The sequence below is a fragment of the Mustelus asterias genome, chromosome 6, assembly GCF_964213995.1.
Source record: "Mustelus asterias chromosome 6, sMusAst1.hap1.1, whole genome shotgun sequence".
Taxonomy (NCBI): Eukaryota; Metazoa; Chordata; class Chondrichthyes; order Carcharhiniformes; family Triakidae; genus Mustelus; species Mustelus asterias.
The window spans coordinates 93265038-93553395 of NC_135806.1; the positions used below are offsets into that span (position 1 = coordinate 93265038).

General features: G+C 42.1%; 4 protein-coding genes and 1 pseudogene across 26 annotated transcripts in view; 2 read left to right on the forward strand and 3 right to left on the reverse strand.

The window, feature by feature from the left end:
* Positions 1-4882: 4882 nt before the first annotated feature.
* Positions 4883-103428, reverse strand: lnpep (leucyl/cystinyl aminopeptidase). Its single transcript, XM_078214758.1, has 18 exons — positions 102980-103428; positions 72331-73174; positions 69904-70042; positions 58741-58875; positions 55868-55988; positions 53504-53658; positions 46528-46641; positions 43339-43470; positions 33680-33811; positions 30551-30723; positions 27797-27894; positions 22224-22410; positions 18029-18185; positions 17401-17585; positions 12908-13069; positions 10780-10920; positions 8593-8674; positions 4883-7088 (listed from the first exon to the last, which is right to left on the reverse strand). Exons 1-18 carry the CDS (start codon positions 102999-103001, stop codon positions 6957-6959), a joined length of 3111 nt encoding a protein of 1036 aa, XP_078070884.1. The 5' UTR covers positions 103002-103428; the 3' UTR covers positions 4883-6956.
* LOC144495438 (U2 spliceosomal RNA) lies at positions 88601-88805 on the forward strand (annotated as a pseudogene).
* A 1784-nt stretch (positions 103429-105212) lies between the features above and the next one.
* erap2 (endoplasmic reticulum aminopeptidase 2) lies at positions 105213-157373 on the reverse strand. 3 transcript variants are annotated; one of them, XM_078214759.1, is made up of 19 exons: positions 157290-157373; positions 155381-155903; positions 150547-150685; positions 149230-149361; positions 140940-141060; positions 140300-140454; positions 136298-136411; positions 136079-136210; positions 130604-130735; positions 129175-129243; positions 127980-128155; positions 127788-127867; positions 126580-126763; positions 124195-124351; positions 122603-122787; positions 121640-121801; positions 114742-114882; positions 110427-110508; positions 105213-106612 (listed from the first exon to the last, which is right to left on the reverse strand). In XM_078214759.1, exons 1-19 carry the CDS (start codon positions 157342-157344, stop codon positions 106460-106462), a joined length of 2892 nt encoding a protein of 963 aa, XP_078070885.1. In that variant the 5' UTR covers positions 157345-157373; the 3' UTR covers positions 105213-106459. The 3 variants fall into 3 exon arrangements, with proteins under 3 accessions (XP_078070885.1, XP_078070886.1, XP_078070887.1); XM_078214760.1 differs by having other exon boundaries at positions 157259-157373; XM_078214761.1 differs by having other exon boundaries at positions 157184-157373.
* A 25691-nt stretch (positions 157374-183064) lies between these two features.
* Positions 183065-246631, forward strand: LOC144495002 (endoplasmic reticulum aminopeptidase 1-like). Its single transcript, XM_078214762.1, has 19 exons — positions 183065-183192; positions 189641-190346; positions 194785-194923; positions 196300-196434; positions 198268-198388; positions 200497-200651; positions 201624-201737; positions 210775-210906; positions 213187-213318; positions 215183-215266; positions 218587-218756; positions 222075-222154; positions 225101-225284; positions 229411-229567; positions 231436-231620; positions 235179-235340; positions 235915-236055; positions 238138-238219; positions 241618-246631. Exons 2-19 carry the CDS (start codon positions 189820-189822, stop codon positions 241768-241770), a joined length of 2853 nt encoding a protein of 950 aa, XP_078070888.1. The 5' UTR covers positions 183065-183192; positions 189641-189819; the 3' UTR covers positions 241771-246631.
* Positions 246632-248499: 1868 nt separating this feature from the next.
* cast (calpastatin) overlaps positions 248500-288358 on the reverse strand; it is a 196354-nt gene continuing 156495 nt past the window's right edge. For 11 of the 21 annotated variants that reach the window (XM_078214739.1, XM_078214736.1, XM_078214756.1 and 8 more), the window contains 18 exons: positions 287327-287416; positions 285482-285577; positions 284544-284606; positions 281986-282111; positions 277328-277384; positions 271528-271617; positions 269874-269969; positions 269389-269451; positions 268729-268854; positions 267046-267102; positions 264573-264662; positions 263875-263970; positions 261551-261613; positions 257571-257696; positions 254832-254888; positions 253305-253382; positions 251535-251603; positions 248500-249391 (listed from right to left, as the gene is read on the reverse strand). In XM_078214739.1, the coding sequence (XP_078070865.1) occupies positions 251550-251603; positions 253305-253382; positions 254832-254888; positions 257571-257696; positions 261551-261613; positions 263875-263970; positions 264573-264662; positions 267046-267102; positions 268729-268854; positions 269389-269451; positions 269874-269969; positions 271528-271617; positions 277328-277384; positions 281986-282111; positions 284544-284606; positions 285482-285577; positions 287327-287416 (1428 nt within the window). In that variant the 3' untranslated portion in view covers positions 248500-249391; positions 251535-251549. The remainder of the gene's footprint in view (positions 249392-251534; positions 251604-253304; positions 253383-254831; positions 254889-257570; positions 257697-261550; positions 261614-263874; positions 263971-264572; positions 264663-267045; positions 267103-268728; positions 268855-269388; positions 269452-269873; positions 269970-271527; positions 271618-277327; positions 277385-281985; positions 282112-284543; positions 284607-285481; positions 285578-287326; positions 287417-288358) is intronic. The other 10 variants (XM_078214740.1, XM_078214738.1, XM_078214747.1 and 7 more) reach the window with 5 other exon arrangements.

A 288358-nucleotide genomic window follows, 5' to 3' on the forward strand; every position in this document is an offset into this window, starting at 1 on the left:
TAGTTGTCCAAGGGCAGTTGAGTCAACCACATTGTTAGGCTCTGGAATCACATGTAGTTCAGACCGGGTAAGGACAGCAGATTTCCTTTCCTAAAGGACATTAGTGAATCAGATGGGTTTTTCTGACAAGTGACAATGGTTTCATGGTTGTCAGTAGACCCTTAATTACAAATATTTTTCATGGAATTCAAATTCCACCATCTGCCGTGGCAGAATTTGAACCCGAATCCCCAGAACATTAGTTGAGTTTCTGGATTAATAGTCCAGCGATAATACCACTAGGCCATCACCTCCCGCCTACCTTTACTCCACAAGTTGCTCGAAAAAGCATTTAGCATTTTCACTCCTCAATTGCTTAGCTCCAGTTTTCAGATAATTGCTTCGTGCTCACTTCAGCTCCGCCATTAGAGTCATAGAAGTTTACAGCATGGAAACAGGCCATTCGTTCCAATTTGTCCATGTCGCCCCTTTTTTTAACCACTTAGTCCCAATTGCCCGCGTTTGGCCCATATCCCTCTATACCCATCTTACCCATGTAACTGTCTAAATGCTTTTTTAAAAGATAAAATTGTACCCGCCTCTACTACTACCTCTAGCAGCTTGTTCCAAACACTCACCACCCTCTGTGGAAAAAATTGCCCCTCTGGATCCTTTTGTATCTCTCTCCTCTCACCTTAAACCTATGCCCTCTAGTTTTAGACTCCCCTACCTTTGGGAAAAGATATTGACTATCTAGCTGATCTATGTCCCTCATTATTTTATAGACTCGAGTTTTAAAACACTGATTTGACCATCACTCAATTATCTAACTGCAAAGGAATACAAGTCAGAATTCTGTAACAAGCCCTCATTACCTTAGCCTTTACTTGCTGGTATAATTCTACCGAATATGCACAGTGCCCCATCAATGACAAATATACCCTTCCTGAGATGCGGTGCTGAAACACAGAATGCATTACTGCAGATGGGGTTTGATCAAGGCTCCATTGAAGCATTTCAATTAAATTGCTTGCAGATTGAGGCCAATATTCCATCATCCTGTCAAATTACTTTTTGTACCTTTGTTCATTTGTGTGGGTAGATATTCAAATCCCTTTGCTCCCCCACAAATCCTGGACTCTCACCATGAATAAAGTGTTCACATTCACTTTTTTCCAGATCAAAAGTGGCCACACACTTCCTCATGTTGATCTCCATCTGCCATAATTTCACCCACTCAGTTATTTCCACTTTGGTACAACCTCCCCCAGGGGTGTTAATTGATCGAAAGGTTTGTAACTCTGCTGTTTATTTAATTAATGATATTTGCAGTTTTGCCATTGGCTCGAATTTACTGAGTCTTCTACCTTCATGTAATTTTGTTATAAGAAATACATATACATTAGAACATAGAACAGTACAGCACAGAACAGGCCCTTCGGCCCACGATGTTGTGCCGAGCTTTATCTGAAACCAAGATCAAGCTATCCCACTCCCTATCATCCTGGTGTGCTCCATGTGCCTATTCAATAACCGCTTAAATGTTCCTAAAGTATCTGACTCCACTATCACTGCAGGCAGTCCATTCCACACCCCAACCACTCTCTGCGTAAAGAACCTACCTCTGATATCCTTCCTGTATCTCCCACCACGAACCCTATAGTTATGCCCCCTTGTAATAGCTCCATCCACCCGAGGAAATAGTCTTTGAACGTTGTCTCTATCTATCCCCTTCATCATTTTATAAACCTCTATTAAGTCTCCCCTCAGCCTCCTCCGCTCCAGAGAGAACAGCCCTAGCTCCCTCAACCTTTCCTCATAAGACCTACCCTCCAAACCAGGCAGCATCCTGGTAAATCTCCTCTGCACTCTTTCCAGTGCTTCCACATCCTTCTTATAGTGAGGTGACCAGAACTGCACACAATATTCCAAATGTGGTCTCACCAAGGCCCTGTACAGTTGCAGCATAACCCCACGGCTCTTAAACTCCAACCCCCTGTTAATAAAAGCTAACACACTATAGGCCTTCTTCACAGCTCTATCCACTTGAGTGGCAACCTTTAGAGATCTGTGGATATGAACCCCAAGATCTCTCCGTTCCTCCACAGTCTTCAGAACCCTACCTTTGACCCTGTAATCCATATTTAAATTAGTCCTACCAAAATGAATCACCTCACATTTATCAGGGTTAAACTCCATTTGCCATTTTTCAGCCCAGCTTTGCATCCTATCTATGTCTCTTTGCAGCCTACAACAGCCCTCCACCTCATCCACTACTCCACCAATCTTGGTGTCATCAGCAAATTTACTGATCCACCCTTCAGCCCCCTCCTCGAAGTCATTAATAAAAATCACAAAGAGCAGAGGACCAAGCACTGATCCCTGCGGCTCTCCGCTAGCAACCTGCCTCCAATCCGAAAATTTTCCATCCACCACCACCCTCTGTCTTCGATCAGACAGCCAGTTACCTATCCAATCGGCCAACTTTCCCTCTATCCCACACCTCCTCACTTTCATCATAAGCCGACCATGGGGGGCCTTATCAAACGCCTTACTAAAATCCATGTATATGACATCAACTGCCCTACCTTCATCAACACACTTAGTTACCTCCTCAAAAAATTCTATCAAATTTGTGAGGCACGACTTGCCCTTCACGAATCCGTGCTGACTATCCCGGATTAATCCGCATCTTTCTAAATGGTCGTAAATCCCATCTCTAAGGACATTAGAATTATTTAAATGGTTTATTTATAAATTTGCTGTTCATGTATTTGAAATGACCATTGCAGACAGCCAGTATGTAATTTTTTTGCATTTCCATTACTTGCAATGACAGAGGGGCAAGAGGTGAAGCTGCCTAAGAATGCGGCACGAGTGGTGGCGACCCAGCCAGAGTGGCGGTGAGCCGGGAACCTTAGACTTCTTACTGTTTTTTGCACCATTTGTAACCTTTTCTTTGAATCTAATACTTGCTGAGTGAGCTATGGATGGGGTTTGTTGCCGATTCTTATTTTTCAAATGGAATGCGTTTTTGTTGGACTTTCCGAAGGTTTCTTTAAATATTTCCCAATATTCATTTACCTCCATACCGTTTAGGCTATTTCCCTAATGAACATTAGCTAATTCTTCCCTCTTACCTGTCAAGCAGACAATTATTCATCGTTTGCAATGGGAGTGTGCATCTTTCAAACTTCACATTGAATTCAGTTGTATTAGGATCACTACTTCCCATTATTTAAAAATTTAAATTCAATTCCAACCAAGGAATCAGCTCTTCCCTCCTAAACCCATCATTACAGCAGCATTATAATCCTTTTTAAATAAAATACGGATGGATCTTTGAGTCTTTGTTTTTCAATAGAGTGCATTTTTGTTGTATCGTTTCTTTAAACATTTTCTATCATCTATTTACCACGATACAAGTCAATTTATCCAACCAACTTTAACCAGTTCTCCCCTCATACCTACCTGTGTTATTAGCTTTGGTTAAGTTTAAAATTCTTGTTAGTGATTGTAATGTCGTTTTCAAATTGAACGTGGAATTCAATTGTACTATGAGCACTATTTCCCAGAGAATCTTTTACAATGATATTAGACATTAATCCTGCCTTATTGCACAATATTAGATCTAAAGTAGCTAGTTGGTTCAGTAACATATTGCTCCAGGAAACTATCATAAAAGCATCTTACATCATGTCCATCACTTTACACAGATAGACAGATGCCAATGATGGGGGTACAGCATAGTTTGCTTTCTGTCATAGAGATAATTCTGCATTACACTTGCAATATAATATTTCTTTGCATATTTAGTTACATATCCTGTAAGATGTCAACTTTATTTGTGCAGTAATAGGCAGTTGGCATTGTCCAAAAATGCACATTTAGAAGGTAAAAATATGCTTGGGTGAAATATCTTGGAAACGTCACAGTGATATAGTATAACTCAAAGATCCCAATCGTTCTAAAACTTTCAGACTACAATTTGGAATTGAACAGTCCAACTTATATTTTCATGTCACACTAACTCAGTATAAGATGTGTATGTAAGAGTTCATAAAATTATAGACAAACCAATTTCCGGAACTATCTATTCAGAAATGCCATCAAATAACTTACTTCTACCTCACAAAATGCACAGGTAATTTTGCATAACATTTCTTGGGCGGAATTCTCCAGCGGGTTCAATGGCAGTCGGTGGGAAAGAGAATTTGTGCGAAGTCCAAGAGTCAGTTTCACGCAGGCGTGAAGTTACCATGGGACCTTCCACTGGTGCTCGCTCATGGCAGGACAGGCAACTCGCTAAAGGCTAGCATGAAACTGATTTGCACCCTGCTAATGGGATGCAGATGAAGCACCGACCACCCATGTCCAATTCGCTGCGATGCCAACAGGAAAACACGCTGGTGCAAAAGATGTCTGGAACAATGCAGCTTTCAGATGCTGGGACTCACCTGAACAATACCCAAGGTTGCCTACAGAATTCAGGGTGGAGGCCGCCAGTAATCCTGGAACACCACAGCAGTGTGGGGGGAGCATCTACAGGAGGATCTTCCAAATTTGATGTCCTTGAGGAGATCCATTCTCAGCCTCAATGTTCCTGGGGATCCATCTTCCTTCTCAGGAGGTCTACCTTCAAAGGTGGGTCAGTGAAGTTGGGTGCCTTTGCAATATGGTGCCTGGATAGTATGGCGACTATGCACCGTCAGACCCGCCCTGCCACAGAAACGGTGCAAAACACCCGGTTGCATAATTAATGAGGTCATGGGCAGAAGATATGGCGTGTTTTCTCCGAGGCCTCCGCAGCGGGAAACACGCCATGTCCCCGGCTCCGCCACGGGACTTTGTCCCAGATGGGAGAATTCCATCCCTTGTTTGCGAATAAACAAATGCATTAATCCAAAATTCCAATAAAATTTATTAATCAGCCTCATAGGAGAAAGAAATGAAAAAGAATAGTACTTTAAACATGTTTTTCATTCTTTATAATAGATCTATCTTAATTATAAGCAAAAATATTGTGCAATCAAAAGGAGTTTAAAAGAATACAAACCAAACAGCTTCCATACATATAACACTAAATTTTAACAGCTAAAAGATACATGTGAAATTTTATAAAGCAACTGCAAATTGAAATTTATATAATTCATATATTTTTATTAAAATCTCAAAAAATAACTTGTAGGCTTCCAACTTCAGTTTTCACTCTAAACCATTAAATTCTTACAAACCACAAACATATAGTTAATGCTTTACACCTGAGAGATGAGCAATATCAATACAGTAGCAACATTTTGGGTACCTTTCCTTTGTTTTGCAACTTTATGAATATGGCTTCAATTTAAGGTGACACACAGATTGGGTAAACTATTTACTACGCATTTCTAGATTTTCCATGAAAAACAACTTTAACAATTAGAAAATAAATTTTGGAAATTTGCTCATGTTAATTATAAAGCAAAGAAAGTGTTCACTTGATGGTGAAAAAAGAACAGGAATAAAGGTCAATGCACAAACTATTTGTGCCATTGATGTACTTTTGTGGATTAATTTCTTGTAAATCAGTACCATTTGTGTGGGTGCTCTCATTTCCCTCAGACAGCTTATTGAGAACATGATTCTTTGCATTACTTGCAACCAGCTGGACTGGTCAGTTAACATCCCATTTATCATTTCTTAATCCACATTATTGTCAGTACCTGAGGTTAATAAATGAACTGAACATGAGGATTAGCTACATTCTTCACATACTATTTAGCGCATTCTCACTGTTCAAAGACAATGCCTAAAATCTATATTGTGCAAACAAATTTTGCATTTTTTGACAGAATTATTTTTTGTTAGGATATTCATTTCAGTACATTCTGATTGACGGAACAAAAGTAGCTATTGTTTAAATAAAAGACTATCCTGTTAAATTTTGATTGGTCTTGTACAATGCACAAACTCCAATTACACTTCAAACACAAATCTGCCAAATAGATATAGATGGCCTTCAGTAAAAAATAGCACTAATTCATTTGAATAAATCTGATGACAGCATACCTCATGGTAGCAAAGCTCAATAGGTCATCACAGAACCCAAAGATAAAAAAAAACTGGCATTGTAAACTCAGAGCTTCACAGTTTTTCATAATATATAGTCTATAGCATTTTTTAAAAATGTACATCAGTCAGTGGAGACTGCATGCAGCAGATGATGGAAAGCTAATTAAAATGTATAAAAACTAGGGCTGCCCCTTTATGATAACTGGGTTAAGTCAATTTGTTGTTTTGTGCGATTCTAGAATTTTCTTTTAAAAGTCATCTTGGTGACGACATTCTTTTCTGCCAAAACAGTGGCCTCAATAAGGATGTAGCAATTCAAGTTATATGGGTTCATGTAACGGGTATTTCTAATGCAGTCCGGGGAAATACACCATACACTATATATTATGATCGTTTTTGTGCTGTAGTCATGACCATGCTTTCCAAAGGACTGAGTGTCCACTTTGCAGTAGGCGTTATAATTATGGTAAGGGACAGCTTCAATATGCCACACAAAATACTGTACACCAAGTCTAATACCCAATGAAAAAAAACACCCTTTACTATCGAGCACATGGTAAAATAAAGTTAAATTGGTAAGCTGAACATTCTGTCTTTATGCTACATGGTACACATTCTTAACCTCCCCACTCACATGCTAAATGGGTAAAACCAAGAACTCACTCATGACCATTTTGCTTTTGTAAATACATTCACCCATCACCAGATTCCCAGAGTTTGGTCTGCAGCTCCTCATAATCACAATTAAAATTCAATGATTGAACAAACAGTAACAGTTACCCTGAGCTAACTACAACCCTCCAATAGTGCAAACTGATGTTATTGTGAGTGACAACTGACTTTATCCTGTTTTATACTACTGCAATTTAGCATCACTTAGCACATAGGTGTATTTAATTTATTGAAGAGAAAAGAGAGACCAAGTCCTATAGCCACACTTCCAGGTTTTTCAAATTTTTGTCCATCCATTGAATGTTCAGGCGAATTATCTCAAGCGCCTCTTGGACAGCCCGCAACTGCGAACCCTTGTCCATCAGTGAATCAAAAAATGTTTGAACCTGTAATTAAAAGAAATTAGTTGTTTTTTTAAAAAATGGGAAATAAAAAACAAATTCCTTGGTCAAAAGATAAACACAGGACAACTTTCTTTTTTGTGGCATTTGCTTGTGTTCACACCTTTTACTTAGATTTAGTACACAGAAGTTTCATAAACTGCTCTAAGTAGTTATCCATTGATAATCTCAAAACACAAGCATTAAGAGCAGGAACAGTCCATTTGGCTTATTGAGTCTACTTCACCATCCAATACAATCATGGCTGATCTTGGGCTTTAACTCAACTTTCCCAGCCCATTCGCCAACTCCCTTGATTCCATGAGAGGCCAAAAATCTATCTATCCCAGCCTTAAACATATTCAATAGTGAAGCATCCATAACCCTCTGGGATAGAGAATTCCAAAGGCTCACCACCCTTCGAGTAAAGTAAGTTCTCCTCATCTCAGTCCTAAAGGACGAGCTCCTTTTCCTGAGTCTGTGCCCCCACGTTTTAGATTCCCCGACTTGTGGAAACAATCTCAGTACCCACCCCGTCAGGCCCGTTCAGAATTTTGTAGGTTTCGATGAAATCACCTCTCGTTCTTCTAAACTCTAGAGAATATAGACCAAATTTACTCAGCCTCTCACAATAGGACAGCCCCCTTATATCAAGTGAACCCTTGCTGTACTAGCTCCAATGCAAGTATATCCTTTCTTGAACATGGAGAATAAAACTGTACATGGTACTCTAGATATGGTCTCACCAAAACCTTGTACAACTGCAGCAAGATTCTTTATTTCTGTATTCCGGTTCCCTTCTAATAAAGGCCAACATGCCATTTGCCTCTAATTGCTTGCTACACCTGTGTTAACTTCATGCTCCTTATATGAACACACTCTAGTCTCTTTGAACAACATTTTTAAGTTGCACAAAAAAAGTATTTTACTTCTATTATTACAATCAAAATGAATAACTTTCACATTTCCCCACATTATACTCCAACAGTGAAATTAAACAGATCCCCCGTGATAGCTTGAACGATCTCCATCTCCCATCTTGTTGCCCACTCACTTCACCCACCTATATCGCTTTGCAGCCTCTCGTGTCCTCCACGCAGCTTATCTTTCCGCCCAGCTTTGTATCATCAGTAAAGCCATTAATATAGATAGTAAATAGCTGAGTCTCCAGCACTGACCCATGCTCCACTCCACTATTCACTGCCTGCCAACTTGAAAAAGCCCTATTTATGCCCATTCTCGGCTTTCTGTCCATTAAGCAACCTTCCATCTATCTATTACCGCCAACTCCGTGAGCATTTATCTTGCCTATTAATCTTTTGCGTGGTACCTTATTGAAAGCCGTTTGAAAATCCAGGCATACAACAATTCACAAACTGTCTACTTAAGCTTACAAGAGATAAACGGATAGGAGGGAAAAGTCCACAAGTCATCACAGCACAGCCAATTGAATTCATACAACTTGTCTAAGAAATGCTTGTAATCCCTGTATAATTAAGATGACACTGACCTCAGACTCATGGTTCTTTGTTGAAAACTGTGATGTTGTTTTAACGATAATGACTTGAATAGGAAATGATCCAAGATGAAACCTAATAATGAGTTTGCAAAATTAAACATTTTTAAACAATAACATTACAGTATGTCCAATAGAAACATTACTTTTAACAAGTTTTGATCAATTTAAAAGAGCATGCCATTATGTAACATCTTTAACACAAGAAAACACAACATTTTAAGGTTCCATGAGAAAGACCACAAGGAAAAGATAAGTGCCGATGCAAATGAGAAGATATCAGAGGAGTGACCAAAGGTTTGGTTGGAGAGAGACTATAGGTCAATAAAGACTTGGACCACAGGTGAGCAGGACTAGGTGAGAAAGAATACAAGCAGCAGAGTTTAGCATGAGCTAAAGACATTGGAAGGAGGCTCTGGGAGAGTACTGCATTGAGTGCAGTTTGGAGATAACAAAAAAAAGTGGAAGGCCACTGCCACAGCTCAGGTAAAGGTGGGTAATGTTACAGAGCTGAAAGAAGGCAGCGTGGTGATGGAGAGATTTTAGGGTGAATAATACATAGATGGTGCTGACCTGATACAATGGCTGCAAAGGGAAATAGGATCAGTGCAAGCATGTGGAATTTGTGGACAATAAAACTTTGATCTTCCCAGGATTAACGGGGGTGGGGGACATCTTGCAGCTTATCCAGGGCTGGTTGTCAGACAAGCAATCAGAGAACAAGGCGTTGGAAGGGTCAAGAGAGGCTTGAAATAGAACTGAGTGTCCTCAAGTGTACCTATAGATCCTAATGTCATGGCTTTGATTTTAAATTCAAGTCTGGGCAGGGAGGACATGGAATGGGCAACCTAACTATTCCTTTTCCACTCGATCTGATCGACTGTATTTTTAAAATCAGTTGGTTATCAACATCACTCGAACTTGCTATGTGCCAGCTGCGTACACTCGACCCGCCTGTTCAGAGCTGTGTACAGTGTGTCATATTCTGACATTTACTACTGAAAAGCCTGTAACAGCCCCACCTACTGGTGTAATAGGTACTGCAGCTGAGTACGGAATTTTTACAATGGATCTTATGTCATTTAAGCACCGGCCAGAGTGGAGGAAATAATAGAACAAAACAAAACTATTCCCCAAATTCAAAATCATATGTACGAGAAATAAGAATTATTTCTAGCAAATATCATTTTGGGAACACAGTAAAGCATTCACAGTCCTCAGAGCATGTATTGCTTAAATCATTGTTTATTGTCTAGGCTATGCTTTTTAAAATAAAACAAGAAACAAAGTGTATCCATGCAAGCACTATCAAAAGGGTGACTATCTATATTGAAAAATGGTTTGACAGGCATTTTCCATGATAACCAAACAGTCCGACACAGTTTACACATAATTGCATTGCAACAGTGCCTAAAAAAACTCAGCTAGAGAGAGATGGGGAATTAAATGAGCTATATTATAATGGATAAAAACAGAAAAAAACATTCAATAAATTTAAATTTGGGTCCAACAGAATTCATCCTAAAATCAAAAGGAGATTGACTGAAGGGAGGGAGAGGGGAGGTTTCAGAGTGAGGGAGGAGATAATTGCTGATGCCCCAGAATCTTTATTTTAAGGTTCAATGGAGTGTGGCAGGGATACAAACTGGCCGATGTAATACCCACTTTTAAAAAGGGAGACAAAACAAATCCACGGCAGTTAACATTGGTGGTAGGGTATTTTTAAAAAATGCCTAAGAATGAAATGTTCACATATTTGGATAGAGAAAATAGTCAGATGTAGCTCTCAAAGATTTCAAAAGAAACCACCATACTTTCTAAACCTCCGAACTGTTTGAGGAGTTAACGGGCATCATCTCGGAATGGAAGCATCCCTGCTGTGAAGGAGCAGAGGGATTTGGGGCTACAGGATCACAGGGCATCACAGTTAGCACCTCAGGTTGATAAAGCCATTAAAAATTGTTTATTTTTTTTCCAAACCACAAGTTATAGAAAGCCAAGAGGTAATGATAGGTGTATAAAACGTTTCTTGTGCAACGCATAGCTTGTGGACTAATATGAAAATTTTCATGAAAGGATTGGATGGGTCCACAATTATGCACGTTTAAGGTAAATTTTATTGCAGCAAGCCACGAATGTACACACCAACTGAGAGATCAAGAAAAAACACGAGGAACCTACTTTTCAACTAGATCATCCCAGTTTTCCTTAACAAAATCCCAAGCAGGGAGGTATCCAGCTAGGGTTCTGCTGGCAGTGGCAAGGATGAAGGGTAGTTCCTGTGTCCTTATTATACTATGGTGCAAGCTCTCGTGCATTAACCTAGGAAATAAAGCATTAATACTATGTTTAGAGTCTGCAAACCAATACCTAAAATTAAGCAATACATATTATAGAGGAACAATCCAGAGATATACCAGGTTATTAAAACCAAAAGACAATTCAGAAATTCAAGCAAAACTTTTAGTCTAGAACTAATTTGTTTAGTTAAGAACTTGATTACTTAATTTTAAACATACTGGAGGAGATTTTCTTTGTGCAATTTGCAGAGAAATTCTAAACACTTTCTTTTACCTAAGCAGCTACAGTTTCTTTTCAAGAGTAACAGGGGAAATCCCCTTCCAAAACTATTTTCCTTCCCAATGACAAATGTGTGTACAACGATATGCAGGTCTCATCACAAATATTTTTCTAGAGAGCTGAGGATGTCATCCATTATTGCTGGTTTTACTGTGGGGAAAAAAAGCTATGCGTTGTTCTGTCCCTTCAAATGATTTTTATACTGTTTTATTTACTCAGTGAATACTATTATGATTCAGCATGCAGTAGTCAAGTTATACATTACTGAGGTTCATATTCATCCCATTCACTGACTCTGTCTACACTTCCCGCTGCTTCGACAAGCAGCCAGTATAATCAAGGACCCCACGCACCACAGACACTCTCTCTTCTATCTTCTTCCGTCGGGAAAAAGATACAAAAGTCTGAGATCGCGTACCAACCGACTCAAGAACAGCTTCTTCCCTGCTATCAGAATTTTGAATGGACTTACCCTGCATTAAGTTGATCTTTCTCGGCACCCTATGACTGTAACATTACATTCTGCACTCTCTCATTTCCTTCTCTATGAACAGTATGCTTTGTCTGTATAGCGCGCAAGAAACAATACTTTTCACTGTATATTAATACCTTGGACAATAATAAAATCAAATATTACTGGCCCTTACGGACAAAATTAATTCAGTATTTCTTAATCAAAACAGAAAGTGTTGGAAATACTGGAGGTCAATTACACGGAGAGAACTGTTAGGAATTTGGGAAGTTAACAAGATTAACAGCTGAACTTGAGATGAAAACAAATAGCAAGATTAGCAGGCGTCTCGAGAAATTGAGATGCAAATTGCCATATCAGAAAAACTGCTTACCCAGGGATCTGTGAGGTTACACAAATGATAACTGATAAATGCAAGGAATTTGAGTAATGTAGACAGTCAAATCCACAGGGTGGAATATCAAAGCGACTGAACAGTTTAACTGCTCAGTATAACCCTCACTAGGGAAGAGGGCTAGTTTTCCATCCAACAGTCAGATAAGCCATCTCCATCTAACCTTCAGAGGGGCCAGTTCCATCTGTGATCAGAGCTATGGAGGTCTGTTCCATCTAACATTTAAAGACATTGCAGATATTTTCCTCTAAAAGACACATTTCGTAACATCGCTGAACTAGGAAAAGACATTTTCCGAGACTTGGTCATCTAAGCTGTACTGTGGGGTACCTATTAACTGGATTTGGCTTACGGAGTTAATAAATTGGACGTGGTTTTGGAAAAGGGATTAAAACATACACACAGTGAGTGTGTGTATATTTTGGGAACAGGAGGCGATTTCAGATAAAACGGTGTGTTTAGTTATTAATAATCTTAAGTGTCATGGTGCGTATTATTCTTAAGTTGGCATGTGTTTTTATTTTCTTTTACTTTATTACTTGTTTTCACAACAACTGGACTCGTTCCTCACGGGGTTGTACATTATTCCTCACATTACTCCAAACACGAAGAACCAGTGTTTCAAGTTATCATGAGGTTTGAGACACTCTCGCAGAGAACATCAGCGGGATTCTTCAGAGAACAAAAGTAACATCCGTGCAGGTCTCTTATCAGAGTTGAAACACATTATAGACAAACAACATTTCAAAATGAACAGAACAGAAATGGAAAGGGGAGGGGGAAACACGTTGGCACGGTTTCCACCATGACCGATTCATAAATGGCTAGTAGGCATGAGCAGGTAAAGTTGATGTTCTACAAACCAGATGAGCTGTTGAGCATTGCTGCTTTTTGCCATGGCTCGGAGCATTTTGCTTTTCTCTGTCTCCGACTTTAAACTATTATATACTCGGAGTACGAATTCCCAGCCCTTGACTTCACACGCTCCAACACTGTAGATCGTTGTTGTGAGATCAGATGGTAAGCTGCAATAAGAAAGCCAGAATGATGCACATAAATATACACTAAAAAAAGACTAAGGACTTGGGAAAGGATTAACAACATGGAAAAGTTACTGCATTGGAAGAGAACTAGTAAGACATGGTTAGAAGCTAAATGTGCACTATCACAATTGTAGGCTACCACAACTGTCTACTATCCCATTGAATGTGTTGCAATTGAAGCATTCAAACAAAAAAGGGAGAAGCAGGAGGTGTTTAAATGTATTATTGGAATGCACTCTGGACATGAATTTAAACTGGATTATCTTTTCCCCTCCATCTTTACAAGCCCTTTCAAAAGCTCAGAACATTCCTGTTAGTGATACTATTCACAGCTAGGCCAGCTGTTATAAGACTGTTATGCTAATAATCATAGAACAGTTATGAGAATTTAATGAACTTTTCAATGCCTGCCTAGATACCTATCTAATCAGGCAGATTATTACTGCTACCCTCAAACCTCACATCAGGAGATAATCATTGAGAGATCATTCAGACACAACACATAGCAAAATCGGATCATCAGCCAGGACATTGCTGCTAAATGCTTGATGTCAAGTGAACACTCAATGCATAAACTTCACATTGTGACAATAACAAACTTCATACAAGAAAACGGACTGCCAGCCAGATTTAAATCTCAGTGAATGAGCTGAAAAATTTATAAGCTGGTAGTCAAACCCTCCAGAAAACCAACCCAGGGCAGAGGAGCTTGAAGAAAAGCAGGAGTTTGCTGTGAGCAGTTTCACACACTTGTCTTTCTTCACAGCTTCCCTGGCCACTCCAGAAGAGGTCTCATCTACAGTGCGTGTTCTCGCGATGACACCTGCCCTGCAGAATTGCAGATCCTGCACTCTCAGCTAAGTGTGCTTCCATGATACTCACAATACCTTAGAGAGAAGAGAGCAGACTTCCTTCATTTCCTCTGAGGCAATATGTGACAGGAGCACCACAAAGGAGTGTTCAAGCTCGAAAGGTACCAGGTATTTCAATCACCGAGAGGTTCATATGTGCAGTCATATCTTACATTAAGTACACCACTTTACTCCTTTTTCTGAAAATATACTATACAGAATAAAAGATGGATGCACGTGTCGATGTGCTAAGTGGCATCTACAATGACTGGGTAGACATACCAATGTCACTGAAGATCGCAGTCAGAATTCCATCTCTCAGTCACCTGACAGATGTGATGGAATCCAGGCATGTCCATCCTAGTCAAATCGGGTGCTCAGTGAAATGTGCACTGTCTACAACAGTTACCCATGGGATTTGGGTGTCGTGGCCAGTTGGCATTTATTGCCCGTCCCTAATTGCACTTCAGAAGGTGATGGTGAGTCGCCTTCTTCAACCATTGCAGTCCATATTGAGTAGGTACACCCACCATGTTCTTAAGAAGCAAATTCCAGGATTTTGGCTCAGTGACAGCGAAGGAACAGCAATATAGTTCCAAGTCAGGAAGGTGAGTGGCTTGGAGGGGAACTTGCAGGTGGTGGTGTTGCCATGCATCTGCTGCCCTTGTCCTTTGAGGTGGTAGATATCATGAATTTGGAAGGTACTGTTAAAGGGGCCTTGATGAGGAGGACATTAATGGTGAAGGGAGAGAAGGTTTAAGGTGCAAAATAGGATACCAATTAAGCAGGCTGCTTTGTCCTGGATGGTGTCGAGCTTCTTGAGGGTGTTTGGAACTGACTTATCCAGTCAAGTGGAAAGTATTCCATCACACCTGTGCCTTGCAGATGGTGGCTTTGGGGAGTCAGGTGGTGAGTTACTCGCCACAGGATTCTTAGTCTTTGACCTGGCTCTGGTAGCCACAGTATTTATAAGGCTGGCCCAGTTCACTTTCTGGTCAATGGTAACCCCCAGCACGTTGATAGTCAGGGACTCAGCAATGCTAAAGCCATTGAATGTTAAGAACAGATGGTTAGATTCTCTCAAGTTTTAGATGGCTATTGCCCAGCACCTGTGTGGCAGTAAGGTTACTTTATACTGCCTAGTCAATTTCTGTTGGTGCATTCATGATACCTGCATGCTGGAGTCTCAACTGCACTGCACAGGAGCACTCTTCACATTAGGGGCTAAGCCTCAATTAGTGACCAGGTGATATCTTCACTATATTTGACAATCCCCAAAGAACCATACCTCTATTACAGGGCATTTCATGGTCAGTTCCTGAAGATAGCTAGATGTTATCTTACAACGGTGATGATTTTAGCCAATGTGGCATATGCCACAGGGTCTCAAGGAATACTTTTAGATTTTCTGTTGTAGTGGAATAGATATCTCTTGGAAGATTGCAGGTGACAATGATATTAAAGGCACTGATCTAACATTGGCTGGAGAGCCATTTGCTTCCAAGGGTGCAGTTAACTCCTCAATGCTGCTGAGGTAAAACATCACTCTGTCCTCCCTGTTCTGTGCTGAGCCGGTGCCACGTACCCAGGTACACTTCTCATCATTTTTCTCCATTACCTCTCTCAATTACATACTCATCTAAGACTGATGGCTCTATCACCTCTTCCTCCAAATAGCAATCTACTTCATTGGGCTCTGGGTTTTGTAAGTACCGTCCCTTCAATGTGCCATATTGTGCAGCAGGCCACTACTATCCTTGACAATGCAATCTATCGCACCCTACACTTGTGAAAAGATGGATATTGCTCTTTGGCTCTGAGACTCCACATCTGTTTTGAAAATTAATTTGCTCCCCAACCCTAGCAAAGAGGGCAATGCTCACAGCTGCAGACTGGTGCATAACAGCAGTGTCCTGGAAGGAACTGGCTGCATAAACATTGAGGCCATGGTAACTTTCACTGCAATTGGCAAACTTGGGCACCTGTTGTTTGAGGCATGAGATCTGCCTCCAACAGAGTGCAGACTTCTCTGACTACTTTCCAAGACACTCTAAGCCTTTGCCTATACTGCTTTTTGGCATTTTGAGGAATCGATACCTTCCACTTTGCCCAGTGTAATACTTCACCCTCCTTGCTACTCTAACTGGGATCTATACCACCTCATGCCCAGGTACAATGGCTTTAGCCACAGTGTTGCCTCTCCTCGACATGAGGCATGTGCGGGGATCCTGTATCTATTTCTTCAACATGCTTTCCTTTGCAGACATAACTCTACACATCCAGCAAGACCGGCAGTCCAAAATGTCACTGTCCTGATTTACACGGTAAAGAATGATGACGAGGTGCTCGTTTCCAACCACCCCAATCCTCCTCTTGCCTGAGGTCATACAGCATCCTCTATCTCAGAGAGAAATTCAGTTTAAACCTCACACAGTTCTATATAAGGATTAGAATTCCGTTCGTCAAGCCTACAGAGCTGTTCACATTTCTAGAACCAAGTCTTGGAACACACGCAGCCATTTCTGCAGCTTTTGACAATGAAAATCACAACTTCCTGTTCGCTTCTAACCCTTCAAATGGTCAGACTGAGTTGTAAATGCCCCACGTGTGCTTCTGTTCATCCTCTAACAACGGATAGATCCATGACTTTGTACTGATTGAACTCGTGAATCATCAGTTATTTCTAGAAGGACAAGTTAAAGGGCCAGGTACGATCACTCATCCAAAGTTGGGATGTCACCTCAATTCTTTATTACACTCAAGTACAATCATATTTTTAATGGCCCCTTTCCAAAATTCAAAATGTCTTGTACTCAGCAAGCCAACAAGAAGAGCTTGCGGCAGTGCAGAGAGTTCGAGAGGCCATGGGAGGGTTAGTACTTAATGAGAGGTAATTACACTTTAAATAGCTGGCCCGTTTAATATGGTTCAAGCAATTTCTTTGTAATTGATACCTGTCGTAATAGCAAATGGCTCAATGTAGGTGATTGAGATAACCTGGGACAATGGATGCACTGGGGATGTGGTTGCAGAGCAGGGTGAATGATTAGAGCTTACAAATTCCTTCTGTAATTTGCTACATCATAATACAGTGGTTACACTTCAAAAATACTTCCTCATTGGCTATACAGCACTTTGGGGTGCCCTGAAGTTGTGAAACTTATCCCATATCAGTGCAAGTTCTTTCCTTTTATCTCTCTTGATTGCACATTTAAATACAACGGAGCTGCATTCAGTCTGGTGGTACTATTCTAAGGAGATGGTATTTTACATGATCAATGATATGTCACAATTGTAAGATGCTCTGAATAAATCATAGGTGCAGTTCAAGAGCAAAAAACTTGATCTATTTCTATAAACAATATTAAAGGAAAATAACGATTAGCGATCACAATTGAACTGATGAGCATTTTGATACTTGAAAAGACAAAACAGCAAGAAAATCATCTCAGCTTCACTTACTCGCTCATGTTTTGGGTTATCTCCCAGTTGGTAAACAGCTCTTGTGCTTTCTGGACACAGTCACCATACTTGTAATCACAAGCAACATCAAGAAGGGTGGAACGAAGTTGCCTTTCAGACAGTGATCCATTGTTACTCCAGGTCTGATCATTAATCAGGTCTCCAAAAATATCAAAAATATATTTCTGCAATACATGAATATACAGCTTAGATAGAGGAACACAAGCTTTATTCCACAATATAGTTATATTCCACAACTCCAATTTCCTGACCAAGTTAAGGTCTGTAACATACTCTACAGATAAATATAAAGACCCTCCAACACTGGAAAACCCTTCAGGAAACTTTCATAAAAATGGAATGCTGGCAGAGTGGGATTAAGAGAAAATATTGGCTACATCTAACTTATGTTCAAAACAAGCAAGTTTGCATAAACAGCATTACCGACGAGAAAGCAGAGAAGAATAAAGGCATTCTCCATATTTACATTTACCTTGTTATAATTCACTGTCCTTCACTAATGCTTAGTGGAGCTACAGCATGTGGCAGATGGAACATGATAGTTACACAAAAACTGCTCCAAGACCAAATTAATTCACAAGGCACAAAGAATAAAAACAACAACTACCTTCACCCGACCAGCAAGTTGCAACATTCCCCTCTTCTGTACAAGCCCGTGAATATGCCCAAGCTGAATCAATGCTTCACTTATCGGAGCGGTACTACTTTCATTCTTCATGTACTTGGTCATGGACAATGCCTGTTTCACTGTGATTTTCCCTGCACTATGAATGGTGAGAAAAACACGTGAGTTCACACAACTCTGAAATCCAAGCATATATTTTTAAATGGCAATATGGCACGTGAAGCATTACTGACAGCCACAATAGCATTCTGAGAATTTGAGGACAGAGGGAGGCCTTGCTACCCGTTATACCTGTTCAGATTATTTGAAAAGGGCTATACAATTAACCTTTTGAATTTTTGTTCTTTCCCTATTGTCTTGCAAGATTTTCTTTTTAGGTTTATCTCTAATTTCCTCTTGGAAGTTACTATAGAATGTGCTTTGATCACCCTTCAGATAGTGAATTTAGAATTCTAACAAAATGCATCCTCATTGGCCATGCTAAATTCTCCCTCAGTGTACCCAAACAGGCGCCGGAGTATGGCGACTAGAGTATTTTCACAGTAACTTCATTGCAGTGTTAATGTAAGCCTACTTGTGACACTAAGAAATAAACTTTAAACAATACCGCCATTAAATCTCCTCTTAATCTGCCTATAGTTTAATTCCAATTTCTCGGCGGCACGGTGGCACAGTGGTTAGCACTGCTGCCTCACAGTGCCAGGGACCCGGGTTCAATTCCGGCCTCAGGTGACTGTGTGGAGTTCGCATGTTCTCCCGTGTCTGCATGGGTTTCCTCCGGGTGCTCCGGTTTCCTCCCACAGTCCAAAGATGTGTGGCTTAGGTTGATTGGCCATGATAAATTGACCCTTAGTGTCAGGAGATTAGCAGGGTAAATATGTGGGGTTACAGGAATAGGGCCTGGGTGGGATTGTGGTCGGTGCAGACTCGATGGGCTGAATGGCCTCCTTCAGCAGCACTGTAAGGATTCTATGATTCTCCATTTTCTTCACAATAATGTCTCTCATCTCTGGTATAATTCTAGTAATTCTCTTTTCCACCCCAAGGCCTTGACATCCTAAATTGTGCCCAGAATTGGACACAATTATCCAGTTGAGACAAAGCACTGATTTAGAAATGTTTAGCACAATTCCTTGCCTCACTTGTATGTGTCTCTATTTTAAAAGCCATGGATTCCATGACTTAATTTTTTAAATTGTTTTACTTTACTGAAATAAGCTTTCATTGTTAACGTTCACATTCTCTATTTGATTTATTAGTGACTATCTTATGTTTCTAGCCTTAGTTTTGGTCTCACTTTCAACTGGAGGTACTTTCTCTACACCTGGTCTACCAAACTCTTCAATAATCTTTCAAATTTATCCTACTGAAAAGTCCCCTAGCCCGTCCACTCTTTCTGGTAATTATAACCTCAGTTCTGGCACCATTCCAGAGATTTTCTTTGCATCTCCTCCAGTGCCTCTATCTTTTACAGAACATAGAACTAGAACTGTTTACAGTACACCAAATGTGGCCTAACCAATATTTTATACAAGTTTAAATTCTATCCCTCTAGAAACAAACTCCAGTGCATTGTTTGCTTTTTTAAAACAATCCTTATTAACCATCTTTTAGTGATTAGTGTATCCCAGATTCCTTTACTCCTTTACCCCATTTAGACACCAAGAGGTGTGCAGATTACAGTGCTCAATTAACTAGCATTTATTTCCCTGATACAGGTAACACACACATTGTGCTGCCTGCTAAATTAAATGATTATAATGTGCAGACAGTGGTAAATGCATTGGGCGGCTGTATACTTGAGCAGGGTATCCAGAATTGATAGACTATCACCAGTTTAAGTTAGAATGTGTCTCTTAAAGGGGAGGTGCAATATGGTTAGAGTAGGTGCTGGAAGTCATTCTCAGTCAGTTTGACCTGCAAAAGGCACATGAATAGCATAACATAGCAGAAAGTGGACTCCAATGTTCTCTGACTCAGCACTGGAGGCCTTGGTTCAGGAGGCGAGAGGTTCTCTAACAAGAGCAGCCAGGGAACCAGCCAAACTCTGAAAAGGCAGGAAGCTGTACCAATTGATGCTGGCAGTCTAACCCCCAAGTCAGGATGCTGTGCCGAAACAAGTCCAATGATGGGTGGTCAGAGTGAATTAATCTTTGAATTCCAAATCCCAACTTTAACCTCCCACGCTGTGTCACACCTCCATCAATCACCTACCTGTAACTTCTCTTAGTCAGAATTCTTACTTAACATTTGCAGTTTCACCTCATCTCACACACTTAGCAAGGTCTCACATCCACATCTCACAGCTTAGCTCTGCTATCCACACACCACAAAGCTGAAGCCAGAACACATCCTCATCCTAAACCTCGATGTTGCTTTCCAGCTTCACTCAAACCCACCTTCTGATTCCATCTGTATGTCAGCGACTCTAATGATATACATCTTCAATCGAGATAATTATGGGCTGGCCCATTTTGGTAGGGTGCATAAGGAGGCCACGTACTTCTCTGAAACTAAAGCTGCAAAAGTTTAGTTCCACAGCAGTGTCTTTCGTTTTGTGTCCAAATCTGTGTCTGATGTGGGCTGTGCGAGACACCATTTTGGATAGGCAGGTAGTGCTGGCAGCATGCAACGGTCGAAGGAGGTAGATCGTAATGTCGGCCATGTTCAACCTCAATACTCTGGCTAACATCCCATCTTGTCCTTGCACAGCTAAACATTCATCCAGCAGCAGGAAGTAGCCCCACCAGTGCTACATAAAGGGAGCGCCATTTTTATGTTGGTAGCTGATTGATTTCTCCAGGTTGTCGCTGAGCTAGAAGTGCTTAGAGTCATAGAGGTTTACAGCATGGAAACAGGCCCTTCAGCCCAACTTGTACACGCCGCCCTTTTTTTTTGAAACCCCTAAGCTAATCCCAATTGCCTGCATTTGGCCCATATCCCTCTATACCCATCTTACCCATGTAACTATCTAAATGTTTTTCAAAAGACAAAATTGTACCCGCCTCTACTACTACCTCTGGCAGCTTGTTCCAGACACTCACCACCCTCTGTGAAAAAATTGCCCCTCTGGACACTTTTGTATCTCTCCCCTCTCACCTTAAACCTATGCCTTCTAGTTTTAGACTCCCCTAACTTTGGGAAAATATTTTTTTTGTTTTTATCAGCTAGATTGGTTTGTACTGATGCATAAAATCGGTAAAGTCTAGGTTAATGTTGAATACCATTGTTCCATATTTAAGGAAGAGTTTACTTGCCTTGGAGGTAGTTCAATGAAGATTTGTTCCTGGGATGAGTGGGTTGTCCTATAATGAGAGGCTGAGTAAATTGGTCCTATGCTCTCAGGAGTTTTAAAAAATCAGAGATGATCTCATTGAAACAAGATTCTGAAGGGGTTTGACAGGGTAGACACAGAGATTGGTTCTGCTGGCTGGGAAATCTAGAACAGTCTCAGGATAAGGGGCTGATTATTTACAACTGAGATAAAGAGAAATCTCTTCAACTCAATAGAGCAACCATTGTGGATATTCCATCACTGAATAGATTTCAGGCTGTGATGGACAGTAATTTGGTCTCTAAGGAAATTAAAACTATGGGAAGCAGGTGAGAAAGTAGAGCTAAGGCAGATGATCAGTCGAGGTGGTATTGAATGGCAGGTCAGGCCTGACAGGGAATATGGCCTACTCCTGCTCCCGCTTATTAGGTTCTTATTTAAATCACCTTCAAAGGCTTTCCTCAAAACCAGAGTTTGGTGGGGCATAAAATCCCACGATGTCTATAGCATTAGGAGACTTCCCATTGAAATGAGATTGTGTTTATTTTTGTTGGGATTGGTGGGAGGGAGAGGAACATAATGGGAAGAAAGACCTCAACTCAGTAAGATAATTATTTAACCAAGGACAAAACAACCAAGTAGAATAACTAAAGACAATCAAATGCCTAAAATAAAACATTTAACACACACGAAAATCTGACTCAGATCAGATCTTCTGACAGACAGAAGAAATACTATGAGGCCGATCAAGACTTCATGTGGAGTATTGTATCTCCAAAGTGTTCATAATTAGTTGCTCAACATAGCTTGACTGAAACAGCAGTGATGTTGATTAACCAACCAGAGATATATACCATGCCCTAAAAGTGAACACAAATCCTAAAGATAAAAGCAGCTGATTACCTTGCAAGTATGAAGGCATTATTGATGAAGGCAGCTCGGTCATGGTCACTGAAAACTAAACGATTATTTTTTAATAATCCAAGTAATTTCTTTGAGGTGCTTTCTTCATAATGTACGATGTAATATCCATTCATATGCAAGTTAAACTTCACCCAGGTCACATTTGGTTCTTTAAGATAAATGATGTCTAATGGAAAATAAAATACATAAATAGTTCTATGAAACGGCTTGTTTACCTTTACAATTGAACTTTTAACACACAAAGCCAAAATGCTGTCTGATTAAATTCATTCAAGTATACAAGAATACACGTTCTATACATAAACCCTCAAAACAACTGCATTTTGAACTTGTCTTTCAACTCAGTCTTCTGGATTCAATGATGTGGAGATGCTGGCGTTGGACTGGGATGGGTACAATAAGAAGTTTCACAACACCAGGTTATATTCCAACAGGTTTATTTGGAATCATGAGCTTTCGGAGCACTGCTCCTTCATCAGGTGAGTGGAGAGGTAGGTTTCACAAACATGGCATATATAGATGAAGACACAATTGCAAGATAATGGTTGGAATGCGAGTCTTTACAGGTAGTCAAGTCTTTACAGATACAGACAGTGCGAGTGGAGAGAGGGATAATCACAGGTTCAAGAGGTGTGAATTGTCTCAAGCCAGGACAGTTAGTAGGATTTTGCAAGCCCAGGCCAAATGGTGGGGGTTACACAGTGTGACATGAACCCCAAGATTCCCAGTTGAGGCTGTCCTCATGCGTGTGGAACTTGGCTATCAGTTTCTGCTTGGCGATTTTGCGTTGTTGTGTCTCTTGAAAGCTGCCTTGGAGAACACTTACCCAGATTGGAGGCTGAATGCCCTTGACTGCTGAAGTGTTCCCTGACAGGAAAGGAACACTCCTGCCTGGTGATTGTCACGCAGAGTCCATTCATCCGTTGTTATCGCGTCTGCATGGTCTCTCCAATGTATCGCACCTCGGGACATCCCTTCCTGCAGTGCATCAGGTAGACAACATTGGCCGAGTCGCATGAGTATGTACCGTGTACCTGGTGGGTGGTGTTCTCACGTGTGATGGTGGTATCTATGTCAATGATCCGTCATGTCTTGCAAAGGTTGCTGTGGTAAGGTTGTATGGTGTCGTGGTTGCTGTTCTCCTGAAGGCTGGGTTGTTTGCTGCGAACAAAGCCTGTTTGAGGCTGCGCGGTTGTTTGAAAGCAAGTAGTGGGGTGTGATGATGGCTTTGGTAAGATGTTAGTCTTCATCGATGACACGTTGAAGGCTCCGAAGTAGATGTCGTAGTTTCTCCGCTCCGGGGCAATACTGGACGACGAAGGGTACTCTGTCGGTCGTGTCCCACGTTTCACTTCTGAGGTTGGTGTGGTTTTTTGCTATGGCGTACCCAAACTGTCGATCGATGAGTCGAGTGCCATATCACGTTCTTACATTGATGACATTTTCTTCCTTTGGACTTACGGCGAAGAATCGCTGAAACGACCACACAATGATATCATTAAGTTCCATCCCACCAGACTCACTATGGACTACTCTCCAGAATCAGTTGCATTCTTGGACACATGCATGTCCATCAAGAACGGTCACCTCAGCACTTCACTGTACCGCAAGCCCACGGATAACCTCACGATGCTCCACTTCTCCAGTTTCCACCTTAAACACTCTAAAGAAGCCACCCCATATACACAGAATCTGCTCAGACAAGGAGGAACGCAACAGACAACTACAGACGCTGAAAGACACCCTCGTAAGAATGGGACATGACGTTCAACTCATCGATCGACAGTTCCGACACACCACAGCGAAAAACTGCACTGACCTCCTCAGAAGACAAACACAGGACACGGCAGAGTACCCTTCATCGTCCAGTACTTCCCCGGAGTGGAGAAACTACAACATCTTCTTCAGAGCCTTCAATTTGTCATCGATGAAGATGAACATCTCATCAAGGCCATCCCCACATCCCCACTACTGGCCTTCAAACAACCGCCCAATCTCAAACAGGCCATTGTTCGCAACAAACTACCCAGCCTTCAGGAGAGCAGCAACTAAGACACCACACAACCCTGCCACGGCAACCTTTACAAGACATGCCGGATCATCGACACGGATACCACCATCACATGTACCTAGTGGGTAGTGTTCTCACATGGTACATATTCATGCAACTCAGCCATTGTTGTCTACTGCATATGCTGCGGGAAAGAATGTCCCGAGGCATGGTACATCGATGAGACCTTGCAGACGCTAGGACAACGGATGAATGTACACCACGCGACAATCGCCAGGCGGGAGTGTTCCCTTCCAGTCGGGGAACACTTCAGCAGTCAAGGACATTCAGCCTCTGATCTTTGGGTAAGTGTTCTCCAAAGCAGCCTTCAAGACACACGACAACGCAGAATCGCCGAGCAGAAACGGATAGCCAAGTTCTCAAGCATGCATGGGATCTTGGGTTCATGTCACACTAGTGTAACCCCCACCATTTGGCCCTGGGCTTGCAAAATCTTCCTAACTGTCCTGGCTTGAGACAATTCACACCTCTTTAACTTATTATCCCTCTCTCCTCTCACACCGTCTGGACTTGCATTCCAACTATTATCTTGCAATTGCGTCTTCATCTATATATGCCGTGTTTGTGAAACCTACGTCTCCACTCACGTGAAGCAGCAGCAACGCTCCAAAAGCTCGTGATTCCAAATAAACCTGTTGGACTATAACCTGGTGTTGCGAGGCTTCTTTTCTGGATTCAACACAGAGTTCAACAACTTTAGATCATAACCTCTACCTCCATCTTGTTCTCTGTTTTGTTTTCCCTTTTTTGTTTTGCTGGGTTGTTTCTTTTTTAAAACTCCTGCACATTGCATTCAGATGGTTTCTCTGCAGCAATTCACACCTCATTTGGACACCACCTTTATTTCTTTACCATATCCATTCCCTCACTCTTTGGCTGTTGCGTCACAAATTCATTCATTCATTATTTAATCATTCCTGGCCTCCATGCCAGGCCTTCTCCTTCCCAGTCCAAGGATGTGTGGGTTAGGTTGATTGGCCATGGTAAACTGCCCCTTAGTATCAGGAGTATTAGCATGGTAAATGTGGGGTTACGAGAATAGGGCATGGGTGGGATTGTTGTCAGTGTAGGCTCGATGGGCTGAAAGGCCTCCTTCTGCACTGTAGGGATTTTGAGATTCTCCTTCATTCTTGCTCTCCTCTTCCATCTTCCCTGGACTTATTATTATGTTGCTATCTTTCTTCAGCTCATCAAACTGAAACGTTAACTTTGTTTCTCTCCTTGGATGCTGCCTGGCCTGAGCTTTTCCAGCATTTTTTGTTCTCCTTTCTGCATTTTGAACTGTATGAAAGTGAGCAGCTGAACCACAAGAAATGGTTCACTCTCAGCCAGGAAAGTGGTTTGATTTTATCATCAGCCCAGAGCCTCAATATGGAGAGAGGCAAATCGTTTAGGCTTCCCCGTTACTGAGTGCTATCCAGCAACCTCTAATAGAGGTCCACATGTGTGGACATCAAGTGAACTCAAGGCCAACTTTAACCATGACAGGACCTGTAGTGAAATCCCCTGGTGACCACAGAAAAGTTCATTAGAAGACTGGAAGAGAACTGCACTCGGAATGTAATTTTCGGCACGGTAGCACAGTGGTTAGCACTGCTGCTTCACAGCTCCAGGGTCCCGGGTTCGATTCCCGGCTCGGGTCACTGTCTGTGTGGAGTTTGCACATTCTCCTCGTGTCTGCGTGGGTTTCCTCCGGGTGCTCCGGTTTCCTCCCACAGTCCAAAGATGTGCGGGTTAGGTTGATTGGCCAGGTTAAAAATTGCCCCTTAGAGTCCTGGGATGCGTAGGTTAGAGGGATTAGTGGGTAAATATGTGGGGATAGGGCCTGGGTGGGATTGTGGTCGGTGCAGACTCGATGGGCTGAATGGCCTCCTTCTGCACTGTAGGGTTTCTATGATTTCTTTGTTGCGGTGGGATCTGCAGTTGGCGAGAGCAGGGAAAAACAAAGAGACTAACATATAAATCATTTTGCTGGGATGATCATTTGAGGTTGTAAAAATGACAGCATTTAAACCGGTGTCATAAAGCACATGCACTGCTCAAGTGGCTTGTATAGTCAGAATGCCAAGATTGTGCATTAACCATTTATATACGGCAAGTCAGTTTTATAAATATTTGTACAAAATCTGGTCTTTCCCATAACTGTGCTCTCCTGTGCCTCTGCATATAGGATGGCAGGGAATTTCCCCTCTGATTTTGGTGCTCTTTTGAGCACTGTAGGGATACAATAACATGCTCTGAGTTGACTAGTACTTGTCCTTCCTTCCTTCCAGGTGGGACATTCATGCTCTTGCTCTGCAAACTCCCACTGTACAGGTTGACAATTCATCAAGTGCAGAATCATGAATGGCGGGCTGTATGTTACTGTTCTGGATATAATGTGCTGGAGCGTCAGTACATTGTACCATCACATCACCAACCCTGACTTCATTTTAATTTCAACACTGTGTTAGTTATTCACTGCCACTTGTATTCAGCTTGTGTGTTAGGAAGGGGCTGGAGCATTCATGGCAGTCAGTGTTTTCTGGTGGAAAAGTCATCAGAGGAACATAGAGAGTTAGGAGTAAATTTCTCGCAGCAAGTGTAAATGGAAAATAGAACAGCAGGGAGCTAGGGTGGCATCACTAAATTAACATTGTGTGACTGATACCACAATGTTATAATTAATTCAACTGTATTCAATGTTAAAAGCAAATTACTGCAAATGCTGGAATCTGAAACCAAAAGAGAAAACGCTGGAAAATCTCAACAGGTCTGGCTCTCTGAAAAGCTGACAAAGGGTCATCTGGACTCAAAACGTCAGCTCTTTTCTCTCCTTGCAGATGCTGCCAGACCTGCTGAGATTTTCCAGCGTTTTCTCTCGTTGTATTCAATGTTAAATAAATTTGACTGGAATTACAAATTGTTGAACAATGGTTATCCTCCACATTAAGAAAATAGAAATATCTATCCTTATTAACAAACAAAAATATAACTATTGAACATAACAGTGCTGCATAACTAAAAACATTTCTGACAATGCAAAATGTTGTATTCATTTTCAAATAGTTTAATAACTTGTGTGTTCACCTTTGGCTGGATAAATACTTTTATCTGATCAGTTTGGATAAAATAGGGTTCAGCTCTACTTAAAGGAGTGAACTGAAACACACTTTGTTAATGCATCATTAAATCAGACTGAACATTAGTAAATTGTCTGCAACCATTAAAACACAAGCCTAAAAACTTTATTTTTCAGTCCAATAAAGTAACATTCTAAGAAAGAAAGAAAATGTGCCTGTCCAAATTTTAAGGGAAAAACATTTAATTATAAGCATAACATGCTCAATTCTGAAAAGAGCATGAGACTAGAACTGGGATAATTGAGTAGAATTTGAGGTCAGTCTCATATTCCAGCATAACATCTGTATAATCACTAACCACAGCACCAGCAAAACCAAACAAAGCTCCACTTAAAGCTTTTGAAGTCAAAAACAATTACCTGTTTTGTTCTTAAGAAGCCATGTTTTGATGCACTTGGACTGGGTATAATTGCTGCAGCTACTGGTGATGTAAGTCAGCGGAATGTGCCACAGGTAACTGAGAAAAATCAAACCAGAGTTTCAGATCAGCTTCATCTTGTTTAAAATTACTAAAACAATTAGACTAGAGAAAGAACAAATTAAACAAGAGAATCAATATCAGGTATTGAGCGGAGGCACCTGAAACCATTGTTCCTCAGATGTAATAGTCACCTTTTGTACTAAAGTAGATCATGAAGAACTTTGTATATTTATGCATCAAAGTATCCCAACTTATAAGTTACAGCATATTGTCATGTTAAAATTTGTGCCATGTCAACTCTTAATAATATGACAGTGAAATACCCAGTCTCTTACGAACAACTCATATCAATACAGTTCCAAAGAAGTCACATTGGACTCAAAACATTAACTCTTTCTCTCTTCCCAGATGCTGCCAAGTTTTTCCAGGACTTTCTGATTTTATTTTATATTAATACTGCTTTTTTACTCCCCGATGCATCTTTACAGGTAAGGGCAAGGACATATGACAATCATTTATCGCATCCTCGCTGCTTTGTGTATCTCAATGTGTTAGCCACAAGGCCAGCTATAAAACTTACATGGTAAGGTGTTCGTTATTCTTCTTCTTCTTTAGGAAGACTTTAGGAGCAGTTTTAATGTCCAGCTCTCTAACCAGTCCAATTTATTGCTGGACATTGTGTAAACGTAACCCTAGAAGACTGCCCTCAAACCTGAGTCGGGGGACAGTGTTAGCATGCTCCATAATTTGGTCAGGGTTTCTGCAGTTGCAAACAGGTGAGGTTATGAGGTGCCACTTGTACATCAGATGGTCATATGAGCCATGTCTAATCCACATTTTATTGAGGGTTGTTACATGCTTTAGGGGAGATTGAAGCCTGGTTGCTGAGATGTTGGGTCGGAGACAATGGCTAGGATTTTCCAGTCCCACCTGTGGCAGGAATTATTGCGTGCCGTATGAAAAATCTGATGGACCAGCCAAAAGGACAGGTTATCATTAGCAGTTTAGGCTATGCTGTAGCCTGATTATTCTTTTATTGGGATCTGGATATCGTTAGCAAGACCAGCATTTGTTACCATCCACAATTGCCTTTGAACTGAATGGAACAGAGTGGCATGTAAGAATCAATCACATTACTGTGGATCTGGAGTCACATACAGGCCAGACTAGGCAAGGGTGGCAGATTTCCTTCCCTAAAGAAAGAAAACTGGATGGGTTTTTACAACAATGAATTATAGTTTCATAGTCATGATTGATAAGATATTTCAGATTTTCTGAATTTAGTTTCAACTCCACCAGCTGCTATGGTGGGATATGAACCCATGTCCTCAGAGCATCATGCTGGGCCTCTGGATTACTAGTCTAGTAATATTCCCAGTACACCACTGTCTCCCCTATAGAAGTATAGATTGTATAGGATATATCTGTTAATTTATGGACTGAAATGGATGGATACCCACTTCTGGAGTGCTCCTCTCCATTTCTCCAGATAAACCTTTCTCCCATCATTTTCATATAAGGAGCGTAGGGTGGTGTTTAAATTTCCACTGTTTAGCTCCCAGTGCCCATACAGATGTGGCAGGGTTACCAACCCTTCTGGACAATAGATGCTGTCTGGCCGGTTGAGTGTTTTCAGCATTTCCTGCTTTCATTTGCTGTTATAAAGAACTGACGAGCATTGATTTCTCAGAGGTGGAAGCAGAAACTGCAATTCTTAGGTGAATGACAGCAAAGTATCTGAAAGAATTCTCGGGGTACTTTCCAATACCCAGTTAACCTGCCAGTGAGTAAACACAAAGATTTATGGCACAGTAGGAAGCCATCTCATTTGTGTTGGCTGAGAGTTATCCAGCCTAATCCCACCTTCCACCTCTTTGTCTGCAGCCCTGTAGGTTACACCACTAAGTAAATATCCATTTCTTTTTAGTAATAAGTGTTTATGCTCTACAAACCTTTCAGACCGAGAGTTCCAGATTCCAATCACCCTCTGGATGCAAGGAAAATACTTCTCACTTCTCCTATAATCATTCTACCTGTACCCCCTGGTTATTGCCCTCCCTGCTAATGGAAAAAGGTCCTTCCTAACCATTCCATCTAAGGCCCTCATAATTTTATACACCTCAATTAAATTTCTTCTCAGCCTCCTTTGTTTCAAATAAAACATCTTCAGCTTGTCCAATCTGCTCTCATTATTAAAATTCTCCATTCCTGGTACTATTCTCAAATCTCCTCTGTATCCTTTCTAGGGCGATCACATTCTTTCTGTAAGGTGGCAACCTGAATTGTACACAGTACTCTCTACAACTATTCTTCTGTACAGAAAATTAAACAACACAAAATTGAGTCACGAGGACCAAATACTCATGACTACAGGAGCTCAACCCTGATTAGGTAAATGGAATAATTTTTGCAAACAGCGGGTAACTGTCATATCATCAAACCTTCCTGAATATATCCAACCAGGGTTGGCAAACTACAGCAGTGCAGATTTTGTTCCATTTCCCCCAGGTCAGTTTTCACATGGATCATAGTAATCCTGTTCAACCAACAGCCAACAAAAATCCTTTTACTGTGTCAGGCTGATCTCATTCAAACCCAAGTCCAGGAGTTTAAAGAATAGTGTCGTGCATTTATTTACTTTGAATCTTAAGTATCAGTATAAAATTATTTTCAGGAATTATACCAGTTGTACCTGGAATCAGGCGAGGATGATGGATCCTGTGAAATGGACATCCTGAGGAAACGTTCTTGACAGAGATGAATTTTATTAGCAGTTGTGTCTAATTTAACAGTGACCATGGGGAACCCTGTCTGAAGTGTCCAAGTATTCATCATTTCTTTCACGTTTAAGTCTACATTTTTAACCTGTGAAATAAACGTACTGGGAGATTAGACCAAAGCACAGTCAAATCACTCAGCTAAAGAATAATTAGTGATTGCATTCGGTATATTGAGAAAACACATTTATTAATTTAACTTATTGCCTGTACCAAGACTAGCTACTGGTGAAATATTTGTAATTTGAGAAATGCAATTTAAAAATTAAATCATGCAGGCTTGTGGAAAAAAGTGGAGCCAAGTTCCATATTTTGGATACCAAAGAAATAAGCTCAATTTGCCTCAAGTTAATTTAACAGAGTTTTGGTACTGGGAATGCACATTGATGATGGCATTCAATAGGATCGTGGCATTACAGTGGTTTCTCATGGTAGTGTCTGAACAGAATTTAAAAAACAAGAATTGAAAAGATCTCTCAATACAAATCCATTTTTACCAGTACTTAAAAGAGCAACATCCTCTGCGGGATTTTCATTTCCATTCAGTTAGCTTCCGTGCAGACCTTATCCAGTTCACAAAAGCTGCTTGTGTTTTTTGACATTTGATGGGATGTGGACGCTGTTGACTAAACTAGCATTTATTGCCCCATCTCTAATTGCGCTCGAGAAGCTGATGGTGAGCTGCCTTCTCGAATTGCTGCAGTCCATATGGTCAAAACTTGTATACCATGCAAGGGCTACTACACGAGCACTGTTGGATTACAATGCACAACCTAAAGGAAAAACTGCTAAATTGGCAGCCAAGAACACCTACGTTAGCTTATGGGACTTGTAAATGCTTATATTTTCCTTCCTCACATTGATCTTTGGCTCCACCTGTACACTCAAACCAATGCTCTTTATGAGGGTCAACTTCAGCAGGCTATTTGACTAGAAATGGAAGTTATCATTTCCTTATGTGAACAAGCACATTTCTAATAGGATTTGTTGGGCAGCAACAAGGAATGGGAAGCCTGGCTTATCCACCACCCCCGCCCGCCCCGCCCGCCCCCCCCACCAAGGAGTGCAGAGCAGTTGTAACACTACTACTGCAGGCTAGGTTGGTTTAATTAAAGACAATTAATAAAATGGAATACAAAACATTCTACTTTTTTCATCGATTTTGTGGTGGCGGGTGCGATGTGGAGGAGAAAGAGATTGAAGGAAAAGATGCAATTTAAACTTGAGCAATTCACCATGAACTGTTGAGATGTTTTAATGGTTGTGCTGTTATTAGGCAATCATCTTAATGCAGTGCTAAATTCTTCAATGTTAGAATTTATTATATATAAATAGTATGTACGAGTTACAAGGCATTTATCGAAGGACAGATGATAAAATATAATACTCCTACTCACTTCTCTCTATTCATGCTTGGTGTGATGTTTATTATCCAAAGCATTAAAGATGGGTGAATCAGAATATTCAAGAATAGAACATTCCCTCCAAATGCATGGTGAAGAATTCGAAGTTTTAATTGGGAGAAAATGTCAGAAATAGATGAGTACCATAGCCTCCCATTTAGAAAGTTGAGATTACATTAACTCCATGAGGGGTTAAAGTTTAACTCAGTTGGCTGGACAGCTGTTAGTGATACAGAGCATTAAATCAGGTACAGAGAAAAGAGGGGAAAAGAAAGACTAGATTAGCGGAGGAGGCTGAGGGGAGACTTAATAGAGGTTTAAAATGATGAAGGGGATAGATAGAGTGAACGTTCAAAGACTATTTCCTCGGGTGGATGGAGCTATTACAAGGGGGCATAACTACAGGGTTCGTGGTGGGAGATATAGGAAGGATATCAGAAGTAGGTTCTTTACGCAGAGAGTGGTTGGGGTGTGGAATGGACTGCCTGCAGTGATAGTGGAGTCAGACACTTTAGGAACATTTAAGCGGTTATTGGATAGGCACATGGAGCACACCAGGATGATAGGGAGTGGGATAGCTTGATCTTGGTTTCAGATAAAGCTCGGCACAACATCGTGGGCCGAAGGGCCTGTTCTGTGCTGTACTGTTCTATGTTCTATGTTCTAAGTGAGCAAGAAGAATTAAGAGACAAAGAAAAATAATATATTTTTCCTGTAACTTTAAAAGTCCCCAACAAATTGCATTTATACGATTGTGAAGATAGGTTTGTTTTTGAATAACTGAGGAATAGTGTGTTATTCTGTAAAGAAGGCTGTGCATGCGTGTACATAACTTAATTAAGCTGGGAAAAGGTTAATGGAAACCATTTGTCTGCAAGAGTTGAGGGATGAAATTTGTGAAGGTGTGAAATACATGCATTTATAAAGTTTGTAGGGATCTGCGAGTTAACATAGATAGGAAGGTGAGAAGCCGTGAAACAGTTAAAATCCAGACATTGCCAGATCAGGAGCCAGTGTAGGCCAATGAGCACAGGGGTGATGGGTGAGTGGCACTTGGTGCAAGCTAGGACATGGCGTGAAGGGTTTTGGATGAGTTTAAGTTCACGTAGTGAAGACGACAAGGAGTAGAGCAGGATAGCATTGGAAGAGTCAAGTCTAGATGTAATTGAGGCATAGAAAATGACTCCAACAGTAGATGAGGTGAGGCAAAGGCAGATAGTGTTCTGGAGATTGAGGTGGACATTTTTAATAATGGAACAGATATAGGGTTGAAAGTTTAACTTAAGGTCAAATGTATACCATCAACAACTTACCACCTGTAGGTGTGAGATTCTATAGTTTATATTGCTCCCTTTATGGACCAGAGAGTTTGATTGGCATTGCAGAAATATAAATATTATGAAAAGGTATTTATGCTGTTAAGTAGCAGTCCTAAATTCCTGCAGCGAATTTAAGGGGCAACTTCATAAACCTTAGGGGGTGATTGAAGATAAGTTGCCCTTTGTGCGAAGCTACCAGCAAAGCAGTGTAAATTGTCTAAGCTTCGAAAATTACCTGATTTACAATTCATATGGTATATTTTCCGCATGATAAATCCATTTATTCTGGATTTACAATCAGCATTAAGATTAGGGTACATACTTCAGTAATGCTGTTCCACAGGTCTTCAGTTTTAGTGTTCCCATACTTGTGTTCATTTAAGTATCTCTCAATTCCTTTCTGAAAAACTGTTTCGCCAAGAAAACCCTTCAGCATCAAGAGAATGGAAGCCCCCTGAAGGAGAAAGGGAGAAGATTGCTCATTTTGAATGTCTTTCTTGAAATACAAATTGTTTTGAACCTGGATTATTTGGATTTTACAAAATTACACCGCTCTACACTGCAGTTCCAAATACGAAGCAACAGGTGTTCAGCTGTGAAGGCTTCGCAGACAGATTTTTGCTGCACTTGACAGTAAAGTAAATTAAAACAGTTGGAAAATTGAGGACTAATGTTTACCTGAAAGATGCAAATATGAGCCAGTTGGAGCATTAAACACTTTTGTACGCAAGGATGTCACAAATAGCATTTGCCTGGATCTTGTGGTCAGTGGCAAAATGGAGGCGCAAAAAGCTAACTGCAGCTAAACTACCTTCTCACCTTTTTCTGAAGCTGCAGCAGGAACTTGCTCACCAGCTGCAGTTTGGGTCCATCAGCAAGGTAAGCTGGGAGGCCTAGCAGCAAGGTATGGTTCCAGTGACGTCATGTCCCTTTTGACATCACAAATTAAAGACATCCTTTAATGACTTTAATTACACACCCCTTGAGGTCTATCTTCAGCTCCATCACAGGAAATGTTGTGTTTTCAGTCATTTTAATGTCTTCGACTTTTAATTCTAGCCCACCCATCCCCACATCCTGTCAACTTCTCCCCCCCTCCCCCAACCAAACCCCATCATAACCCTCAACTCTTCTCCAACATCAATGGGACCAAAGAGGCATGGGTGATGTGTCAAGGAATGCAGCGACTGGGTGCTTTAACTTGATAAACAGCACAGTGGCACAGTGGTTAACACTGCTGCCTCAAGGCACCAGGGACTCCGGTTCGATTCCCGGCTTGGGTCACTGTCTGTGTGGAATCTGCAAGTTCTCCCAGTGTCTGCCTGAGTTTCCTCCAGTTGCTCCGGTTTCCTCCCACAGTCCAAAAGATGTGCTGGTTAGTTTCATTGGCCATGCTAAATTCTCCCTCAGTGTACCCAGACGTCAGAGTGTGGCGACTAGGGAATTTTCACAGTAACTTCATTGCAGTGTTAATGCAAGCCTATTTGTGACACTAATAAATAAACTTAAAAACTTAAACAAAGGCACAAGTGGCAGGTGCTTCATTTGCCATTCTGTAAGGACAATGAAATGTAAACAAGCTTCTGCCTGGAAGCCCTTTTAAAGCCCTTTTTAACTTCCAGCTGATTAAAAGACACCAACAAGTTATTCTTGTGTGTGCACTATGTACGTTGGCATTGCGGGTGGGCGTGGTGGGTTAGTCAGATTGTCACCTCTTGCTTTGAGCTCACAACTTGTGACTAACAGTATAACTATTGTGAAAAGAGAGCTGAGTGCATAACTCGTTATGGGAAAGAAGGATCATCCTGCCTCAATGGATAGCTATTGTCCACCCCAAGACTGGGCAGCCCCCACTCAATTAGGTGCTTGCCACCACAACCTGCTTACTTCAGTGGCTGCGTGGAGTTGAGTCATCCTTCAACGTGGAGGGCTGCTAATCTATGCACCAGGAAAGCTGGAATGCAAGAACCATGCGTTCTGGCCTTCCCGATGACCTTCTATGGGTTGGTGATGCATGCAAAACATCTGTCATTGACAAAGAGCTTATGAGGTGCAATGTGGAGATTGCTGTGCAAGAATCTACATTCGCTTAAAGTGGATGTCTGGCAGGGAAAACTCAGGGGCAACATGTGAACATGGAACACTATTCACAATGACTGGACCCTTTGCTTGTAAACAAGCACAGGCCCATTAACCTCATGTGCACCTAGGCCTCAACACTCGCCTCCACCCCAGATGTCAAATGAGGCAAGGGACATTTCCATCAGCAGGATTCCTGGCAGCAAGGGATTGTATCTTCTAAGGGACTTCATTGCAAGGGTGGGTATTATGCAGCTTGGCCAAAGGGCACCAGTGGAATCAGCAGTATGAACGAAAATAGGGAGAGGTTGCTGGACCTATGCTGCTACCATGGACTGAACGTGAAGAACAGCTACGTCCAAACTAAGCCATGCCCAAAGATGCCCTTGAGACATACAAAATCACTCCACTGGCACCAGCTCAATCTCATCATCACCACCTTCAACAGTGTCCTCATCACTTGTAGCTATGACAGCGCTGACTGTGACACCAATGTGTAACAAGGTCAGGCTTCAGCCAGGGTAACTAAAACTCCAAGGAGGAAGATTGTTCTCAGACCAACACTTTACGTACCACCGACCCAGAAGGACACAGGAGTTTCTCAACATCCTTGGTCAGGTTCTTTTGAACAACAACCAAGGCCAGAGTACAATGTCAAAGTGGGATCATCTGTGCAGTACCATCCATAACTCTGTATTCACTGCGTAGAAGGTAAAAAGATTCAAGGAATGTTGACTGGTTTGAGACTCACTGGACTGAGATGGAGCCAGTTACGACAGCCAAAATGACAGTCCCCTTGCACTACCTGCAAGGCCCCTACAAACAGACTGCTCAGCGCTGCACCAATCAATACTGTTTGAAACTCTAACATCATACAATCTGCTGCTGAATCTGGGGATGCTTGAGGGATTATGAAGGATTGATGAAAGCAACTGGCGCAACAGTAACCATTGCAGCATCCCCCTTGAAGGCAAAGACAGGGGTCATCACTGAACCTAGCTAGGTGAAGGAAAGTCGAGCACTAACTCAGCCTCCACAAAACAGTGAACATGGTCACTGAAGAGGCTCTCTGCACCATTCCAGACCTTCCTGTCGAGGAGGAGCAGTACAACTCACCACAGCACAACTCACCAAGGTTATTGACCATCTTACTACTGGTTGAGGAACCTTACCAATAGTAAGATGGTCAGTAGCCTTCAGTAAAGTCCTCAGGAAGTGACGGCATTCCACCTAAAATCAGCAAATGTGGAAAACCAACACGGCTACAGCATTTCCATGAACTTTCGTCTCTCTGCTGGAAGGAAAAATCTGTTTCTAAAGACATGTGAGATGCAAAAATAGTCACCTCGTACATAAACAAGGAGGATCACACTGGCTGCAACAATTACTGAGGGATCCCCTTGTTAAGGGTTGCGGGGAAGGTCTTTGCTCACATTGCTCTGGCCAGATTGCAGAGATTGGTGCCCTGACTCTCGGTGCGGCTTCAGAGCGAGCAGATTGACAGCTGAAAAGATTTCCTCCTCCGGCAGTTGCGGGATAAGTGCCATGTATAGACCACTCTGCATCATCTTCATATACCTCACCAAGGCCTGAGGCCTTGTCGGCAGAGATAGACTCTCTAAACTGCTGGGGAAAATAGTCCACCTGCCTGGACTCCTGGGCATCATTACTTCTTTCCATGAGCATATGTACAACTTCCTCAGTTACAATGGAGCAACATTAAAGGTTTGCAAGAGCAGCAGTGGGGTCAAGCGGGGCTGTGTCCTGCTGCCAACTCTTTTTGGCATACTTCTTCATGCTGCTATTGTATGGTTTAGGTGACTCCAATGAAGGTGCCGGCCTGCATACCAAAGCTGATGGCAGGCCGTTCATAGAATCATACAGTGCAGAAAGAGACTATTCAGTCCATCGAGTCTGCACTGACCACAATCCCACCCAGGCCCTATCCCCATAACCCATGTATTTATTTACCCTAGCTAGTCCCCGACACTAAGGGGCAATTTAGCATTGTCAATCCACCTAACCCGCACACCTTTGGACTGTGGGAGGAAACCAGAGCACCCGGAGGAAACCCACACAGACATAGGGAGAACATGCAGACTTTGCACAGATAGTGACCCAAGCCTGGAATTGAACCCAGGTCCCTGATGGTGTGAGGCAGCAGTGCTAACCACTGTGCCACCAAGCCACCCACTTGGCAAGACCGCATGCCAAAAACAATGTTCCATATCCACCACTCCCACCCCACAAACTTGACGTTATCAGCAAACTTAAATACTATTTCCCTCAATTCTCAAGTCACACATGTAATAGGAATGTCTGAAGCGTGCACCTCTGTGAAATATCACTCAACCACACTTGCTGTTCAAAGAAAGTTGTTTTAGTGTTACACTTTGCTCTCTGCCTTCCAACCATGTTAATATCCATGCAGAAAGATCCTTTTCAATTTCATGCTCTATTATCTTTGCCATAAATCTGTTAAGATCGAATGCTTTTTGGAAATCCACTGTAGTTTCTTAATCTTCTCACCCCATAAAATAGATTTCAGTGGCTTACAAACAAAAGAAAGCATTGCCAATTGGCTTATAATTCCTAAAGTTATCTTTGTTTCCTTTTATGAAGTGAGACAATCACATTTACATTTTTCTTTCCACAGTTTGATGGAAAGACTTGAAGACATTTTCGACTGCCTTGTGTATGTTGAAATGTAGAGAGCTAGATCTTTGTACTTTTTCTACCGTTAGTCTCAATGCCTTTTTTTCAACAGGAAGGCAATAGGGTTAATGGGACTTAAGGGTATTTAAGGAACAAGGAGTCACTAGATTGGGCCCTGTGAGTGAAAGCCAGTTCTGCAATACTCAGACTGACTGGAACTATTTTTAAGGACACCTGATGATTTGACCTGGCGAGGCAGGAAGGAGGGAAAGCTGGGATTAATTTAGGACTTAAATCTTGTGTTGCTGCATATCTGCCAGAAATATGGTAAAAACAACATTTAATTAGAAACATTTCAGAATCATTTGTGTGTGTGAAAATACCTTTCGGTATATTATTAATTGTCTGTTGAGTAATGTTTAGTCAATATTGAATTTAGTTACAACAAAATGTGAAATCTTGTCCTGCATTTTTCGCCTTGGTCATTGGAAAATTAATCACTTGTTAAAAAGTCATTGGTTTCTACAGGGATTGTATCATTAGTCAGAAGCTGCACTCCATAAACTTGAGCACACGATTTAGGCTGGCAATTTGGTACAGTATCGAGGGATAAGACATTAAACGGAGATTCTGTCTGCCTTCATATCACACACTGCCCAAGAATAGTTAATATTAAGTGGGTGGGACCATACAGCCACAGTTAAGATTTACTATATTAAAAAAAGTTGCAGTGATGGGACAACATGCACTCCAGTCTTTGAATGTCGTTGTTAAAATATCCATCTCGTATATTGCTAGCATTAAAATCGCCAAATAGCAATTCCACGTTGCAGGAATTCTGCTTTGTATCAGTGCTGCTCAGAATTAATTGTAACTACTTCATAAATTTTCAGGGAGAAAAAAAAACTTAAACATGTTGAAAGCCAATAAGCAACTAAAGAAAGATTTTATGATTATGTTCATACAGTCCCATACCAAATACTGACAAAGGAAAGTATCTAAAAAGGTACTATTCATTACATCTTCCAGAAGGTGAATGGGTAAGGGCATGGTGATGCCTTCCACCATTTGTAAGCAATTCTTGTCCAATAAAACATGTATAGAATGAATATTTGGGAAAGACATTTGGGGGTTTACTGTACCCAGAAAATCACCAATTAGCAAGTTAGCATCTCCAGGAAAAGGTGGGAGGAAAGGAAAGAAAATAGGGTGGAGAGGAGAAGAAGGAAGTAAAACAAATAACCTTAATTCCCAAGATCAAGTAGGAATTCAACCAAAATTGGTTTCAAGATGAGTGTTTCATCTTCTGCACCTCCACTATTGTTCCTGGTGAAAAATATTGCAAGGATAACTTCAGGGAAGGAGGAGGAGGAGAGGAAAAACAAGAGATCCGATCTAGCTACAGCAGGCCTACTGTTGACCTTTCAATTCCACCCACGGGCGGAATTCATGCTTCTTCACTTACCAACACGAGCTACCCTGGGGAATTGAAAGGTCAAACATTATATATAAGTAGTTTCGGACAGAACAAAGCTTTTGCAGTCATTAATAGTGAAATGCAAAGCAAACACTTCAAAGTGTTATATACATCAACTAGGACAGATCTTTAAAGCTCTGTCCTCTGTTCCCAGCAGATGGCAGCTGTTTCTAATTGTGGAGCCTAAGGTTGTAATCTGAGCTCAAAAACATTTCAAACGATTTTGAAAAGGATTTCTCAAACGGGCAAACACTGCTTTGAATTGGCTGGAAGTGATGTAATAATTTCCAAATACACCAAATTACATTTTAATGAATGATGATTCCATTGACTATTCCTACAGATGAAGAATCAGCAGCAGATAATAAATATCTTCCATGTAAATGAATTTGGCTTTTTAACCAGCTATTCCAATTAGTCAGAGGGGCATTTGGGGCAACATTTGATTTTAAACCAACTCTCAACCAATGCTAGATCCAAGCAGAAATAGAAGTGGTCAGATGTCACAAGTGAGTCATAGAGGTTTACAGCATGGAAACAGGCCCTTCGGCCCAACTTGTCCATGCCGCCCTTTTTCTTTTAAAACCCCGAAGCTAATCCCAATTGCCCGCATTTGGCCCATATCCCTCTATACCCATCATAACCATGTAACTATCTAAATGCTTTTTAAAAGATAAAATTGTACCCGCCTCTACTGCTTCCTCTGGCAGCTTGTTCCAGACACTCACCACCCTCTGTGAAAAAACTGCCCCTCTGGACACTTTTGTATCTCTCCCCTCTCACCTTAAACCTATGCCCTCTAGTTTTAGACTCCCCTACCTTTGGGAAAAGATATTGACTATCTACCTTGTCTGTGCCCCTCATTATTTTATAGACCTCTATAAGGTCACCCCTCAGCCTCCTACACTCGAGAAAAAAGTCCCAGTCTATTCAGCCTCTCCTTATAACTCAATCCATCAAGTCCCGGTAGCATTCTAGTAAATCTTTTCTGCACTCTTTCTAGTTTAATAATATCCTTTCTATAATAGGGTGACCAGAATTGCACACAGTATTCCAAGTGTGGCCTTACCAATGTCTTATACAACTTCAACAAGACGTCCCAACTCCTGTATTCAATGTTCTGACTGATGAAACCAAGCATGCCGAATGCCTTCTTCACCACTCTGTCCACCTGTGACTCCACTTTCAAGGAGCTATGAACATGTACCCCTAGATCTCTTTGTTCTGTAACTCTCCCCAACACCCTACCATTAACTGAGTAAGTCCTGCCCTGGTTCAATCTACCAAAATGCATCACCTCGCATTTGTCTAAATTAAACTCCATCTGCCATTCGTCAGCACACTGGCCCAATTGATCAAGATCCCGTTGCAATTGGAGATAACTTTCTTCACTGTCCACTATGCCACCAATCTTGGTGTCATCTGCAAACTTACTAACTATGCCCCCTATATTCACATCCAAATCATTAATATAAATGACAAATAACAGTGGGCCCGGCACTGATCCCTGAGGCACACCACTGGTCACAGGCCTCCAGTTTGAAAAACAACTCTCTACAACCACCCTCTGGCTTCTGTCAAGAAGCCAATTTTGTATCCATTTAGATACCTCACTCTGGATCCCGTGAGATTTAACTTTATGCAACAACCTACCATGCGGTACCTTGTCAAAGGCCTTGCTAAAGTCCATGTAGACAACATCAACTGCACTGCCGTCATCTACCTTCTTGGTTACCCCTTCAAAAAATTCAATCAAATTTGTGAGACATGATTTTCCACTCACAAAGCCATGCTGACTGTTCCTAATCAGTCCTTGCATCTCTAAGTGCCTGTAGATCCTGTCTCTCAAAATACCTTCCAACAATTTACCCACCACAGATGTGAGACTCACTGGTCTGTAGTTCCCAGGCTTTTCCCTGCAGCCCTTTTTAAACAAAGGCACAACATTTGCAACACTCCAATCTTCAGGCACCTCACCCGTGACTATCGATGATTCAAATATCTCGGCTAGGGGACCCGCAATTTCCTCCCTAGCCTCCCACAACGTCCTGGGATATACTTCATCAGGTCCCGGGGATTTATCTACCTTGATGTGCTTTAAGACTTCCAGCACCTGTAATATGTACACTCCTCAAGACATCACTATTTATTTCCCCAAGTTCCCTAACATCCATGCTTTTCTCAACAGTAAATACTGATGAGAAATATTCACTTAGGATCTCACCCATGAAGTGAATTTCAAGTCATGAGTTTTAAGGATGATTTCAACATTGGAGACAAATATGGCTACAAGGAGCTTAAACCAAGAACTTTTACGTGTAGGAAGTTGCATCAATTTGCAATTGTTGATGAATGACCTGGTAATTTTGTGTTAGTACTGGACAAGAGCAAAATTTGGCCAGGACATCAGGAGAAATCCTCAACTATTCCTAAATATCACAGGAACCTCTACATCCTGAGTGGGAAGACAAGGCCTCAGTTTAATGTCTCATCCATCAGATAGTACAACATAAAAATGTCTGTGTTGATATTTGATTTGACTTATTGGCACATGGACTGGAATACAGTGAAAAGTATTGTTTCTTGCACGCTATACTGACAAAACATACCAGGGATACGTAGGGGTAAAGGAAAAGGATAGGGTACAGAATACAGTGTTGCTGTTACAGGTAGGGTGTAAAAAAAGATCAGCTTAATATCTGATAGGGCCATTCAAAAAAGTCTGATGACAGCAGGAAGAAGTTGTTCTTGAATCTGTTGGTACGTGTTTTCAGACTTTTGTATCTTTTCCTCGACGGACGAAGGTGGAAAAGGGGTGCTTGGGTTCCCTAATAATGTGCTCTGGAAATAGTAGTCCTGGAATTAGGCTTAAACTCATGACTTTCTGGCACAAAAAAAGTACAACAGGTAGGATGCAAGGCCCGATGGGGCGGTTTGAGGAGTGGACAAAGTTTAGAAGTATCAAAATTACAAGGGAATTTGAAATTCAGTACAAGAATTTTAAAAGTGATGTACTAAGTGATAGGATGCCAGTGAAGATTGGCAATGATTGAACTGATTGGTCGGAATGAAACCCTTTTTGCTGGAGTACACATAGCAGAGCTCTGGATAAAGCTTGAGTCTGAGAGACTAGTATTTAGGATTACAGCTGTTTGAAAGTGAGGGAGAACAGTGATTGGAGAGGGGAAACAATTAAGGAAGGAGGGATTGCTTTTACACTATTTTTGTTTGGATATACAGAAACCTATCATATTTTCAGATTTTTCAAATCAAGCTTTTTAGACAGCTGCACCAAAATGTTTTTGGTAAATCTTTTTGTTTACCCAATTTGGAATGCACAATCTTCCATTGAGACACAACCCACTAATGCAATTCTAGACAGCACAAGCACAGGTTGATAGAATCAATTCTTCAGAGCTCATTCAAGGTGTTTGCCCTGCTCTGGCACCCTGTTCCTTGGGAACTCCCCCCAAATAACAGTGGCAAGATGTGTAGCTCATCTCAGAATCAAACATGACATTGAGGTTGCTTAGCTATAGTCACTTCAAACAGTATCAACTGGAGGTAGATTAGGACATGATGAATTGACTTCTAATCATCTGTCCCTCCCTGTGAAGAAATACTTTTGCTGCCAATCTCAATGAATATCCAGCCACAATAGGATACTTCACATGTTGTCATTGGATTTGAACTACTACTTGCTAGAGGTAAGCAAACCTACACTGAAGTACAACTTCATTAATATAAAAAAATGGTCTTTACTGGAGTACCTTTTCATATGAAATTGAATCAAACATCTCCTCAATTTCCTCAGCAATTTTGACGGAAGTGGATAGAGGGTGGGATGAATTCATTGAATCCTTTTCCATCACCTTAAAGCGAGTAGTCAAAAAACGATCAGCCTGTAAACAAAAGAAACAAAAAGGAATCAATTGCCTTTCTAATTCGCTATTTTGCATGCCACGATTGTAACTATGGACTAGCCCATCTGAAAAATCAGACTGTATTTCAATAACAACTTATATTTATGTAAGCAGAGGTGTTGATGGGCTTTCTTAACTATAACATCAGCATGGAGGGACTCGGACAGATTGTTGGTGATCTGGACACCTAGAAACTTGAAGGTCTCCACCATTTCTACTTCACCCCATTGATATAGACAGAGGCATATCCTCCACGGCACTTCCTGAAGTTGATGACAATCTCCTTCATTTTGTTGACATTGAGGGAAAGATTATTGTCGTTGCACCAGTTTACCAGATTCCCTCTTTCCTTTACTTCGTCTCATCATTGTTTGAGATCCGACCCACTACGGTGGTGTCATCAACAAACTTGAAAATCGAGTTTGAGGGGATTTGGCCACACAGTCATAGGTGTATATGGAGTATTGTAAGGGGCACCAGTGTTGAGGGTGATCATGGAGGTGTTGTTGCCTATCCTTACTGATTGCGGTCTATGGGTTAGGAAGTTCAGGATCCAGTTGCACAGGGAGGAGCCAAGCTCCAGGCCATGGAGTTTGGAGATGAGTTTCGTAGGAATAGTGGTGTTGAAGGCTGTGCTGTAGTTGATAAATAGGAGTCTGACATAATGTCTTTGTTATCTAGGTGTTCCAGGGTTGGGTGGAAGGTCTGGGAGATGGCATCTGTCGTGAACCTGTTGTGGTGGTAGGCAAACTCTAGTGGATCCAGGCAATCCGGGAGGCCGGAATGGATTTGTGCCATGACTAACCTTTCGAAGCATTTCATAATGATGAACGGCAGAGCCACCGGACGAGTCATTAAGGCACGCTGCCTCACTTTTCTTTGGTACCGGGATGATGGTCATCTTCTTGATGCAGATAGGGACCTCAGATTGTTGTAAAGAGGAGTTGAGGATGTCTGAAAATATCCCCGCCAGCTGGTCTGCACAGGATCTGAGTGTTTGCCCGGGTACCTCATCCAGGCCAGTCGCTTTCTGTGGGTTGACATTCGAGAAGAGTGTTTGGACGTCTGCAATGGTGACCTTGGGGTGGAGGGCTTGCTCTCGCGGACCTCTTGCTCAAAATGGGCATAGAATGTATTGAACTCATCGGGGAGGGGTGCATTGGTGCCGGTGGTTTTACGTGCCTTCATTTATAGCCTGTTATGTCTTGCAGACCTTACCATTGTCGAAGAGTGTCTGTCAAAAATCACAACATCTATCTGATCTAACTTCCTAATTTAATTACCAGAGTGGATATAATTAGCATGTTAACAGCAATTTAGAAGTCATTCTTTCAAAATATTTTATTTGTTTTTTGTACAATTTCATAGAATATTCAAACCGTGATTTATTGTTTTTAATTACTGACTTAGGGAATCTTTTCTAAACATCAACGATGGAAGAAAAATTCTGATTCAAACCAGAGGACTAACTATATCATTAATTCAATGGCCCTTGACTCAGAGCATTTGTCAAATGCTTTTACATTCCAACAAATAAATTGAACCCGGTGGATATTCAAGAGTTCCCAAAATGCAGCGCTGACTTCTGCTCTGAATTTTGAAAGTACTCTCTCCGGCTTCCTTCCTTTCCTCTGCTGAAGAACACGACTAAATAATCTTGATCCACTATTTTCCAGTTGGCAGCTCCATTGTGGTGAAGAAGGCATTTGGCATGCTTGGTTTCATCGGTCAGAACATTGAATACAGGAGTTGGAATGTCTTGTTGAAGTTGTACAACAGTAAGAAGTCTTACAACACCAGGTTAAAGTCCAACAGGTTTATTTGGTAGCAAATACCATAAGCTTTCGGAGCGCTGCCCCTTCGTCAGATGGAGTGGTTATCTGTTGTACAAGACATTGGTGAGGCCACACTTGGAATAATGTGTACAGTTCTGGTCACTCTATTATAGAAAGGATATTATTAAACCAGAAAGAGTGCAAAAAAGATTTACTAGGATGCTACCGGGACTTGATGGATTGAGTTATAAGGGGAGGCTGGATAGACTGGGACTTTTTCCTCTGGAGCATAGGAGGTTGAGGGGTGACCTTATAGAGGTCTATAAAATAATGAGGGGCACAGATCAGCTAGATAGTCAATATCTTTACCCAAAGGTAGGGGAGTCTAAAACTAGAGGGCATAGGTTTAAGGTGAGAGAGGGGAGAGATACAATAATGTCCAGAGGGGCAATTTTTTCACACAGAGGGTGGTGAGTGTCTGGAACAAGCTGCCAGAGGCGGGTACAATTTTGTCTTTTAAAAAACATTTAGATAGTTACATGGGTACGATGGGTATAGAGGGATATGGGCCAAATGCGGGTAATTGGGATTAGCTTAGGGGTTTAAAAAGAAAAGGGCAGTATGGACAAGTTGGGCCGAAGGGCCTGTTTCCATGCTGTAAACCTCTATGACTCTATGAAGCAGTGCTGTTGAGGTTGCCAATGACACCACTGGGCAGGAACACATGCTTCCTTGAGAACTTATCTCAGTGTGAGAGCATATTGTTTGGGGTTACGGAACGTTTCTAGGTTAGGTGTCTGGGTTACAGCAGACTCACAGGTGGATGCACAGAACATTGTAAGCAGTAGTCAGCTACTTAAGCAGTATGCAGTGACAGTTATTTTTGTCAACACAGCTAGCTGCTACTAAGGCTGAGCAATCACCTCTCCTTCTCACAATTACCTGCAAGTAGAATTGGCCCTGGTGGCACACTGATATTAGCACAGTTGTACAGATTGCCTGCTTCCCAACTAGGTGGTAAAGAACTACAGTCCAACAGTTCAAATACACTAACACATTTAAGAGCATTTACTTTCTGCCTGGTGCAAAGAAAACAAATATTGGGATGTGAAGTCTATTCTTTGTCTTAGCTTTGAAGTAGACCACAGTTCCTTAATGAGCTGTAGTTACATGCAAAAATTGAAAATCTTGAAACAACCCCTTCCCCCTTTCATGGCAACAACATACCCCTTACAAACAAGTTAAAGATTTTTTCACTTACCACCTCGAGCTCGGGGAATACTTTTTCCAGTGAAAAATATTCCATAAAGGTGGCAAATCCTTCATTTAACCAAAGGTCATTCCACCATTCCATAGTAACCAGGTTACCAAACCACTGAGGAGAAGAATAAAACAAATTCAGGAAAAGAAAAATCCACAATAAAACATGGTATGAACTCCCCATTAAAGAGATTAAGCAGCTCACTGCTGACAAACTCCGGAGATGTTTGGAAAATCATCACCTAATTCTAATACCAGTCCTTAAGAGAAAGATTACAGTTTATAGGTATTGAGAATTGTGAATTAAAGTTAGTTGAACTAGTTAGGGAATCTCAACTCATTTCAAAATGCTACAAGGATCTCTTTCATCATTGAATCCATTAGCCAACATCACTAGAGGTGTTGAACAGTTAGACATCTTGTCAAAGATAGTTAACAAATACAGCACAAATCAGCATGAGAAATACAGTAATGATTATTCTGTACATGTGGGCATGGCACAAATGTCTGCAGAAAACAGTCTCTGCAAAAAATAGGTCATTGGTGTCATGAACAAATTTATTTACAAGCCGCTGCATGAGGTGGTGTCAAAAACTCCAGGCAACAGGCTGTTTTCTGTGGTCAGAATATAAAGAAAATAAAAAGGAAATCCCTGGTACAGAGGAGATGGGTTCTAACAAAGGACTGACACACACAGCTCTTGGCCTGAAGATGCAAGGTTAAAAATGCAGGAGATCAGGTTTTACAATTTGAAGTAGAATGAATATTACATTATTTATACTTAATGGAACATTTTTCCCCTTAAAAACTGAACCATGACTCATTTCACGTGAAAGAGGAAATGTTCAAGACACTGCTAATTCCCTCTGATCTGCAGCGTTTCCAGTACTTAAATGTCAGTGGCTAAAAGCAGCTTTTGATGTAGAAATTTTCCACTTACTGAACAGGGGAGCAATTGCTGTGGAGAGATCAAAAGACTCCCAATAGCCAGTTAGCTACGTTACAGCACGGTTTGAAATTATGATAAAATATATGCTCTCTACCGCCACTCCAATACACCCTCAGTATTGTTATCCATAAAGCAAAGTAAACCAGTTTATCAGCATAGATTGTGCTCAGTAAAAAGGTTTGTGTAATGTATTCACACTAGCCATCAGGGCAGGTTTTCAGAATATTTCACCTTCTATTTTTCTCCCAATTTACACCTTTGACCAATCTTTTCTGCAGGTATTTTCTGTTCTGATGGTCTTTTGACATCCCAAAAGAATCATCACTTTTAGAGGAGCCTTGCGAATTTGACCGATTTCTCCCCTACCCCCTCAACAAACATTACAGAAACATTATCTGGTCAGTGTCACACTATTGCTTTATGGGAGCTTGCTGTGCGCACATTTGTCTAACATGTTTTCTACAATACAACAGATTACACTTCAAAAGCTTATCATTTAATAAAGATGTCCAGTGATTGTGAATACATTGTATAAATACAGATTTTTTTTTCCATTAGCAATGACAAGTGAAGCAGGTACGATAGCGGCATTTAAGGGGCAACTAGATGAATACATGAATAGGCTGGGAATGGAAGGATATGGACTCCCTAAGTGCATACGGTTTTAGTTTAGGCAGGCATCATGATTGGCGCAGGGTTGGAGGGTCGAAGGGCCTGTTCCTGTGCTGTATTTTCTTTGATCTTTATTTATTAATCACAAGTAGGCTTACATTAACCATTGCAATGAAATTCCCCAGTTGCCACACTCCGGCGCTTGTTCGGGTACACTGAGGGAGAATTTAGCATGGCCAATGCACCTAACTTGCACATCTTTGGACTATGGGAGGAAATCGGAGCACCCGGAGGAAACCCACGCAGACACAGGGAGAACGTGCAGACCCCACACAGACAGTGGCCCGGCGCTAGAATTGAACCTGGGGCCTGGCAGTGCTAACTGTGCCACCGTGCTGCCCCACTGTGGAAGGGGATTCCTAACCAGTTTTATAGGCAGAATGCAGTCTTTCAGAGGACAAGAAATTAGTAAGGAGTTAAATGATTCTTAAGACAGCTAACAAATATGTGAATGCGGGAAAACAAGTAGTTATGATTTCAAAACATATATACTGATATTTTAACGTATTTCAAATGCATTGTTCACTTTGGTCAAGTTAAGTTACTAAAATACATGGTGGTAAATGTCATTAATTTAAAGCCAAAGGTCTGGGAACTGGTTAGTCAGCAGCAGTCTTATCGGGAGGATCCCATAAGGAAATGTATCTTGCAACTTCCATAGTGGGGTGGCATGGTGGCACAGTGGTTAGCTCTGCTGCCTCACAGTGCCAGAGACCCAGGTTCAATTCCAGCATCGGGTCACTGTCCGTGCGGAGTTTGCACGTTCTACCTGTATCTGCGTGGGTTTCCTCAGGGTGCTCCGGTTTCCTTCCACAGTCCAAAGATGTGCAGGTTAGATGCATTGGCCATGCTAAAGTCTTGTTCCATGTTTTATGTTTAATAAACTTTGTTACGTCTTTGCACCGAGATATTTGCCTTGCGAGTTATCATATGGTTGGCTGAGGTACTTGACAGAGATTTGTATTGATTAATGTATTGATTGCACTGTTAAATGAAATTGATTTTAAGCTAATGAAAGGCAGAATTATTGATTAGAAAAAAAAACTAGAATTGATCTGTATTTGACTATGTACTTCAGTGCCCGAATTAGGTCAGCGTTCCAGTAGGTTAGTGCAAGACTTCAAATAAAGCTTGTTGGCTCCAGGGAGCCACATACTGAACATCCGCAGGAAATAAGCAAGCATGTAATCTGCTAGACAATGAGGCTTCCTGGCAGTTTGAGATGTGAGAACGTATGTTGCAGCTTTAATAAATAGAGGCATTCACTGCCCAGACACAAGAATAGATATGCCCCTGGATGCTGGAACATATGTCTATTCAACTTGGCAAAGAGCTGGTGGGAAAGTCTACTTTGACCTTACAGTAGTGTCTGCCACTACCGGGCGACAGGGATGTAGTTAGTGCCAAGAGGGGAGATTACATTCGGATTTAGAAGGATGAATAAAATATCACCATGCTATTAAGTATCATATGGTTGGCTGAGGTACTTGACAGAGATTTGTATTGATGTATCACTGTTAAATGAAATTGATTTTACGCCAATGAAAGGTGGAATTATTGATTAGAAAAAAAGTATAATTGATCTGTATTTGACTATGTACTTCAGATCTTTTGGAGAGGTTCTGTCACCCTGTTCCAGAGCCATTTAACCCTTTGTGAGGCTCCGGTTGGCTGTACATTTGTATTGTCTCATTCTATGTTTTATGTTTAACAAATTTTGTTACGTCTTTGCATAGAGATATTTGCCTTGTGACTTTTGTATTGTCTTAGTGTAAGATACAATTGGCCACCTTTTAAAATTTCCCCACAATATTCACTAACCTGCTGCACCAAATAAGCTGATAATTATCTCATACTTAGCTCGGTACAAAAGCAAATCATTTATATAAGATGTTAAATGACCCTATTCTGCGTGTGAAAAAGGCATGACTAGGCACAAGCAAGAATGTAAAATGTTAATAATAGTGCTGCAAAACTAAAATACAAAATGAAAAGTAACAAGATTCCTTTCACTGAATTAATGGCCAAGCTCCCAAGTGCCTGAATTAGATCAGCACTCCAGTAGGTTAGTGCAAGACTTCAAATAAAGCTTGTAGGCTCCAGGGAGCCACACGCTGAACATCCGCAGGAAATAAGCAAGCATGTAATCTGCTAGACAATGAGGCTTCCTGGCAGTTTGAGACGTGAGTTGTTTACATCAGAACCTAATTAATGTCACAAAGCACAGTCCTTTCATTTTTAAGTTGTGATTCAATTTGCCAATAACTATTCCTATCTAATGAAACAGACAGTATTTTGTTAACGAGGAGAATTATTCCTGTTGTGTATTACAGCTCGAGTCCGAACATTTAAAGCAACATAACACACAGAAACTGAAGTCAAATGTTAGGTAATCCTTGCCCAAATTCTTGCTGCCTGTGCAATAATGCTCCAGAAACAAGCATGACCAGACAAAACAAACTAATGCCCAATATCCAACAGCAGAATAGGATTACTGAGATGCTAAAAACATACTGTTGTTAATGTGGCTGATCATCCCCAAAAACCAAAATCTGAAATCGCTGAAGTTCATACTTTTATTAAGAAAGACTGCAGTTACCTTGTACATCATGTCTCTTTTGTTACTTTTATGAAATCCCTCATACTCTCGCCATTTTTGTAATTTCCTTCAGCTCTACAATCCCTCACCCCCAAATGATTAGTTGCTCCTCCGACTGGCCTTTGGTGCATTAAGCCCATTCCCCCCCCCCCCCTTCCGCTTCCCCCAAAAGATGGGTCCATATTTTCAGCTGCCTAGGTCTCATGCTGAAATCCCTGCCAAAATTCTATTAGCTCTCCGTCTCCATGTCCTCTTTCAAGACTCGACCTGAAACTTCTTTTTAATGGAAGATCCTTCTGGCCGCCCTTCATAATATCCCTTTATCAGCATCCATTTATTCCTGATTACCCTAGGAAGCTCTTCTACATTAAAGGCATTATATCTATGCCAATTATTCCAAATTCAAAGATACTGCTGATTTGAATTATTATTGTCACATGTATTAGTATATAGTGAAAAGTGTTGTTTCTTAAGCGCTTTACAAAGTATGCCGTACATAGGGAAGGAAAGGAGAGTGCAGAATGTAGTGCATCATACAAACATGAGCCTAAGTTGGAAATCTGATTATCTGTGCTCTTCCATTATCTAGCGTGGAAAGGCATCTCTCCATTATGGGAATTCAAAAGAACATATTTTGCCTTCATCATACTCTCGATTTTAAATAGAAATATGTTTCGCTTCACACCAATCAATGCAAGAAATGTCCAAGGTGCTGATGAATATGTAAAATACCAAACATGTAATACAAACAAAAACCATGGTATCATTGCCGCTCATTACAAATATTTGTTTTCCTACATAGTGTGGAAAGTCACCTGGGCCATTCCTGGCCTAGATTCAGCATTGACTATTGGCATCTTCTGTAGGTCACTTGCCTCATTAATACTTCCAATTATGCTATAACCCCTCCGCATAGGCCTCACATTTTGGAGGGGGGAAAATCATACCATCCCATTGGATTGCTGCACAAGTCCCAGAGATCAAATGGTGGCATTTTAATCCTCCATGCCCTCTTTCCTGCCACACCCTACCTCCAAAATAGTCTTCGCCAATCAGGTCCTTCAAATCAAGATACTAGAACCCAAATTAATATGGGTATGATTCCGATCAGTCCATTTCTTTTCTGTCGTTAGCAAGTATTTACTCATGTCCTAGCAAAGAACAGCCCCTGGTGTAAAATCAGGGTGACAAAATTTCACAAGTTCATAAAGATACAAGAGTAGAATTAGGCCATTCGATCATGGCTGGTATGCTACTCATCCCCATTTTCCTGACTTCTCCCCATAACCAATTAAAAATCTGTAACTCCTCCTTAAAATTTACTCACTGTCCCAGCATCCATTGCACTTTGGGGTAGTGAATTCCACAGATTCACAACCCTTCGTGAGAAGTAGGTTCTCCTCAACTCTGTTTTAAATTTGCTACCCTTTATCCGAAGACTATGACCTCTCATCCTAGAATGCCCCACAAGAGGAAGCATCTGCTCCACGTCCACTTTATCCATACCTTTTATCATCTTGTATATCTAAATTTGATCTCCCCTCATTCTTCTAAATTCCAGAGAATATAGATCTAAACTGTTCAGTCTGTCTTCATACAACAAACCCCTCATCTCTGGAATCAATCTAGTGAACCTCCTCTGACTGCCTCCAATGCCACTACATCTTTCTTCAAATAAGGGGACCAAACCTGTGCACAATACTCCAGGTGCGACCTCATCAATGCCTTGTATAGTTGCAACAATACTTCCTTACCTTCATATTTTATTCCTTTAGCTATAAATACCAACATTCCATTTGCTTTATTGTCTGCTGTACCTTCATGCTAGTTTTGTGTGACTCATGAACGAGGACACCCATATCCCTCTGCACCCCAAAGTCTCTCCCCATTTAAATAATAAGTCGCCTTCCCAATTCTCCAACTATAATACATGACCTCACACTTATCCACGTTAAACTCCATCTGCCACATTTTGGCCCACTCTCCTAACCTATCTATATCCATTTGTAAGGTTATTTCCTCATTGCAACTTACTGTCCCGTCTGTTTTTGTGTCATTTGCAAATTTGGCTATAGAGCCTTCTATCCCTGTATCCAAGTCGTTAATATAGATTGCAAATAGCTGGGGCCCAAGGACTGAACCCAGTGGCATCCCACTAGTTACTGTTTGCCATCCAGAAAAAAAGCCATTTACTCTGACTCTGTCTTCTGTCCATCAGCCAGTCACCTATCCAAACTAACAAATTACCCCTAATCCCATGTGATCTAACCTTGTGAATTAACATTGACAATTCTTTTTTGTGCAGCGATCAACGAATTTTAGATAGGAAAAAACTGCAGCATCCATTTCACTGTAACTTCATTGCAGCGTTAATGTAAGCCTTACTTGTGACTAATAAATAAACTATTTTTACTTCAGTCAAACACCATCAGGTGGTGAACATAATGAAAGTTAGCTCACTTTGTAGACCCTATTTCAGCAACAAAAGATGGGGAAAATCAAAAGATTGCACTGGTAATGCATTTTCTGCAAGCAAAATAATTGAGAGTTTACAAGGTGCAGGGCATGAGTCCTCAGTCAGCCTCAAGATGCAAATCATAACAAGCACTGTACACAGAAGCTAGCACCACCAGAATGTGACAATTTCAGACTACAGAAATATTTACAAAAACAAATTACTGAAATAGCAATGATCATACATTATATTGCCCGCTTAAAACTTTTACTTCAAAATATATTGAAGCTTGACTAAAATACCTGATGAGCCAATTCGTGAGCTATCACTATGCTAATTGTCTGTTTGTCCAGTATTGATGCAGTCTCTTCCTTGTAAAGGAGGGTTATTTCTCTGAAAGTGATTAGGCCCCAATTTTCCATGGCTCCTGCTTCAAAATCAGGGATAGCCACCAAATCTAGGAAAGGGAAAAAAAAACTTGAATGCAAAGGAATTCCAAATGTGAATATATTGCAGACACACAAACAATTACTAAATTAATGTCATGCTTTCCAAAATATAGTGTGCTAATCCCTATCTAATGAACAGAGCACATCATAAATGTTATACCACGAAGTGATTTTGCTTTTTGACAAAACCAAAATGCTATACGGGTGATGGAAATCTGGAAAAAAATCCAGAAAACACTGAAAATACTCAGTAGATCAGGCAGGATCTGTGGGGAAAGATCAGCGTCGATGTTTCAGGTCAATGATCTTTCATCGGATTATATTTATATCTACAAGACCATTAGGTCAAGCAGCTTCTATAGGTGAAAGTTTGCAAATACTTTCCTCAGTTTGGCATTTAAGTTTGCTGATGACCCTAATGTAATCCACAGGGACAGTGGCACAATTTAGGCGGGTAAAGTATCAAGGACTATCAAAGGAAGGAAAAACAGGTTGAGTTACAGATGAGCCATGATCTCTAAATGAACGGCAGAACAAACCTGATGGGTTTGTTTCTGTTCCTATGTTCAATACTACACCGTATCTTTTTGTAGTGAAATATAATTTTTAAATCCTACGTTGCACATGAAGTGGAAAAACCTGCTTTCTTCATATCATTCTGTTTAGTCATGTTTATTTAAGCAAAGAATAAAAATCTGATCAAAGTGACAAAAGACTAATATTTTGTACTGCTGTAGAGCTTTCAAGTTATGTGTAGGTTAGCTCTGAGAGAATAAATAAACAAACAAACAATAAATTTAAACCCAACGTCCAAAGTGGGCGATTTCCCTCAAGCTATCAGAGTAAGTTTACCAGTTCGAATGCTCAACAACAGGTAGTATTTTGCCCCCTCAACTGCAAAAAAAAAATCAAACTGTTCCACTGAGACAGTGATTGAGAAACTAATTTCAATTCAGATCCTTTCACGGCACGGTGGCACAGTGATGCCTCACAGTGCTAGGGACCCAGGTTCAATTCTGGCCTTGGGTGACTGTCTACGTGGAGTTTGCATGTTCTCCCAGTGTCTGCATGTGTTTCATCTGGGTGCTCCGGTTTCTTCCCACAGTCCAAACCCATGTGGGTTAGGTGGATTGACCATGCTAAATTGACCTTTAGGGGGATTAGCATGATAAATACATGGAGTTACAGGGATGGGACCTGGGTGGGATTGCTCTCAGTGCAGGCTTGATGGACCAAACGGCACTGTAGGGATTCTATGATTCGAACATCAGTGAAGAGTTCCATCCTACTGGTATGTACTGACTTCATGCTATGCTCTGGGAGATGAAAGGAAAATGATCTGACTCACTGTACCATCCATTCCCTAGGCACTCATCTCTATTTAGTATCAGTACAAACTTAATGGAATTCTGCTCAGTCTTGGTGACATTCTGAAACAGCTGGATCTAGAATTGTCAGTCTATTTGAAACGCTCTGCAATAAAGAAGCAGCTTTCACGGCTCAGATGAGGTTGCAGTTTCTCAATTACAGAGTCTACTGAAGTAAAACTGAAGAGTGTTCATTTAAAAGTTACGGTTGACATTCTGCAAAGCAATTTCTAACATGCACAATTAATCTTGAACTCTGAATGCCATCATATTTAACAGCACGAGAAAAGAATTGATGCTTGTTCTCTTTGGCAGTATAAAACGATCAGCTGAGATGAAAGTTACATGGTGTGATAACAGCGTTAGGCCATGCAGTAATGCCTCCAAGGGCATACCTCCACACAGAAGGCAAGGGAATATGGAAGGTGGCCATGACTCCCTCACAAATCCAAATGGTGTTACTTCAGCAAAATCAAAACATTTCAGGGTGTTAATTTTGCTCAGTTTTGTTCTGTAAATCACATCCAACTGTTCCTTCAGGGCTGAAGACTTTCCTCAATATGCTGAAGATACTTAGGAGTAGGGCATATCCTAAGCATGAAGGTTCTACATGCATTCACAGGCCATTAGATAGGCAGCAAGCTAAAACCTGAATGAGATCATATGCATGATCCCATTTTAAATGTTTCAGTGTTAGGAAATGCCAAAATGTAATGTGGAGGTACACCATATGACAATCAAATACTTTGCCAAGTATCATTATACAGTATAGATATTATCAATCTCAGTAATGTATAGACTGCAGCAGCTTGTCCAGGCTTTATTAAAAGGTGTCTTTATTCTACCTTACCTAGTTTATTTAAGGGATAGGATATATTGAAGAAGTCCTCATAAAACTTCAGAAGCTTCACTGCTGATTCTAACGCATAATGCATTTGATCCATCTTGTCAGGAACAGCATACACGGATACCTAGTCACATTCAAGGGAACAAAATCAGAAATACTAAAACAGAGTTACATCACTAGAAAACCACTTGAATGGGCTGAGCCTACAGAACATTAGCCTTTTAAAGATGACCTCATCTCCACGGTGAGGACATCCTTGGTTGTGTAGTGGGGCAGTACTGTGCTAAGTTGGAGGGGCAAATGACAGAAGGAGCAATGCTGACCATTGATGAATCAATGTGAGCAATGAGCAACAGCACTGATCTTGTGCATGCAACGTTAGAATCCAGTACATCTCTTACTCTTTTATCCAAAAGTCTGGGAAAGCCTATAATTAGTGCATCAGAGGAAAACTCTGTACTTTTACCAGATCCTGTTCACTGTGGTGTTGGGACAACTGGGTAATCAGAATGAAGAGGAGGATGAATGACTATCCATATCCTTCGGTGGTAGAGCCTAACACGTGTGTACAAGACTCGGCCAAAAGTGCTGAGTAGATAGCTCTACTTGGCTTTCTCCCGAGGTCTCCATCTTCATATATATCAGTGTCCAGCTAATTTGGCTCACTTGACATGAAATTAAGCAGCTGAGAGCACTAGGTGCTGCAAAGACTCTACTGCCAGGATGGTTTCAGGGCTCAATGAAGATCCATGCACAAAAGCTAGCTGCTCTCTGAGCCAAGCTGCTCTAAAGAATCATGGCATTTGTGAAAGTTTAAGGTTATCAGACATGTCGCATCAACAAAAGAGAGAGAAATCTAACTTGGCCAATTCCCATCCCACCAGTCTTCCTTCAATTGTCAGTAAACTGATGCAAGGAGTAATCAACAGTGCCATCAACCAACATCTATTCACAAAACAATCCATTTAATAATGTTCAGTTCTGGTTCCACTCAAGCCTAACATTCTGGCCTATAACTCCAGGCCATTACGGCAGGAGTTTCTGAGAGAAGTGTCTTACTCGGCTAATGTTCTGAGGACCCAGGTTCAAATCCCACCACGGCAGATGGTGGAATTTGAATTCAATTTAAAAATCTGAAATTAAGAATCTACTGATGATCATGAAAGCATTGTTGATTGTCAGAAAAACCCATCTGGTTTACTAATGTCCTTTAGGGAAGGAAATCTGCCGACCTTACCTGGTCTGGTCTACATGTGACTCCAGTCACAGCAATGTGGTTGACTCTCAACTGCCCTCGGGCAATAAATGCTGGCCAGCCAGCGACGCCCGTGTCCCATGAATGATTTTTAAAAAATCATAGCATACTAGAATTTCAAATTCAGTTTGAGGGCAAGAAACTGGAGCTCAACATTCGCATTATGGAGTTAAACGAACGAAATATCATAGGCATGAGGACAGATTGGTCCTAGTGGAGTGGGCAGGAAGACTAAAAACAGGACAGTTGATGAAAGAGGCAGATATTTAAGGAGATATCCAAGTCTTCCCAACTAAAATATATTCCAGAGAGGAGGAAAGGTGGTGAGAGGGACGGAGACGGGGTAAATTACGAAAGAAAACTAGCGTAAAATATAAAAACAAACAGCAAAAGCTTGCATAAGTACAAAAAGGGGAAGAAAATAACTTAAGTGAATGATGGTCCCTTGGAAGATGAGTCTAGGGATTTAATAGTAGGAAATGCAGAAATGGTTGAGACAACAAATCAATATTTTGCCTCAGTTTTCATGGTGGAGGACACGAGTACCATCCCAGTAATAAGAGGTAATGCAGAGGTTATAAAAAGGAAGAAACTTAGAACCATCATGACCACTAGATAAATGTACTGAGCAAACTATGGGATTAAAGGCAGGCAAGTCCCCAGGGCCTGATCGCCTACGTCCTAGGATCTTGATCCATTAGTTACAATATTCCAAAATTCCCTGGATGTGGGAAAGGTTCCGGTGGATTGGAAAAATGCTAATGTAACTCCCTTATTCAAAAAGGGAGGGAGGAAATTATATGCCAATTAGTTTAACATCTGTCATTGGGAAATTATTATAATCCATTATTAAGGAAGTAATAACAGGACATTTACAAAGTCAAAATGCAATCCATCAGAGACAGCACGGTCTTATGAAGAGTAAATCATATTTGACTAATTTGCTTCAGTCCTTCGAAGATGTAACTAGCAAGGTGGATAATGGGGATCCTGTTGATGTGGTATAACTGGACTTTCAAGGCGGCATTTGACAAGATGACACACAAATGGTTAATACATAAAGGTGAGTTCACATGGGATCAGGCTCGAAGGACTAAATTACCTACTCCTATCCTACTTCTTATGTCCCTATGAACTCTACCATCAGCTCAGTTGGCTGGACAGCCGGTTCGTGATGCAGAGCGACGCCAACAGCATTCCTGTCCTGGCTGAGGTTATTCATGAAGGCCCTGCCTTCTCAACCTTGCCCCTGCCTGAGGTGTGGTGATCCTCGGGTTAAATCACCACCAGTCAGCTCTCTTCCTCTCAAAGAGCAGCCTATGTTCATCTGGCGACTTCACATTTTTACCATCAGGAAAGCAAGCTTAGAAATATTGTTGGAACAACATTACTTCAATGTCATGGTATCTTCTTGATTTGAACTAGATTGGCTATTCATCATAATTGCTGGTCAAAGTCCTGAAATTCCTACCAACCATTGTGGGATTACCATTAGCACACAAATGGCAGCAATTCAAGGAGAAGGCCCACCACCACCACCTTGGAGGAATGTGGATAAATATAGCCTTTCCTCTACCTAAAAAGTAATAGGGACCACAAAAAAAAGTTAGTAAGGACTTACCAGAGTTCCACTTGCAGTCTCTTGGCTGACATTCTTCAAGTCAGCAACAATAAATGCCACCAAATAAGTGCTCATTTTTACACTTTTTGCAAACGTGTCTTGAAATAGTCCATTGGCAACTGGAGTTGTGACATCCTACAACAGATTTCAGACATGAGATTAAACACTGCAGATGTTTTCAGTGGTCAATCATATTTTGCAGTTTTAAAGAAATTTCAGCTTGCCTAAAGGATTTACTGTGTGTTAAAATTGCAATTATCTAGCCCTGTACCTAAATTACCAATCAGTTGGAGAAGCAAGTTGAAATCTACACTGGAGCTGTGCAGAGGAGATGCAGCATCTTTTCACAACTGCCTGCAGAAACATGCCGCAGCTCAATTTACTCCTCCACACTGTCACTTTTTGAGGGGAAAGATACAAAGAAAAGCAAAGGGATTTTTTGCTGCTGAAAAGCTGTTTTTCAAATAATACCATGGGAATTCAATTGTCTTTTTGTGAACTCTCATCACATTATAGTTCTGAAGTTCCTGAGTTCTGCTCAATGTTACAAACAGCAACAATTCTTCACCTGGGTGCATCAGCTTTAGATTCTTTTGCTGAACCTAGTGCCTGCCACATATAAACTTAACACTCACTACAAAGAAACGCAGACAAACATAGCCACACTCAGAGACTGTATTACAGCTCAACTAAAATCAGGTTTTAAAAAAACAGCTAGTCAGAGGAGATTAACCAATTAAAACTGCACAAGCTACCAACGGGTAACATTTTACTACTGGTCAAGTCAGAAACACTGATTAATGGATTAGTGTAACCTGAGGCAAAGTGGAAAGAACCCCCAGCCTCCAGTGATAAATCGAGCCCACAAAATCCCATTGGCAGCACCCTGGAGTATTACAAACCAGCTTTTCTCAGGTATCAGGGCGGCATGGTAGCACAGTGGTTAGCACTGCTGCTTCACAGCTCCAGGGATCTGGGTTCGATTCCCGGCTTGGGTCACTGTCTGTGTGGAGTTTGCACATTCTCCTTGTGTCTGCGTGGGTTTCCTCCGGGTGCTCCGGTTTCCTCCCACAGTCCAAAGATGTGCGGGTAAGGTTGATTGGCCATGCTAAAATTGCCCCTTAGTGTCCTGGGATGTGTAGATTAGAGGGATTAGCGGGTAAAAATATGTAGGGATATGGGGGTAGGGCCTGGGTGGGATTGTGGTCGGTGCAGACTCGATGGGCCGAATGGCCTCTTTCTGTACTGTAGGGTTTCTATGTTTCTATCAGATTAGAGTCTGTAACTGAGTATAAAGCCAGTTCCTAAATCTCATCACAGAGTACCATCCTGGAATCAATCACTGTCTGGTGATTTGACTGCTGAGAGGTGTGTTTGAACACACAATGGGAGTTTTTGGAGTAACGCCAAGAATTTTAATGCAGATTAATGAACACACCGTGCACAGGTACAGTTAACGTGTACAAAGGGTTCAATCTAAATGCGGGGCAAAAATGGTTAAAATTACCAAGAGAGAATGAGGTTATTTGTTACAGGAGGACTGGAGTGAGTCCCAGTGCTTACACTGTCACAATTAGTATTTGGTGTTTACCAGAATCGAAATAAATTCAGAGCTTGGCAATCAGTTGAAGAAGCACTCAGCCAATTTCTGTACATGAGCAGCAAACAGGTGGTCACCGATCACACAGGGGAATTGATAAGGGATTCGTGCAGAAGTGGAGACACTTTTATTACCATTTAATCACTCATCTGATGACAGATACAGCTAATATACTGAGATTGAGTCACCTCTGCTATGACTGCAGAACTGAACATTTAGTTACACATTAGTGAAGACAGGCAGTGAATTCCAACAAAAGCCTTCAATCTATTCCACATGCCAAAACAAACAGCAGGAAACAATTTTTTTTTTTCATTATAGTGTATGACCTTTTAAAGGAAAGCAGTAAATGGGAACTCCAACAGAATTCCTTCCCATTCTCTTTTGACCACTGCAATGTCTTCTATTTTGGATCCTCCTATTTCTGACAGCCTCCAGCCTAGTTCAATGGCCAAAAATAAGTTCTTCCTCAGCATTCGCGTTTTCAGCAGGGAAACACATCTCAAGCCAACAGGGGAGCTAGAAGAAAGGGAATGTACTATGTGGCACCACAGAAAAGTTTGAATAAGTTGAATGAACAAATTCCTGTTTTGAAGTTCATGTTTTAACAGGCTTTCATTTAGAGAGAGTACCTTGGATGCATTCACTTTTCAAATAAATGCATATGGGTACACACAATGCCAAATATTGGTTTGTCAATATAGCAGACACCGTGCTTATGGACACTCAGTAAATGACAGTTTTAGAGGTAGTTACATGGTTTGATATCTAAGGGAAAGGGTACATATCTTTAGCCCAGTCCAAACATAGAAGAGATCGAGAAGAGATATGTTTCAAGCAGAAACACAAGTTATAGATCGCATAACACAATTTCTTCCTCTACATTCTAATGGGAGGCAGAGAGGAGAGATAAATAAAAAAATCGTGCAATCCATCCAAGGTAAGCTAAGGGAAGGGAATGTTCGGTATCTATTTATTGCTAAATAAAAATTAATACGATCTCAGAATTCATGTGTGCATGGCGTTCCTCAACTTCTGGTGCATTTGCAGGAGAAATGGCATGGAAAGCAGAGATGCGCGCAACAGATTGAAATCTCCAGATGCAAGCACCATGGAAAAACCTGCAACAGCATTATGGAGAAAAGATCTGTCAGCTCGCCCACTCAGAATCACTGCTCCAGGACAGTGGGGAAAAAAGCAAACTAATTACTAATGAGCTGATCTAGCAGTGTACGTCATGGTAAATGGATAGCAGCATCTTGCTGTGACCTACATTTAGAGTAAGGGTAGTTCTGGTTCATCTCACTGCATGAGTCAGCATTCTCAGCAATCACTCTGCTGAAGTTAAAATAGCACTCACAACTGGACAAAACCCGCACTAGAATATACTAAGTCTGATCAAGATTCATTAGAATTCCAAACCAAATAGTAAAAACCATGGTTGTTCATGGCCTCTTCTTGCCCTTTGTGGGATCCTCTATATTGTTTGGATTAGTTAAAAGGCTTCATTTTAAGTATTTCTGCCTAATGTAACTAATTATGCTATGCTTTAAAGTTAACTTAAGCTAACTTGGCCACATTTTAAAACTCAGCTTGGAATTCTGGGTTTTGAGCTTACAAATTGACTACATTTGAAAGTACAAGGCAAGCAAAGTTTTGCATAAACAGAAGCTTTCATGGTTTGATTTTGAAAACTGGAGACTGCTTGTACTTAGTATTTTAATAACAAAAGATAATAAAACTCTTATATTGCTGGTAGCAACTGTCTGTTTTTTTCAGTTGTTGTTCAGTCGAATGCTGCAAGATTTTTGGGTCTGGCTGCAAAGTCAGTCCCCAACTCTTCCTCTCTCAAGTAATCCTCTTTCGTTTCTATTATGTTAATTTCAAATTATATTTAATAAATCATTTCTTTAAAATCGTACCAAGTGCCCACGGTCTATTTGGAGGAATGAATAGACCCTACACCCTCCCAAAATATATAAATACTTATATGACTCTCTTCTTCCAGTCCGCTCCTCCTTTACTCTGCCATGCTACACATCTGCACTTGGGGAAAATGGCACAAAGGCAACCTAGTCCTGGACCCCTGCCAATTCTGCTTCAACAATTGCAAAAATATATGCTGTTCAAAAGATACTTCAGAACAGAACTTACACTTTCTGCACCCACTCTCTCTGAACTGCCACAATGAAATGCTTTAAAAACCTCTGCTGGTTATTTATATAAAAAAAGAAAATGCTGGAAATATAATGTTCATAAATAGAAGAGACAAGTTAATGCTTTGGATTTTCTTTTCTTTTTACAAATGCTGCGTATTGCCATTATTTCCAATTTTTGTCCCTGGTTTATGGGTTGGGTCTTTTGTAAGAGGAGTAGTGTGGTCCGGGAGAGGTGGTGGCGAGGGGGACCGACACCAAGTTGTCTTTACAGATATTCTCTAAAGCATGTACAGGATGCAATTCCCAACATGATGGTTAGCACTGCTGCCACACAGCGCCAGGGACCCCGGATTGATCCCCAGCTTGGGTCACTGTCTGTGCGGCGTCTGCACACCCTCCCAGTGTCTGCGTGGGTTTCCTCTGGGTGCTCCAGTTTCCCCCTCACTGTCCGAAAGACCATAGAAACCCTACGGTGCAGAAGGAGGCCATTCAGCCCATCGAGTTTGCACCAACCACAATCCCACCCAGGTCTTATCCCCGTAACCCCACATATTTACCCCGCTATTTTTTCCCCGGCAGGAAAGGGGAAGGGGTTATGAAAGGAGAATATAGGAAGTTAGGTAGGGAGTTAAGAAGAAGGAATGCAAAGGCAGTAATGTCGGGATTGCTGCCTGTGCCACGAGACAGTGAGGGAAGGAATGGAATAGGTGGAGGATAAATGCGTGGCTGAGGGATTGGAGCAGGGGTCAGGGATTCAGGTTCCTGGATCATTGGGACCTCTTTAGGGGCAGGTGCGACCTGTACAAAAAGGACGGGTTTCACTTAAATCCCAGGGGGACCAATATCCTGGCGGGAAGGTTTGCTAAGGCTACTGGGGAGTGTTTAAACTAGAATGGTCGGGGGGTGGGAATCGAAATGAGGTCACTGGGAGAGAGGAGGTTAGCTTAAAAATAAAAGGGGCTTGTAGACAGTGTGAGAGGGAGGATACGCAGGTGACGGAGAAGGGGAGCGCTCAGACCGAAGGGTTGAGATGTGTTTATTTTAACGCAAGGAGTGTAGTGAACAAAATGGATGAGCTTAGAGCATTGATCACTACTTGGAAGTGTGATGTGGTGGCCATTACAGAGACTTGGTTATCTCAGGGACAGGACTGGATACTTCAAGTGCCGGGTTTCAGATGTTTCAGGAGGGACAGGGAAGGAGGCAAAAGAGGTGGGGGAGTAGTACTGTTGATCAGGGATAGTGTCACGGCTGTAGAAAAGATGGACACCACAGAGGGATTGTCTACGGAATCCCTGTGGGTGGAGGTTCGCAACAGGAAGGGGTCAATAACTTTACTGGGTGTTTTCTATAGGCCGCCCAATAGTAGCAGGGATGTGGAGGAGCAGATTGGGAAGCAGATCCTGGAGAGATGTGATAGTAACAGAGTGGTCGTGATAGGAGATTTTAATTTCCCAAATATCAATTGGAATATCCCTAGGGTAAGGGGTTTAGATGGGGAGGAGTTTGTTAGGTGTGTTCAGGACGGCTTCCTGACACAGTATGTGGATAAGCCTACAAGAGGAGAGGCTGTCCTTGATTTGGTATCAGGGAATGAACCTGGGCAGGTGTCACATCTCTCAGTGGGAGAGCATTTTGGGAATAGTGATCATAACTCTATCTCCTTTACATTAGCATTGGAGAGAGATAGGATCAGTCAAGCTAGGAAAGTGTTTATTTGGAGTAAGGGCAATTATGAGGCTATTAGTCAGGAAATTAGAGGCAAAAATTGGAAGGAGGTTTTCTCAGGGAAATGTACAGAAGAAATGTGGCAAATTTTCAAGGAAAATTTGTCTGGAGCTCTGCACAGCAACGTTCCAATGAGACAGGGGAGTTATGGTAGGTTACAGGAACCATGGTGCACGAAAGCTGTAATGAATTTAGTCAAGAAGAAAAGAAAAGCCTACAAAAGGTTCAGGGAGCTAGGTAATATTAGAAATCTAGACGAGTATACGACTAGTAGGAAGGAACTTAAGAGGGAAATTGGAAGAGCAAGAAGGGGTCATGAGAAGGCCTTGGCAGACAGGATAAAGGAAAACCCCAAGGCATTCTACAAGTATGTTAAGAGCAAGAAGATAAGATGTGGAGTAGGATCTCTCAAATGTGACAGTGAGAAAGTCTGTATAGAACCGGTAGAAATAGCAGAGGTACTCAATGAATACTTTACTTCAGTATTCACAGTGGAAAAGGATCTTGGTAGTTGCAGTGCAGATTTGCAGTGGACTGAGAAGATTGAGCATGTGGACATTAGGAAAGAGGATGTGTTGGAGCTTTTGAAAAGCATCAAGTTAGATAACTCGCCGGGACCGGATGGGATGTACCCCAGGTTACTGTGGGAGGCGAGGGAGGAGATTGCTGAGCCTCTGGCGATGATCTTTGCGTCATCAATGGAGACGGAGAGGTTCCAAAGGATTGGAGGATTGTGGATGTGGTTCCGTTATTCAAGAAAGGGAGAAGAGATAGCCCGGGAAATTATAGACCAGTGAGTCTAACCTCAGTGGTTGATAAGTTGATGGAGAAGATCCTGAGAGGCAGGATTTATGAACATCTGGAGAGGAACAGTATGATCAGAAATAGCCAGCACGGCTTTGTCCAAGGCAGATCATGCCTTACGAGCCTAATTGAATTTTTTGAAGATGTAACTAGACACATAGATGAGGGAAGAGCGGTAGATGTAGTTTATATGGATTTCAGCAAGGCGTTTGATAAGGTGCCCCATGCAAGGCTTATTGAGAAAGTGAAGGGGCATGGGATACAAGGGGACATTGCCTTGTGGATTTAGAACTGTCTTGCCCACAGAAGGCAAAGAGTGGTTGTAGATGGGTCATATTCTGCATGGAGGTCTGTCACTAGTGGCGTGCCCCAGGGATCTGTTCTGGGATCCTTGCTCTTTGTGATTTTTATAAATGACCTGGGTGAGGAAGTGGAAGGATGGGTTGGCAAGTTTGCTGATGACACAAAGGTTGGTGGTGTTGTGCATAGTGTAGAGGGATGTCAGCAGTTGCAACGAGACATAGATAAGATGCAAGACTGGGCGGAGAAGTGGCAGATGGACCTGAACCCAGATAAGTGTGTGGTGGTTCATTTTGGCAGGTCGAATAGGATGAAAGAATATCATATTAAGGGTAAGATGCTTGGCAGTGTGGAAGATCAGAAGGATCTTGGGGTCCGGGTTCATAGGACGCTCAAAGCAGCGTCGCAGGTAGAGGCTGTGGTTAAGAAGGTGTATGGAATACTAGCCTTCATCAATAGAGGAATTGAGTTTAGAAATCGAGAGATAATGCTGCAGCTGTATAGGACCCTGGTCAGACCCCACCTGGAGAACTGTGCCCAGTTCTGGTCGCCTCATTACAGAAAGGATGTGGAAGCCATAGAAAGGGTGCAGAGGAGATTTACAAGGATGTTGCCTGGATTAGGTGGCATGCCTTATGAGGATAGGTTGAGAGAGCTAGGTCTTTTCTCCTTGGAGAAGCGAAGGATGAGAGGTGACCTGATAGAGGTATGTAAGATGTTGAGAGGTATTGATAGAGTGGATTCTCAGAGGCTTTTACCCAGGGCTATAATGGTTGTCACAAGAGGTCACAGGTTTAGGGTGCTGGGGAGTAGGTACAGAGGAGATGTTAGGGGTAAGTTTTCACTCAGAGGGTGGTGGGCGCATGGAATCGGCTGCCGGTAGTGGTGGTGGAGGCGGATTCAATAGGGTCTTTTAAGAGACTTTTGGATAAGTTCATGGAAGCTAGTGAGATAGAGGGTTATGGGTAAGCCTAGTAGGTAGGGACATGTTCGGCGCAACTTGTGGGCCGAAGGGCCTGTTTGTGCTGTAGCTTTTCTATGTTCTAATCCCTCTAATCTACGCATCCCTACTAAGGGGCAATTTAGCATGGTCAATGCACCTAATCTGCACATCTTTGGACTGTGGGAGGAAACTGGAGGAAACCCACACAGGGAGAACGTGCAAACTCCACACAGGCAGTGACCCAGATGCCTGGAGCCGTGAGGCAGCAGTGCTAATCACTGTGCCACCATGCCGCCCAGACGTGCTGGTTAGGTGCACTGGCCACACTAAATTCTCCCTCAGCGTACCCGAACAGATGCTGGAGTGTGGCGACTGGGGGATTTTCACAGAAACTTCATTGCAGTGTTAATGTAAGCCTACTTGTGACATTAATAAACCAAATTTAAAAATGATGCTGTCAAAGTAAAGTGCAGAGAAGAGGCAGGCATCTCCCCTAGATAGAGGGCAGGAAAAGTAGAAGGGCCAGTCAACCTGAACTACTTTTGCACATAAAAGTGGCCAGCTATACAACACCTTTAGCGGAAGTCTTAAACAGTGAAAGTGTGGGGAAGGGAAATTCATGGGGAAAAAAGAGACACGTAAAACACTATCTAGCAGGCACTATTTTGAGCATGGAGAAGAAAAGAAACTATCCTTACACTTTTCAACAAGTACAAAGCTTTCAGATGCTAAATGCTGAAAACAGTCTAATCATTATTACCAGAAACCATGACAGCTCTGGTCTTTACACAATTAGGCCGTCAGGTATAATAATTCACTCCTTCACATAAAATTAGTAATCACTTGTAATAGTGATTCCAATTTTAACTTTCTGCCAATGTCTCAATGCAATTTTTATAACAAGATTTTTGTCAAGTGAATTTGTTGCCTAATTTGGTATTGGAAATGTCTAATGGGAGAGTATTAGAATTTTAAAACCTGCTGAAATGGCAGTTTCTTCCATGCTCACACAAATATTGTACTAGGGACCTTGGATAGAAGACAAACAGCTTGTCGATAGCACACCCTGCCTCTCATTGTTACTGATCTCCATATTGGTCTCTTGTTCTGTACTAATCATTTGTTACTCCCAGTTTTATGCTCTAGGGAATGCATTAACTACAGAACCATGATTAATTTAGATGGATTTCTTTAACAGGCCACAATTTTCCTCCAATGGCAACAAAAGAAGCCGGTTCTGTGAAACGTACAATAGCAGCAATTAAAATGAACACCATAATTCGCATGCAAGAAGGGTAGTTCTCATTTTTAAATGAGCATACAGTCACACAGCTAATAAAAAGCAAAGTATTGCAAGTTCTGGAATCCAAAGGAAAACAGAAAAAGCTGGAAACAGCAGGTCAATATGCCACACTGATGCACATTGTTATGACTGAATGCATTAATCTGCTGATGCCCACTTGCTCATGAAATGCTGTTATTAGACTCTCATTGACATAAGTGTTCTAGAACAATCATATACCATCTTATTTCAATGTAGCACAGTATAATGGCTTTTAGAATGGAATTACAGGAATAAATATCAACTTCACTGGTAGACATACATGATTGATATAAAAATTGAGGGATTAAAATGTAGTTTCCCTTCTTATTTCAAAGATATCAATTGTTACAAAGAAACAGTTGTCTGGTATTGAGAATCTTCAGGTACCTTGCTCAAGTTGCCAATTTTCATCGGAATGCAAATGAATACCAAGATTACTTGACATCACCTAAGAAACGAACATCACAGCAAAAACACATCTCAGCCTCACATGACGTTTAAACATGTTCTTTAAGAAACCTTCATGCTTTTTCCTCTTCCGAGCCAAAGAACACTAAATAGGCTGCTTGAACTGCAAGTCTATTGTTGATTGTGCCACACTAGAGAATACATTTAGATTACAATCGATAATGGCTGAAGGCACTTTTACTTCTAAAAATAGGTACCACAGATATAGTTCTGCCCTGACACATGCAAGCAATAACAACATTTGAATCCTAGCATTAATTATAACTTCAAACACTGTTGGCAAGGTAAAGTAAAGCTTATTTATTAGTCACAAGTAAGGCTTACATTAACACCGCAATGAAGTTAGTGAAATTTCCCTAGTGGTTCTCTCTATTCTACTGATTTTCTCCTCCCTCTAAAACTCCATATCGAGATATAGATCCAGACATTATAACCTTGTCAAGTGGGGAAATAATGAGGCCAACTGCATTGTCCAAATCTGAGACTCATTGGTGTGTAACTATTATCTATAATCTCTCTTTCCAAAGTCTTTGAACATGACAGCACTTTCTAAACCTAGGTCCATCTTCCCAGTGACTCCATATGCCTATTACATCAATTATATTTCACCATCACAATTACAGTCCTAGCTAAAGATACAAATAACATCCTCAGTGTCTGTGGTGCATTATCCTTCCTCTCCCTCTTCAACCTCTTTTGCACCCTTTGATAGTCAACTCTATTATCCTCCTCCAATGTCTCTTGGCTATTCTATAACTCAACCAAACTGCCCTCACTTTGTCCACCCTTGCCTATGCAATTGCAGCTAGAACATTTCCAGCAATAGTCTCTCTTTCCAAACCTGCCCCATTATCTCTGGCTAGACAAGATCCATCTATTGTCTTGGCCTTTATAATCCAAAGACAGGCATGTGGTTCCACATACATGCTATCAACAGTTAGCACTACCTCACTGGACCCCTCCACAGCTTTTCCAACATCCTTCCTAGCTGAGCAGAAACTCTCAAATTAAACATGGTCTTCACTTCTGCCCATGAACACTGTATACCCATGCCACTGATGTCATCATCCTATTCAACCGCCTGTAGTTGAATTAGATTATTTGCAACCTATCAGATCCCAAGCTTCCAATCTTGTATCGTCTCGTCACAAAAACTGTATGCTTGCATCTCTGTAATATCAGTCACCAGCCCCATTTCCCTCTATCTGCTGTCTACACCTTCATTCACTTGCACCATGAAAACTGTATCCGGTATTTAACCTCCCTATAATTTTCATGGAGTTATTAAATTTACTTATTAGTTGACTATTAAATTCATAACAGATATTTAATTTTAGTAATTATCAGTGCAAGTACCTTCTTAATACCTTCATAATTGTTAATACTGCCCATCTTTTCTTGCTCAGAAAGTAAAAGTTGAGCATGAAGCCATTTCAGCTCTAAATCAGGAAAATTTTTTAAAATGTTCCTGTTATTTTCCCTTTGTCTCTTTTTCTCCTCTAATGCAATCTTTCTTTCCTTTGCAATTTGCCTTTCTGAACCCGATTGGTGTATGAATTTATCGATTCTAATTCACTTCCTTCGTGTTTTCTCTCTATTTTTCAGTAATTTAATCTCATTGATCTAGGAGTTAGACTTTTTGTCCTATGTTCCAGATGCCCTATTTTTATCATTGAGCAGTTATCAGCTAAAACTTCCAGAACATAATGAACAATAATTTTGAAAATATAAATTTACAGTTTTAAGTTTAACTAGCGAGGTTCACTCTAGCAGAAACTGGAACATGATTTTTTTTTGGGAGGTATGATAATTAAGAAAGGCTTTTCCTTAAAGGTACCTTCTGCGTGTTTGATAATGAGATGTGATCAGCTTCCCTGATTATCTTGATGCTAAACGTGGCCTTAAATGCTGGTTCATCAAAGCATGGGAAAGCATTTCGGGCTGAAGTTGGCTCAAACTGAGTGGCTGCCAATATTCTGTGAAAGGAAAGAAAAAGATGATCTATAGGTTCTTTGAAAATAAACTGTACAGCTTGCACAAATCTAGCAGTTTGATTGAATTCTTGATTTCAAAGCTTGTATTTTCTTCTCTTGAATGACCCTAACTGAAAGAAACTTGAAGGTTCTGTTTCTCTATCAAAACTAAAGCGAAAACTGAAACCTCAGGTTTCTGGAGAAACTGAAGCTGGTTGAAACCAGATAAAAGACACTGAGCCAAGTTCAGATCAATCAGTGCCACAGTGTAGGCAGGTTGGATCCAGGAGCTGGCAACGAGTAAATACAAGGTTGTTGCAGTTATTTTTGTTAAAGTCATTGATTGCGCAGTCTCTGCCATAGGGTGATCATTGGGGATTGAGGCAAATGTAGTGCTGGTGGAGTTATGCCATCAAGACTGTGTGCAGAGCTGAGGTGGCTCTGGAGAGGTGTGACATTTTGATGAAGACTGTTCCCGGACTACTCGGGTTGGTTGGGTGCTACTGTCAGACGAGAATCACTGGGTAAATCCTTGAAGAGGAAAAGGAGCTGGAATTCTACTTGAGCAAGTTCAGAGCTTTGAAGAACTTGGTGATTGAAATTGGTGCCATATATGGTGAGTGGGCTGCAAAGTAAATCCGAGAGATCTATCTTTATGTTATTTAATGTACAATTTTCAATGCTTATTGACCATGATTTGCCTGTCAATTCATGTGTAATTTATGTTGATTTTAGCTTGATTGTTAAAGTTATAAGCATAATGTTCATTGATAGTCTCGTTGGGGTCATTTGGTAAATTCAGTTCTTTTGCATTATTGATCACCATGGGATCATAACCTACTAGAATCAATTTTCGGACTACAGTGATTCTTCATGCAAGGATCCCATAGGCTGCCACAAATCTCCATAACGATGAAGTCTTCCTTAGTCACTCAGACCCTGTCATTTAAGGCTGTTATAGAGAACCATTTTATAGAAGACAAAGTCGATATAAAAAAAAATGCCAGCCAAGGAATGACTCTGGGGTCTCTGTAGTGAGAGTAGAAAAACATCCTTTTGAAATGTCATTAAATCTTGTCACCACCAAAAGAGATGTTAAAAGGGATAACATTCACTTCATGCCTTAAATGAAAAGAACCCACATTTATATAGCACCTTTTATGACCTTGGGCTGTCCCACACTGCTTTGCAGCTGACAATGTACTTTTGAAGTGTAGTCACGGATATAATATAGCAAACGCAGCAAATTACGCTTTGACAGCTGTCACAAACACCACTGTGGTAATGGCCAGACATAATGTTTTTTTTCAGTGACTTTAAGGAGAGATAAATATTGACAGCCGGAATAATTTCACTGTTCCTGTTCAAAACATTATGTTGATCTTTTATAACTGCCCGAGGGGGCAAATGTAAAGCTTCACTCTCATCTGACAAATGGTACTGGAGATAAAGCAGGGAAGGAGGATGAAGCCAATCTCACACTTTTCCTCTTCCATGTCCAGTAAGTACTCATTAATCACAAAGTACAAGGCAGGGGAAAGTTAAAACCCCTTCTAGATTATTAAGCCAATGGGCAGATTTCTTCTTTCCCATAAATACTAACCAGCCATCAGCCGATGTAAAAATAGTTTAGCTGCCAAGAGTACGATTCTCACCACAATCACACTGTCAGTGTCAGAATATCCAGTCAGCACTATGCCAGAAACATGGGTAAGATGCCCTTTCGGAGAATTGGTACAGACTCAATGGCCCGAATGGCAAGTGGGTATAGGTGGTGGTGGTCCTATTTTCATCTTTCTTCTTAGAAAAAATCTGTTGGAAAATGCTGACAAAATTATACTTATTGCTCATCTTTTAAGACACTTCAGAAGGCACTAAGATTCAAATATGTAATGTGCACTCAAATCCTGTCAAGGATAGACTGATTTGAAATGCTTGGTTTTGTTTCATGAATGAAGCACTAGAGTTTTTAAATGACAATTTGGCATCTTGTGTGGCCGGGTTTTGAGCACTAGCCCACAAATATACAGATTTATTGAATTCACATCAAACTGCAAATTTCCTGCTTTTGTCACTACCCGAGGCACATTACTGATACTGAATGGCGTACTTTGAGAAAAGCAAAACATGTATCAACACGTGCTGTAAAACAATGGTGCAGAATAGACCAAATCAAACACAAGTGAAAAGGTTTATTTCCTTCCAACTGCCTTCTAACAACAATATACAAAGGAACCTGTCAGGAAATAGTAATTACATTTAGAAAAGTACACTGACAGCAGATGGTTTACCTTGTTTTGTTTTTATCTTGATAACTGCTTTTGTAAAATCCAGAAAAACCATCCGACAGATTTGCTGAATATTCCAGATTCAGTATGCGTGTTTCTCCATTCAACAGCATTGAGTCAAGTTTAATGGCAATTTGTCGATGTGGTAGATACTCCAAAATCTGGACATCCTTTGGTTGACTGGATCCTTTTGAAGTAATGGTTGCTTTGGTGATTTTGAGACCAAAGCTGTGGAGGGTGATGTTGTTGGTATCCTCTTTGACTAGAAGACTAATTTGCAGGGAGCCTGTGAAACTCATGGTGGTGAGATTGGGACGCAAAGTAAGATCATAATGCACTGGTACAACAGCAGTAGGCAATCTTACTTTTGGCCAGGGAAATACCTGGCCATTGGCATCCAATGGATATATGAATGTTAAAGTTGTGTTCTTTTTATGGCAGCCTTCTTTGGTGAAGGTACACTTTGGCAGAAAGTAGACCACCATCGCTATTGAAAGTATAATCACTACAACAAATGCTCCAACAAGTACAGTCCGAGCAGAAGACAGTGAGCAAAGTCCCCCTGATGGTTCCTGATTATAAACCCCTGCCATGTTGTTGCGGTGATTGGAACTCCTGTTCATGAACGACATGCCTAACAACCTTGCAGATGATTCATAGTCTTCTTCATCATCCTCCAAGTCATGCTCTCCCAAGCCACGTACCAACAACCGTGAACTACGTGGCTCATATTCAACTTCATCAGGTTCCAAAGGATGAAGGCGTGGTTCCTTGGCCAAGTCAACTACATCTGGCTCCTCTTCAAACATGCTATTTTCAATCATGTTTCTGGGCAACTGGGCCCGCTCTGAAAGACAAAACGGTTTCAAATATATTCAGCGTATTTTACATACACAAATGTGACATTAATTAGCACCAGCAGGTTCAAGGCCAAATGATGCACCGGTGAAAGTCGACTTTGTTTCCATCGAACCACAAAATGAATATTGTATTCTATACATCATGCAACAAATACTCTAATGATTACAGGTCAATTCTGTATAACAATTATCCATTATATTAAATTGACATTATATGGGGATGAGTCGGGGGTGTGTGTGTGTGTGTGTGTGTGTGTGTGTGTGTTTGTGGAATGGGGGTGCAGGTTGGGGTGTATCCCAAACAGCAGGAGTCAAGTGTTCTGGGAAGGAGAGAGTAAATTGGGTAAGGATAACAGAAATGGAAAATTGTAATAGGAGATTAATTGTAGTCAGTACAAAAAGTAATATGGCAGTCATACTATTTCAGAGAAAAACAAAATTGAAGTAATATAATTTCATCTGTCCAAAAATAGAATATTTGACAGAGTTGAGAATTATTACGGAATTTGGATGACCTGCAGCTAGTGAAATTCCAGGGCTCAATAGTTGAAATGTAGAATGGAATCAAGCAGCAAGAGCAAGTCCTGTAGTTATTATTCAGTTAGCTCCTAACATAACATGTTGATAGCTAAAAATGTGATTAATGAAATAAGTGTTACTGGATGGTGATCAGAGCAAAGTGATTGGTTCATTCGTTGCCTTTTTACCTGAAGACTGTGTGGCCTCTCTGCTGAAGCTAGAAAGGCTCTAGGATTAACCGAGAGAGACGGTAGATTTAAAACTGAAATGAGAACTACCACTTGGTGAATTTGTGGAACTCACTACCTCTTGGCACGATGCAGCCTGAATCATTAAATGGTTTCAAGGAGATAGATATATTGCTGATTTTAAAAAATATAGGTTAAAGGGATATGGGGAACAGATAGGGAGGTGGATTTAAGACCAGGATGAGATCAGCCATGACCTGATTGAATGGCAGAACAGGTTCAAAGGGCTGAATTGCCTACTTCTGCTCCTAATTCATATGTAACTCCTGTCAATACGAACTTGAGGATAAAACCTGAATCATGCTGGTGAAACAATGGCATGTCAAAGTCATAACCCAAGATATCTTTAACATTGTAAGTATGCTGATACACTTAAATATGAAAACAATGCACAAAATTAACTGCCCTATTTTGTGCTGTCTAAAAACGATCACCAAGATATCAAAAGGCATGCTCCACAAGTTTCACCGGAGACAAGAATACAAATGTATCAATTTATGTAACAGTACTGGTATCTTGTGGCATGGTGGCGCAGTGGTTAGCACTGTTGCCTCAAAGCACCAGGGACCCGGGTTCAATTTCGGCCTTGGGTCACTGTCTATGTGGAGTTTGCACATTCTCCCCATGTCTGCGTGGGTTTCCACCAGATGGTCTAGTTTCCCCTCTCAGTCCAAAGATGTGCGGGTTAGGTTGATTGGCCATATTAAATTGACCCTAGTGTCAGGTAGTCCTTCTGCACTATAGAGATTCTATGATCTTAATATACTGATATGCATTTTCCTGGTAAAAGTCCAATCGCAGCAGGTACAGTAAAAGCCCATTTTCCAAACGTCAACAAGTGAAGACAAGTCTACACAAATTCAGATACCTGCAATTATAATAAAAACTAACAAGTCAATATTCTAGCATCAGTGGATAGATTAAAGTTGAAGGAAAGGCAAGACTGTTTCAAAAGATGGAGCACAATTTATTAAAAATTTCTAAAATGGCCAAAAATAGATCTACCTATTCTCCATACAGAATCCATCATCTGACTTCAATGTTTAAACTACCAGCCATTGGTACAGTTCAATAATCATAGAATCATAGAAACCCTATAGTGCAGAAAGAGTCCATCTGGCCCATCGAGTCTGCACCGACCACAATTCCACCCAGGCCCTACTCCCTTCTCCCTACACATTTACCCGCTAATCCCTCTAACCTATGCATCTCAGGACACTAAGGGGCAATTTTAGCATGGCCAATCAACCTAACCCGCACATCTTTAGACTGTGGGAGGAAACCGGAGCATCCGGAGGAAACCCACGCAGACACGAGGAGAATGTGCAAACTCCACACAGACAGTGACCTAAGCCGGGAATCGAACACAGGTCCCTGGCGCTGTGAAGCAGCAGTGCTAACCACTGTGCTACCATGCCGCCCCTACACATTTGAGACCAGGTGAGCCAAGTGAGCCAATAACATTACTCTCCTGACACAACTCTATTCTCAAATACTGGTGCCCCTTGTCCATCAAGTAAGAGATTGCAGGGTTGATAGATGCCAAGTAACCTTGAGCTGCTGCAGCACGCCGAGGTAATAATACATAGTGCAGTTGGTGGTGGAGCTCAATCAAGCACACACGTCAACAGTTTCATTCATACAGGCCCGCGTTGAGCTTTCCATCATCTTCCAAAGTCAAGAATCATCAACAGTGAGGGAAAAAATAGTTGTTGAAAACGGCAGAGCTAATTAAAATGGTTAAATCTGACAAGGAACTCTTGTTATTCCCCTGAAGAACTTTACTAGGTTGATATCACAAAAATATAAACATACCACAAACGAGAGATTTTCTGTTGTGAAATAACTAAGACATTTTGAATATCCAACGTCCAGAGCTACTTGCAACAGCAGACATAAAAAATTCTTGTCACTGAAGCAACCATCTACAAACAATAATTTGACCAAAAATGTGGCTATATCCAGCTTCAGCATGATACAAATCAAATGCAGTGTGTGCTCAGTAACAATTCACTCTGAGGCAGTCTTTCATCTTGTAAAGCGATGGTTTGTGCCGTGAAACTTAAACCAGGCAGCTTGACCCTGATCAGATCATATGGAATTGCATATCACCCAAACTCATCACTTTTAGTTCTGAAAAGTGACCAGTCTACCTCAGATTACCCTTGAAGGACAAGGCATTTCAAAAAGTTGGGAGATTTGAAAGAAGTATTCAGAATCATGAGGGTTCTGGAGAGGGTAGATAGGGAGAAACTGTTCCCGTTGGTGGTAGGTGAACAAGGTGGCAGAGATTTAAGGTCTTTGACACAAGAAACTATGGCGATGTGAGGAAAACTTGTTTCACACAGTGGCTGGTTTGAATCTGGAATGCACTGCCCGAGAGTGCAATGCAGACAGATTCAGCTGAGGCAGTCAAGAGGAAATTGCTTCAGTAGTACAGGGCATAGGTGACACCACTCCGAAAGTACAGTGGACGTTTAGCTCTCCTTACTTCAGGAGTGACATACTTGCATTGAGAAGGTTCAATAGGCTGATTCCTGGGATGAAGGATAGGAAAGATTGAGCAGGTTATGGTTAAACTCATTGAAATTTAAAAGAATGAGAGGTGATTTTACTGAAACATTAAAAATTCCGAGGAGCCTTGGCAGGGTAAAAGATGTGGGAATCTAAAACTGGGAGGCACATTTTAAAAGTAAGGGATCTTCCATTTAAGACGGAGATGAGGAGGAATTTCTTCTCATAGAGGGTTGTTAGTGTTTGGAATTCTCTTCCTCAGGAAGCAGTGAATACATTCAAAGCTGAATTAAATAGATTTGTGTTCTATAAAAGGAGTCACTCAATGTGGTAGGCCATCGGGAAAGGAGAGTTAAAGCCACAATTAGGTTGGCCATGATCTTATTGAATGATGTGGATCAGGCCCGTGGGGCTACTCCTGCTCCTATTTCTTATGATCTTTTAACCTTATGTTAGACTGCCCTATCAGAAGAATCAGTTTATTTATTTCCTCTGTTGCATGCTAAAAGCACCTTAAACACATGAATTTGATCACCTCAGTTTTCTATTCTCACTAGAGTACAAGCCGAGCTGCCCTTAATTTAATCATCTTTACCAGTTGAAGCAGATGGGAAAAAAATTAATTGAAATCAGGTTGCGCATAATTTGAAAATATAACAAAAAGGTAACACAAGAATGTTAAATATCAAACGTAAAAATAAAATGATTATAGAGTCGATATCATTTGAACATTCTTGAGCCAATAAAGGTCATTTAACCATTGCGTCCATGCCAGTATAAAATAAGTAAATACAGAATCACTAATACCATACAGCTGTTGTTTAGTTGACAGTACTCTCACCCATGTCAGAAAATTGTGGGTTCATTCACTCCAGCACAAAAATCTACACCGACAGTCCAACACAGTAATAAAAGGTACTTTTGCACGGTCAGAGATGCCTTTAAACTGAAAAGAAGCAAGATGTACCTCTGGTTTCCTGGTCTTATCCCTCAATCTACATCACTAAAATAAAACACAGGTTATCTAATCATGAGAGCTACTGTTTGGAAGAGCTTGCTGCATGCTATTTGGTTGCCTGATTTCCTACATTCAACGACCAAAAATACAAAAAGCTCATCTGTTCTGATGATGATACCTTTGAAAATGGAGATTCTGACTTGTCTGCCTTTGAGGTTTCCCCACTCAATGCTGAGTCCTGTGATCTTTCTCGTCCACCTTAACTTCCTTTTTCATATCTTATACATGTTTTCTCTCCCCACAGATGCTGCCAGACCTGCTGAGTCTTTCCAGCGTTGTGTTATTGGATCAAAAATACTTAATCAGTTCTAAAAAGTGTTACACTATTAAGGTCATGTTGGACACTGGTCCTTTTTTTTTAATATACTGCTTGTTTACAAAATGAAGCAAAACAAAACACTGACCAGAAATTGGCAGCACCAAAATCCCAACTGCAGATGGTGCAATATTACAGCGACATGTCTTTCGTTTTGAGAAAATCATCGCTGCACAGCACCACAAACACTTGCACACTATTTTGCTGTCGAAGGCCATTATTAAGCTTGCAGTCATCAACACATCACCCAAGTTTAGAAACATGTGAACTTCGTTAGCAATTATTTAGGAACTCATTTAATAGCCACGCTGTGAGCATTTCCTTCATTGCCCCAGAAATTCTTCAAGTAAATTAAACTGTTTCACTAAACATCAAATGTGGTTTGTGCTGTCCACATTACTTAAATGCCACTTCCCACAGTTCAACAATGGAAAAGGGTGAGTGATTTATTTCTGATAGTTAACCGAATATTTCTCTGCTGAAACTATTATTAGCTATTGGTTAGATTGCCTTCTTCCTGTATAAAATTGTAAAATCTTCCCAGTACCTGAAAATAGCTGTTCAACAACTTCCAGTCCGATACTCGGTTCAACTGAGACAGACAGCCTAATAAGGCCCGAGACCCAACATAAAGTTACTCGCAATTCTAGCCAGTAGGCGAACCACACAACTCAAAACATAAAACCACAAACTTCGGCCTGTGAGCAAAGTGGGTGATTTCTGAGTAATTTCTACCCCACATACATGTCGAGAATTTTGTTTTATTCTTGTGTGGAGTACACTATGCAGTATTTGCAAATAGGCTCCCTTTTTAAAATGGTTTTCTCCGATCCAAGATAGCTAGAAACAATTAAACCATCCTGTGCACTTTTTTGGAAGCTTAAAGGTTATAATTTAAAATATATTAGGAAAGTCACATGCTCAAAAAGAATCATGCTCAATTAATTATGAGAAGCAAATTCCATTAAGGCTTTACATCAACAATTTCATACATTAAAACTTTATTGCTGTGACTAATGTACATGCTGCACTGAGGATGCCTGAACGGGACGATCCTATTGGTTTTTATAAAGAGGAAATCAGCCAAACCTTTTTAAAAAGCAGAACAGTGCAGCAGCAAACTGCATGACAGCAGCTAAATTTGTCCAAAATGGCCACACAGCGCTTCCTCTCTTTACCACTTTCCTTAAAATAAAACTATTTGATAGGGTTTAGAAACATAGAAAACCTACAGCACAAAACAGGCCCTTCGGCCCCACAAGTTGTGCCGAACATATCCCTACCTTCTAGGCCTACCTATAACCCTCCATCCTATTAAGTCCCATGTACTCATCCAGGAGTCTCTTAAAAGACCCTATTGAGTTTGCCTCCACCACCACTGATGGCAGCCAATTCCACTCACCCACCACCCTTTGTGTGAAAAACTTCCCCCTAACATTTCCCCTGTACCTACCCCCCAGCACCTTAAACCTGTGAGCTCTCATAGCAGTCATTTCCACACTGGGAAAAAGCCTCTGAGAGTCCAACCGATCTATGCCTCTCAACATCTTATACACCTCTATTAGGTCTCCTCTCATCCTACGTCTCTCCAAGGAGAAAAGACCGAGCTCCCTCAGCCTATCCTCAAAAGGCATGCCACTCAATCCAGGCAACATCCTTGTAAATCTCCTCTGCACCCTTTCAATCATTTCCACATCCTTCCTGTAATGAGGCGACCAGAACTGAGCACAGTACTCCAAGTGGGGTCTGACGAGGGTCTTATATAGCTGCATCATTATCCCCGGACTCCTAAACTCAATCCCTCGATTGATAAAGGCCAGCACACCATACGCCTTCTTAACCACCTCCTCCACCTGCGGGGCCAATTTTAGAGTCCTATGGACCCGGACCCCAAGGTCCTTCTGATCCTCTACAGTACTAAGAGTCTTTCCCTTTACATTGTACTCCTTCATCTCATTTGACCTGCCAAAATGGACCACTACTGGGTTGAAGTCCATCTGCCACTTCTCCGCCCAGTCTTGCATCCTATCTATGTCCCTCTGTAACTTCTGACATCCCTCCAGACTATCCACAACCCCACCAACCTTCGTGTCGTCGGCAAATTACCAACCCATCCCTCCACTTCCTCATCAGGTCATTTATGAAAATGACAAACAGCAAGGGTCCCAGAACAGATCCTTGGGACACACCACCGGTGACCGACCTCCATTTAGAAAAAGACCCATCTATACCCACTCTCTGCCTCCTTTGGGCAAGCCAGTTCTGGATCCACAGGACAGCAGCACCTTGGATCCCCTGCCCTCTCACTTTTTCTAGAAGCCTTGCATGGGGGACCTTATCGAATGCCTTGCTAAAATCCGTATAAACCACATCTACCGCTTTCCTTTCATCAATGTGTTTAGTCACATTTTCGAAGAACTCCACCAGGCACGATCTGCCTTTGACAAAGCCATGCTGAGTATCCTTGAGCATACTAAACCTCTCTAAATGCTCATAAATCTTGTCCCTCAGGATCTTCTCCATTAGCTTACCAACCACTGAGGTTAGACTCACCGGTCGGTAATTTCCTGGGCTATCCCTATTCCCCTTCTTGAAAATAGGATTTGTTTGCTGAGTGCAATAGGTCAGCCAGACTCAACTACGAGCAAACAGGCAACAGTCCTGAAAACATTTCCGACATCACTTAACACAAGCACACACATTTAATGAACATGTGTGGCACAGTGGCAAGCATTGCTGCCTCACAGCTCCAGGGACCAGGGTTCGATTCCCAGCTTGGGTCACTGTCTGTGTGAAGTTTGTACATTCTCCCCATGTCTGCATAGGTTTCCTCCCACAGTCCAAGGTATGCAGGTTAGGTTGTCTAAATTGCTCTTTAGTGTCCCGGGATGCACAGGTTAGAGGGAGTAACAGGTAAATATGTGGGGTTACGGGGATAAGGCTTGGGTGGGATTGTTGTCGGTGCAGACTCGATGGGCCGAATGGCCTCCTTCTGCACTATAGAGATTCTATGATGAGATTTCAGAGAAGGATACAGCAGTTTTCCACTGGAGGTGCTTTGAGGCACAGTAGCAGCAATTAGCTCAACTGTAAAATCAAAGAAGCAGGTTTTATGAACATATAAATTTGACTGCCAGGAAAAGGCAGCTGATCCATCCAGCCTGCTAGAATCACAGGGATCAGTGCTGGGATTAATTTATCAATTTACATAAATGACTTGAATGAAGGGATAGATGGGATGGTTGCCAAATTTGGAAATGACACAATAATAGGTAGAAAGGTAAGTTGTGAAGAGAATACAAGGAGGCTATAAAAAGATAATTGATAGGTTGAGTGTGTTGGCAAAGAACTGGCAAATGGAGTATAATGTGGGAAAATGTGAAATTGTCCATTTTGGCAGGAAAAAGTAAGAGAAACATATTATCTAAATGTGACAGACTGCAGAGTCTGAGAGTACTGTGTACAGTATTGGTCACCTTATTTAAGGAAGGATGTAACTCGGTTGGAAGCAGTTCAGAGAAGAAATAGCTGGAATTGGGTGGGTTGTCTTATGAGGAAAGGTTAGACAGGCTAGGCTTGTATCCGCTGGAGTTTAGAAAAGTAACACGTGACTTGATTGAAACATAGAAACTAGAAACAGGAGTAGGCCATTCAGCCCTTCGAGTCTGCTCCACCATTCATTTTGATCTTGGCTGATCATCAAATTCAATATCCTGATCCCGCCTTCCCCCCCATATCAAAGAACAAAGAAAATTACAGCACAGGAACAGACCCTTCAACCCTCCAAGCCTGCACCGACCATGCTGCCCGACTTAACTAAAACCCCCTACCCGTCCAGGCACCATATCCCTCTATTCCCATCCTATTCATGTATTTATCAAGACGCCCCTTAAAAGCCACTGCTGTATCCGCTTCCACTACCTCCCCGGCAGCGAGTTCCAGGCACCCACCAGCCTCTATGTAAAAAATCTGCCTCGTACATCTCCTTTAAACCTTGCATCTCGCACCTTAAACCTGTGCCCCCTAGTAATTGACTCTTCCACCCTGGGAAAAAGCTTCTGACTATCCACTCTATCCATGCCTCTCATAATCTTGTAGACTTCTATCAGGTCGCCCCTCAACTTCCGTCATTCCAGTGAGAACAAACCAAGTTTCTCCAACCTCTTCTCACAGCTAATGCCCTCCATACCAGGCAACATCTTGGTAAATCTTTTCTGCACCCTCTCCAAAGCCTCCACATCTTTCTGGTAGTGTGGTGACCAGAATTGAACACTATATTCCAAGTGCAGCCTAACTAAGGTTCTATAAAGCTGCAACATGACTTGCCAATATCCCTTGATCCCTTTAGCCCCAAGAGCTACATCTAATTCCTTCTTGAAATCAGACTATGTTTTGGCCCCAGCTACTTTATGTGGTAGTGAATTCCATATATCTACCACTCCTTGGGTGAAGAAATTTCTCCTCACCTCATCCTAAAAGGTTTACCCCTTATCCTCAAACTATGATCCCCAATTTCTGGACTCTCCCACCATCGTGAACATTCTTTTTGAATCTACTTTGTCTAATTCTGTTAGCCTGAATCATTGAATGGCTTCAAGAGGGAGATAGATACATTTCTAATAAAAAAGGGATAAGGGGATATGAGAAACAGGTGGGGGAGGTGGATTTAAGATGAGGAAGAGATCAGCCATGATCTGATCGAGCCTGCTCTGCCATTCAAAGGGCTGAACTTGCCTACTTCTGCTCCCAATTCTTATGTTGCTAAGAAAATAAAGCACAAACTATTTATAGAGATACCACTTCAAATTAAAAATAACTAAATCGGAACAATTAATTATATGTATTAATGTTCACAGCGTTCAGTACTTCCATTGTGGCTATTTTTGATTGTTGTGAAGACATTCTGGAACTTACAAAATCAACTTGTTTTGAGCAAAGCAATAACCTTTGTTTTGAAACAGTGACCTCTGGTAACCAGGTTACTGTGGCTTAATGTAATTTCAGGAAAATTAATTAGACAGAGATCATCTTAGAGTCAAGCAACAGACTGCAATCAAAACTTAATTATTTCAACATCAGTCTCCTGTATGTGATGGAAGGTGTGGGAAAGAGATGTAACTTTGACATGTAATCTGGACAGCTCAGATTGAATTAATTTATACCATCAGTTTTATGATAGCTAGCCTGTCAACAATCTATTCACTTGTCCAAATCAATGCAACCCACCAGTCAGCACAATGTCAATTTCCAATAGAATTTGAAGTGATTTTAATATCAGAATATTTTCTATCAGATGACAGAGGTTTGATTCCGGTGACAAAAGTCCGACTTTTGTTTTGGAGAAAGTTCAGCTATTCAAGATAGATTTTGCTGCTTTTGGAGCAGTGTGGAGCTAAGCAAAGTGTGTCACGCAATCTCATTTCTCCACCCAATTTCCAGCAAGGCATCAGATTTATTGAAAGTCATCTTATTTTCCATTTCCTCTTAGACTTTTCCTTCCCTAACTGCTATCATTAGGTTACACATCACTTACACTGAAAATGCACTTTGATCTCTAGCGACACTGCATCGAGTCAGCTACTCGTGTCTCTGTGCAGAGACACTTAATTCTGCTTAATATTTCCTCAAACAACACAGCAGAGTGCAGAATCTCTTCAAATCTGCATCACATACCATCCATTAATGCTTTAATGTGCTGAAACATTCTCCATTGTTAAAAAGCTTATAAACAGTACTTAGCCTAATTGCTCGCCAATTCTACTGACCTTAATGTACTTTAAAACCAGATAAAGGTATTCTACTTGGTGAAGCCAGGTGGTGAAAGATAGAACTGGAACTTAATGCTTGTAAAAAGTGTGTAAAGATTATTTTATCATGAAACACAATATAAAACATCCACTTCCTTAACCAACCAACACAGTTTAAGTCTCCTATTTATAGGAGCATAAGTGAACTCCCAGCTAATCATAGAGTCCCTACAGTGCAGAAGGAGGCCATTCGGTCCATCGGGCCCAACCTGTATATAATTAAATGAAGTAACTAACTAGTTATTCTTAGTAACGATGATCATTAAACTACCAAGATTTCATTAAAAGCCATCTTGTTCACTAATGTCCTTCAGGAGAGGAAATCTGCCATCCTTACACGAGACTTCAGACTCAGCTCTAAAGCTGACTCTTAACTGCAGTTTGAAATGGTCTAGCAAGCCAGTCATTCAGTTGCATCAAGGTGGTACAGTACCACAATGGCTCATGAAGGCACCTCACCACAACCTGATTGAGGGCATTTAGGGACATGCAATAAACTTTGGCTTAGCCAGCAATGCTCACATACCAAGAACAAATTTTTTTAAAAGTGTGCTAGTTATAGAAAATTGCGGTACTCAGTTAACAATTAGCAAATTTTATTCTGGATCCGCCTCATACACTTCCCAGAAGTTAAAACCAGTTATTTGTAATTCAATCTGAAACTGACTTCTATGCACTAAGTAAACATACAAAAAGGAACAAGACAGATATGCTGCAGATAAGGACACCAGGTCACTATAATTCCTACACAAAGCCTTATGACTTTGCTATTGGACTACTGGGGGCAAGGCACTTAAATATTCCAAAGATGGAGATCGCAAAACATTATTATCTGCTTATGTAGCTGAGTGCAAGTGCCCAAACCAATATAAGTTTTATGACTATTCTTTCAAAATGCAATCAAATATATAATTGAAACTTTTCAGCAAAAGCCATTTTTAAAAATACAGTTCTATATTTTTTCTCAATTTAGGGCATTGTAAAAACAAGTGAATTGCTCACATTGCTCTGGGGAATTTTAAACTCACACTTCAAGACCCAGTCACTGACTGCATCTTTAAACTGCATTTACACCTCTTCCCTCAGCTGTATTCTACTCTGCTGGACAAATATTTAGAATATGTTATACGATCTATATGAGCTATACGATAAATGGTAGAACCATAAAGGGTGTAGATACGCAGAGGAACCTGGGTGTGCAAGTCCACAGATCCTTGAAGGTGATGTCACAGGTGGAGAAGGTAGTGAATAAGGCATATGGCATGCTTGCCTTTATAGGACGGGGCATAAGAGTATAAAAGTTGGGGTCTGATGTTGCAGTTGTATAGAACGTTGGTTCGGCCGCATTTGGAATACTGCGCCCAGTTCTGGTCACCACACTACCAGAAGGACGTGGAGGCTTTAGAGAGAGTGCAGAGGAGGTTTACCAGGATGTTGCCTGGTATGGAAGGGCTTAGTTATGAGGAGAGATTGGGTAAACTGGGGTTGTTCTCACTGGAAAGACGGAGGATGAGGGGTGACCTAATAGGGGTGTATAAAATTATGAAAGGCATAGATTGGGTGAACGGTGGGAAGCTTTTTCCCAGGTCGGTGGTGACGCTCACAAGGGGTCATAGGTTCAAGGTGAAGGGCGGGGGGGGGGGGGGGGGGGGGGGGGGGGTTTAAACACGGATATCAGAAGGACGTATTTTTACGCAGAGGGTGGTGGGGGCCTGGAATGCACTGCCGGGCAAGGTGGTGAAGGCGGACACACTGGGAACGTTTAAGACTTATCTAGATAGCCACATGAACGGAGTGGGAATGGAGGGATACAAAAAAATGGTCTAGTTTGGACCAGGGAGTGGCACGGGCTTGGAGGGCCGAAGGGCCTGTTCCTGTGCTGTATTGTTCTTCTTCTTTGTTCTTAACAATCCAAGTTGCACAGTGCTGAAAATATCTAGTTCATAATTCAAATATTTTAGAATGAGTTTTAGAAATTAAAATTTTACCCGTTTGAACACATGAATTATGAGCAGTAGGTCACTTGGCCCCTCAAGCCTCCTCAATAAGATCAGGGCTGCAATAATTTTAACTTCACATCCTTGCCTCCCCTTGATAACTTTGCCCCCTTTGTTTATGAAGAATCCATCTATTTCCCAGGGTGGAAGACTTTTTCCCAGGGTGGAAGAGTCAATTACTAGGGGGCACAGGTTTAAGGTGCGAGGGGCAAGGTTTAAAGGAGATGTACGGGGTAGATTTTATTTACACAGAGAGTAGTGGGTGCCTGGAACACGTTGCCGGGGGAGGTAGTGGAAGTGGATGCGGTAGTGACTTTTAAGGGGCATCTTGACAAGTACATGAATAGGATGAGAATAGAGGGATATGGTCCTCAGAAGGGTAGGGGATTTTAGTTAAGTCGGGCAGCATGGTTGGTGCAGGCTTGGAGGGCCGAAGGGCCTGTTCCTGTGCTGTAATTTTCTTTGTTCTTTGTTCCTGCCTTGACGATATTCAAAGAGTCAACCTCAATCATCTTTTGGAGCAAGAAAATCCCTTAGCGAAAAAGTTTTTACTCATCTCTGTCTTAAGTGGGTGACCCCTTATTTTGAAACAGCAGCCCCTATTTCTTCCATATCCACCCCATCAAGTCCCCTCAGGATGATATAGATTTCAATCAAGTTGTTTCTCATTCTGCTAAACTCCAGCATATACAAGAATAGCCTGCCCAGCCTTTCCTCATAAGACAAGCTACCTATTCCAAGTATTAATCTAGTAAACCTTCTCTGAACTACTACCAATGCATTTACATCTTTCCTTAACTAAGGACACCAGTACTGTACATAGTACCAGATGTGGCCTCACCAACACCCTTTACAACTGAAGCATAAGCTTCCGACTCACATTCAATTGCCCTTGCAATAAAATATAAAATTCTATTAGCTTTTCTAATTACTTGCTGTACCTGCATGCTAACCTTTTGCAATTCATACACTAGGACACATAGATTCCTCTGCATCTCAGAGCTTGACAATCTCTCATCATGCAGGCAATATGATTATTTTTTATTCTTCCTGCCAACTTCATACTTTCCCACATTATGCTCCATTTGCCAGATCTTTGCCTACTTATCTGTATCCTTTTGTAGCCGCCTTGTCCTCTTCACAACTTACTTTCCTACCTTTGTGTCATCAGCAAAGACAATAACCAAACCATCAGTCCCTTCATTCAAGTGATTTGTATCAATTATAATGAGTTGAAGCCTAGAACTGATCCCTATGACACACTTGTCACATTCTGCCAACCAGAAAATGGCCTATTTGTGCCGACTGTTTCCTGTTAGCTGGCCAATCTTCTATCCATGTCAATATACCATCTCCTACATCATGAGCTTTTATTTTCCACAATAATATTTTCAAATGCCTTCTGGAATTCTAAGCTACATCAACCAGTTCACCTTTATCCACAACACCTGTTATTTCTTCAAAGAACGCCAATAAATTGGTTAAACATAATTGCCCTTTCATAAAACCATGCTAGTTCTAGTAACTTGAAATTATGTAAGTGTCCTGTTATAACACCTTTAATAATAGCTTCTAGTGTTTTCCCAATGACAGATGTTAAGCTATTATTACACTTAAAAGTTAGCCTATGCTTATTCAATAGGTCAAAGTGGGAACACATGAACAATAGGTGACTGACTGTCAGGCTTGTGGGGGTCTCCAATTACTTCAATAAAACATTTAAATCCTGTACGTAGTTCTCAGATGAAAAGAGGCTGGGGAAGGTTGTAAACAAGGGAGTTCCTTGATGAGGACAGAAATTTGTAAACTCTATTAGCATAATAAAATTATTCTTCTGGGTAACAGAATTAAAGGGTTCTGTTGAAGGTAAAATAATTAGTTTACATTTCTGTTTTGAGAACATGCCAAAGTATGCCACATTATCACGGAAACAGGCTGCGGGGATAAGGAGGTTCTTTAATTTGGTTGGGTGTTTCATACAAAGATAGTTGCAGCTTTGGTCTAGGTTGAGACTGCAATTCATTGGATTGAAAGAATCAACAGGAGAGAAATGTTAGTCAGGCCTGCACTTTAAGCAGAAAAAATGCTTACTTTTATAGGTCTGCCAAATGCAGGTGGGTCTAAAGCTCAGTTTGAATTTTGTGAGGGCAAAAGGCAGCTCAAAGATTTGTCTAGTTTAAAGCTGGAAGAATAAATCTATAGCAACCCTTCGTTGAAAGCCAGAAGTTTGAGCTGTGGAGTGCACAGTCAAGAATTTGAAAAAAATCACTTTGCTTAAGGCTAATGGAAAGATCCCCATGAAATTTCATATATTGGAGAAAGCAAAAATACAAAAGAGAATTAGATTAAATTCCAGAGGGCTGCAGCATTCCTTTGGGTTGGTCTTAAGAAAAAAGTGAATGATTATTATAACGTATAAGGGAACTCTTGGGACAGAGGAGTGGGGAAAATGAACAGTAAATCACAGTTTATAGCTAAGTAGTTGTTATTAACTGTAGCATTAAGTTAACAGTGTTTGCATTGCTTAATTCTTTTACAGTAAGAAGTTTAACAACACCAGGTTAAAGTCCAACAGGTTTATTTGGTAGCAAAAGCCACACAAGCTTTCGGAGCTCCAAGCCCCTTCTTCAGGTGACCCTGAAGAAGGGGCTTGGAGCTCTGAAAGCTTGTGTGGCTGTTGCTACCAAATAAACCTGTTGGACTTTAACCTGGTGTTGTTAAACTTCTTACTGTGTTTACCCCAGTCCAACGCCGGCATCTCCACATCATAATTCTTTTACAACAGTCAAGCTGATTTTTGTATAAACATGTGAAATCCTGTGGAATAGCTCTGTCAGTTAATCTTGGGATGTTCAGATTTCTCTAAGCATTAATGGTCCCCAAGGTCATAACAATAGTTACATAACATAAAGAATAGGTGGAGTCGGCCACACAGTCCCTTAAGCCTGCTACATCAATATAGTCACAGCAGAACTTCTACGTCAACTTCATTTTATCGCTTCTCGGCCTTTTGGCTAAGATCAAGTGTAGTATGGATAGGATGCTGTGCTTGGTTGAGGTCATTAGGTTACATTTAAGCTTCATTTGAAGCAATTTTTAAAAGCAGCATCTCGACCTTTTGGCTAAGATGCAAATGAGATCAAGCCTTGGAGGAGGAGAGTCTGCTCCTACTCCAATCAGCTTGGCTCATGTAGATCAGGCCCAAGACAGGAGTGGAGGCCCTGTCTTGTCAGCTTGGATCGGAAATGCCTCAACTTGTTGAGACTCTGAATTGGACTGGATTTGATTGAATTGGAAAAGTTTTTTTAAAAAACAACTTCATTTTTCTGCCATTTCCCATGTCCTCTCATTGCTTTAATATCTAAAGTCTATTGGTCAGCCTTAAATGTACTCTTGGATAAGCATTCACGGCCCTCTGGGGAAGAAAATTCTTAAGATTTACAATCCTCTGAATGAAGACATTTCTTGTCTCTGTCATAAATGGCAGACCCTTATCCATAGACTACGACCACTAGTTCTACAACCAGGAGATACAGGCTCTGCATCTATCCTGTCAAGCCCCTTAAGAATTTGATACAATTTAGTGAGATTGCCAGTCATGTTCTAGAAATCACAGAATCATAGAAACCCTACAATACAGAAAGAGGCCATTCGACCCATCAAGTCTACACCGACCACAATCCCACCCAGGCCCTACCCCCATATCCCTACATATTTACCCACTAATCCTCTCACCTCTGAAGTGTAGAAGGATAAGCTAATTTTACTCAATCTCTCCTCATCAGACAATCCCCTCCTTAAAAGAAGAATTATTTTAGTGAACATTTGTTGCACACCATCTAAGAAAAATACATCCTTCTTTGGGTAGTGAGATTAAAACTGTGCAGAGTGCTCCAATTGGGGACTCTGCAATTGCAAGAGGATGATTTTACTCTCATACTTCAACTCCTTGCAATAAAGACCAACATATTATTTGCGTGTTAACTTTGTGATTCACGTACAAAGATACCCAAATCCCTATAACAATAACATGTTGCACAACTGATCTAGCTCACAGTTGGTAAATTTTCTAGTGCAAAAAACCTTGCATTTATATACTGTCATTAATTTAGGATAAATGTCCCAAGGTGCTATACAGATGCAAAAACAAACAATATGAAACCAGTCGATGGAGAAAGTATTTGGAGAAATAGCCACAAGTTTGTTCAAAGAGACAGGTTTAAAATAGATTTTAAGGGAAAGCAAGGGAGGGTATTCCGGAACTTTGGGCAGGGCTTTGGACATTGCCACCAAAAGTGAAGTAAAATAGTCAGAGTAACAATGCTGGCAGTGAGTTGCAGGGACTGGAAGAGGTCACAGGAGTAGGGATAGGCCTCAAATTAATTTGAACATGGGGATTTTAATTGATGCAAAAGATTGGAAGCTAATGTAGGTCAGTTAGCATGGCGGCGGGGGGGGGGGGGTGGGGGGGGGAGGGGAGAGGAGGAGGAGGGGGGAAAAGAGAGAGAGAGAGAGAGATATTGTGAGGGTACGGACAGCAGAGTCTTCAGTGAGCTCAAGTTAATGGAAGTTGGAAAATGGCACACCAGCCTGAAGAGCACTGGAATGTCGGTGTCTGGAGGAAATAAAAGTGTGGTTGAGGGTTTCAGGAGACATGCCAAGGCAGGGGCAGAGATAGGCGACATTACAGAGCTGGAAGGTAGCAGATATTCTGCTGGAGAGGATATAGGGTTGAAAGTTCAGCTCGGGGTCAAAGAGGATGCCAAGGCTGAACACGATACAGTGCAGACTGTCCATGGGTAGAGGGGGATAGAATCAATGGTGCAGTCTTGGGTCAGCGTTAAACTACATGCTCCAAGTCAGGACACTAGGACATGGTGGATGGAGTCAATGTGCAAAATACATCACTGACCTCAGCATCTTTATTGGTGCAGATCAAAACAGGTCGGTTTAACTTGCACATGTTTTTGATTATGAAGTTTGATTAGCTCATCCCCTTAGTATGTAGGAGCTAAAAACAGACTATTAGCAAATATGCAATCACACAAGGAGGCATGCTTCCTACAAGAGTTTTTGTAGACTCTCTCTGGACCAGCAAAGACCAAGAAACAGCTGCATGGTGGCACAGTGGTTAGCACTGGTGCTTCACATCGCCAGGAACCCGGGTTCAAGTCTGGCCTTGGGTGTTGTGTGTGGAGTTTGCACATTCTCTCCATGTCTGCATGTTTCCTCTGAGTTCTTCAGTTTCTCCCCTCAGTCCAGAGATGTGCTGTTTAGGTGAATTGCCCCTTAGTGTCCCAAAAGTATAGGTTAGATGGACTGGTCATGGTAACTATGTGGGGTTATGGGGATAGGGCAGGGGAGGGGGCCTGGGTAAGATACTCTGTCAGGGAGTCAGTGCAGACTCAATGGGTCAAATGGCCTCCTTCTGCACTGTAGGGATTCTATGAAATTGGAATAAAATTAAGAGATGCAGTAGAACCCTGTGCAATTATAGCATATAAAAACTTTAACAACCATCAACTGAACTCCATCATCAAAAAACAAAACGATAATCAGAACATGTTCAGTTTGTCAATACTGTCAATAGTTGACCATAAGGACAAAGGCTGCAAGTGACATCTGTTCCTATTAAGCCTATAACAGCTGTTTCAATATACATTTGTTCAAGTTCGACCCATCAGAAGATTTACCAGCAGGATTATAAAGAGATCTACTTGTTGGATCAGAGAGTATCAGCAATACAAATGAAATAACATTTGAAAAGGTAGGTGGGGAGTGATGTTTCATTCAAACAAGTTAAGGCATACAGTCCCAAGGCAATTAATCTTGCAATGTAATCTTGGAAGGGGATTCTTTATCATTCTCCTTACAAGCTGTAATGATGAAAAGGGAAATACAGTAAGCTGATAAAGCAGGCTGGACAGCTAAAAAGGAAGGAAGGAAATCTCAAGTGATGACAGATTTCCTGAGGTTAGAAAGTGCATCCTTGCTCATTTTAAATAGGATGCTCACCCAGAACAGAACCAGCTAATGTGAAAGCAGGTGCTGACAGCTCATGACTTGTATTCACTGTGATGCATTAACCTGAGGCATTTTAAGTAATTACATATATGGCCTGATGCAGGTCCCTTCTAGAAGTCTGAATAAAACAGGCATTAATTAATAATAGCATTCTGGATAATTGCCTATTTGTGTGTGTGCGCACGAGGGGAAATCAGGCTGATTATACTATGCTATCACTGTAAAGAGAATCATTGTTAGCTGGCAGTTGGAAAATGGGCTGTAGATGAATCATATTCTTGGCACCACCTGAGCAAGCTCAGAAACGTACCGGTATAGTTTGAATGTTCAAAGTGCTGACACGTGTGTCACAAACAAAAACAAATTCCATAAGCATTTGCAACATTTGCTGCCGCAGAACCTGCACAACATACACACACAGGTGCAGATTTCATTCAGCTCTGTCAACTTAAAACAGAATTGGGAAGGGAAAGCAGAAACCAATTAACCTGTGCTGAACAGGTTTAGTTTGTAAACAAGATAATATCCATTCTCTTGCTATTTGAGAAGTCTCTAAGGTTTCAGTAATAATCTGTAAAGCTTCTCAACTAAAGCTACTCCGTCTCCATTCAAGTTCATTGTAAAAAGGTAAGATTTTACCTATTGCCATCTTCATCACATTGATGATGCAGCGAGGACAAGACATCATCTACAGAGCATGCAGTTCTTTCAGATATTTATTTTCTACCTCCTCTCCACCATAGCCCACCACCCTCCAACACACACACACACACAAACAAATGCCCCCCCCCCCCCCCCCCCCCCCCCGAATCCCATCAGCTATATCCCAGCCCAAAGTGGCACATGACCTGCTATCAGGTCTCTGGAAATGCCACTTAGTATATCAGCGATAAAAAAAAGGAAGAAGGAAATAGAGTGGGTAATCAGTTCCATGATTAACAGCAGGCAAGACAACATGTAGGAGATGCTTCGACTGACAGTGAAAAGAGGACAGAATATCGAGAGGATCTTGGTCCAGTGTCTTCAGAAACCATTACAAAAAAAAAGTTAACATCTTTCAGTCTTTCTGAATAACCAAACTTAGCTCACTAATCATCTAGTTGGTTAATTTATAGAACTTTCCAGCTGACAATGTAATCATTATAGCATGTGATCCACAGCACAATAGGATGCTATTGTTAAAACAATTCACATTTCAACACAAATTCTTTCTCTATTTATATTTAAAAAGGCCAAACATATATAAAGTCTTGACACTGATCTTTGTTTGGAACTTCCTTCCCAATACATGGTTGAACTTGAAGAGACTCATTCTTTGAGCAGTCTTGGAACAAGTCTGTGATCCACAGATCAAACACTTGTGCTGCCCTGTGTTCTGATATTGTAATACATAGGATTCTAAGTTTCTACCAGCATTTTAAATAAAAAGCCCAGTGTTAGTTTTTAGAAAATGTAAACTGTTAGACCATAAATGTTTTAATTTAATTCCAAAACACTGAACTTTTAGACAATAAACATTTTCTTTTGTTTTACCTACTTCATAAAGTTACAAGCATATTTTCAAAATACATCTGCAAAAATAGTATTGTAGCTTTGTATTTACTCCTACAGCCCTGTCATGCAACTTGAGATAGAAGACAAATAGAACAATTATGTCTTGCTAGAGTGATGAAGGATGGTACTGGCCAAATGCCAATCTGGCTCAAAATGTCATATGGTGTACAGTTACATGTCCCAAATATCATCATGACTTTCAGCTACCTTACACATTACACAATTCAATACTTTGTTTGCAACTAATGGATGTTGGGAGCCAAAGCAAGGTGACAGGAAGTTACCTTTTAGCACCTGAAGCTTCGGACACAGCAGGAATGAAGTAGCCTCCAGGACTTCTGCCAAACTAACTCTAAAAACCTTCTCTTCCATCTTAAAGACCAGGCAAGATGATTGCTCAACGGGCAGCACCATTCGTGACTCCTCAAATACTGAAGTTGTGTGTGTCTAAATTGGACAATATTCAGGCTTGAGCTGATAAGTGGCAACTAACATTCATACAAGACAAAGGCCACCTAGAATCTCTAAATACAGAAGGAGACCATTCGGCCCATTGAGCCTGAACCTACAACAATCCCACCAGGCCCTATTCCTGTAACCCCACGTATTTATCCTGATAACCCTCCTAACACTAAGAGGGCATTTTGTTTAGCATGGCCAATCCACCTAACCCACACATCTTTGGACTATGGGAGGAAACCAGAGAACCTGGAGGAAACTCACTCAGACATGGGAGAACGTAAACTTCACACAGATGATCACCCTAGGCCAGGATCAAACCAGGGACCCTGACACTATGAGGCAACAGGGCTAACCACTGCGCCACCAAACCGCTAATTGCCAGATTCTCTCCAACAAGATAGTTTCAGCGATGGTACTGCCAGATTCTAACATCATCATGAAGGTTACCACTGACCAGAAACTGAACTGGAACAGCCATATCAATACTGTGGCTACAAGAGCAGATCAGAGGCTTTGAATTCTTCAGAGAGTAACTCATCTCCTCACTCCCCACAGCCTGTCCACCATCTACTAGGCACAAGTAGGAGTGTGATAAAATAATCTCCACTTGCCTGGATGAGTGCAGTTCCAGCAACAGTCAAGAAGCTTGACACCATCTAGGACAAAGTGGCCAACTTCATTGGCACCCCTCCACCACCTTAAACATGCACAAACAATACACAGTGGCAGCAGTGTATACCATCTACAAGATGCACAGCAACAATTCACCAAGGTTCCTTTAACAGCACCTTCCAAGGGCAGGAGATGCATGGGAAGACTATCACCTTGAAGTTTCCCTCCAAGTCACACACCATCTTGATTTGAAACTGTACAATCGTTCCTTCACTGGATCAAAATCCCAATTCCTTTCCTAACAGCTTTATGGGTGCTCCTGCAGCACACAGGCTACAGTGGTTGAGGGCGTCAGCTCACCACCACCTTCTCAACAGCAACAGGGGATGGACAATGAATGCTGGCCTAGCCAGTGATGCTCACGTCCCATGATCAAATAAAAAGATTATAGATGCCTCAAAAGCCATATTTTTGGAGGAATGCTGGAGGCACACCTGACTAACAGGAGGATCATAAAACCATGTGTTAGACATTGCAAGGATGCCCCTTCAGATCAAAGAATTTGTAGAGCAGCAGCGAGGAAATTCTTGGGCAAGCTGGTTAAGAACAAGAGCAAGTGCGTGTACAGGGCTGCATCATACAAAGAACAAAGAACAGTACAGCACAGGAAACAGGCCCTTCGGCCCTCCAAGCCTGTGCCGCTCCTTGGTCCAACTAGACCAATCGTTTGTATCCCTCCATTCCCAGGCTGCTCATGTGACTATCCAGGTAAGTCTTAAACGATGTCAGTGTGCCTGCCTCCACCACTCTACTTGGCAGCGCATTCCAGGCCCCCACCACCCTCTGTGTAAAAAACGTCCCTCTGATATCGGAGTTATACTTCGCCCCTCTCAGCTTGAGCCCGTGACCCCTCGTGATCGTCACCTCTGACCTGGGAAAAAGCTTCCCACTGTTCACCCTATCTATACCCTTCATAATCTTGTACACCTCTATTAGATCTCCCCTCATTCTCCATCTTTCCAAGGAGAACAACCCCAGTCTACCCAATCTCTCCTCATAGCTAAAACCCTCCATACCAGGCAACATCCTGGTAAACCTTCTCTGCACTCTCTCTAATGCCTCCACGTCCTGCTGGTAGTGCGGTGACCAGAACTGGACGCAGTACTCCAAATGTGGCCTAACCGGCGTTCTATACAGCTGCATCATCAGACTCCAGCTTTTATACTCTATACCCCGTCCTATAAAGGCAAGCATACCATATGCCTTCTTCACCACCTGTGTTGCCACCTTCAAGGATTTGTGGACTTGCACACCTAGGTCCCTCTGTGTTTCTATACTCCTGATGACTCTGCCATTTATTGTATAACTCCTCCCTACATTATTTCTTCCAAAATGCATCACTTCGCATTTATCCGGATTAAACTCCATCTGCCACCTCTCTGCCCAATTTTCCAGCCTATCTATATCCTGCTGTATTGCCCGACAATGCTCTTCGCTATCCGCAAGTCCAGCCATCTTCGTGTCATCCGCAAACTTGCTGATTACACCAGTTACACCTTCTTCCAAATCATTTATATATATATCACAAATAGCAGAGGTCCCAGTAGAGCCCTGCAGAACACCACTGGTCACAGACCTCCAGCCGGAAAAAGACCCTTCGACCACTACCCTCTGTCTCCTATGGCCAAGCCAGTTCTCCACCCATCTAGCCACTTCTCCTTGAATCCCATGAGCCTTAACCTTCTTAACCAACCTGCCATGTGGGACTTTGTCAAATGCCTTACTGAAATCCATATAGACGACATCCACGGCCCTTCATAGGGGCTGGAAAGCTGCCAGCAGTCCTAAATTTCTCCCCATGTGTGCAAACACTATCCGTCTGACATTCACCCAACTTATTTTGATGAACAAAATCCAGAAACCAAGTCCTACCTCTTCATCCAAGTCCTTGCATGACCTAACGTACTGGGGTCAGGGGGGAGGGAAAGGACGTGGAAAAAAACCCTTCAATGTAAGGTTTGCAAATGGATGTCGGAGATTCAAAATAAAAGCTGAAGAATATGTTGATGAAACTAGCTGACAATTTGAGAGGTGAAAGGACTGTGTGGGATTGATTTATTTTGCTGCTGCAACTAAACAAGTTTTGTTACAAGGTAGTTCAATCATGGTTAACCTTTATACAGTTTTATTGCATCTCTTAGCATCACACAGCCAAGAAAGGGATCATTGTGTCCAAATCAGCCAGTTTTTATATTCCACATAAGCCTACTCCCATTATAATTACTCTCCCCCCCACCCCCCCCCCCCCCGCCCCCCACCCAATCTACCCAACCTCTCTCTTTATTAAGAATACAAGCGAACCATTCAGTCCTCGAGCCTGCCCTGCCTTTAATGGCTGATCTAATGCCTCAATTTCACTTTCCGGTCTACTTGCTAAATTCCTCAATTTCCCCAAATGATCAAAAATCTACTGATCTCAATCTTGAGTATTCACAATGAAGAACTGTTCAAACCATCTGGGATAGACAATATTTTAAAAAAACCAACTGAGTAAAATTTGATTTTAGCCCTAAAATGATTAACAACTTACCCTAAGATTGTGTGTCCCACGTTCAACATTCTCCAAGCAAAGGAAAGAATCTCTCAGAGACACAAGATCGTTCAGAACGTTTCCACAGGATGACTGTTTATTCTTCTAGACTCGAGAGTGTATAGGTCCAGTTTAGCTTAGCTTAATTACAGGAACCAATGAAGAATTGCTGTCCCACCTCCAAGCCAAGTACATTCTTCCTTGGATGTGGACCAGAACGGCACACACTACTCCAGGTAACGGCTCACCAAATAGTTGTGTAGCAAGACTTTTTTTTACTCCAATCTCCTTACACTAAAAAGCAACACACGATTTGCCTTCCTAACTGCTTACTGTACCAGCATGCTAATTCTGTACTCCTTATAGAGTACATCCAAGTGACTATGAGCACCAGCATTCATTTACTATTTTCATGCCTTTTAAAAATAGAAAAGCAGAATATTTTTTATGATCAAAGTGAAAAATCTCTCACTTCCCCACATTATATTCAATCTGTCACTTTGTTGCCCACTCACATATCTTCTTGCAGCACCTTTCCATCCTCACAGCTTGCATTCCCACGAGCTTTGAATATCAAACTTCGGAACACTACTCTTGGCTGCTTTGTCGAAGTCATTAATAGATTGCAAACAGCTCAGTCACCTGCACTAATCCTTGCAGCAATCCACTAATTAGAACCTGCCAACTTGAAAATGCCCAATACCTAATTCTCCATCCATGTTTATATATTACCCAACTCTATAGGCCCTTATCTTGTGTAGATTAAGAGCATTGATAAGGATACCTTAATAAAAATGTTTAACATTTTTATGATGACTGATGCCAAGCTAATTGGTCTGCAGTTCTGTTTTCTCTCTTCCTTCTTTCTTGAATATTGGTGTTACTTTTACAAATTTCCAATCCACAAGAACTGTTCTAGAATGTAGGAAATAATGCAAAATCATAACCTGATCACTGCAGCTACCTCTTTTAGAGTTTGAGGTATTAGGCCATCAGGTCCTGGGGGTTTGCCAACTTTAAACGCTTAAAACATTTCTCCAACACTTTTCCTCTGCTGATCTCAGTTTCTTAAGTTCTTCCTCTCTTATTAGCCCCTTAGTTCTCCTCTATTTCTGATATTCACTTCTCCCTCATATATGCACGTGGATTCCATTTAAATGCATCAATGCCATCTGCTCAAGTCACTTGCATTCGCACCTCTCACTGCGCAAAGAAACATTACATAGAAAGTGCAGTAATACAAGCAAGCATGAAAGCCATTTTGATCACAGCAATATCTCTCAACAACAGTAAGGCAAGTGATCAATTAATCTGGTTTCCAAGATAATAATTAAGGAATAAATATCAAAAACACCAGGAAATCTCCTTTCTCTTCTTCATATCATGGCTTGGAGTAGAACATCAATCTAAACAACTGGGATACACAATTAGGCCTTGGCTTAAAATTGCATTTAGAAGGGTGCAACTTCTTTAACATCATCAAATTTAGTCAGTATTACACTACTGGAGAATCAGCCTAGATTCTGTACTAAACCGGAGTAGTTGAAGCCATAACATTCTGACCTAGAATCCAAGCTAACACACTCGTATTAATACTTACACACAAGCTGAAGAACCTGAGATTACTAGGTTTATTGAATTGCAGAAATGTAACCCAGACTGCAAACCTTCCAAAAGTTGAAGAAAAATTGATTTGTAAATACATGCAATCAATGTCATATCAAATATATGTCCATTCGTATTGCTGACTTCAATGTAATCAATGTATTGCACAGTTACTTTGTAACTTTTCAGTGATCAGTATCCCCAAATCAGTTACACAGCAGAAAGGCTACAGTGTACCCCGAATGACAGCAAGCAACACATTGTATCTATGGTGTAGCACAGCTGCCTCACAGCACCAGGATTCGATTCCCGGCTTGGGTCATTGTGTGTGTGAAGCTTGCACATTCTCCCCGTGTCTGCATGGGTTTCCTCCGGTGCTCCGATTTCCTCCCACAATCCGAAAAATGTGGTCAGTTGGATTGGCCATACTAAATTCTCCCTCAGTGTATCCGAACAGGCGCCGGAGTGTGGCAACTAGGGGATTTTCACAGTAACTTCATTGCAGTAAGCCTACTTGAGACACTAATAAATAAACTTGAACTTCCCAAAAAGTGCTTCACACAATATACAGGAATATTATCAAGCCAAATCTGACAAAGCCATACAGGAGATAGTAGGTCAGATGACCAAGTACCTGGGCAACGAATCAGTTTCAAGGACAATCTTAAAAAAAGGAAGGGAAGTAAAGAGGAAAATATAGTTCACGTTTCAACTCTCTGACCTTTCATCGGAACCGGGAAAGGTTAGAACATAATAGCTTTTGAGCGGCGGGGGGGGGGGGAATAGGTTTTGAGTGGGGGGGGGGGGGTATGATGATGAGACAAGAAATAAAAGATGTATCTAGAGGAGTGAATAGTGGGATCATGAATAGCTGTTGTTGCAAGGAAAGAAAAGAGAGAACCGAGAGAGAGGAGAAAAACAGAGAATGCTTAGGGCCAAGGAAGCTGAAGGCAGTTACCAATGACAGAACAATTAAAATTGCACATTTACAAGAGAAAAAAAAAATGGATAAACACATATAGCAGAGTGCTGGAGGAAGTTACAAAGTTAGGAGGAGCAAGGAAGGATTTGAAAAACAAGATGAGAATTTTAAAATTGAAAAGCGCTGCTCACTAGAGAGCGCAAGGGCATTGTGTTAGGACATAGGCAGAGTTTACAGAGGAAGATGGTAGGCCCTCAAGTTTACAGAGGGAGGAAGATAGTAGGCCGATCTCAGAGTGTGTTGGAATAGACTAATTTAGAGGTAACAAAAACATGGTTGGGTATTCTAGCGGATGAGCTGAGTAAGGGATGGAGTTTGGCAATGTTATGCAAATAGAAATAAGCGTTCTTAGTGATGGCGCACATTTGTGGTCAGGCATACATCTGGGGCTCAAACACAACACCAATGTTGTAAATGATCTGGTTCAGCCTTGGATAGTTCCAAAGCAGAGGGATGGAGTCGATGTCTCGAGAACAAATTTGCATTGGGGACCAAAGTCAATTCCCAATATTTAATTGTAAAAGGCAATGCTCACACCCACAAAATCTGCCTTTAAAAATGATATTAACCCAAAGAAAACCACATTTTTGAAAGCTGTAAATTACAATGAAAATATATTCAGATTACAGTGCAAAATATAATTCAAAAGTGAACATAAGAAATAGGAGCCATCTAGCCCCTCGAGCCTGCCCCACCATTCAATAAGATCATGGCTGATCTGAAGTGGATCAGTTCCACTTACCCGCCTGATCCCCATACCGATCAAGAATCCATCTATCCGTGATTTAAACATATTCAACGAGGTAGCCTCCACCACTTCAGTGGGCAGAGAATTCCAGAGATTCACCACCCTCAGAGAAGAAGTTCCTCCTCAACTCTGTCCTAAACTGACCCCCCTTTATTTTGAGGCTGTGCCCCCTCTAGTTCTAGTTTCCTTTCTAAGTGGAAAGAATCTCTCCACCTCTACCCTATCCAGTCCCTTCATTATCTTATAGGTCTCTATAAGATCCCCCCTCAGCCTTCTAAATTCCAACGAGTATGAGTAAAGCAATGGCAATGTTTCAAATTAGCTGTTAAGCACACAAGATCAGTATTTACTAAACGATCATACTTAAATATAGTCACTTGAAATGTTTTGTTCAGCCAAGTTAACAATAAAAGCCAAATGTTTCATCTTGCAGCAAAATACAAATTGCATTCACTGTTTCTAGAAATGATTTCCTTGGCAGTTAGTCCTGTCAATATTTCTTTATTATTGGCAAGTGAGGGGCAAGACTTAAATGCCAAAGCCTGGGATGCTCTGTCAATGGTCAATCTTTTTGTCTATTCTTTGGAGACCAACCTACAAAATAACATTCACTCACCTACCGAAACAAACCCATCTAGTGATTAAAGTGTACATCACCCAGAAATAAAAGGTACTGAATAGGCCAAGCCACAAGGCAAAAATAAACACTCAAAGGTGCCAAAGTGACTTCAAACACAACACAGATATAAGCTGTGGAGGGATTGAAAACAAGGGGAAAATAAAAAGAATTAAGCTGTTGCTGGACCAAGAATCAATGCAAGTCAGTACAATGTCCATGGATGAATGGGATTTATTGGAAGCTGGGATGCAACTTCAAAGTGGAATTGGCCTCCAAACAATGTATTATTAAAAGCAGCTCAAGAGACAATTAAAACACCAATAATCATAGATTTGTTCTTAATGATTCGTCGCTTCCACCTATCCACAGTGCAATCCAGTAATAGCCTCACCAGATACTACATTCACATTTGATGTTTATGTTCCCTAACCCTCTTCAGTTGTTGCTGTTTAATGTAGATAACATTATCTACATTAGCTCACATGTTATGAGCTAATCAGGTGCAAGGGATACAGAAACAGGAATATGATGCTTTGTGAATATAGAGAAAAGGGTCAACATTTTACCATCTTGTATTCCTTCCAGTTTCTAGACTAAGATCCTCCCCTCATACCTCAATCAGGCAATTGCTTGGCTGAGCACATTAGATGCTACATCAAGGTAAGCAGTACTAGAAACTACACAAAGATGTATTGTTACTGGATTCTACTCATTTGCTATTAAATTTTAATTCTCAGGACTGTGAATTTAAAAACGAAAATTATTTTGGATTAACTGCAGTGAAAACTTGCAATTTATAGGTCCAGTAGACCTAGACCAAGATATTCTAAAGACACACCGGGGCGTGGATCAACAAAACAGCTGCGTTCACAGCTAGGGTGCGGCTCACACATCAGAAACACGATCAGATGGAACAACTTCTGACCTTTAAGGGGAGTTAGGCAAACAATATTGCCCGCTCGCGAAACAATGTTCTTCTGCATTTATAATCCATCATTTCAAATAGGAAGTGACAAACCAAATTAAAAGGAGCTACTGATAACTAAATTACTGGCTTTTTTCAATCACATGAACATTGCTTTAAACTTGTAATTCTGCCATTGCTGCTTTTCATTGTTATAAAAAGATTGCGTTGAAATATTTGCAGCAAAATGTACATTGTGTGGGGTTGTGTTTGATTGCTTCCTTCATTCAGCTCACAAATTGTTGGGGTGTTACAAAACCAATAATTTGATTTTATAGTTTAACAAACGTTCAAATTATATATAACTTTTGCAGTTGTTCCATGGCATGTTACCTGAATAATTGTACTATCACTATCCACTTTCTCTTTGCCATTACTCATGAGCAATGCTAGTTTTGTCCTGCAGGTCTACATTGCAAAAAAAGGAAATAGAGGATGTTTTGCAAAATTAAGGTTCAGTCACAGTTATGACTAGCATCGGCCGGCAGAAAGAGATGTCAGAGAAGTAATGGATACTTTTAAATAGCATTAGAAATGTTTATAAAACCCTCCTTTATCCCATCAGGGTCAATACGTAATTAAATACCACCTAAGTTAACTATCCCAGTGCTGGTTAGTGGAAGACTTGAGACAAAAAAAGATTTTATTAATTTTAAACGTGCAAGGTTGTGGTAAAGTTCTTCAGAAAACGTATCCAAGTCATAAACCGGCTACACTGTGGGTTTGCAACAGATCTCTTGCATATAACATTTCAACCACTTATGAGTTATTGTTTGATCCTGGTCCCCAAGAAATCCCATCGGTTCCCGACGGAGGGGTTAAAGTCCCGTTGAAAATTAACCCCTGGGGTGAAGGTAGAGGGAAACATAAACACCCAGGAAATTGGAAACAGACTGATTTATCTAATTGCACCAGTTTAAACCTTCAAATTAGAACGCTTACACATTCTACGTATTGCAAAAAAAATTATAAAACCGAAATAAGAACCAATCTAAATTGTCTCCCGAAATGAAACATAAAAACAGGTTTCACAAAGAAAGCCACAAGTGCAAGAGATTTAGCTTTGCAAAATACCCTCACTGGATCCTTATTGTTTTTCTCCCCCCCCCAATCACTTCGACAGTCTCCCTCGCCCAACAGTTGTTACCAACTTTGCAACATTTGTGTTTGATTCAATGTTAGTGCCACAAATACACTGGTAACATTCACTTACCGCTCTGAAAGCCTGGCTCCATGGCTGTGCCCGGGGCCTTCGCTCTTAATTCCGATCCTTCTCAGCAGCTCCACTGAACAGGCAGCTCAATGTTCTAAACACTGACAGTAATAAACAACTCGCACTTGCTGCAACAGCAGCCAGGCTAAAGAGGAAAACACAGCATTCCCATCTGAAATATGCCACCTATTCTTCTCTTGAGGGAAATGTCTAAATGCACAAAGCCTCCTGAAGGATGGGAGAATTCTTTCTTTTTTTTCTATGTAGCCATCTCTTTGCAAACTGCACGGTTTAAAGGCAGCTCGCTGTCGACCATCTTAACTCGTGTTTCCTTCCTCTTTTGCTCTCATAAGCTGTGCTCCTTCGAGACAGGCTCTATAGGTCGATCGACGAATTACACACACTGCAGAGACTGCCACTCTGCTCAAGTTTCAGACCCTTTCTTTCATAGACCAAGTGCCTTTCAGTGAGTGAGTCACTCAGTCCTTTCAATGTTTTCTTCTCCATTTCCATGTGAATAAATCATTTTTTTTACAAGAATCAAACGCTTCCCAGTATTGGAGTTGCAGTCTTTTAGTTAGAAATGTGATTCAAACATGTTGCCAGCTGTATCAGTGGTTCTTCCACAACCTGGCTTTTATTTGGAAGAGGGACAAGGCATGGGTATGTTAGGTTGCACAATGTCAGTTTACATATGTTTTCATGGTGGTGAGTTATTAATTTACTCAACTACCCAAAACATTGAGCTTCACCCTGCCCTCACCTGACTTCCACAGGCATCGCAGGATGTATCCCTCCCTCACCGTCTCTCTGGTTTAGTAACACCAAAAATAATTGCAGTACTTTACTCAGCTAATTCCGTTCTAACCATTGTGGATCTTTCGACCTTCCTCGTTCTGTATGACTCAACACATCACATGTATTTACCCCGAGCCAAAAATTGTTAAACTGCAAATCATCTTTTCATTCACTTTAGTGTTTATCCTGAATGCCTAAATGTTATATTTCTAAGGTTGTTTACATTGTAAAGTATTTTAATGAAGATTTTAAGATAGATTGGAAATTAATCAACAAAGTTGTCAATCAATTGCTTCACATACAAAATCTCTTCCTTGCTGCTGGTTTAACCCCATTTAGCACTCGCATAACATTACCAAATGAAAGTTATACTGTATGTTACATTTTAGATACTGATTTATTCTTTCGCAGAACGTGGGTCTTGTTGGCTTGGTCGGTATTTGCCCTAAAAGGTGGAGTGAGCTGCCTTCCTGAACCACTGCACCCATAGTGGTGCCCTCCTGGAAGGATCTTGGTATTGTAGTGGTCTGTTGCAATCTCCATGTTGCAACCCTCCAGAGAGGCATGGGTGTTGAGGACGGTAAGCTCAGTAGGAGACAACTCATTGGGGGAAGAGCAGGAGGTAAGAGTGGTGGAGGAATTGGAAGTGGAAAGAGATGACACTAAGCAGGGAGGTACCTCTGTTGCATGGTGAGGTGGCCTTTCCATGCTACCTTCTGGGAAGAGAACCTCCCTCTTCTCCCTCACAGCCTCCACTATTAGATCCATATTAGCATTGATGAAGTGAGGGTCTGTCCTACCCTGGGTGCCAGCCTTCCAGTTCCTCTGTGACCTCTCACTTCCCTCTGGCTATGTGGAAGGCTTGGACAATCAACAAATCTCACCCTCAGGACATTCAACAACCTGTGTGATGTTTAACAAGTTCTGCAGTCAAGTGGGAAGATTTTTGTTGCCTCAAGGATAAGACGATGGCATGGTAGCGCTTCACAGCTCCAGGATTCGAATCCCGGCACATTCTCCCTGTGTCTGCGTGGGTTTCCTCCAGGTGCTCCGGTTTCCTCCCACAGTCCAAAGATGTGCAGGCTAGGTTGATTGGCCATTCTAAATTGCCCCTTAGTGTCCCGGGATGCATAGGTTAGAGGGGTTAGTGGGTAAATATGTAGGGATATGTGGATAGGGCCTGGGTGGGATTGTGGTTGGTGCAGACTTGATGGGCCGAACGGCCTCTTTCTGCACTGTAGGATTCTATGATTCACAGGAGCTGAAAGGAGAGTGGGGTTGAAGCTCGATGTCAGCCATGATCTTATTGAATGGTGGAGCAGGTTCAATGGGATGTGTAGTCTACACATACTTCCATTCTCATGTTCTTAATTGTCATGGGGCTTGAAAGGAAAACAATTTCTTTCCGCAATTAATCACAAACAAAGACACTGCAATGGGTAAGAATCAAACAGTTTATTCCATCAATTAGAAAGCAACAATGTGAGTGATATATGCTGAGCACTTTACTATCCTCAACATGGAGCGTTTGGTAAACACAAAAGTTACATAGAAAATGTTTGATTAGATTCTGATAAGCAAAGCCTGCAAATTCCAAACTTTTGTCAATATATGGAGACCTTCTTCAAAATGACTGGCGATTGGAACAAAGCAGCGAAAGTAGCCAAGACAAAGATTAGTTGAACGTAGGATAGAGAAGTGGGACAAAATGGAGGAAGTGAATAATGTCAGAGAGTCATAGAGCAATACAGCATGGAAATAGACTCTTCAGCCTAACCAGTCCATGCTGACCATGGTGCCCTCCCAGCTAGTCCCAATTGCCCACGTTTGGCCCAAATCCCTCTAATCCTTTCCCATCCATGTACTCATCCAAATGTTTTTTAAATGTTGCTATTGTACCTGCCTCAACCACTGTCTCTGGCAGCTCATTCCATACACGCACCACCCTCTGCGTGAAGAAGTTGCCCCTCAGATCCCTTTTAAATCTTTCCCCTCTCACCTTAAACTTATGTCTCTTGGTTTTCAATTCCCCTACCCTGGGAAAAAGACTATGTACATTCATCCTATTTATGCCCTGCATGATTTTATACATCATGTAAAAGAAATTGCAGAAGAAAATTGTCAAGAAGCTTATTTTAAAAATACTTTTGAAAACATTAGTTAATATTTTTCTTTCAGAGGCCCAGCGCCCAAGCGTGAAATGATTGATTTCTGGCAGAGAGAACAGAATTCATTTTTAAATTTGATTCAAGCACTGCAAACTGAACTAAACTACATTTCAAAAACGGGCTCCATCTGTGAAAATAATCTGAATATTCATGTAAATAACCTTCCAGAGTATTGAATAAATAAGGAAATATTCTATTTACTATGGACAAATGATTGATTTAAATGAATGCTTCTGGAAGTTTGTTATTATTTGTCTTGTGTAACACTGACAGGTGAAGCAAAAGCTGTGATTTGGTTTTAGTGTGGTTTCATGATTGTAGAATAATGTTTCACTGCAGGGATAGACAGGATTCATGTGTTACACAACAGCATACCTGTACCACTTTCTGCAGCCTGATGACCATTGCTTTAACAATAATTACATTGACAAGTGTGTTAAAGCTGATATTGTGGAACCACTGAAATTAGATGAAAGAAATAAGCTGCAAATAAGTCCATACCCTGTCAAATCTCTTATAATTTTGCAATTATATTCAGTAACCAGTTCCTGAGAATATCCAGATTCCTCTCCAGCCACCGGATGTTCTTCCGAATGCTTTCCAGGGCAAGCTGGGTGCATCTCAGTTGGGAGCTCTGCTCCTTTATGGAATCAAAAAACAATGCCACCTAAAAAGCAAAGCATTTGAGTTATTGTTATGAACAGGAGTATATATAACCATTGAATACATACTTAGAAATGTTAACTTGCTCTTCTTCAATAGAGTGTCAGCATGCTACCTATTTATTGCTGTTATATTTGGAGCAGCTGTTTGCATACTGCCAGTTAAGAACCTTGAATAAAGAACTGGAGGAGTATGTGGCAAAGTAAAGCAAATTATAATGCCTTAGTAATGTTATCATTTATACCGGAGAGCTCAGCAACTTGCAAAAAGCACATTGCACCGTAGAAAGACAAATTGTGGATTCATGCCTCTGCTTCCTCACATGCCAGTTCATAAAGTCAACTGTGGTGTCACATGCAGTTGCTGGGCACACAAAGTGGAACCTGGTATGAGTGCACAGGAGTGGAAGATAACTAAAATAATCGTTTTAAATAATAAATATATTTTTTTTAATTCAGAAAGAGTAAGAACTGGATTTCCCTCATTCCATTGGAGTAGGGAAACATACAGAGAAACACAAGTGTTTGACAGCCTTTCCTTATTTGGGCAGAAAAATTTAGATAATAGCACAGAAGGTGGCCATTCAGCCCATCAAGCCCATGCCAGTTCCCTGCGGAACAAATCCAGTGAGTCCCACTCCTGTGTTCGATCCCTGAAACAAGTTAACTTCCTTCAAGTGACAGCCGAATTTCTTTAAAATAATTGGTCATCTCTGCTTCCACAACCTTTGTGGTAAGGTATCACTTGCATTCCCCCTGTATCTCGTGTCCCCCAGTCCATTGTCAATCTGCAAGTGGGAAGTTTTTCCTTGTCTATCATACATAAACTGTCATAATCTTGTACACGTCAATCAAATCTTCCCTCAATCTCCTTTTCTCCAAGGAGAACAACTGCAGCCTTTCCAACCTAACCTTTAGCTAACCATGCAACCATTCTAGTAAATCTTTAAAGTTTACTTATTTGTCACAAGTAGGCTAACATTAACACTGCAATTAAGTTACTGTGAAAATCCCCAAATCCTGCACCCACTCAAGATCTTCACATCTTTCCCAGTGTGTGGTGACCAGAATTGGATGCATTACTATAGTTGGGTCCCAACCAGACTATTATATAGTGTTACAGATAGGGAGGGTTTAATTTAAACAGCCCTGATTTCTCCTTTCTTTGCCTGTCTAATGCAGTTGTATTTCCCAACCTCTCCATTTTGGTGTGATCCAATTTCTATTAATAACTTCATAACAAACTCAAGATAACAAGAACTCAAAGGGTTAGTTTATTTGTATTTCATAAAACTTATTCACCACACTGGGTATTTAGATACATACATTGTAGAATTGTCTTTGTGTTCTTTATAGTCTTTCTTAGTCCATTCCTATCTAATATGCTGCTACTTCCTTCTCTCGTACTGTCTAACGCTCTCACTTCATGTACCTTATTCTTCTTTTCTACTTCTATGTGCTGGTAACATGTATTAGTATAGAGTGCCGGCGGATTGGAAAACGGCTAATGTTACGCCGCTGTTTAAAAAAGGAAATAGACAAAAGGCGGGTAACTACAGGCCGGTTAGCTTAACGTCTGTAGTTGGGAAAATGCTGGAATCCATCATTAAAGAAGAAATAGCAGGCCATCTGGATAAGAATGGTTCGATTAAGCAGACGCAGCATGGATTCATGAGGGGAAAGCCGTGCTTGACAAACTTGTTGGATTTTTATGAAGATGTGACTAGTGCGGTTGACGGAGGGGAACTGGTGGATGCGATGTTTTTGGATTTCCAAAAGGCGTTTGATAAGGTGCCTCACAAAAGGTTGCTGAAGAAGGTTGGGTCACACGGAGTTGGGGGTAGGGTGTTAGCGTGGATTGGGGATTGGCTATCCGGCAGAAAGCAGAGAGTCGGAATAAATGGGTGCTTTTCTGGTTGGCGGATGGTAACTAGTGGCGTGCCGCAGGGATCGGTACTGGGGCCTCAACTATTTACCATTTATATAGACGATCTGGAGGAGGGGACTGAGTGTAGGGTAACAAAGTTTGCAGACGACACAAAGATAAGTGGAAAAGTGAATCGTGTGGAGGGTGCAGAAGGCCTGCAGAGAGATTTGGACAGGCTGAGTGAGTGGGCGAGGATCTGGCAGATGGAGTATAACGTTAACAAATGCGAGGTTATTCACTTTGGAAGAAATAATAGCAAATCGGATTATTATCTAAATGGAAAGAAATTACAACATGCTGCTGTGCAGAGGGACCTGGGGGTCCTTGTGCATGAGACACAAAAACCCAGTCTGCAGGTGCAACAGGTGATCAAGAAGGCAAATGGGATGTTGGCCAATATCGCAAGGGGGATAGAATATAAAAGCAGAGATGTCTTGCTGCATCTGTATCGGGCATTGGTGAGGCCGCAGCTGGAATACTGTGTGCAGTATTGGTCCCCTTATTTGCGAAAGGATATATTGGCCTTGGAGGGAGTGCAGAGAAGGTTCACCAGGTTGATACCAGAGATGAGGGGTGTTGATTATGAGGAGAAACTGAGCAGATTGGGTTTGTATTCATTGGAATTTAGAAGGCTGAGGGGGGATCTTATAGAGATCTATAAGATAATGAAGGGGCTGGATAGGGTAGAGGTGGAGAGATTCTTTCCACTTAGAAAGGAAACTAGAACTAGAGGGCACAGCCTCAAAATAAAGGGGGGTCAGTTTAGGACAGAGTTGAGGAGGAACTTCTTCTCTCAGAGGGTGGTGAATCTCTGGAATTCTCTGCCCACTGAAGTGGTGGAGGCTACCTCGTTGAATATGTTTAAATCACGGATAGATGGATTCCTGATCGGTAAGGGAATTAGGGGTTATAGGGATCAGGCGGGTAGGTGGAACTGATCCACTTCAGATCAGCCATGATCTTATTGAATGGCGGGGCAGGCTCGAGGGGCTAGATGGCCTACTCCTGCTCCTATTTCTTATGTTCTTATGTAACAATAATAAATCAAATCAAGTCAGAAATAATGATTTTTTTAAAGGAATTCTGTTTAGTTCTGTAATTGAAACTTCATTACTGCTGTTGGTAAATATTACAAAACTGGTTAGAAGATGCAAGGGGGAAGTAAAAGGAGCATAGCAATTTATTTTAAGTAAATAACCAATACTTAAATGCTTCAATATGTATGATGCCAATAGTAAATGGAATTGCAGATCTTTCAGGTTGAATATTTAGGCTGAAGGAGGTGGAAAATGTCAATATTTTACTCTCTACAGTCAGTTCTAAGCATATAAGTCACAACTAACAGAAAATATTTGTAGAATACTACTCCATCCCCCTTCCTCTGTCGGGCAACTTTTTTGTGCACCTTTTGGTACTTCATTCCCAATCAAAAATCCAATTCAAAACAGATCCAAGCTGACAAGACAGGCCATACCTTCCATCTTGGGCTTGGTCAAACAAGATCCAAGCTGACAGGATGCGGCATTACACCCCCTCCTGGGCTTGATCTGAGCTTCATCTTAGCCAAAAGGCCCAGATGGCTTTTTAAAAAATTGCTTCTGGTGAAGCCTCAGTGTAACCTCATTGGCCAGGACCAGGATCAAAAACTACACTAGATCTTAACCAAAGGCAATGACCAAATCCAGATAACTTTACATCCTCTTTGAGTGAGGCTTAGAATTAGTCGTAAATTCTGACCAGCAGGTCGATGCTATTGAAGTTAGCATGTGGAAACTGCAAAGCAGAAACTTGTATTACATCATTTGTCAGCAATTCAAAGAGGTGTGAAAATTCACTCAGCCTCCTTAGTCCTTCTCACTTTACAAACACATATTATTAGAGATTTTACTGACCTCTTCCAGTTCTTCCTTTGATGAAAACCAAGATGTTGTTCCCATTATAATCCATCGTATAGTAAATGAGCCAAGTTGAAATCTGCAGCGATATAAATGCATCTTTAATGGTTTCCCCACAGGTGAGTTTTAAAGAAAAATATTCCCGTTTTGGTATCAATTAGGTTAGATTTCAATTTTCTAATAGAACTGATCCAAATCGTTCAGCTTTCTAATTACTCCAGTTGCTAAAATATCTGAAAGTTATTCTGTGGACAGAGTTGAGGTGGCTTCAAAGTGTTGGTGCCTTTTCATTTTTTAAAAATGGTACAAAGTACAATATAGGAAAAATGAAAACACTAATCTGCAGGAATTAAGAGTATGCAAAAGAGAAAGAAAAATTAAACAGTATGGAAAATAACAAAATAAAAAAACAAAATTTCAATTAAATCAAACAGAAAAGATATTGGATTCAAACATTAACTCAGTTTCTCTCTCCATAGATGCTGCTATACTTGTTGAGTTTCTCCAGCATTTTCTGTTATTATTTCAGATCATCATCATTCACAGTATTTTGCTTTTATTAGAGAAAGAAGAGTGGAGCAAGATCATGTTATAGAGATTTAAAGATGAGATAGAAATGAGAATGCTAAAATAGTTTTTATTGGTTCAATTCAGTTTGACAGAATCTAAGAATTATTCTCTTGCATTTTTAAAATATAAACCGATTAGCACATCACTGAAACAGGTCTGTGTGTGTTTTTGAGATCACTCTTAATCATTTTCAGTATCAGCAATGTTATGTGCATCAACTCTGGGAGGGGAATGTAGAGGGGAAGAAAGATGTGGAGATGCCGGCGTTGGACTGGGGTAAACACAGTAAGAGTTTTAACAACACCAGGTTAAAGTCCAACAGGTTTATTTGCTCACAGATATCCACTCCCATCTGACGAAGGAGCAGCGTACCGAAAGCTAATGGCATTTGCTACCAAATAAACCTGTTGGACTTTAACCTGGTGTTGTTAAAACTCTTACCGAGGGGAAAAGAAGACAGAGGAGAACAAATATCATACATTATAATTTCAAATTCAAATTTAAGCAATTGATAGATATAATTACTTCTTTCAACACAAACATTGCTCAGGTTTGTTTATGTTAGCTTCAACCTTCAAGTCTGAGGAGGATTATCTTAAGATGTTCATGCAAACAACTGCACTAACAACATTAGCATGGACTCAAAAACAGAAAACGCAGGAAAATCTCAGAAGGACTGACAGCATCTGTGGAGAGTGAATAAAGCCAATGTAAAGAAACATTGGCTCTATTCTCTCTCCATAGATGCTGAGATTTTCCAGCATTTTCTGTTTTTGTTTCAGATTCCAGCACCCACAGTATTTTGCTTTTATTTTAGCAAGAACTTATCTGTGGGCAATCAAAAACTGTGGTAGAATAATGGGTGATATGCTGAACTGAAGCATCAAATTTGTTAAAATGCTAAAACATAAAAATGTGGTAATATTTTCAGAAGTCAGCTTTGTAATTTTGCTCTCTGAATTGATAATACATCATTTTGTTCACAGGAAGCAGTGTTGGGTTTGAATGTGTAATTGTATAATAACTGAATGGCCTGTTAAGCAACTTTTGATGACATTATTAATTAACTAAACAATGAGGACTGAAGTTAGACAAAGACCAGACTAGATAGTTTTGGCAGGTCTTTTTCATTGAAGAATATTAGCAAAATATTTTATCAGAAACGCAACACCTTTCATGGTAATTTCTAGTGCTACTTAGAGGAACGTGATGGCCTAGTGGTATTATCACTAGACTACTAATTCAGAAACTCCGCTAATGTTCTGGGGACCCGGATTCGAATCCCGCCACAGCAGATTTTGGAATTTGAATTCAATTAATAATATCTGGAATTAAGGATCTACTGATGACCAAGAACCCATTGTCGGAAAAACCCATCTGGTTCACTAATGTCTTTTAGAGAAGGAAATCTGCCGTCCTTACCTGGTCTGGCCTACATGTGACGCCAGAGCCACAGCAATGTGGTTGACTCTCAAACTGCCCTCTGAAATGGCCTAGCAAATCACTCAGTAAGAGCAACTAGGGATGGGCAATAAATGCTGGCCAGCCAGCAACGCCTATGTCCCATGAATGGATAAAAAAAAAATTATTTATTAAGGTTGGGATTTCACTTTTGGGTTACTAACATAACTTACATAACCTTTGAACAATTGTTTTCCATTGCAAGTGTCCATAATAAGAACACTTTTTTAAAAAAAAATTATTTATTAGTGTCACAAGTAGGCTTACATTAAAACTGCAATGAAGTTACCGTGAAAATCCCCTAGTCGCCACACTCCGGCACCTGTTCGGGTACACTGAGGGAGAATTTAGAATGGACAAAAAGCTCTGATTATGATTTCTACCATAATTTTATAAAATATTTTTAAAACTTATTATTGTTATTCTACTTTGGTCTGTAATTGCAAATGTGAGGTCATCCAATTTGGATCTGAAATTTGAGAAAGACAAATCTTTGAGAGACTAGGAGCTGTGCTGTGTTGGAGTGAAGGGATTTAAATGGCATTGCACACAAACACCAAAAGATAGTGCCAAGATTTTTTTTTTTAAATCAAGGAGATGAATGCAAAATCTGTCTATCGCAAAAGGATTAAAATTCAAAAGTGGAAAAGGTTGGCATTCTCCAATCTCGATTGCCCACAGTCAGTGCCAGCGAGAATGGAGAATTTGGCACTCAGCCAAAACACTGTTCACTGCAGCGGGACCGGAGAATCCCAGCCATGAATAGGTCCGAGAATTCCAGCCGATATTTCAATAATGAAAACAGAAATACTGTAAATACTCAGCAGGTCTGATAGCATCTGTGGGGCAAGAAACAGAATTGGCGTTTTGGTCAACCACCTTTCATCAGATGTGTAATGGCAAATGATAGTTCAGTTGTACAGAGCCTTGGTCTAACCCAGTCTGGAGCACTGCACACAATTTTGGGGTGGCACAGTGGCTATGTGGTTAGCATGGCTGCCTCACAGCGCCAGGGATCCAGGTTCAATTCCCGACTTGGGTCACTGTGTGGAGTCTGCAATGGTTTCCTCCAGGTGCTCCGGTTTCCTCCCCCAGTCCAAAGATGTGCGGGTTAGGTGGATTGGCCATGTTAAATTGCCCCTTAGTGTCAGGGAGACTAGCTAGGGTAAATGGATGGCGCCTGAGTGGGATTGTGGTTGGTGCAGACTCGATGTGCCAAATGGCCTCCTTCTGCACTGTAGGATTCTATGATTCTAATTTTGAATAATGAACCTTTGGAAAGATGTACCACGAAAGGAGAGGCTGCAGCAGATGAGGGCTCAAGGGTTTAATTATGAGCAAAGGTTGCACTAACCTGCCTTGTATTCCCTTGAGTTTAGAAGGTCGATGGTGCTCTAATTGTGGCATATAAACTGACAAAGCAATTCAATGGGTTAGATCTAACAAAACCTTTTCCTCTGGTAAGGGAATTCCAGAATAAGAGGTTATAATGTTAAAATTAGGGTTAGATAATTCTTGAGTGAAATCAGGAGGCACTCTTCCACAAAGGGTAGTGGAAATCACAAACTCTATCCCTCACAGGAATACTGGATCAATTGAAATTTTCAAGAATGCGTTTGTTATATATTTTTTCACATGTAAAGGTATCAAGGGATATGACGCAAAGGTGAATAAACAGATTTGAGATGCTAACCAGCCATCATCTAACTCGGTGGTTGTCAAACCTTTTTGGTTGAAGGACAACCTTTTGAATGAATTAGTAATCACTGACTTTCCACATTAAAATTATAATGCTCTATTCCACTCCTCAACAAAGTGTTGCATGTGAAACATATTGTGAATACTTTTAACAGAACAGTATTTACTTACAGATGTTAGTGAGATGGGTATGCCTGCTTCTCACTGCAGAGCCTGTCTATCCTCGAGGGGTGTGGAGAGAGCAAGTGCCCATGGAGCAGAAACATGGAAGGCACAAGGGCAGGCCTCCAGATGCCACTCACCCTCTTACTTTGACCACGGTGCCTTGGGTGGTTGTCCACATCACATACCTACTGACCGTCCCTACAGGTTGTGGATACCCTAAAAGGTCAGTGAACCCTCAGGGGTCCACAGATCCCAATTTGAGAACCATCGATCAAACTGAACAATGTAACAGGCTTTGGGGCTCTCAGGCCTCCTCTTGTTACCATATTGTAAGTGTGTGTTGTGGTTCTGGCTGATGTGAGTGGTAATACTAGTACAGAAAAAAAAACAAAGACTGTAAAACTGAAAAGGTACCAACTTCTCTATCAGTTTACTCCAATTTTTCTTCACAAAATTCCAGGCAAGGAATTGTCCAGATGGATTCCTACTTATTCCCACAACGACATGGGCGAGATTCTGCAACTTGATGACATCCCCTTGCATACCAAGTTCCAACAGGCTGTTGATGACAGAAAAAATAGACATAATGGATCTATTATTCCAAGCATTACAAATTTTTATTTATAGAGCTACCTTCCTTTTCAATGTTTCAATTTTTCAATATAAGAAGGATGTGGAAGCGCTGGAAAGAGTGCAGAGGTGATTAACCAGGATGCTGCCTGGTTTGGAGAGTAGGTCTTATGAGGAAAGGTTGAGGGAGCTAGGGCTGTTCTCTCTGGAGCGGAGGAGGCTGAGGGGAGACTTAATAGAGGTTTATAAAATGATGAAGGGGATAGATAGAGTGAACGTTCAAAGACTATTTCCTCGGGTGGATGGAGCTATTACAAGGGGTCATAACTATAGGGTTCATGGTGGGAGATATAGAAAGGATATCAGAGGTAGGTTCTTTACGCAGAGAGTGGTTGGGGTGTGGAATGGACTGCCTGCAGTGATAGTGGAGTCAGACACTTTAGGAACATTTAAGCGGTTATTGGATAGGCACATGGAGCACACCAGGATGATAGGGAGTGGGATAGCTTGATCTTGGTTTCAGATAAAGCTCGGCACAACATCGTGGGCCGAAGGGCCTGTTCTGTGCTGTACTGTTCTATGTTTCCATTATGTTCATTATGATTTTCAAGCTGTACCTTTTCAATATGGTGGTGCAGTGATAATGTCACTAGACTGATAATCTAGAAACCCAGCCTGATACTCTCGGGACATGGGTTCAAGTCTTATCATGGCAGCTGGTGGAATTTAAAGGGCGACACGGTGGCACAATGGTTACCACTGCTGCCACACAGCACCAGGGACCCCGGTTCGATTCTGGCTTTGGGTGACTGTCTACGTGGAGCTTGCACGTTCTCCCTGCGTCTGTGTGGGTTTCCTCCGGGTGTTCTGATTTCTTCCCACAATCCAGAGGTGTGTAGATTAGGTAGATTGGCCATGATCAATGCCCAGGGTTACATGGATAGGGTAGTGGGTGTTGGCCTAGGTAGAGTGCTGTTTCAGATGGTTGGTGCAGATTGGATGGGCTGAATGGCCTCCTCCTGCCAAAATACAGCTCCACAGAGAGTTTCCTGGCTGTGCAAGTATGCCAGGGAGCAAAGCCCGGGCATGTCACTCACCACCCAGGGACCTGTATACCCCAATCATGGTCATCTCGACTAGTTTTTGTTTTTGAAAACCAGTAGTGATTTGCGCCAGTGTGACATCACGCCAGCTGGGGAGGTAGTTAGGATGAGGGCAGAAGCAGCAGCATCAATGTGATGCTAATTTATGCAAATGAGGCTCACACTCTTTCTGGGCATGAACCTGATCACGTCACCGGCAGGGCCGGGGAAGATCTCAAACCGAGCTATTGCCGGCATAACTGTCGTTTTTGTCCTCTCCTGAGATTTAGCGCCCATTATGGGATTGCAGCTTATGTATTTACTTTTACATACGCAAGAACCCATGAGTATCCTGATTGTAGTAATCCGACTGGAATCATAGAATCATGAATTTGAATACTTCTATCAAATCTCCTCCCAATTTTTTATTCTCCGTGAAGAACAATCCTCATTTCCCTAACCTATCATCATGACGTAAATCCCTCAATACTGGAATCATTTTTGTAAATATTTTCTGCACTCTCTCTAAAGCCTTTACATCCTTCCTAAAGTGTGGTACCCAGAATTGAACACATTAGGCTGAATTTCTGTCTGGGTGTGGAGGCAGATTACATTTTGTGGCCACACTGATTTTTTTTTGAGAAAATCTGATTTTCTTCCACATTGTGACTCTGTGCCATTCTCCTCTGAGCTTTTTGCAGGTAGGGATGCCTAGTGTGAAAAATGCACACTCATCCCCACTGAGGTTGCGTTGCCTATTTTAAATAGGGGACAAATTCAGATTTCCTCCAAAACATCATTTTCGTCTGGTGGTGAAGGGTTTTAGAAGACCAATTAAAAGAACACCAGGCTTGAGAGTTTCTGAAGAAAACGCATGCCTGCTGAGGAGTCGTGAACATTCTGAAAGGAAAGTATAAAATATTTTGACACCTTCGAATGTCATTATTTAATGCTGTATTGTAATATAGATGTGTTTTAATGCCATGATTCATCATTAGAATAGGCCCTTTGAAGCTCATTTCACCCTTACATTGATCAGCCATGTATGTTTGTTCACATGCATTAATGTACTTTTCCAATGGAGAAAGCACCATAATGCAGTGAAAATGTTAGCTACACTGGGAAAGAAAACGTACACTTGGGAAAAGTCTAACCCTCTGTCCCATCAATTGATTGACAGGCACTCTCCTTTGAAATTGTACCTGACTGTGGTGATTATGAATGTTTGTTTGTTTGAGTTTGGAGTGCTAATGGATATCAGCATAGTCTGTGATCCATTCAACTGAGAATGAATGACAGTTTCAAGAGGTTGTAATTTCAGATTGTACCACTGATGAGGTTTCTGGTTTGTTGACACAAGTTAATAAAATTACAAACATGAGAAGATTTTTTTTCACATGGCAGAAAGTCGTTTTAGTGATAGCGTGTTTGATGAAGGCTTCTATTATGTTTGAAGGAGGCTTTTCTTAAATGGTGAGCAGTTTATCTTTACCAAATGAATGTGAAATTTTATCCATTGACACTACATGGAATCCGAGGACTGGAAGTACTGCATACTGGATACATGGGAGCGTAGGTCATGGGGTGATCTAAGGTGGCAAGGAGAGGGCAGCGGGTGTCAGGAAGGTGAGGGATTAGAGCCTTTAGGGGTACTGTTACTCAGAATCAAGGTAGGCCACCTCCACACTCATATCCACCGGCATCTGAAGTCACACCTGGGTCAGGTGTGCAGTTTGAGCCATAAAACTGGGCAGGTCTGGTTTTCCTGAGCCCAGATGAGGATTTGGTCCAATAACTCAGTTGAGGCCGAACCAGTGATTCATACAGGTTTATTATAATCTCTCTGGTTTCGTATTCTATGCCATAATTTAGAAAGGCCAGGATCCTGTTTGTCCTTTTAATCAATTACAATCTGCCCCATCACCTTCACTAATTTCTGTACATAGGCTCCATTGCCGGAATTTACTGGCATGCCTGCCCCAGAATCAGGGCGGGCGAGGCTCGCACAACAGCATTCTCCGTTGGCCTCGGGCAGAATCTTACGAGCCTCGGGCGGTCGAGGCGGTAAGAATCCAGCACATGTCCCTCTGCTCCTGCATCCCCTTTAGAATTGTATACTGTTTTTTGTTGCCTCACCTCACCCTAATATCACTTCATATTTCTCTGCATTAAATGGGCATATTCACCTATTCCCCAGCTTGTCTAAATCCTTTTGAAGTCTATCATTATCATCCACACAGCTCACAAGATTTCCAAGTTGTGTAACCTACAAATTTTGACATCCTATCTCGTACACCCAAGTCTAAGTCATTAATACATATCAAGAAAAGCAGTGATCTTAGTAGTAACCCCTGAAGAACACCACTGTACACCTTCCTCCAGTCTGAAAAACAACTGTTCACCACTAATCTTGGTTTCCTGTCACTCACTCAACATTTTTTCATGCCATCACTTTACCTTTCATTCCATGGGCCTCAATTTTGCAAACAAGCCTATGTCAATTTACCAAATGCCTTTTGAAAGTTCATATACTCCACATCAACTCAGAAGGAGAAGGGCTGCAGGTACATGGGAACATCGCCATCTGAGGTGGCAAAGAGAGGGCAGGAGGTGCCAGGGAGGTGAGGGATTAGGGCCTTTAGGGGCAATGTTAGGAGCAGTATTGCGGTTACTAAGAATCAAGGTGGGCCACATCCGCTGGCATGTGCGAGTCACACACTGGCTTGGAACTATATCACCATTCCTTCACTGGGTCAAAATCCTGGAACTCCCTTCCTAACAGCACTCTGGGAGTACCTACATGACATGGACTGCAACGGTTCGAGAAGATGGCCTTTTGCCACCTTTTCAAGGGTAATTAGGGATGGACAATAAGTGTTGGCCGAGCCAACAATGTTCATATCCCAGAAGTGAATTTTTAAAAAAGTACCCTTACCAGTCCTTTCTACTACCTCATCAAAAAATTCAATCAACTAAGTTAAACATGATTTGCTTTTACCAAATCCAAGCTGACTTTCCTTAATTAATTCAGATGTGTCCAAGTGAATGTTAATTATAGGATTTATTTGACTTTGAAATAGAATACTAAAAACTTGTATTTTTTAATATTAACTGATGGAAATCTATCTAACCAGAATTCTACAAAGATAAAATCTGCAAAAATAAATTGTGACGCAGAAAGTGGATTGTGACAGATAAGAATTGCTTGTTAACAATGAGGAGGATACTTTAGCCGGAATCTTACCACCGTTCATGCTGGAGTGATTTTCCCATCCTGCCACAGTGAATGGAGATTTGGCTGGCCACTAAATTCTCCGACCTCGCTGCAGCGGGAGTGTGGAGTGAATGGCAGGCAAGATCCTGCCCTAAGTGTTTAATAAAGCAGAGGCAATATACATGTAATGCAGGATTTAATATTCCTTTGGTAAAGTTGTGTTCTTTTACGGCCACAAAATCTAAATGCTGTTAAGTAAAAAAAAAACAGAAAATGCTGGAAAATCTCCACAGGTCTGCCAGCATCTGTGGAGAGAGAATAGAGCCACTGTTTCGAGTACTGGTGCTCTGACGAAGGGTCATCCAGACTCGAAACGTTGGCTCTAGTCTCCCTCCACAGATGCTGGCAGATCTGCGGAGATTTTCCATCATTTTCTGTTTTTGTTTCAGATTCCAGCATCTGCAGTATTTTGCCCTTATGCTGTTAAGTAAATACCGGTCAGAATGCATTTGCTCTCAGGCTGTAGGTCAGATCCCCACCTTTATCCTTTTTAAAGTTTGGTTGGTAGAATTGGTCAGAGACCAATTCCAGAGACCAGAGGGGAAAGTCGTGCTTGACGAACTTGTTGGATTTTTATGAAGATGTGGGTTGACGGAGGGGAACCGGTGGATGCGGTGTTTTTGGATTTCCAAAAGACGTTTGATAAGGTGCCTCACAAAAGGTGCTGAAGAAGATTGGGTCACACTGAGTTGGGAGTAGGGTGTTAGCGTGGATTGGGGATTGGCTATCCGGCAGAAAGCAGAGAGTCGGAATAAATGGGTGCTTTTCTGGTTGGCAGATGGTGACTAGTGGTGTGCTGCAGGGATCGGTACTGGGGCCTCAACTATTTACCATTTATATAGACGATTTGGAGGAGGGGACTGAGTGTAGGGTAACAAAGTTTGCAGACGACACAAAGATAAGTGGAAAAGTGAATCGTGTGGAGGGCGTAGAAGGTCTGCAGAGAGATTTGTACAGGCTGAGTGAGTGGGCGAGGACCTGGCAGATGGAGTATAATGTTGACAAATGCGAGGTTATTCACTTTGGAGGAAATAATAGCAAATTGGATTATTATCTAAATGGAAAAAAATTACAACATGCTGCTGTGCAAAGGGACCTGGGGGTCCTTGTGCATGAGACGCAAAAACCCAGTCTGCAGGTGCAACAGGTGATCAAGAAGGCAAATGGGATGTTGGCCTATATCGCAAGGGGGATAGAATATAAAAGCAGAGATGCCTTGCTGCATCTGTACAGGGCATTGGTGAGGCCGCAGCTGCAATACTGTGTGCAGTATTAGCCGCTTATTTGCGGAAGGATATATTGGCCTTGGAGGGAGTGCAGAGAAGGTTCACCAGGTTGATACCAGAGATGAGGGATGTTGATTATGAGGAGAGACTGAGCAGATTGGGTTTGTACTCGTTGGAATTTAGAAGGCTGAGGGGGGAATCTTATAGAGACCTATAAGATAATGAAGGGGCTGGATAGGGTAGAGGTGGAGAGATTCTTTCCACTTAGAAAGGAAGCTAGAACTAGAGGGCACAGCCTCAAAATAAAGGGGGGTCAGTTTAGGACAGAGTTGAGGAGGAACTTCTTCTCTCAGAGGGTGGTGAATCTCTGGAATTCTCTGCCCACTGAAGTGGTGGAGGCTACCTCGTTGAATATGTTTAAATCACGGATAGATGGATTCCTGATCGGTAAGGGAATTAGGGGTTATAGGGATCAGGGGGGTAAGTGGAACTGATCCACTTCAGATCAGCCATGATCTTATTGAATGGTGGGGCAGGCTCGAGGGGCTAGATGGCCTACTCCTGCTCCTATTTCTTATGTTCTTATGAGACATTCTATTTCATGTGTCATTGAGATATTTTCAACTGATGGGGGTCTTTCCCCACCTCAGGATGGTGGCGGTGCGGGCAGGGGAGGAGGTTTTCTTCTTTATTCTTTCATGGGATCTGGGTAGTCATAGAGACAATGTTGGGGTGACCAGTACTAGAGACCATCAACATAAGACAGTACTTCACCCAGAATGATTAAAATGTGGAATTCCCAACCACAAGAAGTAGTTGAGATGACGAGCATAGATGCACTTGAGAGGAAGCTGGATAAACAAATGAAAGAGAAAGGAATAGGAGGATACATTCATAGAGATGGATGAAGATGAGAAGAAGGTATTTTTTCAGGAGGTGACAATGACCTGCTGAGCTGAATAGTCTGTTTCTGTGATGCAAATATTCTGTAATTCAATGTAACGTAACGCAGTTTATTATCTCAGAGTATACCTGTAACTCATTCCAAATCCTACGTCTACACTTACCACTTCTACACACCCGCAATTTCCCTTTGCAATACCATAATCTTTGACTCACTGTGCTTGATGCCATAGGAAATTGGATGACATTTAAAGTCCATACCGTTTCAGTTTTTCTGGGTCTCTGCTACTTGCCAAAGCAGAAACAATCTTATCCTTCTCTGCACCGGACATGGACTGGATATATTTCTCCAGAAGATAGTCCCATCCGTCACTGCTCTGGGCACCTACGGAGTACACAACCTCCAGGACATCTGTAGGCAAACTGCAACATCAAAAGTAATGTGCTCAGTAAAATAGGGTAAAATTGCAATTAATCCTGTTCCCAGCATGAAATTGCTTTGAACCAGCCATCAGGATAGTGGGTGGGTTCATCCTCAGATTTTGTTAAGCCAGGGATGTAGTGGTGGACCACAGAGCCCCATATGATTCATCTCACAAATCTGTGGCCCCACTTAATTAAAATGATGGATAACCACCATGATGTTTTTTCTCATCATTGACTTCACTGAACCTTTCATTAGATCACAAATATGCAATAATTCCGAGGCATCCATTAAACACAAAATAATCTTTCAGATAATTTATCAAGAGATAAAACTCAAATCTGTTGCTTAACTCAGTACAGATTTTAAGCTTGCTGAACTGGTGACCATTCTTACCCGAGTTAGAAATTTACAGAGTAAAACTCCAATTAAATGCTTGAGCCCCAGTGCAGAATTGATGCGGTGCAGTGCTCAAAGGTGCTGTCCTTCAAATTAAATGTTAATAATGGAATCTGTATATCGTCCAAGTGGACGAGGAGTAGGGTCAATTGTCTTGTTCTAAAAGCAGAGAGGTCTCCTGGCTATTAATTCTCCTTCAATCAGTACTACCCAAAGCAGTTGACTGGGCCTTTATCTCATTGCAGTTGTGAGATCTATTGAGCACAGTGACACTAGTGACTCTTAGAAGTATTTTAGAATTTTTCAAAGGGATACAATAAGTGCTAAGTAAAAACAATTCTATTTTTCCATTCCTACTGTAAGACAAGGCACAAAGGAGGTGTAGTTCAATCTTTACTAACTTCATGGTACCGTTAGACTTCCTCCACTGATTAAAATAATCTGATGCTCTCTGAACACAAGGAGGGTACTGGAGGTCACAAACAAGTTCCAGGAGATTGGACCGCAGTAATCGCTCCGACACGGTTCCATCATCACTCCATGACTGCTTGTCAATCAGGTGTTTGAAAAACTGCAGGATATATCCCTGAAACATCAGCAACAGCACACAGTAAGTTTCTCACATGAGGGTAACAGTCTGCATCTATTGGGAATATCAAAAAGTGCACAAAATTCTTGGATAAATTCACAAAAGGTTAGAACAGGTAAGTACAGAGCTCCCCTACAGTTCACTAGATAAATAGAACATCTGACATATTGCTGGGAGATGCATCAATGTTGCAGGATCCATTACTTGTCAATGCTGAGCTATGTGATCAGCAGGCATACGATAACGAGCTCAGTGCTCCCTGCATATGGACTGGAAAAACAAGCACGTTTCTCTTTCCTGTTTGCTCTATAGCAACCCTTCCGGATGTTGAGTAAGGACAGGATTTGGCTTTGATCTGATGCTCTCCATGACTGAATGATCTGCTGCCATTCACCAACAGATGAAGTCTGATTATTTGGAAGGGAAAAAAAATAGATGAAAGCAAAAAAGAGCAACACTTCACCAAAGATCCTTAGACAGCACCTTCCAAACCCACGACCACTTCCATCTTGAAGGACAAGAGCAGCAGATATATGGGAACTCCGCCACCTGCAAGTTCCCCTCCAAATCACTCACCATCCTGACTTGGAAATATATCACCATTCCTCACAGGCACTGGGTTAAAGGCCTGGAATTTCCTCCCTAACAGCATTGTGAGTCAACCCACAGCACGTGGACTGCAGCGTTTCAAGAAGGCAGCTCACCACCACCCTTCTCAAGGGCAACTAGGGATGGGCAACAAATGCTGGCCAGCCAGCGACACCCATGTCCCATGAATGAATGAATAAAAAGAAATGCTCATGGAAGCATTGCACAGAATGAGTTTGTAAGCTTTGTAAGATGTGTGTTAAAATTTCTCAAGAAAAGTGCCTAAGTTCTTTGGCATCTTTAATTTGGTTGGTATGTACAAGCAGACCTTTCATAAAATCAGAAAAATAAAAGTGGGTTCTTACTCGTACTGAACCAAGTTAATGCAAATAGTGCCAAACTTTCAAAACGTTTCTAGTATTGCAAAATGAAATGGTCGCGCAATCAGGCTTGCGATTGAATAATGGTCAACAGTGGCCAATATAGCCAGCTATAGCCAAACTATTCCATGAGATTAGCCAGCGTATTCACCTGAAACTTATCAGACAGGTGGGACACAAATGACCAAAAGTTCTATGTCTGTCACAGTCTACAAAATAGGAACCTTCTTATCTTTTCTATGTCTCCTTATCAATTTGGTTCTCTTTTGATCTCAGCACACTTAAATATATTTAAGAAGTTTGACATTAATGTTAATTGTCCAAATTTGTATCATAAAGCTTCCAGGTGATTCACGGGCTATATTTTCACCATTATTATTTTTATCTGAATGAATGGACATTCATCAAGTAATTTTTAAGGGTTATAGAACCTTACCTTCAGATTTACTGCAACATCAGAGATATTTCTGCTCAAAACCATTTTGTAGTATACCTCCAAATAACCCAGACCCTGCAATACTGGGATGATTTTGTTCTCATGTCTGAGGTAACGGGTCAAGTCAAGGGCTCGGTCAAGTGACAACTTTCCTGCACTAAACACAGGAATAAATGGTTCATTAAAAATTTCCAGCAAAACCAGAGATCAAATTTTCTCCCCTATCTAACTCATTCTCTCCCTAACATGGGGTAATCATTCCTTGCTGAAGAAAAGGGCAGATAATTCACATGTGGGCCACTGTTACTGTGTTCATGCACAGGAGAGCAATCTGATTGGCTGAAGAAATGAATTTCCTTCTTTTCTTGCAGGTGTTCATTTATCCTCCACTGAGTATCTCTTTTGAAAAGCTGAGTTGTGTCATTTCTATTTATGTTGGGACATATTTGAAGCCTCCCATCTGGATGTTGCAGGGCAGTGGTGCCTCAGACATGTTAGGGGAATGAATCATTTAACACGCCATTCATACTCTCATGTTGCCCCAATAATCCTCCTCTGATTTGCCATTGGATGGCTGGGTTGGGTGACAGGCTTGTTTAAATTGGGGTCCTATGACATACATAGAATATTGATTACCATTTAGGGGAGGTGATGGCCGAGTGGTATTATCACTAGACTATTAATCCAGAATCTCAGCTCATGTTCTGGGGACCCGGGTTCGAATCCCGCCACGGCAAATGGTGGATTTTGAATTCAATTTTTAAAAAATCTGGAATTAAGAATCTACTGATGACCATGAAATCATTGTTGATTGTCAGAAAAACCCACCTGGTTCACTAATGTCCTTTAGGGAAGGAAATCTGCTGTCCTTACCCGGTCTGGCCTACATGTGACTCCAGAGCCACAGCAATGTGGTTGACTCCCAACTGCCCTCCAAGGGCAACTACGGAGGGACAATAAATGTTGGCCAGCCAGTGATGCCCACGTCTCATGAATGAATAAAAAAAAACATTTTAGTAAAGTACCTGGCTGAGTGTCAGCTGATCCAAAGAGGATCCCACAGAAAAGTCTAGATTTATCTTTGTGGGGTGAGTAGGGGCATTCACCCAGAAAATCATTGATTTCAACTGCTGCCTGGACTCATGCCCACTCACCCACCTTCCAGGAACACCCTGCCAGCTTCCACTAGGGTTTGTTGGCCAACATTTCTATGGCTCAATATTGGCAAATCTCGGGATAATTGTTGGGCACCTGGCTTGCTTTCCAATGAGGCTGGACCTCAAGTTCATGGAGGCTTGTTCACTGCAAAGTGGGACTCCACTATTTGACCATCAAAAGTCAGTTTCTACCCCAAAGCTTTAGGTTTTGGAGAAAACAGCAATGCCATCAATTGGGACTCGTATCACTCTCTCAGTATACCTAATGTAGAATTACTTATTGACATCTTTCTTGCTCAGAGCCCTTACTCTGACGGCTCATGATTGCCAGAGTCAACAGACCAAACAGCTTTGGTGGAAAGTAGGTCAGTGACCAAGGATGAGGATTTTGAAATGATCGCATTTGTAACAGGAGGCAATAAAGTTAGGCTGAAGGAGCGGAGATGAGATAATATTTCTGGAGTTCAAACAAATATCCTTCGCAATAGAAAGGATATTGAACATACAATTGTGTTTAGTTTAAGTGAGCAAACACAGAGGGGATTGGAAACAGAGTTCTGAATATTGCTTCAGTCTCATTCATGCTCAGTTGGAGAAAGTTACAATTCAATGTAAAATAACTAGGCAAGCACAAGAAATAAAGAATTCCCATTATAAAGGAAACCTTGGTGCTATTTTTAATAAGTTTTATAAAGCTTTTTCATATTTTGATCTATTTTTCTCGTAACTTAGTTAATCAGAATTTGGTTGTGGATCACAAGTACATTAGTTTAGTGAGCAAGAGAAAAAAAAGAAAAACAAAGAAAGAATTCACATTTATGCATTTCAAGGCCTCAGGGGTGGCACAGTGGTTAGCACTGCTCCCTCACTGCACCAAGGAACCGGTTCAATTCCAGCCTTGGGTGACTGCGTGGAGTTTGCATGTTCTCCTTGTGTCTGTGTGGGTTTCCTTTGTGTGCTCTGGTTTCTTCCCACATTCCAAAGATGCGCAGGTTAGGTGGATTGGCCATACTAAAAACTGCCCCTTAGTGTCCAAAGCTGTGTAGGTTAGGGGGAATTAGCGGGGTAAATACATGGAGTTACAGAAATAAGGCCACGGTAAGATGCTCTATCGGAGAGTTGGCGCTGACCCAGAGGCCAAGTGGCCTCCTTGTACACTATAGGATTGCATGATTTGTGATTTCAATATGTAATAGATAAATGTTGTAATAACAACATTCCACAATACCTGACAAGTTGGAAAGCATTATGGATCAGATTCGCTCGGTCCTTCTGACTCAGAAGTGTGTGGTTCTGCTGTAGCAGATTAATCAGAGCATCCCATCCAGTACTCTTGTAATGTACTATGTAATATCCATTCATGTCCACATTAAATTTTACCCATTCAGCTTCTCCATCCAGTTCAATATGATCTGGTTGAAACAAGAGAGAGATAATGAAGCTCATTTGTAAATAAATATCTCACCGCTGACAGATCAAACAGAAATACAGAAGGATTTATTGTACAGAAGGCAGTCGATTGACCCATTGTGTCTGTGCTGGTACAATAAAAATACAACGGGTTAGACTCCATTCTTGTCCTCTCTGAGAATGGATGATACAGTGAATCAAGCACTGTCAGAACAACAAACCTTCAACTATGCAATGCCTCTTCATACCCTTGGAATGTTCTTGTTCGTTACAAGCAATGAATTGGTTATGTAGATGCACACAGCAGCCAATTTAATAATGGCAAAGCCCTGGAACCAACAATGAATTAATGGCCAGTTAATCCATTTTTAGCTAGAGTTTATGGAGTGATATGAGGGGAATACCCTGTCTTTCTTATGGGATATTTTACAAGCACCTGAACAAGAAGACCCTCATACATTTCAACATCTCAAGCACTTGGGGTGAATGGGATCAAAGGATATGGGGAGAAAGCCGGATTAGGCTTTTGAGGTTGACGATCAGCCATGATCGTGATGAATGGCAGAGCAGGCTCGAAAGGCTAAATAGCCTCCTCATGCTCCTGTCTTCTATATTTCTATGTAAGGCCTGACAATGCAGCACTTCTTTGCTGAAGTGTCAGTCCAGGTTAGGTGCTTCATCAGTAATGTGAACTACAGCTAAGCCATTAGCAGTCCAACTAAATCAATCTGCCAAATATGCAGTAATCTGAGAACAAGACATTTCAGTGGGAACAGGTGCCATTTTATTTTCAAATGTAAGTGATAGCTTAAGCTAACATACAATTACACTGTGCATTGTGTTGAGTATCATACAATAAAACCAATGTTACAGTGATATTTTAAATACTGACCAGAGTGAGGAAGTTTTAAGATAGGTCCACATTAAGATATATTTCATTAAAAATCCCTATTTTAAGGATTAAAGTTATTTATTTTTGAGATGGTGCTATTTTATTGATAAACCACTAACAAACAGCATTCTTACCTGATTTTGTTTTCAGTAGGTGTCTGCCAATAGTTTTGGAACTGCTTGTGATATAAGTTAATGGGACATGCCACAGATAGCTGCAAAAATGAAGAAAATGTCACAGATTACACCTAAGCTTTACTTGTACAACATATTAATATTCTTCTTTTGATGAAATATGTGATAAGAACACAACTGAAACATAAGTACCCAGATTGCAATGAGGCCCAGGTGGGGTCCTCTGGAAGCACTCCCTTAAGGAAGCGTTCCTGTTGTAGCCTGACTGAACTCCCATTATGCTCAACAGTTATCACCGGTACTCCTTGCTGAAGTGTCCACGTGTTCATAATCTCCTTGACGTCTAGATGTTCCCCTGCAAACAGGTACTAAGGAATAAAAAGGCACAAAGGGCAGTTTAGCATGAAACATTATTTTTCTTCTCACCTTAGTTTGTAAAGAATTAAAACAGAGTACGAGTATAAAGTGCACAAGCATTGAAATTTACTTTTCACCCAATGGTTGAGCCTGTGAATTGTATGTTATTCAGTTGCAGGTGTTTGAGTAAGGATGGCCCTTATCAATGAAGATGTACTTAGGGATACATTACATGTCCACACTTTGTACTTCTACTATGCCCCTATTGACTGATTATATACTTAGTTCTAAAGTAGCAACAGGTTCAACTTTTGCAGGCAGAAAAATGAGTGTAAGCTGATAATTCCTATCATCAGCAAGGGGCAAAAAAATCAGAGAGGCTAAAAATTTAAGAAATTTTGAAAACATGAAATCCGTTGGACTCAATAGATCCTTTTCTCTTTAAATTACTATCAATGTAAATGCCTGATATATTGCATTCTGACAACTTTTCTGATTTCCCAATATTATTTAGATGAATTCCTACATTAAAACCTGAATTTTAGCGGAGTCTAAGGCAGTTATGCGATACCACAGATTGATAATTGTAGGGTGGCAGAGTGGCACAGTGGTTAACACTGCTGCCTCACAGTGCCAGGGACCCGAGTTCAATTCCCGGCTTGAGTCACTGTCTGTGCAAAAGCTGCATGTTCTCCATGTGTTTGTGTGGGTTTCCTCCGGGTTCTCCGGGTTCCTCCCACAGTCCGAAAGACGTGCTGGTTAGGTGGTTTAGGCCATGTTAAATTTTCCCTCAGTGTACCCGAACAGATGCCAGAGTGTGGTGACTAGGCGATTTTCACAATAACTTAATTTCAGTGTTAATGCACGCCTACTTGTGACACGAATATATAAACTTAAAAAATAAACTTAATTATGTCGTACTTAGGATACTTGTAGAACTTTGCAAGTTGAGTAATATACAGGTGTCACATATACAGGTGTCACTGGATTTATATATGGTTCAACTAAGTCAAAATGAAGCAAACCTTACAGCATTTTTAGCAGCTTGTGAAGTGCTGTAGCAGAATCCACCGGAGGTGAAGTCTTCCTCGGTACAAGTCTGTTGGGAATTCAAAACAGAAATTGGTTTTCTATTGCCTTCACCAACTTATATAACCTCAAAAGATCATTTCAGATTGGAAACCAAATTTTCTTGAAGATTTTTGCAAATTTCTTTTTCTCAGAATTCTTTTATATGTGTTTATTAAATTCTAATTTTATTTCTCGAATAGCTTATGGGCGAAGAGCAAAGCCACACAGAAATATTTCGATTATATTTGCTGGTTATTTTTAGTTCTTGCTTTTTGAGAAAAGGAACTTTTTTTTTAAGAAAGGTAGTCATTCATTCTAAAGCTTGTGAGAAAATAAACTTTTAAAAATAATTTTTTGTTACAAAAACAGGGTGCATTTTTTACTCTATGGGAATGCTGATCATTTTCCAACCACCTACTTCCTATACTTTGTCCTATAGACACTTGCCTGCTAAAATAACTGTGTGGGAGATTGTATTATACTTTCAAATTGGGTTGAAGCTGATATCTTCACCTCTCAATAGTGAACTAAATGCAGTTAAACACATTAGTCAATATAGTTAAAATGTACTGGTATGATTATTATTTTATGAAAAAATTGACTATTTCCAGCATATTCAGCAATCTAAACTTCACCTTGCATCATCGAAGGTTATGCCAAAAGACAATGGCTAGAATTTTTATATATACTTTTGTGACAAAAATATTGGGCCAGATTGTCCGATCTCACCCACAGCTGGGATTCTAAAATCATCGAGATACACAGCACGGAAACAGACCCTTTCATCCAACTCGTCCATGCCGACCAGGTTTCCTAAACTAGTTCCATTTGCCTGCATTTCCCGCTACAGTGAATGGAGATTTGGCTGAGCACCAAATTCTCCATTCTCGCTGGCAGCGGGGTGTGATCAGCCAGAGAATTCCAGCCTTCGTGTTATTTGTTTTACTGTCACACTGCATAGAGTTAAAAATCAAATTCAGAGAAAATGCTAAGTTATGATACTCAATAGCCTCACTGCAATAACCTGAATACTAATACATACTTTCTGGTGAGAAAAATATCTGGAGTAAAGCTCCCAAATTAAACAGAATTATTAAAAATGATTCAAATTTTGCTGAAAAGTGGTTAAAATACATGATAGTCAGATAACAATGGGTAGGCTCTATGCAAAATGCTGGAGCTAAACTATCAATATATTGCTACACTAGTTTTTAAATTGAATGATGTAATGGTACAAATGACTTTAATCTTTACTTTTTCCAGAAGGATTGGAAAGATTCACATTTAATGGATAAACTAATTTAGTTTGAAAATGGTCAAACAATCAATACTGATCTTGTTTTAAACACGTGCTGAACTCTTATTCAAACAATTGCTGAAACTCTCACATTGGCCATACTGTTCCACAGGTCTTCATTCTTGGCATTTTTATAGCTGTATTTTCGTAGGTAATGGACTAAGCCTCTTTGGAAAACCTCCTCCGTCAGAAAATTTCTCAACATGTGCAGAATGCAAGCTCCCTATATTTAATAAATTGCAAAAGGTGAGTTACATATTATGTCTGCATTTAAAGGAATGCATATAAGAGAAAAGAAAATTGGAAGCAAAAATAATCTTCAAGTTTATTCAAACCAACTCTGAAGATTAAAAGCCAAGACTAACTTTCCGACACACCTAAGTTTGTTTCCTACTCCTGTCTCAAAACTTGTCAAAGATTAGACACACACACATTAGTGCAGTGGTTCCCAAAGGGTGCGGCGCGCCACACTGGTGCGGCGAGAGAGGATGGCAAGTGTGGCGGGAAGATTCAAGGACAATCAAAGAAACATTTAAACATGGTTTAAACAAGCATTGTTTTATACTTTCTGGATGTCCCATGATCATATTATAAAGTAGTTGTGTTCTATGTTATGAATCAAGCACTGCTAGGAGTTGTTTTTTTTTTGTTTTTAAATGTATTTCTTATTCCATAAAAAATTTGGTGTGGCGCAAGCAAATCTTTATTCCGAAAGTGCGGCCCAGTGAAAAAAGTTTGGGAACCACTGCATTAGTGCGTACCAGAGATTAGGATCTACTTTTTAAATAGTCAGTGGAGGCATGTGCCCTCCATTTGGACCACATGATTAAACAGTAAGGTTGCATTTAATTTTTGCATATAAGTTTCAATTGGAAATGCAAAATGACCTCCACCTATTGTTATGATCCCAGGGTTGATGTTAATACTGGACAAGTCAAACCCCAAGTGAAACCTGGCTTGATAAATCCAAATTGTTACTTGTTTTTTGAGAAACCGTGGAAGTAAGTTATTGAACAAATTCACAGGAATCTACTGATGAACTTTCAACCCAAAGAATAAAACACTCATTCAAACAAGAAAAATTAAATATATTAACCCAGACAAAAGGTTGGAAAGATCTCAATACAAACACAAGAAAGTAATTCAAAAATTGACCATTCCTTCACCCCAGGTATTTCTTTACAAACACTTGCAAATTTGGAAAATAAAAACAATTTATCCAATCTATCTTCTACGTTAATATTCAGTGTAAGTAGGCAATGCATCTGAATTAAATAGGTGAAATATGGTCAGATGCTCAACCCCAAACAAGTGACAGATGCCACCAAGTCAAACACCATGGATTACTCATCAACCCACCCAGACACTTGTCACGTTGTAAGCCAATCAATCTCTCAGAAACTCAGGGGGCAATTCTCCCAGCCTGCTCCACTGCCCTAGCAGCGCAACGGGCCGCAGCGGGCTCCCTGGTGAACACCACGGCCTCCGCGCGTTTCCCAGGCAAAGATCAAAGATTTGTAATGTCATCAGCTCTGCACTGAAAATTGGCGCAGAGGGAGGGAGGCCGGTGATCGGGGTGCCGGCAGGGAAGGGGGGGGGGGGGGGCGGGGTGCAGATCGGGAGGTCGGGGCTGGCTCGGAGATGTGTGGGAGGCCAGCAATCACAGTGCTGACAGATTGGCGCATGCACAGTGGCCTGCTCAGCTCTATGCTGAGGGCCTCTCGAACAGGAATAGGCCCTGCGCCCTGATTTTCAGAGGGAATCCTGCTAGGGTACTCTGCAGTGCTCAAAGTGTGGAAGATTCAAGCTGAAAATCCTGCTAATAAAACCAGCGAGAGTTGAGTTATTCCAGTTTTCACGCAAATTGGGGATTTTGAATTTTTGGGGAGAATCCCGGCCTTGGTTTTTGTCAGAGGGATTTCCAATCTCCACAAGAACTGACCTGGAAATTCTCTCCCACATATCACATTCACTTGGGCAACTTAAACCAGATCGCGACCCAAACTCATGTATTTTTAAAAAGTCATTTATGGGATATGTGCATCGCTGGCTAGGCCAGCATTTGCCCTTCAGAAAGTGCTGGTGAGTAGTCCTCTTAAATCACGGCACTTCCTGAGCTGTAAGTATATCCACAGTGCTGTTAGGGAAGGAATTCCAAGATTTTGACCCAGCAAATGTGAAGTAAGTCATGTCGATGCTACACACAGCTGCTACTGTCCATTGGTGGTGGAGGGATTTAATGTTTGTGGAAGGGGTAGCGTTCACTTGGGATGCTTTGTCCTGGAATGGAGTCAAGTTTCTTGAGTATTGTTGGAGCTGCACTCATCCATGCAAGTGAGAGTATTCCATCGCACTCCTGACTTGTGCCTTGTAGATGGTTGACAGACTTAGCGGAGTTCAGAAGATGAGTTAGTCATGCAGGATTCCTAACCTTTGATCTGCTCTGGTAACCATAGTATTTATATGGCTAGTCCAGTTCAGTTTCTGGTCAATGGTATCCCCAGGATGTTGACAGTGGGGGTTTCAGTAATGGTAATACCATTGAATGTCAAGGAGTGTTGGTTAGATCCCCTCTTGTTGGAAATGGTCATTGCTTGGCACTTGTGTAGTGTGAATGTTACTTGCCACTTGTCAGCCCAAGCCTGGATATTGTCCAGTTCTTGTTGCATTTGGATATGAACAAACTTTCCAAAGAGTATCTTACTTCAGCCCACCCCACTGCGCTATCCCCTTTACGCATTTACCTTGGCTAATCCACCTAACTTACATGTCTTTGGACTGTGAAAGGAAGCCAGAGCACCCGGAGGAGACCGAAGCAGACTTAGGAAGAACATACAAACTCCACACAGACAAACAATCACCCAAGGCCAGAACCAAATCTGGGTCCTTGACGCCGTGCAGCAGCAGTGCTAACCACTGTGCCATCATGCCACCGATTATCCCCATACTCCCTTGATGTCTTTAATATCTAGCAATCTATCGATCTCTGTCTTGAACATACTCAATGACTGAGTCTCCAAATCCCTCTGGGTAGAGAGATTCATCACATTCTGAGTGAAGACATTCCTCCTTCAAAAGTCCAAAATGGCCTATCTCTTATTCTAAGATTGTGTCCTCTGGTTCTAGAACACCCCTCCCCCTCAGCAGGGGGAAATGTCCTTCCTGCATCCAGCATAGCAAGACCTGTATGAATTTTGTAGGTTTCAATAAGAACATCTCTCAATCTTCTAAACTCTACAACATATAGGCCCAATCTTCTCAATCACTTCTCATAGGAAAGTCTCATCATCCCAGGAACCAGTATGCTGAACCTTTATTGCACTCTAGACTTCATTGCAGTAGTAGACAGCTTTTTAAAAGTTTATTAGTGCTCCAAGTAGGGTTACATTAACACTGCAATGAAGTTATTGTGAAAATCCCCTAGTCACCACACTCCGGTATCTGTTCACGTACACTGAGGGAGAATTTAGCATGGCCAATGCACCTAACCAGCACATCTTTCGGACTGTGGGAGGAAACGGGAGCACTGGGAGGAAAGGCATACAGACACGGGGAGAACGTGCAGACTCCACACAGACAGTGACCCAAGCTGGGAATCAAACCAGTCTTCCTGGTGCTGTGAGGCAGCAATGAATAGCTAAATAAAGCTGTAAAGTACCAAGAAAATAAATAAAGTATGTGTGGTTGGGTGCCATCTGGCATAAAAGCCAGCTTGCAGCCATCTGGAGCCTCCCTGCTAATGCCTAAACATTTGGGATACAGAGGAGGTCTATCCCATCTTACTCTTGAATGGCCGCTATTCCTGCATCACCTGGGATGCATATAGAAAACTCACCTTGCTTGAGAGGCTGCAAAATCATCTGAATGCTGTCACCACTAGTGGTGTGGTTCCCCCATATATGGGGGCGATTATTTTAGAACTCACCCTCCTCAGGGGTACAGGCATGGTTTACAGACTTGACCCTTAGGTGCGTCTCACGTCTGCCACCTGGGTGCCTTAATGCCTGCTTTCAGAAGATGAGAAATTTCTTCACCCAGAAAGTGGAGAATGTGTGGAGTTCACTACCGCAGAAAGTAGTTGAGGCCAAAACATTGTGTGATTTCAAGAAAAAAATTAGATATAGCTCTTGGGGCGAAAGGAATCAAGGGATATGGGGGGAAGGCGGGATCATGTAATTGAATTTGATGATTGGCCATGATCAAAATGAATGGTGGAGCAGGCTCGAAGGGCCAAATGGTCTACTCCTGCTCCTACTTTCCATGTTTCTATATTTCACTTGGCATATCAATTGCCAATCTTCCCATTACCAGCTGAGTGGCTGGGGACATGGAGAGTCGAACACCTTGCGCCCATTCTTTGCCCCCTCTTCCTCCACTAGCTTTGTAAAGGACAGGGGGACAAGGTTGAGTCAGATTTTTTTCCAAGCCCTGAATCTGGAGATTGGGATGGTGCTGGAGGTACCACGAACTTTGGTTATCAGCCAGTTTAAAATTGGAAGCCAAGAAAGGTAATGCATTTCATCTGACAGGTATAGTCTACGAAGTGTATCATAACTTTGAGTTTAACAGTCTCTAAGCACAGTGGAGGTACCAAATATTACCAAAAAAAAGATTTAGTAGCACTAAGTTTATACCTATATTTAAGTATTTCTGATATGTTCTCGCAGGAAGACTACTTTTTGTTATGAATAGTACATATACAATGTCTCCTTTGTAGCAAATTGTCTGTTGTTAATTGAAAGGTTAGTTAGAAAACAACTGACAAAAGTGACTGTCTGTGACATCCCCAGAGATGCAGTCCCAGGATTCTGGAGGAAAACAAACCACACAACACCAAAGCAAACCAATCTGTTCCAAAAAGAGAAGTCATTCATCTTATGCTCTTTTAAAGGACTCAATACTGGAATCCAGCAATTATTAATGCCCGAATCCAGATTGTAAATTGTATTGTAATCTCAAACATTGCAGGTACCTTTGTCGAATGGAAACTTGTCGATTACCGCAATAGTCAGACAGATAAAGCACAATTGTAATTTGAGTTTAGGTGCTACTGACTGATGGTAAATATTTAAACATTTTACTGTAATCATTAAATCAAGTAGTGTTAATTTATTCAACTCTGTATCGAACTTCACCTTTGTGGACTCTGGGAAGTAGAAGTTAACTAGTCTGCTCAGTGCTGTGCTGTGGGTTTGCTGTGGCTGATTTATCTTGGTTGGTCTTTTGTATGACTGGGATGTTGGGTATGTGGGATAAAGGTGGCCTAATTTAGATATCTTTTAAACCTTACAACATAAACAGTTGTTCTCTTCCAGCCTACCAATGCATTCATGTTAGAATGGTGGGGAGGGAATAATTAATCTGTTACATGTGCTCTAAATGAACGTAGACTGCACATTAAAATTTTTGATACAATGTATCTTACATATAATGTGCAATTTAACCTTCATCTATCTAACAATGTCTATTAGGATATTAGCTTGATTTACAGCAATAGTTAAATATCTCTCTAAGTCTGGAAATAAGTCAACACGAGATAACATGTTCCAGTAAATACCCTGATTACCTTGTCATAAGAGAGGGTATCAAACATTTCCTTTATCTGAGTTGGATTTTCTGCAGGTGTGCTTATGGGACGTGATGAATTCATTGAATCTCTGCCCATTGCTCCAAAACATGTGTTCAAAAAGTTATCGTCCTGCAAAGATCCAACATTAAAATAAAGAATTAAACTGAGTCATGTATCCTGCAATAAAGTGACCAATAGTGAGAAAGGTTTACTTACAACTTGCAGCTCTGGATAAGTGGAATTGACAGAGATAAACTCCATGTACCTGGCAAATCCTTCATTCAGCCAGATGTCATTCCACCACTCCATTGTCACCAAGTTTCCAAACCACTAAAGAAAAACAAGGTATTTGTTAGGGTTCCAATTAGCATTTTTTTAAAAAAATGGTAATTTCTAATTCCGTATTTATTGAAGTGATGTACTGTGAATCTCCATTGGGCAGAAAGTTATTGATTAATATTTTCAAGGTCACGCTTCCAATTTCATAAATGAAACACAAGGGGCGGGATTTTACAGCCTCGCTCGAGCGAGACGGAAATTCCCGCCTGAGGTCAACAGAGATTTCCATTGTCAGACCCTCGCCTGCTCCGATTCTGTGGCGGGCGATGTGGTAGAGTTCCAGCCAAGCATTCTTAAAAGGACCACATACCCACCTCTCCACTAATGGTCATGGTGTGATAAGATGCAGATTCTAATTTGAAAACAATTTCCTAAAAGCTAATGAATCATACAGATATCAGCATGTTCTTATCCCAGCAAAGACAATTCAATCCACATGCCATAACACGGACAGCTTTCTCTCAATATACTGCATATTTCTTTAAAGATAAATAAAATGAAAAGCCTGACCTCAACCCACCTATTTCCACTTTTAATAGTGGTAAGTTGGAAGAATGACAGGAGGGGTAACAATCCATTCTCACATCGGTCACTAAAATATTTTATTGAGAGTATCTGCCTTCATTTCAATACCTGCAGGCCAGGATTCCTAGGCATTGAGAAACTCAGCAGATGAAAGGAGGCAAGAAGATCCTTTATTACACTGCCTGTGGGCTCGGAGGATTAGGAGTGCTTCCTACATGTGCAACAAGCAAATTTATTTACCAGGATATTTTGAAATATCCCCCGTTCAGCCATCCTTTTGACTGGACCCTGTGATCCAAACCCTGATTCATTTCAAAACCCCTCAACCCAAAGACACCCAACCTCTCTCTAACCCCTTCCCCGAAATTCAATCACAAAAGACCCTAATCTTTCCCCAAACCTTTTGACACAATTCCTAAAATTCCACATTCTTCAACTCCATTGACCCAAACCCCAAGACCCTGATTTGTTCCCCATTCCCCCAACCCGAATCCCATAGACCCTAATTTCTCCTAAATCCTTGACACAATCTTGAAACTTTTGATCTCTTTCCAACACCCCCTACCTAAGCTTCAAAAACCCTGATCTTTCCTCACATTCCCTGGCCAATCCAAATCCGGAAGACTCCGATCACTCTCTAGCTTCCTGATCCAAACCTCTTTCGCTCTTCAGTTGCCAATAGGCAGCCTGTGAATCTGATTGGCTATTGAATGGGAAACCTGCTGACAATATTTAAAGGGTGTCCTTTTAAAATTCAGTAAGAGTTTTAACAACACCAGGTTAAAGTCCAACAGGTTTATTTGGTAGCAAATGCCATTAGCTTTCGGAGCGCTGCTCCTTCGTCACATGGAGTGGAAATCTGCTCTCAAACAGGGCACAGAGACACAAAATCAAGTTACAGAATACTGATTAGAATGCGAATCTCTACAGCCAACCAGGACTTAAAGAAACAAACAATGTGAGTGGAGGGAGCATTAGCACAGGTTAAAGAGATGTGTATTGTCTCCAGACAGGACAGCCAGCAAGTCCAGGAGGCAAGCTGTGGAGGTTACTGATAGTGTGACATAAACCCAAGATCCCGGTTTAGGCCGTCCTCATGTGTGCAGAATTTGGCTATCAGTTTCTGCTCAGCGACTCTGCGCTGTCATGTGTCGTGAAGGCCGCCTTGGAGAACGCTTACCCGAAGATCAGAGGCTGAATGCCCGTGACCGCTGATGTGCTCCCCCACAGGAAGAGAACAGTCTTGCCTGGTGATTGTCGAGCGGTGTTCATTCATCCGTTGTCGTAGCGTCTGCACGGTTTCCCCAATGTACCATGCCTCGGGACATCCTTTCCTGCAGCGTATCAGGTAGACAACGTTGTCTACCTGATACGCTGCAGGAAAGGATGTCCCGAGGCATGGTACATTGGGGAAACCATGCAGACGCTACGACAACGGATGAATGAACACCGCTCGACAATCACCAGGCAAGACTGTTCTCTTCCTGTCGGGGAGCACTTCAGTGGTCACAGGCATTCAGCCTCTGATCTTCGGGTAAGTGTTCTCCAAGGCGGCCTTCGCGACACACGACAGCGCAGAGTCGCTGAGCAGAAACTGATAGCCAAGTTCTGCACACATGAGGACGTCCTAAACCGGGATGTTGGCTTTATGTCACACTATCAGTAACCTCCACAGCTTGCCTCCTGGACTTGCTGGCTGTCCTGTCTGGAGACAATACACATCTCTTTAACCTGTCCTTAATGCTCCCTCCACTCACATTGTCTGTTTCTTTAAGACCTGGTTGGCTGTAGAGATTCGCATTCTAATCAGTATTCTGTAACTTGATTTTGTGTCTCTGTGCCCTGTTTGAGAGCAGATTTCCACTCCATGTGACGAAGGAGCAGCGCTCCGAAAGCTAATGGCATTTGCTACCAAATAAACCTGTTGGACTTTAACCTGGTGTTGTTAAAACTCTTACTGTGTTTACCCCAGTCCAACGCCGGCATCTCCACATCATGACTTTAAAAATTCAGCAGGGCCTGTGAGAAAGCCTTCCCTCTGGGTTTCCTAACCCTGCTCTCTTCCCATCTCACAGACATTATTAGACATTAGTTTCTGATTTTTCTTTTGTGTTACATGGTATTTCTTCTCCCTTGTCCAGCATATTCACCTTGAGCTAATATTGGCAATGGGTGCCATGTTACAGAAGTAAATTCAATTCGAACAGGTACAAGTATTTCAATACATTGATAAAATACCATTTAGCGAATTTATCCAGTAAGTAACCCAGCAATGTAGAGCAGGTGGGTTCAACTTTTGATTGCAAATCAGTGATCATTTATCTGGTAATAGTGTTATGTGGAGCTTCAACACCCTGCATTTAAAAAAATGGTGCCATGGACCTAATATTTGGAACTACCAAATGCACGAATGGTAGAAATGTGGGAGTGGTAGGAAATTACTTCTGGGAAACTGGAAATCTCATTTAATACAAAAGATGCGCAAAGTTAAATGACAGGATAATGATCCTTTTGAATATCTTAGAATATTCTGACTGTAAAAAAAAAGATTTGAATTTACACGGCACCTTTCATGTGCATAGGACATACCAAAGCTAATGAAGTGCTTCTGAAGCATAGTTACTGTTGTAATGTGGGTAATGCAGCATCCAATTTTGAACACAGCAAACTTCCACAAACAGCAATGTGCTCTTGATCAGATAATGTGTTGTGACTGTGGCTGAGAGACACATACAGGCCAGGAAACCAGGGATAGCTCACGGGCTCTTCTTTCAAATAGCATCATGGGAATTTTTGCATTCCCCATAAGGGCAGACATGATCTCGGTTTCACAGCTCATCTGAAAGATAGCACCTCTGACAGTTCAGAACTCCTTCAGTACTGCATTGCAGTGTTAGCTGGGATTTTTGTGCTCAAGTCCTGGAATGGGAGTTGAACTCATAACTTTCTGACTCAGAGGTGTCACTGCTACAACAGAGCCATGGCTACACAAAAAACATATACAATAACTGTTGGATGGTGATGAATCTACATTTTTAAATCTGAAACCAATTGAACATTTTTGTAGATAGCTTCCTGGAACATTTTGGATATTCTTCAATGCTAAATTTAAAGAAACCGAACAAGTATGTAATGAGAATCCGTGCTCTGGACCAATGTCTTTTGAGTGAACCTGTTACTAATCTTATTTAGCGAATAATAAAAAAATTATAATAATGCACAACAATTTGTCAACTATTATGTACTAGATGCAGAAAAGTATGTGGTGGAATTATGAGGCCAACTAACATGTATGAAATTTATGAAGTTGGGTACAGGCCTTGAACAATACAGATTACATGAGACAGACAATACCTGATGAGCCAGTTCATGACCTATCACCATGGTAATCCACAGTTTATTTGATGCTGAGGAAGTTTGAGGATGATACAGCAAAGACGTCTCCCTGTAAGTCGTTAAACCCCAGTTCTCCATGGCTCCTGACTGAAAATCGGGAATTGCAACCAAATCTAAAAATACAACATTTCTCATTGTATTATCTCTTAATGTGCTCTCATTTATATTTTGTATCAAGTACAAACCACAATGTACGATCTTAAAGAGAAATAAGTTGCACTTATTTTGGAATTTTTAACACAGTAAAATGTTCCCTGGCACTTTAAAAGAAAGAACTTGCATTTATATTGCGCCTTTCACAACCTTAGGATATCACAGAGCCCTTTAAAGACAATTAAGTACTTTTGAAGGGTGATCACTGGAGGGATCAAACACCAACCAGGAATGCACCCTCATAGTTTTTCAGCCTTTGCTCCTCTGTCCAATCTCCCGCCTTGTGACCAGTCTCTTCCAACAACTCCTTCCCTCATTACCCTCCCATTGGATTCCTACCCCCTCCCTTTACTGGCACCAATTTTCCCGTAACCTCCTACCTGTTTAACTTATTGTACAATGTATTTTTCTTCATGTCTATACAGAAAACCTGTATTTGACTTACCCTGCTTTGGAAGTGGGTAGTAGATATTGAAGTAACGTTCATAAAACTCTAATAGTTTCACTGCTGCCTCCAGTGCATAATGTGTTTGATTCCATTTATCTGGAACAGCGTATATAGACACCTGTTGGAATACAAATAAAAGTCATATGCCTGTGTCCTTAAGAAGCAATTATATGACAGAGTGGGGAAGTCTGGAGAATGTGTTTCATTTTATTTGAAGGGCAACATCTTCTTCAGAGCTTTAGGAGTTAGATTTCCAATGCCAGAGTGAGTTGTCAGTCAGTGATCCTTAACACACAAAAAGTAGCAAACACTTCCATTTGTAATTCCTGGCCTAGGTAGTGGATTGCGCATGAATTCTGATGCAGTATGTGTGCCTCAAGTGGCCAAAGGAAGGATCACAGGAACTTTCAGTTCCAGTGACAGCCTTCAGTAGTCCCTCTACAGAATGTTGGCTTGGCTGCCAAGTGCCCACGTAGACTGACTGCAGAATGCAAGGTGCAGGTTGGGCTCAGTCATCAACACACTTTGCAAAGGCCCTCTTCAAAAAGCATTAAAACCTCAATTGCGCATGTGAAAAATCTTAGTGCCTGCTTTATGTGCTTGCCCTGGATACTCATGCATGAGCCTTTACCAATATTGTTGGCAGTGCATTGCAATGTAGAAAGCCTGTCACCCCATTATAATTGAATTTGACAATACAACTTCCAGGCTTTTTTTATGTCCTTTAATAGGGAGCCTGATTATGGCCTCCCAACATTGAGCAAACATGTGTCAGGTAGCTAAAAATGGAAGTATGGGACTGGGAATTGAAATTTCCCAGCTGAATCCTGCTGGCTGCTAATTTGACTGATGCAGGAAGCATGGCAGGTCACAACCCGATGCACAACGTGTCATAAGTTTCAGCCTTTTAAATGCCTGTCTCAATTTTGAATTTCCCCGAGTTCAAGATTTTCAGTGAAGTGGGTGGGTTCCTCAAGCCTTTAAGTCGTGGGATTTTATGGCCTCGCTCGTCCCGTGACCAGAAAATCCTGCCCAAGATCAATGGATATTTCCATTGTCTGCCCCTTGCTCACTCCGATTCCATGGCAGGTGGGGCAGTAGGACTCCGGTGTACAGGTTAGTCAGTTTGTGAACCGAGGGGGGAGCCTGTTGTGCAGTTGAGAACCCTTTGACCGGCAAGTTTAAAAGATGTTGCCAACCTCAAATCTCAATTAGTGCTGTATGATAAATTAAGAATGCTTTTAATGCAGTGGTGATAATTTATGCTTGTGGATTTATATGGGAGGCAGGAACATGACATGGAAAATGGCCTGCCTTTAATTCCCCAGTAAGAAGTTTAACAACAAGAAGTTTAATTCCCCACCCAAGGTATTTGTGAATTATTGATCAGCAACATTGCCAACCTCATTTTTCATAGGGTAACGTCGTGCAATGGTTATGGAAATGGACGAGGGCACAAGAGATTGCAAGTTCAAATTTCCCCTATGACAATTTAAGAACATAATGAATCCTCTAATTAGTAGGCTAGCACCAGGAGAAGAAAAACAAAGCGCATCTCAAACTGATCATTATGCTCCCACCACACACACACACACACACACACGCACGCACACCACCCTCCTTTCCTTACTTTTTCTCCCCGTTTGCTTTCCCTTTCCCCCTTTTTCACAATTTAATCTCTCTCCCCCCCTACCCCACACCTTCATCTGTCGCAGCTTACCCACTGATTTCAGCTTCTCTGCCCTTTTGCCTTTCACAACTTCTATTCTCTCTATGGACTGCCATTAGCAGCCTTTTCCCTTGTTTTTGTGGCTATGATCATCTTTCATTCCCTCACCCTACAGTATAAATATCTCCCACTTTCTATGCCTTTTAGCTTTGACAAAGGGTCATCTGGACTCAAAACGTCAGCTCTTTTCTCTCCTTACAGATACTGCCAGACCTGCTGAGATTTTCCAGCATTTTCTCTTTTGGTTTCAGATTCCAGCATCCGCAGTAATTTGCTTTTATGACTCCCAGTTTTCTCTCTCACCAATGCCTCTACTTTCTCAGATGACTGAGGAAATTCGACATGTCTACTACGACCCTCACCAACCTTTACAGATACACCATAGAAAGCATTCTTTCTGGTTGTTTCACAGCTTGGTATGGCCCCTGCTGTGTCCAAGACCATAAGAAACTACAAAGGGCCCTGTACGAAGCCCGGTCCATCACTCAAAACAGCCTCCCACCCATTAACACTGTCTAAACTTCCATGCACCCCGGACATTCTCTCTTCCACCTTCTTCCATCGGGAAAAAGATATAAAAGTCTGAGGACATGTACCAACCGACTCAAGAACAGCTTCTTCCCTGCTGCCATCTGACTTTTGAATAGACTTACCTCATATTAAGTTGATCTTTCTCTACATCCTAGCCATGACTGCAACACTACATTCTGAACCCTCTCCTTTCCTTCTCTATGTACGGTATGCTTTGTCAGTATGGCGCGCAAGAAACAATACTTTTCACTGTACACTAATACGTGACAATAATAACTCAAATCAGATCAAAGCATTGCATTCATTTGAAAAAAAGCAGGAAAATATAAAACATTTAGACTACTACAAGGAACATATATCTTGTAAATACAATTTACAAGATATAGCTGCCAGGCGAGATCCTCAGCTCCTGGATTAAGTTCTGTCTGGTGTTTAACACCAGAAAATTTTATTTGCCGAAAAGGTTCTGTGAAGTCTTTATGTGCATTATGAATTGAGGGATGTAAGGCAAGAGTAGATGTTGATGTATTATAGGTCACTTCAAGAAGTACAAGCATTTTTATTGTTGCAACTATCTTTACTACTAAACAAGACAGTTTCTCAAGCTGATCCTCCCATTAAGTCAAAAAACGAGGTGTTTTATTAATCCTGGATAACCACTATCTATAGCTAGACACGCGAGAAAGGTTTTTGGAGGCAATCATAGTTGGGGAGAGGGAGTGGGACAGAGAACAGCCAAGATTTATTTTTACGGCCCTGAGAAGGATTCCTGCTTCCTGGCCCACAAAGAAACTTTGAAAAAAAATTTAAATGAAACTTTTCTAGGCCAGATTCTGGCACTTACTGCAGACATGCTCACTGGGAACCACAGTGGGATCCACCAGCTCCCATATCATGCAGAAACAACACATCACATGACCCTCCATCCCAATTACCTAGTTTAAGTTATTACAAATTAAGAAATAATCCTACCTGCCTCGTCCGTTTCCGCCTAAGCCCGGTGAGCCAAAGAACAGATTCTGCTCCCTGTCTGTTTTCACTCGTCGGAACAAGCTGAGAGGAGGATTGATTCGTGGCGGGAGAGTGAAGGTGAGCGACCGGCTAATTTTTAGTTTTTCGCGGAGTTTCTTTTTTGTTAAAAAAGTTACTTTAAAAGTAAAGCGGAAGTGGGCCGCGGGGTGAGCTGGGGAGGGTTTTTTTTTTTAAGCGCATAAAGTTTAAAAGGGAGGCTGCACTATTCAGCGGGCAGCGTCGTTAGCGGCCAGCGGAGTGAGCAGGTAGCAGAGTGTGAGCTAAAGGGCTTTGGCTCATCGGGCTTAGGTGGAAACGGGCGAGGCAGGTAGGATTATTTCTTAATTTGTAATAACTTAAACTAGGTAATTGTGATGGAGGGTCATGTGATGTGTTGTTTCTGCATGATGTGGGAGCTGGTGGATCCCACTGTGGTTCCCAGTGAGCATGTCTGCAGTAAGTGTTGGTTGCTTGAGGTACTCCGACTCAGGGTTGATGAGCTGGAGTCTGAGCTTCGGACACTGCGACATATCTGGGAGGGGGAGAGTTACCTGGACACTGTGTTTCAGGAGGCAGTCACACCCCTTAGACTAACTAATTCAGCCGGGGGTCAGGGACAAGAGGGTGTGGCTGCGAGTGAGGCAGGAAGTGGGATCCAGAAGGTAGAGTTGCAAGAGCCTCCGTCCCTGAATCTGTACAACAGGTTTGAAATTCTTGCTCCCAGTGTGGACGGGAACGGGGACTGCAAGGAGGACGAGCAAACTGCCCATGGCACCGTGGTACAGGGAGCCGTTCAGGTGGAGGAAGAAAAAAGCAATGCAGTGGTAATTGGGGATAGTGTAGTTAGGGGTATTGACACTGTTCTTTGGGACCAGGATCGAGAATCCCGAAGGTTGTGTTGCCTGCCTGGTGCTCGGGTCCAGGATATCTCATCTGGGCTGCAGAGGAACTTGGAGTGGGAGGGTAAGAATCCAGTTGTAGTGGTCTACGTAGGTGCCAACGACATAGGCAGAACAGGAACAAAGGTTCTGTGGAGGGAGTATGAAAAGCTAGGAGCCAAATTAAAAAGCAGAACCAACAAGGTGGGTAATCTCTGGATTACTACCTGAGCCACAAGCAAATTGGCGCAAGGTCACTAAGATTAAGGAGGTAAATGCGTGGCTCAAAGATTGGTGTGGGAGGAATGGGTTTGAATTCATGGGACATTGGCACCAGTATTGGGGAAGATGGGACCTGTTCAGATGGGAAGGTCTTCGTCTGAATCGTGCTGGGACCAGAGTCCTGGCGAATCGTATAACCAGGGCTGTAAATAGGGCTTTAAACTAAATAGTGGGGGGGAGGGTTCAGGGGTATGGGAAATTACAAAATCAAAGGTAAAGGAGAGGGTACGAATGCAGGTTAATGATGAGGACATTCATCTAGTTAAAGGAGTCAAGGGCTCAGGCAGAGTAAAAAAGGTGACAAACACAAGAAGGGAGGTGGTCAACGCAGAGCAAGGAGATGGTCTGGGGAAGGATAACCAGTTTGCGACAGGTAGGGACAGAGCGTGCAATCAAAAGAATGCACTAACAAATCGGGTCCATATAAAGGCCAGCATAAAGACACTTTACCTGAATGCACGTAGCATTCGAAACAAAGTGAATGAGTTGATGGCACAAATCAGTACAAATGAGTATGATCTAGTGGCCATTACAGAAATGTGGCTGCAGGGTGACCAGGACTGGGAACTGAATATCCAGGGGTATCAGACATTTCGGAAGGATAGACAAGAAGCAAAAGGAGGTGGGGTAGCTCTGTTAATTAAAGATAACATCAGGGCGGTAGTGAGAGACGATATAGGCTCTCAGGAGCAGAATGTGGAATCGTTGTGGGTGGAGATAAGGAATAGTAAGGGGAGAAAGTCACTGGTGGGCGTGGTCTACAGGCCCCCAAATAATAACTTTGAGGTGGGTCGGGCTAGAAACAAGCAAATAATGGATGCGTGCAAAAACGGAACAGCAATAATCATGGGGGATTTTAACCTGCATATTGATTGGTTGACTCAAGTTGGACGCGGTGGACTTGAGGAAGAGTTCTTAGAATGCTGTCGGGATAGCTTCCTCGAACAGTATGTTACAGAACCTATGAGGGAGCGAGTTATCTTGGATCTGGTCCTGTGTAATGAGACAGGTAAAATTAATGATCTTCTTGTGAGGGATCCTCGAGGAATGAGTGATCACAATATGGTTGAATTTCTAATACAAATGGAGGGTGAGAAAGTAGGGTCCCAAACCAGTGTCCTCTGCTTGAACAGAGGGGAGTACAATAGGATGAGGGCAGAATTGGCTAATGTAGATTGGGAGCGCAGACTAGTTGGTAGGACAGCTGAGCAACAGTGGCGGGTTTTTAAGGAGATTTTTCTCAGTACTCAGCAAAAATATATTCCTGTGATAAAGAAGGAATGTCAGAAAAGGGATAACCAGCCGTGGATAATTAAGGAAATAAAGGAGAGTATTAAATTAAAAACCGATACGTGCAGACTGGCCAAAACTAGTGGGGAATTAGAAGATTGGGAAAGCTTTAAGAAACAACAAAGAACTACTAAGAAAGCGATAAAGCAAGGAAAGATAGATTATGAAACTAAACTAGCACAAAATATAAAAACTGATAGTAAAAGTTTTTACAAATATATAAAAAGGAAAAGAGTAGCTAACGTAAATGTTGGACCCTTAGAAAACGAGAAGGGGGATTTAATAATGGGAAACGAGGAAATGGCCGAGGCCTTAAACAAGTTTTTTGTGTCGGTCTTCACGGTAGAGGACACACATAGCTTACCGAAAATTGACGGTCGTGGGACTGTAGGGGGTAAGGTCCTTAAAACGACTACTATTACTAAAGAGGTAGTGCTTGGTCGGCTAATGGGACTAAAGGTAGACAAGTCCCCGGGCCCGGATGGAATGCATCCCAGGGTACTGAAAGAAATGGCAGAAGTAATAGCAGATGCGTTGGTTGTAATTTATCAAAATTCGCTGGACTCTGGGGAAGTGCCGGCTGATTGGAAAACAGCTACTGTGACGCCACTGTTTTAAAAAAGGAGGTAGACAAAAGGCGAGTAACTACAGGCCGGTTAGCTTAACGTCCGTAGTTGGGAAATTGCTGGAATCCATTATTAAAGAAGAAATAGCAGGACACCTGGAAAAAAAATGGTTCGATCAAACAGATGCAGCATGGATTCATGAAGGGAAAGTCGTGTTTGACGAATTTACTGGATTTTTATGAAGATGTAACGAGTGCAGTTGACAGAGGGGAACCGGTAGATGTGGTGTTTTTGGATTTCCAGAAGGCGTTCGATAAGGTGCCTCACAAAAGGTTGCTGCAGAAGATTAAGGTACATGGAGTTGGGGGTAAAGTGTTAGCGTGGGTTGAGGATTGGCTATCTAACAGGAAGCAGAGAGTTGGAATAAATGGGTGCTTTTCTGGCTGGCAGTTGGTGACTAGTGGCGTGCCGCAGGGATCGGTGCTGAGGCCTCAACTGTTTACCATATACATAGACGATCTGGAGGAGGGGACCGAGTGTAGGATAACAAAGTTTGCGGATGACACATAGATGAGTGGGAAAGCGAATTGCATGGAGGATGCGGAAAATCTGCACAAAGATTTGGATAGGCTAAGTGAGTGGGCGAGGATCTGGCAGATGGAGTATAACGTTGACAAGTGTGAGGTTATCCACTTTGGGGGGAATAATCGTAAAATGGACTACTATTTAAATGGTGAAAAATTACAACATGCTACTGTGCAGAGGGACCTGGGGGTCCTTGTGCATGAATCGCAAAAACTCGGTTTGCAGGTGCAGCAGGTGATCAAGAAGGCAAATGGAATGTTGGCCTTTATCGCGAAGGGGATGGAGTATAAAAGCAGGGAGGTCTTGCTGCAATTGTACAAGGTACTGGTGAGGCCGCAACTGGAGTACTGTGTGCAATTTTGGTCCCCTTATTTCCGGAAGGATATATTGGCCTTGGAGGGAGTACAGAGAAGGTTGTACAGAGTACATCTCCAGGTTGATACCGGAGATGAGGGGGTTAGCTTATGAGAAGAGATTGAGTAGATTGGGCCTGTACTCGTTGGAGTTTAGAAGGCTGAGGGGAGATCTTATGGAGACATATAAGATAATGAAGGGTATAGATAGGGTAGAGGCAGAGAGATTCTTTCCACTTAGAAAGGAAACAAGAACTAGAGGACACAGCCTCAAAATAAGGGGGAGTCAGTTTAGGACAGAGTTGAGGAGGAACTTCTTCTCTCAGAGGGTAGTGAATCTCTGGAATTCCCTGCCCATTGAAGCAGTGGAGGCTACCTCGTTAAATATGTTTAAATCACAGGTAGATAGATTTCTGATTAATAAGGGAATTAAGGGTTATGGGGAGCGGGCGGGTAAGTGGAACTAAACCACTATCAGATCAGCCATGATCTTATTGAGTGGCGGGGCAGGCTCGAGGGGCTAGATGGCCTACTCCTGCTCCTATTTTTTATGTTCTTATGTTCACCATCAGTTCTGTCAATGGTATCGCTGCTATTAACATCATGTCAGGGTCTGAATAACGTCATTGGATTTAGATATTTAAATATTGAGGTCCCTGCTCTCCCAGAGCAGGCAACCCAGTCACTGAAATAGTGATGAGAGCGAATCCTTTGACAATGCACAGGTAAGCACCCATCCGCCATTTTAACTACCAAATTACCCCATTTTCATTTAAAGTTGGCCTTTCAGTCAAAAAGAAAAAAACGTGCAGATAAAGGCAACAGCCCTGACATAAATAATGGCCATATTGGAAACGGTAGAAAGAAACATCTGAAAATGGCATTACCTTTAGTCACCAAAAAGGCAGTTTGTTCTCTTTAACTTTTTAAACCAGCACAATGTGTAGCTTAGCGACTGGATTGATGTGGAGTTGTCTGTCCCTGAACAAATATCTAGCAATTCAGGAAGCTACGTTCAGATCCTTTTCGACAGAAGACTAGTGACACTAATACAAAGCTCACCTTAATTCCTGTTGATGTTACTGCACTGACAGATGTAAAGTCACAGATAATGAAGGCCACCAGATACGTACTCATCCTTACACTCACATCAAAGTGGTCTTCAAAAATTCCTCCGACCGGGAAAGATTTAATCTACAAAGAAAATCAATTTTTTCAGAAAAGATACCATGATATATTTCCTACTCTCATTATTTCTGTATGATCTGGAGATTTTACATTTATAGCTATCTTACAGTCAAAACGTATCAGTGGATATAAGGACTCTGAAGTCCCTCAGATTGCATCTCTGGTGGCTACACTGGATGACATGTCATATTGCTCTGCAACACTGATTCTGCCCGAGTTTGTGGTACGTTATTTGTATAAGCCAGACAGACACCAGTGTTGGCATCTCTGACACCTCCCTACCAATGCCTCTCACAAATTCCAATGTCTGTCCATCTGCCTGAAAGGGCAGGTATTGACCCCAGTGAGGTGGCTGATTATCCTAAATATTTTTTAAATAAAACATTCTCTATGATTCCAGCCTAATTGTGAATCCCACATATATCCTTATAGAGGTCAGTACACCTTACTTGGTTCACTTAGATAATACTTCAATAATATACCTCACCATTATAATAGTGGATCTGCTTCCATATTAAGTAGCAGAAATTCCTAGCTTAAAGAGTCCCCCTACCTTGAGCTTTGCTCCCTGGCCATTCCTTGCCTTTGAATGAGCAGATGGAAATTCATGCCATTACAAATTAAAAACTAAACTTTGTGATATGGCAAAGGCCAGTGCAACAGAGTTTAAGTTTATTTATTAGTGTCACAAATAGGCTTACATTAACACTGCAATGAAGTTACTGTGAAAATCCCCTAGTCGCCACGTTCTGGTGCCTGTTTGGGTACACTGAGGGAGAATTTAGAATGGCCAATGCACCTAACCAGAGTGTCCTCTGATCTCCTGCCACATTTATACAGTCCTGTATAATACTGTTATGACCTGCAATGGTCATAAGGGAAACAGTAGAAAGAAACATCTGAAAATGGCATTAACGTTAGATACTAAAAAGACAGCTTGTTCTATTTAACTTTTTAAACCAGTTCAATGTGTAGTTCCTGATGTTTTGTAAGTATTAGAGTGTGCCATTTATCTGTTCAGAATAAAACTTATTCTATAAAATCTGCATTTAGTGACTACTTAGTAATTAAACCATGGCACACTCACACAACAAACCATTTCTGACTACAGGTGAGGCAATGGAAATCCAAAGGTAAGAAATATTGAGATTGCAACAGTTAAATCATGGAACAGAGAAAAAAAAATCATACCATGGGCATGTTGGACAGTGCAATATGCTGCTTTTCCCTTCTTAGCTTAATTGAGAAGTTGGCTTTGAAAGATGGCTCATCAAAACATGGAAAGGCCATCCGTGCTGATGTGGGTTCAAAATGGGTAGATGCAAGAATTCTATAAACATAAAAGCAAATCAGTAAAAAGAACTGAATTTAAAGTAAATGAATATGAAACAAACTGAAAGGCATATTTTTCACTTTACTTGTATCCTCTCTTTATTTTGTAGAAGCAACAGATGCCTGACTCATAGGGAAACTCATTTGGAATGTCACCTTGAATAATTTTCTATTGATGTAATAAATGTCATACTTAAACTATCAATGGAAGACATAATGGGGATACTGACTGTGATAACCCCGCAGGACTTGCATGGGGAAATCACTGATTGATCTCTCTGAAGGTCTGGTAGAATATAAGCTCCCTGGTGATTGGTAATTACTTACCAGTTGGAGCTTGTATACTGAGCCCTGTATAAAGCAGGCCCCTGAGTGGGTCCGTTATTGTTTTGCCTGGGTTGTGACCCGTTTGTGTTCGTCACAGGCTTGTGGTTTTGCTTTATTTTATTTTGTGCAATAAAGCACTGTTCCTTTACAGCTGACTTCTAGAATTATTATACTTGTGTATTAGAATATTTCCAACGGAAACAATCTTAAGATGTTCAATAAGAGCAATTATTGGAATTCTCCCGTCCTGCTTGCCATGGGAGTTGTAGCAGGCGGGAGACAGACCATGCAAAGATCCATCGACCTTGGGTGGGATTCTCTGATTGAGGTGAGCGCGGCCGGAGAATCCCACCCAAAGTATTTCATTTCCAGCACCAAAATCTAGCACTCTTGAACACAAGGAAATGAAAAAAGCCTTGGAGCTGGATACAAAATGGAACAGTGGTGCACTCCTTAACACAATTATTATTTCAGAGATCAGAAAAAGGATAACAAAATGCAGACTTTATAATCAAAAACTGCTTTTGTGATGTGTAAATTACTTATTATAACCTGACAAAGTTACTTCTAACATTTTTTGACATAAGTTCACATTTATAGATGGTCGGTGGACAAAACAATTTAAACAATGCCATTATCAAACATCACCCGTCTGGATATGTTTAATAAAATGTGATAACATGTTTTCCAGTAATTATGGCAACATATTTGCATTAACATATAAATGGATGACGGTTTGAGTGTATTCCTTTGTGTAGGAAAGCTCATCATATTTAGTGGCATTCGGAAATAAGTCAAGTACCAGTCAGCTCTTTGAGGCTGTTCCTTGAGTTTATATAATGAATCAACCACATTCTTATTGGATTAAATTAAATCCTTGGAGAAGATATTTATGTGAACGGAATTGGCTGTTTTTGAGATCTAGCATTTAGTAAATCTCAGTTGTAACTTAACTTGGTTTTAAATGTTCCAAATTTGGGTTCTCCTTATCAAAATCTGAAGTTCAAATTTTAAGGTTTATTATCAGGTACGGGACCACCTTTTAAAACCTCCTTTGCTCTTGCTTTAATATCTCATATTTGTCATAACAAATATTTTGGTATGTGCCAGGAAAGTTCATTAATCAACATTTTGGTTTCCTCTTTCTAGTTACTTCAATCCGAGGACAAAATATTCAGAAACCTATGTGCATGTAATAAAGAACAAAGAACAATACAGCACAGGAACAGGCCCTTCGGCCCTCCAAGCCTGCGCCGCTCATGTTCCCAACTAGACCATTCGTTTGTATCCCTCTATTCCCAGTCTGTTCATGTGGCTATCTAGATAAGTCTTAAACGAACCCAGCGTGTCCGCCTCAATCACCTTGCTTGGGAGTGCATTCCAGGCCCCCACCACCCTCTGTGTAAAATACGTCCCCGACATCTGCGTTGAACCTTGCCCCCCTCACCTTGAACCTGTGACCCCTTGTGTTCGTCACCTCCGACCTGGGAAAAAGCTTCCCACTGTTCACCCTATCTATGCCCTTCATAATTTTATACACCTCTATTAGGTCGCCCCTCATCCTCCGTCTTTCCAGGGAGAACATCCCCCATTTACCCAATCTCTCCTCATAGCTAAGACCCTCCATACCAGGCAACATCCTGGTAAACCTTTTCTGTACTCTTTCCAAAACTTCCACGTCCTTCTGGTAGTGTGGCGACCAGAACTGGACGCAGTATTCCAAATGTGGCCTAACCAACATTCTATACAACCGCAACATCATATGCCAACTTTTATATTCTATGCCCCGTCCAATAAAGGCAAGCATGCCATATGCCTTCTTCACCACCCTCTCCACCTGTGCTGCCACCTTTAAGGATCTGTGGACTTGTACATCCAGGTCCCTCTGTGTGTCTATACTCCTGATGGTTCTGCCATTTATTGTATAGCTCCCCCTTACATTAGATCTACCGAAATGCATCACTTCGCATTTATCTGGATTAAATTCCATCTGCCATTTCTCTGCCCAATGTTCCAGCCTATCTATATCCTGCTGTATTCTGACAATGTTCATCACTATCCACAGCTCCAGCAATCTTTGTGTCATCCGCAAACTTACTGATCACACCAGCTACATCTTCCTCCAAATCATTTATATATATCACAAACAGCAGAGGTCCCAGTACAGAGCCCTGCGGAACTCCACTAGTCACAGACCTCCAGCCGGAAAAAGACCCCTCCACTGCTACCCTCTGTCTTCTATGGCTAAGCCAGTTCTCCACCCATCTAGCTAGCTCACCTTTTATCCCGTGAGATTTAACCATTTGCACCAGCCTGCCATGAGGGACCTTGTCAAACGTTTTACTAAAATCCATATAGACGACATCCACGGCCCTTCCCTCGTCAATCGTTTTTGTCACCTCCTCAAAAAACTCAACCAAATTTGTGAGACATGACCTCCCTCGCATAAAACCATGCTGTCTATCGCTAATGAGATTATTCACTTCTAAATGCGCATACATCCTATCTCTAAGAATCTTCTCCAACAATTTCTCTACCACGGACGTCAAGCTCACTGGCCTATAATTACCCGGGTTATCCTTGCTACCCTTCTTAAATAACAGGACCACATTTGCTATCCTCCAATCCTCTGGGACCTCACCTGTGTCCAGTGAAGAGACAAAGATTTCTGTTAGAGGCCCAGCAATTTCATCTCTTGCCTCCCTGAGGAGTCTAGGATAGATGCCATCCGGCCCTGGGGATTTGTCTGTCTTAATGTTTCACTGGTTATCCACGGCTCTCGAATCCTACCTTCCCTATCCTTCCTCTTCACAGGCACATGCCTGTCCTGCAGTCCTATCAACTGCTCCTTAAAAGACTCCCACATGCCAGATGTGGATTTACCCTCGAACAGCCTCTCCCAATCAACAGCCACCAAATCCTGCCTAATCCGGCTGTAGTTAGCCTTCCCCCAATTCAGTACCTTACCCATAGGACAACACTCATCTTTTTCCATTACTATCCTAAAGTTTACAGAATTGTGGTCACTATTTGCCACATGTTCCCCCACTGAAACTTTGATGACCTGACCGGGCTCATTCCCCAGTACTAGGTCCAGTATAGCCCCCTCTCTAGTTGGACTGTCAACATATTGTTCCAAAGAACCTTCCTGTACGCATTTTATAAATTCTTCCCCGTCCAGGCCCCCAGCCCTAAGTGATTTCCAGTCTATGTGAGGGAAATTAAAGTCTCCCACTACAACAACCCTATTTTTTCTGCACCTGTCCAGAATCTCCTTACATATCCATTCCTCAACTTCCCGTGGGCTGTTGGGAGAACATAGAACATATAACAGTACAGCACGATGTTGTGCCGAGCTTTGTCTGAAACCCAGATCAAGCTATTTCCTCCCTATCATCCCGAAATGCTCCATGTGCCTATCCAATAGCTTCTTAAATGTTCCTAAAGTTTCTGACTCCACTATCCCTGCAGGCAGTCCATTCCATACCCCAACCACTCTCGGAGTAAAAAACCTACCTCGGACATTCTTCCTCTATCTCCCACCATGAACCCTATAGTTATGCCCCCTAGTTACCGCTCCATTCATCCGAGGAAATAGTCTTTGAACGTTCACTTTATCTATCCCCCCTCATCATCTTATAAACCTCTATCAAGTCTCCTCTCAACCTCCTCCGCTCCAAAGAGAAAAGCCCAAGTTCCCTCAACCTTTCCTCAGAAGACCTACCATCCAAACCAGGCAGTATCCTGGTAAATCTCCTTTGCACTCTTTCCAGTGTCTCCACATCCTTCTTATAGTGAGGTGACTAGAACTGCACGCAATATTCCAAATGTGGCCTCACCAAGGTCCCATACAGTTCCAGCATAACCCCACAGCTCTTAAACTCAAACCCCCTGTTAATGAACGCCAACACACAATAGGCCTTCTATATACTCCAGGCCTATAGGGAGGCCTGGAGTATTCCCCCAGCATAGTGACTGCGCCCTTCCTGTTTCTGAGCTCCACCCACAGTGACTCGTTACCTGACCCTTCCAAATTGTCCACCCTCTGTACCGCTGTAATATGCTCCCTAACCAGCATTACTACCCCCCCCCCTCTCCTCCCACCTCTCCTAGCCCCTTCTCTGACTCGCCTAAAACACTTATACCCTGGAATATTCAGCTGCCAGTCCTGTCCTTTTAACCAAGTCTCCTTCACTACAACCACATCCAAGTTCCGCGCAAGCATTAAGGCTCTAAGCTCATCTGTCTTGCCCGTGACGCAGCTAAATAAATAATTACACATAAATGTATTTCGTAACAAGGTGGCACAGTATGGTTTTTAGAAAAATACTAACTCTTTCTAAACTGAAATGCACTGACAGCTTACCTGGTTTTACCATCTGCTGTTCGATAGCTGCTTTTGTAAAAACCGTAGAAGCCATCTGATAAATTGGCTGCATAGTAGATGTTAATAATATATTCCTCTCCACTGGCCAGAGGCTCGGCAGACTCGAGCGCAATTTGCTCATACGGTGGGTGCTCCAAAATGTACAAACCACTTTCCGGGTTGGTAGCCCCATCATTTGTTGATGTAATAGTTGCCTTGTTGATTTCTAGATGCTTGCTATGGAGGATGATGAACCTGGTTTCTTGTCTGACAAAAATCTGAATCCTAGCTAATCCGGTGAAGTTTAGAGTTGTCAAATTTGGATGTATCAGAAGGTCATAGTGGACTGGGAAGATGCTATCAGGTAGTCTCATCTTGTTCCAAGGAAACTTCTGACCATTAGTAGTTGAAGGAAAGTCTCTAATATCATGGTCACTGGTGCACAGCACGGCCTGGCACAGCACTCCAAGAGCAAGGACTAACATCTTCTGTTTCAACAGAGTTCTCCAACTCACAAAGGGATCTAAAAGCAGAAAACATTAGCGCTGTAATAATGTAAAGTCAGCAATCTGAATAAATAGTATTACAGTCTGCAAATTATCTAACCCAATTTAATAGGCTACTGCTAAAGAATCAGGAACTGGGTTGACCTCTGTACAGCTTTCAGTAAAGTACCTTTTACACACTTGCATGAACAATGGCTTTGGTATTATGACCACCCAACGAGTGAATAGCTGGAGCTTTATTGGTGATCAAATCCTGTGCTAAACAACAATTTTTTCCCTGGCAACCATACTGCAACCAGAATAAAAGAAATTTGAACTAAACTTTCAGCATATTTTCTACAGCTGCAGCAACAATAAAACCAATTTTTTCCAGAAGTACAGGAGTGTTTCCTGCCGACAGTGCTGGTGTGTTTTCGGACTGAATCTTATGTCTCATTAGCGATAATTTTTATTTCCCACGTGTTTCACGACGTTCTAGCGGTGTGTTCCATCTGATTTGCCCACCCCACAATGACTTAACTGCAAGCACTGGGGCGTTCCATATAAATGGCTCCCCAGTATTGGGTACGGGTCCAATAGTTCAGGATAGTGAACCCGACCCAAGCTGGGGATTGAACCCGGGTGCTGTGAGGCAGCAGTGCTAACCACTGTGCCGCCAATGTTACTAAATCTGAGGGCTCCTAAAGTGTCAAAGTTTTGTATTTAATTAATAACTGTTTGTGTGGAGATTTATTAAATGCATTTTGGAAGTTTATGTAGTGTAACAGTGCTGTAGAGTTTACCACAGCTGACTTGGGTTGCCTTAAATTAGGAGTAAAACTGTTCATCAGAAATGCTATAACACCTAGAACTTGTGTAAGAGAGGTTCCAGTCAGAAACAATGGTGTCATTTGCACTACGGCGTATGGCAGCCTTGACATATGTACTCGCATCTGAATTATACATCCATCTGTAAATGAACTCTCTGTAGAAAAGGCTGCAATGAATCAGGCTTAAGGCTCGTCGCACTGTTATTCAGCCTCACTTTATAACCAAGATATACACATGCATCTGAAGAAGGGATTTCTGGGCAACTTAATTTCCTGCATAGGTAGGGTAAAAGCAGAGTCCAACCCAAGGAACCACCTTCAATTCCGGGCTAATGACTCCTTAACCATCAGATATATAAAATAGCGGGAACACTTTCTTAGTAGTTATATTGAATAATTGGTCGATTACTGACTCTCGAATGAGAGGGTCCCTCAATTAATTCAGATATCCATTAAGACTTGGCGTCATAGTAAGTACAGGCCGGTACCTTTGGATAAGGGAGAGCTAGATACAGAATTTACATCCGCCCACCCCGTAATGGTTAAGCTTTAAACACTCTAACCCGTTGCAATACTGATTCCAGCTTCGCTTACGAATCCTTGTGGCAGACAGGCTCCCAGCCCAGCTCAAATCCTCATTGTCAGCCATTCACTGTTACCCAGCGATCAAACTGCATGTTTCCGAGAACACTTTTATTTTCACTTTCGGCTCCCATCACCCGGATACACATTATTTTCATTGGATGAATCTTTTGTTTTACCCACAAACCATGTTTTTTTTCATGCATAGGCAGTTTTACAATGATTATTTTCGAAATGTTTCTACCAGAGGCTGACTGAGAGCTGGAAATTGAGGAGAAAAAGAACAACGAATCGCGGGCGGGGCCAGCAGTATCTATCAGTAAAACAGGTGCAGTATGTGGGAGCTGAAACCTCGTAGTGATCAGCTTCCTGGAGGGAACACTTTCGGGAAATTTATCGAAAAAGAGACATGTTACTGAAGCTTTTCATCTTGTACCCATCAGGATAAATACAGGAATGACAAATTTCAAATTGTTACAATTCATACAACAGAGGAAATGTTTCTTTTGACATAGAAAGCTGTTTGTCCCATTAAATGGTTAATAGAGAAAGTTCAGCACTGTTCATTATCCCTATTAATTTTTTAAGCCGACTTGTACATTTGCCTGCGCCAAAAACAAAGCCCAAATTAGGATCTAAACACCTATCTAATGCATGATTCTTCCCTCCAATGTGTTCACTTCCCTTTATCCTCACTAAATACTACTAGGTGAGGGCATCTGTGATCACTTGCTTGTTTCACCTGTCCCACTTGGGGGGGGGGGGGGGGGGAGGCAAACGAGGGACTGGGTGGGGGTGAGGACGAAGGATTGGCGGGGAGGAGGGATGGGGCATGAGTGGGGGAAGGGGTGGAAGTGGGATAGCCCATGGAGAGCTGGGAGGGGGTGTAGGGGCTGACAGAGGCTGGGGAGGGGGACATGGGGGGGTGGGAGAGGGGATGTGGGGAGGGGGACATGGGAGGGGGACATGGGGGGGTGGGAGAGGGGATGTGGGGAGGGGGACATGGGGGGGTGGGAGATGGGATGTGGGGAGGGGGACATGGGGGGTGGGAGATGGGATGTGGGGAGGGAGGGGGCGATAGGGGGAAAGAGGATGGGGAAGGAATATGGAGGTAAGGGGAACCAGAGTGCAAGGGAAGTGTAGACTGGGTGACCACTTTGTGGATCAGGAGGAAAGATGGTGGCATAATGCTACTGAACTCATAATCCAGAGGTCGATAGGCTATTGCCCTTATATCATAGGTTCAAATCCCACAACGGCAGCTAATAAAATTTAAATTCAATTGATAAAATCTGGAGTGTGAAGCTAGTCTCTGTAACGTTGAACATGAAAATATCATTAATTGCAAAAAACCCATCTGGTTCACTAATGTCCTTAAGGGAAGGAAATCTGCCAATCTTATTTGGCCTACATGTGACTCCAGACCCAGAGCGATATGGCTGACTCTTAACTGCCCTCTGAAATGGCCAAGTAAGCCACTCATTTCAAGGGCAATTAGAGATGGGCAACAAATGCTGGCCTTGTCAATGATACCCACATCCCACAATAATTTTTAAAAATCACGTTCGCCACTCATAAACATGATCCCAACCTTCCAGTTGCTTACCATTTTAATTCATCTTACTCTTTAACTCACATTTCTGACCTTGGCCTGTTGCAACATTCCAATGAAGCCCAACAGAAAATTGAGGAGCAGCACCTCATCTTCTAAATAGGCACTTTTTTGGCCTCCTAGGCTTAACATTGATTTCAAAACTTCACACCATGAACTCTGTCCTTCATTTTGATTTTGTTTTTATTTGCTAAGTGCCCACCTGAATTTTGTTTTCATTTTTCTTTTGCTTTCAGACAAAGTCATCAAGAAAGCCATTCGCCACCACCTTCTCAAGGGCAACTAGGGATGGGTAATAAATGCTGGTCTAGCCAGTGACATCTACATCCATAAATAAATTAAAATTCTGCTGTTAACACTTTCTCTGGATCAATGCTTTATTTCTTTATTACAACTATTACCACTCCTTTTGCCATTTATTGCATGACATCTTTGTTATCTAATCTCTCCCGCCCTTTAACTTGTCCCAGAGCTTCCCTTTTATTCCCTTCAACATCATCAGACCCATTATATTTCCACCTCTTCAGTTCTGAAGAGTCCTGTTGGGCTCAAAGCATTAGCTCTGTTTCTCTCTCCATAGATACTGCTAGACCTCCAGAGTTTTTCCAGCACTTTCTGTTTTTATTATTGTTTTAAAATACGTTGAAATTGTTGGCATGTGTATCAGAGTCTGGGCATACTGAATTACAGGACAGATGGCACAATGGATAGGAGGTCGGTTGCAATGCTGAGCCCATTGCTGCTCTCAAATTGCATGGATGATTTGGACTTTGGAATAAGGAAAATTTCTAAATTTGTGGATAACACCAAGTAGGCGATTTAGTTAATACAAATAAATATTAAGATAAAATATGGGAAGAAATTAATGAACTTGTAGAACAGGTGTGTAATTGGCAAATGAATTTCAATATAGTCAGTGTGAGATAGTACATTTTAATAGAATAAAAGGCCCACATAGTGCTTGGAGTCTGCATGGTGTGTAGTAGCAAAGGGATCTTGGGTTACAGACACCCAAATCACTAAATATAGCAGAACAGGTTGAGGAGAGAATACTTGAGCTGGCCAAGGAGGAGAAAGACCCTTTGTCAACAGTGTTTCCTATGAGGCTCTAGCATCTGTGATGTTGCTCCCACAATACCCAGCCCAGCCACCCCTCATCTGCAGGGTGCTGGTCCTGGTTTTGTGCAATTAGAATTGTTATTTTTGGATTGTCTTCAATTACATCTTGGCCAAGATCCTAATGTCCTGGCCAAGATGTAATAAAACCAGTCTTACCTACTTCCAGGGCTGGTGTTTGCCTTTTTGAGGCTCCGTGCAACATTCTATGTGGGATCCCACATTTTACTAGACGACAATGCTAAATACTATCCACTTAATCTGATGTGAACTCCACACAGGTATGAAAAGGCATGTTTGTAGTTGCTCATATAAAAAAAGTTGAGAGAATGAGAAGTGATATATAATGAAGAGTAAATTACGTTGAATATAATGGCCTTGAAACACCCATGTTGTTTCAGCGTATAAACTGTTTGACTTCTCAAGAGGTTACTTTTTTGTGATTTAGCCACAGTGAAATTGTGTTTAATATCTGATTGGTAGAGTGGTGCTAATTGTAAGGACTAAATTTGATTTCTATCACTGTGCAAGACATTGGTAAGACCACATTTGGAGTACTACATACAATTCTGGTTACCCTGCTATAGGAAAAATGTATATTAAACTGGAAAGGCTGCAAAAAAGATTTACAAGAATGTTACTGTGACTGGAAGGTTTGAATTATAAGGAGGGGCTGGATAGACTAGGACTTTTTTCCCTGGAGCATAGGAGGATGAGGGGTGATCTTGTTGAGGTTTATAAAATCATGAGGGTCATAGATAAGGCCAAGGTCTTTTCCCCAGGGAAGTGGAGTCCAAAACTAGAGGGCATAGGTTTAAGGTGAGAAGGGAAAGATTTAAAACTGACCTGAGGGGCAACTTTTTCACCCACAGGGCGGTGTGTATATGGAATGAGCTGCCAGAGGAGGTGGTAGAGGTGGGTACAACACAACATTTAAAAGGCATTTGGACAGGTACATGGATAGGAAAGGTTTAGAGGGATGAGGGATGAGTTCAGTTTAGGAAACCTGATCGAGTTGGACTGATGGGCCTGTTTCCGTGCTGTATATCTCCATGACTCTATGATATTTCAGCCATGTCTGCAGCAAAGTGAGGAGGTGTGTTGAGGTTTGAGCTTGTTACAGGATAAACTCTGTCAGCTCAGTTGCAATTTTAGCTTGCCCTGACTTGCACTCGCTCTCTCTGACTGTCTCAGCAACTCACCATTTTACTTATTTTCTCACATTCACTCATGCTCCATTTCTGAATCATTCTAGTGCACTTCTTCACACAGTGATAATTACACAGTAATGTGTGGGCACAACAAGAACAAACTGAGTTTGTTTTTGATATTAGGACATTTACATTTAACAGCACAACTGCTGACATTGTGAAATCCATTAATTAACTGTCAACATTTTCCCAACGCATTCACAAAAACTTTTGCACCAGAGAAAAATGATTACGTTAGTTACATAAAAATGTAAAAGCCATGTGACTGACAAACTATGCAATGAATATAAATCAAAAGCTATCACATACATCCTTGAGGCTTCTACTTACATTCCACATTAAACTCATGTTCAGTGTTATTAAATGCCTAAAATGTTGGTTTGTGGTGTAAAATATAATAATCGTTACATAAGCTTTCGTTATTTTGACGGGCTACTGAGTGAAGCAGTTAATCGCTTGCTGGATTTATCAAATATGGTGCCAAACTGAAATCTGTGGACTAACATAACTTCATTAGCCCATCTTATATAATATGATTAATGATGAGATTAAATATTAATAAATATGAAAAGTACTTTAGTAGACATTATTGACTGTGAAGTGTTTAAATGTTTTGACAATATAAACCCAGTTTCAATGTAGCTGAAGCTAAACTTCAGCTGTTTATATAAAGTTGCTACGGCTGACCTATGATTAATGAGGTTATTTTACAGTTAGATTCATTATATAGCCAATATGCTAATAGCTTCGTTATATTTTGCTCACCTGCTACTATTTTTACACATTGGCTGGAATTTTACCGCCCTGCCCACCATGGGAATCAGGCAGGTGAGGGGCAGAGCATGGGAAGGTCCATTGACTTCGGGCAGGATTTTACGGTTTTGGGACGAGCGAGGCCATAAAATCCCATCCAATTATCTTTGTACATTGATTTTGTGCAATCTTAAGCTTTAGCAAAATAACAGTCATAAACAGGATCTGAATCAGTGCTACTTATAATTAAAGGCATCATAGTAATCTTACCAATACAAATTATGGAAATTTCCCTCCTCTCATAGCATCAAAACTATCTTTTTAGAATTGCTGATGTCAAGGAGGCAAAATAATAGCGTAATGTGCCTAATTGTATTTCGAATTTCATCCTTGTTTTCAACCCTCTTTAAAACCTTGCCCTTTTCAACCTCTGTGCTATAGAATCCCTAGAGTGCAGAAGGAGGCCATCCGGCCCATCGAGTATGAAGTGACTCTTCAAAAGAGCATCTTACCAGGCCCCCTCCATTTCCATAAACCAGAGCACCTAGAGGAAACCCACACAGACACAGGGTGAACCTGCAAACTCCACACAGTCACCCAAGGCCGGAATCAAACCTAGGTCCCTGGTGCTGAGAGGCAGCAGTGCTAGCCACTGTGCCACACCAAAATCAATAATAGCCGTCATTACAGAAACTAACTTTCAATTTCAGACTTTATGAATTGAATTTAAATTCCTGCAGCTGCCGTGGTGGGAATTGAAGCCAGGGCATTAGCTTGGGCTTCAGGATTACTAGTCCAGTGACATTATCATTACACCATCACTCCCCAATCACCTCCAGCCCCAGAACCTTTTGAGATATCTGTGCTCCTCTAATTCTAACCTATTGACCATCCCTGATTTTGATTGCTTCATCTTGGGTAGTTGTGTCTTCAGTTGCTTAGACCACAATCTCAGAAATGATTTCCTTAAAACACTCTATTTCTCTTTGTTTCTTTAAGCCAAGTCCTTAAAACTTATCTTTTTGGCCAAGTTTTTGGCCATCTGCTCTAATATCACCTTATGTGACTTTCTCAAATTTTGCTTTATAATGCTCCTGTGAAACACCTTCAGATGTCTTGTTCCATTAAAGGCACTTTATATATACAAGGTTATTATTGCTGATGTTGCCTGGACAGACTATCTCAGCAGTTGCAACAGTATATTAATGCTCATATGAGCATGTCTGTCTCTGTGTAGCAAGTTGAAAATTGTTTTTCTAGAAGTACAGGGAGCAAGCTATTCATCACCAACACTAACCTTGAATCCTTTTCTTATTATAGAATCTCTTGAAGTAGAAAGACTGGCATCTTTTTCATGCTTCTGCCTTTCCCCATAAAGCATATCTAATTACAATTACTTGGCTGATCCTTCCAATCAATTCAGCGTATTAAACCATATTACCAGATTACTAAAAATAGTTCTTATGACAGACTGTGTATATTGTACTAACCACACACTGCATCCATTATTGATTAAAATAATCTCATGCTCTTTGACCATATGGTGGAAATTAGGGCTCAGTGTAAGAGAGCAGAGCCTTTGAACAGAGCCATCATAATTTCAGGACTGCTTGCCAGTAATATATTTGTAAGAGCTGGAGTATATGTCCCCAGAATTTAATGGAAGTAGTTTTTGTTTTTGACAAAAATAAATTATAAATTTCCAAACTAGTAATTGGAATAAGCGAATAATCAAGACTGCCACATTAAAAAGAACAAGGAATTTGTAGAAGGAAATCCATGTCATCAGAGTAGAAGACATTAATGGTATTGAACACTAACATGTCAAATATCAGAAAAGACAATAAGTGAAGAAGGCTGAGGTGACATGGTGTTGACCAAGACCCTGCTTGATCGGCAATAAAAACACCTACATTTAGTACAACTCTATTTTATTCAGAAGAACTAGCTTAAGTGCAATTTTTGAGAGTATAGTACAAAGACGACTCAAGTTCACTACTGAGATCTAGGTATTATCTGCACTGGTGAAGGAGCTGGCCAGGCTTCAGTCACTTGATGCGGATATTCTTCTCTGAGCTCCACGCTCGGGGTCTTCTTTCTGTAACGGTTGTTCTTCTCTGAGCTCACTATCCTCATTTTGTAATGGGGGTCCCAGGTTGTAGCGCTCTTTGCATGCTCCAAAAGCCCTTCTCTTATACAGAGTCAGTAAAGTGATCAACTACAACATGCTCCGACTTGCCTCTGTCAGGTTTCTGCTCTGTTCTCACAAGATGTCCTTAGTTGGCACTTTCCCGCTATATTCTCCTGTCTGCCTGTTAAAGAGATGAACAATATGCTTGCACAGACAAATATTGAAGAGGCTTCTCAATGAGGGAAAAATGCAGGATTGAAGGATCTGTCATATGGTTGGGTGGCACTGCCCTCTCCTGCTTCTATTCCTATCTAAGCAGTTGGATCTGGTTACATCTGGAACTTCCCAAGGATCAATTATTTGCACTCATGTATTTCTAATCTAACTGCTGTTCCTTGTTAAAAGAAACGTAAAACATGTTGTGTTCCAGATGTGTGTAGATGATACCCAAATCTACCTCTCTCAACCCTCCACTGTCTCTAACTTGTCACACTGCTTGTCAAACATCCAGTGTTAAATGCATAGAAATTTCCTCCAGCTAATATTGAGAAGGCTGAAGCCATCGTCTTCAACCCCCACCATATTCCTCTTTCCCATACCTTAACTCCTTCCCTCTCTTTGACAATTGTTTAAGTCTTAACCAGACTGTTTTCAAGCTTAGACTTGTAGTGTCTCAGAGGGATGTGTAGACCCGTTAGAACAAATCTCAATTACAAGGGAGGAAGTGTTAGGTGTTTTAGGAAGCATTAAGGTAAACAAATCCCCAGGGCCAGATGGCATCTGTCCTAGATTACTGAGAGACACGAGATGAAATTGCTGGGTCTCTAACAGAAATCTTTGTTTCTTCATTGGACACAGGTGAGGTCCCAGAGGATTGGAGGATAGCAAATGTGGTCCCGTTATTTAATAAGGCTAGCAAGGATAACCCAGGTAATTATAGGCCAGTGAGCTTGACGTCTGTGGTAGGGAAATTGTTGAAGATTCTTAGAGATAGGATCTATACACATTTAGAACTGAATAATCTATTAGCGATAGACAACATGGTTTTGTAGGAGGGAGGTCCTGCCTCTCAAATTTGGTTGAGTTTTTTGAGGAGGTGACAAAAATGATTGACGAGGGAAGGGCCGTGGATGTCATCTACATGGATTTTAGTAAAGCATTTGAAAAGGTCCCTCATGGCAGGCTGGTGCAAAAGGTTCAATCTCACAGGATCAAAGGTGAACTAGCTAGATGGGTACAGAACTGGCTTGGCCATAGAAGACAGAGGGTAGCAATGGAGGGGTCTTTTTCTGATTGGAGGTCTGTGACTAGTGGTGTTCCGCAGGGCTCTGTACTGGGACCTCTGCTGTTTGTGATACATATAAATGATTTGGAGGAAGATGTAGCTGGTCTGATTAGTAAGTTTGTGGACAACACAAAGATTGCTGGAGTTGTGGAAAGTGATGAACATTGTCAGAGAATACAGCAGGATATAGATAGGCTGGAAAATTGGGCGGAGAAATGGCAGATGGAATTTAAGATGTGGAGATGCCGGCGTTGGACTGGGGTAAACACAGTAAGAGTTTTAACAACACCATGGTATTTGCTACCAAATAAACCTGTTGGACTTCAACCTGGTGTTGTTAAAACTCTTACTAGATGGAATTTAATCCAGATAAATGCGAAGTGATGCATTTTGGTAGATCTAATGCAGGGGGGAGCTATACAATAAATGGCAGAACCACCAGGAGTATAGACACACACAGGGACCTGGGTGTGCAAATCCACAGATCCTTAAAGGTGGCAGCACAGGTGGAAAAGGTGGTGAAGAAGACATATGGCATGCTTACCTTTATTGGACAGGGCATAGAGTATAAAAGTTGGCATATGATGTTGCAGTTATATAGAACGTTGGTTAGGCCACATTTGGAATACTGCGTCCAGTTCTGGTCGCCACAAAACCAGAAGGACATGGAGGCTTTGGAGAGAGTGCAGAAAAGGTTTACCAGGATGTTGTCTGGTATGGAGGGTATTAGCTATGAGGAGAGATTGAGTAAACTAGGGTTGTTCTCCCTGGAAAGACGAAGGTTGAGGGGCGACCGAATAGAAGTTTATAAAATTATGAAGGGCATAGATAGGGTGAACAGTTGGGAGCTTTTTCCCAGGTCAGAAATGACAAACACAAGGGGTCACAAGTTCAAGGTAAGGGGGGCAAGGTTCAATACAGATATGCAGGGGGCATATTTTACACAGAGGGGGGGCCTGGAATGCACTACCAAGCAAGGTGGTTGAGGCAGACATGCTAGGATCATTTAAGACTTATCTAGATAGCCACATGAACAGACTGGGAATAGAGGGATACATACGGATGGTCTAGTTAGGAACACATGATCGGTGCAGGCTTGGAGGGCCGAAGGGCCTGTTCTTGTGCTGTATTGTTCTTTGTTTAATTCTGTATTTAGCTCTGAGGTGGCCACATATCTGTTCCATCATCAATACTGTCAACTTCCACCCCCATAACATTTTACCACTAAATCCCTGGCTCAGCTATTCCGCTGCTGCAATTGTCATTCATGCCTTTGTTATCTCTAGAATAGATTATGCCAAACTGAATCTTAATAAAGGAAACTATGAGGATATGAGGCATGAGTTGGACTTGGTAAATTGGGGAGTGTTACTTAAAGGGATGTCAGTGGATAGGCAATGGCAAACATTCAAGGAACGCATGGGGGAACTACAGCAACTGTATTCCTGTCTGGCACAAAAGCAAAATGGGTAATGGGGCCAATCATGGCTTACAAAGGAAATTAGAATGAGTATCCAATCTATGGAAAAAGCATACAGATTGGCCAAGAAAAATAATAGGTCTGAGGATTGGAACAGTTTTAAATTCAGCAAAGAAGGACCAAGGGATTGATTAAGAAGGGAAAAATACTATACGAAAGTGAGCTTGCAGGGAACATCAAGACTGACACTGAGTTTCTATAGATACGTGAAGAGAAAGAGGTTGGTGAAGACAAATGTAGGTCCCCTACAGATAAAAATGGGGGAATGTATAATAGGGGACAAAGAAATGGCTGAGCAACTGAATACATACTTTGGTCCTGTCTTCACAAAAGAGGACACAAATCAAATGCCAGAAATGTTGGAGAGTGCAAGATTTAGTGAGAGGGAAGAACTGAGGGAGATCAACATTAGTAGAGAAATGGTGCTGGGAAAATTGATGGCATTGAAGGTGGATAAATCCCCAGGTCCTGATAATCTACATCCCAGAGTATTTAAGGAAGTGGCTCTAGAAATAGTGGATGCATTGGTGGTCATCTTCCAGGATTCTATAGACTCTGGAACAGTCCCTGCAGATTGGAGGGTAGCTAATGTCACTCCAATATTCAAAAAGGGAGGTAGAGAGGAAACAGGGAATTATAGGCCAGTAAGCTTAACACCGGTAGTGGTGAAAATTCTTGAATCCATTATCAAAGAATTTATAGCAGAACATTTAGAAAGCAGTGGCAGGATCAGACAGAGTCAGCATGGATTTATGAAGGGTGAATCACACTTGACAAATCTGTTGGTATTCTTTGAAGATGTAACTAGTAGAGTTGACAAGGGGGAACCAGTCGATGTGGTATATTTGGACTTTCAGAAAACGTTTGACAAAGATCCGCATAAGAGATTATCATGCAAAATTAAAGCACATGGGATTGGAGGAAGTGTTTTGAGATGGATAGAAAACTGGTTGGCAGAGAAGAAACAAAGAGAAGGAATTAAGGGTGTTTTTAAGTTGGCAGGCAGTAACTAGTGGGATGCCACAGGGATCGGTGCTGGGACTCCAGCTATTCACAAGATATATAAATGATTTAAATGAGGGAACAAAATGTAACATCTCAAAGTTTGCAGATGATACCAAGTTGGGTGGGAGGGTGAACTGTGACGAGGATGCAGAGATCCTTCAGAATGATCTGGACAGGTTGTGTGAGTGGGCAAATCAATGGCAGATGCAGTATAATTTGGATAAATGTAAGATTATTCATTTTGGAAGCAAAAACAAGAAGGGCGATTACTACCTGAATAGCTGTAAATTGGGAGAGGGGAGTGTGCAGCGCGAACTGGGTGTCCTTTGTGCACCAGTCACTGAAGGTAAACATGCAGGTGCAGCAGGTGGTAAAGAAGGCAAATGGCATGTTGTTCTTCATTGAGAGAGGTTTTGAGTATAGGAGCAGGAATGTATTTGTTGCAGTTATACAGGGCCTTGGTGAAGCCACACCTAGAGTATTGTATGCAGTTTGGTCTCCTTTTCTGAGGAAGGATGTTCTTGCTCTCGAGGGAGTGCAGTGAAGGTTTACCAAGCTGATTCCGGTGATGGCGGGACTGATGTATGAGGAGAGATTGACTAGGTTAGAATTGTTTTCGCTGGGGTTCTGATGAATGAGGAGGGATCTCATAGAGACTTACAAAATTCTAACAGGTCTAGACAGGGTAGATGCAGGGAGGATGTTCCCAATGTTTGGGGAGTCCAGAACCAGGGATCACAGTCTGAGGATTCAGGGTAGACCATTTAGGGCGAGGTGATGAGACATTTCTTCACCCAAAGAGTGGTGAGTCTGTGGAACTCATTATCACAGGAAGTAGTTGATGCCAAAGCATTGAATGTATTCAAGAGCAGCTGGATATAGCATCTGGGATCAAAAGTTATGGGGAAGAAGCAGGATTAGGCTTTTGAGTTGGACGATCAGCCATGATCGTAATGAATGGCGGAGCAGGCTCGGAGGGCCAAATGGCCTCCTCCTGCCCTTATCTTCTATGTTTCTCCTGGCCAGCCTTCTCATCTTCCATCCTACATAAACTTGAGCTTTTCCAAATTTCTGCTGTCCATATCTGAGCTCAGATCAAGTCTTATTCACCCACCATCCCTGTGTTCACTCTACTATATTAGCTCCCAGTCTCTCGGTGTCCTGATTTTTCAAGTTCTGATCCTTATTTTCAAACTCCCTTTGACCTTCCTTGTAACTGTAAACTCCCTAGTCCCACAACATCTGCATTCCTGCAATTCTGGCCTCGAGCATCCCTGTCAGTCCAACTTTGTATTTTCAGCTGTCAAGGCCCCAAGATCTGGAATTCTTCTCTAGTTCTCTGTCCACCTTTATGAAATAATTGGAATATTGTGAGCAATTTTGGGCCCTGTATCTAAGGAAGGATGTGCTGGCCTTGGAGAGGGTTTAGAGGAGGTTCACGCGAATGATCCCGGGAATGAAAAGCTTGATGTATGAGGAGCCTTTGAGGTCTCTGGGTCTGAACCCGATGGAGATTAGAAGGATGAGGGGGGGATCTCATTGGAACTTAGAGAATACTGAAAGGCCTGGATAAAGTGGACGGGGGAAGATGTGTCTATTCGTAGGAGAGACTAGGATCCGAGGGCACAGCCTCAGAGTAAAGGATGAGGAGGAATTTCTTCAGCCAGAAGCTGGTGAATCTATGGAATTCATTGCCACAGAAGGCTGTGGAGGCCAGGTCATTGAGTGTATTTAAGATAGAGATAGATAGGTTCTTGATTAGTAAGGGAATCAAAGGTTGGGGGGTGGAACAGCAGGAGAATGGGGTTGAGAAACTTATCAGGCATGACTGAGTGGTGAAGCAGACTCGATGGGCCAAATGGCCTAATTCTGCTCCTATATCTTATGGTCTTATGATATTCCTTAAAGCATTTGGTCATTTATCCGTCTCTCTCCCTGCATGGTTTAATGTCAAATTTGATAATGTTATTGTGGAGAACCTTGAGACACTTTGCGATGTTAAAGGTACTCGATTATTATAAGTTACTGTTGTTGGTTTGTCAATGAAATAGAAGGATCCACAGGAAGAATGGAAAGCATATGCTGGCAGACACTAATGACGTTTGTGTGAGACAGTGCAGGATAACATGTACTCAGGAGGTTTTGACGGCCTGAAATTTATGCTGGGTGAAGCTCAGTGATTAGCTTAGGAGAAGCCAAACCTGGAGGTGATGATGGGTGTGTGTGTGAGGGTTTCAGCAAGTTGGTGGAAGATCTAAGGGTGAAGGCAGATGGTGTTACGGGGAGAAATAGATGGTCTTTGTGATTGATGAAGTTCAGCTTTTTATTAAACATAACACCTAGTTTGTGCACTATTCTGTTCAATGTGCAAGCAGTTGCAGAAATAAATGGAACCAAAAGTTCGAAAGCAGCTTGTAGTAAGAGCAGCACATTGGCTTGAGGATGATAAATTCCAAAGTACATGATACTTCGGACAGGTGTCATTCATTCATTCTTGAACTCCAGAGTGGCTGTTTTTCCTGGTTCGTGTTGATGTTGATGCAAATAGTATCATTGCAAATACATATTATAAGAATTTATCTAGAATTGTCATTTTTTTACAGAGCAGAGAATTCAATTTTGCAATCTGCATTACTGGGAAATTGAGAAATGCAATTAAGATTAATGGGAATACCAGACTATGGAATCCTCTATCTCTCCTTATAGTGTATCATATAAATTAATTTTTAAAAATAATATTATTAAAGTGTAAACTATGAATTCCCTGTCCCACAAATTTTGATTTGATTTATTATTGTCACTTGTATTAGTATACAGAGCAAAAAAAAACTTTGTTTTCTGGTACAAGTAATTATTGTGGATAAAAATGAGCTTTCATTGTCCTTGAAGAGCTGTCTACTTCCATTTAGTAAACTGGAATGACATATGGTTCCTGAAATTGGCAGGGTTCATTAAATCATTGATTTCCAGTTCCACTTCCCTCAATGAATGAAATAAAGCTAATATTCTGTTCCTGTCTTAATTCACTTTGTTCATTTTCAGATTCTGACATGTTTTAGTGTGTTTGTTTTCCCATTTGATTGAACTTTATCCAGCTATTTGGTTTATTTTATACATATTTTCTTTCTCTCATAAAGAGTGCACCTACTGGATGTCATATGACTGGTTTGATCTATTTATTGAATTAGCTTGTTTTTATTTCCTCTCTTTATTTGGAAGAATTCTGGTTCTGTTTGTGCTTTCCTAATTATACAGCTGAGACTTTAAATCAACACTGGGTAAAACGGGAGCAGACACACATTTATTGAATTTTCCAAGCTTTCCCATTTACTTTGACTTTTCAGAATTTTTAAACTCCTGGGAACTTGTAAAGCATTCTGTATTTTCTAAGATTAATGCCAATTGCATACATTTCATTTTCAGGCTCACCATCATCCGGCATCTAGCAAAAAAGAAAAGAAAGCCAGGTTACAATGGGGTTCTTGTGAGTAGCTTTCAATTAGCTTTCAACAGCGGTGAGATAGCAAAGGGCCTCAATGTATGCTTTGCTGGCTGTAGTTGAATGAAGTTGGAACAGCAGAAGTTGGTAGTGAACTGTGAATTGTTTCCTGTATTCATTCTTCTTTGGTTCATTCTTCCACATCAGACACCCTCTCAGGCCTTGATTCCAAGTATTATAAGGTTTTCTTCCTTATATGGCGTTGGCAGGTTGGTGCATGGTCTTGCTGGCCATGCAGTTCTACTGAAGGAGTTCTTACACATGTCCTCACCATGCATGCTTGGCTGAAAGCCCAGATTCATAGATGGATTTTTTTGGTAGGGGGGTTTTGTTTGACAACTGGAGAGAACTGTTGACTTTGATTGATGAGCAAGTTTAAGTGGTTATATTAAGTTGCTCTTTCCGTGATCTCTTTTGCCAATGTCTCAATGTTTATTTGCATTAGATTAACAGGTGTGAAGCGTTTGAAATTTCTGTTATTGATACTTTAATGGTCCGTCTTATTGACACCTTTATGGAGTTGTAGAAACTGCAACATTTCAAAGGAAGATTTGTGGTTGGATGTTTTTTTCTGAGAAGTTCCATACATGCCATTATTACTACCCTTTTGGCCTGGCTGCTTAGGTTTTTTTCTGAGGTGAGAATATTGCTCTTGTCTTGCTCATAGTGACTCCTCTTGTCTTATTGGGATCATCAGTTGTCATAGAGGTCGGTCATCCTTTTCTGGCTAGTCCGCTAAGGTCTTCCTTGATGATGTTTATGTGTAAGATGAAGTTATGGGCAATGCAGCATACTCTTTAGCCTTTGAAAGGCAAGTTTTCAAAATTGCTAACTACTTGCAGATTAGGCTAGCTCCCTGAATAGGGGCTTCAATATGCCAATGATGTGCTTGACTTTTGGTGGACTTCTGCATTTGTTGCACCTGTGTTCAACTGATTGGAATGTCTGGGAATTGTTATAACCTCCAAATTTCCAGAGGATGGCCTTGAATACCCAAGAGCTATGCTGTTATTTTCCAATCTGGGTCAAATCTTGGTAGCACAGTGAACTGCCCTTAAAAGAAGACATTGTGGCAGATATGTGCGGGATAGGTTGATTTGGCGATGCTAAAATTTCCCCTTAGTGTCCTGAGATGTGTAGGTTAGAAGGGATTAGTGGGTAAAAATATATGGGGGTAGGACCTGGGTGGGATTGTGGTCGGTGCAGATTCAATGGGCCGAATGGCCTCCTGTACTGTAGGGTTTCTATGATTTCTATGATATCTGGGAAGAGAGCACTGACTTGCATAATGTGATAATAATGGTTACAAATTAACTTAATGTTCAGTGAATATAATCATTTCCAATTGAAGAATGAAGTGATGAGAGAGAGGGAGCACATATGGCCACATCAGTAACAACAAGAACTTATATTCATATAGCGCCTTTAACATAACAAAATGTCCCAAGGTGCTTCACTACAAAATAAAGTACGAGACAAAGCTGCGTGAGGAGATATTAAGTCAGATGAACAAAAGATTGGTCAAAGAGTTAGGCTTTAAGGAGTGTCTTGGAGATGGAAAGTGAAGCAGAGAGGTGAAGGGACAGAATTTCACCGAGGCAAGTGAAGGCATTTCCACAAATGGTGGAACAACTAAAATCGGGTATGCACAAGAACACTAACGCTGTGTCTTCAGGTGATGTTTAAAGAGACAGGAGATGAGAAATGGGAGGGGACCAAGGATCATTGTTTGGGGTCACCAGAGGTAATAATGCAGGAGTGGGAAGGGTAATTATTACTACATAGCTAAGAATAGAACCAAGTGAGAGCAGTCCCATCCAGCTGGATGACAGTAGAGAGGTGTTGGACGGGAATATTGTGGTCATCCATGTCAAAAGGTGCGGGCAGGTTGAGAAGTTCAAGGAGGGAAAGTTTTACTTTGTCACAGGAGAGTCAAGGACAGCAGATTTCCTTCTGTAAAATACGTTAGTGAACCAGATGGGTTTTTACAACAATCGACAATGGTCATCGTTAGGCTTTTAATTCCAAATTTTTACTGAATTTAGATTTTTTCATTGAATTCAGATTTCACCATCTGCCATGGTGGTATTTGAACCTGGAGAATGACCCTGGATCCTTGGATTGCTAGTCCAATGACAATGCCACTGCGCCATAGCCTCCTCACAGATGGCAAGGTCAGGTGGGTGATGGTGAACATGGGTTGGGGGAGTTGACATGGAGGGAGAGATTTAGGGAGGATAAAGGGGCAGTGAACTTAGAGCAGGCAGAACATGATTTCTGATGGAGATAAAAATCATTGAGGATGAGAAAGTCATTCAACGCTGAGGCTAAGGGAAGAAAGCAGTGAAGATATCTCAGTGATAACGGGTGGAATTCTCCCAAAATAATTTTAAGTGTCGAATTTGTGTTAAAACGAGTAATTCACGTTTTTTTCAGTGGGAGATCAGAGAAAAATCTTCCACACTCTGTGCACTGCAGAGGTCACCAGCATCAATATCATTAAGTTTCAGGGGCCTATTCCCACTGGAGAAGCTGAAATCAGTGCGCTGAGCGGCTACTGCGCATATGCTGATCTGTCAGTGCCAAGATCGCGTATGCGCAGTGGCCCCGCACTGATGGCCTCTTGATTGCTGGCCAGTCCTGCAACCCCAGCAACGCAAGCTCTCCGTTCCCCCACGGCCCGATCGCTGGCCCCCCGATCATTCCCAGACCCAGGCCCGACCCCCCACCCCTCCGCGATCTCCAGTCTCCACCCCCCCTTCACTGGTTTTCCCTCCCCAACAGTAAACCCACCCCACCCCCCCCCAGTAGACTGACCGACGCCAAGCTGACCCCCCCCCCCCCCCCTCAATCGCTGGCCTCCCCGCTTTCCCCACCGATCCCTATGCAGAGTGGCAGCAGGACACCCCACCCCATCAGGCCCTGCCTCCTTGGCACTGCCCCATGCCTGACGGGCAGTGCCAATGTGCCCCTGGGCATTGGCACTTTGCCCCTTGGGCAGTTGGCCCTGCCAGGGTGCCAATGCCAAGGGGCAACCCCTGCCGCCTGACCCTCTGGAAGACCCCTTTACTCCAACGGGGTCGGGCTGCTAGCTTCCCGAAAGTGGGGAGCTACTGTAATCCCCGCTGGAGTGAAACACTCTGGCAGGGTGGAAGATGCTAGCGGGCTTCAGTCCTGGGCCCACTAATCGTATTTGAATTCAATGACCATGTAAATGGCCTTTGCGCCATCCCGCTGATTTCTGGCATGGAGCAGATGCCACTGGAAATCCGATACAGGCGCTCCAGTTAGTGAGGAGGTAAGCATCTGATGGCTCTCTGCTTGAAATTGGTGGTGGGGGAGGGCAGGGGGTGTGGGGAATGTGGGTCCAATGGCTCTCTGCTTGAGATCGGTGGGGGTGGGGTGGTGAAAGGGGGTCCACTGCCACTCTGCTTGTGATCAGTGGGGAGGAAGGGGGAGAGGGGCCTGCGGTCGGTCTGGGTGGCGGGGGTGTGGGGGGGATAAGGGGATCAGTAATGTTGTGGGGGCGGGGCAATGTCTGTGGGGGCCATGGGGACGCATTACCTGGCCCGGGAGGTATGTGGCAGGGAAGCAGCATTCTATCATATTTTTTCTGTGCCTGTGCAGTTGGAGGCGCCAATCGAAGCTGCAGGATTTTGAGAGCGGTAAGCCCCGCCCACAGGCTTGTGTAACACGATTTGGAATTGCTATATTTTCAGGCTGAGTGCGCATGAGGGCACCTCAGAACGGGTCTAAAAGTCGGATCTGAAACACTCTCAGTTTCAAGTCTGCCCAGCACTTAGAATCAAAATGGTAAAATAGGGCCGGAGGACTCTTGGAGTTTCAGACAACGCCTTTATTATGGACTATAGTATGGGATGGCTCCAGTGCTCCAACTGTTGCCAGACTGGGGGAGCCCTGATTCAAAGGTTGCACAGACCGTTATAGTTAAGAGCCTAATTATACGTTTACCTAATTATAATATCACCAAACATGTATTTCTTTCTATTTATCTATTAACTTCTGGACTTGATTATGAAAGCTATATTTCTAACCAGTGGTATATCAAGTCCCCTGTTCCATTGAAACTTTTTAGAACAGACACCTGACAAGCTGCAGCTGTGCATAATTCAACTCTTGTGTGTATGCTGTGTGACTGAGGTCTCCCTTGTAAGTGGGAGTTTTATGGTCCTTGACTCATATCTGGGTCTGCTTTACTCGAGACCTGTGATTTTCTCATAGTTTTCCCTTTGTGCCTGAGTTTAGCAGCTTACTAAAACTTGTGTGATTATAAACCCTTTAAGTGCATAAATTATTGAGGGTGGCAGGACAGGTTACAAGATCAGTTAATAAAGCATACAGTACCCTAGGCAATGTTAATGGGGCATAGAATACAAGAGCCAAGGAGGTTATTTGGAATAAGTTAATATTTGGCCTCAGCTAGAGTATTGAGTCCAGTTCTAGGTGCCACACTTTTGAAAGGATGTGAAGGCATTAGAGAGGATACAGAAAAGATTCACCGGAATGATTCTCGGGATGAATATAGAGAAGTTAGGACTGTTTTCCTTTGAGAAAAGAAGGTTGAGAGGAAATGTAATAGGAAATGTTCTGAGTCATGAGGGGTTTGGACAGAATAGATAAAGAAAAACTGTTCCCACTCATGAAAGGATTGAGAATAAAAGGGCATGGATTTAAAGTAATTGGTAAAAGACACAATAGTGATACAATGAAAAGCATTTTTATGCAGTGAGTGGTTAGGGACTGGAATGCTCTGCCTGAGAATGTGGTGGAGGCAGGTTCGATTGAAGCTTTCCAGAGGGAACTAGGGGAGGTGATGGCCTTGTGGTATTATTGCCAGACTATTAATCCAGAAACTCAGCTAAAGTTCTGGGTACCCGGGTTTGAATCCTGCCATGGCAGATGATGGAATTTGGATTCAATAAAAAATATCTGGAATTAAGAATCTATTGATGACCATGAAATCATTGTCAATTGTCAGAAATACCCATCTGGTTCACTAATGTCCTTCAGGGAAGGAAATCAGCTGTCCTTACTTGGTCTGGTCTACATGTGATTCCAGAGCCACAGCAATATGGTTGATTTTCAACTGCCCTCTGAAATGGCCTAGCAAGCCACTCAATTTCAAGGGAACTAGGGATGGGGAATAAATGCTGGCCAGCCAGCGATGCCCATGTCCCATGAATGAATAAAAATTTAGATAGTTATCTGAGATGGCAGAATGTGCAAGGCTACGGTGAGAAGGCGGGAGAATGAAACTCGGTGGGTTGCTCATTCAGTGAGCCAGTACGGACACAATGGGCCAAATCGCGTCCTTCTGTGCCCTAACAATTCTGTTAAGTAGTACCAATGGGAACTGAGGTGCCTGAGAAAGGAGAAATGAAAAGAGGTATGATGATAGAAGAGTGTATGGGAGGGGTAAAGAAAAAGTAGTTAAAACAAAAGAAAGCAAAAGTGAAAATAAATTGATTGGCTTGTGTCCTGAGTGTCAGCCAAAGTGTGTATGTGAACAGACTCAGGAGATCTGAGAAAACCATAACCCTCAGGATATGTGTTCTCAGTTAGAGATTTGATATTTCTCCCATCAATCTTTACTGAATCAAAAAAGGTGATATTGAGTTGTCCGTCTCACAGCTCTATAACATTATGGAGGCACCACTAACATGATCATCCGAATGTAAATTTTAATGAATTAAAAGAAAACTATAATTCTAAATCAGAATATTACTGTTGTGCAATTCATTATACCTTGCAGTGTTCACCGGTCACAGAAGGTGATTGCCCATAGAGGACATGAACTGTTGGTTTGAGTAAACAATCCATCTGTGACTTATTGTACACATCTGTGTACAGCTGACAGCATATTTTTAATCCCCCTAGTGAAAGCTAAATTAATGCTGACACACAAATTCAGCTTGTTTGTCAATTTTACAGCCACAAAGTGCTGTTAGTGTGGAATGTGGCCGTCGGCCTGTTCACAGCGTGTGGCATTATTGCATTGAGGCTTCCCTAATAAAAGGTGAGAGATCCTATGTATGCTTAGCTCTGTTTGCGTCATTGATGCAAAGACTTCATTTTAAGATATTTCTGCCTGTGTGACTAACTCTGCTCAGCTTAAAAAATTAACTGACACTTGACTACATTTTAAAACTCAGAAGGCATGCTGGATTAGCTAAAAATTGACCGCATTCCTGTAAAGTACATAGCAAGCAAAACAAGTTGTGATAACAACAGATGCAAGACCTGTGTTTGCCAGACAGAGACAGCTTGCGGAAAACATTTACAATAATGAGATAAGGGTTGAGATATGTTTTGGTTACAGTGTGTGTTTGTGCAGTTTTGTTTTCAGGATGCTGTTCAAGCTCAGTTCAATGTGATCAGTACAGAGGCAGCAGAAAAAGCCAGTCTCTCCAACTTTTCTCTTTTTTGTTTCTGTAATGATTTAATTTTCTTTCATTTCTGTTCAATAAAAGAAATTCATTTTAAACTCCATACCAGTGCCGTCTCATCTATTCAAAGGAATGAATGGACCCTACACTTCACATTGTTCTTGGTAGCAGTGGAGGTGGGTGCACCTCTGATGTATATTCTGGCTTGCGGATATCTGTCGATGGGTACAGAGTATCTGATACTTCCACTTTAACTGTTGGTGACGCCCCAACTCAAATCCCAAACCTTCCAATTCTGCTTGTTTGAGGGGTTTACATTATCAAGACCAGATTTTCAAAAGCTGTAGGAAATAGAATGATTTTCTGATCTTTTAATTGCAATTATTAATCCTCATTGGCACGTGCTCTGTCTTTTTTTTCCTTTGATTACATTTTTATGTCATACAAGTAAATCATTATAAAAACTGAAAAGCTTCCCTGACTGTAGATTCATATAATGTGCATGAAAGATGGATAAATGAGATGAATCCTGAATCTGAATAATCAAAGAAGAAACATACTGTTGTGAGTCTGTTACTTCCTTTTGGTTCTGATTATTTACACTGATGTATGCTTATATTTTTTTCCTTCACAGTATGTGGCTGTTTGGTAAACATGATGTGGAGATGCCGCCGTTGGACTGGGGTGAACACAGTAAGAAGTCTCACAACACCAGGTTAAAGTCCAACCAAGCAGCGCTCCGAAAGCTTATGGTATTTGCTACCAAATAAACCTGTTGGACTTTAACCTGGTGTTGTGAGACTTCTTACTATGTTTGGTAGAGCTAGTCTTTATCACCCATTCCTACTTGCCCTTGAGAATGTAGGGTGAGCCATCTTCTTAAATACAATTGAATGGCAGGCTCAGCCATTTCAGAGGACAGTTAAGAATCGGCCATTTTGCTATGCGTCTGGAATCACATATAGGCCAGACTGGGTGAAGACAGCAGATTAATTTCCCTATTTACACTGTATGATTTGTTGTTTCCCTTGACATTGGAATTCAAGCAAATTGTCCTGATGAATGGGGATTTGGTTAGCTCAGGTGGCCGGATGGCTGGTTTGTGATGCAGAGCGACACCAACAATGCAGGTTCAATTCCCATACGGCTGTGGTTATTCATGAAGACCTGCCTTCTCAACCCTTACCTGAGGTGTGGGGATCCTGAGGTTAAATCACCACCAGTCAGCTCTACCCTTCAAAGACACGAGCAGCCTGTGGTCATCTGGGAATATAGTGACTTTATCTGATGAATATAAGATGAAAAGCTTTGACAAATAGTATCTTTTTTTCATCAATATTCAAATTCACTTGTACCAAACAACTGCAGGATGTTAGTAAACAAGTTGTGCATTACTGGTCACCATTACTGATACTGCCATTTATTCCAGATATGGATGTATTACTTTACAATGTTCAATTAATGCATTTAACTGAAATTAAATTCCTTAGCTGCCATGGTGGGATTTTAACTAATCTCCTGACATGACAATCCCGTCATCTCATAAGTGAAGAGAGAAACTCTTAAAAATCAAGAAATTTATTTTAAGATTTATATGAATTGCTTTTGTCTCAAACGTAAACTGAACTGGATTGACGAGGGAGGTCATGCCTCACAAATTTGGTTGAGTTTTTTGAGGAGGTGACAAAAACGATTGACGAGGGAAGGGCCGTGGATGTCGTCTATATGGATTTTAGTAAAGCGTTTGACAAGGTCCCTCATGGCAGGCTGGTGCAAAAGGTTAAATCTCACGGGATAAAAGGTGAGCTAGCTCGATGGGTGGAGAACTGGCTTAGCCATAGAAGACAGAGGGTAGCAGTGGAGGGGTCTTTTTCCGGTTGGAGGCCTGTGACTAGTGGTGTTCTGCAGGGCTCTGTACTGGGACCTCTGCTGTTTGTGATATATATAAATGATTTGGAGGAAGGTGTAACTGGTGTGATCAGTAAGTTTGCGGACGACACGAAGATTGCTGGAGTTGTGGATAGTGATGAACATTGTCAGAATACAGCAGGATATAGATAGGCTGGAACATTGGGCAGAGAAATGGCAGATGGAATTTAATCCAGATAAATGCGAAGTGATGCATTTCGGTAGACCTAATGTAAGGGGGAGCTATACAATAAATGGCAGAACCATCAGGAGTATAGACACACAGAGGGACCTGGGTGTACAAGTCCACAGATCCTTAAAGGTTGCAGCACAGGTGGAGAGGGTGGTCAAGAAGGCATATGGCATGTTTGCCTTTACTGGACGGGGCATAGAATATAAAAGTTGGCATATGTTGCAGCTGTATAGAACGATGGTTAGGCGACATTTGGAATACAGTGTCCAGTTCTGGTCACCACACTACCAGAAGGACGTGGTGTTCTCACGTGAGATGATGGCATCTCAGACGTGCCGGATCATCGACACAGATGCCATCATCTCACGTGAGAACACCATCCACCAGGTACACGGTACATACTCTTGCAACTCGGCCAACGTTGTCTACCTGATACGCTGCAGGAAAGGATGTCCCGAGGCATGGTACATTGGGGAAACTATGCAGACGCTGCGACAACGGCTGAATGAACACCGCTCGACAATCACCAGGCAAGACTGTTCTCTTCCTGTTGGGGACGACTTCAGCGGTCACGGGCCTTCGGCCTCTGATATTCGGGTAAGCGTTCTCCAAGGCGGCCTTCACGACACACGACGGCGCAGAGTCGCTGAGCAGAAACTGATAGCCAAGTTCCGCACACACGAGGACGGCCTCAACCGGGATATTGGGTTCATGTCACACTATCTGTAACCCCCACAGCTTGCCTGGACCTGCCGAGTTTCACTGGCTGTCTTGTCTGGAGACAATACACATCTTTTTAGCCTGTCTTGATGCTCTCTCCACTCACATTGTTTTGTTTCTTAAAGACTTGATTAGCTGTAAGTATTCGCATTCCAACCATTATTCATGTAAATTGAGTCTCTGTCTTTATATGCCCTGTTTGTGAACAGAATTCCCACTCACCTGAAGAAGGGGCTTGGAGCTCCGAAAGCTTGTGTGGCTTTTGCTACCAAATAAAGCTGTTGGACTTTAACCTGGTGTTGTTAAACCTCTTACTGTGTTTACCCCAGTCTAACGCCGGCATCTCCACATCTTTCCATTTATCCAAGGCTGACTTAAACAGATTTTTGAGAGACAAGGGTTATCGGGGGCAGCCAGGAAAGTGAAGCTGAAACCATAATCGGATGAGTCATGATCTTATTGAATGGTGGAACAGGCATGAAGAGCCAAACGGCCTACTCCTGATCCTAAGTCCTGTGTGCTCAAGATTCATAGGGTCTCACTCATTTCCCCGTGTTAGTGAATCCCACTCTTCAGAATAGGTGCAGTTTCACTGTATTAACTGAGCCTCGCGCTGTTTTAAAGTTTAAAATTTATTTAGTGTCACAATTAGGCTTACATTAAAACTGCAATGAAGTTAGTGAAAATCCCCTAGTCGCCACACTGCGGCACCTCGGGTACATTGAGGGAGAATTTAGCATGGCCAACACATCTAACCAGCACGTCTTTCGGACTATGGGAGGAAACTAGAGCGCCCGGAGGAAACCCACGCAGACACGGAGAATATGCAGACTCCACACATTCAGTGACTCGAGTTGGGAATCGAATCTGGATCCCTGGCACCAGTGCTAACCACTATGCCACCTTTTTTGTTTTGTTTAGCCAAAACTCTCGATAAATTTCCTCCCTCCATAAAATTAATAACTCGACCTAGGCTACAGTTCCTGGGAGAAGCCATTACTTCAGGCCAAGACAAGGAAACTTGAATATATATTAACAGGACAAGAACCAGATTAATCAGGTTTAGTACTATGCAATGCTTTGAGAAGATATTTGTTGTTTGCTTGTTGAAACAAATATGGGGGCGAGTGAGATTGGTCTATTAAATAAAGAACTAAATAATTCAGCAGCAGTGGAAGATTTTTTTATAAAAGATGCTACAGCAAGCAGGATGATGCCTTGGTAATACTGGCACAAAATCTAATTTGCAATAACATTTAAACATTGATCGATTTGACTGCTGATCAATATATTAAGGAGACTCATGTATGTCAAGGTGATGAATCACTTGGAGAAGGTATTGCTTTACTCACTGAGATGATGAAATAAGTTAGAAGGTATACAGACTTGGAGGCAGTTTTAGTGAATTTTTCCACACTTCTAAAGTGCTTAGAGACATCCAATGGTTGTGAAGTGCCATATAATCTCCACTACTGGATTGCATTGGAGTTTCTGAAATCTTTCTTTTTCTTGGCTCTCTGTCCTTCTTACAATTTGGGGCTCTTTCTCTTGCCATCCTCTTGTCTCTGCCGGCAGCCTCACCTCTGATCTTTCAGCACTGTGATGTGCCAAGTGTTACTCAGGCACCAGCCACAGCAGAAGTTTTAAAGATGATGCATTTTAATCTTACCTGCGTTCTTGAAAAATCCCAAGACTTCAGAATCCTCTTGCAAGATCACAAGAAACTTAATTGTACTGAAAAATTGTGTCTTCTGTGATAATTTGGCATATCTGTATCTCTGGCTCATTAGCCCAGGTCTCTCTGGATGACTGGTCCAGTAATGGGATCACGATGGTAACATACCCCTCTTGGGAGTTTTATGTTTTGAAGTGAGCATATTCTAATGGGTGGGGGGGGGGGGGGGGGTGACGGCGGCGGAGGTGATGGCCTGGTGGTATTATCACTAGACAATTAATCCAGAAACTCAGCAAACGTTCTGGGGATCTAGGTTCGAATCCCACCACAGCAAATGGGGAAATTTGAATTTTAAAAAATTCTGGAATTAAGAATCTACTGATGACCAATTGTTGGAAAAATCCATTTGATCTCTAATTTCCTTCCCCAAAGGACCTTCATGTGACTCCAGAGCCACAGCAATGTGGTTGACTCTCAACTGCCCTCAGACAACTAGGGATAGGCAATGAATGCTGACCAGCCAGTGACCTCCATGTCCCGAGAGTGAATAAAAACATATTCTAGTGAGATCTGAAGGATACTTGGATGTAACTTTACATCAGCAAATGTGTGTTTTTCCCTATGGAAGAAAATCGAAATCCTGATAATTTTCCTGAAACATTTGGGCAACTGAGGGACAACACTATTACCACTATCATTGAAACCACTAGCCTGGTTTCAAAATGTTTTATAATAAATTAGCAGATCCCTATTTTTAAAGATGATACAAATCATAAGGTGCAATCGTCGCGCAGTCCAAAGGGTTGGTTATGATGCTTCCATTTTCACTTTCACTTCTGATGGGTGTTCAGAATCTACAGGAGGCTGTTCACAATTACAAAGTCTTGCATCTGAGCGGGAGTGCTGCTTTAATTCTAAAGGTAACGTTTAAAAAAAATACAATTAGATTGAGGGCAGCGGGGTACGATAAAGTACGTGTTGGATTTGTGGCCAGCAGTAAGCAGCCAGGGCCGGGGGAGTGCAGTGAGTGTCTGGCTCTCTGTGCGGCCCGCTGTCTGCAGCCACATTCACTCCGGGTCTGCAGCTTCTCCGGAGCCGCAGATGCTGCTGGATTGAGCTGGGCAACACCGGCAACATTGCCCCGCCGGATAGTCACCCCGTAACCGTGACCGCTTCTCCTCCTTGTGCGGTTGATTAAATACTCGCCCTGTACATCGTCAAACGGACTGCCGCATTTACTTTCCTGTCGCTGGATAGTTTGAAATAAGATGCGGAAGTACTGTGGGAAACATGGCTGCTTCAGGCACATAGCAGATTAAACCGTTTAAAGCTACCCATTTATGACACACAATTTGATCCTGAGTTGAATCAATGAGATGCTTTAAGAAGCTCTATATTTTCTTTACAAAGGAAACTCCAGCTGTGTTTTTGAGGATTCTGTTGTTTTAAAATCAATGGGTAACTTAACTCACACCATTCACCCATCACTCCTGCATGCTGACATTTGTTGGTTCATTGAAAATTTTACTCTTTGTCACATTATGTCCTGATTTATCTCTATCTCCTCAGTTCTTCCTCCAGCCCTGCCACCTCACCCAATCTGCTTTCCTCCCATTCTGGCTTCTTTTTAAAGTTTATTTATTAGTGTCACAAGTTGACTTACATTAACACTGTATCAAGTTACAGTGAAAATCCCCCAGTTGCCACACTCCTACGCCTGTTTGAGTACACTGAGGGAGAATTTAGTATGGCTAATGCACCTAACCTAACCAGCACGTCTTTCAGACACAGGGAGAATGTGCAAATTCCACACACTGACCCAAGCCGGGAATCGAACCCAGGTCCCTGGCGCTGTGAGGCAGCAGTGCTTGCCACTGTGCCATCCACGTGTCCGTCCATGACCCCATTTTCCTCACAATTAGTAGTCCTACCTCTTTCTGTCCAGCTGCTAAGCTCTGGACTTCCTTCCCTATGGCTCTCGCCCTTTCACTGCTCTTTTAAGATGCAGTACTGCTGAAAACCTGTCACTTTGAACACCTGTCTTAATGTCTCGTTTGTCTCAAGTGCCAATTTTCTTCATGTTGGATTCGTCTTCTGTGAAGCAACTTGGGATGTTTTATGAAGTTAAAGTTAAATAAATGCAAGTGTTTTGAAGTAGCCTTTTACCTTTAGCACATCCTGAACATATCTTTGTACATGAAGCATATGTGGAGTTTGGATGCTCTCTGATTTGTTGACACGTGATTTCTGTCTGGCCTGTAAGTCATGCATTACCTAAATTCCTGATTTGTGTACTTGCACATGAAACTGTCTTTTTTAAAAAAGAAATGGCCATGTCAGCTTTATATAATTCATTGCATTGCCCCAGAGAGTTATGCTCCCCTTCAGGAACTCGATGTACAAACAAACAAAGAACAATACAGCACAGGAACAGGCCCTTCAGCCCTCCAAGCCCGCGCCGCTCCCCGGTCCAGGATTGAATCCTGAATCCAGGATCCCCGCCCAATTTTCCAGCCTATCTACATACCAATATCCTATCCACCGAGCTGTCCCTCACAGCTACGATGCTTTGTTCATTACAACCTATTAACTCACCCCCACCCCCCCATTCCAGACCATGTGATCTCCAGGGAGAGGCGAAAACCCAGAGTGAAAAACCCCAGGGCCAATATGGGGGGAAAAAATCTGGGAAATTCCTCCCCGACCCCCTGAGGCGATCGAAACGAGTCCAGGAGATCACAATGGCCCTGATCGGAAAATGCTTCCCAACCCTAGTCATTTCCACTTCCACGAACACCGTATGAATTCCCTGCCCCCGAGACAGGTTCCCAACTATCCGCAGTCTCGCTCTGTACTGGCACCAGCAAGATGATCATAGAATGAAGCCTTGAAACGAGAAACAAGGAACAATTAGCCCGCGCCGCTCCCTGGTCCAGACTAGACCACTCTTTTGTATCCCTCCATTCCCACTCCGTTCATATAGCTGTCCAGATAAGTCTTAAACGTTCCCAGTGTGTCCGCCTCCACCACCTTGCCCGGCAACACATTCCAGGCCCCCACGACCCTCTGTGTGAAATATGTCCTTCTGATATCTGTGTTAAACCTCTGTATGTGCTTCTGTCCAAATGTCATACTGAGGGAGTGCAAGGTTGTTACAGCAGAGCTGTTATTAAATTTTACAATGGTGCTTTACATGCATTCACCTACATTGAATGTCAAAGTAATTAATAGTATGTGAAATACGAAGACATCCCTAATGTAATAAGGTGTTCTGTAAACCTGAATCAGAACATGGTAAACGGGGCCAAGCGGCATGTTTGTAACATTCAGTCAATCTGTAGTTTGCTCAACCTGGTCACGTGTAAAATGGTTCCCCTGGTAGATCATTGTCATTCTGCTTGAAATTTTATTATTTTAAAAAATGTATACTTTTATTTATCACATTGTTCCCAGAATTGCAATCACACACTCACCAGCAGGGCCAAATTTCATGTGATTGGTGTATCAGAGCTGAGGAATTCCTTGCAAGCCAGTGAGAACACAGCAGTCAACCTGCATTAATTTACCCAGGGATTTTCCAATAAAATCAGTCAAAGAGCACAGTTCCAAACCAAAATACCATTCTCCATTTATCACAATGTTTAACTCTCCTCTTCCTTTCTTCATTTTTTTTTCTCCTCCCTGTTGATTTGTGAACTCTACTTTGTGGTCTGTCCACTAGTAGATTGTATTGGAGTTTCTGAAGTTACACCTACCCAATCCATCATATCACCGAGTCACATTTGGCTGGATTTAATGTGGGCACAGTAAGAAGTCTCACAACACCAGGTTAAAGTCCAACAGGTTTATTTGGTAGCAAATACCATAAGCTTTCGGAGCGTGCTGCTCCTTCGTCAGATGGAGTGGTTATCTGTTCTCCAACAGTGCACAGACACAGAAATCAAGTTACAGAATACTAATTAGAATGCAAATCTCTACAGCCAGCCACGTCTTAAAAGGTACAGATAATGTGGTTGGAGGAAACACAGGTTAAAGAGATGTGTATTGTCTCCAGACAGAACAGAACTTTAATGTGGGCAACAGGAGTCTGGTCTGCTGGGTGGAGAACTGGTGGGAACCCCATATCACCTCTGTGGGGGAGGCCTGACCAAATTAGGTACATGTGTGTCACTTAAGTGATCAGTATTGGGCCTTTCCTGGGATTTGGGCCTAAGCAGCAGAAATCCTATCTGCTGAGAGCTGCTGGTCAATCAGGGGCTGACAGCGCCATTGGGAGAGGTGGCAGCTGCTGGTAATGCTCTGAGGACATTACCATGTATGAGAGTTGGATCTTTGGACACAGATGAGTAAGGGAAGGATGGAAATTGTAGGGAAGGGTTCATGAGAGAGGGAAGGGCAAGGGGGTTGGAGATAAGAGGGGGGTGAATTTCAGTGGCTGCCCCCTTCTTGACGCCAGGTCACTTGATCAGTGCTTGACAAAGAGGGACCCCTCCTCTCTCAGAGTGGGCCATTGTTAAATCCAACAGGATTTGTCAGACGGCATTCGGGAGACATGGAAAGCCTGTCTTTGCTAAGCTGATGTCCATACATATGCACTTTCATTCGGGGTTGGCAAGCTTGATGACATTTCCTTTCTCTCCTGTGGGGATGCTGAAGTCAGTGATAGTGCCTACACTGCTAACCTGGCTGAGATCAATTACTTGAGCATAAATGAAAAATTAAAACCTAGCATTTTCTTGGTTTGTATGGTTCATTATTATACTGTGTGACACATACATATCCTCACCAAAGCTGAAATTTAGACTTAAACTCAAAGTTTCATATTATAATGAATACTACTCAAAAGTATTAAATCTACCTTGTAATTTCATTAATTTACATTAACTGTCAATTTAAATTGAAATCATGAATTTAATAACAGTCTTAACAAAACATGTGGGCCATGAAATTTGGCCCCCTAGCCCCTATTTTTCTCAATGCTGAGTACATTTTTGCCTTTAAAATTGCATATGTTGCCAGCTGTTCAACCATGACGTATAACATGATTTAACATCAGTTCTGCCATTTTGGGGCTCGAAGGTCCAGCTGAAGTAGTCTCTTAAACATGCACAGCTGAGCATGCATTCACTGACAGGAAGGACACCTATCTGTGCCATTTAAAGTGATCATCAACTACTTTCAGATTAGTTGTTTATTGAGTTCTACTGAAATTGTCAATTGTTTGGTGGTTACCAGAGTTGTTTAAAGTTGCTAAAGTCTCTAGGCAATGGTGTGGCACATGCTGAAGGATATTGTATGGCCATTAAGCATTCTGCACAAACCAATATACCAAGCATTTCATTGGGTATATCCATCAGTATGCTGCTGTAGTCCCATTAAAATGCTCATCTGGACATCCTACAACTTGTGTGCGACCTCACCCTGTGACAAACTGGAACCTGTGTTGCCCTTGTCCCCTAGCCCCAGCTGTAGCCCATTTGTGCCCAGTGACCAGATGCAGTCCTGCATGCAAGCTAACCTTTAGGTTCAGTGTCAATATCTGAACTGATGGCTGTGACTGTACATATGAGTGAGAGTATTTTGCATAACCACAGTCTTTCTGTTCTTCTATTTCTACCTGACGGTAAGAGGTGAATTCTTTCACCATCTGGGGATTGAAAATCAGGTGTGATTGTTGAATGAGGGAGCAGCAGGACGTGACAAGGAGGATGAGGTATGAGCATACTACCTTGGCCACTTCAATGACGGTGCCATTTTCTCCATGGCAGTGAGGTCATTAAGCCATATGTCCCTCACTGGTTAGGTGCTGCTGCCTGTGGCTATGCAACACATTGTTCTGCAAGATGAGAGTGTGTTCGTGAGTATGGGGTGGCACGGTAGCACAGTGGTTAGCACTGCTGCTTCACAGCTCCAGGGTCCCGGGTTCGATCCCCGGCTCGGGTCACTGTCTGTGTGGAGTTTGCACATTCTCCTCGTGTCTGCGTGGGTTTCCTCCGGGTGCTCCGGTTTCCTCCCACAGTCCAAAGATGTGCGGGTTAGGTTGATTGGCCAGGTTAAAAATTGCCCCTTAGAGTCCTGGGATGCGTAGGTTAGAGGGATTAGCGGGTAAATTAGCGGGTAAAAAAAAAGGGGATTAGCGGGTAGGGCCTGGGTGGGATTGTGTTCGGTGCAGACTCGATGGGCCGAATGGCCTCCTTCTGCACTGTAGGGTTTCTATGGCGGAATGTGGTTTGATGATGTGGTTGTTGTAGAATAGCTGGCAGTGTACAAGCCGTGAGATGTTGATGAGAATGAGGCTTGCAGCTATGCTGAATCAGGGAGGATGAGGCAAAACTATGAATAAGCTTTAATTGACAGTGATGCAGGTGTAGTGCATTTGAAGATAAATTCACTTACAACTCATGCGAGGTCATTGAAATTCCTGTGCCATTGTATCCAGGCCATTAGGGCTATGCTCCAGGCATCGACTGCCACAGTTATCTGATCCCACTGTCTTCACAGAATCTATTTGAAGTTCCTCCTGCTCCACTGTGGATGGATCATATCTCTCCTCCAGTGCTCGACCTCCAGCGCTCGACCTCCAGCGCTCGACCTCCAGCGCTCGACCTCCAGCGCTCGACCTCCAGCACTCGACCTCCAGCGCAGCATTGGAAAATCTTGGAGCCTGCTCTATAATGTGCACCATTTCTTGTCTTTTTCAATGAAAATTACTTTACAATAACTCCCAGCACCTGTTTCAGTCACAACACGCCTCTCATTGAAGAGGTACAGGCTGACTTTAAATAATTCAGGCTAATTTGAACTCAAACAAGTTTCTCAGGATTTTGCACTCACTGTTCGGATGTGCAGTCATTCAACAGCATGTTGAGCATTGGGCTGTATGATAAAAACATTTAAATTAGCAGGCAACAGGAAGTTTGTGTGCTGCCTGCATCGGAAGCAATAGTGCAGGTTAATCACATTTGTAGGAATTACCTATTTCATGGCCATATGATTTTATTAAAATTCCTTAATTTAATCAACAGGATAACTTGAATTTTTGAGCAACATCAACTTTGAATTAATATGAGTATGCTATAGACACAATAGTGTACATTGTCTTGTAACTTCTGAAGCAAATGCAACATCAGATCAAATTAAATATTTTTCCTCAAATACGATATAGTGATAATTAAATGGAATTGAGATTCACATCAACCATGACATACGCAAATAGTCAAACACGCTTGAAGGGCTGATGAATGTATTCCTGTTCCTATATTCATATTGGAATGTCATCAACAATGTTCATAAAATGTTCAATGTAGTTAAATATTAAGTACATAGAGTTGCTAATTTATGTACTTATGCTTGTTTATCTTCATACAGGACATCATTGTTTTCAATATGCTTCATGTTTCATTTATATAAAGCAAGTCAATGACTGAAAAGCTATCAAAGGAGGAACAATTTGACTTGGAACTGAAATTATTCCAAACAAAACAGAAAAACTGCAACATTCTTTAAAAACCACTAAAGGTGACAGCACTACAGCAACTAACTTCCAGATGGCAACCACTGGCTTTTTAAAATTAATTGGATTTCTTACAACTTTCATCACCCTTTCAACAGCAGGCACCTTAAAAACTGACCAAAAGAATGAAGAGGCACCAGATTTCCCACTTACATCAGATGGTCGGACGTTTCCCTGGAACAAGATAAGATTGCCTGAAAACATTGTTCCAGTGCATTATGACCTATTTATACACCCAAATTTGACCACGCTGACATTTTCTGCATCAGTGAGAATTGAAGTTTTCGTTAAATCGGACACAAACTCCATCATTCTGCACAGCAAAAACCTGGAAATCATTAAGACAAACATTGCACCAGTGAAAAAGGATGGAACAAGTGGATCAGAAAGCGACTTGCATCTTTTGGAATACCCACCATTTGAGCAAATTGCACTTCAGGCTGGTGTACCCTTGCATTCTGGAAACACGTACTTGATTAATATTGACTACATTGCCAATCTGTCAGAGAGCTTCCACGGATTTTACAAGAGCACTTATAAAACACAGGATGGTGAATTAAGGTAAATTACATCATAGTCCATAGGAAGCTTGAAATAATATAGAAAATGCTGGAAATACACACCTTGTCATTCAGCATCTGAAATAAAGATAAATGGTTAACATTTCAGGTTGAGACATTTTATAAGACCAGTCGATTAAAGGATCTAAACCTTAGAAGCTAAATTGTTTTCTGTTTCAGGGGCTGACCAATTTGCTTTGTGTTTCCAGCAATCTCTATTTTTATTTCCCATTTAAGTAGCCCCATCCATGTTGTTTATGTGATCAGATGATAAAATTGATTTCGGTTGTTTTACATAATTACATTGAAAGTAAAGCATGGAAACAGGCTGATTGGCTCACCAGTCCACCTTGGTGTTTAACCTCTTCATGAGCACTTGTCCAGACAGCCCAAGATGGTTCCTGCAATTGATGCACTGAACCTCGCAGTCAAATTATATTGGCAAAGAAAGCAATACTTTTCAAATTTAAGTAACTGCACAATTAAATGATTTAGGTACCACCTGAATAAATTTTCCTTTCAGTTTAAATTCGTCTAAACCATCGAAATGTTGCCAATCAGATCTGAAGGTAGTTTCAGACTTTGAGGCTGAGTTTCCTTGGGGTTCAGCAGATTGTCTTCAGTGAAATAGCCATCGAAACACTGAAAACATTTATGACATTTTAGCATGTTTACGCGGCTCTTAAAAAGTAACTTTGACATAAGAACGCCAGTGGGATATTATTCACATTGTTGACGTTGTTAATTTGTCTCCAGTTCTTATTCACCCTTTCATCTCTTCAGAGAAAATTAGGATAAGGTTCTCTTAAGCAATCTATCCCACTACTTAACATTCCTTTCCCCAATGTGTATCATGCATGATACCACCTATAGAGAGCCTGAATGAAATAAAAGCAAAATACTGCGGATGCTGGAATCTGAAACAAAAACAGAAAATGCTGGAAAATCTCAGCAGGTTTGACAGCATCTGTGGAGAGAGATGCACCTCCGCTGCATCTGTTCTGATGGTGCCACTTTCCAAAATAGTACTGCCGATATGTCTTCCTTCTTCTTCAATCGTAGTTTTTCACCCACTGTGGTTGAAAGGACTCCCATCTCCCATGCCACTGCTCTCACCCCCTCCCCTTCTCCCTCCCAGAACCAGGATAGGGTCCCCCTTGTCCACACATTTCACCCCACCAGCCTCCACATTCAAAGGATCATCCTCCACCATTTCTGCCAACTCCAGCATGGTACTACTACTCAACACATCTTCCCCTCACTCCCCCCGTCAGCATTCTGCAGGAACCGCTTCCTCCGGACACCCTGGTCCACTCCTCCATCATACCCAACACCTCACCCCTGCTCACAGCACCTTCCCATGCAATCGTAGAAAGTGCAACACCTGCCCTTTTACCTCCTCTCTGCTCACCACTCCAGGTCCTAAACACCCCTTTCAGATGAAGCAACACCACATGCACCTCCCTCAATCTGGTCTATTGCATTCGCTGCTCCCAATGCGGTCTACTCTACATCAGAGAGACCAAACGTAGACTGGGTGATAGCTTTGCTGAACACCTTTGGTCCGTCCACAGCAGGATCCAGACCTTCCTGTCGCTTGCCATTTCAACACACCACCTTGCTCTCCTGTCCACATGTCCATCCTTAGCCTTTTGCAATGTTCTAGCAAACCCCAACACAAACTGGAGGAACAGTACCTCGTCTTCCGATTGGGCATTTTGCAGCCTTCCAGACTGAACATTGAGTTCAACAACTTCAGAACATGAACTCTCCCCTCCACCTTCACCCATTTCCATTTATTTTATTTTATTCTACTTCTTCTTTTCATCTCATTCATCCATTTTTATCTTCCTTCTTTCTCACTTCCACTTTTCCACTCCTCCATTCCCTCTTTACTTCTTGCTTCCCGCCCCCTCTTCAGACCAACTGCCTTAAGCATCTATACCTCTGTTCTGCCATTCACACATTCTGATCTCTTAATGGACACTTTATCTCCTCTCTCAGACTTCTTTATCCTCATTTACATTCCCTTTGTCCTATTATAGCCCCCTCCCACCCTCATAGTATAAATCTTTTCTGATTTTCTTTGCTCTTAGCTGTAACAAAGGGTCATCCAGACTCGTCATGATGGCTCTATTCTCTCTCCACAGATGCTGTCAGACCTGCTTAGATTTTCTAGCATTTTCTGTTTTTGTGTCTGAGTGAAATAAAACTATCCATAATTATCCTGACGTACTTAAGAATGAAGGGAATTGAAAATGTAGTTGCATTGAAGCATACTCTGGTTCTCAACTTCCATTGTTGCCAAGATTTCCATTATTACTATTGGTCTGTAATACTTCCAACCCTCTTCTTGACCAATCCCATTCTCTATAATTTCTTTCCTGTTTCCTTTTCAGTGCCTATTACAATTATCTCACTATTGAAACCTGCCACTTATACCTTTGAGGCCCTCCTGTTCCAACTCCTGATCATAGAAATTCCAGTTTTTAGCTCCATTCATGTTGACAATGTTAATTCTGCCTCCAGTTTCTGGCATCACTCCTACCTTCTTTAGGACTACAGTTCACCTCCCCCCAACACCCCCACCCCCTAATCAAAACACCCAGATTCAGTCTCTCGATCACTATCTTCAACTTTGCTTTCCAAAGTCCTGAACCATGTTCTTTTTTCCCGCACATTCTTGCTACTTGATGTCAGAGGAAAGCCAATTTAACTTGAATCTCTGAGGTTGTACTGGTGAAAGTTGCAAACAGTGAGTTGAGTTTTGAAGCTAGGCCAAATGATCCATTGCCCATACTTGCCTAAAGACAATTTGAAAGCCTTCGCCCAGGAGAAAAGAGTTCAATGAAATTTCGCATGTTTTCACCAAAATGTGAGTAATGTTAGTGAACCAGTGCTTGACATTCACAGGATATATCATGTGGAATTTTGGTACAGATGTTAGCTAGTTCATTTTAAATTGTTTAATTGCTAAATTAAAATAGATTTGGAAGGTATGTTACCCTGACATGTTTAAAAAACATATGTTAAATATTTGTTGCTAACATCTCCAACTTTAATTTCTAGCCATCTGTTATAATGCAACCAACCAATGATTGTTGATAACAGTCTGACCATGGGTTATCACTGTTCTGGTGGGTGTGACACTTGAATCACAGAATCACAGAACACTACAATGCAGAAGAGGCCCTTTGGCCCATCTAGTCCGCAGTGATGCATGAAAGACCCTGACCTGCCCACCTAATCCCATTTGCCAGCACTTGGCCCATAGCCTTGAATGTTATGACGTGCCAAGTACTCATCCAGGTACTTTATAAAGGATGTGAGGCAACCCGCCTCCACCACCCTCCCAGCCAATGCATTCCAGACCGTCACCACCCTCTGGGTAAAAAAGTTTTTCCTCAAATCCCCCCTAAACCTCCCACCCCTCACTTTTAACTTGTGTCCCCTCGTAACTGACCCTTCAACTAAGGGGAACAGCTGCTCCCTATCCAGCCTGTCCATGCCACTCATAATCTTGAACACCTCAATCAGGTCACCCCGCAGTCTTCTCTGCTCCAGAGGAAACAACCCAAGCCTATCCAACCTCTCTTTATAACTTAAATGTTCCATCCCAGGCAACGTCCTGGTGAATCTCCTCTGCACCCCTTCCAGTGCGATCACATCCTTTCTATAACGTGGCGACCAGAACTGGGCACAGTACTCCGGCCGTAGTCTCACCAAAGTTCTAAACAACTCCATCATGACCTCTCTGCTTTTGTAATCTATACCCCGATTGATAAAGGTGAGTGTACTATATGCCTTTTTCACCACCCTAATAACCTGCCTTTCCACTTTCAGAGATCTATGGACAAACACGCCAATGTTCCTTGGTTCTTCGGAACTTCCCAGTGTCAGACCTTTCACAGTATACCTCCTTTTCAAATTACCCCTTCCAAAGTGCATCACTTCACACTTTTCAGGGTTAAATTCCATCTGCCACTTATCTACCCATTTGACCATCTCGTCTATATCTTCCTGTAACCCAAGACACTCAACCTCACTGTTAACCACCTGGCCAATCTTTGTGTCATCGGCAAACTTACTGATTCTACCTCCCACATAGTCATCTACGTAATTTATATAAATGACGAACAATAGGGGGCCCAGCACAGATCCCAGTGGTACGCCACTGGCCATTGCTCTCCATTTACTAAAGCAGCTGTCTGGGCAATTGGGACTAGCTTAGGGGTTAAAAAAGGGGCAGCATCGACAAGTTGGGCTGAAGGGCCTGTTTCCATGTTGTAAAGCTCTATGATTCCAACCGCACTACCCTACACGTGCTATGTGTAATTAAGTTTATTTTGTTCTGAGTAGACTGTGCACCATTTTATCTATGTTATGTAGACATGCCCGAAAGAAGGTTAACTGCTTTTGTGCTCTTCTGTTTTATATAGTGTGTTGGCATCCACTCAGTTTGAGCCGACTGCAGCACGTATGGCATTTCCATGCTTTGATGAACCTGCCTTCAAAGCCAAGTTTTCAATCAAAATACGCCGAGAATCCCGACATATTGCTGTATCCAACATGCCTATTGTATGTCAAATTGAGCTTTCTAATTCACACCACTTGTTTACTTTCTAGGTATAAATGTTGTAGAACTGTTGTCTCCTTTAAAAGTTAATCCATTTAAGTTTGAACACATCACCGTGAGATAAATGATTAACTAAAGTGTTTAATGGTGAAATATATAGGGAATGATCAAAGGTTTAGAAACATAGACACTAGAATCAGGGGTCGGCAATTTGGTCCTTTGAGTCTGTTCCGCCATTCATTTTGATCATGGCTAATCATCGAATTCTATATCCTGATCCCCCCCCCCCCCCATATTCCTTGATGGTTACAGTCATCCACTTTTTTTTTGTTTTACAAGTGTTTTCAGCAATTGTAGGGGAAAGGACTATAACTCAATCAGTTTCATTTTACCATTGCAATCCCTAATATAATCAGAGCTGAAATACAGCATCTTTGAAACAGGAGCTGGAGAGGCACAGTTTCACGAAAGAGGTAGCATTACAAGAGTACAAGCTGTTATTGACAGCAACAATATAACTATTTCTCTCAGAGCACACATTTATTGAAAAGAATATGAATATCCAGATGGTTTACATCTATCACCAAATAGCTTTCCATACTCACGTATATATACAACATCCAGAGTATCCATTGGTCCCATAGTCTGTGGGAATAGTGAATTCCTCACTGATACCAAAGTAACAATGGAATCGAAGAAATTTGGCTTATGACACTGCTACATGAACTCTATATAGACTCAACAGCTAAAACCCATCTTAAAAATGGGAAGTTCTTTTTAAAAATCAAGTGCTAGGGATTTGTAAGCAGTAGTTCCGGCGTTTGCATCAGCCTAATGACGCTTTACATTGGGCCCCAAAGACAGCTGTAAAAATGGAGCTGTTGGACTGCATGCTCGCCAAAATGGCTATCCAAGGACAATGACACAAGAGGGAGAGAAGAACTAGGATGAGAAGCTTTCAGATACAAAACAGTAACTTTAAAAGCAAATCATCTCTCCTCCAGACTTTGACATGAGTTCTTTCCTGCTTTTAAGCTTCACTGATGTTTCCTTTGTTAAAACTCAACCATTTATTATTACTGCATTTTGTTTGCAAAACAGACATTTTAGCAAAAAAAAATTACCAAGTCCAAAGTCCTTCCTGGATCTTGGCTGTAATTAACAGTGAATATGCGCTGATTATTTCAGAACAAGGTTATGCAATCGCAAAGTATATAAAACAGTCTCAAGGCCCTGACCCCTGCTGCCTTATCTCCTAGTCCTGAAATTAATTGCAGCAGTCTGCAAGTCCAAGAATACAAAGAGAGAAAGTTATGGGACCATTTAATTTCTTTTGTTTATCCATCAGTATTCCTAAGGAAAATCATTTTTTTTTTAGATAAGCTCTGTTAAACTAGCCAATGGACTTATTGAAGACCAGTTTGATGTGAGTGTTAAGATGAGTACGTACCTCGTGGCCTTCATTGTGGCAGACTTTAAATGGGTCAGTAAAGAAACCAAGCATGGAGTTAAGGTAAGTTAATTGTTTCTCTTAGAAGCAGTGCAACAATATGCCTTGTATTGGCTTTGTACATCATTCATGTACAGACATAACATGTGTCATATCATTTGACAATTGCTATAACTGTGTCAATCAACAGTAATTGTGTGTCATTTCAGTTGTCTTCTACATTTAAATGATGTCATAGTTTATGATCTAAACATGTTGTATATCATTATTATACTTCCATAAAATTGAGAAAATCTATTGCAAATCAATTAGAAATTCTCTTCAATAAATCAAAATCAGAGAATCATGGAATCCCTGCAGTGCAAAAGGAGGCCATTCGGCCCATCAAATCTGTGCCAACTCTCTGCCTTATCCCCAAAACCCCACGGACTTACCCCTCTAACCTACGCATCTAGGGACACTAAGGGGCAATTTAGCATGGACAATCCACCTAACCTATACATCTTTGGATTGTGGCAGAAAATCAGTGCACCCAGAGGAAACCCATGCAGACATGTGCAAACTCCACATAGTCACCCCAGGCTGGAATTGAACCTGGCTCCCTGGCGCTACGAGGCAAGACCAACCACTGTAAAAACCATGCTCAGTTTTAGTATTTGCACAGGTGTGAGATCCTAGGTTTAATTCTAAATTTTATTTCTATTTTCTCTATTTCTCCCATGCTGTGTGGTTGATATCTTTGATAAAAGGATTTATTACAAGCACAATAATGTTCCTTTGAGAAATGTTTGCATGCATCATGTACATCCTTTTCCAGCTATGAGTATGAAATAGTCAGGCAAGCATGTTTAACTGGGAGTGTTATCAATGCTATTCTGAGACTGGGAAGTGTGATTGAGATAGGACCTATTGATTTGCTGGCTTGTTTTGTAATTCCACTGCAGTGGTTGGGATTTTACATTTCCAATTTAACTACTGTCATCCCACGGTTGTGTCAAATCCAGCATGATGATGTTAGGTCGTGAACCTAAGACCAATATGCTGATTTTGCATGATACAGGAGGTGGGCAGGTGCAGCAATTGGCAGCCGACCACCCAACATTTTGAAAAATTCATTAATCAGCCATTGAGCTTGTTAACAATCCAATGGACCCAAACATTACGTTGTTCGAGTGGGCAGACAGGTGAGCGGGTGTCTGCTTTCTCACCATCTGAAGCAAGGAGGATACAACTTTTGGGGGTGCCTGCTTCACATTGGGACATTTCCTGATGACCTGTAGAAGAATAAAAGTTTAAAGTTTATTTATTAGTCACAAGTAAGGCTTCCATTAACACTGCAATGAAGTCATTGTAGAATTTCCCTAGTTGCCAATTTGGCGCCTGTTCGGGTCAATGCACCTAACCAGCACGTCTTTCAGACTGTGGGAGGAAACCAGAGCACCTGGAAGAAGCCCACGCAGACACGGGGAGAATGTGCAAACTCCACACAGACAGTGACCCAAGCTGGGAATCAAACCCAGGTCCCTGGCGCTGTGAAGCAGCTGTGCTAACCACTGTGCTACCATGGCTATTTCTGTCTTTTACTCTATTGAAATCATTAAGAAATAGCCAAAATTACTCTTCTACAGGTCATCAGGAAATATCCAAATGCGAACCGGGCATCCCCAAAAGATGTATCCTCCTTGCTTCAGATGGTGAAAAAGCAGACCTACTCCCAGATCCCGACCCCTCACCGTTCCACTCACCTGTCCGTCCACCTTGGGTTATTTTGCTACATTGGAAAAGCTTTATAAATGCAAGTGATTGCTTGTGTTGTACAACATTGACACAATATTGACTCGACCTTCCGTCCATGTGTCAGGAAACACTGAATTAAGTTATTTTTCTCTCTGGTAGATGTCTGTGTATTCTGTCCCAGACAAGATCAATCAGACTTCATTTGCACTTGAAGCTGCTGTGAAACTCCTGGACTTTTATGAAGACTATTTTAATATTCCATACCCACTGCCAAAACAAGGTAAAACACAGCAGCACTTTGACTACTTAACATATTGAATTTTGTTTTTCTGTTATCTTTTATTCATAATTCAGTTTCCTCCGTGATATTTTTAGGCGTCGGTTTCTGTGTTACAGAAAATTATTTTCTAAACTATAACACAGTTGTTAAACTGCTTACTTCAATGGGCTAATTATTGCGTTTTAATAGGCACAGGCAGGAACTTAGTGCAAAGACCTTAACCAGTGCGTTAAAAATAACACAAATGAAAATGAAATTTCTGTAAAATCCTTGCGTGATTTTAGAGTGCTAATTTTACAGGTTTAAATATATTTCCCTGAATTTTGTTGAGAATCAGCTGGTGATTACAGAGGAATTGAAATTAGATTGCTGCTGTTAACAGTTGGAATCCAGAAAAAAAACTCAGATGCACAGAAAAACACTCCTATTGCCTAAATACTTGATATTTAAATCAATTTGTAACTTAAATAGCTTTCTTTCATTACTTTTCGTGAGGCTGTTCACAGATTTTGTGACACAGTTTGGTGGATTATACTACATGACTGTGTACAGCATTGGCAGAAAGAAGTTTAACAACACCACGTAACAACAACAGGTTTATTTGGTAGCAAAAGCCACACCCTTTGGTAGCAAAAGCCACACACAACGCCGGCATCTCCATATCATGTACAACATTGGCAACAGTATAATTTAGTTCAAAAAGCAATTGTTTGTGTATCTACAGAAAGAAAAATAATTAAAACATCCAAATAGAAGGAGATAGCTGGGGTTATGATGTAATGGAAGAGGATTGGGTTGTTGGGCCACTTGCTACTTGTAAGAGGAATTTTCTGAGGTATCCCCTGGGGTACCCTGTATATAATTGACTCCACTCAACCAATACATAGACTGCGAAAGACAGTATATAGTTAAAGAATGAAAAGGAATTTATTTACTAATACATGCATCAGGAGGGAGACACAGTCAATGAGGGTTGACTGTCCTCTCTGACCTAATATTGCAAGGTAAAATTATTATATTACATTTCAATATCCAAACCAGTCTCGTCAATCAGACTGGTGGGTCCAATCACGATATTAGACATTTTTACCTTAGCCAATAACGTTCCACCTGTCAACAGGAATAGTAAATTATTAACTCCTTGCCCATGTAGGCTCCTCCCCCATTACCTAGGAAACCTAACCCACGTCAATTCCGGTAACCAAGGCCATGACTAACACCTGCGAATTTTTATTGGTGAAAGGAGTCACTCTTTTGCTGGAACCGGGGCCTCATTTATCAGCTTGAGAGCCTGCTCTAGCCTCGCTACCCATGAACGAATTTACTCCCATAAATAGCAGGCCTATGATTAAACTTGTTTTGTGTATCCAAAAACAGATAAGAGAAGCTGCCTTTCGGTGCTCCATTGTATTAAAAGAAATTGGTCTGTCTACCACTGTGTTTCCAATCGTGCTGCATTCAGAACGAAGTTGGCCAAGGCGCACAATACATATATATTGAAAATACAGTTTAAGCTTATAATACTTGGTTAAATTGTGGTTATACAGTTTATAATATCTTTGCAGTTTACAATATCTTTGCATATTTTGTTCCAGGCACATTGTGAATTCTTATTATATATATATATGGCACTTTATAATTACCTTAACCTAGTCTACTTATTATAGTAAAACTAAAATGAAGGGCCTCATACTAAGAATTCTAGACTACCCCCCCATCACTACTCCTAACAGTTCTTAATGATATTAAGTTTGTCTGATTTGTATTTTCTCAATTCTTTTAATCGCTCACAAGATGGGGTCACAAGACTCTAGATGTTGCTGTCAGTTTTAGAGGAGTAATGATAGCTAATGCTGACAATTTTACCATTATGAAATCTGAGTCATTGTCAAAAGAAATACAAATACATTAATAATTCAGAGACATTAATTTCACTCCTTTGCCATAAATGCTGTCAGGAGGTGTCAGAGTCTGGATGCATATGCAGGCATTTTCAAAATTAATCAAATGATCTCAAGTTGATTATACTTTTTAATCTTTTTTGTTCAAGCACAGCTTACGTCTGCTTGTGCTGTTTGCTTTCCTTAATACTGCTGATTTGCCTTCAGATTTGGCTGCGATCCCTGATTTTCAGTCAGGGGCGATGGAGAATTGGGGTCTAACCACGTACAGAGAATCAGCCCTGCTTTACAACCCGGAAATCTCTTCAGCCTCTGATAAACTTTGGATTACTATGATCATAGCGCATGAGCTGGCTCACCAGGTAATGAATAATAAATGAATGATAAAAATTTGCAACTTCAATTGGAAATGCAAATGACAGGAAAATGACTGGAGATGCATGTTGCAGTCTCCCAGTCACTAGGTCTATTTTGCTTCCACCTTCCCCACCATGAGCACTGAATTGTGAGGCCTCTTGTTCCATTTCCCTGCCAGTCACCTTCTTAACGCTATTATCCAGGACTGCCTGCTGAGGTCTGAGGTAGCTATGGTAATACTCCAATCTGCAGGACTGAGTCTAATGGAGGCCTCCCCTTCATTTGATGTTGCTCCTGCTCAATCACCTGTACTGGAGAGCCACAGTTCCTGCTGTCTTGGAATCTTTAAGGAGCTTCATTTCATCTTATGCAGGAGAAGTATCCCTGAGGCTGGAGTTTCTTTGGTGTCATTCTCGGGTCTGCAGTGTTTGAGTAAGACACCAGGGACCAGGGTTGGTTTGTGGAATGTTGGAGGGGGACATGAAACTCCCAAATGGAATTGTCTTAGTTACGTGACAGTAAATTTTGTTCAGCAATTTTGAGTGTATTTATCCTCTCTTTGTCTTCTTGCCACCTGTGATAAAGAGGAAAAATGTTGAACCTCTCCTTCAGCCTCTGCCATTGCAGCTTTTACAAAGCCAGCAGGGCTGCTCAAGGGTGGCTCAGGAATGATTTTGGCTCTGATTTTTCAATTAATCACTCTCAAGAGAATCTTAATAACATCTTTGACAACACATGACAGATTTGGAGCTCTAAGGAGTTGAATTCAATCCTTGGTCTCTCTACTATGGGCATTTAGAATTGGCATCAATGTGCTGTGTCACCATACTGCTTTTCTTTGCAAAATATATTGAAATAATATCTACTAATCTGGGTTATGTTAAAGATGGTGTGTACACTTACTGATCGATCATGTAGAAATATTGTCTATATAGGCAGCAGGTTTCTGATGACATTTGCAAATGCATTTTTCTCAGTGGTTTGGCAACTTGGTAACCATGGAATGGTGGAATGACCTTTGGCTGAATGAAGGATTTGCCAAGTTTATGGAAGTTATCTCCGTTAACATCACACACCCGGAGCTACAAGTTGTAAGTATCATCAAATCTTTTATGAGGAATATAAACAAGCCCAAGTTTATGAGTCCAAGTTTATAAAGGCCATTGTCCCACAGTGACAAATCTATCCATTCATAGAAACTGTATTTAATAATTTGTAACAAACATCTCACATTTACCTTTGGTAGGATAGACCGGCTGAACCATTAATTCCACCTGCAGAAATTCAGTCAGATAATTACAAGTCCTATATGATACATTGATTTGAATACAGGAGAGTTATCTCTCAAGATGGTGATGCTGTAGTCTCCCATTTACACCTAACAAGATCCTGATTTTTGGAGACAACTAATGGCTGCTTGTTTTGGCTCAGCAAAGGCACTTTGAAATTCCTTAATCTGCCCTTTATCTTTCGGCAACTTAACCCATAGGTTTTACAAGCTCGAAGTTTAGGAACAAGTTAGCTTCCTGCTCTCTTGTATTTTTAGCCAAAGGCTGGAGTCTTTCAATGTAATTGTGAAAATGACATTCTGTAAAAACAAGAAATGGCTGTTCATGTTTAATCAGTGTGATGTTTCATAAAACAAGTAGAAACTTTGTAGAATCCTCACTTCTATCACCTTAGCTGCTAAAAGGTTTGGTTGGACAGAATAAGGTAAGTTTCTACAGAATGTGTAGGAGACAATTTTTCTACAGGTTTACCAAAGACACGAGAGGTTCTTGGTGATATGTTTAGTTTGTTCATCTCAGCTAGTATAGTCCAGGTATACCAGGTCCTGAGAAAGAGGTGTTTGTATTCTGTATGAGTCAAGTTGCATGGTGCTTGTGCTGTTTGATAGTTGGAGCAGTATCGTGACAGGAAGCCTTGCTGTCGACAAGGAGCCATTCTCTTCATTCACTCTCTGTAGATATAAAGGAAAAATGTTATCTATCTTCTTTCTGGAAGGTACTTGTCTATCAACTGGCCTGACATTTGGGCAGGGGTTCACGATTCACAGTCTGCTGGTGCTGATGCAGATCTAGGTGTGCACAATTCAATTTCTGTGTAACCACCTTGTCTGTGTGATTGTAGTGTTGGATTGTTGCTCCCATGCTGCTGTCTGCCCCTCCAAACTGCCTGTGGCTTCTGCATGCAGCAGGGTTGGGGGTGGGGCCTGGCAGCTTTGTTTACCAACCATGTGATATTGCCAATTTGCTTCTCTTAAAGGTAGGCAGTGCCTTAAAGGGAAACTGCACAAAAACATTGCTGCAATGTGAATTGTTGCAAATTGATCTAGAGTAGATAGAGGATTCTAAAATACTGGAGGCATAAGCAGTGCAAGAGTCCCTGGTTCTACAGGGACCCTGAAAGCCCTTAAGGATCACCCCTAGAATGGAATGGGAGCATTTTACCAGAAAGATCAAATCCAGCAGTCTGGATCTAATGATCTTGCAGTATTGCCACAATAAGTTGAATGACCTCAGACTTGTCGAAGTCAATGGCCGCATTGTCGTGTGACGCCACCGACCTGACAGGCTGCTCAGTCCTCAGCTCTATTCTAAGGTAGAGCCAGCAGGGCCCATTGATGTGGTGCACTGTGTTTAGGTGATTTGCCTGCCTAAGCTGAATAGCTGGAGGTACTGAGAGGAGGGTGTGAGGCGGGCAGCATTTGTAGGTGTGTGAGGCTCAGACCCCCAACCCTCTGCTGTTATGCACAGAGCCCTCAGGCAATGTTTAGGAGCAAACAGCAGTGCAAGGGCTGCATAAACAAATGCCACAGTTCTTCACATGATGTTGATACATAAAGTTTGTATGTTGCCCACTACAGATCACAAATTGCAGTCCACGCATCCAAATGAGTTGGGCTAACCAATTTATTTTATAAATTCATTTATAGGATGTGGACTTTGCTGGCTAGGCCAGCATTTATTACCATCCCTAATTGCCCTTGAGAAGACTGTGGTGAGCTGCTGCCTTGAACCTCTGCAGTCTCTGCGGTGTAAATACAGCCACAGTGCTGTTGAGGAGGGAGTTTCAGGATGTTGACCCACATTTCTAGCCCTTTATTTCATGCACAGGTCTGCACAACTGTGACTTCCTGTTGGAATGTTCTTGTTACAATTTTTGTGTCCACTTTCTCCCAGTATAAATAATTGATCCTTTGAACTATTTTTGTGAGTTCAGTTGTTTTTATTAAAGATTGTATTTAAAAAATGAACCACTTTCAATAACAAACTCAAAAAGTTAAAAGTTTATTTATTAGTCACAAGTAGGCTTACATTAACACAGCAATGAAGTTGCTGAGAAAACTCCCTAGTCGCCACACTCCAGCGCCTGTTCGGGTACACTGAGGGAGAATTTAGCGTGGCCAATGCACGTCTTTGGACTGTGGGAGGAAGCCGGAGCACCCAGAGGAACCCCACACAGACGCGAGGAAAATGTGCAAACTCCACACAGACAGTCACCCAAGGCCGGGTCCCTGGCGCTGTGTGGCAGCAATGCTAACCACTCTGCTACCCCAGCAGTTATCTGCTGTCCTTGTCTTTCTAGATGGAAGCGGTCGTGTGTTTGGAAGGAAGTCTACGGCTCTTTGGTGAAATTCTGAAGCAATGGGTGACCAATATATGTAACTGACTGTATAAAACAAGAACACAAAGGATAGGAACTGGATGAGATCATATTGCCCCACCAGTCAATACAATCATGGCTGATCCTGGGCTTCAACTCCACTTTCCTGCCTGCTCCCCATACCCCTTGGATTCTCGAAGAAATCAAAACTCTGTCCATCCCAACCTTAAATATAGTCAACAATGGAGCATCGGCAAACCTCGGGGGCAGAGGAGAATGTGCAGATTCCACACAGACAGTGACCCAAACCAGGAATTGAACCTGGGTCCCTGGCGCTGTGAGGCAGCAGTGCTAACCACTGTGCCAACTGCTGCCCCAACTCTTCTGGATTGTACAGCCTGATCATGTACAGTGTACCTAACTTCCAAAGTGCTTGAATATTATTCTATCTGTTGCACTGATGGAACATTTTTTTGTTATTCTACAATTTTTGCTCTTTGATTTCCCATAAAAGTGTTTTTGTAGAATCTTTGTTAAAAAAAAATCATGAGAGATTAATTTGATCTATTCCATGGTCTATCAAATAGCATACCTTAACATTTGCAGGAGTTACACCGTCCCAAAGCTGGACCAATTTTGATATAATTAATGTATGAAAAAAGGCTTTGAAACAAAGAATGAAAATCCATTTAGATAGGCATCTCCCATTGAATACACCATTAAAGACTGACTGGGGCTTAACAGCGGAGACACCACGAGGTTTCTTCCAGTGGTTGGAGAATTTAAAACCAGGGGGCACAGATTCAGGATATGGGATCAATCATTTAGGACTGAGATGAGGAGAAATTTCTTCACTCAAAAGCTGGCGAATCATTGGCATTCTCTGCCCCCGAGGTTTGCCGATGCTCCATTGTTGACTATATTTAAGGTTGGGATGGACAGAGTTTTGATTTCTTCAGGAATCCAAAGGGGATGGGGAGCAGGCAGGAAAGTGGAGTTGAAGCCCAGATCAGCCATGATCGTATTGACTGGAGGGACAATATGATCTCATCCAATTCCTATCCTTTGTGTTCTTGTTTTGTACAGTCAGTTACATATATTGGTCACCCATTGCTTCAGAATTTCACCAAAGATCCTTAGACTTCCTTCCAAACCCTTGACCGCTTCCATCTAGCAAGACAAGGACAGCAGATAACTGCTGGGGTAGCACAGTGGTTAGCACTGCTGCCACACAGCGCCAGGGACACATGTTCAATTCCGGCCTTGGATGGCTGTCTGTGTGGAGTTTGCATATTCTCCTCATGTCTGCGTGGGTTTCCTCTAGGTGCTCCGATTTCCTTCCGCACTCCAAAGATGTGTGGGTTAGGTTGATTGGCCATGCTAAATTGCTCCTTAGTGTCAGGGGGACTAGCAGGGTAAATATGTGGGGTTATGGGGATAGGGCTTGAGTGGGATTGTTGTTGGTGCAAATGCAATGGGCCTAATGGCCTGGCCTTTAGGGGCGGCACGGTAGCACAGTGGTTAGCACTGCTGCTTCACAGCTCCAGGGTCCCGGGTTCGATTCCCGGCTCGGGTCACTGTCTGTGTGGAGTTTGCACATTCTCCTCGTGTTTGCGTGGGTTTCCTCCGGGTGCTCCGGTTTCCTCCCACAGTCCAAAGATGTGCGGGTTAGGTTGATTGGCCAGGTTAAAATTGCCCCTGAGATGTGTAGGTTAGAGGGATTAGCGGGTAAATATGTGGGGGTAGGGCCTGGGTGGGATTGTGGTCGGTGCAGACTCGATGGGCCGAATGGCCTCCTTCTGCACTGTAGGGTTTCTATGATTCTATGATTATTCTGCACTGTAGGGATTCTATTCTATCTTTGAAATTTCTGGGAACACCACCACCTGCAAGTTCCCCTCCAAGCCACTCACCATTCCTGATGTGGAAATATATCACTGCTCCTTCGCAGTCGCTGGGTCAAAACCCTAGAATTCCCTCCCTGGTGGCATTGTGGGTCAACACAGCTCACCTTAACCTTCTTGAGGGCAACTTGGGATGGCAAGAAATGCTGGCCAGCCAGCGACGCCCATGTCCCATGGATGAATAAAAAAAGAATGAGATCCTTCCAGAGAATTATCTAGCTGAAAACAAATTGATCAGGTCTAGCAAACTCTGGTGCCATTTTAACATCATGATTATAAACCTTGAACAAATATAATGACATATTGAGCTTTGGAGCACACTGATAGTGGCCACACTGAACAAAAACTGCAAATAAAATGATTACAGGATGTAAATGTATTATGAATACATGAACAGTGTAAAGTTTGTTGTGAATACAGTGGCAGATGACAAGGAATGATTGCTGAGCTGTTATCTATTCAAAAGGTCTAAACAATTGTTATAAACTATAAGCTAGATCCTTTGATCAGTCTACTGTTTTGTAATCACGCTGATACCCTTTGGGCCCGATTTTACCATTTTCATTCTAAGTGCTCAATCTGGGCGTAGCACAGATCCGACTTAGAAATCCGCTTTCAGGCGCCCCCATACGCTCTTAGCCATCTCCAGTCCCATTCGCGCTGTGGGCGGGGCTTAGTACTGCTGGAACGATCAGAGCTCTGAACTGTGCATGCGCAGTTCGAAAAAAATTGGAAAAAGCGCGCCCGTGTTGGATCGCCCCCGAGCCGCAGAAAGCAGAGAAAGCGGCCTGGGAGTGACAAGCGGGAGTGAGGGTGTATCTCGGGGCGGGGGGGGGGGGGGCACAGATGGATCTCTGGTGGGGGGGGCAGATGGATCTCTGGTGGGGGTGCAGGGTGCGCAGGGGGGTCCACTGCCACTCTGCGGGTGATCAGTGGGGGGGGGGAGGGGGGCAGGGATGGCGATCGGTCTGGGTAGCAGGGTGTGGTGGATAAGGGGGACAGTGATGTGTGTGTGTGTCCCTTATTCATCCCTGCCACTACCCGACTGATCGCCACCCCTGCCCCCCTCCCCCCCACCAATCGCCCGCAGAGTGGCAGTGGACCCCCCTGCCCCGCCACCAGAGATCCATCTGCCCCCCCCACCAGAGATCCATCTGCCCCGCCCCCTCCCCGAGATACATCTTACCCGCCTCCCTCCTCTCTCCCCCCCCCCCCAAGACAACGATCCTGCTTCACTCCCTCCCCGCCCCCCCAAGACAATGATCTGGCCTCACTCCCCCCACCCCCCCCCCCCCACCAAGACAACGATCTGGCCTCACTCCCTCCCCCGCCACCCCCCCCCCCCCACCAGACAACGATCGGCCCTCTCCCCCCCCCGCCAGAGTTACATCTGACCCACCTCCTCCTCCTCCCCCCCCCCCAACCAGACAATGATCTGACCTCATTCCCCTCCTCCCCCCTCCAACCAGAGAATGATCTGACCCGCCTCCCTCCTCCCCCAACACCACTGATCTGAGTCAGAGAGCCGGTGGAAGCTCTGAATGCGCTCTTCAGCAGCTGGAGCACCCGACTCAGACTTTTATTTAGCAAGTCCCTAAAAGCGCGATTCCAGATCGGTAAACGCGGTGGTAAAGGTGAAATGCTGATAGAGTTGGACGGGCAGTTCATTAATTCAATTTAAATGCATGCAAATGCATTTAAATCATCGTTGCGCCCGATTTGGGCGCGGAATGGATCCCTGCCATTCGCGGGTCTTGGTAAAGTGGCGGTCTGCGCGGACGTGGGTGCAGATCGCGATAAAGGCCTCACACCCGACTTTACGCAATTTCGCGCCCGAAAACAGGCGCAAATTGTTGGTAAAATCGGGCCCTTTGTGTTTTACTGCATGTTTTGGGCAGATAGCACATTGAGGTTTTCAGTGAAACAGATCCATGAGAAGCATTGTAAAGCCTCCCGATGATATTGCAGATGTCATGAATAAATGCACATAGACACATAGAGGTTTACAGCATGGAAACACGCCCTTCGGCCCAACTTGTCCATGCCACCCCTTTTTTTTAACCACTAAGCTAGTCCCAATGGTCCGTGTTTGGCCCATATCCCTCTATACCCATCTTACCCATGTAACTGTCTGAACGCTTTTTAAAAATACAGAATTGTACCCACTTCTGCTACTACCTCTGGCAGTATGTTCCAGACACTCACCACCCTTTGTGTGAACAAAATTGCCCCTCTGGACCCTTTTGATCTCTCCCCTCTCACCTTAAACCTATGCCCTCTAGTTTTAGACTCACTCACCTTTGGGAAAAGATATTGACTACCTAGCTGATCTATGCCCCTTATTATGATATAGACTTCTATGAGATCACCCCTAAGTCTCCTACACTCCGCAAGAAAAAGTGCTTGTCTATCCAGCCTCTCCTCATAATTCAAACCATCAAGTCCTGGTAGCATCCTAGTAAGTCTATTTTGCACTCTTTCTAGTTTAATAATATCCTTTCTATAATAGGGTGACCAGAACTTGGACACAATATTCCAAGTGTGGCCTTACCAATGTCTTGTGCAACTTCAACAAGGCATCCCAACTCCTGTATTCAATGTTCTGAGCAATGGAACCATTCATGAGCAGTGAATTAAACATGACTCTGTTTTGTGCTAACCACAATCTAACTGCAGCTGGTAGAAACCAGATCATTTATTTTCCATTATTTTGAATGTATCACCAGTCCATTTATTTCTCATTAAATGGTCCTGACTATGTCGTCACTCCTTCGTCATGCCTTTGGTTTCAGTTATCAAAAGATAGTATCATTGTAGGGAATTATAGACTCCAAAGCCGTGATTTTCCAGTCCAACCTGTTGTGAATTGGGAAATTCCTGCCCCAAGTCAATGGACCTTTGGCTGATCCATCAAATTTTCCATTTAGACTGTGATGATTCCCACCATGGGAGGATTGGAAAATCCTGGTCATAGAGTCATTTACAGAACAGTAGGAGGCCATCTTTTTAAAAAATTCATTCATGGGACACGGGTGTTGCAGGCTCGCCAACATTTATTGCACATACCTAGTTGTCCAAGCGCAGTTGAGAGTCAACCACATTGCTGTGGCTCTGGAGTCACTTGCAGGCCAGACCAGGTAAGGACAGCAGATTTACTTCCCGAAAGTACATTAGTGACCCAGATGGATTTTTCTGAAAATTGACAATGGTTTCATGGTCATCAGTAGATTCTTAATTCCTGATATTTTTATTCAATTCAAATTCCACCATCTGCCATGGCAGGATTCGAACCCGGTTCCATTGGGTCTATTGTTGACTCCCTGCAGAGCAATCCAGTCTGTCCCATCACCCCTGCCTGTTCCATGTGGCCCTGCGAGTTTACTTCCTTCAAGTCTCCATCATGTTTCCTTTTGAAAAAGTTGATGGTTTACACTTCAACCACCCTCATGGGCATGAGTTCCGGGTCATTACCACTTGCATCCTCCCATTCCCCTGCATCTCTTGCCCAAAACCTAGACCTTCTACTGTTAGTTAATAGGAAGAGATTTCTCCTGTCTACCTTATCTAAGTAAGAAGTTTCACAACACCAGGTTAAAGTCCAACAGGTTAACCTGGTATTGTGAGACTTATTACTTACTGTGCTCACCCCAGTCCAGCGCCAGCATCTCCACATCATACCTTATCTAAACCTATCATAATTTTGCACACCTCCATCAAACCTCCCCTCAATAGCCTGGTATATTTTTTATCTTGTATTTATTCAATTCTTTTTGCAAGTTACTATTGAATCTGCTTCCACCACTTTTCGCTTTCCAGGATGTGCACTCCAGATCATTACGTCTCACTCCATAAGCAATTTTTTCCTCATATCACTTCTGGTTCTTGTTCTTAATCCTCCTCCTCTTTAAGCCAGGGCTGTGTTCTTGACTTTCTATCATGGGATCTTGCAGCAACTTGTGCCCACAATTCATCAAGCTTATTTACCGTCCCTCTGCATTGCCACACGTATCCTGAAATGCTTTGTGCTGACCACCAATGATACATAAATTAACCACAAACCTAATGTCATTTAAGCTTAAATTATTCTTCACTGAATTCTATGAATATCAAAATGTGCAACATTGTATCTGTTAAGAATCTTAAAATATCTAGAACTGCTCTTCTCAAACTGCTTATCTATTGTGATAACCACTAAACCAAAATTAGACGGACAAAGTTAGTACATTAAAGTCAAGGCCTCTTCTTCATCCTCTTGGTTTGATACTTCCATAGGGAAGAGGCTGAATATCTGGTCTTCTTGCACCCCTCTGTCACTGATTCCTGTAAGTGGCAGTAAAGAATCAATAGGGATCAGACAGGTGCCACTTTGTCCTCTGATCTTTTTTCTCCCAATGAGGAAATACTAATGATCTGTACTAATGCCCGAGAAAGAGAACTGTAAGAATATTGGAATCCAAACCTAACTCTGTTCTAATTCTGTGGCACTGACTGTCAGACAGTTGTTCAGTTTTGTTTAAATCACTGACTCATTATCATCTGCACAGTTTTAGAAAAGTTATGTGTAAAGTATGAATGTGAAATTCAACAAGTAAAGTCTAAATCCTTTTCTTGCTCATAGAGAGAATTCTTCCTGGATAAATGTTTCAGTGCAATGGAAGTAGATGCCTTCAATTCTTCACATCCAGTGTCGACTCCAGTGGAAAACCCTGCACAGATTCAGGAAATGTTTGACGATGTCTCCTATGAGAAGGTAAGTAGATGGGAAATTAACTAATGGTTGCTTTTAAACAAGTTGCAACTTCAGAGAAGCAAAAGAATGTCATTGGCCTGGATTTTCATCACTAAGGCGGATAACGGTAATTGGGAGAATTCAGGGCATGGCCTGCCCTCATTGGAAGAAAGTGCCTGTGAAGGCGAGATCTGAATTGCCGGGGTGGATGCAGGCTGCATTCGAGCCAGCGTATCTGGGAAAGACGTCGGGGGCAGGCACATGCTGTCCTGTGCTGAGGCCAGCTATTTAACTTCTGCATTGTTGCTGTGGGAGTTCATCCCCGTTAAAATAACATGCAAACATGCTCCTGCACTCATCCCTAACACCGCCTCGCACTCACACCCTGTGGGCAGCCTGGTGGCACAATGGTTAGCACTGCTGCCTCACAGCGCCAGGGACTCATGTTCGATTTCCGGCTTGGGTCACTGTCAGTGCAGAATCTGCACATTCTCCCCATGTCTGCATGGGTTTCCTCCGGGTGCTTTGGTTTCCTCCCCCAGTCCGAAAGACATGCTGGTTAGGTGCATTGGCCATGCTAAATTCTCCCTCAGTGTACCCGAACAGGCGCCGGAGTGTGGCAACTAGGGGATTTTCACAGTAACTTCATTGCAGTGTTAATGTAAGCCTACTTGTGACAATAAATAAATAAACTTTAACTTTAAACTTTAAACACACTCCCCATACCCTATCCATATCACATCTTGCCCCTGCACCAGGCTATGCCCCATCAGTGATTGGTCAGAATAATGGATTTCAGGACTCTCAGTTGAAGCTCATTATTTATGCTTGACAGAGAGCCCAGGCATCCATTACTCTTTGAAACATCTGAGCTCCAGAGAAAACATTGCTTGATTAACAGGTTTGACTCTCGAGTCTCTGTTGTTAAATTCACGTTTATTACACAAGGTAAAGCGGTTTCAAGTGCTTCCAGTTTCTATGAAACTTCAAAGGATCTGAATTATTGGTACTTTTATTGGTCTGTACTGAAAAGACTTTTTTGACGTAGTGGAAAGTATTGAATTAATGACTATTTCAAAGCTATTTTTACACATACTATTGTCACTATAAGTTCATTGGTTCAATGCAGTGTATAGTGGATCAGTAGATATGGAAGCGCTATAGCTTCGCATAAGGGGTGTGAGGGACCAGGGAGCGGTAGGTTGAGGGGCATAGTTTGGCATAGTGGGCATGAGAGGCCATAGAGAGGCACGGGAGCATGAGAAGAACCTTTTGAAGTAACCTTTTAAAAGGTCCCCTTTTAAAAGACTATGGATCACACTATCTCTGGGGGGCCATGAACCACAATTCATTGAAGATCTGGCCTGACTACGTGAACATTGCAGAGGAATGGAGCAATGGAGCTGGCCAGTTTGGGAGTGCTAGTTGTGGGCTTGTGACCCGAACAAGCCCATACCCTTAAAAGGCACTCCTGAATATTGGACAGCCTGGGAATGGAATTGGGAATCCCGAAATCAGGATCTGTCCACCATTTTGAAAATACTCCAGAGTCACCCAGACTAGGCAAAGATTCAAGCCAGAGGTGAGATATTCAAATCCAAGGAGGTGAGTTACTCACCTGGCCTCTGGTCTGCTCTTGTAGCTGGAGTATTTATAGGGGATAGTAAGGTGGATAGGGGAGTGTCTACAAGTGCTTTCTATATGTACTTCCAGAAGGTGTTTGATAAGGTTCTGTACAGATTATTAACAAAATTAAGAGTGAATGCAATTGAGTTTGCGACATGAGTTAGTAATTGGCTGTGTAGATTGTGTTAAAGGAAATATGAATGAGAATGTGACAAGTACATTCTGTTCTCTTACCTTTTCATGCTCACCAGGGTATGATAAATATAATCATGCAGGGACATAGTATTATTATCTACAATCAACTTTAAATTATTGCCTTCTGTGAAAAAAATACAACATGGACAACAATCTTGATTAAATATGTGCTAGTTTCAGTCTGTCAAATGAAAAACTATTGTGACTCCTATAAAATTTTCACAGCACTTTCTTAACCAAGCGTTTTGGCTTATTTGCAAAAATTTGATTTGTGATAGAATAATTAAACTTGGTGATTTCCATTAAGATCAGGAATTAAGGGACTCGATGATATTGCTAACGCCACAACTTGACATTAATATGTTTGCAATAAATGCAGAGTGTAAGATTAATTGAATATCCTTCACTGTCTTTGACAATGCAGCAATGTTGTAATGTAAGAGATTTAATGTTACAATGTTTGATTGGTCTGAATTGCAGGGAGCTTGCATTCTGAACATGCTGATGGACTACCTGACGGAAGATGTTTTTAAAGCTGGCATTATTAACTACCTACGGCAATATAGTTATGGAAATGCAAAAAATGAGGATTTGTGGGACAGCCTGACCAATGTAAGCTCAAGTATTCCAACATGTAAAATCATTTTTGTTAATACACTCCTGGTTGGGTGATTATTCATATCAACTGTTTTATGCCATTCACCCTCTTTGAACCCTCGAAGCAGAATTATTGAGAGCAATCATGATTGTTCCCAAATGCCACATCTCTTTGGTCAAAGATAGTAATGGATGGAATTATTGTAATCGAGTGATAGACTGGTGTAAATCACCAAATATATTGTAAAATGTTTTTGAACAGTTTGTATTAATTACTCCATAAATTATTAGTCATCTTGGATGTGCCTTTTTGGCTTATTTTATTCTATATACCAGTCACTGTTACCCAGTGGCTATATCAATGTTGTTAGCTGCATGGCACTGTCATGTCTTGACCTCTGATTGATTTTTTGCCTTCTGTGGGGAAACAGTTAGATCCTCTGCTTGGTATCTTCTGAATAAGAAGGTTACAACTGAAAATTTGAAGTGCTGGCAATTTATGAGCAAGTCAATTAAATTTGCTTTTGTGGTAATCCAAGTTAGTGACCCCAAGATAGGTGAAAGAAAAATTAGTTGGTGATATCAAGATGGATGAAAGAAAATCTAAGTTCCCGGTAGAAAATAACATTAAGGACCCTTGCATCAGTTAAACTGCAGCTTGAAGCAGGTTAAAAATTATTTTTTAAAAAGGTAGCTTTATTTAAATTACAGAAGGGATAATATTATGTCAGAGCACCCCACCCTCGTTGATCAGCAGGAATTTCTCTATTTCCTTTATTAGTTTTCATCTTTGAGAGAGATAATTGGTCTGGTATCAGCTTCTCATGGAAAATGTTTTGTGTTGTGCACCAGGCTTTTTTATACAGAACCTTAACTACCAAAACGTAAGACAGTAAAGGTTAAATAAAAACAGAAAATGTTGAATACAGCCAGCAGGTCTGGCAGTGCGTGTGTGCAGACCTTTGAGGAGGAGCCACCAATTGGCAGGGCTGGGAACTAGTTTAACTGAGATGGTGGGGCCATGTTAGTTTTTTTAAGCAAGAGCTAGTTAAATATCCAATGATTGACTTTATCAATAACTATAGAGAGGGAAGTGCCAATATTACATGGATGAATTATTTGGACTTTTAGAGTTCAGCACGTACTTTTGCCAAAGTGCTCCTCACGATACGAAGTCGAATAGAGTCCACAATAGAGAGATTGTTCTTGATCTATAGAAGGTGATTAAGGAGGTGATTAAAACCTTGGTCAAAGAGCTCCATTTTTTAAGCAATGTCTTAAAGAAGGACAAGGTGAGAGAAATGCAGAGAAGTTTAGTGAGGGAATACCAGAGGTTAGGGCCTAGGTGGCTAAAGGCATAGCTACCAGTGATGCAGACAAAGTATGTGGGCCATGCATAATTATATGCCCTGTTTGTGAACAGAATTCCCACTCACCTGAAGAAGAGGCTTGGAGCTCCGAAAGCTTGTGTGGCTTTTGCTACCAAATAAACCTGTTGGACTTTAACCTGGTGTTGTTAAACTTCTTACCATGCATAAGATGCCAGAGTTGATGAAGCATAGGGTTCTCCGAGGATTGTAAGGCTGGGGGAGCTGACAGTGAAAGGGAAGGGCAAGGCCCTGGAAGGATTTAAAACCATGGATGAGAATTTGAAAATTGAGGCACTGGCTGCCTAGGAACCAATGCAGATCAGTGAGTGAGCAAACGGGATGGACAGTGGGAAATTGATGCAAATTACGGGCAGCAGAGTTGTGCCATTTTACAATGATCCTTGCAGAAGGGCAATCTTATATTTACAGTTGTTTAATTTTCTTATAATTTAAATAATTTCACATTTAAACAATTGACTAAAAGTACATCCCGTTGTTTATTTTTCTAGATTTGTCCGTCAGATGATACACATGGAAGCAGACTAAATGAACAACAGTTTTGCTTAAAAAAGTCAGAGCTGCCTCCTGGTTCTGTAAGATCACATTTTTTTAAAATCCAAATTGTTGGTGTTATTTATAAATTATTTTAGGAAGTTGAAGGTTTGAAATATAATTGGTTACTGAAAAGTCTGAGTTTTATGTCCAACTGTAAAATATATTTCAATTATTATTTCTAAAAATTATGTTCTGTGTACTCCGAAATACTTTATTTTTTGCACCTCTCCACTTTCAAATTAATTTATTTTTTCCAGTTTCTTAGAGTATATTGCACATTTTTCTGAATAAAACCCATCACCATAAATAATCCAGACAGTTTTACCTTTGTACCATTCAACAAAGGAAGTACCTTTAACCCGGAGGCTCAGACTAATGGTCTGGGTTCGCAAATTCAAATCCTCACAGGGTAGCTGGTGGAATTTAAATTTAATTAATTAATTAATCTGGAGCTTAAAACAAGCTTCCTCAGATTGTCATTAAAAACCCATTTGGTTTACAAATGCCCTTTAGGAAAAGGAAATTTGCCATCCCTACCTGATCTGGTTTATTCTGAACTGGCCTCTGAAGTGGTCTAGCAAGCTGCACAGAACCAAACCACCACAGTAAAGGTGAAGTGAATGAAATTGGGCAAAGCATCTGGCATCAGGCCTAGGAACCACAAATTATACCTCACACCCTACTCTCCGTATTAAGACCTCCTAAACATCTGGTGGCTTGTGCCAAAATTGGGAGAGCTGTCCCACAGGTTTGTTAAGCAACAGCCTGACACAAATACTCACCGCAGCATACCTTACAACCAATGACCCAGAGGACTCCCCAGCCATCTCTGGCATACCAGAGGTGACAGTGATATACGGTGAGAAGGGAGTTGCCCTAGAAATCCTTATGGCATTGGGTCAAACATGGGCAAGGAAACTGCCTACTGATTAGTTCGTACTCATTGATGTTGAGCATCACTTGGAAGAAGGGACTTAGGGTGGCAAGGACACAGACTGCACTCTGGATGGGGGAATTTCATTGCCCAATGGCAAGAGTGATTTGACTGACTGAGGTGACTGAGTTCAGAAGGACATAGCAATCAGACTGGAACTTTGGAAGGTGGTGAATCAACAAAAAGGAAAATCTTACTTGAGCTTGCCATCACCCATCTCCCTGTCACAGATGCATCTATCCGTGACAGTATTGGTAGGAGTGACTGTCACACAGTCCTTGTGAAGTCAGAATCACATCATCCCACCAAGGATGCCCGCCATCATGTTGTGTGGCACTACCATAGTACTGCATGGGATAGATTAACAGCAGATCTAGCAACTCAAGACTGAGCATCCATAAGGTGCTGTGGGCCATCAGCAGCAACAGAATTGCACTCAACCACAATCTATAACCTCATGGCACGGCAAATCCCTGACTCTACCATTCCCAGCAAGCCAACGAATCAACCCTGGTTTGTTGAGGAGTGCAGAAGAGCATACCAAGACCAGCACAAGGCATACCTAAAAATGAGGTGTCAACGCAGCACACCAACCAGCAGAAGGAATAAACAATCACACAATCAACGGGTCAGATCAAAGTTCTTCAGTTTTGCCAAATCCAGTCCTGTATGGTGCTGGACAATTAAGCAACTAAGCAAAGGAGGAGGCTCCACAATATCCGCAACAATGGGGATGCCCAGCACCTCAATGCAAACAGCAAGGCTGAAGGATTTGCAACAATCTTCAGCAGAAAGAGGTTCCCAGTTTCACAGATGTCAGTCTTCAGCCAGTTCAATTCACTCCAGATGATATCAAGAAATGGCTGAAGGCAAAAGCTATGAGCCCTGACAAAGTTCCAACAATAGTATCGGAGACTTCGCTCCCAGACTAAGTACAGCCCTAGCCAAGCTGTTCTAGTACAACTGCAGCAATGGCATCTGTCCGACTGCAGCAGTTCAGGAAGGCGGCTCATCACCACCTTCTCGAGGGTAATTAGGGTACAGCAACAAATGCTGCCCTTGCCATCCCATGAAAGAATAAGAATGTGGAAAATGGTCCAGGCATGTCCGACCCACAGAAAGCAGATTGAACGCATTCGGCCAGTCACTGCCCATCAGTAATCATTAGCAAAATAATGGAAGAGCGTCATCAAAAGTGTCATCAAGTAGCACTTACACAACTTGTTTCTGGTTGGCAAGATGCAACTAGTGTGGTGCCACAAGGTTTGGTCCTTGGATGCAGGGATAGTAGGTACCATAGCCACATTTGCAGATGACACTAAAATAGGTGGGATAGCAAGTTGAGATAATGAAATAAGAAATTTAAAAATGGACATGGATACGTTAAGTGAATAGGGCAAAATTTGACATATACTGTTTATCATGGATAAGGCAAATTATTACCTAAATGGCGAGAAACTTCGGAGTGCTTCAGTGCAGAGGGACGTGGATGTCCTCGTGCATGAATTGCAGAAAGCTAGTATGCAGGTGCAGCAGCTAAAATAGAAGGCAATTGGAATCTTGGCTTTTATTGCTAAAGGAATAGAATGTAAAAGTAGTGTCCTAGTTTTTATATTCTTATGTTCATTAATGCTCAGTTTGGGTCCTGCTAAGGTCACTAGGCTGCTGACCTCATCTCAGCCTTGGTCCAAACATGGACAAAAGAGCTGAAGTCAGGGGGTGAGGCAGGAATGCCAACAATGCACTGTACAAATATACAATAAGACATTGATGAAATTGCTGCGATAAAACACACATAAAAAATTGGATCAGTGCACAAATGCTCAGTGAAACCAGTGAAGCAGCCCTTTCAGGATTCATTTTTAATGATCGTTTTGTGCCCAACTTTAACTAGACAATGCCCTCAAAATAATTCCCTAGTTAATTATGAAGGCTTTACCGAATATTATTTCTGGAAATGCATTCATTCCATTCCATTACTGTGCAATTCAAGATTGTTATTCCGTATAACAGGACAAAATGACAGTGCAAGCAAAAAAAACCTAAAGATTAGTAATGCCTGAGAACACTTCATTGGAAGCATTGACTGATATTGCTGAAAAAAGCAGTAAAGGAACAAGAAAACTGAACAAAGACACATGAGAAAGCACAATTATAAACTCCAAATAATTTGAATTAAACAATATAAATAAGATAATGTAGGAATTTAGTAGAAAAGAATGAGTTATCAAATAATTTGAATTAAGTGGACTGTATGAAGCTATTTTATGTGCAGTACCTAGGGAAAATGAAAGATGGCAGTATAGTATGTAATGTATTGTGAGATTCAATCGTAACCAAGAAGAGGGAAATGACAATTTTAGTCATAAGTAATTGACACTGTGTAAAGCATTTCAATTTAGTGTTTTTATCTTCATTTTGCAGCAATGGTTTATGGAAGATGTCCTTGATGTAAAAGCAGTGATGAACACCTGGACACTTCAGAAGGGATTCCCACTGGTTACTGTTACAATGAAAGGAAGACAAGTACTATTACAGCAGGAGCATTATCAAAAAGGTTCTCATTTCCAAGATCCAAATTCAGAATCTGCAAGGTAATATTTCTAATTATCTTTTAAATTTACCCACTCCACGCCTTGCAACTGATCTTTCGCCTGTCCGTTTGTAGACAAAAGCTTGTTGACTACAGGTGATTTGACTACAAGAATTCTTTGGGTCTGGACGGCATTAAATTTGAAGCAAAAACTGAACTTTATTGTCAAATGTTAAAACCATAATAAACAATCATACAAAAGTTCTGCACAGTGGTGTGGTTTAACACATTGCCTTTTCAGCTTGGCTCTTGTGTTTGAATCAAATCCAGGCAGGTGTAACAAAGGTTTCCTCTTTCTGTTTTCTCTTTCCACTCATTTTTAAAAAAAACACCAATGTAAAATGAATGTGATCAATCTTAATTCATCTCCCAGTGGACATGAAATCACAGCTCAAAACTTTCCATCGTTTAACTGTAAATTGGCAATCACACCCAGCTCAGCCAGAAGGTTTGACGCGGGAAGTAGAATTTATTATTTGAACTGGAGAGAGTGCATAATGAATTAAACCTTAGAAGATGATGGTTCTTGTATTTATATAGCTCTCATCTGTCTGCTGTTTTAAGAGGTGCAATTTGCCTGAGTAATGTGAGTTCAAACGTCGCTCCAGCATTTGAGCACACAATCTAAGCTGACACTTAGGTGCAGTCCTGAAGGGGCTGTTGTCTTTCCAAAGGCGCAGTCTTTCAAATGAAAAGTGAGTTCAGTCTGTCAATTTCGATAGGAGTGTAAGACCCTGTGGCAGCGTTTGAAGAAGCAGAGGGAATTCAGCCGGCCACATACTTTCTTTCTCAAACAAAATCAGATTGATCACTCGTATCGCTTATTGTTTATAGAGCACTAAGCACTGTATTACCATTTATACAGTGGCACAGTGGTTAGCACTGCTGCCTCATAGCACCAGGGACCCGGGTTCAAATCCCGGCTTGAGTCCCTCTGCGTGGAGTCTGCATATTCTCCTCTTGTCTGCGTGGGTTTCCTCCGGGTGCTCCGGTTTCCTCCCACAGTCTGAAAGACGTGCTGGTTAGATGTATTGGCCATGCAAAATTCACCCTCAATGTACCTGAACAGGCCCCGGAGTGTGGCGATCAAGGGACTTTCACAGGAACTTCATTGCAGTGTTAATGTAAGCCTACTTGTGACACTAATAAAGAAACATTAAATTTAAAATCTCTGGCAATTCCTGCCCAGTCACACCTGTAAATAAATCATTGGATGGTGAAACACTTTATGACATTCTAAGGATGTGATAAAATGCTGTACAAATGCAAGTGTTGCCCCTACCCTGGGAAGAACATCTGAAATATGAGGAAGAGTAGACCATACATCTCCTCAAGTCAGCTCTGCCATTCAATTCAGCTGTGCTGATCTTCTACCTCAACTCCTTTTTCTGCTCCCTATACCTCTTGATTCCCTGAGACCAAAGATCAATCTATCTCAGCCTTAAATATATTCAACAATGCAACACTCAGTGGCTGGGGATTGACAATTTCAAAGATTCCCAACCCTCTGATTGAAGACATTATTCCTCATCTCTTTATCCTGAACTGTGCCCCCCCCCGATCCTAGATTCCCCAGCTGGGGAAACAACCTCAGAAACATAGAAAATAGAAGCAGGAGTAGGTCATCCGGCCTGTTGAGCCTACTCCGCCGTTTATTTTGATCATAGCTGATCATCAAATTCCATATCTTGATCCCCCCCTCCCCCTGCCCAATATCCCTTGATCTATTTAGCTCCAAGAGCTATATCTAATTTCTTCTTGAAATCACACAATGTTTTGGCCTCAACTACTTTCTGTGGAGTGAATTCCACAGATTCACCACTCTCTAGGTGAAGACATTTCTCCTCACCTCAGTCCTAAAACGTTTATCCCTTAGCCTCAAATTATGATCCCCTATTCTGGACCCCTCACCATCAGGAACATTCTTTCTGAAGTTACCCTTTCCAATCCTGTTAGAATTTTATAAGTTTCTATGAGATACCCTCTCACTCTTCTAAACTCCAATGAATACAATCCTCACCTTCTCAGACTCTCCTTGTCAAGCTCCTTCAGAATCTTGTTATATTTCAGTTGTTTCACCTCGCATTCCTCTAAACTCCAGAGTATCAGCCCAATTTTCTCAGCCTCTCATCATAAGATAACCCTCTGATGCAATTTTCTCCATCCCTTGTGCGAGTACACCCAAGTCTTTCTGAACAACGACTTCCATTGGTTTCAAGCCTTTGAAAGGTACTCTGCTTTTCTATTCTTACTACCAAAAACTTCACACTTCTCAACATTAGTCTTTGTCTGCTACCTTATTGTCCAGTTACTTAACTTGTCTATAGCTCTGTTCAACCTCTTCTTCTGCCCCTCACACCTTACAGCACCACTTAAATTTCTATCATCAGCAAACTTGGATACTTCACTTTCAGGCTCTTTGTCTAAGACATTGGTATAGATTGTAAATAGCTGAGGCCCCAGCACAGATTCTTGTGGTACTTGACTAGTGAAACCCTGCCAACTTATTACACTGTTCAACCCTACTCTCTGTTAACCAATCCTCCATCCATATGATCCCAATTCCACGAGCCCTTATCTTGCATCTTGCACAGATTACTCTTCCCTGCAGGGGCAAGAGAGCAGGAGAGATGGCTGTGGCTGGTAGTGTACCAGTGATGGTGTATCCCTTTACAGGCCCAGCTTGCTCCTTCTCCAGTGTCTCCTCTTGGACTTGTGCTGATCTTGTAGCCGGTTTTCATGCGGATCCACTGTGGAATCGGCCGGTTCTGCTTCATCTTCTTAGCGAGGAATCGCTTCATCCTGAAGGTTTTGTGGGATGGCATGGCCGCACGTCCACTCCGGCAGGAGGGATTTGTTCCTCCGGTGGGGAGGAGGGATCGCCCGCAGAGTGGCGGCGGAATCCCCTGCCCCCTCCCTCCCCACCGATCGGCCGCAGACTGGCAGCGGAACCCCTCCAACCAGAGGATGATCTGGGTCCCATCCCCCTCGCCCTCTGTCCCCCGACCAGAGGATGACCATCAGAGAGCCGCTCTCTCCGCTTTCTGCTTTTTTTCCTTTCACGCCCGGGCGCGCTCTCAGATTTTTTTTCGAACTGCGCATGCGCAGTTCAGAGCTCCGATCGGTCCGCCAGCGCTAAGCCCCGCCCACAGCGCAAATCGGACCGGAGCCGGCAAAACGCGTATGGGCGCACTGGAAAGAGGATTCCAGGCTCGGATCTATTTGACGCCCGGATTCGGCACTCAGACTCAAAATGGTAAAATCAGGCCCATAATGTGACCTGGAAAAAAATGATCATTTTATTGTGTTTCTTTTGTAGTTATCTGTGGCAAATTCCACTAACTTACATTACAAGCCATTCCCAAACCATCCAGCGGCACTTGATGAGGACTGAAAAAGGTAAATGACATTTATCATGTTTTAACGTGATTTGAACTTCTCAACAATTAATGTTATCTCATATTGCCGATAGGATGATGAGTCAATGCACTGATGCACGCACACTCAACGTGCTTTAAAAGAGGCATTAAATATTCTGTAAATATTAGGAATGAGCAAAGGTGTATTTTTTCAATCCTTTTCCACCAATTTAACATACAAAAATACGAATATATGAATTGGGAACAGAGTAGGCAGTTTGGCCCCTCGAGCCTGCTCCGCCATTCAATAAGTTCATGGCTGATCTGATTGTGGCCTCAATTCCACACTTTGCCTTTTCCTGATAATCTTTGACTCCCTGATAACATAGAATCATAGAATCCCTACAGTGCAGAAGGAGGCCATTTGACCCATCGAGTCTGCACCAACCATAATCCCACCCAGGCCCTACCTCCGCAATCCCACATATTTACCCTGCCAATCCCCTGACACTAAGGGTCAATTTATCATGGCCAATCAACCTAACACACACATTTTTGGACTGTAGGAGGAAACCGGAGCACCCGGAGGAAACCAATGCAGACACAAGGAGAACGTGCAAACTCCACACAGACAGTGACCCGAGGTTGAAATTGAACCCGGGTCCCTGGTGCTACGAGGCAGCAGTGCTAACCACTGTGCTACCTTGCCGCCCAGGGCCCCTTTGACCCATTTGTTATCTGAGGATCTGTCTTCCTCTACCTTAAAAATATTTAATCACCCTGCCTTCAGTGCTCACTGGGGAAGTGACTTCCAAAGATTCACAACTCTCTGAGGGAAAAATATTCTTCTCACCTCCATCTTAAAAAGGAGATCCCTTATTTTGAAACTGTGTCTTCTAGTTCTAGGGCAGAATTTTCCAGTCCCGCCCGTCACAGGAATCTTAGCATGCAGGACATGGACCATGCAAAGGTCCATTGACCTTCGACGGGATTTTCCAGTCTTGGGGTGAGAATGGCTGGAAAATCCCATCCCTAGTTTCTCCCACAAGGGAAACATCCTTTCAGCTTGCATCCTATCACATCCCCTCAGAATCTTATATGTTTCAATAAGATCACCTCTCATTCTTCTGAACTACAGAAGATATAATCCCAACCTGTCCAGCCAATCCTCACAAGATAAACCCCCATCCCAGATATCAGTCAAGTTGTCTTTCTCTGAACTACTTCTAATGCACTTATCTCCTTTTCTTAAATAAGGAGACCAATACTGTACATAGTATTCCAGATGTGATCTCACCAACACCCTACAACAAACTACAGCAAAGCATCCCTATTTTTATATTCTATTCCCCTTGCAATAAACGATATTCCATTTACAAATTTGCATTTTAACAACTTAATCATTCCATTTGCAAATTATTCTCTTATCTCATTCATTTACAGTTGGAACACGCATCTAGGCTGTGCTTGCAGAGATATCCGGAGCAAATGGCATCAGAGCGAAATAGATCTTGATTGATATTCACATGCATGCTCTCCCAGGAGAGATCACTAGATACCAGTCAGCAATAAGAATCCTGGCTGATTTGTGTAGCAACCCTACCCTGATCTTAGCTAAAGTCACCTAACTGCACACAGATGGGGATAACATTTTAAACCTTCCTGATCTCAGTCACTCCGCTAGATGTTTTAACAATTGGAAAATAATACTTTGTGACCTTTCCCTTATCCCACTCCTCCTGTCTGATTTATATTTTCAGGAAAAACTGGCTATGTTAAAGGTTTAATGTTTATTTATTAGTGTCACAAGTAGCCTTACATCAACAGTGCATTGAAGTTACTGTGAAAATCCCTTAGTTGCAACACTCCGGCACCTGTTCGGGTACACTGAGGGAGAATTTTGCATGGCCAATGCACCTAAATCGCACGTCTTTCGGACTGTGGGAGGAAACTGGAGCACCTGGAGGAAATCCACGCAGATATAGGGAGAACGTACAGACTCCGCACAGACAGTGACCGAAGCCAGGAATCGAACCCGGGTCCCTGGAGCAGTGAGGCAGTGCTAACCACTGTACCACCATGCTGCCCAGTGATTAAGACCTCCAAATTGTACTGAACTGTGCAAGAATCTCAATGTATAGTCAGCAAATGATGTCTGCAATGCCCTGTGTACTGCACGCAGTATCATAGTTCAGAAAAGTAAAAACATTCTACAGATCAACGGTAGAATTTTACACTGTGCTGGGGTCCCTGTCATCCACTCCCAGCCTAAATGTTGGCGGCAAGTCCACCCCCTCTCTGTTGGCTTGCTGCATAGCAGTTTAACAGCTGACATATTGGGGAAGAAATTCCATCTCAAGAGAGCTGCCAGCTAACTAAATGGGCGGCAGCTGTTTGGTCCCAGCTGTGCCTATGGGTAAGGTGTCCTCTGCTGGGATTACATCCAATCCCTAGTGAAGATTGTCACTGGAGCCAGACATTGAGTTGAGTGAGATAGAGTTCCAGAAGCCTGAAAATCCTTCTAACTTCAACCAGGCCTCAACTGACTACTTTCTGCAAAAGCTTTTTTTCTCTGCAGCAGAACCATTCTGCATCCAGACCACATGACCCTGTCAATCACTCTGATCAGAAATCCCAGGGGAACTTAAGTAAACAGAAGTCCATTAGGTCTACTTAAAATTAACACTTGTAAAGTTGCAACGAATAATTATCTTGCTCTCACAAAATCAGAGCTGCATTCCCTCCAGACATACTGACTGCCTGTAGAATAAACTTGAACATTTAAACATTCCCCTTAAAAAGAAAAACTATATCAATTGCACTACTATCATCACACAAGACCAGATTTTATTAAAAAATTAAGCTTCTAAATGTGATCTATAGAGGCTCACAAAATTGATAATGTTTCTTTAAAAGTGCCTTTGATTTATTGTGTTGCTAGACTTGTTCTGTAGGAAGGTTTTGATTTGATTTCTCTTTCATTCAGATGCTATCACTCTTCCGGAGGAAGTGAACTGGATAAAGTTCAATGTGGATATGAATGGCTATTACATTGTGCATTATGAAAATGATGGATGGGATATCTTAATCAAACTACTGAGAGGAAATCACACAGTCCTTAGCAGCAATGACCGAGCTAACCTGATAAACAATGCCTTCCAGCTTGTGAGGTAAGGAATGTAATTGCTTTTCATCTAGTTTCCATTTGCTTCGAAAGGAGATTCACAAGGAAAGCTTTCGTAGTATGTTCAGCTCAGGCATCCTGGTTGGTAAAGATAATGATGTGGAGATGCCGGCGTTGGACTGGGGTAAACACAGTAAGAAGTTTAACAACACCAGGTTAAAGTCCAACAGGTTTATTTGGTAGCAAAAGCCACACAAGCTTTCGAGGCTCTAAGCCCCTTCTTCAGGTGAGTGGGAATTCTGTTCACAAACAGAATTTATAAAGACACAGACTCAATTTACATGAATAATGGTTGGAATGCGAATGCTTACAACTAATCCAGTCTTTAAGAAACAAAACAATGGGAGTGGAGAGAGCATCAAGACAGGCTAAAAAGATGTGTATTGTCTCCAGACAAGACAGCCAGTGAAACTCTGCAGGTCCACGCAACTGTGGGAGTTACAAATAGTGTGACATGAACCCAATATCCCGGTTGAGGCCGTCCTTGTGTGTGCGGAACTTGGCTATCAGTTTCTGCTCAGCGACTCTGCGCTGTCGTGTGTCGCGAAGGCCGCCTTGGAGAACGCTTACCCGAATATCAGAGGCCGAATGCCCGTGACCGCTGAAGTGCTCCCCAACAAGAAGAGAACAGTCTTGCCTGGTGATTGTCGAGCGGTGTTCATTCATCCGTTATCGCAGCGTCTGCATAGTTTCCCCAATGTACCATGCCTCGGGACATCCTTTCTTGCAGAAAGGATGTCCCGAGGCATGGTACATTGGGGAAACTATGCAGACGCTGCGACAACGGATGAATGAACACCGCTCGACAATCACCAGGCAAGACTGTTCTCTTCCTGTTGGGGAGCACTTCAGCGGTCACGGGCATTCGGCCTCTGATATTCGGGTAAGCGTTCTCCAAGGCGGCCTTCGCGACACACGACAGCGCAGAGTCGCTGAGCAGAAACTGATAGCCAAGTTCCGCACACACAAGGACGGCCTCAACCGGGATATTGGGTTCATGTCACAATATTTGTAACTCCCACAGTTGCGTGGACCTGCAGAGTTTCACTGGCTGTCTTGTCTGGAGACAATACACATCATTTTAGCCTGTCTTGATGCTCTCTCCACTCCCATTGTTTTGTTTCTTAAAGACTGGATTAGTTGTAAGCATTCGCATTCCAACCATTATTCATGTAAATTGAGTCTGTGTCTTTATAAATTCTGTTTGTGAACAGAATTCCCACTCACCTGAAGAAGGGGCTTAGAGCCTCGAAAGCTTGTGTGGCTTTTGCTACCAAATAAACCTGTTGGACTTTAACCTGGTGTTGTTAAACTTCTTACTGTGGTAAAGATAATGACAGTGTAAAATTTACTCGAGTTATGTGTCGTTTAAATCTTCACTATGTTCGATGGGTGGTGAAGAAAAGTGAGTTAAAATGATGTCATGGTGGCCAGATAATTTAGGATTACTGCTAATGTAGAACATACTGGACATTTTAGGCATAGTGGCCTGTTTCTATTGTTCGCTGAATTTTGGGAATGTATCTGAATAAGTTCTCGTGAGGCTACTTCATGTTTGGTTTTGTTTTACCAAGCATAGGATTTTCCAGAACTGCCCATTGCCAGGATCATCCAGTCCTGCCAAAAGTCAATGGAATGTTGGCGGGGTTGCTGAATCTCCAGTTGTGGGTCCCACCATGACAGGGCCAAAAATCCCAGCCCAAGTCTTTTCTTTTTTTCTCATGGGGAATCATGGTGAAGTAAACAGAGCTTTCGGTTACCTCACCGAGTAGCCATACTGTGCCTGAACATTGGTGGATTATTTGCTACGGAGATCATCGCTGGGCTGTGCAACTTCACTAAGAAATCTGTGTCATGTTTGTTGGTACCTAGCACAGTTTCTCTAATCCCTTATACTCCAGGTCAACTCTGAAGCATTTGGTTACAGTGATGTTCGATCTAAGTTAGTTGCAATGCTGCATAATAATGCGTAAAAAAAACCAAATTAAACCTATTTAGTTGCTTTATTCTTTCATGGGGTTTGAACACCACTGGTAAGGGCGGCAGTTGTTGCTGATCTCTAATTGCCCTCAAAGTGTGGGGGTGAGCTGCCTCTTCAACCGCTGCCATCCATCTGATGTAGATTAACCCAGAGTGCTGTTAGGAAGGAGTTCCAGGCTTCTGACCCAGTGACAGTGAAGCAACTGTGATATAATCTCAAGTCAGGATGGCTTGGAGGGGCCCTTGGTGGCAATGATCCATACGCCTGCAGTCCTTGGGGGCATTTTACTCTGGAGTTCGCCACAAGCTCAAATGGCAACACGGACACAAAATCCCACAAGAGCTGAAAAACAAGAATCTCACCAGCAAGCTCTTGTCTTCTGATTTCCACCCTCCCACACTTTCCCTGCCCTGCCAGTGTGATGACCTGGGTCACACTTCCATTTTCTTGTGCAGATTGCTGCACAGTGTGGTAAGAAAAATCATCAGTGTAGCCGGTGAGTTGTACACTGGTTTTCTTGCCACAGCCAGCACTCTATACAGAAATGGAAAAATTCTGCCCCTTATCCTTCTCGGTGGTTGAGGTGTGGGTTTGGAAGGTGCTGTCGAAGTAGTAATATGGGAATGAATATTTTGAGTCAGTTTTGGCCTTTGAGCAGCCATCTGTTCTGATGGTAATGAGCTGCTCTGATTTTGAATTATTTCATTAGAATTTGTCAGGCAAAGCTGTAGATACCAAACAAGGATTCTGTTGCAGCTGACTGTTTTAGACCCTCAGGAATGTTGGCTAGCTGAGACATTAGCAGAACGGAGAAGGGTGCATTAACTAAGGTGAGATGTGGCCAATTTTGTAAGTGTTCTGGCCATTTTCTGATTGGAATGTCAGTACAGAAGGGCAGAGGTTCATGCTACAAACTCTGCCCATGTGTCTTGTGAAACTACAATCAGGGTCTTTACTGCATTAAGACTCTGGCTTTCACAAGTCATTTCACAAATGAAAATCACTCGATTGAGTGGTGTTTGCTCCAAAGTAATAATGCACGTGTTAGAATGAAATTTAGTCCTGAAAATGACTACTGCATAGAGAACAGCTTTAAGAATAAACTAATACATATATTAATCTGTACCATGTCACAGAATAAATCAAAGCATATTGCAAATGAGGAAAAAATGCATAGAAGCTTTATTGTTCATGATATAACCATGTTGAGATTGATAAATACTTCTTATTCATGGATTATTTATTTACCTAGTATGGTGCAAGCTCTTTTCTGTGGTTTCCATCCATTATATTGCACAAACAGCAATTTCCACTCTATTGTAATTTACCTGATAAAATCAGTGCCTAGTATCTTATTGATGAGGAAAGCACTTTGATTAACTTATGAGTTCTTACAGGCCAAATGGCATTTTCTATCCTCTGATTTCCGTGCGCTGGTGAAGCTTGGTGAAACTGTCACATTTAAGCATGTAATGCTGCATTTTGGCACTGCAGTGGCCAACTGGGCAAATGCAGCCTGAATGATTCTCTGGTGCTCAGTAAGTAAGTACAGTGTGTGATGCTGAGTGACTAGAAAGGTCCTAAGTTAATTCTGTAGTTTAACAAAAAGCAAAATGCTGCAGATGCTGGAAACTTAATACAAGAATAGAAAATGCTGGATTTGCTCAGTGTGTCGGGCAACATTGTGGAGAAAGGAACAGGTATTGCATGACCTGCTGTGTTTTTTTATCCTGTTATTTGACAACAAGTGAAGATCAATAAAGCAATGCTCATCTTACACTTCACCAGGTTAAAGTCCAACAGGTTTATTTGGAATCATGAGCTTTTGGAGCACTGCCCCTTCATCAGGTGAGTCAGCGCTCGTGATTCCAAATAAACCTGTTGGACTTTAACCTGGTGTTGTGAGACTTCTTACTGTGCCCACCCCAGTCCAACGCCGGCATCTCCACATCATCTTACACTTGGCATTTGTTGCTTGGCTTTTGCCGCCCCTTCCACATGACGCCATAGTTATGTCTATCAAATCATCTCAGCAATTGTTTAGACAGCAAAAGTTCATCATAACTGTGAATCATACTGCATAGAAATGGCTACCACAACACCCTAACTTGTTAACTTTTGTGTCAATTAGTATAGGGAAGCTGCCTCTGGACAAAGCCCTTGACTTGACGCTATATCTGAAGAATGAAGTCAACACCATTCCAGTGTTCCAAGGCATGAATGAGCTCATACCCATTTATAAGCTTATGGAGAAGAGAGAAATGGTGGAAGTTGAAAATAAAATGAAGGTACAATTCATTACAGTGACGATGTGGTTCTGTGTAATGGGGCACCGACTGTCAGTAAAGAACAACTTTGAAATAATGTTTATTTTTCTTGTGCAATTTAGTAATGATGTCCTTTGATACTATGAAGGACTTGTCAGTGAAACCATTCAAAACCTCAGCCCTCCACTATTTTAGCAGTTTTTATGGAGGCCATGTTTCCCAGGTATTGAGGAACTCGGTCGGTAAAAGGAGGTCAGAAGGACAAGATCCATGAGATATGTTAGTTTCGAGCAGTGCCTCAGCCCCATGATGTTCATCATTTTACAGGCAAAAGTTTAAGCTGTCCTTCTGTCAATTTCACCAGGATATCCAGGAAGCCCTTACTTCTGGGTTTCTGGAAATGCATACTTCCCAGACAATCCCCACAGTATCTGTGCCGGCATGTATGGCCTTTGACAATCCAGAGACTGTAAAATCTAGGCCTGAACATTAGGAGATGATGCCCACTCTTATCAGTGTTTAAGTAAAGTTCCTGCCTTTTTGAGGTGGGTGCTTCCAATGTTATGCCTTGGCACAATGTTAATGGAGTTCCCGGTAGGGTGAAACTGCCATGCATTTTTTACTATGGGCGATCTAGTTTAATTTACTGCAATTGGAAACCTGGTAGAGGTGCCCTACATTGCCTTGCCTGTTATTATACATATATAATTTATCTGTTGTTTTTTATACATATATATATTACACACTTTATTAGTGTAATATGGTTGAGATTTGGAGTATTTTGGAGTGTCAGGCTAAAACAAGTTGTGTTGTTGGATATAGACTATCTCACCTGGTCATGTGCAGCATTGGCATAGGTTGCTGTTCCTGTAGTGATGGGCAGTAGGGCAGCGGAGTTTCCCCTCTTCAGACAGAATTACTGCCCATAGGGCCCATTTCGTATCACCTCCTTGAAATTCTGCCCTCTGCCGAGGAATGGCTGATCACTAATAGCTAACCTAACCAAAACCAAGCCAAACTAGTAGTTGTGAATACTTTGTGAGCAGGTGCTACAATGATGCAATTAGCATGTAATACAGAGTGTAGCTGGACCGTCACCTGAGTAAGAATAAATACATACAACTTGATTTTAAAAATAATATCTTGCTATGTAGCTTTTCTCCACCTTGAGAGTATATTGGCTCATTTTATATCATCCTAAGTGTCCAATTTTCTGTCATCTTCAAGCTAATGAATTTTGAGAAAAATAATTTGGTGTTTCCATGTTAAAAAATACATTGACACAGTTCGATCTATTTGGTAACATACTGTTCGGTTAGACCAAAGCAATGCTTCAAAATCATTTTGTTCTTTTAGTATATATTATAGCAGTGTCATTTTCCAAGCGCGACACTTCTCTATTGAGCTTTTCATTTTAGATACAGTTGGATTGGACTGGGAGAGGATGGGGGATTGCCAGTTGTTCACATATCATCGCAAAATTGAACAACTAACTAAAGAAATTCTGGAATAGACTCTGGCCAGCTTTTATCTCCCAGATTTAATTTTCAGACATGCCTTGAATGGGAATCCAACAACCCCATTTTTGCTTTTATATAATGTTTGCAAATGTTTGCTTTCAAAACACCATTGTCAATGAGAAATTGCACTCTATTCACTTTGAGCCAGAATTTGAAACTATTTCAGTTTAATGTGATGAGTATTCCCTTACTATTGTTTATAGGAGGTTCTGTACAACATGACTGGAGCACCTCTCAAGCCAGATCTTAAATGTTGCTTAATGCTGTGAATGGTCCAGAGTCTTGCAATAATAGTGCAGTGAGAAAACTGATAAGCTCCATCTATAACTCAAGTAGTCAACAAAATTCTTTTGTTCTGTTCTACATCAGATGTATATAGTCAATTTATTGAAGAATCTGATAGACCAGCAGTCATGGAGTGATGATGGTACTGTTTCTGAACGGTTGCTGCGCAGTTCACTTCTGGTATTTGCCTGCGTTCGAAAGTACCAGCCCTGTGTTGACAAGGCTGAAGAGTATTTCAAGAAGTGGATGGATTCCAATGGTACATTGAGGTTGGTACTAAGCGCCCTCTGAGGAGGATCAGTAAATGATTCTGTTGTCAAACCACCAGAAGGTAAAATAAGAATAAAACTCCACTCATCTATGACATAGGCATCAAATCGAGCCACAACAAAGGTATATCTGGCCCAGATGATTCTGTAACATTCTACTCACTAATGCCTGGGAACTGATACCAAAGTTGGGAGAGCTGTCCTACCGACAAGTCAAACAGAAGCTTGCCAAAGTCATATTGACAGGATTGTACTATCTTTCAATATATTAGATAGACCTTCCTGTCATCATCCCTGGGTATGTGTTCCACTTTCACAAATAAAACATAAAGGCTGGAATCTTATCACCATTCACACTGCCAGGATTTTCCCACACCACTGCAGTGAATGGAGATTTGTTTGGCTGCCAAATTCTCCAACCAGGCTGTGGCGGGAGCGTGGCGTGAATGGCAGGTAAAATCGTGCCAAAAGTCATTCTAAATAACAACTCCCTTTAATTTTGGTGTTTGCATTTTTACTAACTTTGTCTTACGCACTCCCATAGAAACATAGAAACTAGAAGCAGGAGCAGGCTATTTGGCCCTTTCAGCCTGCTCTGCCATTCATTTTCATCTTGACTGATCATTGAATTCAATATCCTGATCCCCCCTTCTCCCCAAATCCGTCGATCCCTTTAGTCCCAAGAGCTATATCTAATTTCTTCTTGAAATTAGACAACATTTTGGCTTCATCTACATTCTATGGTACTGAATTCCACACATTCACCACGCTCTGGGTGAAGACATTTCTCCTTACCTCAGTTCTAAAAGGTTTGCCTTTTATCCTCAAACTTTGACCCCTAGTTCTGGACTCCCCCACCATTGGGAACATTCTTTCTGAATCTACCCTGTCTAACACAATTGGAATTTTATAAGTTTCTTTGAGATCCCCAGTCACTCTTCTAAATTCCAGTGAATATAATTCTAACCGATTTAGTCTCTCCTCATATGACAGACCTGTCATCCCAGGAATCAGTCTGGTAAACCTTCACTGTACTCCCTCTATAGCAAGGACATCCTTCTTCAGATAAGGACACCAAAACTGCACACACTACTCCAGATGTGGCTTCACCAACACCGTATACAATTGCAGCAAAACATCCCTATCCCTATACTCAAATTCTCTCGCTATGAAGGCCAACATACCATTTGCTTTCTTTACTGCCTGCTATACTTGCGCGCTTACTTTCAGCGACTGATGCATAAGGACTCCAAGGTCTTGTTGAGTATCCACCTCTCTCAATTTACACCCGTTCAAGTAATAATCTGTCTTCCTATTATTGTGACCAAAGTGGACAATCTGACAATAATCCACACACTCTGCCTGTCCAAATCAAACTGAAGCATCTGTGCAGCCTCCTCACAGCTCATCCTCCCACCCAACTTTGTATCATCTACAAATTTGGAGATAATACATTCAGTTCCCTCTTCCAAATCATTAACATATAATGTGAAAGTTGGGGTGCTAACACAGATCCCTGTGGAACCCCACTAGTCACTGACTGCCAATCAAAAAAAGACCCATTTATGCCAATTCCGCTTCCTATCTGCTAAGCAGTGTTCTAGCCACCTCAAGACATTACTTGCAATCCCATGTGCTTTAACTACATAGTAGTCGGTTATGTGAGACCTTGTCGAACGCCTTCTGGAAGTCTAAATAAACCACATCCACTGGTTCTCCTCAGTCAACTCTACCAGTTACATCCCCAAAAAATTCCAATAGATTCGTTAAGCATGATTTCCCTTTTGTAAATCCGTGCTGACTTTGTCTGATTATGCCACTGCCTTCCAAATGCCGAGTTATGAAATCCTTTTTGATCGGGAGCCTTTTCAATTCCATATGAACCTTTCCATCTGGTTCCCAATTCTCTTTTGATCTTTCAACACAAATTGTTTGCATGATACAGGCTGTGGGAATTTCACCACCTGCACTAATCTAACTCATGCAGCACACTGTGTTCTCTCAATCCGATCCTGGTACCATTATCAAAACCACTAACAGGAGCACCGTTGCAATGCAACATTAAGGATCATTATCCAGTTGTGGTGGAATCTCTCCTGGACCAAGACCATGCTGCAGAATGTCAGGTTGCAATTTCCTGATCTACTGTTGCCATCAGCTCCTCTTGAGACCTCTTTCTCCCTTTCCCATCCATCACCATGGTCTCATACATCATGATTCACCAACCCACGTAACCCACTTCTACATTCCCCTCCGGATTCACTGCACAACTGAAACTGCCCTGCTAGACCAGGTGATTCCTACCACACTAAACTTATTTCCTCCTATCTTTGCACTATCATAAACATAAGAACATAAGAAATAGGAGCAGGAGTAGGCCATCTAGCCCCTCAAGCCTGCTCCGCCATTCAATAAGATCATGGCTGATCTGATAGTGGGTTCAGTTCCACTTACCCGCCCGCTCCCCACAACTCTTAATTCCCTTAATGGTTAAAAATCTATCTGTGACTTAAACACATTTAACGAGGTAGCCTCTACTGCTTCATTGGGCAGAGAATTCCAAAGATTCACTACCCTCTGGGAGAAGAAGTTCCTCCTCAACTCTGTTCTAAACTAACTCCTCCGTATTTTGAGGCTATGCCCCCTAGTTCTTGTTTCCATTGTAAGTGGAAATAACTTTGCAGCTTCTACCCTGTCTAGCCCCCTCATTATCTTATTTGTCTCTATAAGATCTCCCCTCAACCTTCTAAACTCCAATGAGTACAGGCCCAGTCTACTCAATCTCTCCTCATAAGCTAACCCCCTCATCTCTGGAATCAACCTGGTGAACCTTCTCTGTACCCCCTCCAAAGCTAATATATCCTTTCTTAAATAAGGGGACCCAAATTGTACACAGTACTCTAGGTGCGGCCTCACCAGTACCCTGTACAGTTGCAGCATGACCTCCCTGCTTTTATACTCCATCCCTCTCACGATAAAGGCCAACATTCCATTTGCCTTCTTGATTACCTGCTGCACCTGCAAACTGAGTTTTTGTGATTCATGCACAAGGACCTCCAGGTCCCTCTGCACAGTAGCATGTTGTAATTTTTCACCGTTTAATTAATAGTCCATTTTACTATTATTCCTTCCAAAGTGGATAACCTCACACTTACCAACGTTATACTCCATCTGCCAGATCCTTGCCCACTCACTTAGCCTATCCAAATCTCTCTGCAGACTCTCTGTGTCCTCCACGCAATTTGCTTTCCCATTCATCTTTGTGTCATCCGCATCCCGCCTTCTCACCTTTTCCAATCCCTGACAGCTATATCCACGGCATCTGCTGACAATCTTGCTGCACTCGTGAATGGAATGAAAATCAGACTGAATTTCTGACTGTTCTGGAATCTTTTTACCAGCTGGAGACCATGCGACAACAGTGAAAATTTACCTATTCACCTGTCTGTTCTTTCCATTGATATTTCCTGACCAAAGTATTTGCAGGATTTTCTGTGTCTGTTTGATTTACATTAGAATTTAAGGTTGTAAACATTTTTCTTTCTCTTTGTATGACAGCTTGCCTTCTGATGTTACATTAGCAATCTTTGCGGTCGGAGCCCAGACGACAGAAGGATGGGACTTTCTATTTGCGAAATACAGAAACACGCTCTTTAGTTCTGAGAAGAGAAAGATAAGGAGTGCTCTAACAATCAGCAAGAATACAGAGAAACTTCAGTGGTAAATTATGTTGAGCATTTCAAATTAACATAATGATTTCCTTAAATGGAGGCAATTGTGTTGGTTATTTTCAGGAGGCCTCCCCTGTAGTAGCATGGTTTAGTGAAAATCATAAATTCTCTGGACAAGCATTGCTAATGCAGACTCCTTTATAAGGTAATCCTTTTATATGGGGTCTATAAGCTCAGTTGGCTGGTTTATGATGCAGAGCAAACACACCTCAGTGTGAGGGGCAAGGTTGAGAAGACGAGGGGTCTTCATGAATAAACTCAGCCAGTACAGGATTTGAACCTGTGCTGTTGGCATTGCTTTGCATCACTAATCAGCCATTTGGGCCAACTGAGTTAAACTCACCAAAAACATTTCGAGCTAAGCTGAGACTGAATACTGAGAAGTTTTGTATCGGAAACATTATCTTACATACTCTTCTTTTCCAAAGAGACGTCCATTTTGTGATCAATTTAGATGATACCTGTAGGAACATTCAACTCTTTCGGTATAAATCACTTTGTATAGCTCTGTTACGATCTCTGATAGTCCCTTCTCTTAAATTATTTCCTTCTCTTATAACCAGGTTAATGGACCAAGGTTTGCAAGGTGATATTGTCAAAACACAAGATCTGCCTTCTATTGTTATATCAGTAAGCAGAAATCCAACAGGATATCATCTTGCTTGGGAATTTGTTAAGAAGAACTGGAACAAGCTGATAGAAAAGTAAGTATCATTACACAAGTTTCAGCCCAATATAAAGTAAAGTGTATTTATTAGTCACAAGTAAGGCTTACATAAACACTGCAATGAAGTTACTGTGAAATTCCCCTAGTCGCCACATTCCAGCGCCTGTTCGGGTCAATGCACCTAACCAGCACATCTTTCAGACTGTGGGAGGAAACTGGAGCACCCGGAGGAAACCCACGCAGACACGGGAAGAATGTGTAAACTCCACACAGACAGTGACCCAAGCCGGGAATCGAACCTGGAGTTCCTGGCACTGTGTGGCAGTAGTGCTAACCACCGTGCCACTGTGCCGCCCCATTTTTCAACCAATATGTCGATGTTGGTGGTTATACTCCACTTGAGCCTCTTCCCATCCTTCATCATCTAACTGTATCAGTGCAGCTCCCTTTTCCCTTCTCACTAATGGGCTTATCTGGCTTCCACATAAATGCAACTGTACTGTCCACTTCAACTACTTCCTGTGGTAGCAAGTTCCAATAATAATAGCAGAGAATGTGTAAATCAATTGTCCTTTATTCAATTAATATTCAATACAATATTTTATCACAATATTGCTGAAATCAAATCTCTTCATCTTGTACACATCACCCTTTACTCCTGTTGTGATAAATTGTGATTGCTTGAAATTTGGCATTTTTGTGTTTGTCCCATTGAGAGTAAGATATAAAGCTTTGACAACTTTTTTCAGCCATCTTAAAATATTCAGTGTTAGTAAGTTGAATGTTTTATGTGTTTTATACTGACGTGCCAAAACAATACGTTAAAGTGGCTTGTTTCAATCTCCTGCGGCTCAAGTGTCACCCAATTTGATGAGGAATGGGAGTCAAAGCATCGAAATAGCCTTTGACCTCCTCCAGACCTATGTAACCAGGCAGGCTGCGAAAGGCAAATAATTTTTGATTTCAGTATTATTTTCTTCTATTAAAAAAGAGGAATGCTCTGAACAAAAAGCGATACAGTGCTTTTAAACCTTCAGCAAATCAATGATGCTGTCTTTTCGAGGCCACTAGATGTCAGTCCTGAGACAGTAGAAATTCTCCATACTGGAGAGAGCAGGGAGAGAACTGGTAAAACATGCCCCACCTACATATGGACATACGAATTAGGATCAGGAGTAGGACATTTGGCCCCCAAACCTGTTCTGCCATTCAATAAGATCATGGCTGACCTGACCTAACTTCAACCCCAAAGTCTGTCCACCATCTATAAAGCACACAAGTTGGTGCTGGTCATTCACTGTTGTTTGAGTAGAATCATTCATGGTGTTGTGTCTTTTTTTAAAGGTGAAAATGAAACAATTTTGCTCTAGAACTTTAAGATTTTGTTCCAACAAATTAGGAATCCATTTTCCAGATTTGGCTGAGTAAGAAGTCTCACAACACCAGGTTAAAGTCCAACAGGTTTATTTGGTACCATGGTCTTTCGGAGCGCAGCCCCTTCCTCCGAAAGCATGTGCTACCAAATAAACCTGTTGGACTTTAACCTGGTGTTGTGAGACTTCTTATTGTGGCTACCCCAGTCCAACACTGGCATCTCCACGTCAGATTTGGCTGCACCATTTTGTTTGCCACGGCCGTTCTTCATCTTGTTAATCCCATTCCCTTTGCCTCCTTTCCTCATATGCCTTGCATGCGAGCACCAGTCTCAATTATCCAGTTCTTGTGACTGGAAGAGGAAATCAGTTTTAAAATGTATCGACAAATAATGGATCCAACACTTGGAAAGAGAGAGGATGATAATTTTTGTTTACAATCACAGAAGCATGTATGGTGGTCGAGGCAGCAGGGCTGGATCTAAAAGTAGATCCATTGGCTGAAATCCAAGGTCCAGTCTCTTGGCGAGAGAGGATATGACATGGGTTCTATAGGGGGGTGGGGAGAAGCATAAAAATGATTGCAGGAACAGGGCATTGTTCTTTTTGAATAAGATCACACAGGATTGTTGGATTGGAGATGTCTGGTTGTTTGCGTTGAAACATTGCACACCCGTCTAGTTTTTGTAAGGTACAAACAATGTTTTCATGGAATGCTGCCATTATTTATTTACTTTAATCCTTAGGTTTGAACTAGGATCACCTTTAATTGCACATACTGTGACTGGTATTACATCTCAATATTCAACAAGGCTTAAGCTTGAAGAGGTGGGTGACATTAGAAAGTCAAAAACACTATCTATGTTACTTTTCTTTTATAAATTATATATCTTTGTGTGTATACTATATATATATAATATATATATTAGATATATATAGTGAAAAGCAACTCTATATAAAATAGAACAGTATTGATGTTGGTTACTTTTTTTAATGATCCTGCCTCACACTAACTCTGCTATATGAAAGCCATGTAACCATCCAGCAATGCAAAGTCCAAACTATGGTTCTCTCAAAGTCCATAGTCTTTTTTCTCATTTTCCACTTGCGTCATTTCCTGCAGCTCCTCCCCTGCTACTGTAGGTCGCCATATGGACAATAGCAGATCTCCAGCATCTTACTGAAGGGTCATTTTCCACCTTCTTCTTATGTTCATGGGCAGCATTTGGGAGAGGTGTTGAATTGGGGAAATATAGGATGACAAGTGTCATGATTGAGGATGACTTGCATCCACTCTGGTTGGATCTAAAATGGCTGATAAGTCCAATGCACAATCTGTAGGCTCTACCGCTTGTGAGGCAAGTATGCTTGAAGGGTTTGATAGATAGGTTGTTTGGAGGTTTGTGCTCTCTTTCCCACACCGTAACTTTGACTCTGCAAGTTCCCATCAATGTTATTTAGTGCTCTTCTGTATGAAACTTCTCTATTTTGGTGTATCACAAGCCAGGGATTTCCATGATTCAGTGGGTAATTTTAAGTTATTCAGGGATGCTTGAGGACATCCCCAAAGTATTTCCACTGTCCTCCTGGATTTCTCCTGCCTCAGCCGAGCGGTTCAGGAGTCTGGCCACAGGCATGTGAATGATATGTCCCATTCGGCAGGACAGATTTTGAGTGATTAGCATCTCAATGCTTGGTAAATTGGCTTGGAAGAAGACACTCTCTTTTGTTGGACCACCGTTCTTGCCACCGGATCTGCAGGCTCTTATGGAGGCACTACTGATGGTATTTCTTCAGGGCTTTGGGTGCCTGCTGTAAGTTGTTCGAGACTCTGAAGCACATTGGAGTACAGGGATCACTGCTGTCCAATAAACCAGGACCACCATCTCAAGTTTGATATCCTGGTCTTCAAATTCCTCAGTTGGTCAAAGGTTGAGTTGCTACATTGGAGGCAATGCTGAATTTTGTCACATGTCTGCCTTTGTCAAGAGGACTCTCCCAAAATAGAGAAAACGTCTCCATTTTCCAGGAACTCATCATTGATCTTAATTTGCTGCAGGAGCAGTTTGGAAGAGGAGCTTAGTTTTTCTGAGTGTTCAGTGAAAGGCCCATTTTCTCAAATATATCAGAGAAAGAATTGCCAATGACCTGGAGCTCAGGCTGGGATTCTCCAACCTCGCTGTGGCTGGGATTCTCCAACCGCGCCCGTGGCTGGGATTCTCCAGTCCCGCTGCAAAAAACGGAGAGTTGGCTGAGCGCCAAATTTTCCGCTCTCGCTGGCAGCAGTCATGGGACATCCGAGACCGGAGAATTCCGGCCTTAGTTTCTAAGGGAGTGTACTCTCAAATATTATCCACATGCTGAAGCTCTGTGACTGAGGTTAGACTGCTTCTGGTTTTGGATTGGAGATGGCACAGGTTCTGTAGATTCTGTTCTGTAAATTATCTCCATGCATGAGAGTAAGTTACTAGAGGTGAGGTGCAGTTATTACAATGAGGAAAATGGAGTTGGTGCAATGACACCCCAGCCTTGTTTGACCCCAATCTTTACTGAGATCGGGTTTGTGATGATTCTATTGGTGAGGATCACGGTTTGCATGCCGTTGTGAAGTAGGTGGGGAATGTTGATACATTTCTGAGGACAGCCACATTTGAGGAGACTCCATAATCCTTCCCAGTTGACAGAATCAAAGATTTTTGTGCAGTCAAAGAAGACAATAGGGGCAATTCTCCCCGCTGGGCGCCATGGCCTCCGCGTGTCTCAGGGGCAACGTTTTTTAGCATCATCAGCTCTGCGCTGGAAATTGGCGTGGAGCTGATTTCAATATTTAAATCAGAATTTAAATCCCATTAGCGGGCCCGGGATTGAAGTCTCCGGGACCGCTCGCGTCACCCCCTTCCCCGCCAGGAGTGGTTCACTCCAACAGGGTTTATTACTGCTCCCCACAAATGGGGAACCGGTGGCCCAACTCCTTTGGAGGGAACAGAGGCCATGGAGGCCTCCCCCTAGGAGGTTGGGTGTAAGTTCGAGATGCCCCTTGGGCAGTGCCAGCCCTGGTCCCTGGCATTGCCCAGGGGGTAAACTGGCAATGTCCAAGGGGCACCTTGGCACTGCCCACTGGGCATCGGGCAGTACCAAAGAGGTCGAGCCAGAGGGGGGAGGGCCTATGGGTGGGGCAATCGATGGGGTGGAGGGGGGATCCAAAGTCACTCTGCACAGGGATTGGTGGCAGAGGGAGGGAGGACGGTGACTGGGGATGTCCATTGGGTGCGGCGGGGGGGGATGTGTGGTTGGGGCTGCTGGAATGGTGGGGGGAGGTATCAGGGAGATCGGTGTGGGCGGGGGTGGGATCTGGGGGGGGGGAAGACATTGGGGCTGGCTCAGAGTGGTCCAGGAGACTAGCGATTGGGGGTGGGAGGGGTTGGAGGGGCAGCGATGGGGAGTTGCAGGGCTGGCCAACGATCGAGCTGGCCAGCAATCGAGAGGCCGGCAGTGCGGGGCTACTGCGCATGAATCGATCTCCGCACTGACAGATTGGCGCAAGTGCAGTGACTCACTCAGCACTATGCTGCCGACCTCTTCAGCTGGAATAGACCTCCCCCCCTGATTTTCAGAGGGAATCCTGCTAGGGCGCTCTGTACTGCTCAGAGTTTCAGAGATTCATTCTGAAATTCCTGCTAAAACAACGATTTGGGGACTTAATATTTATTTGGGAAAATTCCAGCCCATGTACCTGGTGATGTTCCTTGCATTTTCCTTAAATTTGCCATGCACACACATCTAGTAGGTTTGTTCCTCCTTTTAGCCAAGGATTTTCAAGGCTACATGTGGCACTCCTACTGCTGCCTTTGCTGTGATCAGTATTGACCAGACGGTAAAATGATAATCATTTGACTTAAGGGTTTCTGCTATCACCAGGGGATCTCTGAGTTTCCTATTTAAAGAAAATGATGCCAAGGTGTTTTTCTCTCTTACTCTCCCTTCCTCGTTTCCTGCAGCTTTCTTGCAGCAGTGCAGTTTTTAGCTGATGATAAAACCATGTAATGATTGGAACAGATCACAAGATGTAATGTTGCAGAAATGTGGAATGTGTATTCTTGTGTGCCGTATTTTCTTGTGGATTTCTTGCCTTGTGGCTTGTAGAGTATGTCTGATTATCATTTGTTATCCAGCCTACCTTTAGCTTCGCTAAAAGAGAAAAATCTCGATTATTCTGTGTTTTTTAGGTGCAATCATTTTTTGAATCCTTGAAGGATAATGGTTCACAGCTCCGGTGTGTTAAACAAGCCATTGAAACTATTGAGGAGAACATCCGGTGGATGGACAAGAATTTTGTTAAGATCAATACATGGTTGGAGAATTTAAAATCTATCGAATAATTCAACGACCATCATCCCGTGTCCTTGCTGAATGCCTCAACTCCTTTGAAAAGACACTGTTCTTTCCTATAGAGTTGTCTAAAACTCTGTAAACATCTTAAAGTTATCATCATTTGGGTAAAAATGATATTCAGCAGGTTTGAAATCCATATGCAGTGATACCATTGGTGACGCGGGAATATTGTCTTTATTCATCAAATCCGGACTAAAAGGAAAATGATTTCAAAGCACTCTGTGAAGCCCAAGGTCAACTGTAGCAGGTATCACATCTGCTACAGAGTGAATATTCACACAAGACAGCACAAGACTGGGATGATCAATTTTCAAAGGGCTCTTTTATTTGTTACAGTCACATTGAAAAATTATGCCACACATGGGCTGGAATTTTACCCCCACGCCCGCCCCGATTCCGGGAGCGGGCGAGGCTCGGAGAATGGCATTCTCCATTGGCCTCAGGCGGGATCGTCTGAACCTTGGGAGGATGTGCCGGTAAAATTCCGAAAGTCCACAGTAAAACATGTCAGGACTTTTTGAAGAGGATTTTACTAGATTCAGAAATATTTCTTGTTTAAAATCCCACGGTGTAACTTTCAGAGCAAACTGCATTCTTAAGAACAAAATAATCTGCTTTGAAATGACTCCCCTAAATGAAATATATATTTTTAGAAAATATTATGTCCAAAGAGCATGGCCTGTACCAAACCTTCCCTTATCTCTACAGGTAACTTCTCCAAGAAAACATTTTCAAGGTACCAGCTACAGTACGTTCAGGGTAAATGTGATTGGCAATTCATACTACTTTGGATAAGAAATTTTGAAGGATAATGGTTCACATTTGCAGTGTGCACATGATTGTATTTAATGCTGTTTTGAAACCTTTTTTACACCTGTCATTGCTGAAATTATTGGATAGTTTTTGCCTGTGCTAATATATCTACTCGCCATTAATCAGTCCCTTCCCCTTAGAAAAGTGGCAGACAGGAGGAGCAGCTACAGTGGACTAGATTTTAGTTCAGCTTCAAATACTGCCTGGACTGATTTGAATAAACGTCTCTGCTGTTGCAAGGATCTTGCTTGAGGTTAGCGTCAGTCCAGTTCCTACCACAGCACAAAACTGGTGGAAAATGGTGCGCTCATTCAGGGAAAGGAAACAGAAGCATCTCCTTTTAGGGATGCTCTTCTGAGGTTGAAGTTGAATCATATTGTTAGGACAGAGAACTTCACCGTTTTGAAATCTGACCTTGAATATCTGTCATTGTTGGGTGTTTGCAGTGGAATATGCCTGATTCCCAATATTAATATCTCCTCTCGATGGAGGCCAAAAAAAATGGAAGTTTAAGGACAATGGTCAGAATTCTCTGGCCTCCCATCAGTGGGTTTCTCGGCAGTGTGAGGCAGCGTGCCATTCACTAGCGGCTGGATCTCCTGGTCATGCTGCTTTCAATTGAATTTCCCATTGTAGCCACCTCACCACCAACAAATTCTCGGCAGGGTGCGCACATCTTTGGACTTTGGGAGGAAACCAGAGCACCCGAAGGAAACCCACACAGACACAGGGAGAAAATGCAAACTCCATACAGACAGTGATGGAAGCCAGGAATTGAACCCGGGTCCTTGGCGCTGGAGGCAACAGTGCTAACCACTGCGCCACCATGCTGCCCATATCTGCTTTGCCAGTCTATTCCTGTACCCAAAGCAACTCTTGACCCACCCAACCCAACTTGGCCCAAGCCACCTGGCCCAAAATCCAACAAGATCTGAAATCTGGCATGACTTTGGTCCCAAGGTTGCCGCTTTTGAGACACAGCTTGTTATTTTCTCAATGAAATTTGTTGCAATCTTAACAAAATTCATTGGCCTGAATAAATTTTTGATTTATATGTAGAGCAATTTACGATGTTCCCAATCACCGAGTTCATTTAACATTTACAGGTTGAAATATTTCTGCAATAATGCCTGAAATTAATTAAATGGAGCAGTTTTGGAATGTCTTGAGGAGGAGATATTCATATGCCAGCCTTTTCATTTTGAAGATGAATTGTGGCAAATAAGATTTTTTTCTATGATGGATCTGTGATAATATTTTTTAAACTTGCGATGTATTGCAAGGTTTGGTATGTACGAGGTTAATTCTCCAGGGTACATACAGCATCTTTTTAAAGCCAGAAATCTGAAACCATTTGCAAGCCCCATTAGAGTTTCCTCAAGGTACTTGTTTATTTAGACTTAGACCTTTGTGACAAAATAGTATTTTTGCTCAAACTGTTAGTTATTAAAATAAAGTATCTTTATGTACAATCTCAAGCAACTTTTGCTGCTGTGGAAAGATGGCTCGTTTAACCAAATGGTCTGGAGTGTCATTCACACAGTCAGGGCCTTAGCCACATGTAGTGCAGAGCCTCCTCATTTCCACTTCATCAATGAGTAGATTCTCATCTTAGGAAAGTAAATTAGATTTGACAACCATTTGTGAGTTCCTTAAAGAAATGATCATTGGTTGGCTGGAATGCTCAATGATTGGCTACTTGGATGGCCAGAACACAGACTTAAAGGGAACAGATCACAGAGTGACATTTTCAGAATTATTATTAAGGCAGCAAGTAGAACAAGCCTGAGGCAATTCAGCTTTGTAATCTGTTAACTTAAAGAAGTATTACCTCTGTTTTTGCCCTCACATTTGGAAAGAAAGTAAGTCGGACCTTTATTGTGAAAAATCAGTGATGCTGTGTTCTGATCCAGAAGAATAATTAGTCATTACCTGAATGTTCAGTTGATAAAATTGATTTTAACCCTGAAATTAAATGTCAGTTCACACAATTAGCAGGAGTTGAGCTGCTGGTATATTCATCAAGAAAATCCTATTTTTTGAGATGGAATGAGGGGAACGTTATCTGAATATTTTTGAGGCGTGAATTAGGTGACCTATCACAGCTAATCAGATGTTTAAAACCTAGCATCGGATATCAAAGTATAGGGAGTCTCCTGTTGGGAGATGGCTCTTAAGTTGTGGCAAATGATCAGGGTTTGACCTTTAATGTGATTTACATTGTGAGGCTATTTTTCTTGTTCATTCTTTATTTCTGGATTGTAAATATTTTGCAGATATGCCTTTTTGTTAAGTTAAATGTTAAATGAAGGCTGTCTAAAATTTAAATTTCTCCCATGATATTTTACTGAGCTGCTATTCAATGTGTGAATCACTTCTGAATCACAGAATTATTACAGTGTAGAAAAAGGACATTTAACCCGTCGTGTCTGCACCTGCCCTCCAAAGTGCCTCCCCCTGCCGTTTCCCCACATCCCTGCACATTGGTTCTATTCAAGTAATCATCCAATGTCCTCTTGACTGCCTCGATTGAACCTGCCTCCAGCACACTCCCAGGTAGGGCATTCCAGACACGAACCACTCATTGTGTGAAAATGTTTTCTGACATCACGTTTGCTTCTTTTGCAAATCACTTTAAACATCTCATTCTCAGTCCTTTTACGAGTGTGAACGATTTCTCCCCATCTACTCTACCCAGTTGTTAAATAAATTAAAAATACTTCTTTTTTTCTGGACACGGTTATGATCTAAGCCCAGATCCTATAGTGAGGGCCCACATGTTGCCTTTGGCAGGCTAGTACATCTGGTCTCACCAAGCATGCTGCTGATTCTGTATTGGGTCCCTCGGTGGGCCAGGATTGAGGGAACCCTGAGTCACTGTACCCTCTGATTAAGTGGTCTTGAAACAGTTTTGTGCAAGTTTTACCCCATCCAATATCTGTCAGAAACCCACACACAGAAACAGGATCTGGTGCATCTGTCCAATTTCCACACTGCCAATTTTAAACAGACTGGCTTGAAGTTCCTAGGTTTATTCTGTCACCATTTTTTGAACAAGGATGGTAAAATTTGAAGCTGTCATACAGTAGAACTTGATGGATTTTGAATGTGTTCAATAAGGTGCTTGGTTATTTCAATCAGATCCTGAATTAATTGGAGGAACACTTACTGACTGAATTTTACAACATATGCATGGAGATATTTTGTAGAAAATGCTTTTGGGATACAGACTGGTAATGTTGAAATTTCAAACCTAATTCAAACGCAGACACCAGAATAGCTAATATCAGTTATACAACACAGATTGGCTTACAAATTATGGATTGTTTTTATCTTTTTATTTTTGTTCAATTGAAGTAGTATTTTGAATATAACATTGTGAGCAATGTGTTAGAATGAAACTTGAGAAACTTATGCAAGTGATGGGAACAGTAATTTAACTGAGTCCATAAGGGGAGTGATTTTCCAAATGAGTCTGGTCGATAGGGAGCCTAGCCACCTGATAGTGTCTACTTGGAAAATTATTCCTAATATTTTCTAAATTAAATTAGCCTTTAAATAAGTAGGGTAACTAGCCATTCAAAGTGCCTCTACCAAAAAGAATTCAGCAAGCGTTGGATTGTTCGCCCACTAATAGGGAACTGTGAGCTGGATTTAGACTGCCGTGAGACAGGTTAGTTTTACCCTACTGATGATTACAAAGTGTTGCTGCAATAGTAATCCTGCTCAGTATGAGAGGAACCGCAGGTTCAGACATTTGGTGTATGTGCTTGGCTGAGGAGCCAATGATGCGAAGTTACCATCTGAGGCATCCTGACTGAATGTCAGAATCCTGACTAAAAGGTTGTGGTAAGTGATTACATTTCCTAAGTACTTAATTAGTTGTAAAGCTTTGAGGAGGCATCTCAAAATTGTAAAAAAAGACACTGTATAAGTACAAGTTTTTTTCTTTTTTAGGCAAGATGATTTTTGTGATTTCATTTCTTTTCAACTGATTTCCTGCAAGTGTGAAAATAAAATTGCATTTGTTACTAACAGTGTTGAGTTTTCACTTGTGTAATCGTTGGCTCATTATTACTTTTGCTGTTTAATTCTGTAAAAAATTATTTTATCGGTAATACGACGATCAATATTTTAGAATCTTCAAAATTTCCAGCACCTCAATTTATTTTGACACAGCATAGGCCAGTTCTTCAACATTTGAATATTGAAACTCTGAATGATAGCGATAGATAAAATAATGAAATGTAGTACTCTTGGTACAATGAAGTTAGTTTTAATTTTCCATGAAGCTCTCATTATTAATTTATTACTTTATGCACAGGCTAGGGATGCCGGTGATGGCCATGGGGAAGGGGGGGGGGGGTTGGATGTAGGTGGGTGCCAGCTCAGACTATGTGGGGGGTGGGGGGGGGGGGGGGGAGAGAAGGGGCCGATGATCAGGGAGGCGTGGAAAGTGCCAATAATTGAGGGCGATGATTGGGGGAAGAGGCCAATGATCGGGGGAAGAGTCCATACTTGGGGAGAAGAACCAATGATTGGGTGGGGGGGGGTAGAGAAGTACAGACTCTGATTGAGGGATGGGAAGCATTACCCTTGAGACCTCCGTGGTGAGCTGGGAGTGCGATTTACTCAGGTTATGATTGGGGCACACTTTAAGGTTGGTGCCCCAATCTCTGAGCAGCAGAGCTTTGCACGTGAAACATGTTCCTTTGATTTTATTTTTGGCAGTGTCGTGAGATCTGGAAAGAAACGAGCAGGTTTTCTCGCTGGAAACAACGCTACCATTTTTGGTAAGATTTAACCCAATGTATTTTGCTACAAGTCCTTCACTCAATAATTCCACTTTAATTCTCCACATTGTCTAATATCCTGAACCAATGTAATTAGTGAACTCATGAGAACTGTGATGTGTGGAACAATTTGTCCAGACAAGAAATAAAGATGATGAGGAAGACATTATTGATTGGAAGGAGCAGGTGCTTGACATTTTCAGCTGAACAGACTTGGACCCTGATTTTACCAGCATGGGGCAGGCGAGTCTTGCAGAATGGCATTCTCCGTTGGCCTCAGGCACGATCTTACCAGCCTCGGGTGGACATGCCGGTAAAATTCTGGCCTTGGACTCCAATATTTGATGTCCTGTTTCTGTAATGTTAAGCATCATCTCGATGTGCAGACATTGGGGATGGTCTCAGTGTTGTAGAGCAGGTAACTCTCCATATTTAGAAGTATTCTTCCTGATATTGGAGTTTTTTCTCAAATTAATTTGATATACAAATAAGAAGAAATAATAATTATATTTTGCAAGTTTATTGCATTTTATTTTCAGAGTTTCTTTTTACCCTCATGATACAGATTCTATAATACACCCAAAGCCATAATCCATATATGTACTTGAACTGTTGAGTCTCTAACAAAATGCTCTACGTGATGCAGCGTTAAGAAAAATATAGAATATCTGGACAGCCGTATCTGCCTTTTACAGTCAATGTAAACATTTTACCGTGCAACAACTTGCACTTACATATGTCCTTTTCTAAAATGTCGCAAGGTGCTTTACAGGAGAGTTCCCAAACATAATTTGACACCAAGCCATGTAAGGTGATATTAGGACAGATGACCAAAAGCTTCAACAAAGATATAGTTTTAAGGAGTGTCTTTCTTAAAGAAGACACAGAGATTTAGGGTGGGAATTCCAGAGTTTAGAATCTAGGCAGCTGAAGACACAGCCACAGATAGCAAAGCAATTAAAACTGGATATCGACTGAAGAGGTCAGAATTGGAGGAGCTCTGCTCAAAGATCAATGACCTGATCTGTCAACTCTTGTTTCTCACTTCACAATCACTGCTGCATGTTTCCAGAATTTTCCACTTTTGTTTCTGATTCCTGACATCAACCATATTTTACTTTTGCAGAATTGGAGGAGTTTGAAGGCTGGAGGAGATGATGGAGATGAAGAGGACCATAGAAAACAACGGATGAGAATCTTAAATCAGCGTTTCCAGACCTGAATCTCATGCAAGTCAGGGAGCACAGGGTTAACAGATGAATGGAATGTGTGAGTTAGGATACAGACAGCAGAGTTTTAGATAAGTGAGAGATGGGAGGCCATCCAGGAGAACAATAGAATAGACAAGTTTTTTTTGGGGGGGTGGTAGATGGTAACAAAAGGCAGAAATATGAGTTTCAACAGCAGATGAGCCGAGGCAGGGACACAGTGGCGATGTTTCAGAAGTGGAAGTAAGCACTCTTGATGATGGAATGAGTATATGGGCAGGGCTCATCTTGGGGTGAAATACAACACCAAGGTTGTGAACATTCACTGAGGCTTCAGCCTCAGACAGCTACCAGGGAGAGAGAGGCCTTCAGACATTTTCTGACTCAGACTGAAAACAGGAGAAGTGTAAAACCTAATGTACTGTGGTAACTAACACACATCAAAAATGTAATATCAATGTTTTTGTGGCATAAAATATTTTAGCAGTAAACATTTCCTCCAAATATACCTTCCTTCCCACTTAGAAAACAATTTCAGTTTTTAAATATATAAATCCAGTTTGTGAACATTCGGAGAGCAGACATTATTTCATAGTGATGTAAAGCTTCAATTAGTAAGTTGAGTTTGAATTTCTATTACGCTCAACGTTGAGTGTTCAATACGTTACATCCCCATAAGTCATGTTATAGCAGCTCTTTAGAAAATTGAAAGGAAACCACAGATCTTTATTTATACAGAGGCACATTCCCAGTGAGAAAAATATTTGCACAGTGGTCAGTTTTTAAACCAGGACCTGTAAAAGAAGAAAACAAAGCATTAGTTTAAAATACAAAAAAAATCAATGCAGTCAATACTGAGGACCAGAATTTCTGTAAAGTTCCCTGATCTCCCATTTTAATTGTGGAGAAATTGTATAAAGTGCCACCTGTGCCATTTCTCCTAAGTTTCCTCTCAATTATGGATCATTTTGGGAGAATCAGCTTGGAAATTATTGCTGAAAGACTGTAATTACTGAATAGACAGGATGAATATTGTGTTTCTCTGCTCTGAGCAAGGATTAAAATTAGCTCTGGTGAAGGGTCATCCAGACACAAAACATTGGCTATATTCTCTGTTAGGCCTACTGAGATTTTCCAGCATTTTCTGTTTTGGTTTCAGATTTCAGCACCCACTGTATTTTGCCTTATCCGAGGATTAGAATTTGTTGTTTATGCAGCTGCTTTTAATTGTCACATGGATTGAATCTGATTGGCTGAACACTGGCATTGACGATAAGGAAGAGGAAAGCAGGATTGTCCATCCAATATTTTTAACTGAGGCTGCTTGCAAACTTTCAGTCTTGTATGTCTTGTACATAGCTTCTGGGCTGCACCATTGTTAATGCAGCCTCTTGTTCCCATTTAGTTCTCTGGTTACCACCGTCATTCACAACTGGATGTGAGGGGGACAGGACACCCTCTGATTGTGGGGACAATGTATTTCTCGCCATAGCATGCTGTCTTTGGTGTTTAGCATACAGGTAGCTTTATGTTGTCACCACACTAGGTTTTTACATCATTACCTAGTTAACCTATTCCTGCACCTGGCACATCCTTATACGGTCTCCAATGGATTCAGATAGATATTGTAGTTTGACGGTGATGGAGGAGTGAGAGACATGCCTACATTATAGATTATGACAGCTACAATTGTGTAGTCAATGGCTAAAGTCATCAGGGATGCTTAGTTTTGGACTGCTAATTCCTGATGTTCTTACATTCAGAGTGTATTCTATGTACAAAAAATCTCTGTGCTTGTTTCACCTTGTGTTCAAGATAGTGGAGTACTGAGAGGATGGTGATCAGTAAGAGGCCTTGCTCAGGTGAAATTATGTACCTATATGCTGTTGGAATCAATGATGTGGACACCTAAGGACGCACCCAGCCACTGTGGCCCCAACTCTGGTGAATATCTCCTGCCCAATAGGCACATCTTACCCAGGGATAGTGACAGGGGTGAGTTGGATGTTGGCTGATAGATATGGTTCCATGATTACATTACTGTCAAATTGTTGCTTTAGCAGTCTGCAGGACAGCTTTCCTAATTGTGCACCAGTACCCAGACCCAATAGAGGTTATGTGGTGCTGTTGATAACATCCCTGCCTCTGAGCCAGAAGGGTTTGAGTCCCAGCCCAGGACGATGGCCAAGGAAGTTATGTTCATATCAACCTGCAAATTCTTCCAACAATCGCCAGTGGCAGGCAGTGATAGTGCGAGAGATTCCCAGTCAGCCATGTGATGAAAGGGAAGTCAGAGCCTATGCAGACTATAATATGAATGCAAACGCCCACATTGCCACATCAACTTGGACGCCTTTGCGTGATCTGTAAGATGCCACACCCAGACACTGCAGGGTTGACCGGGCTGTGATTAATAATATCATATCCTTTGTTTTTCTATTCACTTTGACACCTCCACAGTTGTTGCTTTACTGAACCATTCCCTTACCACTATTTTTAATGTTCTTTTCCCCAGCAAAACCTTCACCATCTCCCATCCCAATCATTCCCCTGGTACAACTGCCATTTTCTGTCCCCAAAATCTAAGGTATGGAGACTTGATGGTATGGGCACACAACCACCTTTGCCAGCTTCAACCAGATTTGGATCACATCATGATTCAGAGAGCTTAACCATTGCCCACACTCTTGGAATCAACCAGGAGAGCAAAGGTAACCACCCCATCATTTTCCTCTATTGTTGGTTCATTGAATTCTTCAACCTTGCCTCTTCCACTGTCACCTCCAACAACTGAGAGAGTCTCAGAATTTTTTTGTCACCAAGACAGAGACCATTTATTCAGCAGCCTCTGCTGGTTCCTCTCCTTATTATTGGTCACCATGCCAAGCTGATGTTGAACATAAAAAAGAACAAATAACATTTCCCGTTTGTGGTTACCTGGTTTTGTAAACATTAACGTTTACGAGCTTTCTTTGCATCAAGTGTAGCAGTAGGTTGATCTTTTGCCTATTATCAAAGAACAAATAAGAGGAAACACATGTTACAATAAAATATCACTCTCTACACTAGATTAAAAACTTGTTTCTATTCAGGAAGCTGGAAAAAGCAGGAAGATATATTTTGGCTTGTAATTGTATTCAGGTCCTCATTATCTTCCATGGGGCAAAAAAATGAATGAGGTAAGAACCTAGTTCTGTTCACCTTATATAGGGTGTATTTGCCTGTCAACTTCATTCAAAGTACCATAACAACTGGTTTAAAAAGTTGAAATATAATCTGTGGTTATTTATCTCCACTGATCAATTGTAGTTAGCTGAAGGTGGCAGATCTGGTGGGTCAGTAGTGTCATAGAGGGTTACAGCATGGAAACAGGCCCTCAGCTGATGAGGGATCAGGAGTGCCCTGATCAAAAAAAAAAGACAAAATCCCCATGAACTTCTCTCCCCTCCCCCAACCCCATCACCTCCCATGGACACCATTCCACCCCCCACCCCCCCATTTACATGGTATCTCCCCCGAACCTTCCCAGTGGAAGCCCCTTCACATCGCCTAGCCACTGACCAGGTAGTGCCAGGCTTCACCCTCTCCCCGCTGGGGTCTGTACTTAACCTATGCGCCCCCGGCAGGGACCATTCGCCTGTTGGTCCAGGCCTATTGTAAACTCTGGCTACCGTAAACTCTGATGTGGAGATGCCGGCGTTAGTCTGGGGTAAACACAGTTTACTCTATTTATGTAAACTGTTTACACAGTTTACGTAAATTCTGCCAGCATGACATCATGCCAGTGTGATGGGGAGGGGAAGGAATTCCTAATGTGAGGAGATGGGGAGATAACACAGCAGGGAAGCCTGCTAATAAGCTGGTAATGGGGTTCCTGACCTTTCATGACAGGAACCCCATTCCATCATTGGCAGCTTGGAGACAATCTGAGTGGGAAACCCTGCCAGCGTAAAGGCTGTTTGGGGGCTCCCGTTAGATTCTCTGCTCCCACACGCTTTCCCACCTGCTGAATACAGAGACGGAGAATCGCAGCCCAGGTGTCTCTCCAAACCTTTGTCCCTCCCACCCTTCACCCTAGTTTCAGATAACCAGCAGTGCTATCAATTACACAGCTAGTTGCTCCTTTCATGCTGTAACTTTATCCCGGGAATCTGGGAACGCAGTAGACTGAGGGACCAGCCGCACCACCCTTCAGCTCACAAACTGAAGCCTTCTCCATCGAATGGGAAATGTACCACTGAATCCAAGTTGTCATTTAGGTGGAGAATATCTGGTGTGGAGTAACTGAAAATCTAGTGACATATCTCAGTCATTCAGCAAACCCAGGAATTGGTCTATTTCAGTTTTGCTGGTACATATAAACTTTCCAGTTATAGGTCATACCACTCATGTTTCTGGATAGGTTTAGCTAATGTGTAGCAGGCAATTCCTCAACTCAATTGATTCACCATTGCAAGGAAGTAAACAATTTCACCAAGTAATACATTCATAAGAACATAAGAACAGGAGCAGGAGTAGGCCATCTGGCCCCTCGAGCCTGCTCCGCCATTCAATAAGATCATGGCTGATCTTTTCGTGGACTCAGCTCCACTTACCCGCCCGCTCACCATAACCCTTAATCCCTTTACTGTTCAAACATTTATCTATCCAGCTGCTGGTATTTTTTTAATTTCACATCAAAGCATTGTTGCTCATACTTGACTTTACCTTTGGTGATTTTGGTTCTACGTCACTGGTATTGGGGGTTGAAGCAGTCTTGCTTCCATTTCCAGTACCATGATCCACCTGTGGGAATACATTCCTTCATTGTTACAGATAGAAAACTGCAGCTTTAAACCTATCATCCAGTCAGTTTGGATGAATGCTTTGTCCTGTAGCATGAGTTAAGTCAGTATGAAAAAAGCTGTAATATTTCCTAGCATCGATACATTTTGGAGATCTTTAGGTTTAAGGAAAATAATGCAATTAGACTTGCAAAAGATGTGTTTTATAAATTTTGGCCCCACGTATTCTGACTGCAGTGAAATATCCTACATGAAGGTTTTAGCCTGTGTGCCCCAGGCAAATGAATCAGTCTCAAAAAATTGACACCAAGTTCAGCAGTGCCAAAGCAAGCAGAACATGACCCAAACAATTTCAGCCTCATTCTCTATACCAACGCTGTGACAGTGAATTTACATTTCTGTGAACTGGTCTGATTCACAGGCAAGATGTCAGCAGGAAGTGACATGTAGTTAAAGAAGAAGATGGGATCTCTCCAGCAAACTGTATGGGTAGAATCATAGAATCCTACAGTGCAGAAGGAGGCCATTCGGCCCATCGAGTCTGCACTGACCACAATCCCACCCTAGCCCTATCCCCGTAACACCATGCATTTACCCGAGCTCGTACCCCTGACACTAAGGAGCAATTTAGCACAGCCAATCCACCTAACCCGCACATCTTTGGAATGTAGGAGGGAACCGGAGCACCCGGAGGAAACCCATGCAGACAAGGGGAGAATGTGCAACTCCACACAGACAGTGACCCAAGCCGGGAATTGAACCTGGATCCCTGGTGCTGTGAGGCAGCAGTGCTAACCGCTGGAAATGTCATTGTGGGTGACATGCTGTCAACCGTATAGGTCTCAATACCAAGCCACCCATGACAGGCAGGTGGAGGTTGGGCAGGGGGGGTCCATAGGATAAGTAAATGGTTAAAACAAACACAATGTCAAACTGACACATATTTAAATCAGGTTCCCCAGTGCAGTTCAGAGCCTGAATTAATTCTTAAAAATAGTTGTCGGTCAGGTTCCCCAGGCCCGGAAAAGCCAGCAGCAAAATGGAAGTGACAGCTTCTGGCTCAGGAAGAGCAGGTGTGCTGTAGTCACTACCCCAAAATAAAGCAATCCTTTTTCCTCCTTTCTGCTGATCACGAGCTTTCTTTTACTCTTGCCACAATTAAAAAACCCTGTGTAATCACCGTTCCCCTCCTTCCCCAGGAGCTGGGTAGGAAAGCACAAAATCACAGTGAGAGATGTGAGACACAGCAGACAGCAACAAAGATAATAAATGAAAAGGAGAAAGCCCAAATTGTAAATGGTGTACATGAGATCTGTCAAGATCGGGATAAAGCCCCTCTACAGACAAAATAGAGAGTGCTGGAATCAATTTTCTTGTTGACCTTTTTTCCAAAAATGAGACCATAAGCTGTTTCCCCAGATTTCATATTTTACTCTTTATTCTCTCTCACCTTAGCATCACTCTGACCTGCAGAAACGGAGGCAGCTGTCAAAGCTTTCAGAGGTGCCTTTGTAAGAAAAAGAAATCTCAACTGTTACTTCATTTTCATTCGTTCATACACCAAGGGCAGAGTTTTACCTGCTCTTGGGTTTTATGGGGTGGTGGTTGGGTGTGTGGGGGGAATGTAAAAGTTTCTGGGTGATCCTTCCACCCCCTTCCCCCAACAGATCCACAATTTTACAGGTATGGGGGAAGCTTGCTACTCAGCCACAATTTTGAAGCTGGCGGGACGCGTTCAGTTATGGGGAGGTGGGAGGTACGAGATCACCCTGCTCAGGGCTCAGGTGGGAAAGGAGGGAGTTCCTCCATCATTAGTCCTGGCCCTTTTCCATATCGGCAGCCCTCTCTGCCGAGGTCTGCTTCCCTCCCCACATGGGTGCTCCTCCCCCATCAGCCTCTCCATTATGAACCCATGCCCCTTTCCCCAGGCTTCCCTCCCTGTCCTCTCCACAGGACCAGGCACCTACCTAGTACCATGGGCTCCTACGGGGAGTGCTTGTCATCTCAGAAGTGGCCACAGCTCGTAAAGAGTGGGGAGTCAGGAGGTGGGTTACTCTCTCTAGAATTCCAGCGCCTAACCTGCCACAGCATTCATATGTGGAGATGCCAGCGTTGGACTGGGGTAAGCACAGTAAGAAGTCTCACAACACCAGGTTAAAGTCCAACAGGTTTATTTGGTAGCAAATACCATAATTCTTGTATGGTATTTGCTACCAAATAAACCTGTTGGACTTTAACCTGGTGTTGTGAGACTTCTTACAGCATTCATATGCCCGCTCCAGTTCAGTTTCTGGCCAGTAGTAACCCCCATGATGTTGATAGCAGGGGACTCAGCAATGTTAATACCTCTGAACGTCAAGGGGACAGGGTTGGATTTTCTCTTGTTGGGGATGGTCATTGCCTGGCACTTGTGTGGCACAAATGTTATTGTCACTCGTCAGCTCAAGCCTGGATGTTGCCCAGGTCTTGTTGCATTTGGACATGGACTGCTTCAGTATCTGAGAAGTCGCAAATGGTGCTGAACATTCTGCAAACATCAGCAAACATTCCAACTTCTGACCTTATGATGGAAGAAAGGAAGGTCATTGATGAAGCAGCTGAAGATGGTTGGACCTAAAACAGTTGCCTTGAGGAACTCCTCCATGTATGACTCCAACCACTGGAGGCCCCCACCACCGGATTCTCATTGATCCCAGTTTTGCTGGGGCTTTTTTATGCCACATTCAGTCAAATACTTTCTTGATGTCAAGGGCACTCATTCTCACCTCACATCTTGAGTTCAGCTTATTTGTCCATGTTTGAATTAAGGTTGTAATGAGGTTAGGAGCTGAGTGACCCAAACAGAGCATCAGTGAATAGGCTATTGCTGAGCAAGTGCCATTTGATTGCACTTTGACAACACTTTCCAGCACTTTGCTGATGATTGAGAGTAGACTGATAATTGTTCGGGTTCGATTTACCCTGCTTTTTCTGAACAGGACATAACTGGGCAATTTTCAACATTGTTGGGTAGACGCCAATGTTGTAGCTGTACTGAAACAACTTGGCTTGGGGCAATTACCCCCCCCCCAAAAAAAAAAGTACTTTCCCTTTCCTTCCCGCCCTTTCAAAAACTTTTTAAAAATCTCCTGCCTGTCCAAGCCAACCAAATTATGGTGTGGGCAATATATTATTGGCTTTAATTGGCTTGTTGTCAAGATCAATTGATCCTTATTACTGAAAAGAATGTTTTTTCAAAGCTTTTCCTCTTGCACCCATCAGGATAATTTGAAGAATACATGAGGGAACTCAACAAATTTACACTGTACGAAAAGAGAGTGCTAATTGGTTGGCACTTTTGTTGGTAGAGTCATTGCCATGGAGAATGCACCAGCTGACGGTGACTGACAGGTAACTGCTAAACATTGTTTGAAATTTAAACCAAGCAGCTTGACTCTGATTATTCACGGAATTACCCCGAGGAACGGACAGCAAATGGCTGTCATTTATTTTGTTCAGCTGAAACAGACGCAATGATCTGTCAGCAAAGAACTGGGCCCTATGTATTCATATGTGTAACTTCCAGTACATGCAAATGCACCATACTGAAAGACCAGTTAAATCCTAAATTGGTCATCAGCGTAATTATAGCACACTGAGGATTATTTAGCAACGTTGTCCAATGGCGGAAACATATCTAATGTTAGACACTGTGTTTTGAGTTTTGCAAGCACGGGCTGGTTGGGTGCGATCTGTACCTTGCCCACTGCAAGCGACGGAAGGGACATGCTGTTTAATATGATCCACCAGTCTTTGGGATGTACCACCCACATACCTAGCATCATAGTGACACTGAAATCCGTATACCATAATACTCATTTGTGTCATAGGCAGAATGTCTTTTTGATTTGACTGATTAATTATTTATTGACATATGGCATGTCATGGGGGTGAGTTCTGGATTGGATGGGTAGATGGTGGGCTGGGCAAAGGCCCCAATTTACATGCACCCCTGCTGAAAACAGGCCCAGCAGTAGCATGTAAATTCCAATATCATAAATTATTTTGATTTCCTTCTTGGTCCTTAATGATCACTTGTTATTATTGGTCACGTGGTTATCAAATTGCAGAATCAAAATTAGAAAATGGCCCTCAGAATTCCCAGCCTCCTGCTCCTCCAGTCTCTAACAGTTTAAGATTGGAGACTTACCTGTTTTGGTACAGACGGTGGAGCTGCAGCGTGAGAGGTCGGAGCTGAATATTTAGAAATTGGAGCTGGAGAAGTTTGGACAAAGTCTGCTGACAGAGAGTCCAGGATGTCACCTTCCGTCATACTCTGTAATAACAGAATAAATGTAGTTAAACCATCTCAAAGATATTTCAAGAACACAGAATCACAGGCCTCAACCCCTCAATACTGAAGCAGAAAATAAGAAAAAAGCCATCAACATCTGTGATTGTCTTTACCTGCACAACTTCCCCATCCCTTCAGTTACATGTGATGCTACCCATTGTCAATAATTTGTATAAGGGGTGGAATGTATGGTCGCTAGATTTGCTGATGAAATCAAGATAGGTAGGAAAGCATGTTATCAAGAGGAGGTAACGAGTTTATAAAGCGATATAGGGGTACAGTGGCACAGTGGTTAGCACTGCTGCCTCACAGCGCCAGGGACCCAGGTTTGATTCCCAGCTTGGGTCACTGTCTGCTTGGAGTTTGCGCATTCTCCTCGTGTCTGCGTGGGTTTCCTCTGGGTGCTCCGCTTTCCTCCCACAGTCCAAAGATGTGCGGGTTAGGTGGATTGGCCATGCTAAATTGCCCCTTATTGTCTGGGGGACTAGCTAGGGTAAATGCACAGGGTTATGGGGATAGGGCCTGGGTGGGATTGTGGTCGGAGCAGATTCGGTGGGCTGAATGGCCTCCTTCTGCACTGTAGGATTCTATGGATATAGGCAGGTTAACACAGTGCACACAAAATATAGCAGACTCCAATGTGGAAAAATTTAAACTTCCTACTTTGTCAGGAAGAATAGAAAAGCAAGATTGCAGAACTCAATGGTACAGAGGGATCTAGATGCCAACATAAAGTTAGTATGCAAGTATAGCAAGTGATTGGGCAGGCAAGTGGAACATTGGTGTTTATTGCAAGGGGAATGAAATATAAAAGTAGTGAGAAGTGTAGTATCAATATCAGAGTGTCAGTGCCAGGATGGCAGGGGCATTGCCAGGGAGGCAGGGGAAGTGATGTCAGCCTCTCCTAAAATTCCTCGGATTCTGGTGAAGTCCCAGTGGATTGGAAACACGCTAATGTGACGACCCTATTCAGAAAGGGAGAGAAGCAAAAAATAGGAAACTATAGGCTGGTTAGCTTGACCTGTGTGGTGGGGAGGTTGCTGGAATCGATCATTAAGGAGGAGATGACTGAACATTTGGAAAGACAAAGCTCAATCCACCACTGTCAGCATGGTTTTGTGAAAGGGAAGTCATGCTTGACAAACCTGCTTAAGTTCTTTGAGGACATAACCAGGTGGGTGGATAGTGGGGAACCTATGGATGTGTTATATCTGGACTTCCAGAAGACATTTGACAAGGTACCACATAAAAGACTGATCCAGAAGGTGTGATCGCAGGGGATTGGGGGGTAAGGTACTAGCTTAGATTGAGGATTGGCTGACTGACAGAAAGCAGAGGCTTGGGATAAATGGGACCTTCTCTGGTTGGTGAAATATAACTAGCGGGGAGCCACGGGGGTCAGTCCTCGAACCTCAGCTGGTTACAATCTATAGAAATAATCTGCAAACAGGGACAGAGTGTACCATAGCAAAATTTGCAGATGATACTAAAATAGGTGGGAAAGCAGACAGAGGATATAAAGATCTTACAGACGGATATAGATAGGCTAGGAGAATGGGCCATATTTTGGCAGACGGAGTTTAATGTAGATAAGTGTGAGGTTATCCACTTTGGCAGAAAAAATACAAAGGCAAATTATTATCGAAATGGAAAGCAGATTCAAAATGCGTCTGGGCAGAGGGATCTGGGTGTCTCTGCTCGTGGATCACAGAAAGTAAGTTTGCAGGTGCAGCATGTAATAAAAAGGGCAAATGGGATGTTGGCATTTATTGCAAAAGGATTGGAGTATAAAAGCAGAGAAGTGTTGTTGCAATTGTATAGGGTGTTGGTGAGATCACGTCTGGAGTACTGTGCCCAGTTTTGGTCTCCTTATTTGAGGAAGGATATGGCAGCTTTGGAGGCACTTCAGAGGACGGTCACCAGATTGATTCTGGAATGAAGGCGTTGACGTATGAGGAGAGATTAAACAGGCTTGTACACACTGGAGTTTAGAAGGATGAGCGGGGATCTGATCATGGTATATAAAATTTTAAAAGGGATTGAAAAGTAAATGTAGACCAAATGTTTCCTCTTATGGGGCAATCTAGAACAAGAGGTCACATATATAGGTTGAGAGATGGTAGATTTAGAACTTAGATAAGGAGGAACTACTTCTCGCAGAGGGTGGTGAATTTGTGGAACTCGCTGCCCCATAGCACGGGTGGAGTCTGAATCATTAAATGGGTTCAAGAAGGAGATAGATAAATTTCTAATAAAAAAGAGATGAAGGAATACAGGGAACAGGTGGGGAAGTGGATTTGAGGCCAGGGAGAGATCAGCCATGATCTGATTGAATGGCAGAGCAGGCTCAAAGGGCTGAATTTGCCTACTTCTGCTACTAATTTGTATGTTCCTATGTTCTATGGCTGAAAACTACCTTCAGTTCAGGCATGCTGTTCCAGCATAAGAGATTGAAGAAAACCAACTATGAGAAAAATCTTCCAAGGTCTTCAGAACAAAGAACAAGCCTGTTTAAATACTGCAGGTAGAACCAGCAGCTCCTGACACAAGGAGGCACTTGAGATCAAAGAGAAAGCCTGGTTAAAGAAAACTGCAGTTGGAGAAGAGGAAGAACTTCACTTCAGATTTAACAAACCATGAACAAACAAAGCTACTTCCTGCTGTGAAATAGCCTGAATCTGTCAATCAGGAGGCAGCTTAAGAGTACTGGAGCATGAAATTGAATGTAAACAAAGCATTCCCACGCATTTAGGCCTCTCAGCATGGCCAGGCACCTGAAAAGAGACTGGAATGGAAGGTGAGTAAATAGACAAACCAGAGCAAATGAAACTGTCAATCAAAGCAGTTCAGAGAGGCCAGACAGAAGCTGCAACTCATTCAAGCAACAGGGATGTCCCTAGTGAAACTAATATCTCTTGGTCAATCAAAGAAGTTCAAAGAGACTTCAGAGCAGCAGCTTATGAGAGAAAGCAGGGTAATCCCCCCAGTGAAACTGATGATTGCTGGTCAATCAGAGTACTTGAAAGGGGTTTGGTCACACCTGGGCTTCTGAAATCAAGCTTTAGAAGGCCTCTATATGTTGAGGGGCATGTATATTAATGTGACCAGGGCACTTCAAAGCTTTTACAAAATGCAGACAATAATTAAGATTTTTAACAGAAAGTTGCCAGAAATCACCATGCTAAGAGTTATCTCCATGTTTCCCAGGGCAAAAAGGAGAGGTCCAGCCAAGAGACCCCCATCCCGAGGCAGAGTCCCGAGGTTAACCCCTTTCCCTCAACCCGAGCCCTTCCAACCCACCGGTCCCTTGGGCGACCCTCCCTCTGCAGCCTTGCAGCTGCACCAGGGCTCAAGGGCACTGTACTCACCTCCTTGCCACCCCCTCAGAGTCCAAGGCACCAGGTCCACACTTGTCAGAACCTGTACTGTTTAGTGCCCGTGAGAGGAGGCAGAGACATTACAGGGGGAGGGACTGAATTGGGCCTCCAGCCTGCAAACTACATCCTAATTTATATAAAGGGCTGACATCAGGTCCTCGCCGCTCTGGCTGGAAATCTGAGTTTTGCGAGGGCAGTGGGCTAGGAGATTGGAACGGGATTGAAGCCTGGCAGGAATCCCAATTTGGCCCTCGCACCCAATTTAACGGGCACTGGGATTCCAGTGTGGAGCTGGCGGCCCTGGAGAATCGTCCTCTATATGAACCCTTTTAAGATTTTCAAATTATTTTTCATTCTACTATTTAATAAAGAATGATTGATTTATGGAACAGAGTTACGTAAAGTTTTACTGAAGGGAACCAAACGCTCCTTTATGAAAATACATTATTTGAGCTTTACCTTCTCTGTTGCCTTTGGTTTTGTTCCTGGACCAGTGGAGGAAGAGGCCACTTTACCTTTATCCTGTTACAACAAACAAACATCATTAGATTCTTCTTAAGGGCAACAACTATTTAAAATTGAAAGCAGCTGGCAAAGCAGCAAAATAAATGTCGTAAAATACCAAAACATTCAGAGCATATTGATGCGTGATGTCATTTTAAACCTCACTGGGGGTTACCATTGACCAGGAACTGAACTGTGGTTACAAGAGCAGGTCAGAAGCTCGGAATTCTATGGCGAGTAACTCACCTCCTGACTACCCAGAGCCTGTCCACCATCTGCAGGGCACACGATAGGAGTGCAATGGAATAATCTCCACTTACCTGGATGAGTGCAACAACACTCAAGAAGAACAACATGGTGTGCATGTACACTGACCACTTAAGGTAGCAGGACAGGTGATTAAAGTGGTTAAGGCAGCATATGGTATACTTGCCTTTATTAGCTGACACATATAGTTTAAGAACAGAGAGATTATGCTGTAACTACATAAAACATTGATTAGGCCACAACTAGATTATAGCGTGCCATTCAGGAATCCACATTATAGGGGGGATGTGATAGCACTGGATAGGGTGCAGAGGAGATTTGTCAGGATGTTGCCTTGGCTGGAGAGTTTTAATTATGAAGGGAGATTGGATAAACTGGGGTTGTTTTCCTTGGAGCAGAGGAGACTGAGGCGGGATATGATTGAGATGTATAAAATATGAGAGAAAGAGGTAGTGTATACAGGAAGAAACATTTCCCCTTGGTGGAGGGATCAATGACTAGGGGGCAGAGATTTAAGTTGAGGGGCTGGAGGTTTAGAGAGGATATGAGGAAAAACCTTTCTACCCAAAAGGTGGTGGGGGTCTGGAACTCACCACCTGAAAGTTTGGTGGAGGCAGAGAGCCTCATAAGTTTTAAGAAGTATTTAGATATGTACTTGCGATGCCAATGCATACGAGTTTATGGGCCAAGTGCTGGAAAATGGGATTAGAATAGTTGGGTGTTTTGTCTTTGACTAGTGCAAATGTGATGGGCTGAAGAGCCTTTTTCTGTGTTTTATACTTCTCTGATTGCATGACTCTCTGACCATCCAAGATAATGCAGCCTGATTGGCACCCTATCCACTACCTTAATCATTCTCTCCCTCCACCACCAATGCAGAGTAGCAGCAGTGTGTACAATCTACAAGGTGTACTGCACCAAGGCCCCTTTGACAGCACATTCCAAACCCACAGCCGCTACTACCTAGAAGAGCAAGGACAGCAGGTGGTGCGGGAGGGACAGTGGCATGGTGATAATATCACTGGACTGGCAATCCAGAGGATCAGCTAATACTCTGAGGAAAAGGGTTCAAATCTGACCATGGCAGCTAGAAATTTAAGTTCAACTAATAAATTTGCAGTTGAAAGCTAGTCTCAGTAATGGTGACAATGAAGCTGTTGATTGTTGTAAAAAGCCCCATCTGGTTCAGTAATGTCCTTTAGGGAGGAAATCTGACATCCTTACTTTCTTTGACCTCTGCCAACCTTACTTTATCTGACCTATATATGACGCCAAACCCACAATAATGTGGTTGAACCTTAACTGTCTTCCGAAGTGGCCAAGCCACTCAGTTCAAGGGCAATTAGGGATGGTCAACAAGTGCTGGCCTTGCCAGTGATACCCACATCCCATGAATGAATAAATAAAAAACTAAATGTTAACCAACAGCTTTGTTGGTTATTTTGAGATCTAATTACTGCAGCATATTGACGTACTAATTTCAGTTTTCAAATAATTTTTCAGCAACTGCTCTTTTGCAATTTTATCAGATTGGGGCAGCACGGTGGCACAGTGGTTAGCACTGCTGCCTCACAGCGCCAGGGATCCGGGTTCGATTCTCAGCTTGGGTCACTGTCTGTGGGGAGTTTGTACATTCTCCCCGTGTCTTTGTGCGTTTCCTCCGGGTGCTCCGGTTTCCCCCCACAGTCCAAAGATGTGCAGATTAGGTGGATTGGTCATTATAAATACCCAAACTCCGTGTACTCGAACATGCACCGGAGTGTGGGACTAGGGGATTTTCACAGTAACTTCATTGCAGTGTTAATGTAAGCCTACTTGTGACTAATAAATAAACTTTACTTTAAAAAGTTTCCCAATGACCTGTAATAGCAGGAGCAGTTCTACCACTTCAACATAATGAGTTTTTAAAAAAATATTAAGCCATTGCAGAAATATTTCTAGCTGCCTTGTATTTAGATATATTTTGAAGTATTCAGTTATTGACTTGACACAAATCAGTTGGTGGACCAAACCTTAGGATCAGGTTGTTCTTTAAATCTGTAATCTGGAGGTATAGATTCTTCAGTTTCTCCAACCAGTTCAGCCTTCTTCTTAGTAGCATCTGATTCCTGAAAATGTGAGAATTAAAGGTTACATAAATAGCCTGTATTACAGTTCAATATCCATAACCTATGCTTCACTAAATTGAAATTAGCTCAATTAGGAATTTTTCAACTCCGCTGAAAAAACTGCTTGTAAAAATCTTTAGCAATTGACAACCATGTCGATAACTTGTTGCTGGAGGATGGTTCGTGTGCAGTTCAATGCTATTCAATCCAAGCTCAAACAAAGCAGATGGATGCATTAGGTAGAGACATTGAGGATAAGTTCAATCCTCAAAAATGGATCGATTTGGGTTCAGAGAATGGAGCAACCTTTCAAAATTTCAAACCTGATTTCAATTTGCTTCAAACCCAAATGTGTGCAGTTCCAACTGAGGCCCAACAGAAGGTAGGTGACAATCTGCTCTCAGGAAGAGGGTCAGTTGGTAGGTCCTGTAAAGGAGGCTTCATGTCTCCATTTAAACAGCCTTTGTATTTTTAACTTGTTTTGGCCTGATTACAGATCTTTACAGATACATATTTGCTCCATCAAAAAAACTGACATATGTTGCAGGAACAGCAAAGCTATTCGAGCACTGAAAGTATCAGGAGATATTTTTAAGTTGTACCTTCACTGGGGGACCAGTATATTTTGGACCTGAATTGTCCGGTGCTTCTGATGGAAGTGTTCCTGCAAGTAGGTCAAATGGATCTTCACCCTATAAAAATAAGACATTTTTATAGTTCTGACAAACACCAACTAAAACATTTAGGAATATAGGACTTTGGAGGAGTGGGCCATTCATCCTTCAGGCGTGTTATCCCATTCGATGAGATCATGCTGATCTGGGTGTGGTCTCAACTCCACTTTCCTGTTTGCCCCCATAACGAATGGCTCCCTTATCTATCAAAAATCTGGCTTCCTAGCCTTGAATAAATTCAATGACCCAGCCGCCACGGCTTTCTGGAGAAGGAAATTCCATAGCCTAATAACCCTATGAGAGGAAAGAATTCTCCTCGTCTCGGTCTTAAAAGGGAGACATCTTTATTCTTAAACTGTCCCCTAGTTCCAATCTCTGCCACGAGTGGAAACATCCTTCCAGTATTCATGCCTTCAGGATCGTATAGGTTTAAATAAGATCACCTCTTATAGCCCCTTTCTGTTCAAACTTTCTTAATAAGTAAGTTCTTCAATGCAGGAATGAGTTGAGCGAACCTTCTCTGAACTGCTTCTAATCCAATTTTATCCTTGTTCATATAAGGAAACCAAGGGTGGGATCTTGAGGTCACTTTCGCCATTCGCGGGAATGCTGGCGGGAACGCGAGATCTGGCGAGATCGCGATATCCGATTTTCGCCGCCCCTCGCTGTAATCAGGTTCACACCTGTTTCTATACATTAACATATTATTAACCACCCCCCTCACCATATATTGGGCCCAAGGCATATTTTCAAACCTTGTTTACAACAAGAGGCCTTCATGGTGGGATGGGGGGGTGATTATATCTTGTTATGATCAGGGCGCCCTTTAAACATGGCACCCTGATCTCTGTGCAGCCAGGCTTTGCCGATATGTTTAAGCCACGCCCCTCTACATAACAGTGTGGAACATGCCCAGCTAGTATTTTTTGACAGCGTGTGATAAGATCTGGAAGAAAACTGGCATGTTTCTCTGGAACTGACACTTTGCCAAATTCTGGTAAGATTGCCCTGCAAGACTGTACACAGTACTCCAGATGCAATCTCATCAAGGCCTTGTACAACTGCAGTAAAACTTTCCTTTTTATATTAATTTCTCCTTGCAATAAATGCCAACATTTCATTTGCCTTCCTAATTATTTGCTAAATCTATGACATGTGATTCATGTACCAGGATGCCCAGATCCTTCTGCAGCTCAGAGTTTGGCTTTTTTTTTGAAATAACATTCTGCTTTTCAAATTTTCCTGCCAAACTGGAAAAGTTCACATTTTCCCCACATTTTACTCCATGTCCCAAAGTTTTGCCCACTCACTTAATCTATATCTCTTTGTGGACTCAGTGGACTTGGGGTGGGTGGGGGGGGGTTTCTGGCCTCCCAGTGACGTGTTTCTCACAGCAGAAGACGGCACACCATTCGCTGGTTGTGGGATCTTCTGGTCCTGGATTTCCTTTTGATTGTACCCCATGCCACCATGAAACCCACGACAAAGGTGGACTGTCGCATGACCAGAAGAGCCCGCCAGTGTGAACAGTCGGAAAATTCAGTCTTATACCTCCTCTTGAGAACTTACGTTCCTACCCACCTTGAAATCATTCGAAAATCCAGCTACCGTACATTCAGTCCCTTCATCCAAGTCATTAATATAGATTATAAATAGTTGAAGCCCCAGCACTGAACCCTGTGACACTCCACTAGTTACAGCTCACCAACTGGAAAAAGACCCATTTATCCCTACTCTCTGTTAGCTAACCAATCCTTTTCTTATGTTAGAATGTTGTCCTTTGTACTATGTGCTCTTATCCTGTGAAGTAACCTTTGATGCGGCACCTTACCAAATGCCTTTTGGAAATCCAAATACACCACATCCACAGGTTCACCGTTATCCACCCCTGCTTGTTACTCCCTCAAATAATTCTAATTGTTTAGCCAAACACCATTTCCCATTCACAAAATCGAGTTGACTCTGCCTGATCACACCATGATACTCCAAGTATCCAGCTATAATCTACTTAGTAATAGATTCTAGCAATTTCCCTTTGACAGATTTAAGGCTAACTCACCCACAGTTTCATACTGTCTCCCTCCTTCCTTGAATAAAGCTTTCCAAACTGCTGGGACACTTCCAGATTCAGAGGTACTTCGAAAGATGAATAATCAATACCTCTACTATCTCTACAGCCACTTCTTTTAAGACCCTACCATGCAGGTCATCTGGTCCTGGGGATTCATCAGCTTTTAGGTCAAATAATTTTCCCAGCACCTTTTCCCGGGTGAAGGAGATTGTTTTAGATTCCGCCCTCACTTTAATCCTTTTTCCATAAATTAGGCCGTAACCAATGGCTTATTTTTGTTGTAAAAAGAAATCCCTACCTTTCATATTTTACTCTTATTTTCTTGCTTACCTTAGCGCCACTTTTACTCGCAGAAACTGAGGCAGCTGTCGAAGATTTCAGAGGTGCCTTTGCAAGAAGGAAATGAAATTTCAACTGTGATTTCAGTTTGGCCATTTCAAGTACTTCAGATTTCCAAAAGCACTTCTACTTGTTCTTTGTAAGAACTTAAATGTGATGTTATATCAATTGTAGACTTAAAAGAAATCAGATAACCAGCACACTAGCAAAATGTCTGAGAAAACTATCAAGATTAAGAAAATGTTTGCCAGTTAACTATATTGTGAGAGAAGGTGATTTGCTGCAGTTGGTAAACCAGGCAGTTTACAACATAGACTTTGGAACTATTTGCTTTGATTGTATCTACAGATTGTATCTACACTGCATGTACTGCGTGTTAGGTTTAACCAGGTAGTGGTTGTCATTATTTCATGTTACATGCAGAGGAAGCAGGACCAGGCAGTTCCCAATTCGCCAACAGGAACAACCTGTTATAAGACTGTCAGATGAGGTATTTTTCCCTCCAGAATGGGCAGAGTTTGGCACTGCCGAGGGGGAACACTGTAAGGGTAGGGAAATGGACTGGACCTCAAAATGCAAAAACATTACAGAAACAAAGGAGGCAGACAGGCACCTAAAATCCCAGCAGCATGGGACCTTTGTTGACATACTAATGTCCACCTTCTTCCGTCAGAAAAAAGAGTTCAAAGTGGAGACATAAGAATGCATTTCGCACTTATATGCTAAAAGCATGACTCCTGAGATGAGTTGTTTAGATCGGATAAGATCAAAAGGGGTAAACAACATATCAGTGGCAGGGTTGGTTCTGTACTGGAGAGAGAAGGACAGCTGATGAGCAACTAAGATCATAGCCACACTCAGCTGGAAACAGAAGCTCTCCCGAAACTATGCTGAGAAGCTGCTGTTTTGAGACTATGCTGAACCAGAGGAATGGCTTCCTAAGATACAACTTGGTGTGGTATGATTTGCTGGATTTGGCTGGTAAAGTTACCAACGTTATGATGTGTTGTTTTGCAAAAAGGAACATTCTCAGAGTTTAGGAACGTTGATAGCTGTGGAACAGGGTTAACTCAGATATACTGTGTATGTATAGTAGGCATTACTGAAATCAATTGTATCTTATATTGTGGCCTTTTTTGTTTTGTGTTTTATAGTTTAATAAACATTCTTTTCTTTGATGATTCCAACAAGACTGCACCTTTAGTCACTGATTTGCATATCTTTCCTCACATTATACCAAATTGCAAAATAAAAAAATTAAGAACTGGCATTCTAAGTTACCCTTTTGGGTTTTGGGATACCCTCACATCTAACATCAGTGGGATTCTTAACACCATGCTGACTTGGAAATATATCGCCATTCCTTCACAGTTGCTCAGTCAAAATCCTGGAACTCCCTCACTAACAGCCTTTGTGGATGTAGCTACACCATAGGAACTCACCACCACCTTCTCAAGAGCAACTAGTCATAGAATCATAGAAACACTGATGGGCAATAAATGCTGGCCTAGCCAGTGACGCCCACATTCCTTAAAAAATTATTGAAAAAAAGCATAAACAAGAATTGGCCCTAAGAATTCCTAACCTATTCCACCCTTCAGTTTCTAACAGTTTATGATCTTGGATGGTGGAACAGCGGGGCTAAATGAACTTCCTCTTTCCCACGTTTCATACCTCTTTCTGCATAGATGGTGGAGCTGCAGAGTGAGAAGTCGGTGCCGAACATTTTGAAATTGGAGCTGAAGAGCTGTGGACAAAGTCTGCTGACAGAGAATCCAGGACGTCACCTTCTGTCAGACTCTGTAGTATCAATACAATAAATGTGGTTAATCCATCTCAAAGATATTTCAGGAACACAGATACAAAGCACTAATTTCTCAGTGCAAAAGCATAACACAAAAATTCCTTTAGTGACAATTGCCTTTTAAGTCCAGAATTTATGCTTTCCTCCTTTAGGGTCTCAAATGTTATGTTAGCAGTGGGGAGGAGAAGTGATGGGAATGATTTTCTGCTGAGCTAAATTTCCTTTTCTGATCCAAGTTCTCTTATCCTCCTGCCCCAAACTAGGAAGGAGGTCAGATACATTCACCATTTTTGAAATTTCCAAAGCTTACCAAATGAGAGTGTGGGGTTCCCCTACCTTGGGCAATAGCTGGAGTATCACTGCTGATCCTAACCTGGCATGATGTTAAGTGGTATCTGCTAGCAAATGTCCACCATTACCTTAAATCAACGGCATTTATGCCCTTATTGTATTATGGAATGGAGTTCTCTGAAGAACTGTATCATACAGAACCAAATGCTCCGTCAAAATAAACATAATTTGAGCTTTACCTTCTCTGTGACCTTTGGCTTTGCTCCTGGACCAGTGGAGGAAGAGACCACTTTACTTTTATCCTGTTATAAAAAAAATGATCAGATTCCTCTCACATGCCTCAGAATGATTTAAATTTGAAAATTGCTGCTACAGTAACAACACAAATGTAATAAAATATTTCAGCATCCTCAAGAGAACTCAGTCAAATGATAATGTGATGTATACACATCCAGTTAAATAAGTTAAATAACCACAGCATCTACTTAAAATATAGCTGGATCAAACAATAGAGGATAGAGGTGTGTACTGACTGAAGAATTCAGTAAGTTACCTTTTGCAATGTACTGCCAGATTCAGCGTGACCGATGTTTTCAGGGTGATTTCTACTGCAAACCGACTATTGCAATTTATTTTTGCAGTAGACCATTGAAAACTATTTCCAGTTGTTCTATACATTAGACATATTTTGAATGTAGCAGAACAATTATTGGCTGGAACAAACCTTAGGATCAGGCTGCTCTTTAAATCTGTAATCAGGAGGTATAGATTCTTCTTTTTCTCCCATTCGTTCAACCTTCGTCTTAGTAACATCTGATTCCTGAAAACGTGAAAGATAAAGTTCACATAAATATTAGGGTTCCCTATTCATATTCAATGCTTCATAGAATCATTCATAGAACGGAATAGTTAGGTAATTATTTAATTGTACTGAAAATTCATCTTTATACAGTGCTCGTAAACATCTATACCAGTTGATATGGGTTGCTATGAATGGAGCTATGCCTGGAGATTATGACAGCCCTGCAAGGTGTATGCAACGTGGCAGACACTCAATTAAAGGGAGATAACAGTATTACATTTCTATCAATGTAACTACAAGCTTACATACCCTTTTCCACAATATTTCTACTCTTTCCCATTCCAGTCTGGTTCCTGGTTTGATTAGCAAAGGAGGAGAAAGAACCAGGAGAAACTACCCTGAGCCCTTTCGCGGAATGTGTCACCATTCACCAGCTTTCTCCCTGTTAGGCAGGTATCCCACAGCCCTTTCCTTGTTGTCAATTGGTTCCTCCTTTTAAGGTCATGTCCTAACATACTACGAAGCTTCCTCAGAGCAGCCAAAGCCATGTCAAAGATCATTCCAAATGATGTGATGGGTTCACCTCTTTTGGTTTGTTGATGCAGGTTGAGTTAGTTATAGTGCAATCCCTGGATATTTACAGATTTTCCTTGCTCTTGAATCGAGTCCATGAATCCCTCTACCTCCCCCCCATCTCCCTCTCCTACACAGGGGCGGCACAAAGTCTGCAGGCCCTGAGACATGATGTGGAGATGCCAGCGTTGGACTGGGGTAAGCACAGTAAGAAGTCTCACAACATCAGGTTAAAGTCCAACAGGTTTATTTGGTAGCACAAGCTTTCGGAGTGTTGCTCCTTCCTCAGCTGAGTGAAGAGTTGTGTTCACAAACAGGGCATACATAGACACAGACTCAATGGGAAGGCTGCAGAGAGAGAGCTACCTTGCTACCTCTTTAGATTGAAGGAGGGAGAGTCTCACATTGAATCCAGCAGTAATATATATAGCTTCATCAAATCACCATCTAAATAGAAGGAGAAACCAACTCAAAGTATTCCAGACCGAAGCATCAGAAGAAAGTTCATACTTCCAACAGATGCCTGGTATTATATTATTTGAGGAGAGGCAGAGGTGAAGACAGTGACATTCTCTCCCTGGCAACCTAGCAAGTTCAAAGACACAAAGGCTACAGGCACTCGCACACAAACTGGTTTGGCAAGTTTCCCAATCTCTGCAGCCTTCCCATTGAGTCTGTGTCTATATGTATGTCCTTGATTTTAACCTGGTGTTGGACTTCAACCTGGTGTTGTGAGACTTCTTACTGTGCTGGCCCTGAGACAGTCAGGGATCCTGTTGGAGAACCACCTCTGGAGATCAGGCAGTTATTTTGTTAGAGGCAGCATTACTTTTACTGTGACACATTGATCGCAATGGACTGGAGGCAGCACAGCTTTATCAACAGGCTGATTCCAAATGTCCAGATGTATATTAACCCCGGCCAAGAAACTGACCAATATATGGGGTGGTTTACTAGAAATCTTTAAAGATTGAATGCATCAGGAGACAAATTGAATTTGTACCTTCACTTCAGGGCCTGTGTATTTGGGGGCTGAATTGTCCGGTGCTTCAGTTGACAGGCTATCTGCTAGCAGGTCAAATGGATCTTCATCCTTTAGAGATATAAAACACGTATTAATTTTCTGACACACGTAAATTGAAATATTTACTGAAAGGAGAACCCAAGTAACTGCTTAATCATAATGAGTACTTGTTCAACTTCCAGTTCTTGGCGAGAAGCCTTGACATTGGGTGTGAGAAGTAAGATAATTATAGCTTGCCTTTTCACCAATTTGTGAATCCTAGATCTAATTGTTTTAGAAGCTGTAGTACAACAAATACTGCAGAGATGAAGCTGTTAATGAAGCAAGTCCATTATTTGTTGTATTTTACTTCATTAACGCCATACCAATGTTGAGGCTTGAGGGGCCGAATGGCCTACTCGTGCACCTATTTTCTATGGGCCCGATTTTACCATTGCGTTGCGACCATTTTTGGGCGCAAAAATGTGGTAAAGTTGTGCGTGAGGCCATTAACGCGATCCGCGCCTGGGTCCGTGCAGATGGCCATTTTACCGAGGCCCGGGAATGGCCACGATCTGATTCACGACCGAAACAGGTGCAACGGTGATTTAAATGCATTTGCATGCATTTAAATTGAATTAATGAACTACCCGCCCAACTTTACCAGCATTTCCCCCTTTACCATCGCGTTCGCGCATCCAGATTCGGCGTGAAACAGACATGCTCGGCAAAGGTCTGAATCGGGTGCTCCAGCTTCTGAAGAGGTAGGTTCAGAGCTTCCAACGGCTCTCTGACTCAGATCGGTGGTGAGGGGGGAGGCGGGCCAGATCATTCGCAGGTGGCTTGGGGAGGGGGGGGTGCAGGCTGATCATTTTCTGGTGGTGGGGGGGGGGGGGCGGAAGAGGAGGAGGAGGCAGGTCAGATTGTCGTCTGGTGGGGGGGTAAGGTGGGGGTGGGAGGCCCCAACTTTCTCTGGGGGGTCGGGGGTCGGCCCGATCATTCTCTGAGGGGTGGGGTGGGGGGGGGGGGGGGGGGCGGGGAGTCCCGATCTTTCTCTGGGAGGTGGTGGGGGGGGGGGGGGGGGGCGGGCGGTGAGGCCCGATCATTCTCTGGGAGGTGGGACGGCAGGGAAGCCCGATCATTCTCTGGGAGGTGGGAGGGCGGGGAAGCCCGAACATTCTCTGGGGGAGACGGAGCCTGATCAATCCCTGGGGTGATGAGGGGATGGGAGGCCCCATCATTCTCTTGGGAGGGGGGGGGGGAAAGAGGTCTGATCATTCTCTGTGAGGGGAGGTGGGGGGGGGGGGGAGGCCAGATCATTCTCTTGGTGGGGGGGAGGCCTGACCATTCTCTGCTGGGGGGTGGAGGCCCGATCATTCTCTGGGTTTGTGGGGGGGGTGGTGGAGGTTGGGCCAGATGGATCTCTTGTGCGGGGGGCAAGGGCAGGGGGGGGTCTGCTACCACTCTGTGGGTGATCGGTGGGGAAAGGGGGCAGGAGGTTGCGATTGGTCTGGGTAGTGGGGGCGGGGGTGAATAAGGGGGACAGTTATGTTGTAGGGGTGAGGCTGATGTCTGTGGGGACCATCGCTCCCGGGCCACTTTATCCGCTTTTTGCTGCCTGGGAGCGGTGTGACAGCAGCGCGATTTTCAATTTTTTTTTCTAACTGCGCGTGTGCAGTTCAGAGCTCTGATCATTTCGGGCGCGCTAAGCCTCGCCCACAGCGCAATTCAGACTCACGATTGTTTTTTCAGGCTAAGTGTGTATCGGGGCACCTGAAAGCAGATTTCCACGTTGGATCTGAATTGCGCCCAGATTCAGCACTTAGAATGAAAATGGTAAAATTGGGCCCTATGTTTCTATGAAGTTGAAATGTTCCAGTGTCTGGAAGCTTTGGTGGGTGGGGAGTGGAAGAATTTCAATTTTAGGCATTCTGCAAAAGGAGTGCAATTGATCAGAGGATAATCAACAGCATTTCAGCAGGTCATCAATACATCTTTTATTCAAAATGTGTCCTTAACCTGTTATTTGATACATTTTACTTTATTAACATCTTAACAGCACTGAATATTAAGATGATTATGTTCTGGAGTCCCGCCACACTAAGGAGGAATGGGGTATACTTTCAACTTGAAGTGGTCCTCAAAATCAATGCAATTGATCACAGAGCAATCAAATGCACTTGGTCAATGCAACATTTCTAATCTCAAAATCACACCCTAATTCTAATCTTTTAATGGTCACTTCAGTGTCTCATCCTATACCCACCATCATTTTACTTGTAGCAGGAATGACCCACTGCCCACACCAAGTGAGAAACCCAGCAGCTTTTACTCCACCAGGGGGAGGGGGCACTTCCTTTGTGTGTCCCCTGCACCCACTGGATTCACCCCCAGCCCAAAAGTCATATGTCCCCTGTTGGGTGACAGGTAAACTGAGTTTCCTCGAGTTAGTCCATTGTTCATGGGTAATTTCACCAGGAATAAAGACAGGAATAGAAGGGGACGGGGTGGAATCTCAGAATGCTGCTGTAAAGATGGAAGGTCACAGGAGGAAAAATCATTGCTGGTGATGTGCAGACTAAGTAGGGAGAGATATAATATTTAAAGAGACAAAATATCTTACAAGTGACAAGAAAGAGTTACCATCGCTCACTGATAATTGCTGTGGCTCAGGATGCACAAAGTCACAGGGAATGTGAAACACTGATTTATAATGAATCCTATGAGATCTGAGGTAGGGATAGAAACCTGCGCAAAATGGGCATCCTGTAGGGAATGAAGTTCAAAGGTATCAGCCAAAAGCTTGTTGGAAATGGGGTACGAGTCTCGTCTGTAAAATTCAACTGGTTGTAAATGGGTCTGTCCTGGGAGGGTTCAGGCTCTGCCAACGCTGCAAGCGAGGCTGGAGACTTTCGCTCTCAGCCAAATCTCCGTTCACTGCAGTGGGACCAGAGAATCTCGCTGGTGTGAACGGCCAGAGAATTCCTCGCTGTCTGTTCAAACCTGGATTCTCCACAGGTTCCGATTCCAGAGGATCTGTTCTTCCAGCCAACAGCTGGTCCGCATGTTTCCTCCAGATAACGTCATCTCTGGTCTGGACAGTATAAGAGGCAGGTCCAGTCTGTGCAAGGATTGTGGCAGGAACCTATTTCTCTCCTGTGGAGTAATTCCTAGCCAAAACTTCTTGTCCTTGGTGGAAAATTATCCTTTGCTTTCCCGCAATTCCATTTGTCTGTGCTGTTGCCATTGAACGATCTCTTTAGGTTTTGGAGGTTTCAACAGACCGAATGCCGATCGTATTTGTCTCTTCACCATTAGTAATGCAGGAGAGGTCTTGGTCATGGATTGTGCGGTATTCCTATACATTAGTTGGAAATTGATAAAACGTTTGATCAGCAAACCTTGTTCCCTGGTTGCTCTCAAGGTATGTTTCATGGTTTGGATGAAACATTCTGCTCATCTATTGGGAGCAAGTTGATACAGTGTGGACCTAATATGTTGAATACCATTCTCCTGGAAGAAACTTTCAAATTCTTGAGAGACAAATTGGGGTCTGTTATCGCTTGCCAGTTGTTCAGGGAATCCAAACCAACTAACTACTTCTAGCATCTCGACAGTCTCTTCCGATGAAGTAAATTTAATCACAGCGACCTCTGGCCACTTTGTGTGAGCATCAACTTTAACTAAAAGCATATGTCCTTCAAAGGTCCTGCAAACTCCACGTGCACTCGTTGCGAAGCCTCTTCAGGCCATTCCCAGGATGCCACGGTGTTAAGGGTGGCAGGTTTCTTACCTTCGAACAAGGACAACATGTTCTATCTTTCTCTTCAATTTCCACACCCAATCCCAGGCACCAGAAGTAACTTCTTGCTGTTTCCTTCATGGATACGATTTCACAATGGCCTTTCATGGCCTCTAACACATGCTTTCTCAATGGTAGCGGAATGATCACTCTCAGCCCCCATAGAAGAAATCCTGATTGAACTCAAATCTCTAATCTCCTGCAGTACTACGGCTTCAGGTTTGGTGTTGATCCTGAGGTTCTTCCTCGCGATACTATATCCACCACTTCTGGGTGTATCAGATGGTTTTGAGCATGCTTCCTCACTTGTCGAGAAGTGATAGGTGCGTTGATTACTTGTTCAAAGTAGAAGATATTCCCACTTGAGCAGTTTGAGAAATTATCTGGCAATGGCAATTTTGAAAGTCCATCCGCATTACAATGTAGGCTTGACTGTCAGTACCTAATAGTGTAAGTACATGCAAACAAAAGCAATGCCCATCATTGTATTATACTTGCTGCAAGTGACAGAATTCCCGTGTGTGATCCAAAAATGTTAGTTAGCGGACAATGGTCTGTCAACAATATAAATTCTCCCCCATGCAGGAACTGATGGAATTTCTTTACTCCAAAGATGATCCCTAATGCTTCCCGTTCAATCTGTGCATAGTTACTCAAGATTCAAAGCATGATGTGGGAGACTACCCCTCCTACACCATAAAGAGATGCATCATAAACTAACTGTAGGAGCAGAGTAGGATCGAAATGTGTAAGAATTTCAGTTTTGAGTATCGTTTCTTTTACTTGCACGAAGACGCTTTTGCATTGATCTGACCACGCCCACTTCTTGTTCTGGCACAAGAACTAATGTAATGGTTTCAGAACGGTTGTCAAGTTTGGAACAAATCTTCTGTAATAATTCAACAATCCGAGGAAGGAACACAGCTGTTTAATATTCTGGTGCAGGCACCTCTGTAATAACCTTAATCTTTGAGGGAGATTTGTGAAGGCTCATGGCATCAATCACATGCCCGAAATACTTAGCAGAGAAGTGGAAGAACTCACACTTGTCCTTGCAGACTCTCAGACCATAGTCTTCCAATCTCTGGAGAGTTCAGATTCTGAAGATGTTCCTTTTTGTCTCTTTCAGTGACTAGGATATCATCCAGATAACACTGGACTTTTCTCAGTCCACTCAGGATCTGACCCATTGCCCTTTGAAACACTGCAGGAGCTGGTGTGATACCAAACAGCAATCTTCAGTAATGGAAAAGTCTTAATTGTCAGAGGTTCCTGTGACTGCTTGTCCACATTCATCTGTAAAGTAAGCCTGGCTGAAAGTGGGCACCCTAATACCTTCAGTCATTTTGTTTGTCTGCACAATATAGACAAAACCCTCAGTATAGGAGCTTCTCTACTCCACATTTTCATCCAAGGGTTCCACAATGCCGAAAATCGCCACTATTTGCTCTGTTAATGGCGGTTTCCCATATGCACACTTCACAACCTGCAACTACCTTGATATTTCTTTCACATGAAACAACAATGCGAGCTTCAGCCTTTTACTTAACAACCCCAGCTCAATAAGTGATGTGCGGCAGATTATCGTTATTCAAATCCACCCAGCCCATTCGGTCCGGAGCACATGTGAAAAGCTTCTTTTTTAACTTTGCTGTGCCTGACTTTTCTCAGTAAATTTCTTCATCCAGGTGACTAGCAGCACTTCATCCTCACTGCCAGTTTTTATGTTGTATATTGGAGAATGATGCTGGGGGGCACAGAGGAGCATTGTTTACTGGTGTGAGTTCTCCTACATGGCTGCTTTTTCTTTGCCCATTTCCCACGCTAGGAAACAGTGACTTCAATATTCAATATCGTGCAACAATATTTCCAGCAAATATATGAACACAATGCAACATAGTTTCAGTGAGCTAATAAGAATTGATACAAATGCAAAACACATGTTTCAACTATAAGCAGGAATTTCTATATATCACACTTTATTCTTTTATCCCTTACCTCAATACCACTCTGACTTGCAGAAACCGAGGCAGCTGTCGAAGCTTTCAGAGGTGCCTTTGTACATAAGAAAAGAACATTTCAATTGTTATTTCCTGTTCACGTGTTTGTATTCAACTGCTTCAAGTTTCTACAATTTAATTTCAATCACCGTTCTTGTAAAACCTCAAGTATGGCATTATATCAACTGAAAACATAAATGAAATGAGAGATTCAATGCAACAGCAAAATCTTTAAGATCCCTGTTACACTTAAGAAACAGCTCACCAGTTGACTAATCTGAAAGGAAGGGGAACAGTCAGCATGTTGTTATTTGCTCCATGCGGTACACCTCTTTGCAATGAACTGAAGATGCCTGGTTAACTAAATCAGGGGCCAGAATTTTACCTTTTAATTTTGGCTCACTTCTGACCTGGAAGAACGTTAAATCGCATGTGATGATGTCGTACGCACGCTCTGACATCATTGCCCACTTGCGCAATATTACAGTCGGTGGGTAGGCGTGGGAGTTTGTTGTGCACCCATTGACACTTAAAGCAATTGAAAGTGTATGTGACTCCAATTTTACATGGCCCCTGTGATTTTTCGGGTGTTGCATGGGAAACATGGGCAGGCAGCCATCCCATAATTTTGCTTTTCTCATTCAACGGTTGGATAAAAGGGGGCTGAAGCATTGGCTTTGGAAGTTGCCAGGAGTTCAGGCAAGAGTTTGCAGTTGTTTTAGTCTTCAGATTTCACACCTTCTCCTCTGTTTCCTTCTGAAGTATTTGCTTTCTTATACTTGTTCTGAGGACCCTATTGTTTTGTTAACTGCATTGGAGTATTTATACCGAGTGCAGCCTTCAATGCTCGGGGCACTGTCATCTACATCTGAGCCAATGGGGATTGTGCACTCTGCTGGGAGCATCTCCTCTGAAGAGGAAGAGGGGCAGAAGGGAGAAGAGGCCTGGTGCCCACAAGCAGTGTTGAGGGAGAGACCTGTGGGAGAGGAGGTGCGAGCACAGGGTTAAAGGACGAGCAGGGAGAGCACGGTGGCACAGTGGTTAGCACTGCTGCCTCACAGCGCCAGGGACCCGGGTTCAATTCCCGCCTCGGGTGACTGTATGAAGTTTGCACATTCTCCCCATGTCTGCGTGCCTTTCCTCTGGGTGCTCCGGTTTCCTCCCACAGTCCAAAGATGTGCGGGTTAGGTTGATCGGCCATGCCAAATTGACCCTAGTGTCAGGGCAATTAGCAGGGTAAATATGTGGTGTTACGGGAATAGGGCCTGGGTGGGATTGTGGTTGGTGCAGACTCAATGGGTCGAATGGCCTCCTTCTGCTCTGTAGGGATTCTATGATTCTATGAGAGCGAGGTGGATGGCTATCTTGCTGCCAGAGTGTACAGGCAGTGATCCAGCGACCTCAACATGTCTGAGATCCAGTGCCACAGGGAACTCCGCCTCTCTAAGGATATCGTGGCATCATTATGCCACATGGTTAGACTGTTATAGCCTGTATCTGCACTGGTGCTTGGTGCAGAGAATGGATGAGATGTATCGCTTGGCGGTTCCTCCTCAGGTACCGGGAGGGGGGTCCTCAGGGTCAGCCATGTGTGGGGAGGATCGTGCTTCTGAGTGAGAAATCGAACATGTCAGTTACTGGAAGGTGTGATAAGGGATAGGATCTACAAATATTTGGATAGACAGGGACTTATTAGGGAGAGTCAACATGGCTTTGTGCGTGGTAGGTCATGTTTGACCAATCTATTAGAGTTTTTCGAGGAGGTTACCAGGAAAGTGGATGAAGGGAAGGCGGTGGATGTTGTCTACCTGGATTTCAGCAAGGCCTTTGACAAGGTCCCTCATGGGAGGTTAGTTAGGAAGGTTCAGTCGCTGGGTATACATGGGGAGGTAGTAAATTGGATTAGACACTGGCTCAATGGAAGAAGCCAGAGAGTGGTTGTGGAGGATTGCTTCTCTGAGTGGAGGCCTGTGACTAGTGGTGTGCCGCAGGGATCGGTGTTGGGTCCATTGTTGTTTGTCATCTATATCAATGATCTGGATGATAATGTGGTAAATTGGATCAGCAGATTTGCTGATGATACAAAGATTGGAGGTGTAGTGGACAGTGAGGAAGGTTTTCAAAGCTTGGAGAGGGATTTGGACCAACTAGAAAAATGGGCTGAAAAATGGCAAATGGAATTTAACACAGACAAGTGTGAGATATTGCACTTTGGAAGGACAAACCAAAGTAGAACGTACAGGGTAAATGGTAGGACTCTGAAGAGTGCAGTTGAACAGAGGGATCTGGGAATACAGGTACAGAATTCCTTAAAAGTGACGTCACAGGTGGATAGGGTCGTAAAGAGTGCCTTTGGTACATTGGCCTTTATAAATCGGAGTATCGAGTATAAAAGTTGGAGTGTTATGGTATGGTTATATAAGGTATTGGTGAGGCTGAATTTAGAGTATTGTGTACAGTTTTGGTCACCTAGTTACAGGAAGGATGTAAATAAGGTTGAAAGAGTGCAGAGAAGGTTCACAATGATGTTGCTGGGACTTGAGAAGCTGAGTTACAGAGAGAGATTGAATAGGTTGGGATTTTATTCCCTGGAGCGTAGAAGAATGAGGGGAGATTTGATAGAGGTGCATATGATTTTGATGGGTATAGATAGAGTGAATGCAAGCAGGCTTTTTCCACTGAGGCTAGGGGAGAAAAAAACCAGAGGGCATGGGTTAAGGGTGAAAGGAGAAAAGTTTAAAGGAAATATTAGGGGGGGCTTCTTCATGCAGAGAGTGGTGGGAGTGTGGAATGAGCTGCCGGATAAAGTGGTAAACTTTTAACATTTAAGAAAAACTTGGATGGGTTCATGGATGAGAGGGGTGTGGAGGGATATGGTCCAAGTGCAGGTCAGTGGGACTAGGCAAAAAATGGTTCGGCACAGACAAGAAGTGCCAAAAGGCCTGTTTCTGAGTTGTAATTTTCTATGGTTACGAACATTTTCTATGGTTCTATGGTTACGAACATCTGTGCAAACATGATGGCTCTTTTCCAAAATGGACATGTTCCTCACTGAGGCACTGAGTATCCTAGTGACAGGTACTCAGGATTTGAACTTATCATTGACAATGGCATGACCCTACCCTTCTTGCACACTCTGAATCTGATCTGCCCACTACACTCTTCCTGTCCTCTGAGACTCCTGCCTCTCAGAGGCCTGTCAACCTTGCTTCTCACTCACACTCTATGTCCAGGGCATTCATGATCAAAACCTGGACAGGGTCAGGCTGTTGATCACCCCATCACACATTCATGTGCACTCCAGCCCTTATGGTTTATTTCCCCTTGAAGGTAAACAGGTGCATTCATTACACCATCCTCTACCTGCAGCACCATTCCAGCCTCATGACTCCCTGCCTCCCCGCTCCCACTGACCGGAGAGGCAGCTTGAGGTTCTCATCACATCGGCACTCCTCACTCTCCTCTGCATATAAGTGCCAACATCTCCCACCCTTGCCAGGCACATAAGTATGTGCCAATTGGCACAATGCAGCTCATACCCCAGAGCACCATGACTTCTGCCAACCCTCCAGGACATCTATACTCAGTTCCGTACGAAGCTGATATTCACCCTTGTGCAGCGCAGAAGATCAATAAGCGTTTTGTGGTACTGGGTCCATGTGCAGCACACCACATCATGCTCACTCATCTGGACAGGTACCTGCATCCAGGCTTTCTTTGTCTGACGGGATAACCCCACCTGCCATCCTGTGGCATGAGTATTTCACAACAGGAACTCATTGCTTCCACTAGGCAGTCGTTGGAAAATCATGGGGCAGATTGCCACCAGCATTGGCATCCTGCCTGCTCTGCCCACTGGGTGCTGTGGCCAATACTTATGCCAGACTTTCCACTCTCTCAACAGTAGCTCCATTAGGATCCACCAAAACTGTGTGGGTTAGGTGGATTGGCCATGCTAAATTGCCCCTTAGTGTCAGGGGGATTAGCAGGGTAAATGTGTTGGGTAACGGGGATAGGGCCTGGGTGGGATTGTTGTCGGTGCAGACTCGATGGGCCAAATGGTCTCCTTCTGCACTGTTGGGATTCTATGAAATCACCCGAACTTCTGGCAGTCTTCAGTGACCTGCCTGGGCTCATTTTATACCTTCCACAGGTCACCATTCGACACAACGCTTGCCACACTCCCACCTGAGCTGGCAGTGCTGCACCTATGCCTGGCTGTATTTCACACTGGCCTGCACTTACTAGGCTATCCTGCGTGAAAACATGTTGTTCTGCCATTTGCGGGCAGAAGCAGACAAGTGGTCACTTCATGCCCAATGAGCGCAACATTCAGGCCAAGGTTAGGGACATTTCTCATTAAATTTTGGCCTCAAAAATAACTTGGAAGAGAAAATAAGGAAGAGTCCTATGGGAAGATATGCCGTGATGGGAGAATAAAAAAATCGAAATCAGCAGAAATAAAAGTTGTGAAAAATGTAGAAGAGGATAATTAATTTCTACCACTCATTTCACGTGACTGCACAAGTCAAAATCTAACCTTTATGTTTCCTTATTCCATTTGCTTGGATTAGGCAGATTGCAAAACCAGAATCAGGCAGTGGTCCGAAGAATTAGCAACATACACAACCTAACAGTTTAAGATTGGAGACATACCTCCTTCTGCACAGTCGGCGGAGCTGCAGCGCGAGAGGTCGGAGCTGAGCATTTAGAAACTGGAGCTGGAGAACTTTGGATGAAGTCTGCTGACAGAGAGTCCAGGATATCACCTTCCGTCATACTCTGTAGTAACAACACAATAAACCATCTCAATAGAATTCAGATACAAAGATTTCAAATCCTCAGGAGCGAAGCACGCATTCTGATCACTTTTAATGGACACTTTTACCACCTCTCCCAGACTTCTTTATCCTCATTTACATTCCCTTTGTTCTATTACAGCACTCCCCCCTCCCACCTTCAAAGTATAAATCTTTTCTGATTTTCTTTGCTCTTAGCTCTGAAGGAAGGTCATCCAGACATGAAACATTGGCTCTATTCTCCCTCCACAGATGCTGTCAGACCTGCTGAGATTTTTCCAGCATTTTCTGTTTTTGTTGGTTAAGAAAAAACTTCATTTGCAACAATGACCATTAACTGCACAATTTATCCTTCCTATCCTTTAAATTCTCAGATGCCATGTTACCCAGAGAAAGTGAAAAGTAGACTCTGTCAATCCCATGCCTAGAACATGAAAGAGACTTGCAAAGGGACATAGGGGTGGAGCTGACCTGGAGATATCTGGAAGGCCAGCAATTGGGTGGTGGGTGGCGGGATGGGGAGGGGGGCAGTGTTGCATGGCCGGTGTTGTGGGGTTGGCGATCAGGAGACCAGCAGTGCAGGGCTACTGCGCATGCGCCGATCTGTCATAACGGAGATCGGCGCATGCGCAGTGGCCCACTCAGCACTATGCTGCCAGCCTCTCCAGGGGGAATAGGCTCTGTCCATTTTCAGCATGATTGACGCTAGGGCTCTCTGTGATGCAGAGAGTGTGGGAGGTTCATTTTGAAAATCCCGCTAAAAAAACCCTGTGGGATTTACTCCAGTTTTTACACGAATTCAGCATTTAGAATTTTTTTGGAAGAATCCTAGCCAAGGGTCACCCATTTAAGATGGAATCGAGAAGAAACATTTTCACTCATGACTCTTTGAAACTCTCTTTCACAAAGAGGATATGCAGCAGGGTTAATGAATATTTTCAAGGCAGAGGTCGATGGATTCTTGATTGATAGGGACACTTAAGGTTATCGCGGGTAGGCAGAAAGTGAAGCTCAGGCCGCAATTATGTCAACCATGATCTTATTGAATGACGGAGCAGCCAGGCTCGAGGGTCCAAATGGCCTATTCCTGCTCCTAATTTGCATACTTGCATGTTTTTATGCATCTCTTGCAGTTCTGTCCTTCTGCAGTGTTCAGTTAGAACTGAACCTTATGTGTCCACAAAACTCAATTTTGGCATTTGGAATCACATAGTAAAGCAGTGAGCTCCAAAATGCAAATATACAGTCAGCATCTCTGCACAAAAGTGAAGCAATGAGATGCCATTTCCTCTAAATAGAACAAAGCTTAATTATTAAATTTACAGGATATGGACTCTGGCATTTGTGGAGAAATTATGACTACTATTTTCAAATCTTTTTAATTCTGACTGTTAAACATAAGCTCCAAGTTTTTCGGTGTCCAGATCACCAACAACCTGTCCTGGTCTCCCCATGCTTTAGTTAAGAAAGCCCACCAACGCCTCTACTTTCGCAAAAGACTAAGGAAATTTGGCATGTCAGCTACGACTCTCACAAAGTTTTACAGATGCACCATAGAAAGCATTCTTTCTGGCTGTCTCACAGCTTGGTATGGCTCCTGCTTTGCCCAAGACCACAAGGAACTACAAAAGGTCGTGAATGTAGCCCAATCCATCACGCAAACCAGCCTCCCATCCATTGACTCTGTCTACACTTCCCGCTGCCTCGGCAAAGCAGCCAGCATAATTAAGGACGCCACGCAGCCCGGGCATTCTCTCTTCCACCTTCTTCCTTCGGGAAAAAGGTACAAAAGTCTGAGGTCACGTACCAACCCACTCAAGAACAGCTTCTTCCCTGCTGCTGTCAGACTTTTGAATGGACTTACCTCGCATTAAGTTGATCTTTCTCTACACCCTAGCTATGACTGTAACACTACATTCTACACTCTCTCGTTTCCTTCTCTATGAATGGTATGCTTTGTCTGTATAGCGTGCAAGAAACAATACTTTTCACTGTGTCTTAATACATGTGACAATAATAAATCAAATCAAATCAAAATTAAAACAAAGAAAATGCTCTGGTGGTGGGTGATGTAATGGGAATGAGTTTATGACAAGGTAAATTTCTTTTACTCATCTTTGTCATTCTTCATGTTCCAAATACTTAATATATTTCTCTGATCTTTTTTACCCAACAAAATGAAGGAGGTCACTGACACTCTTCATTTTCTGTGAATGTGAGATCCTTCAATCTTGGGCAACAACTGGAGTATTAATTACTGATTCCAGCTTGTCATTAAGTAGTATGCTTTATAAAAACAGCAACCACTGCCTTTATTGTAATAATAGCATAAATATCACTGTCTTATGGAGTGGTGTCGTGAAGAGTTTTATTGTAGAGAATCAAATCCTCTTTCAAGAATAAGTAAAATTAAACCTTCTCCGTTGCCTTTGGTTTTGTTCCTGGACCGGTGGAGGAAGAGGTTGCTTTATCTTTACCCTGTAACAAGAAACAAACGTGATCAGGTTCTTCTTGGGATAACAGAATTAAACAGCAACAAAATTGTAGAGAACATTGATGCATGATGTCATGTGAACCTCACTGGATTAATAAATTGAATTGCAAATGCATAAAAGGATGTGGAAAAGATTGAAAGGGTGCAGAGGAGATTTACAAGGATGTTGCCTGGATTGAGTGGCATGCCTTATGAGGATAGGCTGAGGGAGCTCGGTCTTTTCTCCTTGGAGAGACGAAGGATGAGAGGAGACCTAATAGAGGTGTATATGATGTTGAGAGGCATAGATCGGGTGGACTCTCAGAGGCTTTTTCCCAGGGTGGAAATGTCTGCTACGAGAGGACACAGGTTTAAGGTGCTGGGGGGTAGGTACAGGGGAGATGTTAGGGGTAAGTTTTTCACACAGAGGGTGGTGGGCAAGTGGAATCGGCTGCCGTCAGTGGTGGTGGAGGCGAACTCGACAGGGTCTTTTAAGAGACTCCTGGATGAGTACATGGAGCTTAATAGGATGGAGGGTTATAGGTAGGTCTAGAAGGTAGGGATGTGTTCGGCACAACTTGTGGGCCGAAGGGCCTGTTTGTGCTGTAGTTTTTCTATGTTTCTATGTTTCTATACAGTTATTGTGTAGCAGGATTAATTAGTGCAGAGGAATATTGTGTTTTATTTTGTTATCGCTGTCAAGATTCCTTGCGATGCAGGATATCAGCATTATTTCTATTATTCCAACAAAATTACCTAAGTGCATTTTGAAACATTACTGTAGAAATTTGTCTAGGTGTTCTGTACATAGACAAATTTTGAAAATACAAAATTATTAAAATAATTATTGACTTGGCTCAAATCAGTTGTCTGCCCAAACCTTAGGATCAGGTTGCTCTTTAAATCTGTAATCAGGGGGTATAGATTCTTCCTTTTCTCCCACTCGTTCAGCCTTCTTCTTAGTAGCATCTGATTCCTGAACGTATAAGAAATAAAATGTAAATCAATATTAAGGTTCAATATACATACACTTTGCTTCTGTCAACTAATAGAGTTGGTTGAGTTAAGTCAACATGTGGGAAACAATTGAAGGTTCTGGACAAACTCCCTATAAAAACCTATAGTAATTGATAGCAGTGGCAATGAAGAAAAGCTGGAAGATACTCCATGCAGTCCACTGCTATTTAATTCAAGCTTTCTCAAAGAAGTTGAACTCATCAGTTTGATTTGCGTTAAAATACAAGTTACTGAAAGTGAAACCTTGCTGGTAATTTCTTCCTTTGGGGCTCATTTAGTGAATCTGTCTTACCATTTCCCTCAGTGGAGATTGTAACATAATGAATAGGGGAAGGAACACTCAGTCATTTGCCCGAGTCGCAAGAAGCTGCCAAAGGATTGATTTGGTTAAAGATTGAAGGTAATAGGTGCCTTCATTTCTAGTATGTGCTACTCACATCTGAGTCTTCACAGCCATACACATTTTAAACCAAGGATTTCATTATCTAATGAGAAGACTTCCACAGGCTAAATAAGCTGCTGCAAAATATCCATCAAGGCTAATGACTGGTTGGTGAGATATTGCATTCACAAAAGACAAACTGCAGAGAAATGCTTTTATCATTGAGGTTTATTAGTGGAATGGTGCCTATAGCCTTATAAATGATGCATAATATCGTACAGCACAGATTTTGCTCCTGGTTCTTTGCATTGCTGATCAATTTGCAACTGGTCACTCCAGTTGCACTTTTATTTTAAAAAAAGGTTACAAAACCACCAAAGCAGAGTTCCCTTAAAACCATGCTGAGTAGACAATAAAATAAACATCACCAATGGTGATATCCCAACTAGCCACAAAGAAACATAGGTTCAAATGTTAAATGCCTTGCACCCCCACAACTCCCTCCCCCAAATTACACCGCTCCAGCCCCACCCTGCGCACACCCCCCTCCCCCAACAGAAGCAGACGGGCAAGTGGGTGGGTGGGTGCGAAATTAGGTGGCATTGCACAAGTTACTGTGCCAATTGCCTATCCTCTCTGCTGGGATTTTACCATAACCTGGGTAACTGTCAGGCAGCAGTAAGTGTCACTGCCAACACAAAGAAATCTGGATGTAGAGTCATTATGGTACAGGAAGAAACAATTTGACCCACTTGAGTTCAATCCAATCAGTTATATTCCCCAGCTTTACCACCAAGGCCCTGCAAGTTTATTTCCCTCAACTGTTCATCCAGCTTCCTTTTGAAATCATTCATCATCTCTTCTGCCACTAGCCTCACGCATCCATTAAATTTCATATTTTCCATTAGAAAAAATCCATTAACAAGTTAGGAATGGTGGGAGTTATGAAACGAAAAGGAAGGATAATTTTAGTACGCATGCTAGAGCAGGAGCTTTTCAATACTTTTCACTGTATACTAATACAAGAGACAAAAATAAATCAAGTCAATACATTCACGTTATTCTTCTTTACAAACTGAAACTCCTGTGATTAAATAGTGCCATGAAATCTTTTTGGTTCATCTGAAAAAGCAGATGCATTTCCAATGACACCTATTAAGGACTAAAGTTAAAAAGGGAGAAAATACAGGGTTAGGGGGAAAGGGCAGGGACTAGCTAGATAGTTCTATTAGAACTGGAACAGAGAAACATAAAAGTAACATATGATGCAGTAATAACAAATTTATTCAAAGTCTGAAAGTATGAGGAGACAAATTTCATTTGTACCTTCACTGGGGGACCAGTGTATTTTGGACCTGAATCGTCCGGTGCTTCTGATGGAAGTGTTCCTGCAAGTAGGTCAAATGGATCTTCACCCTTTAAAAATAAAACAGGTTTTCTCTTTTTGACAAATTTCACCTGAAGCAAATCCTGACAACCGTGAGATATTTATTGAAGAAAGAATTCAAAGAACTGACACCACAGAGTGGTTAGTATGTGGAAGTCCATACCACAAGGAATAGTTGAGCCACTTGCATTGATGCATTTTAGGGGAAGCAAGATGCTCCTGGAAAATGGACAAGTAATCCAGTGGTCTAGACTAACAATCTAGCTGCAGGGGCAGAATTTCTCAGTCCCCTGCAGGTTGTTGGGCCCACCGAATTCCCACCCTCCTGCCTGCCCAAAACCTGTCTGCAATGTTATGGAATTGGCGGGTGAGGCTTAGGGTAGCTCCTCTGCTCTCAGCAAAGTTAGGCCTGTAATAAAGCGACCAATCACTTTCTACTGAATGGCCATTCCAGTCCAGCCTCAGGACGGTTGGGGGTGTGCAAGAGATGACCCTAAGGTCATCCTTTCTGTGCCCTAGTCTCTCCATCAAGACCTCCACCTCCACCTCCTCTCCCCCCTCCCATTGCTGGACTATTGAGCTTAGAATCTGGGGACTGCTTGCTGCCACTGGCAGTACAGAGCTGCCGGCCAATCAGATTAGCAAGCAGGTCTCTGAGGTGGGACTTCTGTCAGAGTGAAAGGCGGGAGTTCTGCCTCCAGCTAATTAACATTCCTTGGAGCGTTCAATAGTAGCAGGGTTGACATGATTGGTGGGGATGAATTCCCCATTGATTCTTTGAATGGCAAGATAGCAAATCCCACCTTCTGAAAGATCCTATTCCATGATAGCAGCTGGGGGATTTTAATGCAGTTAATTAAATAAATCTGGAATAGAAGACAAAGGCTAAATCTTTTCTACCAAGGCCAGTAGTTCAAATCGGGGAAATTCGTGACTCACCAGACTCGCCCTGATAAAAAGTACCTGAAATT

Coding starts and splice junctions, on each gene's coding strand:
- erap2 (XM_078214759.1), bottom strand. CDS start 157,344: ATGGCTGACAATGAGGATTTGAGCTGGGCTGGGAGCCTGTCTGCCACA. Junction 155,904..157,289: donor CCTGTCTGCCACAAGGATTC/GTAAGCGAAGCT, acceptor TTCTGCTTTTAG/ATCCCTTTGTGAGTTGGAGA. Junction 136,211..136,297: donor CTTATCCAGAGCTGCAAGTT/GTAAGTAAACCT, acceptor GGATCTTTGCAG/GACGATAACTTTTTGAACAC.
- lnpep (XM_078214758.1), bottom strand. CDS start 103,001: ATGGAGCCAGGCTTTCAGAGCG. Junction 43,471..46,527: donor TATTCCCCGAGCTCGAGGTG/GTAAGTGAAAAA, acceptor TTTTGTTTACAG/GCTGATCGTTTTTTGACTAC. Junction 13,070..17,400: donor ATAACCCAAAACATGAGCGA/GTAAGTGAAGCT, acceptor TTCTTATTGCAG/CTTACCATCTGATCTCACAA.
- LOC144495002 (XM_078214762.1), top strand. CDS start 189,820: ATGGCAACCACTGGCTTTTTAAAATTAATTGGATTTCTTACAACTTTC. Junction 218,757..222,074: donor CCAAATTCAGAATCTGCAAG/GTAATATTTCTA, acceptor TTTCTTTTGTAG/TTATCTGTGGCAAATTCCAC. Junction 229,568..231,435: donor AAGTTGAAAATAAAATGAAG/GTACAATTCATT, acceptor GTTCTACATCAG/ATGTATATAGTCAATTTATT.